At 41.5% G+C, this 281,033-nt stretch overlaps 25 protein-coding genes across 31 annotated transcripts; 14 read left to right on the top strand and 11 right to left on the bottom strand.

Moving 5' to 3' along the window:
• The first annotated feature begins 5,013 nt into the window (after positions 1-5,013).
• On the top strand, positions 5,014-6,271 carry LOC134747707 (lipase 3-like). The gene has a single exon (XM_063682320.1). The coding sequence runs from the start codon at positions 5,035-5,037 to the stop codon at positions 6,238-6,240; it is 1,206 nt and encodes a 401-aa protein (XP_063538390.1). The 5' UTR covers positions 5,014-5,034; the 3' UTR covers positions 6,241-6,271.
• A 2,593-nt stretch (positions 6,272-8,864) lies between these two features.
• Positions 8,865-12,213, top strand: LOC134747691 (thyrostimulin beta-5 subunit-like). 2 transcript variants are annotated; one of them, XM_063682301.1, is made up of 4 exons: positions 8,865-9,133; positions 9,816-10,010; positions 10,572-10,730; positions 12,062-12,213. In XM_063682301.1, the coding sequence occupies exons 2-4, from the start codon at positions 9,816-9,818 to the stop codon at positions 12,158-12,160; spliced, it is 453 nt and encodes a 150-aa protein (XP_063538371.1). In that variant the 5' UTR covers positions 8,865-9,133; the 3' UTR covers positions 12,161-12,213. The 2 variants fall into 2 exon arrangements, with proteins under 2 accessions (XP_063538371.1, XP_063538379.1); XM_063682309.1 differs by lacking the exon at positions 8,865-9,133 and having other exon boundaries at positions 9,769-10,010.
• A 3,192-nt stretch (positions 12,214-15,405) lies between these two features.
• Positions 15,406-23,714, top strand: LOC134744680 (tyrosine-protein kinase transmembrane receptor Ror). Of its 2 annotated transcripts, XM_063678592.1 has the most exons (4): positions 15,406-17,882; positions 17,985-18,127; positions 18,353-18,502; positions 19,786-23,714. In XM_063678592.1, the coding sequence occupies exons 1-4, from the start codon at positions 15,597-15,599 to the stop codon at positions 20,126-20,128; spliced, it is 2,922 nt and encodes a 973-aa protein (XP_063534662.1). In that variant the 5' UTR covers positions 15,406-15,596; the 3' UTR covers positions 20,129-23,714. The 2 variants fall into 2 exon arrangements, 1 of the variants encoding a protein (XP_063534662.1); XR_010128103.1 differs by lacking the exons at positions 15,406-17,882; positions 17,985-18,127; positions 18,353-18,502 and adding an exon at positions 19,226-19,310 and having other exon boundaries at positions 19,786-19,921.
• A 1,989-nt stretch (positions 23,715-25,703) lies between these two features.
• LOC134744694 (zinc finger protein 85-like) lies at positions 25,704-32,080 on the bottom strand. Of its 2 annotated transcripts, none has more exons than XM_063678606.1 (10): positions 31,912-32,080; positions 31,522-31,647; positions 31,078-31,216; positions 30,751-30,879; positions 30,031-30,263; positions 28,582-28,700; positions 27,902-28,010; positions 27,126-27,272; positions 26,131-26,326; positions 25,704-25,986 (listed from the first exon to the last, which is right to left on the bottom strand). In XM_063678606.1, exons 1-10 carry the CDS (start codon positions 32,005-32,007, stop codon positions 25,862-25,864), a joined length of 1,419 nt encoding a protein of 472 aa, XP_063534676.1. In that variant the 5' UTR covers positions 32,008-32,080; the 3' UTR covers positions 25,704-25,861. The 2 variants fall into 2 exon arrangements, with proteins under 2 accessions (XP_063534676.1, XP_063534684.1); XM_063678614.1 differs by having other exon boundaries at positions 31,084-31,216.
• A 1,112-nt stretch (positions 32,081-33,192) lies between these two features.
• On the top strand, positions 33,193-36,486 carry LOC134744671 (uncharacterized). The gene is made up of 6 exons (XM_063678579.1): positions 33,193-33,444; positions 33,516-33,847; positions 35,211-35,357; positions 35,582-35,678; positions 35,825-36,023; positions 36,298-36,486. The coding sequence occupies exons 1-6, from the start codon at positions 33,355-33,357 to the stop codon at positions 36,372-36,374; spliced, it is 942 nt and encodes a 313-aa protein (XP_063534649.1). The 5' UTR covers positions 33,193-33,354; the 3' UTR covers positions 36,375-36,486.
• A 1,405-nt stretch (positions 36,487-37,891) lies between these two features.
• On the bottom strand, positions 37,892-42,699 carry LOC134744661 (ribonucleoside-diphosphate reductase large subunit). The gene is made up of 5 exons (XM_063678567.1): positions 42,533-42,699; positions 41,651-41,739; positions 40,862-41,039; positions 40,373-40,572; positions 37,892-39,958 (listed from the first exon to the last, which is right to left on the bottom strand). Exons 1-5 carry the CDS (start codon positions 42,570-42,572, stop codon positions 38,045-38,047), a joined length of 2,421 nt encoding a protein of 806 aa, XP_063534637.1. The 5' UTR covers positions 42,573-42,699; the 3' UTR covers positions 37,892-38,044.
• A 322-nt stretch (positions 42,700-43,021) lies between these two features.
• Positions 43,022-45,222, top strand: LOC134744645 (magnesium transporter NIPA2). The gene is made up of 3 exons (XM_063678543.1): positions 43,022-43,468; positions 43,755-43,897; positions 44,261-45,222. Exons 1-3 carry the CDS (start codon positions 43,255-43,257, stop codon positions 44,939-44,941), a joined length of 1,038 nt encoding a protein of 345 aa, XP_063534613.1. The 5' UTR covers positions 43,022-43,254; the 3' UTR covers positions 44,942-45,222.
• LOC134744653 (E3 ubiquitin-protein ligase RNFT2-like) lies at positions 45,200-47,178 on the bottom strand. Its single transcript, XM_063678555.1, has one exon. It carries the CDS (start codon positions 46,990-46,992, stop codon positions 46,018-46,020), a length of 975 nt encoding a protein of 324 aa, XP_063534625.1. The 5' UTR covers positions 46,993-47,178; the 3' UTR covers positions 45,200-46,017.
• Positions 47,179-47,649: 471 nt separating this feature from the next.
• LOC134744637 (T-complex protein 1 subunit delta) lies at positions 47,650-57,069 on the top strand. Its single transcript, XM_063678530.1, has 11 exons — positions 47,650-47,880; positions 48,217-48,269; positions 48,725-48,814; positions 49,280-49,447; positions 50,804-50,945; positions 51,997-52,205; positions 52,857-52,996; positions 53,744-53,948; positions 54,509-54,791; positions 55,589-55,794; positions 56,613-57,069. Exons 1-11 carry the CDS (start codon positions 47,775-47,777, stop codon positions 56,628-56,630), a joined length of 1,620 nt encoding a protein of 539 aa, XP_063534600.1. The 5' UTR covers positions 47,650-47,774; the 3' UTR covers positions 56,631-57,069.
• Positions 57,070-58,208: 1,139 nt separating this feature from the next.
• On the bottom strand, positions 58,209-60,465 carry LOC134744603 (mediator of RNA polymerase II transcription subunit 8). Of its 2 annotated transcripts, XM_063678480.1 has the most exons (5): positions 60,339-60,465; positions 59,987-60,192; positions 59,373-59,618; positions 58,977-59,073; positions 58,209-58,528 (listed from the first exon to the last, which is right to left on the bottom strand). In XM_063678480.1, exons 2-5 carry the CDS (start codon positions 60,149-60,151, stop codon positions 58,272-58,274), a joined length of 765 nt encoding a protein of 254 aa, XP_063534550.1. In that variant the 5' UTR covers positions 60,152-60,192; positions 60,339-60,465; the 3' UTR covers positions 58,209-58,271. The 2 variants fall into 2 exon arrangements, with proteins under 2 accessions (XP_063534550.1, XP_063534541.1); XM_063678471.1 differs by lacking the exon at positions 60,339-60,465 and having other exon boundaries at positions 59,987-60,264.
• A 719-nt stretch (positions 60,466-61,184) lies between these two features.
• LOC134744562 (rab3 GTPase-activating protein non-catalytic subunit) lies at positions 61,185-74,039 on the bottom strand. Of its 2 annotated transcripts, none has more exons than XM_063678403.1 (10): positions 73,780-74,039; positions 73,497-73,708; positions 72,662-72,911; positions 71,490-71,661; positions 70,058-70,207; positions 66,921-67,065; positions 65,160-65,288; positions 62,427-64,928; positions 61,987-62,184; positions 61,185-61,507 (listed from the first exon to the last, which is right to left on the bottom strand). In XM_063678403.1, exons 1-10 carry the CDS (start codon positions 73,859-73,861, stop codon positions 61,331-61,333), a joined length of 4,017 nt encoding a protein of 1,338 aa, XP_063534473.1. In that variant the 5' UTR covers positions 73,862-74,039; the 3' UTR covers positions 61,185-61,330. The 2 variants fall into 2 exon arrangements, with proteins under 2 accessions (XP_063534473.1, XP_063534482.1); XM_063678412.1 differs by having other exon boundaries at positions 71,490-71,631.
• Positions 74,040-74,423: 384 nt separating this feature from the next.
• On the top strand, positions 74,424-82,498 carry LOC134744595 (uncharacterized). The gene is made up of 2 exons (XM_063678459.1): positions 74,424-74,813; positions 77,811-82,498. The coding sequence occupies exons 1-2, from the start codon at positions 74,570-74,572 to the stop codon at positions 79,070-79,072; spliced, it is 1,506 nt and encodes a 501-aa protein (XP_063534529.1). The 5' UTR covers positions 74,424-74,569; the 3' UTR covers positions 79,073-82,498.
• An 8,114-nt stretch (positions 82,499-90,612) lies between these two features.
• Positions 90,613-96,060, top strand: LOC134741994 (uncharacterized). Its single transcript, XM_063674948.1, has 5 exons — positions 90,613-90,844; positions 92,502-92,633; positions 93,972-94,089; positions 94,981-95,132; positions 95,960-96,060. The coding sequence occupies exons 1-5, from the start codon at positions 90,628-90,630 to the stop codon at positions 96,058-96,060; spliced, it is 720 nt and encodes a 239-aa protein (XP_063531018.1). The 5' UTR covers positions 90,613-90,627.
• A 166-nt stretch (positions 96,061-96,226) lies between these two features.
• LOC134741920 (uncharacterized) lies at positions 96,227-107,769 on the bottom strand. The gene is made up of 9 exons (XM_063674831.1): positions 107,613-107,769; positions 103,513-103,734; positions 103,300-103,479; positions 103,087-103,266; positions 102,586-102,723; positions 101,924-102,032; positions 100,649-100,824; positions 98,207-98,293; positions 96,227-96,394 (listed from the first exon to the last, which is right to left on the bottom strand). The coding sequence occupies exons 1-9, from the start codon at positions 107,650-107,652 to the stop codon at positions 96,321-96,323; spliced, it is 1,206 nt and encodes a 401-aa protein (XP_063530901.1). The 5' UTR covers positions 107,653-107,769; the 3' UTR covers positions 96,227-96,320.
• A 4,134-nt stretch (positions 107,770-111,903) lies between these two features.
• On the bottom strand, positions 111,904-130,545 carry LOC134744630 (exocyst complex component 3). Its single transcript, XM_063678518.1, has 13 exons — positions 130,418-130,545; positions 130,225-130,334; positions 129,345-129,493; positions 128,203-128,398; positions 126,976-127,230; positions 125,595-125,876; positions 124,159-124,341; positions 123,675-123,833; positions 122,233-122,340; positions 121,460-121,639; positions 120,492-120,737; positions 119,846-119,992; positions 111,904-112,897 (listed from the first exon to the last, which is right to left on the bottom strand). Exons 2-13 carry the CDS (start codon positions 130,327-130,329, stop codon positions 112,631-112,633), a joined length of 2,277 nt encoding a protein of 758 aa, XP_063534588.1. The 5' UTR covers positions 130,330-130,334; positions 130,418-130,545; the 3' UTR covers positions 111,904-112,630.
• A 449-nt stretch (positions 130,546-130,994) lies between these two features.
• Positions 130,995-135,950, top strand: LOC134744555 (UDP-N-acetylglucosamine--dolichyl-phosphate N-acetylglucosaminephosphotransferase). The gene is made up of 5 exons (XM_063678391.1): positions 130,995-131,251; positions 131,432-131,546; positions 131,874-132,087; positions 133,557-133,788; positions 134,352-135,950. The coding sequence occupies exons 1-5, from the start codon at positions 131,112-131,114 to the stop codon at positions 134,836-134,838; spliced, it is 1,188 nt and encodes a 395-aa protein (XP_063534461.1). The 5' UTR covers positions 130,995-131,111; the 3' UTR covers positions 134,839-135,950.
• A 2,110-nt stretch (positions 135,951-138,060) lies between these two features.
• On the bottom strand, positions 138,061-141,043 carry LOC134744548 (vacuolar protein sorting-associated protein 54). The gene is made up of 2 exons (XM_063678377.1): positions 140,804-141,043; positions 138,061-140,728 (listed from the first exon to the last, which is right to left on the bottom strand). Exons 1-2 carry the CDS (start codon positions 140,899-140,901, stop codon positions 138,169-138,171), a joined length of 2,658 nt encoding a protein of 885 aa, XP_063534447.1. The 5' UTR covers positions 140,902-141,043; the 3' UTR covers positions 138,061-138,168.
• A 1,114-nt stretch (positions 141,044-142,157) lies between these two features.
• On the bottom strand, positions 142,158-145,156 carry LOC134747682 (thyrostimulin alpha-2 subunit). The gene is made up of 3 exons (XM_063682290.1): positions 144,915-145,156; positions 144,422-144,588; positions 142,158-142,933 (listed from the first exon to the last, which is right to left on the bottom strand). Exons 1-3 carry the CDS (start codon positions 145,000-145,002, stop codon positions 142,841-142,843), a joined length of 348 nt encoding a protein of 115 aa, XP_063538360.1. The 5' UTR covers positions 145,003-145,156; the 3' UTR covers positions 142,158-142,840.
• Positions 145,157-145,941: 785 nt separating this feature from the next.
• LOC134747663 (tetratricopeptide repeat protein 8) lies at positions 145,942-152,988 on the top strand. Of its 2 annotated transcripts, XM_063682283.1 has the most exons (6): positions 145,942-146,246; positions 149,239-149,487; positions 150,518-150,742; positions 151,598-151,797; positions 152,204-152,378; positions 152,830-152,988. In XM_063682283.1, the coding sequence occupies exons 1-6, from the start codon at positions 145,974-145,976 to the stop codon at positions 152,956-152,958; spliced, it is 1,251 nt and encodes a 416-aa protein (XP_063538353.1). In that variant the 5' UTR covers positions 145,942-145,973; the 3' UTR covers positions 152,959-152,988. The 2 variants fall into 2 exon arrangements, with proteins under 2 accessions (XP_063538353.1, XP_063538345.1); XM_063682275.1 differs by lacking the exon at positions 149,239-149,487.
• Positions 152,989-153,425: 437 nt separating this feature from the next.
• On the bottom strand, positions 153,426-156,287 carry LOC134741813 (cytoplasmic dynein 2 light intermediate chain 1). The gene is made up of 4 exons (XM_063674739.1): positions 156,281-156,287; positions 155,330-155,704; positions 154,189-154,439; positions 153,426-153,753 (listed from the first exon to the last, which is right to left on the bottom strand). The coding sequence occupies exons 1-4, from the start codon at positions 156,285-156,287 to the stop codon at positions 153,565-153,567; spliced, it is 822 nt and encodes a 273-aa protein (XP_063530809.1). The 3' UTR covers positions 153,426-153,564.
• A 1,175-nt stretch (positions 156,288-157,462) lies between these two features.
• LOC134744540 (transcription initiation factor TFIID subunit 7-like) lies at positions 157,463-158,957 on the bottom strand. The gene has a single exon (XM_063678364.1). The coding sequence runs from the start codon at positions 158,806-158,808 to the stop codon at positions 157,669-157,671; it is 1,140 nt and encodes a 379-aa protein (XP_063534434.1). The 5' UTR covers positions 158,809-158,957; the 3' UTR covers positions 157,463-157,668.
• A 970-nt stretch (positions 158,958-159,927) lies between these two features.
• Positions 159,928-237,449, top strand: LOC134744622 (E3 ubiquitin-protein ligase Ufd4). Its single transcript, XM_063678505.1, has 46 exons — positions 159,928-160,097; positions 161,949-162,088; positions 163,067-163,182; positions 164,554-164,672; positions 165,391-165,530; positions 166,992-167,167; positions 167,871-168,001; positions 168,748-168,881; positions 170,311-170,437; positions 171,846-171,981; positions 174,884-175,048; positions 176,271-176,406; positions 180,261-180,441; positions 184,406-184,471; positions 188,184-188,349; positions 190,077-190,292; positions 190,901-191,033; positions 192,332-192,462; positions 193,274-193,389; positions 193,674-193,803; positions 196,840-196,980; positions 197,261-197,453; positions 197,694-197,910; positions 198,502-198,801; positions 199,509-199,706; positions 200,824-201,044; positions 201,468-201,618; positions 204,212-204,350; positions 205,076-205,245; positions 207,396-207,506; positions 209,405-209,553; positions 210,572-210,707; positions 211,015-211,137; positions 211,869-212,046; positions 212,149-212,398; positions 212,645-212,724; positions 212,943-213,132; positions 223,598-223,738; positions 225,658-225,781; positions 226,753-226,951; positions 227,309-227,433; positions 228,218-228,333; positions 231,300-231,519; positions 232,995-233,201; positions 233,695-233,874; positions 234,724-237,449. The coding sequence occupies exons 1-46, from the start codon at positions 160,095-160,097 to the stop codon at positions 234,859-234,861; spliced, it is 7,059 nt and encodes a 2,352-aa protein (XP_063534575.1). The 5' UTR covers positions 159,928-160,094; the 3' UTR covers positions 234,862-237,449.
• A 4,517-nt stretch (positions 237,450-241,966) lies between these two features.
• LOC134747653 (histidine-rich glycoprotein-like) lies at positions 241,967-242,886 on the top strand. Its single transcript, XM_063682264.1, has one exon. The coding sequence runs from the start codon at positions 242,003-242,005 to the stop codon at positions 242,738-242,740; it is 738 nt and encodes a 245-aa protein (XP_063538334.1). The 5' UTR covers positions 241,967-242,002; the 3' UTR covers positions 242,741-242,886.
• Positions 242,887-249,536: 6,650 nt separating this feature from the next.
• LOC134747643 (histidine-rich glycoprotein-like) lies at positions 249,537-250,645 on the top strand. Its single transcript, XM_063682253.1, has one exon. It carries the CDS (start codon positions 249,753-249,755, stop codon positions 250,554-250,556), a length of 804 nt encoding a protein of 267 aa, XP_063538323.1. The 5' UTR covers positions 249,537-249,752; the 3' UTR covers positions 250,557-250,645.
• Positions 250,646-258,851: 8,206 nt separating this feature from the next.
• LOC134747633 (cytochrome P450 6B5-like) lies at positions 258,852-263,540 on the top strand. The gene is made up of 2 exons (XM_063682241.1): positions 258,852-260,198; positions 263,361-263,540. The coding sequence occupies exons 1-2, from the start codon at positions 258,854-258,856 to the stop codon at positions 263,522-263,524; spliced, it is 1,509 nt and encodes a 502-aa protein (XP_063538311.1). The 5' UTR covers positions 258,852-258,853; the 3' UTR covers positions 263,525-263,540.
• Positions 263,541-281,033: the final 17,493 nt, after the last annotated feature.

Below are 281,033 nucleotides of genomic sequence, written 5' to 3'. Positions count from 1 at the left end.
CTCGTCACTCGACTAAATTACTAGTTAGACCAAGATAAGTCTGCAACGATTTTGTTAGCATACGCAGGGCAAGTGTTATTTTAAACGTCAAACTTCTATAAAATTATGACGTATAAATGATGCACTGCGTGTGCTATCAAAATCGTTGCAGACTTCTCTTGGTCTAACTCTAGTTGCTTTCCCATGTCCGATGCATAACGGTTTAACTGGTTAACCCCGGGTTAGTGGAATGGTGCAAGTGGCGCTTCCGTCCGAAGTCCGAACTAGCCTTAAAAGCTTACCGTAGTTAACGCCTAAACGTTTCTGTTTAACAGTTCGAAATGTTTGCGGACATTGTGAACCAGGCGTTTATAACGGAATAGGTAAAGTAAAGTTTTGCAATAGGGTATTTGACTGTATTAAAAATAAATCATTTTACACTATGCATGAAATAAAGCACCAGAATATTAATAGAGAAACGTAGACGGCAGTTATTGTTAGAAACCCGTATAAAACTATAAAGCGTAGGTTATATGATTGTGACGTCACATGCTAATGTTTCATATTTTCATAGTAGCAAAATCGTTTTGACAGTTCGAAAAAAGAAACTGATTTGACTAGTAGTCAAATACCCTATTGGAACCAATAAGCGCCACTTTCACCATTCCACTAACCCGGGGTTAACGGGTTAAATCTAGAGTTACCTTGGTTACCAGTACAATTAGACACTGGGTTAGGACCACTTCACCTTTCCACTAACCCGGCGTTAACCGATTAAACCTGGAGATACCATGGTTATACAATTTGACCGCTTACCCCTGATTGGGATGGTGGGGAGGCGTCTTGGTTAGAATGCTAGCGATCACATGGCGCCTTCCGGCGTGGTTTGTTTTAGGACAAAACTCAAAGCTTCTTGCGTGTTTTATAAATCTTATACTTACCTTTAAACGAGCAAATCTTGTATGTATATATGTCGGCGGCAGATCGTAAAATCTGGCATATCGAGATATTCCTAGGCATATCATGAAACGCCGCCATTTCATGTTCTGACTAGCGACTACCAGCCATATCGTTCAGACCTCAACGTTTGACGATTTGCCTGGCGACGTTTAGACATATCAAATAAGTAGGGTGTGATATTCCTAGACAGATCATGAAACGCCGGTAGGCATGCTCTGCCTAGCGACCACCAGCCATATCGAGCACACCTCAAGGGATGATATTCCTAGGCAGATCATGAAACGCCGGCATTTCATGATCTGCATAGCGACCACTAGCCAAATTGTGCAAAGTTCAAGGGTTTCAAGTGAAAAGATAAATATCAATTATAAATTTGAATTATATTGTATTAGGCGGCTATATTGTACGGTTTTACAACAAAACAAAATTCGAAATCAGCTAAATCACGTATGATGCCGTAGATAACTAATAGTTAAACTCGATCAGCTGATGCTTTTCCGCCATCTTGCCGCAAACCAAACTTACGACGAATACATTGGTCCTATCGATCTGCCGCCTCTTTTATAAGGCATAAAGTAATATGCCTGGGTTAATCTTAGTCATATCATGAAATGGCGGCGTTTCATGATATGCCTAAAAATATCTCGTTCAAGTTATTTTACGATGTGCCCGGTATGAAGCAAGGAATATCAACGAATGCATTGGTCTGATCGATTTGCCGCCTGTTATATTAGGCAAATCGTGATAATGGCTGGGTTAATCACCCACCGCCACCGACCGACCGACCGACCCCGACCCACCACCGACCTCAAACATATCAGTTGGTAACGCATATACTTAAACACGGAACCCTAAAAAGGATAATATTTTATTTCATCCTTTTTGAAGTCGGTTTATCTTTTTTTTATAAAAGTTTTTTTAAACTATAGTTTCTGAAGCTACATAAACTAATTACAGACATAGATATCAGGGGTCGGAAACCGGTATTTGCTCCATACAAAAATACCGGTATTATTACGTTCTTTTTCGTTCTTTTGTTTATAATTTCATTTTTAATGGGACGTTTTAATAATGCAAAATTGTTTCCTAATCAGATGATTCAGTCCTACGTAATGAGCATAAAATAATTCAAAATATTGGGCTATTTCGGGGTTTTTTAAAAATACCGGTTCCGAGCCCTGATAGATATACCTTATCCTATTGTAAGTACAAAGTTTCAAAGCAATCTAGCTAGTCGTTTTAAAATGAGAGCAGAACTACGTTTGTATGGAGAACCGAGCTTGCCGGAGACCCTTAATTAACGCCTAATTTTAATTCGATGTGATAAAATGGCAATGTCCTTTTCAAGGTACATTGTAATCTCCTTGGCATTCGATTGCGTTGCGGCGGCCATGACCACGAGCACCTTTACTATTGGTATTTGCATACTTCAGCACATTTAACAGAACATTGATAGACTTTATACCTTTGCAATAAAGTTCATAATCAGCCAAATAATTGTGTCAACTACCTACTTGCAACTATCTAAGAAATGAGGTTCAAGAGCGTTATTTCTATAATTGTACTATACCGTATTATTCCTAGACGTAATAGGCGTAATAGCTAGTGCCCTATTTAACCGTAAATTACAATAATTACATTTGACATGGCATCTTCCAAGATCATATCGTACAATATAGCAAAGTCATAGACTCTATTTTTATCGCCTGATTCGTCGATAGACGTAATAGCTAGTGCCCTATTTAAGCGTAAATTACAATAATTACATTTAACATGGCATTTTCCAAGATCGTATCGTACAATATAGCAAAGTCATAGAATCTAGTTTTATCGACTCATTCGTCGGATGATCTATCTTATTTCAATACTGTATTTATACCATTATACACACACACACACACACACACACATTGATTCCTTTTTAGGGTTCCGTACCCAAAGGGTAAAAACGGGACCCTATTACTAAGACTCCGCTGTCCGTCTATCCGTCTGTCCGTCTGTCTGTCACAGATGATGTATTTCTGTTGCCGCTATAACAACAAATACTAAAAAGTACGGAACCCTCGGTGGGCGTGTCCGACTCGCAATTGGCCGAGTTTTTTTTATGAATACTAGACGTTGATACATATTGTTATGAAAATATTTAATTAGCTACTTATAGATAGATAGAGGTACCTACGTAGAAAAATATAAAAGCAAATAGTCGTGCTCGACGCACAGCACAAAGTCGTATATGTCTTAGTCCTTGTCTTCCTTCGGTCACTGCTAACACAGCGTATACGTAGGCGAACAACACGCGAACGCGAAGCGAAACGATTCGGCGCTATAGAAGTATCCTACGTGGGCGATCTCGTTGCGAACGCGACCGCCGTGGGCCCGACGCGCCGCTTTGCTTCGCGTTCGCAAGTTGTTCGCTTACGTAAGACGCTGCGTTAGTCTATCAACTTGGCTAAAGTAGCCGCTAACTACAGAAAGTTTAATTAGGTAAAGTTTATTTTGAAGAGTTAATGTTAAGTTAAGGGTCACACGAACCCGCGGCCAAAACGCCGCTCCCATACAATCGAAATTACGCTTTCATTTTCGACATGCAACTTGGCATGAACATTTTTTAATAAATAATGGGCAAAACAAAAGATATCGAAAGTAATCGCAAGGCGAGTAACTTTTCTGCGTTAATAACTCTAGTTACGATCGAACAGGCACTTTGCGTTTTGCCAAAGGGATATCCACTTAACTTGAAAATACTCTACCTATCGTACAGAAAGCAGTTTTATCATTAGTCATTACTTGGGATGTATGAGCTTGCTGTACCATAATTGCATTTACTAAATACAATTATGGAGGAGAGAAAAATATAAAACTGTACGGAAGTGATCGTCCCCCTGAATATGATTTGAGAGCGGTGAGTGTCCCTGTGGTGTTGATTTATGGTAAAAACGATGGAATGATGGAATAGTGGACGTGAAGGAAATGCAGTGGTTGAAGAGTAAGCTACCGAACGTTATAGAGTCGATACCAGTGAAAGACAAGTATTGGACTCACTTGGACATGGCCTATAGTCAAAATACGAATGTTATGATATTTCAGGATATCCTTAATTTTTAACGCAGTATGACTGAAGAAAAGTTCCATTTGGGTCAATAATTTCCTTGCTATGATTTCTAATGTCTTCTAATTTTTGGAAACGGGAGGAAATTTTTCCACTCATTTGTATTCGTATGTTGTTGCTTAAGTAAGTTTTTTTACTTTAGTTGTTAGTAAGCCATAGAGATTGTGCCAAATATTTAGTATGATAAAATAAAATATAGGTACTTAATTAATATTTACGCGTAAAATTTCTAAAAACCTACGATTCTTGGGAATACTCTACGTATCGCACAGAAAGCAGTTTTATCATTATTTGGGATGTATGAGCTTGCTGTATACCTTATTATTAGGTATTTATATTCAGTATACCTGCTATAAAGGGTCCGGCACAAATGTATCTGGTTCTAGTGTGTTCTATTTATTTTTTACATTTTGAATAACAAATTTAATGCTCAATGGTTACCTCTACCACAAAATTGTGAAAACAGGTAAGTGTACAATGTACATGACAAGTGTGGATAGAGTGGATAATATAAATATTAGATCTTTTATTGATCCCATTTCCAGTGTTTGACGTGACGACCGGTCTGGCCTAGTGGGTAGTGACCCTGCCTGTGAAGCCGATGGTCCTGGGTTCGAATCCCGGTAAGGGCATTTATTTGTGTGATGAGCACAGATATTTGTTCCTGAGTCATGGGTGTTTTCTATATATTTAAGTATTTATATATTATATATATCGTTGTCTGAGTACCCATAACACAAGCCTCCTTGGGCTTACCGTGGGTCTTAGTCAATCTGTGTAAGAATGTCCTATAATATTTATTTATTTATTTATTTATTTTATTTAGTGTGTTACGAACAAAATAGTACTCTTACCATTAAAAAAATGAAAATATTTTATAGTTCCATTCACATAAATGCACTATATGTTCTTTCTGACTGGCACTCAAACTCAAAGTATTGTTTTTATAATAGTTCTCCACAGGCTCGATCGTCGCAGTTCCGACAATGTGCCCGCTAAGGCCCGACGGATTATTGGTGCTCTTATTAATAGCATCCTTCAACTCGGGACACCGAGTGACCAGTTCAAATAAACTCAATTTAAATATAAATTTCACGGACACTGCGACTGCATACGGATATGAGTCTGAAGAGCATACAGTGGCTACAGAAGATGGTTACTTGCTGAAGCTTTTTCGGATAACGAAAGGTGCGAAATGCATGGAGCCGAGGCGGCGCACGCCGGTGCTGTTGATGCATGGGCTGCTGCTCAGCGCCGACTGCTGGTTGGATGCCGGGCCCGACGCCGGCCTGGCCTTCCTTCTTTCTGACTCCTGCTTCGACACTTGGGTCGGCAACGTGCGAGGCACGTACTACTCCCGTGAACATCTCCATCTCGACCCAGGTAAAAGCCGCTTTTGGAAGTTCTCCGTCGACGAAATCGGATTTTACGATATCCCTGGATTAATCGAGTACGTTTTAAGAAACACCGGCGTGAAGCAGCTCAACTACATCGGATATTCTCAAGGAGCAGGCACTTTCTTCATCATGTGCTCAGAAAGGCCAGGCTATTGTGATAAAGCGAAGATAATGATCGCTTTAGCGCCTGCTACCAGACAGTTGAACACGAAATCTGTAGTGTTCAGAACGGTCCCGCTAATTATTCAGGACCAAAACCATTTTCTGCAATCACTCGGCATTTGGGAGTTGTTCGCGAGAAGATTACCGGCTTATGAATTTTTCAGTCATTTATGTCAAAACGATCAAGCCTCCAGCTTCTGCGAGTGGGTTTTAGGTATGTTAGACGCACCTCATTCACGGTCGATTTCGAGGAACACTTTAAAAACTTTGTACAAACATGTGTTAGCGGGTACTTCCACACAGAACATGGCTCGCTACGGCCAAAGTATGCTGGATCCGGCATTTACTAAATACAATTATGGAAGAGAGAAAAACAGAAAACTGTACGGAAGTGATCGTCCCCCTGAATATGATTTGGGAGCGGTGAGTGTCCCTGTGGTGTTGATTTACGGTAAAAACGATGGAATAGTGGACGTGAAGGATGTGCAGTGGTTGAAGAGTAAGCTACCGAACGTTATAGAGTCGATACCAGTGAAAGACAAGTATTGGACTCACTTAGACATGGCATATAGTCAAAACACGAATGTTATGATATTTCAGGATATCCGTAAATTTTTATTGCAGTATGATTGAACAATAATTACCTTCCTACGATTTCTAATGGCTGTGTCTTCTAACTTTTGAACACAGGATTTTTTTCATTCATTTGTACTCGTAATTTGTTGCTTAAGTAAGTTTTTTACGTAAGTTGTTAGTAGGTAAGCCATATAAATCGTGCCAAATAGTTTGATAAACCAAAATTACTTAATTTAATATTTATTACTCGCAAAATTTCTAAAGACGAATAAAACGAATTTGATAAGGCTTCCTTTGTGTTTTCTTTTTCATAACTTGGGCGTACGAAATAACTTGTTGTGTCAGTCGGCAGTTTATCGCTTCGGTGAGCCCGAATGACCTTCTTAGCGGTCACGACGAGGCCTTTTTAATTTTAATTTTTTTAATTCTTAAATTTTGCGTTATTAGGCTCTTTTAGCGTAAAGAAAAAGCGTAAGCGTAAGCGTGGCGTGTAGCGTTGAGAAAGAAAGGAGTGAGTGCTGAGGTGACGAAAGATAGAGGAGAATGGAAGAGAAAAACATGTTGTGCCGACCCCACATAACGTGGGATAAGGGCAGGAAGAAGAGAAGAGAAGAGGCTCTTTAGCGTAATAACGCAAAATATAAAAGCTCGCCGCCATAGCTCTTTAGCTAGCCCCGGAAAATTGATACCGATTTCGAAAGCAACGAATCCTGTCTTGTTAGTTTGCTCTACTATTCTTGTTACTATTAGATCCGGGCGTATAACGAATGTTCATCGGTGAAGGTTAGTGACGCCAGTAAAACTTTCAGTTGGAAAAAAAGAACAACAAAATACATAAAAAGTAAGTAATTACCTACAATTAATAGTATTATACCTCGTTTTTTTAGCATTAGAAAAAGGGCAAACAAGATTGTTTGTCAAGATTGACGGGTCTTTTTATTGAAAAACACTAGAAAAAAATGATAAACTTACATTTGTTTTGATTATCATAAGAGTTAATAACAGAGATAAACTAATTCCATAAAAAATTTTAATGCTCCTAACTTTTTAATTATTATAATTTTATTAAACATTTGAAAAAAAAAACAAATGAGTAGCGGTAGTTGAGGTATAATATCATAATGTTTCACAATATTTTCAATAATGTTAATATCCAGAGAGGTAAAAACAGAGGAGATTGCGCAAACGTAATACAAACATGGAAGGCGGTTTCGGGGTGGTCGTCCACTTTGGTTTAAGAGGGACAAGAACCCACCATCAAAAATCCGCTCCCATTACAATCCAAGTTACGATCTCATTTAAAAACGACACGCTTAAATTACGTGAAACTTGGAATGAATATTTACGTAACATATGTATATATATGTCTGGTACTAATAGCTTTCGTTGCTAAAATTGGTAAGCACACAAAGAAAATAATAAAACTTCTACTCGCTCTAATTTCTTTGTATTACAATTTCTAGTAACGCGTGTGTTGCGTGTGTGCGTGCGTGTGTGTGCGTAAATAAGTAGGTAGGTACCAACTAAACGCATACTTTAGTATTAGTACAGTAACTAAGGTTAACCACATAATACGTCTGGTTACCATAATCCACATAGTTATACTGCCAAATCGTAAAGCTTACTGCAAAGACATGGTCGGTTTTAATGTGTTTATTAGGCCTCAGACGCTAATCCGTTAAACAAAAGCCATTGTTTCTTTTATAGAGAGGCGACTTAAATAGTCGCGTGCCGAGCGCGTGTCAAAGCAACCATGTCGTTAAAAAGCGACTTCCGTGATAGTATTAAGGTTCAAAATGTAACAGCCCATTCTGAGATAACGAGTTTGGGTAATGAAGGACGAACGGTTGCCTGTGTGTGGCCTCAGAATACAGAGCTATTACATAAATTTGAACCATATAAATAGGACGGTAAAATTTCTTTTTAAACGAGTTTGTTCCCGTTCAGTCAGTAGCGGTAGCATTGGTAACCGCTGAACAAGAGAAAGAAAGGCTTTTGTTTAACATATTAGGGTGTGAGGCGTAAAAATCATCATCACTATACCTACTTACCGTTCGTTAAAGATGGTTCTTCATGGAATCTTTCAACTGCACTTGGCAGATCGGGGAAGTAAGCAAGTGGACGAGTGCACCGAGGTATGATGCACCATTTTTAAATGCGTTACTCCGATGTCTTGTTCTGAAAAAAATATAACATCTGATATAAACCGCCGCGACAGTAAAGCACACTACACGAGCTGTTTTTTTTTTAGAAATTAGAGCCTGAATATATACGGTAGTCTTCAAGTCTAGATTACGCAAGTGGCTTCTTAGTCACACCTTTTACTCCATAAGCGAGTTCTATGAACTGCCTAATATATAATTATCTAGTCACTGTTTGAATGTTTTATGTGTATAATCAGAACAAATAATGTACTACCTATGTAATGAATTTTAAAATGCGATATTATAGAATGTACGTACGTACCTGACATGTAACTTGGTGTTATTAATAAATTATTTGTATTTGTACTTAATAAATAAAGACAGGTACCATATACGATAATTAATTTATTAAGTGATAATAGAGATTCAGGCTCTGAATTCCTGAAAAGAATCAGCTAGTGTGTGATATGCCAAAATTGAAAACTTAGTATTAGGGCGAGTCTACCGACTGCGCCAGTTAGCCCTGGCTCAAACAACTTGCTCGTTCACGGAATTGAGGGTGTCGAGTACGAAATTACACCAAAACACATACCTACTCGCGAAATAAAGAAAATATTCAAATTTATTCGCAGAATAGTATTTTTATCTGGAATTTAATGGCGCAACCGTCGTGGAGCTAATGTATCGTACACCATTGTCGCCCTGTGAACTCGCGCGGCAGAAATGTCTTGACGTCCTCAGGGAGCTTTATAAAGATGTTTCGTGAGGGATTAAGTCACATCGTTTGGAGCTGAGGAGTTGATAAGGTTCGGATTGTTTACATCTAATTACATGTAAGCGACAAATGGTTTCACCGTACTCATCGGACAAAATTATATCAATACGAACTTACCTAATTAGTGATGTAACAGTGTAATGGTGGTAATGATTATAGGAGGATTAGCTAGTCCCCAGTGCGCTCAATGTAATCGGATTATGAACAACATAACAACTGCTTTTGTTTTATTGGCTATTATCATCTTAGATTTAAACTCTTGACAGTGACTTCATTTCTGAACATTTACTAAGGAAGGAACAAATTATGCGATTTCTTGCCTCCTCCACGACAGTCATGAGTGTCATGACCCATCTGATCGAAATAATAAGCTTATCAATCGAGCAATAACGTTGACAATGTAGACGTTACATACAGAATAAATAGGCTCTAATCGAGCACCTGATTGATCTGATATGGCTCATCCGATGTGTACGGTGTCTATGGCCGCTTACCTTTTTGATAAAATCCAGAGTTATAAATGTCCACTTATGTGTCTGTATAACTATGGTACCTCCTAAACAATGACTAGATATAATATTTATTTAATAACCTAGTTTTTTATTGGTTTTTAGACATTGTTGTTCTGATTGCTATTCAAAAATTTAAGTTTTTTTTAATTCAGCCGTTTTCTTAGTATCGGAAGTTTTTTAACTTTTTAATTTCATTCGAAGATGTCATCAAAGCGTAGTGCGACATCAGTGGCCATGGTGATATTTTGCGTGGCAGTGTTATGCGTTGGGGACGCGCGGGCGCGCTGCAAGTTGCGCAAGCACATACACAAGGCCATGCAGACGGACTTCACTGGCCGAAGGTGCTGGGACGACATCAAGATACAGTCCTGCTGGGGATACTGTCTGTCTTACGAGGTGAGTGGCAGTTATAGTGCTTTGCTTGGCAGTGGCGTGCGTCGAGGATAGTGCAAGCTGTACCACCACATATACAATGCAAACGGACTTTACTGGACGGCGGTGCTGGGACGACGTCAAGATACAGTCCTGCTGGGGTGAGTGGCAGGTATAGTGCTTTTCATAGCAGTGGCGTACCTCGAGCATGGTGGAGGCTTCACCAGCACATAGGTACACATGGTCATGCAAACGGACTTCACTGGCCGAAGGTGCTGAGACAACGTCAAATTAACGTTTTTTTGGGGATAAATGTCCGTCCTACACCTACATTCATCTAAATCGATTCCAACCAGATATGTTTATAGTTCTTAAAATTTGGGATTTTGCCAGCCGGACCCCGATCTTTATTAGGATGTAAAAGTGCTAAAAAAGGAGGTGGAAGAAAGATAATGGACTAATTTCATCAGCAACATATCTTAAGTGTTTCCTTGAGAAATTTAAAGTAATGGTGATAAAGTATCACACAAAACACGACCAAATCAAACCCTAGACCAATACCATACCCGCTATTTAATTTCTCAGATTTCTGACTGGCGCTTCCCATACAAGGATTCGCACCACCAAGTCTGCGGTCACGAGGAGCGCAAGCACGCCTCCGTCAAACTGAGACACTGCGACCCCGGCGTGGAGCCCGGCACCGACACCTACCACTACATCGAGGCCACCAGCTGCAAGTGCCAGGTGTGCCTTCTTACAGTGGCGTAGCTAGGCGTGGGCAAAGCGGCCTCTCCAGGGCCGGATTTAAAGGTGTGGAGGCCCCAGGGCAACAAAGGAGTGGAGGCCCCCTGGCCCCAAATTATTTTTCCTATCCTTTCCTAAGTCTATTGTGGGGGCCCTCTTTTGCCCTCCCCTAAATCCGGGCCTCTCGCCCACGTGCTCGTACTTAAGGCGGCCCCACAGGAAACCCCTTTTAATTACCTTGGGAATACACATTGAAAGAAAAGGACGTCACAGATGCGAGTTCGCCCGCGCATAGATTAGTTTAACCGTGGTTTAACCAAAAATATATATACACAACCTTATTGCCCATATACCTACCCATTAAGGTAGTGTGTAGGTCCATATTTTTGGCACTTTGTCCGTGTCGATATTTAGTACCTTGACTGTCCATTATAGTTAATCAGAAATATTCGAGGTTCGCCTCTGTACCTGTACCTAATGATTAATATTCTAAAACGTCTAAGGAGGGCACTCAAGCAAACTGTGATAATTATCAAAACAATATGCAAATGTTAAGTATTTATAGATGATGTTGGGGTCATTTAGTAATAAACCTACTTATTATACCTATACATGATTACGATTGTTTCCAGTTTGCTCTTTATATATCAAAGTGGCATAATAATCGAATAATTTTTAAAAACCTAAAAAAACATGTAAGTATCACGCGTTGATATTTAGGTTATTTTTTACACTTTTAGTTTGATTTCCAGTTTGCTCTTACATATATCTCGATGTGGCATAATCATTTGCATGAAACTAGAGGCAGTTTAAACCTATGCTGGCGCCATCTATAAAAACGTTTTACACCCCCATTGTCAAATAACTGTGTAGTGGTGGGACACTCCTCCTTTCGGGTAAACTCCGCTTCGCTCGCCTCGCTCGGCTCAGTATTGCTCCGAGCAATTATTATGGCCGTACCACACCATCGCACCGCACCAAGGTCATTGTGCGACGCACCCATAAGTAAGAGCGAGAAAGAGATGTCGCTTTCTCGCTCTTACTTATGGATGCGTCGCACAATGACCTTGGTGCGGTGTGACGGTGTGTTACGCCCTTTAGGGTTGGCACAACTTGACGTCCCTTTGCGTGCACGACCACAGATAAGATAATGACTTGAATTTTGACAACCTTTAATAGCCGAAAGGGATAGTGCCATATATCAGAATGGGACAGCATGATTCGACCCTGAATCGCTGTCAAACTTCGGGTTTGTAGGAAGTGTCCTTTCTGTACGGTAGTACTATTAGACTATTACTTATTCTGTGACTTAATATCCGTCTATTTGTCAGGTATGTTCATCAGAAGACACGAGCTGCGAGTGGTTGCCGCCCGACTCCAACCTCCTCGGCGGGCTGGTCCTCAAGGAGGAGATAGAAGAGGAGATATAACACTAACGCGTACAAGGACCGAGTTACATCGCAAGTTATTTTAAGTAAACAGTTTTAAGATAAATAATATACTTGACTTTTTTATTTATTTGCTCTCCAAACCGCATTCATAAATAATAATAATAATAAATAAATAATAAATATTATAGGCCATTCTTACACAAAATGACTAAGTCCCACGGTAAGCCCAAGGAGGCTTGTGTTATGGGTACTCAGACAACGATAAATATAATATAAATATAAATACTTAAATACATAGAAAACACCCAAGACTCAGGAGCAAATATCTGAGCTCATCACACAAATAAATGCCCTTACCGGGATTCGACCCCAGGACCATCGGCTTCATAGGCAGGGTCACTATTCAGACCAGTCGGTCGGTTTTTCATTCATGAAATGAAAAATGGATTAGAGTGAGATCGATTTAAGTTAACGTTAACAATGTTAACACTGACCAAGCTGTCATGATCACCTAAGCTTTTTCCTTTATGACTGTTCCTTGATCCTCTAGCTGCTAGCACTCTCATACTTGCTACTACGTAACTATAATAATAGACATAATAGTGCTAAAGTCCTACGGAATACAATAATAATCTAGGAGGATATAACCAAAGTAGCCATTAACAGGCGTTCTGTCGAAAATAGTCGGCCAATGGTCATACACAATGTATGGACTGACGTTTATCTGACATGGCTATTTTTACGTTACGTATACATTTGACGTTCCCCTCCCCCGCAAAAATCGGCAGACTTTTTTGTACAGAAAATTACAGACGTGGCGTTTGGTTGGTTATATCCTCCTAATAATGTTCTGTGTTGGCTAGTCCGTTATTCGTATTTCTTGCGTTTTGACTATCAGTCTAATAACCAATACCTACTGATAGAGTCAGACCACGCTAACTCGGCAGCGATTATGATAGCACAGGCTGTGCAATTATCATTTTAAACAACATAATTTCAAAGAAGTTTGATGTTTAAAATGACAATAGCACTGTGCTATCAAAATCATATCAGAAGTCATCCTTTAAGGGGGTGAAAAGGGGGGGTGGAAGTTTGTATGGGGAAATTATAAAAACCAGGTGGGATAAAAAATAGCTAGCTAGCTAGCTATAGCTATATACCCAAATTACTAACTCTACGCAGACGAAGTCGCGGGTAAAAGCTGTTACTAAGTACTAATATATCCATCCATACAATGCGAAAGTGTGTCTGTCTGTCTATCTGTTACCTCTTCAGTGCCGGCCCGAGTCCTTGATCAGGGTAGAGCGAAATCGGGTTTTGGCGCCCTCGTTGAAGCTTTTTACCCAAAAGCAAAACGAACCGTGTTTTAGGCCCGTGTCACACTCGCGTCTTTTAGGACTTATTTATTTTCTCATTTGCCATTTTGGCGCCCCCCTTGCCATCCGGCGCCTAGAGCGGCCGCTCCACTCGCTCTACCCTAGATGCGGCCCTGCCTCTTCACGCTTAAACCGCTGAACCGATTTAGTTGAAATTTGGTATAGAGATAGTTTGAGTCCCGGGGAAGGATATAGGGTAGTTTTTATGCCAGAAGTCATCCTTTAAGGGGGGTGGAAGTTTGTATGGGGAATCGATAAAAAACAGATTGGATAAAAAATTAACTACCCAAATTACTAATAACTCCACGCAGACGAAGCCGCGGGCAAAAGCTAGTAATATATAGTTCTTACCGTGACCATAGAAGAGTACTTACGAAACGAACAACGAACAATACACATGACTGATAGTCATAAAAAACCCTCATTCATAAGTGGATGACATTCTCCAAATCCGATACAATTTAATAACCATAAGGTCAATATCTTTTATTGTTTCTATATGTATAGGTGGGGGCATTGACCTCATATACTTTTAAACAAGCAGGCCCGGGTACCAACTTTAGGTTAAAGGTGGGTGAACAGCATTGATCTTTTATTTCTACAAGTTTTTTTAAACTTTAAACGGGCACTTAACTGGGTTTTGCTTTTAAGCGTATTTTAATATTTGTAATCGACGTTTGGCTTTTGTAGGAGTGGAATATTGATAAAGAAATAAAATGAACAAAATATAGTTTGTCAAAGGACTGTCTCATTTCAAACATAGACAAAGAGAATCATACTATTTTTTAATCTTTGTCTTAGTACTAGCTTGGTACTAGCACCCAAAAGAAAAGGATTAGTATAGTTTTTTTTTTCTTTTTTACTGACAATTTGGTTTGACCAACTATAAATACAGACCTTTTTAGGGTTCCGTAGTCAACTAGAAACTGACTAGAAACCCTTAAAGTTATTGGTAGTTAATAAAGTGTACCTATGTTTTCGGTAATAATCGCTCCGAAAGAAAAATAATATGTGCCCCCGCGCCCTCTAACTTTTGAACCATGGGTTCAATAGTCGTGAAAGAAACGCTTAATAAATACTTTCAATGAAAACTCCTCCTTTTTAGAAGTTAACCAAGTTAACCTTTTTAGACATTACTTATGATACGGCAATGACCACCTTATAATATTTACTTTTCATTTATTTTTCTTATGCAAAATTTGTAGGACTTCAAAAAGGCGATGTGGCTTGAATAGGTAGTGTTTTTTTTTTAATCTGGACCGAAGAGTCGTAGAATGTATTGGATCCCGTACATTTCACGACTCTTCTCTTTCCGCACAGACTCTACGTAACAACATCTACGTAATAAGAATACAAACATATATGTAAGTGGCTCTAGAACCAGTCTAGACCACGATTTTACTATATATTGTATAATAACGATATATTGGGTATATATTATATTATATTATAATTATATTATATATATATATATATATATATATATATATATATATATATATATATATATATATATATATATATATATATATATATATACATATATATACTATTAGAGTTTTCGCACATTCCGATAACATCGGCCGAACAACAAAAACTCCTACCAATAAAAAATAGCAATGAGTTTGGTAACAACAAAATGCCACTACTCGAAGGCGCCACTGGCGCGACTGTGCGACTATGGCAAAACTAAAATTTATAAGCAGTTTTGTGATATTGAATATAATTCCATTTTATATGATAAGAAATCATTTTATTAATTTATTATCGTCCAGTGATGGTCCAGTGGTGAATAATGTCATTGATAAAAAAATTGGATGTGGTAACATTTTTCGTGGCCGTCATTGGTATTGTTGCCCCATCTATTCTATCGTTTTGTTTCATTCACGGTATATTCACGGCTACGCATCGACTTAACTTTCTTTCGGGAAATCAGAAATGTTCAAAGAAAATCTCGTGTTATTGATAATATGACTCACATATCAAATTTCGCGGTAGCTATTACATGTATTGGACGTGATAACAGAACATAAAAGTAGTATTTTTTGCTGATAATACAGTATTTATTATTGTCAAAGGTGTTATGGAAAGTCTTAGTCATGAAATGCTTTTTTGTGATTATTGTTGTGTGTGTCTCTCTAAGTGAAAGTGTATCCTTAAATCCAGAAAGGGCAGATTCCTCGACTGTTTCTAAGGGAAACGCGACATCGGAGCACAAAGTATGGAACATAAAACTAGACATATTTTTTTCAAAAACACTTCCGAGCTTGATAAGAAAGGTCCACGGGGAAGACATGCGGCTGCGATGCGAAGCGACTATGAACTTTACTCGCGTGGAGAAAACCACCAAGAACAAGGAAGGCGTGGAGACGTCGCAAGCTGAAGTACCACCCGACCATATCCTGCAGACGCTCATGAAAAACGTCAAAATGTACTGGCTTAAAGACACTAAAATCATCACCAACACTACTAGATTAAAAATTCTCAATAGAATGGATAAGAAAAACGGGACTTTAGGTACTCATTTGAGGATCAAAGACATAGATGACAGTGATGAAGCCAACTACACCTGCGTCATCAGGCAGAGTTACGAAAAGAAACAGACAACAACGCTAAAAGTACTAAAAGATGATGAAAATGATGAACTACCAAAGTACACATCATTTGTACCTAGTGCAGAAGTGAACAATCAACTGGAGATGCTTATTAAAACAACCCCCAATCTACTGTCTGAGGACATCCGTTCACAGCATGCAAGTGTCACTCTAGCCCCAAACACCACCATCACCGTGAAACTGGAGCCAATCTGTCAAGAGTATGTAGGCAATGTGTGCGCAGCACACCTCAAGGGTCATTTTGTGTATATTCCTTACAACACAACTCAGCTGGCAGTAGAGGACAAGCTATTGAAAGCCCTGCAAGTCACCAAGTACTCAAATGACATCAGTTCCAACTGCGAGGGATTTGCCTTGCCTAGTTTGTGTTATTCAACATTCCCTATTTGCCGCAATCCAATTATTACAAATGAAAACTTCTTTAGAGAAGCCAAAGTAGTATTTACACAACCTAATACGGCTGACGGAGCTCAAGATACCCCATGGATGATCTTTGATAACTCACCTGCAGGGCTCGTACCACAGTTCAACAGAAATCTTACGGCACAGTCATTTGATTATCGTTACAATTCCACAGTATTAAAGCGCGTCTGCAAACAGGATTGTGAAATATTAGAGAATGAGTTGTGTCAAACTGAGTATGCAATAGCCAAAAGACATCCGCACATTGGTCAGCAACTCACCTTAGAAGAATGTCAGAGCTTGCCAGAAAATGACTCGGAATGCCTCAAAATTGGTATTGGTGACCTTATGGTGTCAGATGATGAATGCTATTGGGAATATGGCCAGGGCTATCTAGGAAAGGTGAATACCGCTGGTAATGGCATGGCATGCATAGAATGGTCCAAGCAACTTAGGCTTAAGATTTCAGATTATCCAGAACTGACTGGTTTGCACAGTTACTGTCGAAATCCGGGAGGAAAGGAGCATCAGCCCTGGTGCATGGTGGACAACGAGGGGAGACTAGAAGTCCAGCACTGTGACATTCCCAAATGCGCATTAAAAATTTGGATATACATTGTTGTAATATTCCTCTTGTTAACCTTATCAATTGTGAGCTTCATTGTTTGCTTATGTTACAAAAATAAAAGCAAAAACAATGCAGCCGCCATAAGAGACATCAATTTGCCAAATGCTGACAAGAATATTTATGGTAACTCTAGATTAAATTCTCCAATAGAGATGAGTGAATTGTTGACAAATCAGAATATTGCCAATCAACCGCACCTAACCAGGAACACGAGGGGTAATGGTATTCTGAGGATACCTCAGTACTCTCTATCACAAATTAAATTTTTGGAAGAATTAGGAGAGGGGGCATTTGGAAAAGTCTACAAAGGAGCCCTCAAGAAGAATGGTGAAACACATTATGTAGCTGTTAAAGCTCTAAAGGAAAATGCTTCTGCTAAAACTCAAGCTGATTTCAGAAGAGAAATAGACTTAATTTCAGAACTCACTCATGAGAATATAGTTTGCATAGTGGGAGTAGCTCTCAGCGAGGAGCCTCTGTGCATGCTTTTTGAGTTTATGGCTCGAGGGGACCTGCATGAGTTCCTCATGGGACGAGCACCTCCTTCAGGCAAGGGCCTGCCCCCGTTGAGGCTCCTTAGTATTGCTTACAACATTGCTTCCGGAATGCAGTACCTGGCGTCCCATCATTATGTCCACAGAGACTTGGCAGCAAGAAACTGCTTGGTGTCAGACGATTTTGTGGTTAAAATATCCGACTTTGGGTTATCAAGAGATATCTATAGTTCAGATTATTACAGAGTAAGTAGATAATTAGATAAATCGTCATACTTAGCATGATTTTTCCTTTAAGAAGCAAATGATTATGGCAATCATAACAATAACATACTTTATTTTCCTCAGGTACAATCAAAAAGTTTACTGCCAGTCAGATGGATGCCCCCAGAATCCATTCTCTATGGGAAATTCACTACAGAGAGTGATATCTGGTCCTATGGAGTTGTACTATGGGAAATTTACAGTTATGGATTACAGCCCTACTACGGGTAAGAATAAGTTTCAATATCAACTCAACAAGATTAAAGCTATACTTAGTATAGGAGGTAACCATGGTAACTCCAGGTTTAACCGGTTAACCCCGGGTTAGTGACGGTGCAAGTGGCCTTAATAGTTTGTTATGTCTGGTGAACATGTTTTCGCCCATCAAAACTAGTAATAGCTAGGTTTCAATTTCGTGTGATTGATATGTGATTGTTGGCCTTTCTATGCAGGTACAGCAACCAAGAGGTGATAGCAATGGTTCGGGGCGGCGAACTGCTGGCAGCCCCTGCCGCGTGCCCCGCGCCAATGTATGCCCTCATGCGCGACTGCTGGAGACACATGCCCCAGCGGAGACCCAACTTTGAGGAGATAGTAGTCAGGTCAGTCACACTGCAGGCCCTGCTCCAATGTATGGCCTCATGCGCGACTACTGGAGGCACATGCCCCAGCGGAGACCCAACTTCGACGAGATAGTAGTCAAGTCAGTCACACTGCAGGCCCTGCTCCAATGTATGCCCTCATGCGCGACTGCTGGAGACACATGCCCCAGCGGAGACCCAACTTTGAGGAGATAGTAGTCAGGTCAGTCACACTGCAGGCCCTGCTCCAATGTATGGCCTCATGCGCGACTGCTGGAGGCACATGCCCCAGCGGAGACCCAACTTCGACGAGATAGTAGTCAAGTCAGTCACACTGCAGGCCCTGCTCCAATGTATGCCCTCATGCGCGACTGCTGGAGACACATGCCCCAGCGGAGACCCAACTTCGACGAGATAGTAGTCAAGTCAGTCACACTGCAGGCCCTGCTCCAATGTATGCCCTCATGCGCGACTGCTGGAGACACATGCCCCAGCGGAGACCCAACTTCGACGAGATAGTAGTCAAGTCAGTCACACTGCAGGCCCTGCTCCAATGTATGCCCTCATGCGCGACTGCTGGAGACACATGCCCCAGCGGAGACCCAACTTCGACGAGATAGCAGTCAAGTCAGTCACACTGCAGGCCCTGCTCCAATGTATGCCCTCATGCGCGACTGCTAGAGACACATGCCCCAGCGGAGACCCAACTTCGACGAGATAGTAGTCAAGTCAGTCACACTGCAGGCCCTGCTCCAATGTATACCCTCATGCGCGACTGCTGGAGACACATGCCCCAGCGGAGACCCAACTTCGAGGAGATAGTAGTCAGGTCAGTCTAATTGACTATTAGCCAGGTATAAGATAAGGCAGACATTCTATCTCTCTCTCTTCTCCTGACCGTTTCGGCCACAGCGACTGCATTATAAGCCTAGGAGCAAAGCGCCTAAATGTGCAGACAGTGAGAAAGAAGCATTTGACGCCTCAGCGAATTTTAGTATAGTCTACAACACAACGAATTTTCGTATGTTCGGCAACGAGATCTACCTGAGGAAGTATGCGCCGTATACACGCTCAAATCTCCAAGAAAGGTCTTGTTTATAAGTCCAGATCCTTCATATTATCAGGCTGGTATTTTGCCATTAGGTACGTTTTTGCGATGGCAAAAGTTCATGACTCATCCTTCTGGGCCAATAATAATAAATAATTACATTCACGAGTTTTGCAATAGCAAAATTAAATTTTTCTGACTCATCATTCACGATCAATACCTATGTACCTAATAATAACCAAGTAAGTAATTTCAGGATACAAGGCTGGATCACAACGGGCGGCTGCCCCGAAACAGCCGCATCCGAGTCCGGCAGCAGCGAATGCGGTCACCGCGGCTCTGTTCGCGAACTCCAAGAGCGAGTACCCCTCCTCCCACCCCACTGCTCCGCTTCTAATGGCTCCCTCCCAACAGGGAGCCTAAAAAAGCTAAGTGTAGCTGGCTCTAGCTCTAGAGTCGACGAAACCTGTTCCACTTGCAGCGAAGGCCCCCCACTTGCCCCCAAGAAGAAGCACAGCTCCGGATCACTCATAGACGATCGCGGTACGAAGGATACGGTCGTCAGAATACAGAATACTCAGTTCGGTAATGAGATATAGTTCTTTGTAGGGATGATTTGTTACGAAAGTTTGTAGGGTTTTTGCGGATGGATTTGTTAAACACGAATTCTTGCAGAATTCAACAACGAAATTTTCCCACGAACGTAGTTTACATGCAATTTACCTGCCTAAAGAATTATCTTACATAATAATGTATCTGTCCGAATCCGCATCCGTGATATTACGAATACGTATACTGAAATTATCCAGCATCCGCAAATCCTAGTTTCATAGTTAGACGAATGAAGACTCGAAGCGGCAGTTTTTGAGCACTTTGCTTTTTATGTCAATTGAGGGGGAGTTTTTATGGCGTAATGTTGAAGTTCGGACCGCCCCGGATACTCAATATAAATAAACAAAACTCTACAATGGGAACACTATATTCTTATTTTAATTTGCTGGAGTGAACTGACAAACCTCATATAAAATTTTCAGTTACAAGTTACAACACGTATAAATATACAGTACTTGACACTTGTGACAGTGAAAGTAAGCAAACTATTATTTAAAAGTATATGCTTAGGCCATATATGGCAGTCACATCACATCGATAGACGCACGCAAACGTTAGTTTCCTCCAACATATTAAAATGACCACTTTACAAATCGTATGTCGTAAAATGGTAATAAAAAAAAACAGCTGCATAAATAGACGTCCGAAGTATTTATTATAGTTGTAGATTTAAAACGAATTAGATATTCGTACCTAATTTCCGTTTTTGTAACAGAGTGATGAAAAATAGAAAATAAGCAGCTGTGTAATATATAAAGAAATTAGGATAAGTATATGTTAGTATTTAACGCGTCGGCATCTAATTTATAACGAATGGGGTTGGCCGGTCGAAGTATTTAGCAGATGGCGCCAGCATAGCTTGTCCTGTCATTTTTTTTTAAATGGAATTTTATACCCTGGATGCCAGCCCATTAAGCCAAACGTCATAGAAAAAGGGGCAAGCTATGATGGCGCCCTCTATGCCAACCCCATTGTCGTCAGTACCTTTTGTATTGCCCTTTTATAGATATTTTCTTAGTTCCTACCATTATGTTATATTTGGTAATTTTTGTAACTCAATGTTGACTGGTAGCTATAATTCCATGTTATTTATTGTACTTAATTATAAGAACAGGCAGTGTCCGATCAGCCATCATAGCTATGTCAGTATTATTTACTTTTTAGATTTATACGAGCAAAATTGTATGTTTGTTTAGTTATACTATCATAACCACGGCCACGGAAACCAACGCCAAGAAAAAATTGGTGATAGACGCAATTTTTTGGTCTTTTTTTAGCATTCAAGTAAAGTAGTGTACAGGTTTTTAAAGGGTCGGCAACGCGCGTGTAATATCTCTGGTGTTGCAGGCGTCCATAGTCTACGGTAACCGCTTACCTTCAGGCGGGCCGTATGCTTGATTGCCACCGACGTGGTATAAAAAAAGTAATAACATTCTCGACGTTTTTGATAAACGTTACATACGGTACGGGTTTACGGTAATTTTTATTATTCTTTTCTTGCGTGTTTTCACTGTCGCCAACGTGTTTATCTGTTTACTAAAGTTATGGTGCGTGACGCGCGGCGAAAGTGGACAACTGATAGTATTAGCTTCGCGTGGTTGCTTACACTCGTTCCCCTGCTTAGCGAATCTTTTTAATTGACTTTGATTATTCAACGTTTTTGTGCGTGAGACATGATTGCAGGCGTTATAATCATAGGTCGGACAAATCATCGCAAAACCATCAAAAATAATTCATATCTCAAAATAGGACAAGGTTTATTAAACTCGTATTATCAGTATTTTTCAAAATTGCAGTTCAAAATTTTTATCCTGTTTCATACCATATTTATTTTTGCGAAAATTTGTCCGAACTCTGGTTATAATCAATGTTTTAATTTACATAGGCAATAGATATAGCGCGGTTAAAAGCAAGGTACAGTGAAGTGTAAAAATATCCTCGTCATTTTGTGTCATACATAAAGTTTTTTCATAACTGACTGTAGAATTGTAGATACAGTATGCTTAAAACTGTCTCACATCTGCATTAATTTTATTTATTTGGGGCATCAACAGCAATACAAAAGGTAATACAAAGCATAGTGAACAGTAAACATAGCCAATAACAGATGTCCATAAAAGTACAACTAACATGCAATAACTAAGTGGAAACAAGAGAATACAAAAAAGAAGGGAAAGGAAAGGATTTCATATTTTTATACTTTACTGTATCTATTCTCTATTGCAGTGTTTTTCAATCTGTAGGTCGCGGCCCCTAAGCCTCTACGGATACCGGCCGCAAAGCAATACATAAGCGAAAAAATGTTGTACGTACTAAGGGGCTCGCGTCATCAAAAAGGTTGCAAACTGCTCAATTGGGTCAAGTTTTACATTATCAATGCAAGTATTCAAAAAAAAGCTAAGCTAGATTCCCAAGAATCTTGTCAAAATAACAATCTTGTCATCTTGAGACAATCGTCAAGATTATATGATCAGAACATTCAGAACCGATGTGTCAATAATTTTTATTGGCGAGATTGATAAACGCGCAATGTACTGACAACAACGCAAGTAATCGAAACAGTCTCACTCTTAAACAAGCATCCAGTGTTGGCCGAAACGTTAATGCAATTAACCATTAACTAGTTCACTTTTACATGTCAATTTTTACAAACAATAAGATTAATCCAAAATTACAAAAAACAATTACATAAATATAAATGTTAAATTACACAAGAAAAAGAAACTAATAAAAACTATACAAACAACAGAAGTAATAAAATTGTTTAGAGATGTAAAAGTCTCTAGGTGTCAGAGATAAAATGTATATAATAATAAAAAAGATCATCAAATTATCCAGAGATGTAAAGGGTCTCCAAGACTTGAATTGTTTATAATTAATAAAAAGACAAGATATTAAATCAGACAAACAGACAAGAACCGAATCGTTCGGCCAACACTGCAAGCATCTACATCAAATACCTGCATCGATCAAAATTAACTTAAAAAGTATTTTTGTAAGTATGTTTACAGTCTATTGATTAGTCTGTTTGATGTAAATTATAATAATTATATTATATTTGTGTTTACAATGAAACTTCCAGACATTCCGTTGTCGGATCTCTCCTGAAGTTGTTTTCTAATGACTTGACGGCAGATAATTTTCGTGAGCTATAATGAACCTTAAACCAATGAACTTAGAGTTGCAATTTCAAAGCTGTCGTTTAAAACTGGTACTTGCTATTAATCTAGAAATTTCCACCTTATAGTATTAAGATTCATTATTATTCAACTTCAAGAAATCTTTTGCCGCAAGCGGACGACGGTTCGAAATACTGCCTGTAAGTAACGCTGGTAGATTTAAATTAAATAGATTTTAAGTACTTATTAAGTAAATATACCGTTTTCACAGTTGTGATCACATTTTGTACATTAAGTATTTAATTTTTTGGGTATTTTTTTCTGGTACTTTAGTAAATAATAGTACTTCCCGTACTTGCCAAAGACTTCGTTTTGTATGTGATACATTTACTTTTAACTAGACATATTGGTATGCTTTTGTAAATTTTATTTATAAATCAGTTTTCTAAAACAACAGTGTTTTTAATTACATATATTTTTTATAATAAACAACCATTAAATTTTTATTTACACTTAACAATGAAACGTATAGCTAATCCCTTACGATTACAAACGCAATACATTAAAGAATAATAATCATGTACAAAAAACCTTATTACATTTATAACCCATATTTCAGCCTAAATATAAAAAATAAATTACACATTTTCAGCCTTTTCAAGACTTTGGACGCGACAACTGGTATATCCGTTGTTGTTAAATATTTATTTTATATTACCATTTTACTGAAAGAATCGCGAAACTTATAATTTCAATGTATTAGTAAATATAAGTTTTTGGCAAAAATTTTATTTTTGGTACAAGCCTTTATCGCTCACTGTAGGTACTTTATTTCCACAGGCAACTAATACTCATCGAGACAATTCTAAGAACCCCAAACACAATTAGGTTTCGTTGTTTTATCACATAGTTCCTATGGCCACCTCCTGTCTCCATGGTATCATAATATTGCATTGTCACCCGACTTACATATGTAAGCAAATTTTCAATGGAAGTCAGGAATTGGGTCAAATTTAACTTGCAAGACATAGTTAGGTACATTGCAATATTTGCAAGTTAATAAAAAGCTTGTAATAATTAAGATGGTTCAGTAGGTACCGGGTTTCAAAGTGACGTCACGAAAAGCGTCGTTTCGTACCGTTACCGAATACTGCAAGCTACCATGTGCGCGACAGTGGCGCCACCTAGCGACTATGAGACACATTAGTCATTTGACAGTTGACTGATGTAGGTATAAGTATAACCCTTTATAAGGCATAACAGTTCAGAAATTATGCAAAATTGAACCCTATCTCTTTAAAATAAGAGTTCCAAATCAGGTGGATATAACTTGGATTTTTTTAAATCGAGTGTGAATAGACATCTTTTAGGTAAGCATGATCCATCCTAGACTGCATCGGCACTTACCATCAGGTGAGATTGCGGTCAAATGCTTGCCTTTTTGTAATAAAAAAAAAGGTGGGAAATATATTCCCTCTGCCTTACAAAGGGATGATATGATGAAAGCTTGAGCCCGCTAATGTTCATATTTTTGCATATTTATGCGTTATATCCCGTGCAGATAGCCATAGTCCAATACTGCTAATACTAGTACTTTTCTCCCTTACTAACTACTCTCGACGTAATTTCAATATCGATCACACTGTCAACTGGCAATACGTAAACCATATTGCGAAGACATTAGGTCCACCGAAGGGCAGTTACCTATTGCTGTTAAGTACTAAGAGTCGGAAGCTATCCAGCCTCTTGCTTTCGGACAAGGTCTCTCTGTGGACCTTCACAGGTAGCCATGCATTTAGTGCAGGTGTATGGTTTGTTTTAGTACTAGCAGTCAGCTATTCATCTTGTTTCCGGTTCCTCTTGTTGACAAGGTTCTCGCCGTGGACCTTCATGTGCAGCTTGAGGTTGAGCCACCGGTGAATCATGCACTTGGTGCAGGTGTATGGTTTGTTTTAGTACTAGCAGTCATCTTGTTTCTAGTTCCTTTTGTTGACAAGGTTCTCACCGTGGACCTTCATGTCCAGCTTGAGGTTGAGCCGCCGGTGAACAATGCACTTGGTGCAGGTGTATGGTTTGTTTTAGTATCAGCTATCCATCTTGTTCTTTATTTCTCTTGTTGACAAGATTTTCCCCATTGACCTTCATGTGCAGCTTGAGTTTGAGCTGCCGGTGAACCATGCACTTGGTGCAGGTGTATGGTTTGTTTTAGTACTAGCAGTCATCTTGTTTCTAGTTCCTCTTGTTGACAAGGTGGACCGTGGACCTTCATGTGCAGCTTGAGGTGGAGCCGCCGGTGAACCATGCACTTGGTGCAGGTGTATGGTTTGTTTTAGTATCAGCTATCCATCATGTTCTTTATTTCTCTTGCTGACAAGATTTTCCCCATTGACCTTCATGTGCAGCTTGAGGTTGAGCCGCCGGTGAACCATGCACTTGGTGCAGGTGTATGGTTTGTTTTAGTACTAGCTATTCATCTTGTTTCTGGTTCCTCTTGTTGACAAGGTTCTCGCCATAGAACTTCATGTGCAGCTTAAGATTGTAGCCGCCGGTGAACCATGCACTTGGTGCAGGTGTATGGTTTGTTTTAGTACTAGCAGTAAGCTAAACATCCTGTTCTTTATTCCTCTTGTTGACAAGGTTCTCGCCGTGGACCTTCATGTGCAGCTTGAGGTTGTAGCCGCCGGTGAACCGCATATCGCACTTGGTGCAGGCGTATGGTTTTTCACCTACGGACCAAACAGAACTGTATGAGATTAAATGTAGATGGCTTTGCCATCGAAAAGGGAAGCTTACTTATCGCAGTGTTCTTTAAGAGACGAGCGGCTCTTGTAGGCACTAGGCAGGTAATAATGAATGGTTGCTTTACTCACCGGTATGTACGCGGCGATGCTTGATAAGCACGGAGCCGGAATAAAACCGAGCGTGGCAGTACTCGCACTGCTGGGTGGGGTTATTGTCGTGCTTGTCGCGGTGTTCTTTAAGGGCCGAGCGGCTCTTGTATGTGGCGGGGCAGCGCTCGCACTTGAAGTGACGTTCTGAAGTGTGGGTTCGCATGTGGCGGATTAGCTGAAACACGGTAACTCATGTTTAGATCACAGATTCGCTTACGAATGGAGCAAGTAAAATACTTGAGACGCCAATTTGTGGGGTCATCATCATCACACATTGGCGCCCTACTAAGCTCAAGTTTTCGATTTAGGCTTCAAGATTGCTGCCGTCGCCCAGATACCAGTGACTTCTTAAAATTTTCTGTGAGTCTGTTATACGATGATTGGGAAACAAAAAAAAATACTAAACGTGACTAAACTAATATTGTCTTCGGTTACCGCGATAGTTACTCATGAAATAAAACCATGAAAACGGATTATATCGCGTATATTGAATTTATAATACATCCCGACGTTTCGAACCCTTTACAGCGTTCGTGGTCAACGGCTGACTGAGGAAAAATTACAAAGTGCAAAAATACCCACATACTAAAATAATGAACAATCATAGACTACAAACTTTAAGGCTGGTTGTACATTTTTTTTTATCGCGTATATATATATCTTTACTTGAAAATAATTGTAGTATATAACTAGCCTTATGAACCGATTTTGCATGTACAACCAGCCTTAAAGTTTGTAGTCTATGATTGTTCATTATTTTAGTATGTGGGTATTTTTGCACTTTGTAATTTTTCCTCAGTCACCCGTTGACCACGAACGCTGTAAAGGGTTCGAAACGTCGGGATGTATTATAAATTCAATATACGCGATATAATCCGTTTTCATAGTTTTATTTCGTGACTAAACTAATTAATTTAACTAAACCATAATACCTTCCCAAATATAAACCATACAGCTATTTATATTATAATTACCCCGCGCCGCACGTTCTTGCCGCACACGGGACATATCTGACTGGTGTCGGTGCAGGAATGCCGCGCGAGTCTCTCGGCGTCGCTGTACGCGTTGCCGCATATCTTGCAGATGCACTTGGTGGGCGCGTGCCGCCGAATATTGTGAGCCTGAAGGAATTAAAGCTTATTAATGTCAGAGTATGGGTCAATTTAGTTTGGCAAAATATAGTTTGACAGCCGAACCAGGTACTTTCATAACATAAAATGATTTTAAAAAAATTAAAATATCTAATTGAAACTATGCATAAGAATAAGAACCCATCATGCCGATTTGCTACAGTTTCTAGAATAGGTATACACTATCTTCGAAAAAATGATGTACTGCTTTTAAAGGCTCGGCAACGCTTTGGCAAAGATTGTTTGTTGACGCGGTATAAAAATAAAACTTGACGGTGGGTACGAGTATTAAATATTGATAGTACAGTGCAATCTCATTAATCCGGCACTAATGCTAAAACAAGAGAGCTTTACTGGAAGAGGATTACTGGAAAATACGGATTACTGGAAGATAGAGCAAATCTGCATATTATTGATGTGTTTTTTAATAATGTCGTAGAAATTATACATTTTACTAAAATACTAAATTCAAAGAAAATTTTACTCTCATCTGGAACTTCGCCATTTATAAAGAGATTGAAGGGCAAAAATGTGAGCGCACATAGTAAATTAGGACATAAAATGAGCATTTGTATCCCAATTTTAGTGCCGGATTATCGAGATTTCACTGTAATTCATACCGTGAGACCCGAGGCATATTTGCTGCTGTACCCGCAGAGGTCGCACACGTGCGGCTTGACGTCGCTGTGGCTCAACACGTGGGTTTTCAGATTGGCCTTGTTACTAAACCTGCAACAAGGCCACATAATAAATAATAGTTCTAAGTACAGAAGGTTCACTCTCTAACAAAATGCGTCTATTACGATAGATATGACCGCTAGGTGGCGCAAGCGCGAGCAGGCGTCCGTTCCGTAGCGGTGCGCGGCAACTACTATGGCTAGACACCAAAATTGGTGTGGGCCGCATGTACTTGTAGCGACGCGACGAAATCGCGGAGTGGGCCACGTCTGACAAGGCAGACTTCACAACAGCGCTTACTAACTATAGAGGGTAGAGGTAAGGAGACCACTCTCTGTGTATAAACAAGGGTCCGCAGAGGACGCGCGAAATAATACTAGAGTAGGACATAGAAACACACACAAACCTTACAGAAAACCGCAGCCAAATAACACTAGACCCTACTGTAATGTTGTGTTCCTGCCGGTGAGTAAGGTTGCCAGAGCTCAACGAGGGAGAGTGTTAGGGTCGGCAACGCGCATGTGACTCAGGAGACTTCTTTACATCAGGCGGCCGTATGCTTATTTGCCACCGACGTCGTATTAAAAAAAAAAGTTAAATAGGAAAGCAAAAATTAACTTACTTTTTGGAACAAATATCACAGGTGAATTCCTTATTACCATGCAAGCCCCATATGTGTTTTGCTAATTTTCTAGGAGAAGTGAACTTTTTTACACACAAATCACATTTCAGCAGAGCATTCTGAAACAAAAGGTCGTTGCAGGTGTACAATTTATATAAGTGAGGACGTTTTCAGATAAAAAGAGTACCGTTACTTTTTTCCCAAAACTCGAAAAGGAAAGAAGCATCATACGCAAGTGGTTACTTAATGATTGATTATTATATTATGAATCTTTTTACGTCACCCTATTGATATTATGTATCTTTTCGCGTCACCCTTGACCCGCTAAACCGATTTAGATGCAATTTGCTATGGAAATAGTTTGAGGCCCGGGGAAGGACATAGGCTAGTTTTTATCAACCATCATCATCATTCCACGCCGACGAAGTCGCGGGCAGAAGCTAGTGGTACATAATAATCTTTCTTTTAGACCAGCTAAAATCTTATGACAAATAAGAAACCATTTGTGGTATTTTCTATTAAAAAAGACCTTATTTTCAATGGCGCTTACGCCATTATTAACGATGCTCCGATATAAATACAATGCCGTGCGGCGTAAGCGCCATCCCATAAGGTCATAGAAAATGCCCTATTTGTTGCCACACAAAAAATACGTGCAGACAAGCTACAAGATATTTAAAAATAGGTAACTTTAATAGATAACTAGACTGTGACAAAAAGTACGTGCTCAGTATAAGAAGCATGAGCTAAATGGCTGGCCTTGGCTAAAGGGCTTGGGTGGGTGGTCGAAAACTTCAGACAGGATCCTCGTACACTCAGCGTCAAATACTCTGTAGCAGTCAAAGTGGCCAAATAGTTCGGTACACCATTTTATTTTTATTTATTGATTTAAAAAATTACACAGCATTACAGTAGGTACTAATGCACTGCGAAATTTAGGACAGAAAGTAATACATACAAACAAGGTACAGTATACAATCTGGGACTAGGTATGACAATTTTTTATTTTTTTTTATTTACACAAATTCAAAGAACCTATACTAAATATATATGGTGTACCGAACTATTTGACTACTTTGGTTGCTACAAAGTATTTGACGCTGAGTGTACAGTCGAGGGCAAAAATATTGATCCAGACAAATGGCTCAAAAATATGTGAACACGACTATATTGTCTAAGGTGTAAGAGTGTACACATATTTTTGAAACTGGGAATGTATATATATTTATGCCCTTGACTGTACACAGACAAGAGGTTTGAACACATATTAAATCGCATTTAGAAACGGGTCTATCGCGAATTTATTTTGTTACCTTTATTTACCGACGTTTCGACACAGGTTTCACTGGTCGTGGTCGCGGCTAACTGACGTCCCAGATAATAAGTCCAGAATAAGAGGTTTGATGTCTCATCCCAATACAAAAATTTGCAATTCACAATTTGGTATACCTTTTCCCCATAATGTATCTTCCTATAATGGAACTCCAAATTGGCATGCGACTTGAATCTAATGGCGCACAGATGGCATCCCTGGCTGTGCACCGTGTGCAGTATGCGGTGCGCGAACAGCTGCGCGCGATGGTCAAACGAGGCCTGACAGAACTTGCAGCCCTGGGCAATCTCATGCTCTTCTACATGCTTGCTTAGTGTGGCTGCGTCTTTGAATTCTTTACCACATAACCCTGAAAAAAAAACTTTTGATGTGTTTACGTACAGTGAACCCAAGCATAGAGTACCATTCATGAGAAATGTGATCAGAATAAACAAACACAAAAAAAAACCGGCCAAGTGCGAGTCGGACTCGCGCACGAAGGGTTGCGTACCATTACACAAAAAACGGCAAAAAATTTACGTTTGTTGTATGGGAGCCCCACTTAAACATTTATTTTATTCTGTTTTTAGTATTTGTTGTTATAGCGGCAACAGAAATACATCATCTGTGAAAATTCACGGTTCATGAGATACAGCCTGGTGACAGACGGACAGACAGACAGACAGACAGACAGCGGAGTCTTAGTACTAGGGTCCCATTTTTACCCTTTGGGTACGGAACCCTAAAAATGGACGTAAATATTAGATTTATTATACAGTGTATAAAAAAAAACATACACAGTGTATAGTGCATGTATACAAAAATAAATACAGTGTATAGTATAGTGCAATATTTACCACACATAGGAATATTGCTGGTCAGTTGAACAGAGGTTGCTGTGAGCGTGCTGAAACTATCTTTCTTTTTTGCTTTTTTTATCTTCTTTTTCTTACACCGTCTAGCAGGCCTTTCTTCTTTAACATAATCTAGGAAAAAGGAAGTTAAATAAAAAATATTTCTTTATATGAATAAATTAGATATTTAAACACTAATTCCTAATCTGTTACTGATCTAATGCTGAAATAATTTTACATTAATATTTTCTTTTGAAATATCAATATCAAGTTGAAATGTAAATTCAAAATGGCTCAGGATACTTATATATATGAGACTGAAACACTAACTGTTACATTCCTTTTTAATCTCAACTCCAACTTTCTCAGCAGAGTCATGAAGCTCATCATCAAAATAAGTATCAGTGGCAAAATCTTCAGTTTCACACTTTATTTCGATTTTAATGTCATGAGACTTAGCTTTAAGTGCCTGCAAAAATAAAATAAACATCAATAAACAAAATTTAAACAAAGTATTCAGCGGAGCACACAAAAAGTGACTAAAGCAGCGGTTCTCGCATTTTTTTGACGACAGAACCCTTTTGGAAAGCGAAATATTTGACAGAGCCCCAAATAAAGAAAATTCGTTCATCACTATTTAACTGTGGACCTGAGATATAGAACAACTGGTTATTGATTTGTTTTCGCTTTTTCTCGCGGCGGCCCCACAGAGGCTTTGCCCTAGGGGTCTGTGGAGCACACTTTGAGAATGGATGGACTAGAGGAATAAAATACCTGCTCCACTATTCCTAGCAATGTCTGTTCAGCAGAAATACATTTATTCCTGAACTCCATGAAACAGTTGACGGCTTCTATGCAATTTTGGCAAAAAGATTGTGGCTTCCCATCAGAATATTTGACCTGAAAGTGGAAAGTAAACAAATGTTACTCTTTTGTATTGTGTATTGGTAGGAGGCAGAAGTGCGTGTGAGATGGCTCTGGAATTACTTAGCAAAAATTACATATCAACAAATGGTCATCATAATTTTATTGTTAGTCACAATGACTATATACCAGTTGCTGTTTACTATATTCAAAAATGACCAACCCAACATAAACGACAAAGCGTAAAGAATGCTAGTTAAAATATATACCACGGCTGTAAAGATACTCCTATTTACTTACGTTTATATTAGTTAGCAAGTTGTAATTGCAAGCAAAATTATCATCAGAAGGAAACAATTCCTTGTCCGAAGACAAACACGCTCTACATAAATTCATTTTCGCAATCTTATGTGCTCACTTTGTTAAGTTTTGAATAACGATAAAATTGTGACGGGTCACGGGAGATAATAATTTATATTAAATAAATTTCCCTGTTTTTTTAATAAATATATGATAAATATGTATATAATTATATTGACACTCAGTGTCATATTCATCATAGTCAAAGTCATGTATGAGGAACGTTTAAATTTCACGGGATATATGAACAGGAGAATTATAAAAAACAGTAATGCTGAAAAATAATTAATCAAGTGTTTGATTATTCATTGATAAGAACCTTGTAATTTTTCATACTGTTAATAACTTTTCATAACTATTATATGATGAACGCAGTTCCGGCGTAGAAAACTCGCATTAGCTTATTTGTATTACATAAGGTATTCGAACGCACTTTTAATTGACAAGTTTTTTTATTTTTTATTTTATGGCCTGGTTACTAGACCTTTAAGCCAATAAATTGACAAGAGCATCAGAAGCTAATGTAACAACGCGAGTAGCTTGTTAGTGGAGCATAGCATAGACAGAGAGAATCATATACTGTCTTTATCATATGTCATATGCTAGAAATAGAACTCCAAAAAGAGGAATGAATATAGTATTTTTATTCTACTGTTACTGACAAAATTGGTTTGGCAGGCTATAATACAAAGAATACATTACCCACTAGGAGAATTAAGGACAGTCCAGACGGGATGATCAAATCGGCCGATTTGATCAGAAAAGAAATTGGCGCCAATCTCCACCACGAATTTTAGATTTATGGTGATATTTGAGCGCTGTAAATTAAAAGAATGTCCCCAAACGCGAATAATATCGTCACAAATTGGTATTCTTGCGTCCGCACCTCCATTTTATCGGTCATAATCGGCGGTCGCAATCGGCGAGTCAAATTGGCGTTTGCGTCTACATTTGGTCTACATCACCAGATTTAATCAGATTGGTGAAAAAAAATTCCCGTCTGGACTGGCCTCTGGACCCTACAATTCGGTGACATTACAGCTACGTCACACACACGCTTTAAAAAAATGTGCGATGTACGTTGGATGTACGTCACACGTCAGTGTCAAGAAGAAATTGTAAAAGTGGCATGTAGAATGTAGAAGATGCAGTCCAATAATTGAAATTATGTACTTATTTCAATAAATGTTAATTATGTATTAAAATGTTTTAAAACAAATACATTTTTAAATATTTCTAAATCCCATTAGACAGGTTTAGTATGTAACATAAGCATTAAGTACTTGTTTACCTTTTAGTACAGTCTTGAATCAATATTCTATGTTCCTTTATTTATATTATTAAATATTATAATTGAAATTAATTAATTAAATAACAGTCGAAATGGACCCTTTAAGAGACTCAAAATCCTTACAAGATTGCTTAAGTAATCCTGCAAGACGTGTTACACCAAACGTACCAACACCTGTTTGGGTAAGTGACATTGTTTACTGGTCTCAGTAATGATTATAGTGCAGATTTCAACTAATTATTGTTTTTTTCAGGATAATGTTGACAGACGGACAGCTTTAGTTCAAAATGACATATTTTCGCCGCCACCAGTGCCCTCAAATCAACCATCCGTTATATCGAATAGCTCCATAAATGTAAATATGGCTCGCACTCCACAACACAGACCCACAAGTGTCAATAGTGATAATAGTGCGTCATCTATGCAATTGTCAACACCCCAGCCTCAGTCACGGATTACTGGAGATGTGGTGCTCACTCCGACTCACAGTTCCTTCACACCTCAAGCCAACCCTCATAGCTCAATGACTGCTTTGACTCCAATGCCAAGTGGGACGAGTCAAGCTAAAAACAGTATAAAAATACAGTAAGTAAAGCACGAAGGGTTCCGTACCATCCATACTAATATTATAAATGTGAAAGTCTGTCTGTGTGTTCCCTCTTCACGCTTACACCGCTGAATCGATTTAGATGAAATTTGGCATAGGGATAGGATAAGTCCATGATAAGGACATAGGATAGTTTTTATCCCGAAAATCATCCCTTAAGAAAGTAAAAAGCGGGGTGGAATTGAGATAATTAATGAAGTGGCTGCTAATTTGTGTGCAAAATATGCTCAAATTGAATAATTGCTATGAAATTTTTTCCAGGTGCTATGCTTGGTTTAGCTGCTGTTAGTAAGTCCGCGCAGACGAAGTCGTGGGCAAAAGCTAGTTATCTATAAAAATGGCACAAAAAAATCACGTTTGTTGTATGGGAGCCCCCCTAAATATTCACCATATTCTGTTTTTTAGTATTTGTTGCTATAGGGCAACAGAAATACATCATCTGTGAAAATTTATTATTATTATTATTTCATTTTAGACAGGCAGCTGATGCTGGTACGTCTAAATCATAGTTCACTTAGCACAGTTAGCATAGTTTGTCTAGTCTATTTTTAAATTGATTAACACTTGCAGAGTTTACAACTTCTGAGGGTAATTTGTTCCAAGCCTTTACTACTCGGTTTGCAATAAAGTGTTTGCCGATATTTGTTTTGTGCTTTGTTGTTATTAGTTTAAGGTTGTGTCCTCTTGTGCGCGTGTTTGAGTTTCGAGCGAACAGATCGCTTAGTTCTGGACAGTCGTAATATCCGTTAATTATTTTGAATGTTTCGATCAAGTCGCCGCGTTCACGCCTTTTTTTGCAGTGTTGTCAGGCCCAGCTTGACTAATCTTTCTTCGTATGAAAGTGACTTTAGTTGTGCGGGAATTTTAGTGAATCTACGCTGCACTCGCTCGATCATGTCAATATCTTTTTTGAAGTATGGATTCCATATCTGAAAGCCATATTCCAGAATTGGTCTTATGTAGGTCTTATATATCTTTAGCATTGTTTCGGTGGTGAGGATACGAAAAGCTTTTCTAATTATGTAGATTATAGAGTTAGCCTTTTTTACTATTCGTGAAATATGGGGTTCCCACTTGAGATCATTAGACACTATGACTCCCAGGTCTTGTTGGGTCATGGTTCCTGCTAACGCTATGCTGTTTAAAGTGTATGGCAAATTTCAACTGTCTAACTATCACGGTTCATGAGATACAGCCTGGTGACGGACTGACAGACAGCGGAGTCTTAGTAATAGGGTCCCGTTTTACCCTTTGGGTATGGAACCCTAAAAATAATCTTTCGAGTGTTATTTCGCGAAAACGGTGACGGATAAGGGCTCTTAAGGGTTCTTTTTGTTACAGGAATTGTGTATCTACTGTTAGTCTTGGATGTGAATTGAAGTTATTAGACATATACTGTAGAACAAGGTTCTCAGAATACAACCCTGCGAGATTCCAAGGTGTTGTCATGAAAATATTGGAGCCAAGAGCCACAGCGCTAGTGTTCAGGTTATTTTATATATTATATTTAAATGGTACAGTCATCAATAGTAGCGGATGAAACTACACCAAAAATATCTACCACCCTCTGAATACTTTTCCAAAACGAGATTTATCTGTACAGTTCAGTTTGTTCCACTACTTCTAGTGCTGTCAAAAATGACTTGGAAAGGTTATCCATTAGCTGCATTATTATTATTTTTCTCTTGTCTCATAATGTTGTTTAATTTCAGGTCTGGTAAAATTGTATGCACGGGGGCAAGAAATGAACATGACTCATACTTAGCAGCTAGAAAATTTGCAAGGATCATTCAAAAGCTTGGATTTCCTGTAAGTTTTCGAAAGAGCTTACCAGTCCTACAAGAGAAAAATATAATTTTTGGTACCTTGACAAAAGATCCCATGAATACTATCTAGACCAAATTACCAGAAGACCAGATAATTTAATTTGATATCTAAATGATTTATATTTTCAGGCAAAATTTCTGGATTTTAAAATACAAAATTTCATAGCAACGGGGGACTTGAGGTTCCCCGTGAGATTAGAAGCTTTACAACAAGCACACGGACAGTTCACGTCATATGAGCCAGAGCTCTTCCCCGGACTTGTCTACCGGATGGTGCGGCCGAGAGTTGTCCTGTTAATATTTGTTAATGGAAAAATTGTGTTCACGGGTAATTCAAAATTATTTACTTTTATATATAGGAACACATTTCTGATTTTAACTATTGGTTTTTAAAATCTCATAATGTATCAATAAAAGAGCATAAATGTACATCGAGCTGCATAAGTGCATACCCCCTTTATGAATAGAATTTATTCAGTGGCTATGCCATTTTGCAGCTGGGTGTACCTGTAAATAACTGATAAAAATTTAGGTATTCTTTATTGCTTTTACCACGTACCTAAATACGACGTTAATTGAGATTTTTTTTATTTATTTTTTAGGAGGAAAGACGAGAAATGAAATCCATGAAGCCCTAGATATTATTTATCCAATATTAAGAAGTTATAGAAAAAATTAAGACTAATTGAATATTAAGGTTAATTAATTGAATAATGTATTGTTTTAATAATGAGTTGCCGATTATTCGGATTATTATTTATTGTACATTTATAATAAAATTATGAAACATGGGTGATTCTTAGCTTTAATTTCAGTGCTAAAACCCAAAGACATTACATTAAAGACATTCACTGCCAGTAACCCGCTAGGTCCATTCTGTTTGTAGGATAGAAACTTTTCGCTACAAAGCGGAAAATGCGCGTAGCCGCGTACTGACTGAGCGAGGATCCTCGCGAGGCAGCCTCGCGAGGAAAATCCTCGGTCAGTCAGGACGTGCCTCAGCCTCGCCCGAGGCGAGCGCGTGCGCGGCCTCGGCCGAGCGCGCCTCGGCCCGAGCCGCGCGTTGTCGGTTTTTGTCCGCTCAAAAGTCAAAGGCGCCTCAGTAGTCGGTAGGTTTGCCCGTTGCCGCGCTCGCTCAAGACGGTTGTGTTTTGCCTCGCTTGTTCGTCGCATGTTAGCGTCATGGACAAGAGTCGAAGTCTTAAATTAATACAACGGTGACAATAAAGACGATTATGGGATGCGAAATGTCCCGATTATACTAATAGAGGACTAAGAGAAGATGCGCGGAGAAATATAAGCCAGGAAATGAACATATTCTTTTTTTTACAAGCTGTAGAATTATTAGAAAGGCAGTGGTGGCAATAGCTTTTCGAATGAACGGCCTCATGACACGTGCGGTCTCTGTGCGACTAAGCGCTCGATGATGGCTCAGCCTCACCGTGGCTCGGCTTTGCCGCGCGCGGCAGCCTAGTGCAACAAATCCTACTGATCGAGGCTGCCTCGCGCGGCAAACGTCCGAGGCTGCTCGCTCAGTCAGTACGCGGCTCCTATCTCGCGCTGGCAGTGAATGCGTTAACCTAGTAGCGTAGCTACTACTTGCTACTACCTATAATATCGAATGGGGGTAATGGTGACCAATGCTCAATCTTGTGGTTGTTGTGGGTGGTGTCGCTATAGTTGGAATATTTTGTTATTGTTACTGAAGGTATTGGATATACAGGTTGGCTAAAAAATAAGTGCATCCCCGTTGTTAGGGAGGTTTTGGGATTATACTGAGCAACTTTTTCTATGAGACCAACCGCGAAATCGCGAAAAAAAAATTTGGCTGGTCCATTTTCTATGGGAGAGTAAATTTTTTTTCCGCGATTTCGTGGTTGGTCTCATAGTAAAAGTTGCTCAATATAATCCCAAAAACCTCGACGGGAATGCACTTATTTTTTAGCCACCCTGTATACACTCAGCGTCACCACAGATTAATAAATAGTTACTTGGCGTCACGGAAATCGCACACTTTGGGGTGCAACGGGCGCAAGCGATTATTTCAAAGGCCCACAATCTTAACAATAAATTAAGCACGTAAACAAAAGAGACATCAAATTAAAGGTTATTAAATGAGCTTTTAAATGATGTCAAATTTAAGAAGTCATATCACTATTCGCTCGCACCAGAAGGTATTTAAATGAAAAATATTAGTATGAAAATAAACTTAGGCATATAGTTTATTACTTGCTCATATAACATTATTACACTTAATTACAAACTTATAGGCATTTTATCCACATTATTGTTTCATATGCATAATTCTAGCTTACAAAATACTAACTTACAGCTATCAAGATTATGTTTTTAAGATCCACAACTTAAGCATTCATCTTTGTTCTGTAAAGAGCAGGTGATTGCCGCCATGTTAGCTTCGTCTCTATCAGCATTGCCATTCGTAGTGCCATTGGTGTTTCCGTTCGAGACTTTTGCTTTTGCTTTAGCCTTATCAACAGTAAACTGGATAGCGTTCGCGGCCGGCTTGGTTCGCAGATAGTACATGCCAGTTTTCAGACCCATTTTCCAGGAGTAGAAGTGGATAGAGGTGAGCTTGCCGTAGTTCGGCTCGGCGACGTGGATATTGAATGACTGACTCTGATCTATAAATGCACCTCTGTCTGCAGCCATCTGAATGGTGGTTTTCACGGAGATCTCCCACACAGTCTTGTACAAGTCTCTAATTTCTTTAGGAATAGTCTCTATGTTCTGTATGGAACCATTGTTGTGGATGATGAGGTTCTTCATATCTTCGTCCCACAAATCTGCTTCAGTCAAATCACGGAGCAGGTGGTGGTTGACCACCTGAAACTCGCCAGAGAGAACCCTTCTTTGGTAAATATTGGACGTGAACGGCTCAAAAGATTCATTGTTCCCTAATATTTGCGCAGTTGAAGCTGTGGGCATGGGAGCCAGGAGGAGGGAGTTGCGGAGGCCATGTTTTGCAATCTTCTCTTTGAGAGCAGCCCAGTCCCATAAGTCGGTGGGGGTCTTGTTCCACAGGTCATACTGCAGTATGCCCTGGCTGGCCGGACTTCCTTGGTAAGTCTCGTACACTCCGAGCTTCTCCGCCAACTCACAACTAGCCTCCAAGGCTCCATAGTAAATGGTCTCAAATATTTGCTGATTCAGTTTAATTGCGGCTTCACTCTCGTACGGCAGCCTCATCAAAACAAAAGCGTCGGCCAAGCCCTGGACTCCGATGCCGATCGGTCGGTGCCTCATGTTGGAGTTTCTGGCCTCCGGGACCGGGTAGAAGTTCACGTCAATGATTTTGTTCAAATTCTGGGTAATGGTTTTGGTCACATCCTTCAATTTTTCGAAATTGTACGTTTTGTCATCGTTCACAAACATGTTCACAGCTATCGAAGCTAAATTACAGACGGCGACTTCATCGGTGGACGTGTACTCGACGATTTCGGTGCAAAGGTTGCTGCATTTGATGGTTCCCAGATTCTTCTGATTACTCTTTCTGTTGCAAGAATCCTTGTAAAGCATGAAAGGTGTTCCGGTTTCAACCTGCGCCTCTATAATAGCTTTCCAGAGAATTTGCGCCTTCACCTGTTTCACAAATCGATTCTCCTGTTCATATTTTTCATAGAGTGCTTCAAATTCCTCTCCCCAGCAGTCGGCGAGCCCGGGGCTGTCGTGGGGGCACATGAGGCTCCAGTTTTGGTTGGCTTCGACCCTCTTCATGAAGAGGTCCGGGATCCACAAGGCATAGAACAGTTCGCGCGCGCGAACTTCCTCCTTCCCGGTGTTCTTCCTCAAGTCGAGGAATTCGAATATGTCAGCGTGCCAGGGCTCCAGGTACACGGCGAAGGCTCCGGGCCGCTTGTTGCCGCCCTGGTCCACGTACCGCGCCGTGTTATTGTACACTCTCAACATGGGCACTAGTCCGTTGGACACGCCGTTGGTGCCGGCGATGTACGTGCCTTTAGCCCTGATGCAGTGCACGTGCACGCCGATGCCCCCGGCGGACTTGGATATAAGTGCGCATTGCTTGAGTGTGTCGTAGATGCCCTCGATACTGTCGTCCTTCATGGCGATGAGGAAGCAGGATGATAGCTGGGGCCGAGGAGTGGCCGCGGAGAACAGTGTGGGGCTGGCGTGGGTGAAATACTTCTCGGAGAGCAGATTGTAAGTATTGATGGCGGCGTCGATGTCTTCTCCGTGAATGCCGATCGCGACTCGCATCAGCATGTGTTGGGGCCTCTCTGCCACCTGTAAACATTATTAGACATGATCATTGAGAATCATGCAAGTTTCATATGAGAGATAGTGATGACAAATAATTATGAGAGACAATAAATAATAAGGAAATATAATACTTAATGAAAATTAAATTTAGTAGTTAAATAAGGAAAAAGCCTTGGGTAAGATGCGAACTTGCGGCTCTGGGACACCAGCCCATCGCTTCATCAACTTATCTATCGAAGTTTACCTGATCATGGCGATATTACACATCGTTGACGTTGTAGATAGTGTGCCTTAGACATAGACATAGACCTGTAGGTGATTAAGACAAAGCATGGCACTATTTTCTCTTTCCTCTTACAGGAATCGATTGATAATACCAGTACTAATGTTCTTTTTATTGTAATTTTATTAGATGAATTAAAAAATTAAGATAGGTACCTTGTTGTTTATCTTCAAGAGATATGATCTTTCCAGGGTTTTAAAGCCAAAATAGTTGTATTTGAAATCCCTGTCATAGACAATGGCAGAATCCAGGCGCTCCTTGTGATTCATTACAATATCATAATGAAAGTCCGAAATCATTGGCGTCCGTTTCTTGGTGTAAGGGTTGATGATGTTGTGCAAGTCAGTTATCACATCTGAAAATGAATAAAAAAAAATGTTTTGGAATGTTCAATTTGAGCTCTTTTAAATGATAACCCACTTGACCTAGTCATAGATTGGTATATGTAGTATGTATGTACCTAGTCTCAACTAGTATCTAGACTGAAAGTTTGCCCCCTTTTATTATTGGTCATTTTCCATCGGTAATAAAAATAAAATAATAATAGCGTAAATAGTAATAATCAATAGCTTAAGTAGTTCTAGAGATATTTAGCGACGGACGGATAAGGGTTCCGTTTTTCGTAATAAACATCCCATGTTTACCTGAGAAGTGTTTTCTGGTTTCCTTGTGCAGGTTAGAGATGGCCAGTCGAGCAGCGAGCACAGCATAGTCGGGATGGTCAGTGGTCATGGTGGCTGCAGTCTCGGCCGCCAGGTTGTCTAGCTCCACAGTGGTCACACCAGAGTAAATGCCGCCTATAACTTTCAGGGTTATGGAGACCTACACCCAAAATATGCAGAATTAGTATAACAACTCTTATGTCACAAGTAGATAATACTTGACAAGGGGTTTGCAATCTTTTTCAGTCTGCGGTGCACTTGCAAGTTCAAAATTTCGGCGGCGGCGCCCATACCTAGAACCTCAAAATAGATGGGCAACAAGGAGAGGAGGAATGCCTTACATCGCCCCTCTCCACTACGCTCCAAGGCGCTGCAGGGCACAGTTTGGGAACCCATGTACTAGACAAACAAATAGCAAGAAATACCAGTGTTGAGAGCCTAATTATGTTGCTAAAGAGTAAATTTAAAAAGCAGAGTAAAAGTGGTTTAAACAGTACTAAAAAAATAAGTTTGATCAGGGACTCTCATATCAATCATAGTTAGGGAGAATAATAGTGTCTTTGTCTTACGCTAGTACTAGCACCCAATAAAAAGGGATGAGTATACTTTTTCTTCTTATTTAGAAACAAATTGGGTTTGCCAGACTATAGTTAACACTATTACTATAAATAGCAGTATTAGCAGTCTGTCATGGCAGATGCCTCTGCTTAATGAGATTTATTTTGAAAAACAAAAAGCTTCAAAAAACCAGTTTTTTTTTAAAATACTTACAGGATCCACAAAATCCATATTCAGTCCATAACACAGCTTCTTGATCCTGGATGTTATCTTATCAATATGAACCTCCTCTACTCTCCCACCTATAAATTTTAGACAATTATAGAATAGAGTTAGACCAAGCTAAATTGGCAGCGATTTTGATAGCCCAGTCTATGACAAACTTCTATGAAATTATGAAGAAATTATTAAATTAAATTAAATTATTTTATTATGAAGTGTGAATAACATCTGCACAGTCTGGGTTATGAAAATCGCTGCCAACTTAGCTTGGTCTAACTCTATAACAATAATGAAAAAAAAAAAATTATATATATATATATATATACTATATAGTATTAATTCAGTGGGGTATAGCGAATAATGAAAAAGACCTAGTATAAATGAATCACACATGTTTATTGTTTACTTATAAGACTGCTTTGAGTGTGTTATTAACCGGAACGTAAACGGTAAGTGAGCAAGTCGAGACATGCGTACATAAATGTGTGCTGCTTCATTCAATGGTTAAAAGTCTCGACCTTAGGGCATTGTGATGGCAACAATAGTTTTTTTGCTTAAACCAAACAATGCCATTCCAAGAAAAGGTGAGGGTGCCTGTACCCTCATAAAATACATCTTTTTTTTGTCACCGTCAAACATGATTCTTGGTAGAACCGTGACTGCATATGCCAGGTGTTTTAAATCTAACCTAGGCTTATTGAATTTAAATACTACACAATTGAACAAAGGTTACAACGACATCCTATATTTCTATTAGTATCACAATTCTTACAAATTCAGACCCATCAGTCATCAGTCTGTTGACCCCGGCATGCAGGCATTTTTATGGCAAAGTAAAATAGGAAACTGTAATAAAAATTGATGTGGACGTACCTCTTTTATGAACATATAGCTTGTTCATCTTTCCAACCATCTTGTGATGTTATAAAAGGAGCACAAATGAAACAAATAAGCCACTTATTCAAATTAAACAAAGATAAGGTCCCGTTTCAGCTGCTACTCCAACGGAACGGAAATAAAAATGTCATGACAGGAAAATTCGCGGGAAACGATACGAACGCCCAGAGACAATACAACTTTTTACATTACTGTAAAGCTACGTATTCACGACCAGTCACGACCTTGGTGCGGTCCGGCACGCGTTCGATCGTGTGTAAGGAGTGAGCCGTACAGCCGTTAAGGACGCAGCTATGAGTGAGAGCGAGAAAAAGATATTGTGACCGCACCAAGGTCGCGGTCCAGTGCGGCCGTCTGTAGACACTGTTTTTAGAAATAAGGCGTTTAATTAACTTTACCTATTTTGAACATACCAATCATACCATCCATAGATCCATACTCCTTGTATCTGTCATTAACGTCACTTAAAAATTAAAATATGAATCATAATATTGAATTTAATATTATAATCTTATCGTTATCAATGTAAACTGCTTTCAGTCATTACCACATTATCAGGATACCTGTTCTTTGGCTGAAAGCAACGTGGTATAGCTGATAAATGATTCACCAACTTCATACACAGATAAACTATACGACTTCAATGTTGGTCTGTCGTGTAGAAAATAACTTGTTCATCAAATAATTTACCATTAACAATGGAGCAAATTACTGTAGATGGACAAGCATACGATAATGCATCTTTTTTAATTGGACTATCGTTGGCAGTATCTTCAAGTCTGTTCATCGGATCCAGCTTTATTATAAAAAAAGTGGCATTAAAAAAAATCAGTGCAAGTGGAAACGTTAGAGCATCAGCTGGTGGCTTTGCATATCTTAAGCAATGGCTATGGTGGTTAGGATTTTTGACGAGTAAGTTTTTTCTAGTCAACTGGGGTTGATGCGTCTCTTGTGGTTAATGCGTTTTTTGAAGATATCTTCGAAACGCATTTCACTTACTAAACACATGTTAGTTTATGAATTGCCCTTGGATTTTCCAGTATGAATCAAAGTTAGAACACATACATAGGTTTTATTATAACATACACTGATATAGTATAGTGTATTATATTACCTTGTTAGATTGCATGAATAGTAAGTAGTCATAAGTATAAAAGCCTACTAAAAATATGTTAACTTTTTTATTATCATTTTTTAGTGGGCCTCGGAGAAGCTGCCAATCTACTGGCATATGCCTTTGCTCCGGCTGCACTTGTTACTCCACTCGGAGCACTCAGTGTGCTCGTGTCTGCAGTACTTGCCTCAAAGTTCCTCAAGGAGCACCTTAATTTCATTGGAAAGGTAAATATTTGCATTTTTTTAGTCCTTTATTTAATATTATCGATGTTTGAATTATTTTTACCATGTTTTATCAAATGTATAACTTACTAGCTTTTGCCTGCAACTTCGTCTGTGTGGAATCAGTAACAGCAGCTAGAGTAAGTTTAGCGCCTGGATAAAGTGTTAGCAATCATTCAATTTGAGCATAAGCTTCATTGCTTGACATCAATTATCAGGCAATTCAGTAAATCTCTCAATTTCACCCCCCTTTTCACTCTCTTTAAGAGATGATTTCGGACATAAAAACTATCCTATGTCCTTCCCCGGGACTTAAAACTATCTATGCCAAATTTCAACTAATGTCATGTATATATATGTTTTCAGATTGGCTGCTTCCTTTGCATTGTGGGTTCGGTACTAATCGTTATACACTCACCAAAATCCGAAGAAGTGAAGAGCTTCAGGGAGTTAGCTACTAAACTAAGCGACTACCAGTTCTTGACCTATATGGCAACAATTGTTTTCTTATGTTTAATTGTTAAAGTCATATTTGTGCCCCGGTATGGCAACCAGAATATTGCTGTGTATTTGCTGCTCTGCTCAGCTATTGGCAGTTTAACTGTTGTGTTTTGCAAAGCAGTAGCATTAGGGATTAAAGAGACTATTGCTGGTCATGCCAATAATCTGACGCATTATATGTTTTGGTTGTTATTAGTTACCTCCATAATTTGCATAATGATCCAAATGAATTACCTAAACAAATCTTTAGACATATTTAATACAAGTGTTGTGAGTCCGGTATATTATGTGATGTTTACAGTATTAGTTATTATTGCATCAGGTATCCTGTTCAGGGAATGGGAGAGCATGGCTATCATAGACATTCTAGGTTGCCTGAGTGGCTTCCTAGTTGTAATGACAGCAATATTCATGTTGAACACTTTCAAAGATGTTCAAATGTCATTCAGAGATTTAAATTTGAATGCTAGAAGGAGACAAAGTACTTTAGATGTGGAATCTAATAGTAACATTCTGAATACTATTCGTAATGGCAGACCAGCATGACAAAGGTTATTATGATTATCATTATTTCAAAAGACTTACCTGTAACAAATAACTTAAGTATAATATTGCCATAATATTTGCCTTCTTATAATTATTTAGAACTTAATTGTGCCATTTTCAACCAAAAGGGTACTTATTGTCGCTTGTCAGTAAGGCGCTATTTCCATATAGCTTCAATTAGAAATCAACCTTATTGACAAGCGACAATGTGGTTCCTTTTGATTGAAAACGTCACAATTTATGAAAAAAACACATTAATATGAATATAAAAATTTATTATTGCATTTGCAAGTATTGGTCACTGACCTACAAAAGCAGCAAATAATAAGGATTAAATTAGTAATATCAAAACCAAAGATTATTTGTATTGTTTTGTAATTATCACTTATAATTAAAGTAAGTAATTTATATTATATTTATGCAGATGTTTCATATCATGAGATTGCTACTATATGAGTGCGCTTCACTTAGCTGTATTTATATAGTTATTGCTTAGTGCAGTGGTCGGCAACAGGTAGCAAACCTCTTACTTGCGGCCCGCAAGCCTTCCTGGCTTTTTCATATGTAATATTGACTAACGACAATGTCTGATAAAGTCACAAATATTAACAAAGTGCGGCCCGCTTCTACTTCGTTAAATACTATGTGGCCCTTGGCTGCTAAAAATGTTGCCGACCGCTGGGTTAGTGTGTCCTTATAAATGCTATAAACAAGAAAATGTGGAAACAAAGTGTACAAATAACACAACTAAAAGCATAAGAAGTATTAACATAATACACAATGTATGTATCCATTCTTACAATTCAGATCTCCTATATAATTTGAAACAACTATGCAGAAAGTTATTGCAATAGCTGTATAAGAACAATTTTGTACAAAACAAATTAGAAGATACAGATCTTCATTAAGTAAATCGAACAATTTTTAACTCACTATTTTTTATTTGAGTCACCTCAATAAGACCTCGAAGATCAAATCAGTGGATACATTTCAGCTCGACTAAGTGAGCCTGATCTTTGGTAAATCTAAATTGGAATTGAGAAAATACCTTAAGCCAGGAATGTAAAGTATGTCTGTCACAAGTACACAGTCACGGAGTGGTAAATGAAAGTTCTACAAATAGGACAAGTCCTTTGATACCCATACAGTCTCATACAACACTCGCTACACAGGCAGATGTGGCGACATGGCAGTGTCAGAACACATTTTTGCCGTTCTTGGCAAATGACGCAAAGTGCATCAGCAGCATCTGCAGCATCATTGGCTGCACGCACAATGGCCTCCGCCTCCCTCACACGGGCTTCCCTACCACCCACTAAACTAGTTATCACCCTCACCTCCGAGTCAGTAAAATAATTATAAAACAGATGATATAAGTACAAACTGTTTCTTACCACAGCCCAATAAAGTGATGTAAACCTAGTTTGAATATCCTCTCTAAAATGTATGCACAAACGCACAATAACAATGGCACTAATTATACCCATAAATGACTCCAAAGGCACATCAGTCAGGAAGTTGGTAAACTTCAACAATGTCATGTAAGCACTTACAATGCCATCTATGGCTATGTCTGTAAAGTACCTCAGCAACTGCTTCACCAGCTGAGGCAGCTGAACAGGAATAAATGTAACTATGAGCCATAGTGCATCCCCTAAACATATCACAGCACTTTTTATAATGTATAACACCTCAGAAATCACCAGAAACACTGAGTCTATTAGCCACTTGATGGAGAGCACGATGGCACTGAATTTGAGAAATATGTCGCTGTAAACCTTCGTCACACCGCTCCAGACGAACACCACTTGGCTGACGAACGTGTCGATAACATCATTAGTGAAGTTGGGTATGTCCTCGTTGAAGATCGGTAAGTTGTCTTCATAAACTATCTGAATAAACGTTCGAACACTATCAACAAAGTTTACCAGTGCCGTACAAACGCCTGCAACTGCAAGAAATATTACATGTCCGACGACTGAAGCTCCAAATAAAACACTTCGAACGGTCAATGCGAATAAGTTAATTATTTTGGCAACTAGCGCAATCATCGTTTCTTATCATCTTCTTGCGGACTAATGGAAGCGCGTATAAGTTTCTTAGCAGAAATAAACTTATCAACGGCTCGAGGTTGAGGATTATTGTGATTGGATAGGACCTGTCATTTCTAAAAAGCGTTTAGATATTACTCCGGATAATTTAATTTACCCATCAATAAGAAACGATTGATTAGTTAAATAATTATCAATAATAATAATATTGTTGTTAAGTTAATAGAGGCTAAACGGGATGAAACTACACAATACTGCATGTAGCTCTCGCTCACGTTAAGTCACATGCGCAAGTCACTTGACTTAAAGCGTAACACACCACCGCACCAAGGTCATTGTGCCTATTTGCTTCTCTGTCGCTCGAATACGCAAGAGCAATAGAGAGGCAGATAACAAAGTTTTGTTGTTTACCTACTGCGTTCTTACTTCAGTTATTTGATCATTTTGATCATGATTTGATCTGTCTTGCTACATCTCTTGCCTTTAACTCAAAGAATAGTATAATACAGTATAATATAATATATGCTTTACCTGCTCCAGCTAAATGCGTCGCGTGCAAGTATCGTTACAGAGAAAAAACCAACCTTTTATAAAAAATTGAAAAATACACTTGATAACTGTCCGTTCGTTCTATGAGTTCAGAGCAATTAACTGTCAGTGTCATAAGTGTCATTGTCAACAATTTTAATATTTGTGCTATTACTCGTGAAATATATTCCTACTTTTAATCCACTTTAATCGTGTGAATCTTGATATAAACAAAGTGAATTAACCCAACAATAATGGTTATTAAAGCGGGTGGTGATTCCGCTAAAGTTAATTCGGCTGTTTACAAGGATAAAAGCAAGCCGACAGACATTCGGCTGAGCAACATAAATGCCGCAAAAGGTATCACTACGATTGCCTTTTATGACTAATAACATCTGAATTTTTATTTCAATTTCAGCGACAATGTATGAATGAAATACCTAATCTTAGAAAACATTATGTAGTAAGGAGGCTTAAATTTTCTAACTACATAGCTTTCTTTCCTGTAATCGTGTGTTTTATACGCGATATTTTTATTTTTATGCGTCTCGGTTTTGTCCATTTTAAGTTTAGTCATGTGACTATAGAAAAGGAATAAAAAAAAAAATCTAAATGATTTACTGTAGGCATTGGTTCTAGAATTTATCTGCGTGATTAGTTTCATTATTTAAATCTAGGTATATTATTATTTTCCAGCCGTATCAGATGCAATCCGCACCAGTCTCGGGCCCCGCGGGATGGATAAAATGGTAACAATGAAATTTTGCTTAAAATTTACAAGTCAACTCAACATGTTCTTATTTATTTCCACTATGTATTGTACTTACAGTGTAGCAATTGTAGCATCAAGTAAGGAAAGCTAGATAACACTCCAGTACTCTCCAATCGTCCGCTCTCTGACACCTCAACAATTTTTTATCTTTTGCACCTGACAGTAATTATAAACTTTTTAAAGATTTTTTACGTTTTTGTAAATCAACATAGGTAGCTTATTAATTATTGTCATATTTATCCTATAACTTTATTACATATAGCTTTAATTACTTAGTTTTACAGCGCATTGGCGCACTTAGTTGTAATGCTGTAAAATTTTATTTCAATAAATAAATAAATTTATGATAATTAATTGAAAGATAAAGGTAATAATGCTATAAAACATTGAAATTGAAACATTTCGGAGCTCATTCTAAATATTTACTTTTAGATCCAAGCTGCAAATGGTGAAGTGACAATAACCAATGATGGAGCCACTATTTTGAAACAGATGAGTGTGATTCACCCAGCTGCTAAAATGGTAAGAGTTATCAGTGTATACTTATCTATATATTCACACAGGTTGTCTCTACTTAACACTTTAACAGGCCAGATTTAAAAAAATACATAATTCAAACCTCCTTTCTCCATCTTTAAAGTCCTAATAATTCTGTATATAACGAAAAATACCAAAAAAATGATGTTACATTACCATGGTTCTGAAATACATGTATGTATGTATGTAAACACTTTATTATCTATAGATAAGACAGGTAGAAAGCTCAATAAAACAAGATATTTGCAATGTACAAAAGCAAACATATCCCTATAAGGAGTATAAGGGATAGGGGACATGGTATTGCTATTTACTTTAAGTTTTAACTACATACAGTGCCTGATTTAGAAAGTGCTTAGTCCCATATAATTGTATAGCTTTGAAATACTAGAAGTCAGGAACACTTAGGATGCAAGGTGGCTATGAGTACATTTTCTTGCCATATTTCAGTTGGTAGAACTGTCCCGCGCCCAAGACATTGAGGCGGGTGATGGCACTACGTCAGTGGTGGTGATCGCCGGAGCCCTGCTGGACTCGGCTGAGAAGCTCCTGCAGAAGGGCATCCATCCTACAGTCATTTCAGATGGGTTCCAGAAAGCTCTACAAATGGCCTTACAGGTAAATTAAATTCTTTAAAAATCTGCTTTAATTCACTTATAAAGAACACTAATAAATATAATTTAAATTATACTGGTAGTGTTTTTCATAATACATATACTTAGCTATACATAGCTGGTGTCTCGCAGGTCCTACAATAATCCTCATAGAAACTTCTTTGGCAACAGAGTGGTCAAAGCTTGGAACAAACTCCCAGAGGATGTAGTATCGGCCCAAAGTGTCAATGAGTTTTAGATAAGCACAAAGCAAATTCTACTCAACACTGAGAACTCGGTTTATGACTGGAGACAGGCATTATCAGTTATTTAACCTGCCTGCCTGCATTACAAATAACATTAATATATCCAAAGATAGATATAACTCCGTAATAGATGGATACAGTCTAAGGAAAAAACGTGCCTCGATAATCAAGAAAATTTAATTCTCGTTCAGAGGGCGCTACTAGCTTTGGCCTACTGTCGTATAGATGGCGTTGACGGTTTCGTTTGTTATTTAACAATTTTAACGCATATCAGTGAAAGAACATGGGTCAAAATCATAAAAATTATTAATGCAATTAAAAAAAATCATTTATCCATATTTAAATACATTTTATCGTATTTTTATAAATATTTATTTTTAGTTTTTAAGTGTGTCGACAGATGGCACTGAATTTACTGGGGTTACAAAATTTACTATGACAGTACCGCTCTAGTATAAGTTACTCTATGATATATCTTAACCCGGTGTCTATGCGGGAAAGCAGTCTAGCCATGCGTACGTTTTGAACGTTGCCATACAAATTTTGCTGCCACTACGATATTCGATAAAATCCCGTATAAACGCAGTGTGAACCTAGCCTAAGATGTCAAGTGACGCGCACGGCTACAGCCCAATATCAACCTTCGTGCATTGCGACAAGGTTCACAGTGACGCGCCGCACTTAATAGGCACGAGGTTCACAGGGTTAAAATAAAAGCAATGAAAGCCAAACTCAATTGTTTGATTAATGAGCTTAATGGCGTCACAAAATGTTGTACCTTATTAACCAAATATTTTGTGTGATAATAATTTAATCATGGCCTCTTTTTGTTAACATTTTTTTAGAAATTCATGTGGATGAAATAGACTATACAAACAGCACTATATAAATATGTACAAGGGTATTGAGAAGAAATTATTTGTTCAATTTGAACTTTCCATTTCAATATCATTCAAAATAATACAAAAAGAGGGTGTAAAATTATGTATCTTGTAAGATACATTGGCAAGAAAAGGGTATAATACAAATAAAAAACAAAATATTACTAAGGGTTGAACGACAACGTAACAACGACGACGTAACGTATTATTCTAATGGTTTCCCCATTCTCCTAGGTGATCGAAGGCATGGCAACTCCCGTGGACCTCCAGAACGAGGAAGCCCTGCTGCAATTGGCCGCCACATCCCTCAACTCTAAAGTTGTTTCTCAGCACTCTACCATTTTGGCTCCTATTTCTGTCAAGGCTATTCGCGCTGGTGAGCTATTGATTCTAATAACATTTGTTGTACAGTAATATCTCGATAATCCGGCACGTCGGTGGTCCGGTACACCCAGTAATTTGACACAAAATTTTTGATGTAAGTGATTTTATTTGTTCAACTTTACTATTTGCTCTTATAGTATGACGGCGTTCCTAAAACGCGCGTTAAAACAACGCGGTGTGCATAGGCCTTAATAACCAAACCTTTACACTATTAGGCGGGTCTACACAGAACGAGCCGCCTCGTCTGTGTACACGTGCTTCGGCCGTTGCCTCGGGCGAGGCGCGTCTCCATCGACCTAGCTGCTTCGCGCGGCAACTCCAAGCGAGGCGGCTCGTTCTGTGTGGACCCGGCTATTGTTAAACGCCCTTATGATTGAGTACTATAGTTCTTTTTTTTAGCATTGGAAAAAAAGGTAAACAACAAGATTGTTTACCTTACATGTCCTTTGATTGAAAAATATTGAAAACCTTTAAAAATAAATTCGTTTATATTACTTATGAAAGCAAAATAATGTATAAGATTGTATGTGATTTTAAGTTGTAACATATCTGCTGTGACTTATTTTTCAAAAGAGATTTCTAATAAAAAGGCACGTCAAGATCGCTTATCTTTTTTTTTTTCTTTCTAATCACAGATTCAATAATATATACGCTAGATGACGCAAATACCACAATTTGTATTGGAACCAAGCGTGCCGACTTTTTCATACAAAATTTACGCATAATATAATTTTAAAATTACTTATCTGTGATAGGAAATATGTTCTTGCCTTTGGGTGCTCGCAATTTTTGAGCTGTTGCAGTTAATTATTATTTTATTTTTATTTTTTTACGAATTATCATGCAACGAAGCATTTTTTAAGTTTTCACGGACGTCCGGCTGCAACAACTGACGCGCGTGGACTGTAAAGCGCGACGGTCAACCTCGACGCTCGGTCGGGGTTCGGACACGCGAAGTAGATGCATTTGCGTCTTCTATGGTATATTTATTTCTGTGTTTCTAATGCTAAATAAAACGAACTATAACTGTAGTTGATTTTCAGTGATGGAGCCGATAGTGGGCGGCGTGGGCGCGCGCGTGGACCTGCGCGACGTGAAGGTGCTGGAGCGGCTCGGCGGCACGGTGGAGGACACGGAGCTGGTGCAGGGCCTCGTCATCCCGCACCGCGCCGCCAACGTCAACGGCCCGCATCGGCTCGAGAAGGCCAAAGTCGGCCTGATACAGTTCTGCATATCGCCGCCCAAGACTGACGTGCGTTCTTCTCTATACACTGACCCCCTTTTTCAGGGCCGGATTTAGTGTGGAAGCCCCGGGGCCCCTTTTTTGTGAAGGCCCTCCCTCCCCTCCCCTAAATCCGGCCCTGCCCTTTATCACAAACACCTCTGTTAAATTTTGTCTCATTCTAACAAACACAAATAGGGACATACAGTTAGCAACAGCATTTTGGATGTAGTTTTTAGGGTTCCATACCCAAAGGGTAAAAACGGAACCCTATTACTAAGAGTTTTGAATGATTCACGGTTAGTTTCACTAGACTTATATTGACCGGGATATAGACCGTGATTACCTTTTGTATTATTTGTGAGCTCCCGATATTTCGACGCAGTTACATGCATCATGTTCATGATGTTTCATAATACAAAAGGTAATCACGGTCTATATCCCGGTCAATATAAGCCTATTACTAAGACTCCGCTGTCTGTCTGTCTGTCTGTCCGTCTGTCACCAGGCCGTATCTCGTGAACCGTGATAGCTAGACAGTTGAAATTTTCACACATGATGTATTTCTGTTGCCGCTATAACAACAAGTACTAAAAAGTACGGAACCCTCGGTGGGCGAGTCCGACTCGCACTTGTCCGGTTTTTATTTTTAAAGCTAATTATCCTTGTTGCCGTATACAGATGGACCACAACGTGATCGTGTCGGACTACGCCGCGATGGACCGCGTGCTCAAAGAGGAGCGCCAGTACATCCTGAACATCGTGAAGCAGATCAAGAAAGCGGGCTGCAACGTGCTGCTCGTGCAGAAGTCCATCCTCAGGTTAGTTTACTAACCAACTATCCATCTTTTACTCGCAAGGCAGGCTAGTGCATGAACCAATGTATTCTGAAATTATTACAAAGATCTAAATAATAAAAATAAATGAAATTAGCATTTTCTATGTTGCACTAAAGGAAACACGTTCGCTTGTCGGCAATGTAAATTCAAGATACCGTAAGCACCAGTTTGTATGAAAGAGACTGACCAATTAGATTACCTTGAAGGAAAATGAAGTTAGATTATGAAGTAACTATCGCATCATACAGGTTTTCGTTTGATACTTTGCAACTTTTGTGTTATTCCTACTCAGAATCAGGAGCTCTTTCGATCCTAATGGGATAAAAAAATGTCCCAAGGTTTTTTTCCTATTGTGTTACCATTTCCCCATATACTCTGTATGGCGGTAACAAAAAGTAAAGGAAAAGGAAAAGTAAAGGAAAGGTAAGGAAAGTTTGAAAAATGTATGGAAATTTTGGGACACTTTTTTTCTCCTATAAGAATGAAAAGGGCTCGTCATCCTGACTAGAAATAACACAAAAGTGGCAAAAAAGGTCACATTAAAAAAAAATGGAAAAAAAAGAAATACTCACTTGCTGCACTGCTAGGTTTGGTGATTGGTGGTAACTATTGTTTTTTTTTTCAGTAGTTACCAGTGGTAAAAGATTCCCGGTAGTAACCACTGGTAACAACTTAGTGGGAATCTTATCTTATCTTATCTTATCTTGACGTCCAATTTCATTGTTCCAGAGACGCCCTGAGTGACCTAGCGGTGCACTTCCTCGACAAGATCAAGTGCATGGTCATCAAGGACATCGAGCGCGAGGACATCGAGTTCGTGTGCAAGACGCTCGGCTGCCGGCCCATCGCGTCGCTCGACCACTTCACCGCTGAAAACCTGGTCAACGTGGATCTGGTCGAGGAGGTCAACGAGCCCTCCGGCAGGTATATCAAGGTGAGTTATTGAACGAGATATGTGAGATGGGATGCAAAATTGTAAACAGAAGGATACTTTCGATAAACGATGAAAAAAAAAACCGTTTATTTGAAGACAACATAGGTCCAACACATATACACACATATAACACATATGTGGCATATACTTACAAATAAACACACTTTGAACACATTCAAATGTAAAAAACATAATTAAAAATAAATAAATTTAAAAAATATTTGAACGTTACTGACATTTATAAAACATTAAAATATAAACCAATAAATTTTGTATAAAAATAATATGTAAGTGGTTAAAAAAATTAAATTCATTGTCAAATCATTGTCTTATAAAAATTAAAATATAAATAAAGTCAAAAATAATAAAAATGTCAGCAATTTCAAAATATACAATCAAATCATTACATTTAAAATAATCGAATTTAAAGTATCGTGAGACATACTAATTTAGCGGTTTCACTCACGTATTTTTAGTCACTCGCGCGACATGTAAAAAAAAAGTCAGTAATAAAATCGGCAAATCTTCCGTCGCAAGTTTCAACCGTTACTATTTCCCAGATGACGGGGTGCGCTCACGGCGGGCGCACGGTGTCGGTGCTGGTGCGCGGGTCGTCGGGCGCGGTGGTGGCGGAGGCGGCGCGCTCGCTGCACGACGCGCTGTGCGCCGTGCGCTGCGTGGCGCGCCGGCCCGCGCTGCTGCCCGGCGGCGGCGCGCCCGAGGCGGCGGCGGCGGCGGCCCTGGCCCGGGCGGCTATAGCCGCGCCCGGCGCCGACCACTACTGCCTGCGCGCCTACTCTGACGCTCTAGAAGTTGTGCCTTCTACGCTCGCCGAGAATGCGGGTAATGTTTATATATTTTTGGCGTTATTCGTAAACGCGTTCCTGGTCTGAATTAACTACGGATCGTTTGTCTTTGTGTCATTTAGACTTATGTATTTGTAAGAAAGGGATAAAAAATAATTGAACTAAATTGGGCTTGTAAAGTTTTTTTTTTTTTTTTTTTAAATATTATAGCACATTCTTACACAGATTGACTAAGTCCCACGGTAAGCCTAAGGAGGCTTGTGTTATGGGTACTCAGGCAACGATATATATAATATATAAATACTTAAATACATAGGAACAAATATCTGTGCTCATCACACAAATAAATGCCCTTACCGGGATTCGAACCCAGGACCATCGGCTTCACAGGCAGGGTCACTACCCACTAGGCCAACCCGGTCGTCGTTTTTGATTACTATCTTTCTTCTTTAGGGGGTTAGACTATATATTTTAGAAGTTATCTGTATTTTTATTATTTATTTTTTAACTTATTTCCATGTTTAGTTAGACTAATATTCACACAATAAAAGGGAAATTACGAGTTGAAACCGTTTTACTCTCCGATTACAATATTCGCAATGATTCTAGAAAAGTTAAAAAGAAGTTCATAAAATTACGAGTATCTACTATTGCTCCTACGTACTATTTCGAACGTTGTCGAATTAAAAATTAAAAAGAATGACTTACGGTTTAGAGGCCGAAAATTTCTCAACGTATTTTATACGACTCGAAAAAACTTTTTATTACAAACCGATACATATCGAGCGATTCCTAATTCGATCTCGTCGTGATACGTATAATTTTGACTCGCAGGCTTAAACCCGATCGAGACGGTGACGGAGCTGCGCGCGGCGCACGCGGCGGGCGGCGCGGGCGCGGGGGGCGCGGGCGTCAACGTGCGCCGCGGCCGCGTCACCGACATGCGCCAGGAGCACGTGCTGCAGCCGCTGCACGTCACCGCCTCCGCGCTCGCGCTGGCCACCGAGACCGTGCGCGCTATACTCAAGATCGACGACATCGTAAGTATACACGGTAGCTAAAAAATAAGTGCATTCGTCATAATAATGTATGGAAAAAGTTTTTTTTTTAATTGTGGCTTTTTAGTACATTACCGTAAGTTGACTCCTAGGAAACTATTGATACTGGATAGGAATGGAATCGATTTAAATCGAAAATAAAAGTTTTCGTTTTCATACAAATTGTATGAGATGAGTTTTCCTCGATTTGTGGCTTTTCTAGCCATTTATATATTTTATTGTCCCATTCAAGCTTTTGACCCTGGATAGGAGTAGGATCGATGGGCATCAAAAAAAAAGTTTGACAAAAATTACCTTTTTCTCGCACCCTGTATGTTTTTTTTTCAAAATTTGTAAACGCCAATCTTCATTAATTTGAAATCGAGGGAAGGTCTTTAAAAACCGTTTTCGCGTAGCAGCACGGGATCTGGCAGCTGCCCTCACTGACCCATTTAGAAATTTCACCCTGCATAAGAAAACGATTAAATGTGTTGCTGTTTTTACAGTAACCACCAACCACGCACTTGACACGGTTTACTATGAAACTTTCCATAGAATATAATTTAGCGAACTCTAACGCGAGGTTTAGACTAGCAAGAACTTGCATGCAATTTACGTTACATTGCTGACTACTAAGGTAAACTGCATTCAAAATGTTTATCAGATACCGCAATGTAATGAAAATTGCATGCAAGTTCCTGCTAGTCTAAACCTCGCTTAACGGTGACAAACAGTTTGGTGCAACCGACCCTAATCCGCACCCCCTAGTAAATATTCTCAACACCTGAATTGAATCCTAACATTGTATTTTTTCTTTTCAGGTAAATACTATGAACTGAAGTGCCTACGTTATTCACAAAGTATTAGTTTTAATCTTCTTAGTTTCTATAGATGCTTATTTTAATTTTCGTCACAGGATGGCATTTATGTATGTTCACATTAAGTGTTTATATTATTACTAATTCAGAATTTATGAATTTTCATCTCGTGTACTGCTTAGAACAACAATTTTAAATTTAACCAGCAACTGGAATTTGTAATTAAGTTCCTAAACATTAGTCACAAGTACTTATGTCCGAGATAGTTTTCAGACATTGTAATGTTCTCGCATTGAGATAACTTTAAGGGAACTACTTTCCCTACTAATATACATCTCGCATATATTTATTTTTGTATTTTTTGTGGTACTAGCTACAAATAATTCAGCCCCGGAAAATAATTGCGGGCTTCACACAACTTTAAATAAATTAATATTTCAAAATAAAAGTATTAATTCAACTAACGTGTTTATTTTACTTATCACATCGCCTCACGGACTTGGGTTGTGGCGTAAAGTTGGCTTTACGCCACATTGTTGAACGCCAACAACGCTTCATGGCGTCAAAAGCTGCCCACAAACTCGATACCGTATAAAACCACCAGACATACACCAGACTAGACAGTGACAATTTTCGATTTAGTTTTGTCTGCGTTTTTAGTTACTTTTATGCTTTTATCCTCCTACGGCCCAGCCATACAAACGAAAAACCCAAAATTTGCCACTGAAATGTGGACCTATAGTTCAGGGAATAAAGTTGATTTTTTATTTGTTTGAAAATTTTACGAAACAAGAAATGCAACCCTGTTGCAATTGAATATGGTTTAAATTTCATCGTTGGGTGGTTTAACTTTCCGCCACAGTCGGCTGTGGCCGACATCGGAAAGTATGCCAAAGGACGCCAACAACGTCTACAGCCGATAGCTTCGCCAGTGCAATAGTTACGCGGGACTCCGTAAAGTTCAATTTCGCTTAAAAAATCTCGATCGCCTGGCGTCCGGGGCACGGCATATTCCTTCGCCGTCTGGCGTTCAAAAGGTTAACCTTGGTGGGTGGAATCAAATCTGTCAGGTCAACATCGAGCCGCATTTTATATATGAGAAGTCGCCCGTTAGTATTAAGATGCGTAAGCATGCTTTCAGCTTACCGATGCATACGCATATTTATGCTAACGAGAGATTTTTCATATTTAAAATGCGGCTCGATGTGATTCCACTCTTACGGTATCTATAAAAACACGGACTGTTGATTTTTCTCACATACGTAAAAATACACGGACACCACCGCTAAGAGAAAACTGGGATTGCACAAAACGCCGATTAGTGTTTAGGTCAAACTAGGTAAGTAGTAAGATGCGTGCGTAATCCGTGTCAAAATCAGTTTCATCTTAACAACCCTCCCTCTGCCAATCTACTCTATGGTCTTTCTGTTACAAAATAACTGTACCTTCCTACCTACCTCGTTCCAGGGTGCGTAGCCAACGTGTAATCGTTAACGCTCCGTAGCGAACGAAACGCAACTGTCGCACTAGTGTGGAAGAGTGATAGATTGGCTACGCGCCCTGGTGTCAAAAAGGGTTAAAGAAAAAAAAAATGCAATGCATGATAATATTTGTTTATTACTCTTACATCATAATAACTACAATTAAATAAGAATCAATCTATTATCGCTGATAGGGATGTATCTGATTAGCCGCCTTAATATTCGTCTTAATCGCGGAGGGTGCTTTCGGCATGGCGGGGGCTTGCGGGCCGGGCGGCGGCGGGCCGGGCGGGCCGCGCGGGCCGAGCGCGCCCACGCCCACGCCGACGCCCACGCCCACGCCGCCCAGCGGCGCCATGCCGGGCCGCAGCCCCTTGCCCGTGCCCACCGCCGTCACCAGCGCGTGCGTGTCGCCGATGCTGTGCGTCGGTTGCATACCTGGATAATATTTATGTTTAGAAATAGATGACCTTTGGCAGTTTGCACAGCACAAGCGGAAAGCTCTTTCTAAAAACTACAGGCCCAGGGAGCGTGTGAATCCTTGACCGTCAGTCGTCACAGCAAAAATTGTACCACAAAGTAAATCAGGAACTGTTTATGCAAAGTAAGTTTCAAGTTTTCGAGTTAGGCCACAAAACGCCAGTTTAAGTTGTAGATTCAAGACACATGGTGGCTGTCCCAGTTTTTAAAATTTTAAACTACTCTTAGTACCATTTTGTGCCCTTTTGACCCTTAGATGTTATTTCGGAACTACAATGAGTGTCCCTACAAATTTTGCTATAGCCTCAAAAGCACTATATTTACATCAGAGTTCATTGGAATAACAAAAAAAAGTTAAATATTACATCAGTTCCTTGATAAAACAATATCAATATTCAATACTCACCTTGTGATCTCATCGACTCCCCTTCCCAATCCTCTCGCCCCTTGGATATAATCTCCCAAACATGGTTGACGACTTTTGTGAATTGGGCTACTTGTTTCTGGAAATTAAAAAAAAACCTAGTAGATAAATGAGATGGGAAGATGACATTAAGAGCTGTCGCTGGACCAATATGGTCATGGACAAAAAGAGCAACCAACAGAGAGGAATGGAAGGTCTTAGGGGAGACCTTTGCCGGGAGGCAAGTCGACCAATGTCATATTTAATAACATGATATTCATGACAATGAACTTTTATATATGTTTAACTATTTTGACAAATTTTCATTACCTGACAAAAATGTTAACATTTGAAGTAAATGGCTATTTTATTTTAATTATTAAAGTTAAAATATCTTACCTGAGCAGTGTCATAGCTCAGTGTACTAGCTTTATGATTAAACTGCTGAAGCCTCTGCTCCGCCTGCGGTTCAGGCTTGGTTCGCAACAGATCCGGCACCAAGTCATGTGTGCAAGCCGGCACCCTGCCCTCAGAGAGCCTTGACAGGGCCTCATCCCTCTCGCATCCCAGTTGTAGAGGCAAGACCACTAAAGCTCGCAAGGATGGAGCCATCTCTGCTTGCAGAATTTTACTTAAGCCAGTCAACTGTAAAAAATTTCAAGTGTTTTATCAAAATAAAATCATCATGATCATTAACCTTTTATCTGTGGCTTGTCAAAGATGTGCTATTTTAAGTAACCTTGAAGTTCAAATTTTGAATTTAAAATTGCCACAAAAACTGATGCCCGATTCGGGTCTCCCACAGATGAAAGGTTCATAATTATAACTGAATGAAGAATGTTAAGTAAATAAGAATGTAAGTGAATTGTAAATATCCATGTTATCTGTTCATTTTGCAGGTAAACTAATGTGATTCTGTATACAGTAATATTTTACTTCACAATGAACAAAGTAATAGGATTATGTGGTTCACTGTCAATTTCCTATGTAAATAATATTTCAAAAATACTTACATGACCGGATAATATGGCATAGTTATCCAGAAAAGTTGGCCAGTTGATAGTTTCATACTCATTTTCAAGTTTAGCAATAAGTGCCTGGATAGCAGTTTTTAAATCATTTACTCTGTTCAGAATTGCTTGAAGAGTTACTTCCAACTGCTTCTCTTCACGTTGCATTTTTAGATAGAAATTTAACTAAATCTCTCTTTTAAAAATGGCTAAAATAAATATAAAGGATACAAATTATAGATAGAATTGATAAATAAAGAAGTAATAATTGTTGTCATTCCATTACAAAATAAACAAAGCTTGTGGAGTTCCGATACTTAAATAGGTAATAATTAAATAAGTAAGAGTAGCCCACCAAATAAGACAGCAGCTTAACCACAAAATAAAGTTAAAGGTATAGTACATAATTTTATTTCAGTTCAGAAAAGCCAAAGCTAACAACGCCAACAACAATTATAACTGTCAGTGTCAGTCAATTGTCAATACTCATACTGTCATTTCTGTCACAGCACGCTCATTTATTGCCAGGTAGAAAAAAACGTGGTCTATGTGTATGTTAAAACGTTGACACACGGTCGAATCCATTCGCTTGGTGCGGAAATTATTTGCACACGGCGCCTGTTGCTGGAGCAAGAGCAAAGGCCAGGTTCTCGACTCACTCACTGAGCACAGAGTTGTTATTTTTCAAAAGTTTAAACAAAAAAAGTAATCGATAAGTTCGATCAAAGATAAAATTGAGCATTTTAGAAGCAATTTTCATATTTTTAGCTTTTATGCAGAAATTGTTACAATGTTTTTTTTGATGCGCTAAAGCGCATTTCCGTTTTTTTTCTATCGAGCGAAATTCAAGAAATCAGATTTTGAATCAATGAACTACTAGAGAACGGCCTCAAAATTGCTATACATATTATGTTTTGGCAACCATAATTATGTTGATTTAAAAAAGCGATACGATTTTTTTAAACCTACTAAAGGCGCAAGGTACTTTTAAACGCTTGCTCCAGTCGTGCAGATTTTCTGGGCTACTTGCGCTGATGGCTTGCATTAGTACATGCTCAGGTACCCCGCATACTTTTTTACGCCATTGGTTACACGCTTGTTGTATGTGCCGTGTGCTGCGAGTAATTTCCGCGAAAACCTGCATCTTCTCGAGTTTTCTTCCCTTTCCCTGTTTAGTAAAATGTAAGAATAAAATACTGCATATAATTAACGCTTGATATATTATTATATTATATATAGGTACTTCATATTGATCCTTAGCTTAAATACAAAAGAAATTTGTACAGCTAACTTACTAAGCCAAGCAAGCATACAGTACATAAATTCATATACAACATTTTTATTTCATTACAGCTTCTTTCTAATTAAAACTTGGCAACTCTCAATGATCAATTGAGCCAGTTTGATATTTTGCAAATCGGTTGTCCCCTCTTTGGTCTTCTTCTCTAATTGCAGTAGGATCGTCTGCAGCACAATGATTGTTGTTGCCAAGCACGGATGCGCTGGTATAGAAGAGTCAAGAACCTGAAAACAAGAGGAGTTATGATAAAATTAGGTCATGGTAAGGGTTAAAGTTTTGATGACTTGCGAAGCTTCGATTGACAACTTGCACCCGTCTCACTCCAACGCGTTAGTTGAGTTCCGAAGGCAAGCATCTAAACAGGGCAAGACACGTGACAATTTTATCCAAATCTAAAAGCGATGTGCTGATTAAAAAAATGTTACATGAACACTGTGGGAAGAGAGGGGCTAAAGAAACTACGAATAAACTTTGCATACGGCCCTCCGAGGAATTGTCCTTTACGCAGTTTACCCTTATCAATTCCTGCGCTCAATGTACGGCGAGGCGACTCGCACACCCTTCCGCTCCAAAATGCGTGGGTCTCATGTTGATAACGTAGTCCAGGGGCCACGAACTGTCAAATCGTATGGGTTACCATGGCAACACACTAATAATATTAATCTAATACCGGTCGAGAAATGGTCCCCAGGTGTATACGTACCGTGTTCTGCAGCCGCTTGTACAGGTTCGGCGGCACGCACACGATCCACTCGGGCTGGTCGCGCGAGTGCTCGAGGGAGCGCTTGAGGCGCTGGATGGTGATGGCCAGCAGCGGCACCAGCGCCGGCTCCGGCGACCGCAGCCGCGTTATCGCTTCCGCCGCCAGCGTGTCGTAGCCTAAATGATATAGCCCGACCACCTGGAGTAAGAGAAAACTTTGAGAACATAGTGCCATGTCTTTCTGGATTTTCGTGACCAATATCAATGAGGATACACGCACAAATACACACAATAGTAAAAAAAACATGTCTTTACAAATAAACCACAGAGGTTTTGGTTTCACCAACGATCTATGGGTTTTTAACCTGAACCCCATTCTCAAAGGAATATACAAAAACGGAATGTTAACAAAGTCTAATCAGTTTTAAGAGTCAGACTAACCTGTTGTCGCTTCAGGAAGTCGCAATCAATGTTCCACAGCTCTGCCAGCAGCGTCACCCTTTCCATCCACTCCTCACACTCGGCACTATTGTACCCTCCCCGGTCATCACTGGCTGTAACAGTTTCAACAGCCGCGCGGACCAGCTTCGTCAAAAACTTCATCCGCGGGTTCTGCAGCTTCTCCGAACCACGCATACTGATGTCTCTGCTCACAACACTACCTGTGAGCGCCTCGAATATGTACTGGTAATCAATATCGTACAACGTATCCAAAGGCTTCGATGACTTTACATTGAAATGAAACTGATAGTAAATTGTGCAAGATATCTGGTAGTTTAAACTTAAAATATCACCGTTAACTCGTTTCGTGTCTTGTGCGACTTCCATTAAAGACGGGTTGCTTTCATCCCAAATCTTCTCAAATTGTATCTCGCGCTTCCCTTGATCCATAGGCAATTTCGAACACTTTAGAAACTCGTCCAAATATCTGGTGGTCGTTTCGAGGAATTTCATCATCACCGTGTTCCCGAATCCGACGTCTTGCAAGCATAGAGGTTCCTTCGGCATTTTACCAACTTTGTTGACCAATTTACATGACGCTTCGAAGATATGTCTTATGTATGTGGACCATATGATGGCGAAGAGACCTAACCGTAGATGTGTATCTGATATGTTCCTCAAGCAGTCGATAACGACGTTAAGTTTTTCCGTATGTTGCATGTCTTTCTGCCACGCCATAGCATATTCCCAGCACATGTTCGAGAGAATATAATTAGCTGATGTACTGAGCGGGAACTGCTGGCGCAGGAGCGAGAGCCATTTGAAGATTTTCGGGTTATTATCGACGTGCACTCGGTTGTTCTCTATGAAGGGGTAGGAGGCGCAATCATCGTCAGATTCATCCTCGTACGAACTCGCGCGGTTTTCCATCAGCTCATTGGCTACTACCGCCTCTGGAACGACCCCCATACTGCACAACCATTTAGCTATCAACTCGGTAACCGACCCCTTTCCTCTGCTATAAATATACTTCAGATTTATGCTTATATCGTCAAATTGTAGCTTAGGAAGACAGTTCCCGTCGAACGTGTCTTTGAACATGAGAATGATGGTCAGCAGTGATATGTCTTCGAGTTTTCCGATCAACATGCCCCATTTCGCGTTCTCTGTAGTGAGTGACTCCCAAGCCTCCTCCTCGCCTTCTGAACACTTGATTTCGTATATTTTGCCCACAGATTTGCAGGCCATGGCCACGATCATGCTCCTTAATGGACAGGACATGTCTACGAGTAGATCGCGAATGCTTTGCCACCAAGGAGATATTTCATTGTATGAAATTTTCGTCGCCTCCTCGGTCGCCTTGCTCGCGTAGTACAAAACAGTTATAAGTTTTTCTATCAAATCTAAACTTATTTCTTCTAGTGACATGTTCATTAAATGCATAATAACAAGTTTAACTATATCTTTCGGATCGATAACGCTTTTTTTGAGAAAGTCGCTCAACTTCGCAATATCTTTGATTTCAAATATAGATTTGAAAATGTCGGCAGCTAATGTATTGATCTTTTCCTGCGGTAATTCTGGTTTCAGAGAAAGATACCCAGAGCTTTCTTCCACGAGGAAACAAGATACGAGCTCTTTGTACTTGTGACTTCTGTTTTCCGCAAATTTCACTCTGGGGTGGTGGTGTTCTTTGTACCCATTTTCTTGCGAAAGAATTAACAATCTTTCCAAAATGCAATTATCATCTTCTAATAGGTGGAAATCTGGGTCGTTCGCTTGTTTCTCATCTACATTGAGTTCCTCCATGCAATCAATTTTTAAATAAGAATAAATTTTGATCATTAATTCCGTCATGTCATCTGTGTTTTTATTGTTTATATTCCTGTAGAACAGCGTCAGTAAAGCGAGATTGGCGAAAAACCGCTTAATTTTTTCTTCCTGTTCCGTCAATTTCTCTAACTTCTCAATATTCTCCCAAAACAAAGTTAAGCAAGAGATAACAATTGTCGGCGGTATTTCATAATTTCGAACGAACATTTCCAAGCAGTGTTTCTGCAGTTCCACCGTTTTCAGTTTTTCCGCTTTCTCGACTATATCATTTTCGTAATTTTCTACTGTGGTTAGATTTTTCTTGACGAAATCGCGCAGGTCACGTAGTATATGTAGGTCTTTCGAACGGTCGGAGTGTTCTCCTTCTAAAGCGTAAAAGAAAGGTATTGTGAACTTCTTGAGTTTACCGTCTGGGTCTATAAGGACACATTGGAACTCCGGCAGGTTGAGTTTCTTGTGAGTGTAACTTTTCTCTGCGCCTACAAGACCACAAGTATTGTATAGTAGTTGCCCGTTTTTGGTGGCGGTGAAAACGGCAACTCGGTTTCCTCTCTGCATGAGTCGGATGTCGATCAGGCCCTTCTTGGGATTGTAAATGATCAGGAATGTTGCTCGACGAACTTCTTTGATGACTGAGAGCTGGGGTTTTTTACTGTCTTGTTCGAACACCTGAAACAAAGCAAAAATTGTTAACTCTTAAGTAACCTGGAATATTTTCCGAGAAATTAAGGAAATAGAAGTCTCGTACTTTATCAGTTTGCATTAGAAATAATATTCCAGTTTATACATAATATACACTATGGATCGCCGTATCCGAAACACCATGATACCCTCTATAAAACCTTCATTGCTGACGTAGGGAAGAAAACCGCTCCGATACCTGACACAACCTGATGTTACCTGCAGGAAGGCGCACTGCGCGTCCCTGTGGCCCTTGAAGAGGCGCACGAGGTGGCCGCGCGCCACGTCCAACACGCTCACGCGGCCCAGCCCGTCCGACACTGCGGCTAACCGCCTGTCCGGCGACACCTGATATGAAAAAGAAAAAACTCACTAGCATAGTAATATTGTTGTGTTCATTAATATGGTTCCCGCGGAAACTGACCCAAAAAGTAGATAGGATTCCTCGATTCTGCCCCATGCACCGCTCCGTGACACGCCTCTGACCCCGTCATTCAACCGTAACGTATATAGAAATAGTAGATTGTTAACCAAGGGATGAAATGATGCCTTTCACCCGAGTTAAATGGTCTACTTTTCATTTTGAAAACGAGGTAAGTAAAATACACGTGTATTAAAAAAATATGACTAAGTACAAACTTACATAGTACCAAAGATAGATATAACTCCGTAATAGATGGATACAGTCTAAGGAAAAAACGTGCCTCGAAAATCACAAAAAATTTGATTCTCGATCAGAGGGCGCCACTAGTTTTGGCCTACACTCGTATAGATGGCGTTGACGGTTTCGTTTGTTATTTATAATTTTAAGAGGCCGTAGTCGATTTTGGAGCAAAAATGTAAAATTGATAGATTTAGTCGTTGAAATTATACACGTTTGGTTACGTAATATCTAAATAACAAGTATTGGTTTCTATTAGCACGTCTTCTCATCTTGCCTTTTAATAATGAGGTTGCGAGCGTGCGTCACCGGTAATATATGAAGAGAAGTGGCAGTTTTTAAAAATTCACCAAAAAAATTTGGTGGTAAATTATACAAATTGATGTATAAAAATAGTTTCAGCAAATGTTGTAGATTGTTTAGGTATCAAAATTACGTTGAACTTAAGTCGATTTTCAGAGAAATTGTCACTTGTTTTGAAGTGATTTCTGGAAAAAATTGATTTCGTCTAACTTTCATTTACACTACTTCAAAGTCATAATAATGAAAATGTAGTCTGATAAACGTCAAGTACAGGATATGTGTAATACAAAATTACCATGTTTAGCAGTCCAAACTTTACGAAATTTACAAATAAGAGCGACAAAATCAGTGCTTTTCGCGCGTTTACCTAAACGTCCATCAGAAAAGCAAACATTACTAATTTAGTGAGTCTGTTTTCAAAAAATTGATCTGATAAAAAGTAAGATAAGAAGACGTGCTAATAGAAACCAGTACTTGTTATTTCAATTAGGTAACAAAAGGTGTACAATTTGACCGACTAAATCTATCAATTTTACATTCTTGCGACTAAAATCGACATCGGCCTCTTAACGCATATCAGTGAAAGAACATGGGTCAAAATCATAAAAATAATTAATGCAAATAAAAAAAATCATTTATCCATATTTAAATACATTTTATCGTATTTTTATAAATATTTATTTTTAGTTTTAAAGTGTGTCGACAGATGGCAGTGAATTTACTGGGGTTACAAAATTTACTATGACAGTACCGCTCTAGTATAAGTTACTCTATGATAGTACTTTAGGTAAAAGTATCGTTATTTATAGAAAGGGGAGTTAAATATCAGAATGGAAATTGTCCAACAAGTCCATTTAAAACCAAATATTAATTGCTTCTAGTAAAAAAACAAAAACCTACTTGGAATGTAAAATGCAGAAACGTACCACTTTCTGCACACCTTGCAGAACAACAATGACTTTCAGAGCATGAGAAATTAAATATAATAGAACAGTTGGGGATAGAAGAACGCTTACCACGACGGCAGTTCCGGCGCGCGAGGGGTCCTTGAGGCCGGCGCGCAGAGACAGCGGCTCCGCGCGCGCGGCGGCGCGCTCCGCCGGCGCGGCCTCCGCGCCCCCGCCGCCCCCACCGCCCCCACCGCCCCCGCCCAGCCAGCCTCTGCAATACACATATAGTTGGTCAAGCTAATCTTGTCAGTAGAAAGAGGCGCAAAATTCAAATTTTCTATTGGACGATATACCTTCTTTATGTACGGTGCAGAAACCTGGTGCATCAAAAGCTTGGAAAGGAGCAAAATCGATGCTTTCGAGATGTGGTGTTGGAGAAAGATGCTAAGAATCCCATGGACCGCAATGAGAACAAATGAGTCCATTCTGAGAGAACTAATAAATCACCAAGCGACTCTCAAGAATCTGCCAGGAGAGGGCTCTCAGATTCTTTGGGCACATAATGCGATCGCCACACCACAGCCTCGAACGTGACATCATACTGGGGCAAGTTGAAGGCAAGCGCGCTAGAGGAAGAGCCCCTGCAATATGGTCGGATTCCATTAAACAAGCATGTGGTTCCATGCAGAGGGCAGTCCACATAGCCCTTGATCGCGTTAAATGGAGGGATATAGTTGTTGGTCACGATCCTCAGTCATGAGGAAACGACGAAGAAGAAGAAGATTGGACGATATCCCTTCGCGCCTACATTTTTTAAATTTGCCGTCTTTTTGTACTAACAAGATTTGCTTGATCGACTATATCACATGTCCAATGAGGTAAGCGCGCATAGCCCGACCCAAATGGCGCTGCTATATTTCAAGTTCCTGCTCCCGTGAGTTCATTTTAAATTTTAAGTTTCCGGTTTTAAATATTCCCCTTACATAGGTACCCCTTTTTACGAACGCATTTAGTTTAAGAGAACTAAAAATCCCTCAAATTTTGCCTGTTATAATCTAAAAAACCGGACCAGTGCGAGTCGGACTCGCCCACAGAGGGTTGCGTACTTTTTAGTATTTGTTGTTATAGCGGCAACAATACAATACAATAATTTTTATTTGCAAAAAAAGGGTAACTTTACATGTCTTAATGTAAGTGAACAGTAGTTTGTTTCACCTTTTCAGCTGTGTACAACAGCATGCAAATCCATGAAGGCATCTTAAAAATATGTAATTCCTTTTCAAAACACATCATTTGTGGAAATTTATCAAAATTACAAGAAATACATCATCTGTGGAAATTTCAACTGTCTAGCTATCACGCGTGAGATACAGCCTGGTGACAGACAGACAGAAGGGCAGTGGAGTCTTAGCAATAGGGTTCCGTTTTTACCCTTTTGGTACGGAACCTTAAAAACTACAAACACGTTTATTCTTCTGTGTCGTATCGCTCTTGACCGAGCGTTCGTGGTCACGTTGAGGCGTAGTAGAGGCGGACACAGCTCTTCGCACGATCTCCCGCCATCTCTCCCTGTTGGCAGACCGTCCGGTACACTCAGATACGCGGCTTCCCACTGCGGATTGTATTTGGTCAGTCCAGCGCATAGGCGATTTACCGCGCGATCTGGTTCCCTCCACTCTTCCTTGTACGACCAGTCGCTCTATGAATACGTTTATAAATAGGTACTGGAAAACATAAACCATAGACTATCTAACTATCTCCATCTATAGTATCTAAGCAAAATGTGATCATTGCAAAATGGGCCTAATCCCGACTGCGAGGGCCGTGCAACATCCACAGTCAAATATTCCGGCTTTAGGCAAGGTCGTTCTCGATGTATACTGGCCTTGATTTTCCACTGGTCACGGCCAATCCGCGGCCTCAAACTTCAACACTCTTTGACTTCAACTACTAATTGAATTGCAATTATACAAAATTGTACGTTTCCAAATTCGAATATAAAATTTCAGCAGCAAAATTCAGTTTGTAACTTGTAACGCACAGCTGCCTTTTATGCGACATCTTGTAGGGGCGGCGCCTTATCACCTTAAAGTACGTAGTGGAATCTCTAGATTAAATTTTATAGCTACAACAGCAATGTTCAGTTAAAAACTAACGGCAAAGCAGATTTTATCTTATGCACAACCGTGCGCGCAACATCTCGAAGAGGCAGAGCAGTGCATCCTTCCAACGCGTAGTAGAATGTTTTTAAATTCAACCTTAAACTGTTAGCAGCAAGGTTCAGTTTAAACTCACGGTAACGGAGATCTTAACTTATTGGCGACCGTGTGTGCCACATCTTAAAAGAGGCAGCGCAGTGCATCTTCCAACGCGTAGTAGAATGTTTTTAAATTCAACCTTAAACTATCAGCAACAAGGTTCAGTTTAATCTCACAGCAACGCAGATTTTATCCTATGTGCAACTGCCTCCGTACATCTTAAAGCGGCAGCGCAGCGCTATCTTTCAACGCGTAGTAGAATCTTTTAAAATTCAACCTTAAACTATTAGCAGCAAGGTTCAGTTTAAACTCACAACAACACAGATTGTATATTATGCGTAACATCTTGAGGTGGCGGTGCAGTGCCTCCTTCCAACGAGTAGTGGAATCATTTTAAATTCAACCTTAAACTATTAGCAGCAAGGTTGAGTTTAAGCTTACGGCAATGCAGACTTTATTACCTTATGCGCACCCGCGCGCGCTACATCTTGAAGTGGCAGCGCAGTGCACCTTCCTACACATAGTAGAATCTTTTTTAATTCATCCTTAAACTATTAGCAGCAAAGTTCAGTTTAAACTCACGGCAAACGGCAACGCAGATTTTATCCTATGCGCAACCGCGCGCGCTACATCATGAAGATGCAGCGCAGGGCCTCCTTCCAACGCGTAGTAGAATATTTCCAAATTCAACCTAAAACTATTAGCAGCAAGGTTCAGTTTAAACTCACGGCAACGCAGATTTTCTCTTATGTGCAACCGCGCGCGCTACATTGTGAAGTGGCAGCACAGTGCACCTTCCTACACGTAGTAGAATCTTTTAAAATTCAACCTTAAACTATTAGCAACAACGTTCAGTTTAAACTCACGGCAATGCAGATTTTATCTTATGCGCAACCGCGCGCGCTACATCATGAAGAGGCAGCGCAGGGCCTCCTTCCAACGCGTAGTAGAATATTTCCAAATTCAACCTAAAATTATTAGCAGCAAGGTTCAGTTTAAACTCACGGCAACGCAGATTTTATCTTATGTGCAACCGCGCGCGCTACGTCTTGAAGCGGCGGCGCGGTGCCCCCTTCCAACGCGTAGTGAAACCCGACGAACGGTCGCGTGCCCGCGCCGAGGATCAGCGTGTTCATCGGCGGGATGGATCGGTACCTAAATAATAGAATATATAACTAATGAATCATGAATCACATCACAATGATATTGTAAATACAGATATGGCATACCCTAACATAACAAGCGAAAAAAATGCTTTCAACGTCACGGCAGCACACACTCACAATATGTTTCTTGTTTACATACACCTACATACGCAAAAGGCGTAAAAGAGACGGCATAATACCTTTAAGTAAATAAGAGACGACTGGTGTTTGTCACTTGCGCGCCAACAACTAAGAGCAAACTGTACAATCGTCACAAAGTGCTTCAATTTTGGAGGGCGTATAACTTATCTGTAGTTTTAATATCATTGTTAGAGTCCGAGTGTGATTTACAAGGGTTAAGAGTCCCCGGAAAGCCCGGCTGAATTTAGGTTTAAAAAAAATTATTACTCATAAGAATATTACAATTCACTTCAAGAGTTAAAATACTTATACTAAGAATTAATTAACTTGACGAGTAAATTTTTATTTGTTATTTAACATTAAGTGCTAATTTATTAAGTTTTAACAAAATAAACACAAAAAATATGTATGTGTAGGTAGGTAGACATTTTTATTTATTTTGCCCGCAGCGACTTACACAAGTATTTTAACCTTCCCATACAAACGGAGTTTCGTTCTCATTTTAAAACTACGTGTCGGATTGTAATGAAACTTTGCACATACAATGACATAAGGTATATCTAGGTCTGTAATTAGTTTATATAGTTCTAGTATGCAAAACAAACGAAAAAAAGCAAAAACAAGTTCTGTATGAAAAACTTAAAATCACTGTATTTTTTTTACTATGGTATCTGAAGCTACATAAACTAATTACAGACCTAGATATACCTTATCCCATTGTAAGTACAAAGTTTCAGAGTAATCTAGCTAGTCCTTTTAAAATGAGATAAACCTGAATGTGGGGTTTCGTAACCGCAATGACAAAATCAGCGATCGAAAATGGTTATATAAAAAAAAGTTTATTTCAGACTTCTTCATAATGGTCCATACATGTTACTCATGTTAGTACTTAATACTATCTTAAGCAACTAAAATAAATTATTGTTATTAATTTTAATTGGAAAGATTTTATGGGATGGATTATATGGGAAAGTTCTAACAAATCTCCGAAAACTAACGTAGGAATTAATTCCGGTTCCGCCCTAAGCCCGTTATACTTAGTTACAGTTTATTCGTGGTTTTGTATTTTTTAGGTATAGCACAGAATGTAAACAAACCATAGCCATGTAAGTAACTAATTCATTTGGCCAATGATATAAATTATTAATTACCATGTATCATATCCCCCATAGGTAGAAGCCGCCAGGAGGTGGTCATAAGAGTTCTTCAGCTCCAACCCCACCACCGCTGCATCGTTGACCTGCTCCTGCTCGCTGAAGCTCCACTTCCTCACGCCCAGGCCTCTGTTGTCAACTGAATAAGTTTCCTGAATGCCAGCTTGAACTATAATGGTTACAGAACAGTGTTAGTTAGGTGCAGTATTGGCCGAACGTTAATTGCAATTAACCAGTAACCAGTACAAATTGAAACGTAAACCGTAACGGACGGTTACTTTATTAATTGCATTAACGTGTAGGCCAACACTGGTTAGGTGTAGGCAGTTAGATTTTTTATTCGCACTTGTATCGTATATATAGTTATTTACGATACAAGTGCGAAAAAGAGGTAATTCGCAACTCGTGTCGATTTAAAACGCTCCCTTCTGTCGTGTTTTAATTTATCGCCACTCGTTTCGAATTTCCTCTTTTTCGCACTTCTATCGTAAATAACTATTGTGCTTGTAGACATCATAAGCTGAGGTCATTTTAGAAAAAAGTTACTTTATTACAATTGGGTAAACAGATGGCAAAAGGAAGGCAGGAAAACCCATAACAAGGTGGTCCAAGGATATTATAGCCACAGCCGGAGAAAATTGGCTAATCAAGGCAAAAGACCGAGAAAGGTGGAAAGATATGGAGGAGGCCTATACCCAACAGGGGTCCTTAAAATAGTAAAAATGGAAAACAATAATATTAGAAAACTTTTTTTTTATCATGTAAAACTATTTAAGGAAAAGTAAAGGCTTAAATAAATAAATAAACAGATGAAAATCAGCAAGGCTGTCCACAATAGATTAGATATATGAATATACATCATTATTATTCTCTCCGTCCGAGTCCGGTCTCCGAGACCACGGTGACAACGCCGTCCTCGAAGCGTCGGAGGTAAATCTAAAACTTATTTTACGCGATTAAGTCCCTTGGTTGTGAATAATAATGAGTAAAAATCGTGAAAGTTTATATCATGAAATTACATTATAAATTATGTTGGAATAATCTACATGAATTTATATTATGATCTTCATTAATATTTACATAATTTATTTAATAAATTAATAGATACAAATCTAAAAATGTCTAAAATCGTCAGTATAGTGTGTTAGTTGCAGAATAAGCATGCTTACCTTTAGCAAGTTGTGCTTTCGCATTTCTCAGCAGCTGGAACAAACTCGCCCCGGTCAAGATGCACACACAGGTTGAGAAAAGCACATGTATGTCATCGGGCAGCGTTCCGTATGAGCCTGTGTGGCAGGATATCTTCAAGACTGGGGTTTCATCGAGCTTCTCCAGAGACAATTGGTGTCCGGTGTTGGTGTAGAAACCAATGCTGCCGTTGTTGAAGCCTATGATGATGCAGAACCAGTCAGGTCCATTCTGGAAAAAGATTTTTACTCTTTATATTTTGAAGGTTTGATCACGATCAGTCTAGTCATGTCAGTGTATGTTATTGAATTTGTGTTGTTATTTATTTTTCTGTATTGCTATGGATAAAAGTGTCACCCATTGTCTATAGTTACTTTTTTTGCATTAGAAAGAAGGTAAGCGAATCTTGAATCTTGAGGTGTCTTTTTATCACTTTTGAAAAATAAGTCATTTCAAGTTCTTTTACATTTTTTTGCTTTCAACAAATTTATTTAAAGCGGATTTCAATATTTTTCAATAAAATAACACGTCAAGATTGTTTACCTTTTGTTTCTAATGCTAAAAAAATGAATTATAGCAAACTCTCAATTTAAACTTAATTAATTGACAATATTGTAAAAATTCCAACTTAAGGGTTAAGTAGTTAACTGGGTACATCCATTGTCAAGAGCTTGAACATGTCAACAAACTATAATAGCATTATAGCTAATGGGCACAGACAGTTAAACTCAAAACAATAGATTTGGACAGACAACACAACACTACAGAAATAGGAAGTAGATAATATTTTAATTTAGAATAGCCATAAAAAAATACCTGGGACGAATGGTGCGACGGACAAATAGAGAGAGCCAACATGGACGTTATATTTGCAGGCATTGTGCCACTCCATGATATCAGGTAGGTGTTCCGATCCATTGAGCGGATCCACTGAGAAGTAAGCAGGCACAGGCGGTTGCGGTAGCCCACACCCAGCAAGTTACCGCACGGTGACAACGAAACGGTGCATTGAGACAGCCAACTGGTATCTTAAAAATAAAACGTCATATTTTACCATTTTCTTTTTACTCATATATTTTTTATACTGGTTCCTTAGTACCTTCCTTCTCTGGTATGAAGAGAGCACGTCCTAAGCTGGAAATATCTCCACAATCGGCAAATAATTCCACTTGGCACGACATGTTTATTAACCATTAAACAAAGAGCTTAAAAATATTTAACAATAGGGTCAAGCTTATACATATGGAGCTAGATAGAAATTATACAGAATAAAGGAAACACAAATAATATTAGTCTGAATTAAAGCAGCACATTGTGAACCATAATTGTTTTTTATAATTTTATTAAAAAAAGTGTTTCTGTTTATATTATCGAGATAGATTCCATGAAAATTCTTTATATAGTAAACAGCTGACAGCTGTCGAAACAGTCAACAGAGAGTTAATGGTACTTCCACACGGAGCAAGTAGCTTGCATGAACCTTTACTTGCTCCATTTACTAGCACGCGCGAATTATCGCACTAGTTAATCGAACGAATAATTTTATGTAATACACATATTTATAAATGATTCCGCAGATTACTCCTATTTGTGTAATTTATTGGAAAATGGTGTCGTCAAGATCAGTGAGTATTATATTCTTTGATTGTATTCTTTGGTCAAGATGTCAAGATCAGAAATCCACTTGCCCAATTTCTAAACTAGAGGGGAGTGTCAATGTCATGTCATATCAGTGTCAACTCGATGGCGATAGGGATGGGGCTTGAGCAAAATAATTTTATTTACTTTTATTGGTTCCCTAATCTATTTCGACGCAATTGCATTAGTTATTCAGAATGAGATTAATGTTCGTTACAAGATTGAGAGCGGAGGTTTCTATAGTTTGATGTATGTTAATTTCGTCAAGAAGCGCGATGGGGTGCTTACACAGTAAGAAGGAAGTTTCAGAGATGCATCCAAACGTATTTCGGGTGGTAAACATAGACGAGAACGGGGTAGATCTGTGTTCGGGGCAGCTGGAGATAACCGACACGGATATTATTCTGTACAGGGAAGGGAGGGACTCCACTGTTTGGCCTCTGCACTCTCTTCGAAGATATGGATTTGAAGGCGAAATATTCAGTTTTGAATCAGGTACGAAAACTAAATAAAACAATAATTCTTAGATGACTGGTCTAATCAGCTTTCTATTAAGAAATAAATGGAAAATCTTATTATTATTATTATTTAATAAGCAGGCAGGCAGTTATGGCAACTGATATGGCCTGTATCCAGTAATCATAAAGATATATATCATGAACGAGTATTAATCTTATAAGAGAAAATTTTATTCATTTGGTACTACAAATTGTATCTATTTTATTATTTACTTGCCAGCTGAGTATATTTTTAACCAACTTGACTGTGTGTTTCTTATGAAATAGTCTATTTATTTATTTAATCCTATGGCATATGATAATCATTGTGAAATACAATAGTGTGTAATAGTCTATTGAATTTTATTGTCATTACATTTTGATGAGATTAAGAGCGCAGCAGGAGGTTGCTGGACTACAATAACAAAAGATAGGGATAAATGGAAAGAGTTAGGGGAGGCCTTTGCCTACAAAAGGCATACAGATGGAAATTTGATATATATATATATACATATATGTTAACAAATTGTACTTACAAAACACTTGTCTGAAATAAAGGCTACACGTTACACACTACAATCACTACGGTTATTATATAAACACATTCACACATATGCACACACATTCACTCTCTCACACACACACACACACACACACACACACACACACACACACACACACACACACACACACACACACACACACACACACACACACACACACACACACACACACACACACACACACACACACACACACACACACACACACACACACACACACACACACACACACACACACACACACACACACACACACACACACACACACACACACACACACACACACACACACACACACACACACACACACACACACACACACACACACACACACACAGGTTTTATCTCAATTTTGTAAATTCAATTGTTTTGAGTGCACTAATTTCTCAACATTATATCATAATTTTGTTTTTAAATTTAATTTTAAATAATAATTTTAATTTTACTTAATTGTAATAAATTATATGTTAAACTTTACTTTAGCTAAAGTTCATACTAATTATATAATATCTTCACCTAAATATTACTTCAAATGATATGTTCGGTTACTATTTATAAACCCTTAATAGTTAGTAGCGGGGTCTTCTGCCACAAGTATTTACAATACTTACAAGGAGATTCCAAGCATAACTAAATTGTAAATTGTGAAATGTTTAAACCAAAATAAACAATTTTTCATTTATTTTTTTTTTCAAAGGCTATTAATATAATATTAATATAATACATTTTGCTTTAAAACCAAAATTTTATTCATCAAACTTTTATTCTTGGGACTGTTAGACCACATAAAAAACAGGTTAATTTGTCACATAGTCCAGGTAAATTAAATCTTGTTTCTGTTAGTCAGATTTTTTAAAGATTAGGCTTTAAACCTTAAAACAGACAGAATAAAGTTTTTAAAACACACTCCCCAATACTGTATAATGCTTGTAATATAGACTTTATGATTATTACAATTAGGTACACAATCAAATGTATAAAATACAAATGATTTTTAAATTAAAAAATCCTTTACCTGCTTATCTTACTACTTAGCTATCTTACCTAAAACTCATTTTACTGCTTGTCTGATCCAAAAGTCGGCATCATGACCAGTCACAGTGTCATCACACTGCATGGAGATGGTGACTTCTTAAACAAGCCTGAAGAGATGTTGGACAAGTTATTATTATTATTTATTATTTAAGCCTTTATTTTTCCTTAAATAGTTTTACATGATAAAAAAGTTTTCTAATATTATTGTTTTCCATTTTTACTATTTTAAGGACCCCTGTTGGGTATAGGCCTCCTCCATATCTTTCCACCTTTCTCGGTCTTTTGCCTTGATTAGCCAATTTTCTCCGGCTGTGGCTATAATATCCTTGGACCACCTTGTTATGGGTTTTCCCGCCTTCCTTTTGCCATGGGGTCCTGGCCACTTTGTGACTTTGTTGGTCCATCTGTCATCTGTCAATCTTCCTATGTGGCCGGCCCATCTCCATTTCTGTTTCAGCACAGACTCGAGGGCATCTATGATGTTTGTTTTGGATCGTATGTACTTGCTGTTAACCTTGTCCTTTAGTTTTATACTGAGAATGCTCCTTTCCATGGCTCTTTGGCAGGTTGGACAAGTTAATGTATAAAAAAACCAGACAAGTGTGAGTCGGACTCGCCCACCGAGGGTTCCGTACTTTTTAGTATTTGTTGTTATAGCGGCAACATGACAATACATCATCTGTGAAAATTTCAACTGTCTAGCTATCACAGTTCATGAGATACAGCCTGGTGACAGACAGACGGACAGTGGAGTATTTGTAATAGGGTTCCGTTTTACCCATTGATTTCTCTCTACTATTTATAGGAAAAGTTGATACATCATATCCTTCAAACCCTAATGATTAATGCTATTAAAATGAATTCTGCCCTTTCTTTTTAACCATGGGTAGGTTTTTGTCAGATAAACCGATAAATGTCCTGCACTACCCAAAAAGCTCACATTTGTGAGAAGGCTATTCACCCATGAAATATATTTAGCCTTTCACGCAAAATAGGCGCCAGTCGTCGAGTTGCGGAAAATCGTCCGAACTGCAATACAATATAATATTTAGCCTTACTGTAGGAGTGCAGGGTAAGATTAAGTGATTGTATTATTTTTAATAAGTAGCTACTAAGCAACTTTCAAAAAAGTCACCCTGAAGATAGGGCATGTATATGATTAACATGGTGTCATTTAATGGTATATTCCCACTCTTCACGATCTGTGCAAACTCTTTATATTGCCCTACCACATAACATATAACATAACATATATTTTGGTTCATCCTTAAATTCTGATTCATCACATTTTTATTGTCATAAACCTTCATATTGTAGTGTAGGTCCATCGTCCTTACTCCTCAAGATGTTTCATTTAAATTTCTTATAGGACTTTAATTGTACCTTTTTGTTTACAGGAAGAAGATGTGAGACAGGTGAGGGCATATACGGATTTAAATGCCGCAGAGCGTCATTGCTTTTCCGGACACTACAGCAACACATACAACTGCGAAACGTGATCCACGACTCCGTGCCATACCCCGTGACGCGCCTGGCCGGCTCACCCGCGCCAGCGCGCCAGACCCTCCAGGCCAGCGTCGTCCACCGCTCCTCCATAGACAACAGTATAGACAACACACACATACCGCCCGCAGTTGCCCCCACATTAACTACTGTAGTACCTCGCAACGTTACGCAATCACCCCGATCCCCATCTAGCGTTGACATCTTAGAGGTCATGCCGCTATACCCCCGTACGCAAGCGAGCACCAACCATGTTACTAATGTCTACCAAGTCAGAGACTTTAAGAGAGAACACAACAACAACCAAGCCGAAGCGACGGCGGAAGTACGACACGTTTACAGCAACGACTTGAATAGAGATCTCGCGATACTAAGGAATACTTTGCGTCAGGAAACCGTCATTAATACTATGAGAGATATAGAAGATGAGACACGGTTCCTTGAGAGCAGATATCTAAACGATAATAATCCAGAAGCGGAGCAAGTGACGCCGCTATCACCAACTTTCAGCAGTAGCAGCGAACATTACGCGCAGCTCAGTATAGAACAACAAGAATCCGCCAGATTATACATGAATTTAGTCCCTTCCGACGTCCCGGACGCGAATAAGAACGAAGGGCCGCCATCGACGCCGCTAACCCCTAAACAGGCGGAATACTGCAATTTTTTACCTGTTAACAAATCCGAGGCGAACACCTACGCAAACTTAGCTCTTGGCGATAAAAACTCGAAAATGCTGCGTTTCAACGCTCCCACAACGGAGCATAGTCAAAAGTTTTCCGAATCTGATACCTTCCCATCATTATCCCCGGTTGAGGAGCTAGAAGTGAATTACGCAGTGCTAGATATAGACGGGAACAAGGAGGCCAGGCCGCGAGAGTTCGCGTCGCCGGAGAGTCAATCCTACAACAGTTCGAGAAACGAGAGTACGGCTTCGTGTGCTTCTCAGGGGAGAGGGAGGTTGGTGTCGCAGGGCAGCGTGGAGCGCGGCGCGGCGCCGGCGCCGGCGCCCAGCGTGGGCTACACCACCATCGACTTCGACAAGACCGTGGCGCTCACGTCCGTGGCGGCCGGCGACGTGGACGACGGCCAGCGCAAGCGCCACGACTCCACCAGCCCCAGCGGCACTGACAAGCCTAAGCTAAGTTTCGGTTAGATATTTATACAGTGTCTGATTTACACGTGACTATAAGGCTTCGTCACACAGTGGCGGGTCACGCTCCCCGCTTCCGCGTCGTGCTCTCGCCCCGGTGTAGTGTGGCAGACTTAATTGATCCGGGTGTGTATATGTCGTCCACACACTGTGAATGTAGCATTAATAGTTGAAAAACTACAATTTAAAGTCCAAAAAGAGACTCAAATATCGAAGCATATATCAATTATAAGTGGTGATATCCAATGACTAGGTTTGAACAGAAGATTATTGCATTTGTTCAGGTAGGTTTGACCATAAGAGTTTGCCAAATACATACATAATATTAATCAAGTACCTCTGTGTTGCCAAAATATATATAGTATTGTTGAGTAGGTGTACAATAATTTGACATTTACCTAATTGCATATATTTTTATGTAAACGGATTGGCAGAAAGAATTTTACAATTTCTCAAACTGCTATAGTAGTTATACTTTAATTAACCTAATATTCAGTACGGTATACGATCCAGACACAAATGTCTACGTTTTACGTTCAAAATATTTTCTCCTGTTTAAATAAATATTTGCTACGCGATTTAAATTCAAAGTTTGGACCTCTATCTCTCTGGCTGTTGGAATTTTTTACCGAACCTTTGGTACCCAAAATATTCAAGTCAACTACTGGGAATATTTTCCCAGTATTATTTCCAGAAATTATGGGAAATTCGCACTACCACGAAATTTTCTTTTGGAAGTGGATATTATATATCGCAGTACTGCAGCATTAGATGCACATATTTCGGATTGGAAGGGTAACTTTTGAATTGAAATACTTTTTTTTAACTAGCCTTTATAGGCTCTACACTTTTTACTCTTATGATTGCCCCAATGCTGGGTAAAGGCCTCTTTCTCGCCATTTGGTCCTATCCAATGCCTCCCCCCCCCCCTCTTCACAATATGTATCTAGGTCGTTCCGCCATCTCCGTGTTGGTCTTCCTCTGCCCCGAGATCCATCCGGTGGGATCCAATCAATTAAAAAACATTTCGGGAAAAAATATTATTCAATATCACTTTGAGCGGGGAATCTTACTAGGCACGTAACCGGGATATTATTACTTTAGCGGCACATCGTTAGTTATGATTATGAAGTTTGTTGTTGACCTTAAAAATGGAGGCATGCCTCTATAGAAATGACGCTCTTGTTGCAATTCGCAATGCAAGCGAGCTCAGATAGTTTAGTAGCTATATAAATAAGTGTTGTTTGCCAAATTAGAGAGTTCGATTTGTTGTGAATTGAGAATTGGTTAATAGGCGGGTCCACAAATAGGGACCTGCCTCTCGAGGAAATTGCCGCGCGAAGAAGGTCTGAAGATGTAAAGATGAAGAGAGGTGCCCGAAGCGTGCCGCGCAGGCGTTTGCTTCGGGTGAGGCAAATCTCAAGTCTCAATTCAACAGACCGCGCGGCAATTTCCTCGCAAGGCAGCTCGTACTGTGTGGGCCTGTCTAATGTGGACAGTTTTTCTACAGGAAAGCTGCTACATTCCAGTAAAATGTTATACCATATTTAGAGGCTTATTGCAATATTTGTAGTATTTATATTGTTCCTTTATTTTGTATTGATATTATTAATGACATTACGTAAGTAGTTGAGAAATTAAATAATAAAAACTAAGTACATTTGACTTCCAAGAGTACAGGCTATTTTTACTCTTAGAGTATGTAAAAACTTGCAATTTATTTAATGAAACTATTAAATAATTATAGGTTCGCGATAATTTAAGTTTTTTCTAATTCTTACCAATGCTTGCTCGTAATAGTCTGACTCAGTGAATATTCATAAGTAACATAATAGTTATGAAATCGGGTGCAAATTTTCTTATACCTATAAAAATATTCTGAAAACAGACATATACAGGTCGACCTTAGCCTTTGGACAAACCCTGAAATCCCACGTAGGGTTACTTCTCAGGAATGCTGTAACGTTATTGTTTTTTTAATTAGAACAAAAAGTAAAATTAAAAAATTTCAAACAAAAATTAATTGCAATGATCGACAACAAAAAGAATCATACTGTATGTTTTTGACTATTTTTTCGAAAATGTGCGGCAATGATGACATTTGTCAAAAGTAAGAATCTAATTAATGTCATAAATAAAAAAGATAATCCATAAGGTCGAAGAAGTTTTCATACTATTTGTAACCTCAGGAGCTATTAACACTATATAGTTATCACCTCACACTTCAAAACAAAACAAAAACGAAAATAGGCGAGTCTACACAAAACCAGCCTCCTCGCGAGGAAATTGCCGCGCGAAGCAGCTCGGTCCATCTAGACGTGCCTCGGGTCGGGTGAATCAAACGCACTCGCCACCGCAATGCCTCTGACGGCAATTTCCTCGTGAGGCGGCTCGTTCTGACCCACCTAATATATATTAATAATAATAAATAAACTATTAGGACACTTTATATTTAGCGATATGCATCGTTAGTTACATAAGTTAGTAAAGTTTTTGATGTATGTAAATTGTACAGTGTAAAGTTAAGTGTATTGTTGAACGGTGTAAGTATATTTATGATTGCACATACCAAAGCATTGTACATTTGCAATGTTGATAATTGTGTTCATTTTATTTTGTTGACATAAACATTACTTTGTCAAAAAGATACCGGGCATCAGTATAACATTCCCGGTACTTTTTTGACATAATGCAATAAATAAGTTTCAAATTGGTATATGTAAATATAAATATTATTATAAATAAATGAGTATGAGTAAAGTTTCAGGTACGAACAAGTAGACAAGAATTAGGATTATCTGTAAAGAAAAAAAGTGACGTTTCGTATAAAAATGACATTGGCGCTAACGTCCCGGTCTATTATATTGGAGCATTGACAATAAAGCGCCTAAGGTTCCTTTTTATACGGGCCGTCACAAACATGAATGTCTTATAGACTAGACAATTTAATGTTACACGTTACGTAATTCGTTACGAGGTAGAGGCCACAGGGCGAAGGATGGGGTTACCTATTTTAAAATAAAAATATGTCACAAATAAAATTAAAGGCCTCTACAAACCTCCCGATAATTGCATGCGACTTGCGTTACATTGCGGTATGTGATCGATCGATTGATTGAAAATTAAAACCTACTTAGCCGGCAATTATCTAAAATCGCATGCGATTTGATGCTAGGTCTGTAGAGGCCTTTTTTACACAAAAAACAAACAAAGTTATACATTATTAGGCCCAAAAAATCGGACAGATGGTAGCCCTAATCAATAGCTAGTAAATGAGAGTTCATTTCTCGACGACCTAGACCGACACTCGTTCATAACCTCCTAAGGCCCAAGGTCCTACCTATAGTACCTCTTCAGTTCGATGAAATTTAAATCATATTCAATTGGAACAGAGTCGCTTTTCCTTTGTTTCGTTTAATTTTCCAACAACGCAAAATCAACTCTATTTCCTACATTATAGGTTCAAATGTCAGTGGCAAATTTGAATTTTTCATTTGTATGGCTGGGCCTTAGGAGGATAAAGGTGCATCCTACTGCAGCGTACATTTTGCACGGTTGTGCTCTAAACTCACGAGTATTAAAAAGGCCCACTTTTTATAAACAATTGTGACATGACATAGGCCTTCTTAACACTTTTCCAGGCATAGTACGATTTTTCGACTACATACGCGCCAATAGAATTTCAACCTTAGTATTCCGATTTAAGGTACAAATTAGATTGAAGTTTCGGGTAATTTGACGCCTTCAAATGAATCTTCAAAGCTGAATGAATTGGAATATATTTTGATATTTTGGGAAAACCGTGTACCTATATTGGTGCGGCCTAGAAAAGGGTTAACTTGAAATGTAAAATCCGAATGGTTTCAAACAAGCGTGTAGCTTAGCCGTGCGCCGCAGTGGGATTTAATGATGCGAATTTTAACGAATAGTGTGCTAAGGTCTAAACCGAAAGTTATGGGCTATAAGTAGAATATTAAATACATTGTGCCCAAAGTCTGAGACTGATAGTTTGTTACCGCAGGTAGGCCTCGAACATACAAATCTTGTCAATAGGTAGCCATGTTTCTATGTAATTATGAATGTCGATTAGGACGATTTGCCTAGCGCTTTTTCTCTATTGTGTTATGTAACTTACATTATATTAAGCACCTTATTTAAACCTAAATATTACTACCTAAATACTTATTGACCTATTTACAGCACTGTTAGAGCATGAGGGGGTTATTTGCTAGAGGGAGATAGTAATATCTACTTATGCTCGTGCCGCCCACCATACACACAGTTTACTATGGAACTTTTAATTTAAATGTATTTTAATTGAATTGAATTTTTTCGACAATTTTACGAGACGAAAGAAATTCTACTTCGTGAGTTTTATGAAAGGTTGAAATTCCATTGAAACGGAATGTCCATTGTAATGTACATTGGGCGGCACGAGGATAGACTTATTTCTCACAGCCTTTGCTCTTGCAGAACTGTAAATACTGAAGTGCTAGGTTAAACTCTTCGTCATAACAACTAATTACTGTGTAATTCCTGATTTTAATATATTTATAACGCTGCGTCAGCATCGAGCCAAGAAACGACCAATGAACATGTTTGTCTCACTCTAACAGATAAATGTTACATAGCTGCCTCTCTGCCGTTAATTTGCTCGTTGTGGACGCACTAAAGTGCGAACGTTAACTTGCCACGCAACTATCTTGTTTTCATACAACGAAACTTGTTTGGGCCCGTCCAAAAATGTATGAGTATTTATTGCATTATGCAAAAAGTGAAATATTTTTTATATTTTAGGTGGTTTACAAGGCACACGGTCACCAGATGATGGTTCCTACTTGTTGACCTTTTTGTGCTCATGTTTTTGGTCAGCATTTTGTAGAATTGGCACAATTACCTACATTTATTTGTCTTCCTTTATAGTCGTAGCCTTTCAAATAAAGCTATTATGCAAAATTGAACTTGGACGTCAGAGAGAACACGTTCTTAAAATGCCATAAATATTTTTGGTTACATAGCATAATTTCTAAAATCAAATATCATAAGTACGAACCTATTTCTGGGCGGTTTGCCCTTCGGGCATCTGAAGCTACCTAACGTACTTACCTACCTACGCTTTTTCCCCAAAGTGTAATGTTTTCACGGACGTCACACTAAATCAGGGGTCACCAATTAGTTTCTTTAGGGGTCCGGTTCTTAAAATAAAATGACCATCGCGGTCCGTTTTTCTTTGAGTTTATTAAATAAGGAAAAAAATTAAATTGGTTGGCGGTCCGCATACGGACCGCGACCGCGGTCCGCCATTTGGTGACCCCTGCACTAAATCAATAGGTAGGTAGGTTAGGTTCGTTAGGTAGCTTCAGATGCCTGAAGGGCAAACCGCCCAGAAATAGATGCGGGGCTCCGTCGACTCAGTGTGTGAAGGAAATGTTCTCGGAAATATTGAGTTTCAAAGTACCGTCATTAGGCTTTCTATACGTAGCTTTTTTGAGCACCCACATGGAATAGATGAACTACAGATATGCAAGTTGCGGAAAGCTTCCAAAAAGCTGGAAAAGTTTTCGGAAATTTCAAAAAAAATTACAGGAAACAAAAGAAAACTTTCATTTTGGAAATTGATAATTTTGATTCCCATGCAAAAAAGTTTACTACATTTTTCCATGTGGAAATTTCACAATTTTGGCAACGGCACATTAGCAACTGGAAACCGCTAAAAGATGGCTAAAACCGTTAAGTAATTTTACACCGACCACCATTTAAATTTGATCGAGTACATTATTATTTATGAATTTTGACTGATTCTATTTGAATTTGACAGAAGCGTATTTAAGGTTAATAAGGTATACTGTCCTTAAAATTTTGTATGAAATTATAAGCAAACATCAGCCATAGTGAATTAAGTAGTATCCCTGATGTTCAAAAACAAAAAGTCGTATGCTTATTTTAAAGACTATGAACTCTAAGGCCAGGATTACACTTGTAAGTTTTACTTACGTAAGTTAAAGCTATTTGCTAGAATGAGATAACGATATTCATATCTCATTCTGTAGTATAAATGTGTCCCTACTTACGTAAGTAAAACTTACAAGGCCTAAGTACTAGTAGGAATAAAGTAGAATTTTACTAATGCTGGAATGCATCACGCCACATGCTAAAGACAGCCCAAATAATGTGGGGCGATAGTAGTACATTTTACAACTAGTGTGAAAAGACATTTCACACGTGTTGTAAACGACGTTTTTTAATACAATTGCGAAAAAATAATAAATTAATATATAATTAGTAGAATCATACCACCAAACCAAACCAAAACCAAAAGTACCTATACAGCTAAGATACGCGAGCTGCCGCAGCCCGCGATACCTTCATACTCGTGCGCGCCCCGGCCGCGGCCGCCGCGGGCCCGGCGCGGGTTGGTCAACGACACCTCCTCATAACTCATGAGGCCCTGGTACCTGCTCCGCGCTAAATTCAATTTTAACTGCGTTTCGAAAGTACCTATATAGTTTGGAACTAAAAAGTAAAAAGCACTAGTTCGAGAAATTGAGCTTCTCGCACGCTACGCAGCCACAAAAAGTACCACTTTTTGAGCAACTGTATTAATAAGTTTTACTTTAAATTGTAATTGTGCCATTAAATTTATTTAAGCATAGTGTGATGTTAATGGATACCAAACGTATATAGCTTTAATTATTGTAGTTTATTTATGATAAGTGAGATAGCGTGTATTTTAGTTGAGATGAAATTGCATGTTTTATTCCGTTGTTCTTTTAAAGTTAAGATTCACAAATGGGGTTGGCAACTGTCAAAGGTTTGCATAGATGGCGCCATCATAGCTTGCCCCCTTTGAGTTTTGGCTTAATAGGCTGGCATCCAGGGCATAAAATTCCATAAAAAAAATTGACACAATTCTAAGGATTGACACGGCAAGCTATGCTGGCGCCATCTGCTAAATACTTCGACCGGCCAACCCCATTGATACTTCGGTGTCAAAAGTAGTTCATTTAAATGCATGTGCCGGCAACTAAGAGGAACGCAGCTATTTGAAAGAATGAGAAAGATCACTAGTACTAACTCTATACACGTAGGGTGACTGCTATAGGTTTATTATTATTATTATAAACTGATCGGCGATTTGGCTCTAGTCACACCTGATGGAAACTGAAGACAGGGCTTAAGATGGAGCTCACCGGTTCAGTAATAGCCTATTCACTCTTGCTTTAAAGAGACCTAGGTCATATTGATCAGGGAATACAGATGACGGGAGCGCATTCCACTTTTAGCTGTCCGTTTAGTTATTGGACACTACATAGAAATCGGCCACTTAACCAGGCGCGGATCCACCGTTGTGGGCACGATGGGCATGCCCACAACCTTAATTGAGTCCCCGAGTAAAATTACGCCGATTTTTCGCACACGCTTTCGCAGAAATTTCAGTACGCAGAGAAGTTGGCATAATATTGATACGCGGATTTACTTTTTATAGAATGATCGTTTTCCGTCACGATTACCCGAGTAGATAACCATTGGTCGAAACACCAGTAAGTAGAGTGATCATGTGGTATTCATTAGAAATTCTTGCATGTTAATATCAGCTGGCCACAGAGTCCTAATTATTTGCAAGAATAAATATTATTTACTAACAGGGGCAATTATTTTCAGCTTGTGGGAGTTATGGGTCTTATAAATCTTAAACATTCACAAATATTAGTACAATTTCCTAAAATAATGCCAGCTTTTAATTTACAGCTGTAGGAGTTTTTTTAGCGTAGTTAGCGTAGCGTTCAGTTTTATATTTATCTATGTATAAAAAGTGCTATCTATGACTCAATGAATCAATGTTGTAAGTAATGCAATTGCTAAATTACTAATTTAACTGTAAAATTTTCACCACACCAGCTGGTAAAGGCTGATTGTTCAAAAAGTGATGAGAAAGTTAAATTAAATTAAATTAACAAGTTTGGGAACAAATCAAATTATTTTATTAAATATTTTGATTTGTGTTTTTTTAAGTAGTCACACTACTATATATAAATTAAAAATTGTAATAGATGTCATTTGGTGGTGGTGGTGTCAGTGGTGAACTTCACCACTGGAGGGCTTCGTCACTTTTTCTTTAATATATGACATCTGTTACAATTTTTAAATTAAATTAATTAATAAGATGCAAATTTAGAGTTGTTTCTTTATGTTAGCTGGTAGAATTGACTTTTAAATGATGATTTAGTTAGAATGATAAATATTTGGATTTTGGATTTGATTTTGTTTGATATCTTACAGTAAATATTTTCTACGGGCTGGTGTGGTGAAATTTTTTGTAACCCTCGCAACGCTCAAGATTCCATTTTTCGCTACTCTAACTCTATTAATTATAAGGTATTCAAAATTAATTTAAAACTGAAAAAATGTGGTGTATATTAAACACGTCAAAGCATGTACTACTGTTAGAAAATTTATCTTAAAGGTATTTTTTTATAAGTTAGGCAATTATTAATTTAAAAAAAATCTTGAACTACGTCTTTTTCGTAAACTAAAACTATGTATAAAAAATATTTTTACGCCAATTATTTTAACATTTTATTAATTTACAACAAAGCCGAAATTTCGAGAAAAATGTGTTAATTAATAATTGCCCAACAACAGTAACATTCTTTAACATGTTTAAAATACACCATGGTTTTTTTTAATTTTTTTTAATTTTTAAATAGATTTAGATTCAGATTGATTTATTTCATAATATTAAATTACATTATAAATTATTTTAAGCTAATCTATACGAATTTAAAAGGTACCTTTAGGAATGTTTTTTCATTTATTAAATATTAATAGTTTATGATATATTGGCAAAAAACAAAATACTTACCATCCATACTTAATATGATAAATGCGAAAGTCTGTCTGTGTGTTACCTCTTCACACATAAACAGCTGAACCGATTTAGTTGAAATTTTGCATAGAGATAGTTTCGAGTTCCGGGGAAGGACATAGGATAGTTTTTATCCCGAAAATTATCCCTTAAGAGGGTGAAAAGCGGGGTGAAATCATGGTGGAATTGAGATAATTAATTAGTTGTCTAATAATTTGTGTGCATATTATGCTCAAATTGAATGATTGCTACAAGACTTTCTCCAGGCGCTAAACTTACTCTAGCTGCTGTTACTGATTCCAAGCAGAGGAAGTCGCGGGCAAAAACTAGTAAAATATTATAAATTCGAAAGTCTGTCTGTCTGTGCTCTTCACGCTTAAACCGCTGAACCGATTTAGTTGAAATTTGGTATAGAGATAATTTGAGTCCTGAGGAAGGACATATATAGGGTAGTTTTTATGGGAATCGATAAAATGCAGATTTGATAAAAAAATCACTAACTCCACGCAGACGAAGTCGCGGGCAAAAGCTAGTATATTATATAACTCTTCCCATTTTTTATGTGCTTCGCGAATAGGCCTACATATCTAGACAGTATTTTTAGGAGCAGTATATTTATTTTCACCATTTAATTTGAACTTGTCGACTACTTAACGAAATCTTTAATAAAAAAAATGCATAAAATCTTACAATAATTGTTCTTCTAATTAACACAGAAGCGAATTGAACGGTAAAACTAGCAAATGTCGTCTAAAAGTTAGATGTTTGGCGAAATGTTGTCTGTGAATCGATAATCTGCGAAACATTGGTAGGGGAATCATTAGGGGTACCCCTAATACACAACACATGTGACGTCACACTTATACGGTCTATTGAGATCGGGATGATCGTTCAAGAGTCATGATTGTTCATGAGCGAGTTCGTACTCTGACTCTTACTTGCCGATTTTCGTGTGGCTGTGACCACAACCTTTTTTGGGGGCTGGATCCGCGCCTGCACTTAACAATAAGACTTCAATTAGCTTGTTTCTTTCTGATTTGTTAGGAGTGGCCAATTACTTTGTACTCTTTGTAGTGGCCAATAACTATAGCAGTCCCCTATTCGCATATTGTAAAAATGCATCTCATTATTTCGACAGCCCGCTGCGGCACACGGCTAAGCATGTTTTTACATGAATACGAGAAACTGCTGCGCCGCTGTGGGATACTAAGTGCTGTGGGCTATTAATTTTTTAATTTATTTATTTAAGAAACAAACAGTCTTTTATAGTTATACGTAAAACTGGAAATTTTCTTAAAGCTAGACTTACAGTTTCCTTAATGAAAATATTTTAAAATCATGTTAAATAAAGTTTATACAGAGTAAAACAGAGCTATTTGTGCAAACAAGAACAAAAACAATAATAACAATAATGAAAATAAAATGCAAGAGTATCAGTGTTAACAAATAATTTGTATATAAACTGAATACTAAAAAAAGTTTTGTTATTCTTGTTACTTATTAACGTTCAATACTAAGATTTTTTCCTAATAGCGCCAAACTAATGATTTGGGTTATTAGTAATAACATTTTATTACACTGCATAGATAGTGTTTTAAGTGTAGGAAGTGAGCGTTTCTCTTAGAAAGGCCGGTGTGTTTTATGTTAGGACCACCCAACACTAGCGTCTTTTCGTCGGCGTCTAGTCGGCGCTATGGAAAATGGCGTCGCTGCGCAGTTGCGCCAACGTTGCGTCGAGCAGCAGCCATAGATTTGACTAGACGCCGTCGGGAGACGCTAGAGTGGGGGGCCTTATTGCCAGTGCAATCCAAACGGGCTGCCTATTATTGTGGGGGGTCTTACTTTACTCGATGGATTTTAATAAAAAATGTATTTAAATAACTACGTATTTTTATTTAAGCTTGACCTAAAGTTATCTACAAATTGTATAACTAAGATAGGTGTATGCTGTAGTGCGCGTGACCGCTGAAGTGGGCTCGGCGGCCCGACATTGCAGATGTAGGATCCTACATTCGATATCGCATCTGAAAATGTGAAAACGCTCTACTGTTAGTACTAGAGTAACTTGCACTTTCGTGCTTGCATTCCGATGATGCGAGAGAGATTGGTTCAGTTTCAAATGAACAGAACGTGAATGAAAATGTTGTTTACTTGTTAGTTCTTGAATTAAATAGGGAATCGTTAAATATGGTGGCCAGTGAGATGGGGCGGAGTTTTGCAAATGGATTTTTGTTTGTTGCGAGTAAGTATTACCTACTTATAGCTACTTACATACTTCATTTTCAAGCACTATATTCTCGATCACCTTTTGTTTTTAACCGGCTGCTAAAAGGAAGTGTCTTGATTTTAGCATTGTAGTTACGTAAATTATGTATTTATGTACAGTCAGCTGCAGAGAATAGTATTGCTGACTGTAGGTACCTACATAGGCATGTGGCTGAGAACTGTGTCGTGTAGGTACCTCCTAGCATTCAACGTAGAGTCGAAACAACAGAGACAGTTTGATACATAAGGAATAGATTCGACTTTACAGGCACATTTTAGCTGATAATTACTTGGTGCTGTATTACGCTATCGGTATGTTTAGTAGACACCTAATTCAAATGAAATAATTTGATTTGTTTCCTAGTTACTTACATATTTTTGTTTTATAAATATTAGGTCTGTAGGTATACTGTTTTATTTTTCAGACATGCTAAACACAGTGACCATAGACAAACTAGTGGTTCCAGAGCTGGTGCAAGCTGGCAACGCCGCGATCCTCGACTGCCATTATTCTGTCTTGGATGACAAGTTTACTCTGCAATGGTTGTTCAATGGAAGTCAAGTGTATGAATGGAGGCCCGGGACGGAGCCTAGAGTTGGCGGCGTATTGGAGGGACAGTTGGAGCTGGATTATAAAGTTTCAAGTAAGTACTTATTCTTTAGCTGTGGTTCCAGAGCTGGTGCAAGCTGGCAACGCCGCGATCCTCGACTGCCATTATTCTGTCTTGGATGACAAGTTTACTCTGTAATGGTTGTTTAATGGAAGGAATCCGAGTTGTCAATAAGTTGGTGGCGTGTTGGCTGGACGGTAGGATCTGGATTATAAAGGCCCCAGTACACTGGTCACGGATTGTCCATGACAATGAGGGCTAACGCGTATGAATTCGCCGCTAGGGGCACTAGTGTAGATGGTGGTCTTTTCCATAGTTCGAAATGTCACTTGTCACTTCAATGACTGACAGCTGTTCTTTAGTCTTTTGGACCACCATCGGGACTTCCGGTTCGAGCGCCATCTTGATAGTTAGCATCGTGATTAATTACTTTGTTTTTTGCTCACTAATATTGTTTAAAGTGTAATATCGATAGCTTATTATACAGTAAACTAATGTGGTAGTGTGCAGTGAATGGAGAATTAATTTTGAAGCGCGTTTAACCACCATCTTGGAGTCAACGGCCGGTAGTCCTCGTGCTTCTTGTAAAGTCTAGCTATCGATTTACAAAAGCTAACAAATCACCGTACACTATCTTGTACAACCGTACAATTTTTGTCGTTTTTAAACCTCTTAATACCTTGATACTGGCGAAATAGTCCCACTGGGCTGAAGCCATAATTTTAAAAGAAGAAGAAGAAGAAGACCACCATCAACAGAGGCGCCAACTGGTGAGCAAAAAAACGATAGCCCTCATTGACAATCTATTGCCATTGTGTACAGGGGGCAATGGTATACAATGGCGGACGAATGGCCATCAGTTGTCTATCGCGGTGGGCAATCGGGAAGTTGTCGGTTTTTTTTACACTTCAGAGGAATCGTATGAGAATCGTGACGTAGCGTGGCCTGTGGTGTTCAGACAGTCGCCAATGGCAGGGGTTTGGTTTGGTTTGACTCATCGTTAGCCACTGTGTACTGGGGCCTTAAATTGTTAAGTAAATATTTATGGTATTAAAAGAGCGAAATTAAATTTTCACCTCAGCAGCTCGAACAAGCCTACTTTCGTCACTCCCTGGAGTGAGGAAAGTGCGACTTTCCTCACTCCAGGGAGTGAAGAAAGTGCGACTTTCCTCACTCCAGGGAGTGAAACAAAGTAGCTTTTTAATTTAGTTAAGGCCATGAACTGCCACTTCATACTTTTATTTAAAAAAAAAAAATGGTATGCTGTGGTATGGTATTTTGTGGTTTGGTATGGTATGGTATTACATTACATATTATATTACATATTTTTTTTCTGTTTATTCTGTGTAATTCGAAACTTTAATATGTTCTCACTACTGAGGTGAAAAATTATGTGTGCAACACGAGAGCAAAGTTATTTTACATCTCGTGTTTTTGAGTCCCTCGCTACGCTCATGATTCTACCTTAGAGTCACTCGCTTCGCTCGTGATTCAATTATAGAATATTTAGATTTCTCGGGACTCAAAATAAACACTCGCATGAAAAACCAACTTTCCTCTCTTGTTGCACAAATAACTATTTTCTATGGGAGGACAACCCTTCGCGCCTACATTTTTTTAATTTGCCGACTTTTTCTACTGACGGAAATGGCTTGCCACACTATACAAACAAATATTGTTCATTCCACAGACGTAAGCACCCGACAGCGTCGCCCGCTGCGCATCGTACAAGCGGCCCCGGAGTTAAGCGGCGACTACACGTGCCGCATCCAACACGATACGGGCGCCAACGCGAGCCAGACCGCGACGATGCTGGTCTTCAGTCAGTTGACTTTTTATCTTATACCTTTAAGGGGATCCCATGCCCCAATGACCTTCGATTTGAATCCCTTAGTTTTCTAATGTTTTTTGTAGCTTATCATATTAACAGCAACGTATTTTAGCAATATAGTATCCCATATTTACTTCAAAGTTCATTGTTTTCGAAATATTTGGCATCAAAGTTGAACAATTTTAGGCCAAAAAACTGGTTTTCTGACCATAACTTTTGTGTTAATTAGTTTAAATTAAAACCTTAGACAATTTTTTAGAGACGTCAAGGACGAACCCAAATATGTAGATTTCGTATGTAAGATCTTTCACAGCAATCGAGATACGAAAAAAGTGTTTTTTTAGACAATGTTTAAAACAATCATAAATAAATAAGTGTTCATTTTTTTCACAATCCGGTAGACAAAAATGGAGATAAAAGATTGAAGAACCGATAGCCGCTTGTCTTATAATTCTATATTTAGTGTAGAAGTAGGAGATACGATTCAAAACTTGTCAAAAATCGATGAAAATCTCAGGTAGCCCCTTAAACGAGCAATTCTTGTATATATGTATATATATTTCGGAAATCTCGGAAACGGCTCTAACGATTTCAATGAAATTTGCTATATAGGGGTTTTCGGGGGCGAAAAATCGATCTAGCTAGGTCTTATCCTTGGGAAAGCGCTCATTTTTGAGTTTTTATATGTTTTCCGAGCAAAGCTCCGTCTCCCAGATATTAGTCTTTATTGTGAGATATGCAACCCTTTGGATGTTGCAAGTGTGCAAAGGCTGAATTACTTTCATCTGTCACATCATTGAAATAAGTGCAAGTTGCTAACTTGCTACATAAATAGCTGTTTGCCAAAATGAGGGTTTTTTGAAATGATGCACACTAGTTGGCAGCTCTGCCCGCGCAGCATGGTTTCCCCTATCACTAAGTCCGTCACTTTCGCACTCACATACTTGTTAGAACGTGACAGGTATGGTGATAAGCGTACCGTGCTAAGACTCCTGAGATCATAGGATCACCTACTCATGAAATTACTTTAGGGTCTAGTCGAGATAGTTTAATTATTATCACCAATAGAATGTTACGAAACTAAAAATCACTTGGTCCTTCGAGCCGGATATAATCCATACTTATAAATGGAACCAGCCTATTAAATCCTACCGGAAGTTTCTTTAATGATGTAGGAGGCAAACGAGCACTAGACGGGGGTTGTAAGTGCTTTGCCGGTATTTAAGATGGGCGTATGCTCTTTTTTTTTAAAGGTTTCATGGTCGTAACGGCACGGCGGTAGTATACGACCATTTCGTTTTGTTAACATATTTGTTATTATATTTTCAGGCCCTGAGAGCGAGTTTGTTTTGGATGTGCAGCCTGAGGGCGACAACAACACGTTGATCATTAGATGCATTGCTCGCGGACTGTACCCGCAGCCGGATTTAACTCTCGAATATAATCAGTAAGTTGAAAGCCTGCTTTTTACGCAACTCGGGTAGGAGTTAACTATACGTTGTCGAGTAAAATTATGGTATAACAACTTAAACGCACGTTTAGCGTTCAGACTGAAGCGCGGCGCGGATTTGTGGGCTACATGAGTGTGCGTTGTAAAACTTATAAACATGGGTTTACTACTGATGTGCCGTCGGGAACTTTTCAAACTTGCAAAATTTCCAACATGGCAACATTTCGGAAACTTCTCAAAATTTTGAACCTTTTCGACGCCGTGTCAAACAAAAAAGCTGTCACTCGGACGCCACGTCACCGAAATGTCAAAACTGAAATTGAACTTTATGCACATGCACGTAGGTCTATGTTGCTTTGTGGTGTGACCGATTAATCCGTCTTTGACGTAAGACCTGCGGTGCCGATATATCATGTGTATCTTAATAATCTAAGTTTATTTAGTAACTACTAGCGCCATCTGTTGTACATTTATTGTAAAGTATTATATGTCATTATCTGTGACACATTAGAAAAATAAACCAGTCTCATTGCAACGGCTATCCTATTGGTTTCGTTTTAGGTTATGTTATGCTGTTGGAAAGCATCGATATTGACGCCATAAGTGAGACTATGAGTGATCAAGATCAAAAGAAAGCTAAAGCCAAGCTAGTGATGACAATAGATCCTTCCTTACATCCAAAACCAACAGGCCCAAAAGGTTAATCGGAATCGAAGCTTTCCATTTCCAAAATTATTATTTTTTGAACCCCTTTTCGAACTTTTTGGAGCCAATACCACAAGCATAGCGAGCCCCTGTACTTAGTAGAAGCGATTCAGAAATCAGAAATATTTATTGAGTAAACTAATGTAGGTACAAGAAGTGTGTGATTTGTGGTTACCATTTCAGTTCCCCAGTGGCTCAGCAGCAGCGCGTATGGCGCTCAGGCGCGCTGTTCTCAGCAGAAACGTCCACACGCGTACGCGCGCCCCGCGGCCGCGCCGTGTGCCGCCTGCAGCTGCCCCTCGCGGGCTACGCGGCCATGCGCTCCTATGTACCAGGTGAGTTCTGTTCATAAGGATCGATCACAGAGCTGCCTCTAAAAGAGTCGGGATGCGACAGAGATGGTTTCAAAAAGGTGGAGAAGAGAAAGAAGCCAGCTCGTCAGAATCTAGGACCTACGTGTCTGCTGCGTCCTGCAACACTAACGACGCTGCTGTATGTGTCCCGATTACACTACCTTACGAAGGTCGAGGAGATCGTAAAGTATGTACGAGTCAAGTCCGAATTCATCCTGAGGTTCGAGTAGTTGGAATCTCAACACTGAATTTTAATTCTTTTGGGGTGAGCGTTCGGACTGAACATCTAGCGACCCTCAGCAAGGAGTTCTGGCCGAAGAGTGTCAAGTTCCGGCGATTCCGCGAACTGCATCGCAGCCATAATTGTATGTTTTAGTTTTTAGTTTTAATATTTATTTTATAATATTATGTATGCTAGTTTTAAGGTATTTATCTATGGGCCAATAGTTGCCTGAAAATAAAGAATTTCATTCATTCATTCATTCTAATCCTTTGATCGACTAAGACGTCAACTGACGCGCGCGGCTGTCTACAACCCGATATCAACCTTCGTGCATTCTGATAAGCGCCGCGCACGTTACAGGCGTGGCATTCAAATATGGTTTAAGGGGCGGGGACCCCATCTGCCCATCTGGGAGATGTGGTAAGATTTAGCTCGACCGCAAAACGCTTCACGTAGGTAAATAATGGGTGCCCACGATCAGGTCATCAAACTATTAGGTCCTAAAGACATTAAACGGATGATCTGGTCTTGGACAACCGCTGGCAAAAAGCTGCTATGAACTAAAATAGTATATTTATTGTTTCAGACAACGACGCAAAAAATGTGCAGAACGACGCACCAGCCTTTATTTATGCTTCCATAATTTTAAGTGTCGCCATGGTAACGATAGGATGCGTTTTGAGATAACCATGTGTAAAATTCTGTATTGAAGGATTTAAGTGTAATATTGGGTGAAAAAAGCCTGCAAAAAGAATACTCACAGCCAGCCATGCTTGCAGATATACGCAATTTTTAATCAATTCAATCAAATGACTTGGTGTAAAACTTAACTTGTTCAATAAAACACAATAAATATTTCTAATAAATTTAATAAAAAAATAAATTGTTTAACAACAGCGATGAAACTTAAGTAATCGTATAAATTAGACTATTGTTAGTATCACATGTTAGAGCTGAAAGTGTAGAAGGATTGCGAGCGCCGCCAGCGCCCACACTGCGGTCGTGCGTTCGGCGCTGTCAGCTGCAAACAAACAATCATATGATCATATCTAAGTATAATGTGCAATCATATCATGGTCAATGACGGACGCAAAAATATCTGATATATGCTTAACCTTTTAACGCACATAAAATAGCCAAGGTAGTGAGTTCACACCTACTCGAAGACGTCGAAAAAAAACTGACGACGCACAATTATACATACTAATGATTATGGCGAGGAAAAAATGCAGAATGGGGTAAAGTTATATGCCGTTTTTGACCCAAGTACAGCGCGTAATAAAGGGTTCTTAGGTAAGTATCGTTTTGGACATGAGACAGACTAGAGAAATTAATATATTATACAAATAACTGCGAAAAATAACATGCTTAGACAGATCTGGGGATCTCGTATAATTTGGGGTGTAAGGTAGTATGTTTAATGTTTATGTGTATTATTGTGTGTTATGTATTCGTAAATAATTTATAAGTGTCCTCAGTATATTTGATAGGAGGTTAGGATATTAATAAATAATTTTTTTTTTATTAACGAGTATTACACACATAGTTTGTAACTGGCGCCCAATGTGGGGCCAGAGAGACGACTTAAAACCACAAATCTATCTAACGAGTGACGACACGTTATGTTGCGACCAATGGCGTTGCGTTTCGCTCATTAGCTTCGCGCGCAATTTTTGTACCTATTATTTATTATTTTAAGCAATTAAATGATAATTTAATAACGGAAATTCATTTTTAACGTGCTATAACGGTAACATCCGAATAAAAAATATTTGGTTCAAATATAAACTTCATGCATGAGGCTAAATTTTGCTGTAATTTTCTATATTTTCATGTATATGAGCTCAACAGTACAGGGTGGAAAAAAATAATGGACCCTGGAGGGAAAGTGCCTTAATAATGCCTCATTTTACTTAAATGAAACACTTTTAAAAAGAAACAAAATGCATTTAAAAAAAAGAATGTTTCCTTTAAGTAAAATGAGCTAACTTAAGGTTTTAAGTTACTTTCCCTCCAGGGCACTTTTTTTCAACTATATTATGATTGCTTTAATAAAAATGCATAAATGAATACACATATTTACTTATGACTGACACTTTAAATTTTAAATTACAATAGTTTACATTCAAGTAATATATTTTTATTTCTATATTATATACCTACATAAATTAAGTTATATTTGTTTGAGTAATAGTTAATAATACAATATGCATACGGTGCGAGCCTTTCTATTGCATGTGTATTTTGTAAACTCCAAGCGTTAAAACATGCAAGCAAGTCTAGGAATACTGGCACTCAGTTAGTTAGCACTAAACTAAGAAGACCAAGGTCCGGATTTCAATTACGCACTAATATTACCTATATAAAACATAATGGGTGTATAATATAGGTTTCAAAATGTGTAATTTTGGTAAATGTACAGAATACACATTACATTACGCAATGGTATCGACAATATATACAATATACTTATGTGTATGTGTACCATACAATATGCTCTACTACCTTTACAAGGGGTAGGTATATGATATATATGATAATTGTGCTCCTATAGAAATTATTTGATTCAAAACAAATACATTGATAAATTGCACAAGGAACTTCTGACCGATTCACAAATTGAATATCACCCAGTATAGAGTGAACTGCCGTCGGTAACTAAGGGTGTAAACTGGTCGCACGAGGGGCGGCGACCAGCGCGGCGTCCGGGGCGGCATAAACAAATGCAAAGATATGCGAGAGGCCTCAGTGCAAGCTCAAATCCCTTGGACGCTCGACGCAACGCGCCGCTGGTCGCTCGCCCTCGCCCCTGACTCCCCTGAGGCACACTTACGGGTAGGTTCGGTCGCGAGCGCCGCGGGGACCTCGGTAGATTCTGTGGTGTCTTCCGGCGCGGCGGTGCTGGTCGCGAGCCACCCATCTGGCCACGACAACACGTTAGTGCCACACGGATTAGACTCATGCCACGGGCGGCCTGGGAGCTAGCTATTTTAGTTTATTTTTTGCAAATTCTAGGAGCTGGCTAGTCTGTCTTGGAAGTTCAGTTGGTATACACAAAGTACCTGTAGATATTTGTGTGGTGTTCTAGGACTGACATAAAGGCAGTGTGGCAGCTGAGAACTGGGGTTCATTTCTCGTTACCTACTGGTAAGCCAGACTGGCGCTGACGCTACTTTAGCCTTGTATATAGTATGAATTTTCTCAAATGATTTTTATCTGTTAAACAAAAGCCTTTGTTTCTTTTGTTCAGCGGTTACCAATGCTACCGCTACTGACTGAACGGAAACAAACTCGTTTAAAAAGTAATTTTACCGTCCTATTTATATGGTTCAAATTTATGTAGCAGCTCTGTATTCTGAGGCCGCACACAGGCAACCGTTCGTCCTTCATTACCCAAACTCGTTATCTCAGAATGAGCTGTTACATTTTGAACCTTAGTACTATCACGATAGTTGCTTTTTAACGACATGGTTGCTTTGCCACGCGCTAGCCACGCGACTAAGGCGCCTCTCCATAAAAGAAACAAAGGCTTTTCATTAACGGATTAAGGTCTGAGGCCTAAAAATCATTTGAGAAAATTCATACTATAGTTGTAAACTATAATTTACAAAGAAATGAAAATAATAATTTAGGTTTATGAAATTCTACCCCCTAATTTACTCCTGCTTTTAGAAGTCAAACTGACATTATGTTAGTCCAGAAACGAAAGCATAATACAATTAGGTATCTGTAATAATTTGAATCGTTATGACGTATTTTTTTTTTGCTGCCAGCTCGCCCTCTATACATTTTTATCATTGACTCCTTATTGTTATGTTACTTTAATGCACTAGGTACTAAAATAACTAGCTACAAAGGCCACATTGCTAACAGGTACCTAACATATAGTTTATACAATTATATCGTACACTTCAGTCATAAAATATTAAAATGTTTTTAGCACAAATTTTGGCAGACTGGATTTTATTAAGCTTTATTTCTTCTGTAAATGTACCATATAATTAGTAACAGCAAAACGTACCTACTATTCCTGTCGGCACTACTAAGATTATCACGTAATTTACATTAAGAACAATCAAACGCTGTAATACATAATAAACGAAATATAATTTATACTTACCACTTTAAAACCTTCTATAAAACAAGCACAACACAAATCATAATTGTATTAAAAGTATTAAATACATTCCTACTCAGCCAAGCAGGCCATCACAAGTGCTGTTACTGCATGCTCTAGCATCATCCAATAGCGCAGGGGTCTCCAAACTTTGACCCGGGGGCCAAACTCAGTGGCGTAACTAGGGGGGGCAGAGGGCAAGTTCCCCGGGCGCCATCCAAAATGGGCAAAAGGCAGCAGCAGGGAAACTTTTGTCAGTCGTCAGGGGGCGCAAACTTGGTGACTGCCCCGGGCGTCATATCCTCTAGCTACGGCCCTGGCCAAACTAGAAAATATCGTGCTGGCCAAAACTTTACTTTTATGCCTGCTGTCGCTGTTGCGGGACAGGATATTAGGCACTATTTATCGGATAGAGCGATGTAAACAGACTTAAGGGTGGACTTCGGGAGTACAGGGGCGCAGGGAGAGGTAGATTTCGAACTCCCACTTTCTTTTCCGCGGAATCGATCGGATGGACTTGCAGGTCGGACCTGGCCCACGGGCCATAGTTTGTAGACCCTGGCAATAATGTAACTACGCAAACTACCATGACTACAAGGCGATACGACCCGTCTTAGATATTAACACTTTATATTTAGACTGTAATACATGGACGGTTGTCTAGTTTAAAACACACGAACCTTACTGCTGTAGGAATCAATTAAAATCAACGCATTGCGTGGCGTTTTAACGACACGAATCGCTAGATGGCGTTCTCAGACTTATCGAAAAAGGCTTCTATATATGTATCCACATGGACACAGAAAGCACTATGTTCCTCCATAAGTGCGTCACTACGGAACTTGGCTCATGGGTTAAAATATTGCCGCTCGTTTCGGATGGAATATTACTTTCGTGTTACAAAATAACTGACATGGATACACGGCCAGTATGCAAATGTATTTTTGTCCTAATTGCTGCAGTGTAACTACCTACAGAAGAATACGGTACAGCCAAAAATTTGTCGGCGAATTAAGACATATTTCTGAGTAATTTGAACGTAATATTTTAAATTTCCATTAATGCCTGTTCAGCATCAGCACATTTTGAGTCCTAATCATACAGCAGTAAGGTTTAATTTCAAAATCAACCCTGGCATCTGCCCAGCCTCGAACATACCTGAGTGATAAGTGTCGGCCACCTCCATAACGTCCGACGTGATGAGTTCGTCTTCAAAGGAGAGTTTGCAGGAGATCTCAACGCCTTCGATGTCTTGCCGGTTGAGTGTTGCGTTGGTGGACACGTTGTATAACCCATCGATTGGGCCTTCTAAGAGTGTGGTGTTAAATGTGGTGCTGAAAGTTTGGAATTATACTAGGATGACAGTCGAAATTGAGGGAAGGTCTTCTCAGACCATTTTCTCGTAGCAGCACGGGATCTGGTATTAGCTGCCCTCACTGCATGACTCAATAAGAATGGATATTCTGTAGAGAGTAACAAAACCGAGATATAACAAAAAGGTACCTATATATAACAAATCTCATTTTAAATATTTATTTATTTTTAAATTTACAAACTCATCTAATGAGTAGAATGCTCTATATTAATATTTTAAGCTCAGGTAGATACTTACAAACATGTTATCAGATACTTAAGCTTACTTCAAATTATTTGGCAAACAATTATATATTCTAGGACCTAAATATGTACGATTGTCACTTTGGTAGGCCTCCTGATCAAGAAAATAGGGTATTTTATTTTAAATACAGTCATGTATTTAAAATAAATTATTTAACATCACGCATGAAACAAACCACCAGAAGATTAATAGAAAAACGTAGACAGCAGATAGTTTTATACAAAATTAGATTTTAAAACCAGCATAAAACCATAGAGTAACTTATACTAGATCGGTACTGTCATAGTAAATTTTGTAACCCCAGTAAATTCACTGCCATCTGTCGACACACTTTAAAACTAAAAGTAAATATTTATAAAAATACGATAAAATGTATTTAAATATGGATAAATGATTTTTTTTATTTGTATTAATTATTTTTATGATTTTGACCCATGTTCTTTCACAGATATGCGTTAAAATTGTTAAATAACAAACGAAACCGTCAACGCCATCTATACGACAGTAGGCCAAAGCTAGTAGCGCCCTCTTAACGCGAATCAAATTTTCTTGATTTTCGAGGCACGTTTTTTTCTTAGACTGTATCCATCTATTACGGAGTTATATCTATCTTTGATAAAACTAAAGAGTAGGTAATTTGATTGTGACGCCACATGCTAGTGTTTCATATAAATTTCATAGTAGCAAAATCGTTTTGACAGTTCGAAAAAAGAAACTGATTTGACTAGTAGTCAAATACCCTATTAAAATCGTAATAAATAGCTATTAAAGATGCCCATTTTTTTCCTAAAGCCCCCGTGTTTTATGGTACATACCTGTCATAGCTGATGGTGATGTCAGGCTGGGGCGCTACGCCGACGGCTTCGCAAATCACTAGTACTTCTTCCTCGCCTTCAAATGACAGTTTCGGTCCATCTCCTATACCTACAACAGAAGTAAAGTTAGCGTGTAGTGACTGGATACGTGATAGAATTTTATACAAAATGCCCACGAATAACCCCGCTCCGAATGGACTTATCTCACCCGGCGGCGGTAGATTGACTTTAGATTGAGGAAATCTCAATTCGATTAGCAAAGCGATGACTGAAAGTTCAAAATGGCAGTAGTGGCAGATAATGCCATGTATGAGTGTTTTAAGTGCTTGTCAATTTCAGTAAATAACAACTGTTCTTGTTGCTAGGTTACGCCAAAATAGTTTCAGCTGATTGGCCCAAGGAATTTACACGCGTATACAAACATTTCGTGCGCTCATATAGAGACAAAAGCGAATTCCATCGTATGGCGTGTCCGCCCTGTGGTAATACCACCATGTCCGAGGCGTTTCTCCGTTCTTGGAAGTCGCCTTGCTCCTCCTCCACTTGGCACTCGAAACTGCCGGAATGCTCGGGCCGCAGGTCCCATAGCGCCAAATTGTGTTTATCTTCCTCTATTAATGCTGTTAACTTACATATTTGAATTCCTTGATAAACATACTCACTGTAAACCACCATGTCAGAGACCTTTCTCCGTTCTTGGAAGTCGCCTTGCTCCTCCTCCACTTGGCACTCGAAAGTGCCGGAATGCTCGGGCTGCAGGTCCCATAGCGCCAGATTGTGTTTATCCTCCTCTATTAATGCTGTAAACATACAAGCATTTCGTTAATGGGGTTGGCAACTGTCAAAGGTTTACATATAGGTATAGATGGCGCCATCATAGCTTTTCCGTTTCTCTAGTTTTGTTTTGTTGGCAACTGGACGGAAAACTTTGATATGTCTAACCACTTACTGATCTTAAGAAGCGGCTCAGTCCTCGGTATGATGATTTTCTTCTCGCCCCCCAAACGCTCGCTGGCATATCTGCATCGGCCTTTCTGCGCCGTCCGGGCTCCAGAACCACTTCACTATGGACAACGTCTCCGAGCCATCGTGCTCGCACAGCAACTCGGCGTCTCTGCACATCTCCAAAGCTACTGAGAACTTTGATATGTCTAATCACTTACTGATGTTAAGAAGCGGCTTAGTCCTCGGTAAGATGATTTTCTTCTCGCCCCCAAACGCTCGCTGGTATATCTGCATCGGCCTGTCTGCGCCGTCCGGGCTCCAGAACCACTTCACTATGGACAACGTCTCCGAGCCATCGTGCTCGCACAGCAACTCGGCGTCTCTGCACATCTCCACAGCTACTGAGAACTTTGATATGTCTAATCACTTACTGATGTTAAGAAGCGGCTTAGTCCTCGGTAAGATGATTTTCTTCTCGCCCCCAAACGCTCGCTGGTATATCTGCATCGGCCTGTCTGCGCCGTCCGGGCTCCAGAACCACTTCACTATGGACAACGTCTCCGAGCCATCGTGCTCGCACAGCAACTCGGCGTCTCTGCACATCTCCAAAGCTACTGAGAACTTTGATATGTCTAATCACTTACTGATGTTAAGAAGCGGCTTAGTCCTCGGTAAGATGATTTTCTTCTCGCCCCCAAACGCTCGCTGGTATATCTGCATCGGCCTGTCTGCGCCGTCCGGGCTCCAGAACCACTTCACTATGGACAACGTCTCCGAGCCATCGTGCTCGCATAGCAACTCGGCATCGCTGCCCTTCTCCACTGCTACTGGTACGGAGAACTTTGATATGTCTAACTGCTGGCTCACTGGAAAAGTTGAAGACACTAATTAAACAGAGATAATAGAGAAAAATGCTTTCAAATAGCAGAGATGGTCGGTTCTCCATACAAACGTAGTTACGCTCTCAGCTAGTTTGCTCTGAAACTTTGTACTTACGATAGGATAAGGTATATCTATGTCTGTAATTAGTTTATGTAGGTTTATACATCATAGTTAAAAAAATACAGCGAATTTAAGTTTTTCATACAAAACTTGTTTTTGCTCTATTTCTTTTGTTTTATAAACTGGAGCTATATAAACTAATTACAGACCTAGATATATCTCATGTAATGACGTAGTTTTAAAATGAGAACGAAACTCCGTTTGTATGGGAAGGTGAAATTCGGCCGAGCTTGCCGGGGACTCTTAAGGACTATTACAAATGCTGTCTGTTTGAGACCAGTACTAACAGTTTTTTGTTTACTTTAATAGGTATTCAAGTTTAGCTAGTTTCATAACTGAAGAAGTCTGCTCTCGGTGGTTCGTTCGATTAAGAATATAAAATAAAAAACATTCTCCTTTTTTCGGGCAGTCGTGTCATAAAAATAAGCAACATACTTTTGCGGCTTTTAAGTCAACCGTTTCAAGTGACATTCCCATTTCCCTGAAATCTATATTTCTATTAATGTTTCTCATTAGGACAACCATTGATATTTTTAGATGCTTTGGTGCACATTTAGATCCGCGCGGACATCCGTCGACTAATGTGCAAGCTTTGACACTTTTGGCGGTAGCGTTTCGTAAGAGGCTGGTTGAAATACTTAAAATGGAAGAGCGAAAGTGAGTTTTGGGTACCTACACCGTTCCCCTCCTCCCCTCCTAACTTTGCTCAAAGCAAAGTTAGGGTCACCTATGCAATTTTCATTTGTTAATTCCACAGTTTTTGGTAATATCTTGAGTTTTTTTTTTTCGAATGTTGATGAAATTTGACAGGAACGTAGTTACGAACGAATGCGAGGATGTTAAGGAGTTAAAGGGACACGACGAACTACTTACAATTTGTATGCAACAAATGTAACGAGAACTTTCAAACCGTGTAAACTAATCTGCGTCAGTTTTATGTTACTACGATTCATTTAGTGTTAGTGTCTTACGTAAACTGCGCTTCTGCGCAACATCTTCTTACAAATGACGCATGTAAACATAATTAGTCAAATATTTAATGCAGTGGTGGGCAAACTTTCTACATGGGGGGCTAGAAAGTTTAAGTAATTTCGGAGGAGGGCCAGAATTGCAGCAAAAATGCATTTTTATTATTCCACGGGATCACGGACCATATACTAATTATTTAGAAGGACCTTCGGCGAGCCGGATAAAATCCTATCGCGGGCCGGAGTTGGCCCGCGGGCCGTACTTTGCCACCCACTGATTTAATGTATAGGTATGTACCTTACCTGCCTAACTTATGGTTATGGCCTAAGCTAAGTGCGAAAACTGGAACCAATAACCATTACTATTATAATAACAAAACTTCCGTGAGACGGATGTCTGCGTCGTCCGCCAACGTGTGCTTCAGTTGAAGCTCCTCCAATGGAATTTTTAAATTCTTATGAGAATAAATGATCCGTTCCATCGGTTTTCCGCTGTCACTGTCACATTTCGCAAGAAAGAGTGGGAAAGATCATGCGCGCCAAGTGTCAATTTTGATCGAATTTTGTCGATTTTTATTTATTTTAAAAACGTTACCTTACAATATCGAAATTCGAAAGCTATGAAAATACTATTTAAGTTAAGATTGTTTTCTTCTTTTTTTGTTTATAGTATCACATAATAAATAACCGAGTAAAGTTAGATTAAAAGTCCGAGTTAGAGGTTACTTTGGGAATTAATTGTATCGAGCGAAGTGTCATAATTCGTGTATCGGAAGCTATGTTATTAAAGATAATATAGTCAAGAACTACATATATTTTTTCCACGTCTACGAATATCAACGCCTCTTAGAAAAACATGATCATATAAGGAGATTTTTTCGCCTTCTGGAACCGCGTTAACCTAACCTTTAAGTTAAATAGAGTTTTAATTAAATAAATAAATAAATAGGAAATCCATAAAAAAATAAGTCTTTAACTGAAGCTTCAGGTGTGTGGTATGTGGACGCTTAATCAATTTTTTTTTCAAGGAAACCAATAGAAAATTCTAAGCAAATCAATAAAGCAGCATAGGTACAGGGTAAACTATCTAATGATTGGCTCTTTCAATTGTTATTAGACCCAATTTTTGTAGGAGTCACTATCTACTACTTTAAAATAACGTTGAAGCAGGCGTGTCTCACTCCGCGATTTCGTCGCGTCGCTACAAGTACCTGCGGCCGCCCCAATCTTCAGGTTTTGCCATAGTAATTGCCGCACACCGCTATGGAACGGACGCCTGCACGCGCTTGCGCCGCCTTGCGCGTAGTAGTCGCGTTTTGTTAGGGAGTGAATCTTCTGTACCTAGTACTATTATATATTCTGTGGTTGAAGGGACCACTGGAAGGTCGACATTAGTATAGTTTACCTAATCATTTTTGAGTAATGTAAACTGACTTTGGTTATCGCGTACACGCACTAAGTATGTTGGTAAACAGTAAAACACCGCGAGCTACTACATGACCGTCAACCATCGACGTTTATATTCGTACGCGGTCCTTTTCACGGCACCGGCAATGAACTTGACTTCAATTGAATGACATTCAATTATTATATTAGGCATCCTTAGACTCTAATTTGATAACATTTGGGACTTTATTGGTAGTAAAACTTCAAAAGCTCGCCAATATCTCATTAAATTAGGTCATATAGCGATGAATAAGATTATCTTGGCCAACCTTGAGGCGGTCCGGGAATGTTAAAAATACCTTCGCGGTGGCGCGCTGTGGGCCGCGGATATTTCATACAAATCTATAAAACGCGTGAAATCTAGCGATTTTTTCGGATATAGATTTGAAAGCACAACACACACATACAGTAACAGTTGATGCTTTGGGTGATTTTTGTACTTAAAGTAATTCACCGAAAAAACATCTAGCTAGAGATGTTTTTTCGGTGAATTCGAGTCAAAACTACGACTGATGAATGATGACTTGAGGGCAAATCAAACGTCTAAACCCATACCACCACCACTACAACTAGTATTAAAAGATACATAAATTTTGTACATTTACGAAAAGCATTTTCCGAGTTTTCCGTCGTAAAAGTTTATCTCGAGCACCTTAGGTACTTATAAAAGTTGCTAATTGGGAGTTCAGGCTTGCTTCCACGTTACAGGTAACAAATAATACATCCACGAGTTAAATCACGAGGTCTGAAACGTGAAATCCGTAAACCTTATGTATAAAAATGTTAGTATTTTATAAAACATTGAACCTTGAAACATCGACGTTGAAAGGTGCAACTGACCTACGCCACCGACTATATTAAGCAGATTGCTTTAATTTCACGTTATCTTCTGAAAGATTAGAATAGAGATGACATCTCGCATTCAGAACCGCAGTTGACGGCGCCCGTTTTTCTCAATCGCGGTCACCACTGAATTTAACTCACTAACAAATATAACTCAAAACTCATAAACAAATATAGATCAAAAGTGAAATGATATAACTTCTGACGGAGATAGAGACGTATAAAGTATGCAAAACATTGCACATGGGGATTTTGCGCATTTGTTCAAGTTCAACTATTTGCTTTAAATATTAAAATAGCTAAATAAATATGCACAATTTGAAAGTCAAATGCCAATGAAATTATTCTTACATACCTACCGAGACAATTGTTTACATGCAAAAAAACCTACGCAAATCTGCCGCCGAAAATCGCGGCAAACATGTTTTTATTCGCTTTTTTTTTTAAACTTCACAACACTTCACGAATTGAGGTAAAAATCTCACCTGCCACACCGAAAAGGACTAGTGACAATGTCCGTATCATCGCGATATAGAAACTTTTTAAAACTGTATGAGGAACGTATCCGTGCGCTTCGCGCGTTCAGCGGTCCGACTGACTGGCCGCCCGCCCTTCGCGCGGCCTTCGCGCGCTAAACCGTATGCGCATGAGTTTTACGACAACTCAGGTTGGACGAACAGTTTCCGGATATTAGTTATGACTGTGACGGTTTTACAATAGATGTTTGCGAGAGGTCGGCTGTAAAGATTATGAATTATGACCTTGTTATTTAATAACAACTTGTTGTTGTTTTTGTGTAAGAGGTAGAAACGGGAGTTGGAAGGGGCAGACCTCGGCGGACTTTCTCTGATCAGATCGAGGAATCCCTGAAGAAAGGCCAGGTCAAGAGCAAGAGCACCCTAAACCGGCGAGCGTGTATGAGGAATGTTATGAAAGTGAAGGAAGCGAAAGAGGTATGTCAGGATCGTAGCAAGTGGAAATCCGTGGTCTCTGCCTACCCCTCCGGGAAATAGGCGTGATTATATGTATGTATGTTATTTAATTTTTATATATACACGTTATACAATACTTGTATATAACTGCTAGTGCGTATAATTTTGGTACCTTAGGTAAGCCTTAACTACGTTGGAAAAGAGTGCAACAACACAAATTTTAATTGGGCAGTCGTGAAAACCCTCACAAACTTACGGTTCTTTAGAAAATATTCTTCGGATTTTTTTTCTGAACGGATTATAATTCCATCGAATGCATAATGTACCGTTTCCATGAAAACGTAAATAATTGGTCACTCGGCAGACAAGCAATACCCGCTATTTTTTCAAAAGGAGTTATGTTAAAGGGGTCTAAACACGTCCAAGGGGCTGTACTTACAGAAAGTACTTTAACTGTAACGTTTTCAAGCAAAAGGTATCATCACATTGTCGCTTACTATAAGGACGAAAATTGCTTGTACCCTTATACAAATAACCTGTCACAGCGTCCTTATGGCAAGCGACAATGTGGTACCTATTGCTTGAACACGACACTTACTTAGTTTAGTCTAACCCAGGGGTCGGCAAACTTTTGAAAAAAAGTGCCAACAGCAGTAGAAATCACCAGTTGTAGGAAGCACAAAAAGCCACAAATGTCTATTTCAAGGGTCTTAAAAACTCTCAAATGTCCATTTTTGGGTCACTTGAAGGGCCGCAATATGCGGCTCGAAGGCAACGGTTTGCCGACCCCTGGGCTATAAGGGTTCATCTATTAATTACGTCACACGAATTTCCAGGTTTTTTGACCCCTCCCCCCCTCCTTGTCACATTTGGAAAACCCTTCCCCCCTGGCGTGACGTCAAATTTTTTCAATGAAATCAGCAATTAATATTTTATCAAAATATTTTGACAAAACAAATATTATTAATTTTATAACCCGATTTTATAACGATTATCGTTCCAAAAACTTGTTATTTAACTGTACAGCGAATAAAATAATTAAAAGTGACGTCACAAAGTTTGTGACTTCCCCTCCCCCTTGTCACAACATGTCAAATTTTCTTGACCCCACTTAATGTGTGATGTAATTAATAGATGACCCCCTAACCGCGAAAATCTAATTTGGTAAATTGCGCCTTCATTGGAGTGAAATAGAAAGATCCCCGCAATTTGTGAATTTCGGTTTTCGCGGTAGGCCCTTTGGTCTAACCCAAGGAACGATCAAGCCAAACGGCCTCGCCTAAGAATAGTAGATTTCATAAAAATTATATTCAAATTGATCGAATCTAGGTCCAGCAGTCATTTTTACCCCCGCCGAGATAACAACCGTCAGAATCTGGTAATAAATTATACGTAATACCCGTGCACGAATTAACACTAACACATGTCTGTGTATTCCCAGTGCTTTATAATCACATGCTGGCTAATCCAGTATATGAGATACCTTGCAGCCCATTACAACTGTAAGCGAAGAGGTTTCATATTATATTGGTCATGTTTGCACAACGGTAAGTAATAGTAACGCGAAGCTACACAATTGGCGATTACCGATTGTTTATTCACACTTACCGCAAAATTATTGAGCAACATTTATTTTTAGGGTTCCAAAGGGTAAAACGGGATCCTATTACTAAGACTCCGCTGTCTGTCTGTCCGTCTGTCACCAGCTCACCAGCCTGTATCTCATGAACCGTAATAGTTACAGTTTAAATTTTCACAGATGATGTATTTCTGTTGCCGCTATAACAACAAATAATAAAAACAGAATAAAATTAATATTTAAGTGGAGTATTGTTTAAATTTAAACTACCGTGAGACTAACTTAGCGGTTTCACTCACGTGTTTTTAGTCACTCGCGCGACATGTTTCATGTGTTTTTGTTTATGTTGGAGTATTGTTTGTTAAACGCGTTTTTTTTTCGTTTTTTGTGTAATGGTACGAAACCCTTCGTGCGCTAGTCCGACTCGCCCTTGGCCGGTTTTTTAAATGTAATATTATCCTACATAAACAAATATATTTAGTAGGTTTATTGCTGTACGTGTACAGTATAATATATCATTAACTCACTCGGTAGTGTAAGATATCAGGGTACTAATGACTTTTGTGCGATAAATAAAATAAAAAACGGTCAAGTGCGAGTCGGACTCGCGCACGAAGAGTTCCGTACCATTACGCAAAAAACGGCAAAAAAAATCACGTTTGTTGTATGGGAGCACTTAAATTATTTTATTTTGTTTTTAGTATTTGTTGTTATAGCAGCAACAGAAATACATCATCTGTGAAAATTTCAACTGTAGCTATCAAGGTTCATGAGATACAGCCTGGTGACAGACAAACGGACAGACAGACAGAGGAGTCTTAGTAATAGGGTCCCGTTTTCATCCTTTGGGTACGGAACCCTAAAAAAAGATCCTGAATATTCCAGAATACCTACTCAAGATAACGTCTAACCTAACAAACTTGGAACATACAAACATGAAGAGTTCTCCCCCAGTAGACCCTGAGTTGACTTCGCTCGGTCGGTGAGAATTTTTTAATAATATTATTATATATGTTTTTATCAAGTAGGTATAGCAACTTAGTTGTAAGTAATACATATTTCTACGCCGATAGAGGCAGAATATGCCGCACTTATTGTAATTTGACCATCTTTGTACCATATTTTATGAAATAAACATTTGTATTTGTATGTAAAGATTTAATAAATTAAAATACGGTAATTTTTTAACAGTGTTTTGTGTATATTGTACGTACCCAGTGTCCGGGGTAAGACGTTACTGCTTATAATTTGCCTGGATTGTTGTATTCTTCTTGGGATTGTATATATTATTTCTGAAGATGTCGGCATCCTGTTGGGAAATAAAGTAACATCAATAATCTTGAAGAAATCGCTACCGTGTACAAACGGCAACACTCTTCTTTCCTGGTTCTATTTTTCATTTCTTTGTAGTTTTACATGTATTTTAAAATGTATAATTATTGGTGCAATAAAGAATATTTACTTAATTACTCTTAATTGTCCATTGGTGGATCTTATGCCTTTTGTTCAGTTAACAGTGTGGGCGATGGTACTGTCACAGAATAAGTAATAGTATTATCATACAGAACGGCCACGCCCCGCCCCGCCCCGACACGAATGACCTCGCCCCGCGACACCAGATTGACGACCTTTTGCCGACCGCTCAGTACTGTTTTTTGGTTTTTAAGCAACTTAGGGCCAGTTGCACCAACCATACTTAACAGACTGATCAACATCACTCAACCGAGTACTATGAAAATTCCTATACAATAAAATTTAGCGAACGCTTTAACGGTGACAGACAGTTTGGTGCAACCGACCCTTACTCGCACAATGACGCATGCCGCGTGTACAGACGTGCCGTTCACACGTAGAAACGCAAGTGATTTTTGATGTATATCGTGTCTGCCCTGTGGTGTCGCCATCAAATTATCTGAACAAAGCCTCTCTATATATCACCAGGACATTGAAATTCAAGTTGAACTTCAGATATTTTGAGCATGAATTATAAAAAATTCGGATACTTACAGTTTGCTGTTTATTTGGAAATGAAATAATTTAATACGGAAAAGCCACGGATTTCAACTAGAAATATTGTAATTTATTTTATACAAGTTTATTATATGTATACCTACATTTTAAATCATATTTTTTATATCTTAACTTATAGTTAAACAAAACTCAACAATAAATAATACAAAATTAAAATACTCGTACAAGTCTTAGTCTTATATAAAGTATCTTTGCAATAATCAATGTCTAATAAATAGATAGATAGATAGATAAACTGTTTATTTGTCTGCCACAATACACACAAAATATTCAAATACAAAAATGACATAGGTACACAAAACAATCCAGAAAAAAAGCAGTTTATCTATCTATCTTCAATTCAATTTGCATTGAACATAATCAACTGAACCGTTTTAGACCTACATCAATATAACCTGTCCTGTCCTGTTGACCTTCCACTACCAGTCATTCGGAAATATGTTCTTTTGTGTGTCTGTTTTTGCGTTCTTATAGGCACATATGTATATGTATAGTCGGATGCGTACTTTTTTATTACATCGCACAGTGTTAGAAAGTAAACAGTTCCAACATCGATCGATCACATATACGTGATATCCTTAAACTTACACAAAAATTGCCAGAGATGTCTAACTTTTGGAGCGTATCTAAAAAGTACGAATATAGAAAACGATAACTTAACGATGGTATTTTAAGCAAGTTGCCAATGATTAAATGGAACGGATGAATGAAATGGATTATACGTAAGTAATAAAGTCATTAAATTACATACAAATCCATTGGAAATATGCTCATTCTTATGCACTTTATCATTATAGGCACGGAATTTTGCCATGTACAGTCGAAGGCAAAAATATCGATCCAGACAAATGGCTCAAAAATATGTCAACACGACTTTATTGTCTAAGGTGTAAGAGCGTACAATGTTTTTGACTTTGGGAATGAAATATTTATGCCCTTGACTGTACTATACGTATGTAGTCTAAGCCGCACTATTTTTTGATAACGTAAATCGCTCCAACAGCCTGTCACTAAACGTGATATCCTTAAAGAAGTCGTGCATGGTGCTGGCGCGCGGCTTGGCCCTCGTGCCGAGCACGTGCGCCGCCGTGTCGCGCACGTGCGCGCGCGGCACGTCGCCGCGCAGCCCCAGCAGCCGGACCAGCTGCTCCTCCGACATGTTGGGGCACTTGTCCAGCAAGCCGTGCAGGTCCAGCGAGAGCATCTCGATGTCTTGGCAGCGGAGGACCTACAGGAGATACGGTGTTAGCGTGGTTTGTACCACAGATTGAGGAAATGATTCCAATGTATGTACTTCTTTTGTTGTGTTGCGGGACCCTATTATTAAGACTCCACTGTATCTCATGAATATGATAGCTAGACAGTTGAAATTTTCGCGATTATATAAAGGAGCAAAATCTCTATCTATGAAAAGTGTCCATCAAAAAAGAGTAATTAGGTGGCGCCACCATACACCGAACTGAAATGTCATAGACCTTGTAGTGTATTGACGCTTCGAGCGCTTACGTCATGGTGACGTCACTGACAGTTAGGGCCAGTCGATATTATGCCGTGAGCAGAGCCGGACGTACCGCGTGATGTTCGTGTTGCCGAATCGTTGGAATTACATTACATCGTATGATATACTGAGGTAAATACAGTACATTACATGTGGCGACGAGGAAAACAAGAAAAGAGGAAAGGGAAGACACGTCAGTCGATCTCGATTAATTATCAAGTTTTGTCAGTGTGCAAAAAATTGGTTTAAAATCGAATCCACTGTTTCAAACAAGTGATAAGTGAGAGTACGCACTAGTGGTACACCTTTCACACTCACTTCTAAAAAACAAAGAAAACAATATTTCCATTCGGTAACGCCATCTAGCAATATGATCTTTGAAGCGTTGAACGTTACAATTATAATTGTAGGCTTTAAAGTTGGATGTCGACTAACAACAATTAGATCTACCTACAAATAAAAAAAACATCTCGGAGGCAGCCAGTGTTAATAGCACTGTTTAAAGCTTATAGCCTGCCAGGCATCAACACTGCAAATAATTGCATGTTGACTTCCACTTTTAAACGTAGGTAGGTAGGTACAATGACACTACATTCATGGTTGACATGTTCACACTGGAGCTTTATTATTGCAACTTAGTTCCATCAGAATGCAATTGTGTGATGCAAATGTAGTACATAGTTGGTTTATTTAAATATTATTGTAGTGAGAGGAAGAAAATATTTACTTTGCTACGAGTAATGTGAATATGTAAGGTGATTCCCAATCAGGAGCCCAAGTGACTTGATTATTTTGAAACAGCAGATTACAGAATCTGGACATTAAATTGTCACACGTAACATTATGGATGGCATAATGAAACCGATTTATGAAAACATAGCAGATAGATTTATCTGGTCATTAAGCTTCTAAGCGTTTTATTGTAAGGTAAAACGCTGCTATTCGATTGACATGTAACAGCTGTAGCTAGCAGATTACCGAATCTGGACATTAAATTGTCATGATTTATGAAATCATAGCAGATAAATTTATCTGGTAATTAGATAGACATAAAACAGCTGCAGCTAGCAGATTGCCGAATCTGGACATTAAACTGTCACGCAAATAACAGTTACGATAAAATCAGTTACGACAGATAATTTGATCTGGTCATGAAATTGACATGGCGGGTTACCGAACCTGGACATTAAATTGTCACGTTAATAACCAATCTGATTACAAAATCAGTTACGACAGATAATTTGATCTGGTCATGAAATTGACATGGCGGGTTACTGAACCTGGACGTTAAATTACCAATCTGATTACAAAATCAGTCACGACAGATAATTTGATCTGGTCATGAAATTGACATGGCGGGTTACCGAACCTGGACATTAAATAACCAATCTGATTACAACATCAGTCACGACAGATAATTTGATCTGGTCATGAAATTAACATAGCGGGTTACCAGACCTGACATTAAATTGTCACGTGAACAACAAATCTGATAACAAAATCAGTTAAGACAGATAGATTAATCTGGCCATTAAATTAAGATACGGGTTACCGTATCTGGACATTATATTGTCACGTAAATAACAAATCTGACAACAAAATCAGTTAGAACAGATAAACTGATCTGACCATGAAATTGAGATAGCAGGGTTCACGTACCTGTGCATTAAATTGTCACGGAAATAACAAATCTGATTACAAAATCGGTTAATACAGATGAATTGATTTGTTCATTAAATTGACATAGGTGCTTAGTACCCTAGCAGGTTCCCGATCCTAGACATTAAATTGTCACGTGTATATTAAAATCTGATTACTAAATCGGTCAATGCAAATAGGCATATCTTTTGTCTGCTCATTAAATAATATAAATATAGACTGAAAAAGCCAGGACTAAATAGTCATGCTGTGTATAGCAAAATTGGTGTCAATCGACAGGTTCATTAAATCGGCATCGTACTTAGTACGGCCTATTGTTTAATACATTGATGTTGTATTATATCGTCATACAATTGACAGCAAGGTCACACGTTGTATTAAAATAAATGGGTATACCCTGTAATAGGTCATCCAATAAAGCGTTTCTAATATGACGCAAGAAATCGCTTGAAGACCTCAAGAGCGGGGTAAAGTTATAATCCAAACGAAATTATATATATATATATATATATAAGTGAACTGTGCAGATATAATAAATTATCAGCGAACGCAAATAAAGTAAAATGTATCTGGCTTATTTATAGATTTGATTTTGAGGTACTGGCATAACCATCCATCCAGTTATACTGATTTAAAAAAAACTGGATAGTCTACAATCTAGTCAGTATACTTTTGATTAAATTTTTAAATAAATGAGGTGAGGTAAAATTTATTTGTCTACCCCGAACATTTATATAAACTAATGTCGGGTAGTTTAGTGTTGTTTACCAATATCTCAAATCTCAATTGACATTTGCTGGGACGTCAGTCTTCCGTGACCACAGCTAGTGCAACCTAGTTGAAACGTCGGAAAAAAGGTAAAATAATGAAATTTAATCGCGTTAGACCCGGTATAGACATTAATTATGTGTACAAAACGCGAGAGTTTAAAGTGGTAAATGAGGTTAGCTAATCAAACAGCTACCTTATACAGTAATATGTAATAAAAAAAGGAGTATTGCCGATATAAAGATATAAATTAATTAAACAATGAGTTAAGTAAGCTTATTCCATAATCTAGTGGATATCAATTGCAAATACTTTAACTTGGCTGCTAGTCAGCGACATCCAATAATTATATAAAAAAAAAACGGTTGCAGGAAAACACTTACTGGTCATTCGTGACGTTTATATTACATAGCTAATAAGCTTCGAAGATTTAAACGAAATTCGCAGAACTTTACATGGACACTGCATTCATTTGAAAAGGAAGGGATGAAGGTCTTGAAGTCGTGATTATTTAGCAAATTCATAATAATCACTATAATTAGTTACTAGTGGCTATGTTGTGAAACACTTGGTTCGTTGAGTCATTGTCATTATCATAGTGAACTCACAAGGGTCTTAAGCGCCATGGACGCTATTGGCACTAGTTATATAATGCCAATCTACGCAGTTTGAAAAATTACCAAAACCTGGATCGGAAAAAATATATTTAATCTGGTCACAAAATGTCATGATAATCGGTCGGAAATTGTGACCTGTAGAGGAGAAACGAAAGCATTTGGCTCAAGTTAAAACGGAGACCTTCGCTAACGCTTCGGTCAACTTTTGAATACAGTGTATAGCAAAAAACTAAATTGTGAACGTTTCATTACACAACTACGGTACATAAATGGATACTTGTAAATAAGTACCAGTGATATTAAAATAACATTGTGACTTCAGACCAAACGTCACATGTCACACGGCTACTATACAAAAAAAAAGAAATTATGAAATAATAAACATTGAATGTTTTATTAGTAAACCTACGTCCGATATGTTCCATAGGCATATTGTTAGCTACCCTACGAGTTGGTATGTCAAAGGTTGAAAATGTGAATATATGTTTAAATTTAAGTAGATAGCCATAAAAATAAATCCAACTAATATATAAAATAAAAACTAAATAATTAAGCTATGCAGCTAGCTTATGTATGTATGTAGTTCGTAGTTTTAACCGTCTGCACGCGCATACTAGACTACATGCGGGAAAATAAAGAATTCTAGAGAAAACATGAAGTCCATTTTAGTGGTGAACGATACCACACGATACCATGTACAATATATTTATATGTATGTACAAAGAACATAGCGAACAGTGCAGTCATTATCATATATAGGTATGTAATATGGGTAATGAATAAGCAACTGCCTGGTTTCACATTACCACAAGTATCTAACGAATTTGCTCTCGATTGATGGACGTTGCGTTGTATTGTATATATATATATATATATATACATAAACACATTTACAGGTCTATAGATACTATGTATATAACTCGTAGTTAATGGACGGGACACATACATTTGAAAACCGATTTATAAAGCATCTTGTGTATAAAATATAAGATTACAATAAATAAATATTATAAAATAAGTTTTTATTGGTCTAAAATGTAGGTATACATGTTATTTGAACATACACAGAAAATTGCACAAGCTAGCAATTATCATTGACCTTCTGAAAGTGATAATAAAAATAAAACTAATGTTGGTTCAATATTTAATGTATAACATGCTGTATCACTGACTCAGCACAAATTGCATAGGAAGCTTATCTTCGTGAATTTGTATAAATGTTGCACATAATAAAGTAAACAGAAAATGTACGTGCACAAAGCGTATGTAACTAAACAATCACGTTTCAAAATAAAAAAGGTAAACATGAATTTCACCAGAATCAGTGTGAGATTGATGTAAGTGATACTGATGGTTGCCAATTAATTATTAATTCTATGTATAAAAAAAAAAGATGTGCTACAAACAATCACATATGGGTTCTTGATTTTCTGAGAGACAAGGAATTTGGAATTTAAATAGCTAATCCGTAGCACTGAAAGAAAAGATACAGCTCCGTAGCTCCGTTCTGTATTCACTATAAAGATGAAAGTAGCAAGGTAATACACTGCACTGTGGGTACTGTGTATCTTGTAATGTGGTTATAATATCTCATATTATTAGTGTAAGCATAATTAGATATTTTATTCGGATGATTTGTCATTCGCTTCTGTAAGACTGTTAATTGTGTCAGAAGTTCAAACATGCAGTTAGAAAAAGGAGAATAAAAACTAGAAGTGGCTAGCGTAAATGGAGTCCTGTAAGGCCTCTTTTACTCACACAGAAGTATAAGAGTGACCTTGCCTGCTTGCCTTTCTTATAAAAAAACTTCCAAGTCTTGAGGCCCACTTGAAAAAATGAACTTTTGAATTTTGTAATTATACTGTTTAGTCCACTACCCTACCTTGTCAAATCAAAGTTGGTTGGAGTTCTGTATATTGTATTAATAATAATGCATTGTATATAAGAACAACTTGGTTTAGGTTGGCAGTGTAGCTTATAGCTTAAGTGGCATTGTAACCTGTAAGTACACTTGTACAGTATTGAAAGTTGAAAATAAGCAAAAGAATGAGATAAGATAGTGAGCCATTATCGAGTACTCAAATAGGATTCGTTAAATCACTTTCGGGTCATAGAAAGCTACACAAGGTGTAGAAAAATTAAATTTAACAATAGGAAATGTAAATAAATAACAAACGGACCAGAGATAAACCAAAACATGATCATCATGTCAGCATTCAATCGTCATGGGTTATAAAAAAAAATGAACCGTCATTGTCACCAAAATTGAAGAATGTCATTAATACTGTAATGATTGTTCAGCTCTTATTGTCTAGCTAATCAAATATAAAGAATTGGGGCCACAGTTTTATTTGGTAGAACTGTTTTGGACAACTAGGCGAAGAAAAATTAAAGGCCTTGCATCATAGTATTTCCACATAGACCACTCCCAAATGATAAGCTCATTAGCTCATGCAGTGACTTAGATGAGAGGTTTCTAGAGGGAAACTACTAACTTGGAGCAGTTGGAGCTTCATGAAATCATTTCAAAATTAATACAGATAATAAACTCAGTACCTAAATAAGTTAATTATCACAGACTGAGTTGGCTACGAATTGTTTTGTTAGGCATTACCCGATGATGTAGTCCACTATCCATATCACGAACATTTTAGGAACGGTTTTGACGATTATAAAAACAAGGGGATTAAGTATAAGCACTTAGACTTTACGGAAAAAGGGGGAAAGGAAAAGGGATTCAGGTATCAGACTTACAGGAGCTATCGACAATACAGTAGAGAAATTGAAGATTACAAAAGTCCCAAGTGGGGTAAGTCATAGATCTCGGAGTCTTGGAGAAGTCCACCCAAGGCAATGGTACCAGCGCATTCATAGAACGTTGGGTATGTAATTATGTATTGTTATGATTAACTTAGTTCTCGAAAAATAAACAAAGGAAGGGATGTAGTGTATTGACGCTTCGAGCGCTTACGTCATGGTGACGTCACTGACAGTTAGGGCCAGTCGATATTATGCCGTGAGCAGAGCCGGACGTACCGCGTGATGTTCGTGTTGCCGAATCGTTGGAAATACATTACATCGTATGATATACTGAGGTAAATACAGTACATTACAGACCTAGTATTTTATATAGATGTGCGCCCGTGCGACCGTGAGGGACAGAACATACGCAATGCGACAAAATTAAAAACACGTTTCAACATTTCTGACAACATACCAAAAACAACCTACGTAATTTGGTCGGTTTGTTTGTTGCCCCTCCCCATTTCTTCTCTATATTATTATATAGGTACATCTATGGTTCATATTATACCCCAGAGCCTACCTAGCGCCAAAATATATATTATACTTTGTCAAAGGACTGTCTCATTTCAAACATAGACAGAGAGAATCATACTATCTTTGTCTTACACTAGTACTAGCACCCAAAAGAAAAGGATGAGTATAGTTTCTTTTGTTCCTATTTACTGACAAGATTTGCTTGACCAACTATATAACTTAAGTGTGTGGAATCTGTCAAATAGTAAGTAAAATATATCGTTAAGATGCCTTGCTATAAGATATCTTTTGGTATATGTATTATCGCTCCGTCTGTGACAGGCTTAATTGGTTGTCTTGTGTGTTTGATACTCACCTCAGCCAATGAGCTGATGACCTCAAAAGGCCAGTCCACGTTGACGCCCTCGGCGCCTATTCTACGGAAGAAGGACCGTATCTGGTTGGCCTCCTTTACGATCTTCGTTGCTGCTTGCTGCGCTTCTTCGACAGTTTTGAAAGTCACCTGGATAACAAAAATAATATAAGGTACTCTTATATATATTTAGCTTCATAGTACTTGATTGTCCATAAATCGATAAGAAAAAAAACTTCTTTGCACAAAATTCACTGTCGCCGAAAATAACAGTGTTTAGGCACTCGTCTAGATTGTCCGTCCAACTTTCCATTCTTCTCCACAAACACATCACAAACGCCTCCAATAATTTGAAATTAATGAAACTTCCCGCATTTGATTATTACAGACAGAGCATCGGGATCGTTTAATTTTCGTTGTTTCGCATTCTGTCTTGTAATTTAGAAAAAAAAAACTGTAAAAAATAAAAACAAAGGCACCCAGTTTGTAACGTTTTACTTATAGTTTGTCAAAGGACTGTCTCATTTCAAACATAGACAGAGAGAATCATACTATCTTTTTTCTTACACTAGTACTAGCACCCAAAAGAAAAGGATGAGTATAGTTTTTTTTGTTCTTATTTACTGACAATTTGGTTTGACCACTATACCTTCTTGGACAACATGGCGGTTATATATTTCTTGTACACCAAATTCTGCGCTTCATTTATCACATATTCAAAGTTTTTCTCCCTCAAATGGTTATAGTCCTGGAAATAGTCTTCCAAAGTGACACAAATAGTGTCGACCGGGATGGAAGACGGCAGCCATTTTGATGTGAACAGGTCGTCGAAGTGGACTTCGAGGTCCAGAAATGCCTCGTCGAGGAGGAACCGGGCGGCTTCGTCTCTTAGTTTCTGTAATAAAAATGTTTTTTTACTCCTAATCCTAATTATAATAAAGTTCGTCTCTATGAATAAATGATTTGTATGTTCTAATACATAATTAGAAAATTTTCTCGCTTAGCAATAGAGCAAATAGTGAGCCGCTTGGTCAGTGTCTTATGGCCTGATTCACTGTGTACCTGCGGCTTATTGTGTACCTAGAAGGTGTCGAGCAGCTTATTGAACTTGCACTCAACGGACATGTTGCGCCGGCCCGGGGGCGAGAGCCTGTCTCCACGGTTCACTGTGTCCGAGTGGCTCACTGTGTACCTGGAAGGTGTCGGGTACGTCGTACCGACTCAGTTACCTGTTACCGACAAGTTCTATTACCTTGGTTCACTGTGTCTTGGTTCACTGTGTACCTGGAATGTACCTAGCAGGGTATCGAACTTGCGCTCGGCAGGTTCGTCGTGCCGGCCCGGGGGCATTGTTTATTACCCTGGTTCACTGTGTCCGAGTGGCTCACTATGTACCTGGAATGTGTCAAGCAGGGTGTCGAACTTGCGCTCGGCAGGTGCGTCGTGCCGGCCCGGGGGCATTGTTTATTACCCTGGTTCACTGTGTCCGAGTGGCTCACTATGTACCTGGAATGTACCTAGCAGGGTATCGAACTTGCGCTCGGCAGGTTCGTCGTGCCGGCCCGGGGGCATTGTTTAATACCCTGGTTCACTGTGTCCGAGTGGCTCACTATGTACCTGGAATGTGTCAAGCAGGGTGTCGAACTTGCGCTCGGCAGGTGCGTCGTGCCGGCCCGGGGGCCAGTGCCTGGCTTGTGTTTGTTGGGCGAGGCGGACCATTTGCTCGCTGTTGTTGACTATTGTGATCATGTGGTGGGTGAAGTAAGCGCAGCGGGAGCGGTCGGAGAAGTGGCTATTCTGTAACAACGATCAAGGTCTTATATATAGCTCAGAACTGTCAGACTTACGCGGTTATCAAACTGATGCAGATCCGCAGGGCGCTCCAGTCGGAGTGTAATGGCTCCTCTACACGATGGCCCAGCGTAGGCCAGTCCAAGGGACGCATTTATGCGTTAGAGGGAGCAAGTGATATTGCTATCTCATTCCACCGCATAGTTGCGTCCATTAGACTGGCCTACGCTGGGCCATCGTGTGGAGAAGCCATAAGCGATGTCGTATAGCAATAAAGATAGTTTATTATTCATATAATATTACAATGCGCTTGCAATGTCCCGCTCGCACACTGTGGCAGCCCTGCCTCTTAAGGCGGCGTTACGATCGCAGGGTCAGATAGGTTCTCTAGTGGTCACTACGTACCAAAATATGACTTGTTAAGACCAATAATTATATAGATCTGGCCAAGATCGCAGGTCACTCTGGAGATTTCCTAGAGAAACTTTGCTCTGTCAGTGAACATCCTAAGGTTTATTGATTAATATGGTCGGAATGATTTTAATTACAACATTTATTTTCTACTCTGAGGTACAATCAATATGTAACATTATTAATACCTTGAACTGAAGTACGCCTTCTCTGTACATGTTGCCATAGCGCGTCACTTGCTCGATACTGAGCATCAATGCTTTGAAGGTGATTTCCTTGCTTATCGTTTGAGTAACCTGTGAACAATAATAGTATTTTATACAATCGTGATATAATAGAGAGCTTTCCAGTCGAGTACCGTGTTTAAGCAACGAAGCTTGCTGAGTTAAGTTAAGTAGGCTAATTTACATTGAATCGAATCTCCTTAAACAAGAAATATTTTATCGAAATGTATGAAGTTCTATTTTCGAAATTTTTATAATTGACTAAACCGTATCGATAAAATTCTTATGCTTGAGTCGGAAGTGCCATAGACTATCCAACGTTGAAAAGAGTAAGGTTTTAGTGTTGCATATGAAGTTGTAATACACAGATTATAGTCGACGAGTAAAAATTAATATTATAATATTTAATGATTTTTATTTCAATTTTATTTAAAAAAAATTATGATTTAATTGTTCGTTTATTTATATTTTTTGACTTGGTTTATGAGTTTTGTGATTGATTATTTTTAATTATTTTTAATTCTACTTGTAAATAGTGTGTAGGTACATAATATGGACTATTTGTCTGCAATAAACGATTACGATACGATACGAAAAAAAGACTTATTTAAAGGTGGCCGGGCGTTTTGAATATCCATTATTAGTTTTTCAGCACAACGAAAGATAAATAAAGTGGCGATCGGTATAACGTGAGCGTTATGTGACTCTATTTCGGTTTACGTCCCACTTCGAATAGTGGAGTTGGAAGTTCTGGTGGATATTATCAGATGATGACTAAAGTAAGTTTGTGTACGTCATTACCAAACTTAAATGGAGCTGGGCGGGACATGTTGCCAGACAGAGTGATGGCAGATGGGCCAAAATGTTAACGGAATGGTGGCCGCTTTCAGAAGAAAGGAGTGTCTGGCGTCCGTTGGCTCGTTGGGTGAACATTCGGAAGACTGCGGGTCACTTCTGGATGAGATTGGCTCAGGACCAGGATAAGTGGCGTACTCCAAGAGAGGCCTATGTGGCCTGTGGCCTGATATGGTGGTGGTGGTTGTGTCTCCGCTCCGTTCCACTCCATGTAACCGAGTAGCTCACCTACAGGCAGTGGCTGACTCTAGAGCAGTGGTGGGCAAACTTTCCCCATGGAGGGCCAGAAAGTTTAATAAATTTCTAAGAAGAGCCAGAATTGCAGCAATAAATGCATTTTTATTATTCCACAGCCCATATACTACATAAACGGCCCTTCGGCGGGCCGGATAAGATCTTTAATCATCTGAAATGTAACTTCACTTCGGACGTGCGCTCCATGTAGTGGAGTAGCTTACCTGTAGTTTTTGGTCGATCATCTGGAATGTAGCTCCACATCAATCGCTGTAGTTCAAGATAACCGCTTCATTCTATGAAGTGGAGTAGCTCACCTGCAGGTTCTGATCGATCATTTGAAATATGATGACCGGAGCGTGTGTATGATACGCGTTGGAATGTGGCTCTACTTCGGGCGCGCGGTCTCCGTTCCATTCGGCTCTTTCCGACTCTAGGGTCTTCTCCATCCATTCCATGTAGTTGCTCTCCATTTTCTGTAACCAAAGGTTGAATTTAAACTACCTTTAGTTCATAGTTTAGGGACAATAAGGGCCGTCGGTCACCGTTAAAGCGTTAGCTAAATTTTATTGTATGGAAATTTGCATGTTGATCAGTCTGTCAAGTGTGGTTGGTGCCACTGGCCCTAAGAGTTAGAGAGACAAGACCATTTTGGCGTGGCAGCAGGGGATCAGGTAGCTGACATCAGTTCCGTATTTGAAAAACCCATTTCATATAATAGTACATAGGTATAGTTTCAACACCCAGAATAGTCACGTACTGTCTGCCCAGTCACACTGTATATACACCGTGTAAACAAACCTGCAGATACTCGTCGCACAAGTCGCGCAGGCTCTCCTCGCTGAGCAGCGGCGGCAACGTGGACACGTCGATGTTGAGCTCCGGGCTGCCCATCAGCTCGGTGCCCGGGTACGTGTTCAACACCCAGGACAGTAGCGTCACGTATTCGTTGCCTTCTAGACCGCTGTCGACTACGCCTTGGAGCTGAAATTATTGGGTAAATTAAGATATGCTTAGGACTGGTCAATTTCTGCGGTATTTCCGGACCAATACGGCCTTTAAACCTTCAAGAAAAGAGCGTATTCCCATCTTAGAGGTCGGCAACACACCTACAACCCCTCTGGTGTTGCCGGTGTCTATGGGCTTGAATGATAACACCGTAGTCTATGGGCGTTTACAACTGTGTTGTCGAATGGCTATTAATTACTGTATACATATAGGGTACTTACACTAGATGGACGTAGGTATTTGTTAACAATATCATAGTGCGGAGGAAAACACGGTACACAGTGTTTTGACCACCCTCAAATCTTCTAAAATCAGCTGTCTAGTCAACTCCAAGTATTTGACAAGCCACAGCTCGTTGTCCCCCCGTTTGACGCGGTTCCTAGATATGTATACAAATCTGAACTTACGCTTGAAGAGAGGCAGGTGTGGTACATGTTGACGTATTTGTTAACGATGTCATAGTGTGGAGGGAAACACGGCACACAGATTGTCTTGACCACCCTCAAATCCTCGAGAATCAGCTGTCTAGTCAACTCCAAGTATTTAACAAGTCACAGCTTGTTGTCCTCCCGTTCGACGCGGTTCCTAGATATGTATAAAAATCTGAACTAACGCTTGAAGAGAGGCAGGTGTGGTACATGTTGACGTATTTGTTAACGATGTCATAGTGCGGAGGGAAACACGGCACACAGAGTGTCTTGACCACCCTCAAATCCTCGAGAATCAACTGCCTAGTCAGTTCCAAGTATTTGACAAGCCACAGCTCGTTGTCCCCCCGTTTAACGCGGTTCCTAGATATGTATAAAAATCTGAACTTACGCTTGAAGAGAGGCAGGTGTGGTACATGTTGACGTATTTGTTAACGATGTCATAGTGTGGAGGGAAACACGGCACACAGTGTCTTGACCACCCTCAAATCCTCGAGAATCAACTGCCTAGTTAGTTCCAAGTATTTGACAAGCCACAGCTCGTTGTCCTCCCGTTCGACGCGGTTCCTAGATATGTATAAAAATCTGAACTTACGCTTGAAGAGAGGCAGGTGTGGTACATGTTGACGTATTTGTTAACAATATCATAGTGTGGAGGGAAACACGGCACACAGAGTGTCTTGACCACCCTCAAATCCTCGAGAATCAACTGCCTAGTCAGTTCCAAGTATTTGACAAGCCACAGCTCGTTGTCCTCCCGTTCGACGCGGTTCCTAGATATGTATAAAAATCTGAACTTACGCTTGAAGAGAGGCAGGTGTGGTACATGTTGACGTATTTGTTAACGATGTCATAGTGCGGAGGGAAACACGGCACACAGAGTGTCTTGACCACCCTCAAATCCTCGAGAATCAACTGCCTAGTCAGTTCCAAGTATTTGACAAGCCACAGCTTGTTGTCCTCGCGCTCGTCGACGCGCGTGCCCTCGGTGCGCTGCGCGACGGCGCGCTCGAGCTCCTCGAAGGCGACGGTGCGCCAGTTCTTAGGGCGGCCGGGCGGCATGAAGCCCGTTTGGCTTTGTTGCTAAAACGAGCATGGAATTTTAAGGCCCAGCAGGTTCGTATTCTTCTCTCACTGTCAGTGAGCGTAAGCGTGAGCGAAATGGTTGTGAACTCGGGACCGCGGATATCATGTTTTTAAATTTAAAATTTTTATGTGTTCAAATAATAATAAAAAGTAATCGCAGAGTTTCTATTTTTAGTTTATGTGCTAAATTTATTATAATTTTTTAAAGCGCATTTTAGACATATGTTCGTGATTTGAGGTGTTACTGTTGACTTAATGTTTAAATTAATATAATAATGCATGCTGTGATTGCCTGTAAGTGGGGGATCAATAAAAAATGTGCCCTTTTTGTAAGTTAATACTAGTATGTAAATTGTATCTTCTGTTGGTGATCCTAATAAACAAATAAATAAACAAAAAAACATTTTTTTTTTCTATCGAGTGAAAGTCATAAACTCAGGATTCGAGAGAGAGGCCTCAAAATTACTAATTAAATTTTAGCCAACCAAGCCTATAACTGTACGTTTAGTTGGAATATGATAATGTGATTAGACCGAGAAACATTAGATGGATTATACTCGAATAGGACCACTGTCTAAGTCTGACCAGACTAAGTCCACCAGCTATTCAGCATGACTTTCTTCCTCGCGAGAGTCTCCATACTTGAAGACGCGCTAGATGTATGGAGTCGCGTCACTCGCGCAAGAACGCACGTTATGCTAGCCGGTCAGAAGCGAACAATGATGGGTATAAGATGTCATTATAAAACCGGCCAAGTGCGACTCGGAATCGCGCACAAAGAGTTCCGTAAAAAGGGTTACGCAAAAAACGGCAAAAAAATCACGTTTGTTGTATGGGAGCCCCACTTAAATATTTATTTTATTCTATTTTTAGTATTTGTTGTTATAGCGGTAACAGAAATAATCATTTGTGAAAATTTCAACTGTCTAACTATCACGGTTCATGAGATACAGCCTGGTGACAGACAGACAGACGGAGGGACAGTGGAGTCTTAGTAATAGGGTCCCGTTTTACCCTTTGGGTATGGAATCCTAAAAAAGGCTTAAAAAAGCTGTGTGCCTCGATTTATATAGAGGCCTCGCACCAGCAAACCTACCTCGAGCGCCATCTGGTCTCTTTTCTCCTCCCTCTCAATAATCCTGAGCGCAGTGACTATAACCGTGGGCTCCTTGCGCACAGTATTCAAGGTCCGGGCCAGTATCAGCTTGATCTGCTTCTCCAGCGAGTTGGAGACCATCTCCACATCCTCGAAGTAAGCCTTGAGCATTATCTTGTCGTGTGAGGACTGGTTGGGTAGCCGGTGTAGCTCGTAGAGGAGGTCGTCGCGTGAGTTCTCTAGATCGTTGAGGCACTGTAACAGAGGTAACATAAATAGGATAGACTCGAAACGTGAGGGCAATCTAATTTGGATACTTGAATACGAACTAACGTGAGAGCAATCTAATTTGGACCTTAAAGTGTAGTGTTAAGGTTGAAATTCTATTAATATTCTGGGGTTAAATTAACTTTTTAAATAAGATGGTAATCATGCAAAGTTTTGGTCCATTTTTAGGGTTCCCTACCCAAAGGGTAAAAACTGGACCCTGTAACTAAGACTCTGCTGTCCGTCTGTCTGTCTGTCCGTAATAGCTAGACAGTTGAAATTTCCACTGATGATGTATTTCTGTTGCCGCTATAACAACAAATACTAAAAAGTACGGAACCCTCGGTGGGCGAGTGCGACTCGCACTTTTCCGGTTTTTTTGATAATCGGCTGAAACTGTGCCTTCTTAGTAGGACTGGCTGAACACCGCAAAGGGCCAAAATTACAAAAATGGATTTATAGATTCATGGGTTGTGCCAATTGGGCAAGTTAACAATTCGTAAACTGTATTGCAAAAACATAATATTTACCAATGGTCACTTAAGAATGTTGCTTTGGGTACAAAGAAACTTGCTTATGCAATGCTGAGCCAAACGGAGCCGAGTTTGCCCGAAGCGAGTAGCACCCCTGCTATATCCATACTAATATTTTTTTTTTTTTTTTCATATCGCTTAAACCGCTGAACCGATTTAGATGAAATTTGGCATAGAGATAGGTTGAGTCCCTGAGAAGGACATAGGATAGTTTTTATCCTGAAACTCATCCCTGAAGAAAGTAAAAAGCGGGGTGGAATTGAGATAATTAACGAAGTGCCTGCTGATTTGTGTTCATCAGATGATCTTCATCAAACTTAGATTGCTATGAGATATTTTCCAGGCGCTATTCTTACTCTAGCTGCGGTTACTAAGTCCATGCAGACGAAGTCGCGGGCAAAAGCTAGTATGGTGATAAATGACCTACCTGATGAGCATGCAGCAACTTCCCCTCCCCGATCCACTGCATGGTCTTAGCGACACTATCAGGCACCGTGAATATGTGCTTCAGGCTGTCCATGGCTGTCACATACTGCGAGTGCCGCGAGTCCTCTTCTCTTACAGCTTGTAGTGAGCCGACTAGTTGAGGCACGCCTTTTAGAAGCTCCTCTAATTCATCCATTCTAAAACCAAAGAATTAATTAAATTAAATCTGTCGACGCACCAAGGTGCAAGACGTTGGTTTCGTCATACTATTTTATTTTATTATAGCCATTTATCTCCGATCCTTGGGTACGGCGGTTATTAAATTGATGGTATCATTTATTTGTGAACTACAAAATGTCCCGCAGTTCGGTGTACCTTTTGGCATAGGCCTCCTCCAACCTTCTCCACTGTACTCTGTCATCTGCACCTCTGGACCATTACCAAACTACCTCTTTCGTCATTACCAAACTAAAATGGAGCTGGGCGGGACATGTTGCTAGGCAGAGTGATGGCAGGTGGACTAAAATGTTAACAGAATGGTGGCCGCTTTCGAATGAAAGAAGCCCCTGGCGTCCGTTGGCTCGTTGGGTGGACGACATCCTGAAGATTGCGGGTCACTTCTGGATGAGATTAGCTCAGGACCGGGACAAGTGGCGTACTGGAAGAGAGGCCTATGCTCAGCAGTGGGCGATAAAGGGCTGATATGATGATGATGAAAAACAAAGAATAGGCTTGATGATAAAATTTTTTAAAATAGTAATTGTCAACTGTAGGTATGTTGCGGGAAGAAGACGGATTTTGAGTCGAAACTAGGTACACAGATGGTGTTGCAGGTAAGTAACATATATTTTTATTATATTTTAACATAATATATATGTATATATATATGTTTATTTATTTATCATAATACTTACTTACTGAATGGCGCAGCGACCCAAAATGAGTCTTGGCCTCCGACACGAGTAAACGCCAGTTGTCTATGCATAATATTATATATATGTTTATTTATTTTAAGTATGTTTTTAGGAAAGTTCTTAGCGAGCATTATCCCACACAGGTACATATGAGTTTCAAGTATTAACAGTAATATTAAGTAAAATTTTGTAATTATGAATGTAATGTGTAAAAAAAAGTTTTCCATACTTGAGACCGATTTGCTGCACATCATCAAGGCACTCCTGAAGCTGTTTCAACCCCACACTGACCCCATCCAGCTTGCCCTGCACTGCAGACTTCAGCTGAGCCTCAATAGAGGCCTTCTTGTGAGTAATCCTTTTTTTGTACTGCTCAACCTATGAAAAAATCAGTTCAGTAAGTTCTTCTTAAAAGGTCAATTATTTTATTTATTTTATTTATTCAAAATAGGTGTACAGCATAACAGTATGAAATATACAAAGTCACTGCAAAACTACAAACAAATTAAAAACAAAAACAATATTATGTACAATCAAAATAAATAATATCAAAATTATGGCTGTAATGAAAAACAAAAAATTTCTAGTATGTAAACATTTTTCGTTTCACAAATAGATAGTTTAGTCACAGAAAGAAATGTGAATCATATCAAATATAAACTATTTGACATCAATTTTTGGGGGTGGAGACAGGAAATTTACTGCCATTCTAATTCATCTTTTTTATTCACATATTCACTAAAATATATAAGAAGAAGAATATATATGTAAGTTGTACCAATAATAAATAAAATAAATATACTATAGACACAGAATAAGTAATAGTACTACCATACAGAAAGGACACTTCCTACAACCCCGAAGTTTGCCAGCGATTCAGGGTCGAATCATGCTGTCCCTTTCTAATGTATGGCACTATATCTTTTTTTGTCAAAATTCAAGTCATTTTTTTATGTGGTTGTGCACGCAAAGGGACGTCAAGTTGTGCCAACCCTAATAAATTAATAATTGCTCGGAGCAATGCTGAGCCAGAGCCGAGTGCTCGAAAGGAGGAGTGTCTCCCCACTGCTATAAAGTCATTATTACACTAAATACAGCAATAAACAAACCTTTTCTAATTGGCCTGGCCTCTGCATCATATTTATAACCATTTTTTCTGCTGCTGCTTTTGCTTCTTCTTCTATTTCGTCCATAGTAGACATACTGATGCTCATTGTATCTGGAAACGAATATTTGTTCTAGCTGTATTATAAAAACAAGCAAACATTTTGTAAATAACTTCAGATACTATGATCTCATTACCTTATAAAATGCTAATAGATTACAAGTTTATTTAATCGTCAAGTCAAGAAAACAAACAATAAATCGTTTCCTATGTTTTTTTTTGCAATAATGTTCATAAATCCGTTCCAAAAGTTGTATTTGGGTTTACAACTTACAACTTTTCAGTAATTATGACAGGGACAGGTGACAATTACAAGTTTGAACCATCACACGAATAAAAAGTTTAATTCGGTTATCATAGCTGCGTTTTTATGACTAAGTGAAATATCATTTAAAAAATAGACGCCCACGCCCATTCTGAATTTGTTCTGAACCCACTTTGATTGATTTTTAATGTTTAATGATCTCTTAATAGAAACAGGAATCCATTTTAGGAATTCAGTTTTATTAATGTATTATTCCCTCATAGTTTTCCACGGTTATTTAATGTAATGCCCAATTTTTATTGTTTAAAGTTAACTTAATCTTAGTTTTAGAACGACCGTCACAAACGTCAATACATGCCAATGCCAATGACACTGACACACATCACACACACGTTTGTGATTTGTGATTGGTGATATCATATCATATCACTGCAGCGGTGTACTGTGACTACTGTGTATGCAGCAGTATGCACTATTGCTATTATTTTTGTGTTAGAATGTAGAATTTATACTGAATAATTAAAATATTATAATTTAAACTAAAACATAGCGAATAAATAAACAATATGTGGTCTATAATAATTTTAGTAATATTCTCGATTATTGCTTTTCTGATTACCGATGAATTGATACCAAATTTGAAGGAATTGTTCATAAAAGCTGGTTTAGGTGGCATAGATTTATGTAAAACTAGCAAGCAGAAAATGTAAGTAATTACAATGATATCCATAACTTTATAAAGTGTTTATATCTTACTTTAACTATTTCTTAAATTGTTTCTTTATTAACTTGAACTTTTGAACTTTGCTTATGATTAGTGTGTCAAGTATCATCATGGTTTATCTTGTTAGCTGTATAAATTATCAGATTAACCGTTTGTTTCCAGTCCTGAAGCATTGGGAGTAGTCTCAGGATGTGTTTTCCTGGTGACATGTTTCTTATTCATACCTATAGTTTTTGGCAACAGTCTTATGGACACTGCAAATTTCCCTCATAATGAAGTAAGTGGTTTATTAGTATTAAAAACTATAATTTCACCATAAATTTTAGTAAATCTGAAATATACAAATAAAAAACAAATATCTATCTGCACTATAAGGCGTGTTTTAGTGTCACGCGCACCGTACGTGCGGATTGCTCCGCACCGGAGCGGACCAATATGTATAAGTCCAGGGAGCGTTTTGAGAGTGGTTCGCGCGGACGACCGTCAAAACCACTCTAAAACGGACAGCTTTCTCATACAATTTGGCAGTGCGGAGCGATCCGCATGGACGGTCCGCGTGACACTAAAACCAGCCTAATTGGTTTCTGTACTTTCTAACTTGTAGTTTGCAGAGTTGTTAGCAGCCCTCCTGTCCATATGCTGCATGCTGCTGCTAGGGTTCGCAGATGATGTGTTAGACCTGCGGTGGCGCTACAAGTTACTCCTGCCGACTATAGCATCCTTGCCTTTGCTGGTGGTCTACTATGTCAATTTCAACTCCACTACATTCATTGTGCCAATACCTTTGAGGCAATGGCTTGGAGCATCAATTAATATTGGTTAGTATTTTTAAAGACAAGTTAATATAGTTTGTTTAAGCATTTTTTTTTTTTTTTTTCAATTAATATTGGTTACTATTTTTAAAGACAGTTAATATAGTTTGTGTTTTAGCTAATGCTTTGTAATCAAAGAAGATAAACGATCTTGACGTGTCTTTTTATTAATAATCACTTTTAAAAAATAATTCACAGCAAATATGTTAAAATTATAAATCATATACGATCTTTTACCTTCTTTTGCTTTCATAAGTAATATAAACTAATTTGTTAAAAGCGTTTTCAATATTTCTAAATAAAAAGACACTTCAAGATTGTTTACCTTTTTTTCTAATGCCAAAAAAACAAACTATAGTTACGACTGTTATAATAATAAACAATTAAATAAATATTATTAGGGACATTCTTACACAAATTGACTAAGTCCCACGGTAAGCTCAAGAAGTCTTGTGTTGTGGGTACTTAAACAACGATATATATAATACTTATACAAATACTTAAATACATAGAAAACATCCATGACTCAGGAACAAATATCTGTGTTCATCACACAAATAAATGCCCTTACCGGGATTCGAACCCAGGACCATCGGCTTCACAGGCAGGGTCACTACCCACTAGGCCAGACCGGACGTCAAACCATGTTAATTTGCATACAAATATGCATTCCTCTGAAATAAACAGATGGACCAGATTATTTGTAAATAGAGTGATCTGGCTAATTTGCCACTAATGCTGGCAGCTGGAAGGCTAAACTAATGGAAGATTGGAATTGGAGAAAGGAGTCAACCCTTAATCGAATTTAAACTGTTGTGAGACAATTTTATTAACAAAACTTCCGTGAGACACAGACATATTAAATGTATTAATAACGGGCCACTCACGTATTTTAAGTCGAAAAACGCTGGACATGTTTCACTCCGTACCGAGGAGTGTCATCAGGAGCTTGCACATCAGGAACATGTCGAGCGTTTTTCGACTTAAAATACGGGAGTGACCTGTTATTAATATATTTAATATGTTGTGAGACATACTAACATTAAATAATTACATGGTTTAGACTCGCTTGTTTTAGTCACTCGCGCGACATGTTTCGGAGAGCCTAGGTCTCCTTTCTCAAGCACTAATAGTGCGAGCATCGTTCACGACGGCCGTGTATCGCGTACTCGAAAGGAGACCTCGGCTCTCCGAAACATGTCGCGTGAGTGACTAAAACAAGTGAGTCTAAACCGTGTAATTATTTAAAGTCAACCCTTGTATACTTTGTGTTTTGAGTATATTGATTGTGTGAGGAATGCAATAAAGAGTATTGGATAATTTAGGTTTTATTATGCAGCTTCACATAGTTAATTAGCATTACGAAAATCCACTGTAGCTATACATAATCTATAAATGAATTCTCACCTTTTTCCTACCCAAAAAGAAAAGGAACATTGTTTAAGTTTTCAAGAAAGTTACATATTCTGTTTCAGGATTTCTCTACTATATCTACATGGGAATGTTGGCAGTATTCTGCACAAACGCCATCAACATCCTGGCAGGAATCAACGGCCTGGAGGTCGGCCAGTCTGTGGTCATCGCCATCTCCATCATTGTCTTTGACATCATCGAGTTGAGGGGAGACCAGTATAAGGCCCACACATTCTCACTACATATCATGATCCCTTACCTGACTACTGCACTGGCATTGCTGAAGCACAATTGGTAAGCAACCTCTTTATTAGAAAGTAAACCTTATCTCTTAAAACATAAAGTGCAATATAGACTTTTCAATCTTTGATATCATCAAGTTGAGGGTACAAGGCCCACTAAATTTTCCTTCATTTTCGTGTCTGGTTTGGTTGTCAAGTGAGGAATTGACTATCGCACTAGCATTGCTGAAGCATAATTGGTAAGCAACTACTTCATTACGCAGCGTACTACGTAGCGTGTTTACGTAGGCGAACAACACGCGCGAACGCGAAGCGACGCGGCGTGAATCAATCCTTTGAGACCTATAGAAGTGTCCTACGTTGTTCGCTTACGTAAGACGCTTACGTAAGTTGTGAGTTGAATATTGTATTAAGGCCAGGATTACACTTGTAAGTTTTACTTACGTAAGTAGGGACACAGCTATACTACAGAATGAAATATGAATATCGTTATCTCATTCTAGCAAATAGCTTTGTCCCTACTTACGTAAGTAAAACTTACAAGTGTAATCCTGGCCTAAGAATTACATTCTGACAGTTTGTGGGTATTTTAAAATAAATTCCATTTCCTTCCAGGTACCCGTCCAGAGTGTTCGTCGGTGACACGTTTTGCTACGTCTCCGGCATGACTTTTGCCGTCGTCGCCATCCTGAGTCACTTCAGCAAAACAGTGATCCTCTTCTTCATACCACAAGTCATCAATTTCCTCTACTCAGTACCCCAGCTCTTCCGTTTCATACCCTGCCCCCGCCATCGCCTCCCTAAATACAGTGAAGAGCTAGATTTACTACAACCTAGTAGAACTATTATAGTTAAAAAAGAAATGAAACTATTAGACTCTTTAATGCTTGAAATCTTAACTGTGCTACGCTTAGTAGATAGAAGAGAAGACAATGAAATCATAACCATCAACAATTTGACTTTAATAAATTTCTTTTTAATTAAACTCGGACCTATGTCTGAAGTAAGGTTGACGACAAATTTGATGCTCTTCCAAGTTTTGTGCACTTGTATAGCATTTTTAATAAGATATCCATTGGCGTCATATTTTTATGACACGTAATTAGGTAAGCATAATTTCCATTTAGTTGTAAGGTAGATAAAATACTAAATGAATGTTTTGACGAGTGTTGTTTTCGTTACTTTATTTATATTTTATTAATATATTTTTCATGTAAAACTGATCACAATCGTCGAAACAGTTGATTAATCATATGTAAACCTTATTACTAATGACATACGGTCCACTAGTAAATAGTCAATTGTCAGCGGTTTGAAACGACGTGCCAAAAGTATCTGCCACCCTCTAATCATTTCAGAATGGAGATAAATCTCTACGGTTCTCGTTCAAAAGTATTTTCCACAGTAATTTTTCTATATAATATATAGTTTGTTTGTTTTTACGGCACTGTTCGGCTGTTTTGGGTACTACGTCGGTGGACAGTGTGGACGAACCATTAGCGAATGACGTAGTGAGTGTTGTGTGCAACCCATCATGTAACAATAATGCCGTAAATGAGGGTAGTTTCTCGCCCCCCCTGCCGCCACCGGCGCCCGCGCCGAGTCATCGGGCGCATAGGGCTGCGGCCCGCAGTCTGCCGGTCCGTCACCGTCAACGCTAGCTCCTGATGACACTTCTCGGAGTGAAACATGTCGAGCGTTTTTCGACTTAAAATACGTGAGTGACCTGTTAATATATTTATATGTCTGTGTCTAACGGAAGTTTTGTTTATGTAGCCTTATGTCTTTGTAATAAGGTTTACATTGCCACTTGACAATACGTTGTGTATAAATGGGTGTAAATTGAATTGCCGAGTGAAGAAATGAGATGATAATTAATCCTTGTTTGATCTGATGAAGTGTTCAAAGAGATCGAATATTATCTACAAGATTAAATATTAGGCATGTAAAATATTCGGTATTGACTGATTTGAGATAAATATTAACAAAAGTAAAGATTTGTTTTTATACACCCCAGATACTAAAATTTCTATACAAAATCAAATTTAATACTTAGGTAATTAACAGTAGATTAGCCAATGAAAGTCATTTTATTATCTGGGATATAAAAATAATGAAAAAATACCAAACAAAATAACATGAAAAGACCACATAAAATTGAGAACTTTTAGATATATGTATATATATATTATTTAAGAAGTTTTGCGTGGTTTTACTAATAATTAGTCAAAACCCAAATATTCATATAGATATTAAAATCACTTTGTTATACTTCAAGTGTTTAATTTTAAAAATTCAATAGTATGTAGGTTCAGACACCTTCGGTAATTCGGGCAAGATACGAGGTTGATAACGTTATAATTTAGACGTGAAAGAAATGCTGTCTTATCAGTCGGCTTGACTCCTGTAAATATTGGTGTGAGCTTACCTACCTTTTGCTGTTTTAAACCTTATTCATGAGTACTAAGGTCTATAATAGGTATTTCTTGTTAGGTAAATCTGTGCTATGGAAGCTTGAGAAGACTTTTTCTAAACTCATATACAGTCACCTGCAAAAATATGTTACTCTTCGAAAGCAAAAACATGTGACACGCTCTTATGGCTCTATACAAATAAGATCGTGTCAGTTATTTTTGCGGCCTTGATTGTGTAACATATTATTCCAGGCGACTTGACTGTACCTTCTACTAACAGCAACAGAGTCAAGAGAACATTGATAGTCCTAATTTCGTAGCAATAAGGTCGATGTTAACGACCAAACAACATTTAGATATACCTAGCTATGAACTACTTCCTCTACATTCAGTGCCGGCCCGAGTCCTTGATCAGGGTAGAGCAAAGTCGGGTTTTGGCGCCCTTCGTTGAAGCTTTTTGCCCAAAACGAACAATATTTTGGGCCCGCGTCTTTTAAAACTGTTTTTTTTCTCATTTGCCATTTTGGCGCCCCCCTTGCCATCCGGCGCCTAGAGCGGCCGCTCCACTCGCTCTACCCTAGATCCGGCCCTGTCTACAGTCAACGTTAGATATATATGTATAGTTTGTCAAAGGACTATATTAGCTGTCTCATTTCAAACATAGACAGAGAGAATCATCCTATCTTTGTCTTACACTAGTACTAGCACCCAAAAGAAAAGGATGAGTATAGTTTTTTGGGGTTCCGTACCCAAAGGGTAAAAACGGGATCCTATTACTAAGACTCCGCTGTCCGTCTGTCTGTCTGTCACCAGGCTGTATCTCATGAACCGTGATAGCTAGACAGTTGAAATTTTCACAGATGATGCATTTCTGTTGCAGCTATAACAACAAATACTAAAAAGTACGAAACCCTCGGTGCGCGAGTCTGACTCTCACTTGGCCGGTTTTTTTTTGTTCTTATTTACTGACAATTTGGTTTGACCAACTATATGTTATGCGAAAAATGAGACTGCATTGGGTAGCGGGAGAAAGGATAGCATTTAGGAATTGATTGAATCATGGTATGTACACGATCGTGCATGGGTTGAATATATTGTATTGTAAACTTCAAAATTAAGTTCATAACTATTGTATATATTTTATTGTTACTATGTCGATGGAACAAGATGTGAAATACTATTTATACAATAAACATAAATTAGTCATTTCAACTGCAGTTGAATACCGGCACCAAACTTTCTAGTCTAGCAAGTTAACCCTCAAATGCATGATTTTTTATTTATGGATCCCATTTTTTTTCTGTTGAATCTGTGAGCTGTCCAATGCTTTGTATACATTTGGCAACAATATGCATTTAAGGGTTAAGATCGAGAGGCGATCCCATACTTAAGTACTACTCCGTCTCCGTGGAGTACATGTAAAGACTATTATATATTACGGGGACTTAAAGAACTTGGCCGAGGACCTGCGTAAACTAGCGCATACTTCACCGACAAGAGCCATGCTCTTAAATTATGATGACCGAGCGTGCGTTTCGTGGCTGTGGCGTTATTATATGTAGGTACAATGGTGAGGCAGATTAGTGCGACTGTGCAGTGATATCGGATTACAATATTGTTAACCGCATTAGCCTGTGTAGGTAGGTATTACGTGTATTATAGCACCGTTGTACTCTATTTGAAGTTTAGTAAGAATTAAAATAAGCGTGACATCAAGCGGTGTACACTGACAAACAGCATTAAAATAGTATTTCATTTAAAATTATCATTGACTCGAGAAAAGTAAGATCTGCAATATTTGAGAATCATCCGTTCTCCACATCCACCAGTGACTATCCGTTTCATTAATTATTCTAGATTTGACTACAATTGGGTAGACATTTGGATACAAAGGAATTCTCGATTTTGGCTAGCTTCCTAATAATAAATTTATTTATAAATACATTTTAAATAACCAAGCTTCCAATACATTTTCGCATTTCTCTCAATAAATTCAATTTTATCAATACAGTTAACATTCAGTTTAGCCAAATATCGTACAAAATATTGTCTTCAACGTCGTTCTCGTTGATGACCCGCAGCGTCTTGAGGGTCTGCAGGTAGAAGGTGAGCTCCGAGGTCACCACACCGTGCTGCGGACTGCCATTTGCCACAATATTCATCTTCGCCAACTGCTCTCTCAGTTTATCCTTAAAATTATCATGTACCCTTTTATAAATGTTTCTTATTTGTTCAATTGGCAATATATCTATCAACGCTTCATGCAATTTAACTAAGTGTTTAGAAATATTTCGGAATGTCTGCGAAGGAACTGGAGGTTTAGCGTCCCAGCCGGTCAGCTGCGAGCACAGCATGTTACTAACTATTAGGCATATCTTATTTTCTATTTCTTGCTTATGGCTAACAATATCATTCTGAATACTATCAAAGCCGCTCATGGAGACCTCTTTTGACTGTAGTCGGCTAAGCTGTTCCTTGATTATGGGCAAGAGCCACAGTAGAACCTGCAGAGACCTGGATACTAATGCTAAGTTTGAAGTGGAGATTGTTTTCAGCCCGGCACTCTGTATTGCACCTGCCCCCAACACCAGCTGACAGCAGCGGGAGTTGAACAGTCGAGTCAACTCTAACATGCAGTGGATCAAGTACTGGACGATGACTGCAGACTGCTTCGTCGCATCACAGTATTCCAGAAGGATTTTTATCAACAGTTGCACAGTGCCTACAACTGCATAATTTTCTTTATTTATAACTAAGAATTTTCCATCAGATTTAATAGTGCCATATAGTTTTGTAGAAATATCGTTAGAATTAGATATCTTGTCAATTAACTGTTGAAGTTCAACAGGGACATCAGCACTTTTCCAACGTTCAGCATTGAGCGTAACTGTCAGTTGACTTCTTCTGTCCGAATGTAAATTTTGAACATATTTCATAGCGAAGCTCCTCAGTGCTAATTTCATTGAATTGCTGTTGTGGCCAGTCATTTTTTCTAACTCGTCTGAAAAATTCTCAATTAGCGTTGACAATTTGGATAACTGAGTCAAATCCGAGAACACCAAGTCCTTGTCAGATTTGGTGACGATGAGATTGGCACATCTTTCATTGCTGTAGTCCGATAATGAAACAATCATTTTGTCCAACTTTTCTTCTACAGATAAGAGCTCTTCATGGGTCCACATTTCTTCACTCCCATTTCCTGTCACATCATCCATTTGGCTGATTTCTAATACTAAATCTCTTAAACACAAGATCCTTTTAAACAGCGTAATTAAGTTTGGAGTAACTTTTTGGAGAAATACAATACTTTCGTTGCACATTAACCACGTGTTGTCTGCATTAGATCCTCGAAGAACCACCTCCGTGTTGCCATCTCTTTCTGATACTATCTCTATTACACATTGCTTGATTGTAGCCTGTATTGTGGTCATAGCCTCCATTTTAAAAGTATCTATAAAGTCAAATTCTTTTAATCTTAGTATCCCAGAAACTATAGACAGAATTTTATCCCTTTCTGGTATGTCTGTGAGGTCCTTAGGGGGCCTATTTAAATCTGTCACTATAAATCTTTGGAATTCATTGCTTAACATTTTATGAATTAATCTTTTCATTTCAGTCAACTGGGGTGACAAATGCCGGAACGCCTGGATCCTCGCAAGTTGAGTGGAAAGCACTTTTTGCGTGGAGCTGATCAAGTCCAAAGCAGCTACGTAGTCTGAAGTACTCAAGAGGAGCTGGATCATGGGCTGGGTTTGCTGGACTGTGCCTATTAGCTTAAGAAGTTCATGCACATTATTTAAGTTTTGATTTATCCTTGTGAGGCTAACCAGTTTTAAAGGATTTTCAGTTAGATTGCTTTTCACTGCATGAATATTGTTACGGGTCGACCGCACAGTCTTCACTGCCCGGGCCATTTGCTCCATAATAGTGTCATGTGACAGCATAGCATGGAAAAATGCATCAGATTTCTGTGCAACTTGTTTTGAAATCTTCATCTCTATAAAATCCAGGTATGTACTGAGTGTTTCCTGCAGGGACCGGACAGCCGCACTTGGGTCTTGAGAGTCCACAAGGTTTGGAAAAACTTTGCTAAACACATTTGGATCATGTAACTCAAACGTCTGTTCATAGAATATCTCAGGAACCTCACAATTCGTTTCAACTACAGGGGTTTTAACTTTAACTGCTAGATTTTCTTTAAGTTTGCAATGTCTTCTATGCCGCCTGACAATTCTTTTACAATATGCCTCAAAATGTAATAACGTTATTTCTGGTACATATGGACTAGGCTGTATATCTACTTTATCCACAAACCCATCTCCCCATATTTTAGTAAAAAAATTACTCTGCTTTCCTCTGTTAGGATCATTTAATACTGCAGGGAGGTTTTGAGATGATGAATAGAAAGTCCAGTCATCTTCCACTTCGTCCTTGGCGAACAGGTGGTACTCCCTTACGTGATACTTGAATCCTGCCTTCCGTAAATCTCCAAACTGCAGCGAGGCACAAATCCCATTAGGTCCATATTGACATAAGATAATAGAGCCTTCCTTAATACTGTGCTTGTCTTGAATGTGTCTGGAAAGGAGATGAACAAAATAAGATTCATGAATATAAAAAACATTAATAGTTTAACAATATATAATATTTTACCTTTCAAATTCCGTGGTGGTGCTGAACAGAAGATTGGGGCAATGTACACAGTTCTGCCAGGTTGGCGTTTTCTTACAGGGCGTGATGTTGTCCTCCATAACATGTTTGTCTCCACGCCCAATATATAATATTCGAGGCAACCTAGTTTAGTATTGTGTATAATCATCTAGTATTTCACATTTCCGTAATCCAGATCACGATACCATAGTAAGTCTGAAAGTGACAAATGTGACATAAATGCAATGATGACATGAGCTAGTGACGAACGAAACGAAACGTAGATACGAAATGTCAGTGACGGCTTTGGGTTGCCAGTACGTATTGTAAAAGGCTACCGCACCCCTAGTTTGGTGCGGTCAAAATATCTCTTTCTCGCTCTAACGTATAGCTGCGTCCTTAACGCACGTACGGCGACCACCTTAAACACTACCGATAGTATCGATACGTGCGCCGGCGGTGCGGTAGTCTGTTACAGTTAATTAAAAGCTCGCTCCCGGCTACGCGGCGAGAAGCCGCAAACGCGAGTGTGGAGCCGATTTCGTTGATTAGCGAATCTGGTCAAGCAAATCTTGTCTGTAAATAAGAACAAAAAAAAATATACTCATCCTTTTCTTTAGAGTGCCAGTACTAGTGTAAGACAAAGATTATTAAAGTTAGTATGATTCTCTTTGTCTATGTTTGAAATGAGACAGTCTTTTGACAAACTATAGACTCCACACTCGCGTTCGCGGCTTTGCGCCGCGATTCGCGCACGAGTGTGGAGGGCGCTAAAGATAAAGGTCGCATTCCTATTCATAAAAGCAGTCCAGACGGGAACAATTTTTCGCCAATCTGATTAAATTGTCTAGCCCGCTCCAGACCAGACTACGCTAACGCGAGTGTGGAGTCGATTTCGCAGATCTGCGAACTCGGAAATGTGGAGTCTTGGTCTTACAAGTTCGCGCTTCGCGCCTCCTTTGACGCGGCCGAAAAACCGATCAAAAACGGGGAACAAGGCGCGAAGGCGTGAACAATCTGCGAAATCGACGCACACTCGCGTTCGCGGCTTCGCGCCGTGATTCGCGCACGAGTGTGGTGGGACCTTTACGGTTACTCTTTTTCCTCACATCGGTGTAGTGAAGAATTTTGTGTTTCACTCGGTGGCAAAATTTGTTTAACCTTCGTGCCTTGAAACTCTCGCAACGCTCAAGATTCCACTTTTCGAACCACTCGCTACGCTCGTGGTTCAATTTTGGAATCATTCGCTTGCTCAGGTATCAATATTAGCACGAGCGGTTAAAGAGCAACGGGCAACCTTGTAAAACAAATAACTAGGTATGAATAAAACGGGTTTTCTCTCACTCGATATGTTTATTTTTAACGAATCACAATTATTTTACAGTTTATAAAGTACCCTCCTTTAGGTACCTAATATACTTACAAATTTTGTCTTAATTTCTACATCGCAAGTTATAATAAGTTGAGTAATATTTCACTTAAGACAAACAATTCATTGTTTAATTTCACTAAGATAATCTATTTCCCCTTAGAACAACAATAGATTGGAAATTAATAACTTATTGTAGTATAATCACAGACTTACATCTAAGAAGACCACCCAAATGCACCTACTTCTATATGTATTTAAGTAAGTAAATATAAGTATAATAGTTACTCACAACTTTAAAAAGCAACGACAAAATTAGATTCCAATTCTGTTTTATTTCCGAACGTGAATAAAGTTATTAAGATTGAGTTATTTCGTGTTTCGGAAAACATATTTGAAAACTGTTTTTTTTTTAAGATGCACTTACGAAAACTACTTCGTAAAGCGTAACTAGATAAGAAATTTTAATTGACATAAGAATTCGTTCATCTATCGGTATTAATTTCAGTGAGTCGCTGTCTCAACAAATATCATATCAATATCATAATTACAAATCTAAATGCGCCTCACGCTTGCTTAATCGACAAAAAATCCTGCGGTACAAAGTAGGTGAGTTTACTTAGATATATACACGTCTGTGAGTTTTCTGTGAGTGGGAAGTCACAGAAATTCTATTCCTTCTGACAGTGGTAGCACGCGCAGGACACTGCCGACTTGAACGTCAAATTCCGTTCTCCGTCAATACATTGCACCTTGACATGCGTCTGAAAAAATAAAATAGAGTAAGGAAAATGTAGGTTTAATCGTCTTTAATAAATATTTTACATTTATAATTGTATTTATCGGTCAACCAAACTCATGACCGGGGTCGTGAAACTTATCTTTCATAATAGGGTAGTAGGTAGTAGCACAGAATAACGAATAGTACTACCGTGTAGTAGGCAGTATTACTCCAATGTTCTCCTGCCAGAGTGCAGCACTAGCACAAACCGTAAACCATAGTGTAACTTATACATACTATACAATTATACATATACTTACGCCTTAAAGAGTTTTTTTTTGACAAGTTTTCACAGATTATTTGTTACGAATAAATATGACATTTGCATCAAGGCGATTTGTTTACTGTTTGTGCTAGTGGCGTCCCCTACGCAGAGATTTGCGAAATATTCCCTTTTACATAGCGAAGTGACCGGGTGCCGCTTAAAGCCCAGCTTGATGCTTTGCTTGGCAGCGACCAGGACTCTGAGGACTCGCAGTAGTGGCAGGCGTTGGTCGTGATTTTGATATCTTCACCGTAAAACCAACTTGTGAATACACTTACGTCTTCCGACTCCGTGATGTTGCATTGCAGCACTGCCCCAGCGAAGTGTCCGGGTGCCGCTTAAAGCCCAGCATGATGCTGGGCAGCGACCAGGACTCGCACTAGCGGCAGGCGTTAGTCGTGATTTTGATATCTTCACCGTAAAACCAACTTGTGAATACACTTACGTCTTCCGACTCCGTGATGTTGCATTGCAGCACTACCCCAGCGAAGTGTCCGGGTGCCGCTTAAAGCCCAGCATAATGCTGGGCAGCGACCAGGACTCGCAGTAGCGGCAGGCGTTAGTCGTGATTTTGATATCTTCACCGTAAAACCAACTTGTCAATACACTTACGTCTTCCGACTCCGTGATGTTGCATTGCAGCACTGCCCCAGCGAAGTGTCCGGGTGCCGCTTAAAGCCCAGCATGATGCTGGGCAGCGACCAGGACTCGCACTAGCGGCAGGCGTTAGTCGTGATTTTGATATCTTCACCGTAAAACCAACTTGTGAATACACTTACGTCTTCCGACTCCGTGATGTTGCATTGCAGCACTGCCCCAGCGAAGTGTCCGGGTGCCGCTTAAAGCCCAGCATGATGCTGGGCAGCGACCAGGACTCGCAGTAGCGGCAGGCGTTGGTCGTGATTTTGATGTCTTCACGTGGTCTTCACCGAAGAGCAACTTGTAAATACACTTACGTCTTCTGACTCCATGATGTTGCAGCAATGCAGCACTGCCCCAGCGAAGTGACCGGGTGCCGCTTAAAGTGGAGCACCAGGACTCGCAGTAGCGACAGGCGTTGGTCGTGATCTTGAAGACTGTGATGATGCTTGATAGCGACTATCAGGACTCGCAGTAGTAATAACACTCTTAATCTTTCGTCCACCATCGATGGCTCTTATATATTTACTCAATAAGATTTTTAACAGTGTGAAAGATGATACTCACGTCTTCCGACTCCATGATGTTGCAGCACTGCCCCAGTGAAGTGACCGGATGCCGCTTAAAGCCCAGCATGATGCTAGGCAGTGACCAGGACTCGCAGTAGCCGCGGCAGGCGTTGGTCGTGATCTTGAAGCCGACGCAGTCGGGTATGTTGATTTCCCGAGTGTGCCCTGGAGGGAAATTTAGATACTTATTTATAAACGCGTGTCAAAGAATAAAGACATTTAAATATTATAGAATAAAGACATGTTTAACAAGTCGTAATAGAGTGTTCTTATTGCTTTTCTACGACTTATTAGAGTTCGTATTGCTAAAGTATATACCCAGATCGACTTAGCAGTAAGAATCTGGCCGCGCCATTCATATTTGATAATTATAGCACTTGATTTTATGAAGACTTTAAAGCCTCTTAATTTCGTGAAATAAGTATGTAAATTAAAACTAAAACATTTTACGAATATAATACGTTTATGTGAGATAAAGACATAAATCAAACCCATTTTATGGCAGCCAGGCCTTCTCCAGCCTTCCCCGGCGTAGATCTGCGTGAACGTTATCAACAGAATTATACTCCTCAGAAGCATGGCGAAGCAGATGAGGACGTTGCTCAGAAACCAATGGAGGTGTTTTGAAATATCCCTCTTTAATACTAACACTGGTCAGCGTATAAGCAGGGATCGTCAACATTTCCGAATCCGAAAACCCAAAATGTAGATTGTTTACTTTAGGAGGATCTAAATTTCACTGTTTCTCGGGCTAAATATTGTGAATATTAAAAATTTATAAGAACACCAAACCCGAATAATTTTGGAATAACGGTGTACGTAACATATATTATTTTTACTTTTAAACAAAACCCTAAAACCGACTTCAATTTGGGAATACTTCTAATATATATATATATATATATGTCCGGACGATTTTTTTAGAATAAAAGGTTTACGACCACTGTCAGTAAAAGTTTTCTGCTGAAAACAAAGGGATAAAATTATCTCAACCCATAAAACAGCTGACGTCCAGCTAGGGGGTATTTGCAACGTTATGGGGCGGGGGTAATGGGGTGGACTTGACAGAGCAGACCCATAATTCAAATTCAAATAATTTATTTCAGAATAAAAATTCCATATACAATTACATTTACATAGGGTTACATACAAAAATTACATTAATTATTTGTAGATGTTTTATGGAAATAAAACCGCGGAATTACAGTACTTAAGTAGTTTTTGCAAGTACGTAGTAACTATGAATGTGAAACACGAGTGTGGTTTTATGAAACGAACAGAGCGAGTTGGCAATATCGCCATCACACCTACATGTGTGTTAGACCGAAATTTTTCGTTTCAAATTTTTACATTACTAGGTAATTCTAATAATTTTGAACTTACCGGAACACTGCACACCTTTGAAGGTGGGATGGGAAACACCTTCACACTACTGGTGAAAAGCGCAGCTGATTTATATTACGTGTAGCGAGCAAGGGTTGCTTAGCAACCAATCGAAACAATAACAAACATAACTGTTCAAATTATAATCCTTCTAGTTAACTTAAACAATGGATATAGACTACAGAATCATAAACTTGTACAAAACAAAACAATACACCGAATGTCTATCCCTATGCGCGACAGCGTTGCAAGGGAAAGACGACCGTATGCTAGAGTTCATACAGATGCGAGCGATGACGATACAAGCCAAGATAGCTGGGAACGGGTATGAGGAGGTGGATTATGTACCTCAGCAGGATGAGCTAACGAGTACGGCTGTGGCGAAGACACCGCGGCCGGGCACGTCATTTCAGAGGAGTGCTAGGACTGCTCAGAACATTGTAAGTCCTATTGTTTATATAGTTACTAGCTTTTGCCCGCGACATCGTCAGCGTGGAGTTATTAATTTGGGTATTAGCTTATTTTTTATCGATTTCCCATACAAACTTCCATCCCCGTTTTTACAGCATTAAAGTATGATTTCTGGGATAAAAACTACCCTATCACCTTCCTCGGGACTCAAACTATCTCTATACCAAATTTCAACTAAATCGGTTCAGCAATTTAAGCGTGAAGAGCATGGGCGTAGGCACGGTGGGGCAAGGTGAGGCAGTTGCCCCACCCTGCTCTCGGACCCCAAGCTAAGAATTTTTAAGCAAAAAACGCCGCATATACCTCACCAACAATTCAAAATGAAATAATTGGTCTGTGCGGGGATGTCATTAGAGATGATATCACAGTCGACGTAAAGAACGCACGCGCCTATAGTATCCTAGCAGACGAGAGCAGCGACATATCAGGAAAAGAGCAACTTTCAATTGGTATCCGATTCTTTGATGAAGAAAAGATGCTTGTTCGTGAAGAGTTTTTAAGAGGCCGGTGTCGATTTTAGTCGCAAAAATGAAAAATTGATAGATTTAGTCGGTGAAATTCTACACCTCTTGATACCTAATTGAAATAACAAGTACTAGTTTCTATTAGCACGTCTTCTTATCTTGCCTTTTATCAGATAATTTTTTTGAAAACAGACTTACTAAATTAGTAATGTTTTTTTTTTCTGGTGGACGTCTAGGTAAACGCGCGTAAAGCACTGATTTTGTCGCTCTTATTTGTAAATTTCGTAAAGTTTGGACTGCTAAAAATGGTAAATTTGTATTACACATATTCTGTACTTGACCTTTATCAGATTACATTTTTGTTATGACTTAGAGTTCGAGGGAATGAAATTTAAACGAATTCAATTTTCTCCAGAAATTACTTCAAATAAGTGACAATTTCTCTGAAAATTTACTTAATTTCAACGTAATTTTGATACTTAAACAATCTACAACATTTGCTAAAACTATTCTTATACATCAATTTGTATAATTTACCATAATTTTTTTAATGAATTTTTAAAAACTGCCCCTTCTCTTCATGCATTACCGGTGACGCACGCTTGCGACCTCATTATTAAAAGGCAAGATGAGAAGACGTGCTAATAGAAACCAATACTTGTTATTTAGATATTACGTAACAAAACGTGTATAATTCCAACGACTAAATCTATCAATTTTACATTTTTGCTCCAAAATCGACTACGGCCTCTTAAGTTTTGTGGAATTGACGGCCAACAATCTATAGCTTCTGCTATCGATAATTTTATTATTTATAACAAATATAGATCTAAATCCAAAAAAGTGCGTAGGACAAGGATATGACAGCTGTTCCACTATGGCAGGAAAGGATGGTGGTGTTCAGAAAACTCTACAAGAAAAATATACAAAGGCGCAGTATTTTCACTGCTCCAGTCACAAATTGATTTAGTTGTGCACGACTTAAACCAAGTAGTAGGAATACGAAATACTGTCACCACAATAAAATAAATAATAAGATTCTTTCGAGAATCACCCCTTTGTCGAAAATGCATACCCAATATACCAATGTTCTGTGAAACCCGTTGGTCCCAGAAATATAAAAGTATTGCCATTTTCAGGGAGCACTACGTTCAGGTGGTCAGGGCACTGTCAAAAGAGGGTAACAATGCAACCAGAAAATCTGCTTTTCAATTACACTGTGCAGCTACAAATACTGAGTTTATTATTAGTGTTTGCCTAATAGCAAAATATTCCGCAATGCTGCAACCGGTGGTAAATACTCTGCAGTCAAAAAGAATAACTTGTTTCAGTGTGCAAACCATATCAAAAAAATAACTGACAACATAAAATAACACCGTGAAAATGCTGAAGTTCAAAGTCAAAGTTAAATAGCCGAAGCAGAATCAATCGCCGACGATCTTGATATAGATTTTAGAACGCCACCGCCACGGATTGCAAATAGGCAGACACATCGTGCTAATCCTCCGGCACAGACACCTAGCGAGTTTTGGAACAGATCATTGATGATTCCTTACCTAGATTCTTTAATTATGTCTCTAGAGCAGCGTTTTTCTGAGAGCAATTCACCAGCGTATTCACTACTAACATTACACCCGCACCTAATGCTTCAAAAGCCTTATGAATAATTTTTGAAAAAAATGGAAGGTGCTTGTAATTATTACAACAAGTGGGTATCTTGGTGAAGCTGAACTTTGGTATGACACGTGGAAGCAAAAAAAATTGGCACAGAGTGAAATGAAGGGTAAAAACTTGGTGTAGATCAACAATGACAGAAAACCATCTTGTCGGCCTCTGCATGATGAGTGTGCATGGAAAGAGGGTTCAGGAAGCACAAAATAAATTTGAAATCGAAATTATAGCTAGATTTAGTCTAAACTCTAGCAGGTTATAATTAAAATAAGGTGTAGTATAGTATAGTAAATAAAAAGCCTATGGTCGGAAACCACCACTTAGTTTATTTACTTCTGCCCCACCCTTTAAAAAAGTCTGGCTACGCCCATGGTGAAGAGGTAACAGACAGACACACTTTCGCATTTATAATATTACTTAGTATGGAAGTATGGATTAACGAGTTCGCATTATGGCGAAATAGGTTGTCATATTTAGAATTCCGAAGTCAATTAGGAACTTCAAAGTTGTCACATTAATCGTTCTGTCTGTCTGTCCGTCCCCATCTTAGCTCGCAATCGTAGATGGCTGCAATTCGACAGAAGTAGATTTTTCGCTCTAGCCCGGGATGTTATGGTATAAGATCATTAAAAATAATAGGGGTCTTGAAGAACTACTTTTCAGAGAGGGCATATTTTCGATAGGTATCATGTTGCCTAACATTTGAACCCTAAGAGGCCTAGACTAAACAAGGGCTACCATGCTCTCTTTACAATCCTTTCCATTTATAATGTTTGGTTCTTTAATAAACTTGGATACAATTTCTCAATGTCAATTGTTGTTGTAGAGAACTGCTACAGCAACTCTGAAGACCCGAGCGGGCACCAGCACGGCCCGCGCTCGTACCGCCCGCAGCGCCCTCAACACAGCCTCGCGAGCCTCCAGGGCCGCCACAGCCCTCGCTGGGGCACCTTTTAGCTTCACCCCGACCGTCCCACTGTCGCTGCGATTCGTAGATAAGGAAAACAAGCTGTTTACACCCTCCGCAAAGACACTCTTTGAATATGTTTACTATTGTGAAGGAGATGTTCGGAAGGTAATTCAGTCATTACCTATGATTAGGTACTTAATAGTAGCAAATCAACACGGCCTCCTACCCCCCGAGCCTCCAGGGCGGTCACAGCCCACCCTCCGCGAAGATCGACGCTCTTTGAATGTGTGTATTTTGAAGGCGATGTTAGAAAGGTTTGCTAAAAATCGTATCACACTACCCAATTTCCACCTTTACCCTAATTTAGACCGGAAAATATGATTTAGGGAGAACACGCCTCTATTGTTATATTGTTAAGAGTAAGTAGCCTTAGAGTGCGTGTTTCGATATTTTTGATCACCTTGGGCGCTCCGATATATGGCGACATTGGCGACTGTACTGACGTCAATCGAAAAGAAAATAAAAAACCGGCCAAGTGCGAGTCGGACTCGCGCACGAAGGGTTCCGTACTATTACGGAAAAAAACAGCAAAAAAATCACGTTTGTTGTATGGGAGCCCCATTTAAATATTTATATTATTCTGCTTTTAGTATTTGTTGTTATAGCGGCAACAGAAATACATCATCTGTGAAAATTTCAACTGTCTAGCTATCACGGTTCATGAGATACAGCCTGGTGACAGACAGATAGACGGACAGCGGAGTCTTAGTAATAGGGTCCCGTTTTTACCCTTTGGGTACGGAACCCTAAAAAAATGTATCGGGATGAGATGACAGCTAGATGCAACGAAAAGTCACGTGACCGTTTCCATACATTGTTTCACTTTCGATTTGCGTTTTCTATTAAAGATTGTGACTTGGCTAGGCCACCACCACCAGGGGCCCATTTCTCGAACGATATTAGTCTAATATTATTAGTGTGTTGTCATGGCAACCCATACGATTTGACAGTTCGTGGACTTATAATATTAGTCTAATACCGTTCGAGAAATGGGCCCCAGGGCTGTAAGGAAGTTCGGGTAAACTCGCATTTTTTTTGCTAAAATGTTGAAATTGAAAACTATGTAGGTCTGTTGCAATCATACGAACGTAATAGACAAATTTTTATTTTTACCTAGGTATTCTTTAATTTCCAGGCAATAGAAATAGCATTCCAAGCTCAAAAGGCCGACGACACCACAGACTGGTGGTGGAATTTCTCCCTCGCCCGCTGCTACTCCACTTTAGGCATGTTCCGAAAAACGGAAGATTGTTTGAGGCAGGCACTGAAACTGAACAAGCACGTGTCGATATATCTGCGGTTGATCGCGATGTATGTAGGGCTGAACCAGCCGTTGTCGGCGTTGGAAGTCTGCAAGCAGGTACGTAGTTTTGAATAAACACGTGTATACGAGTATCAAAGTTCCAAGTTTTTTGTAGAAGCGGAATAGTCACAGCTAAATGTGTGAGAAAATGCACTAACATTCGTTCATCAAAGGCCAATGTACACTGCTTTAATATACAGTGCGTGATCAGAAAACCGTGCTAAGCCGCTCTGATTCAGCTCCTACAAAATCATGATACTATTATGCGGCACACGCAAGCAGTGTATAGTCTGGCCATTATAGAAATCATGAAAAATTGAGTTCTACGGGTATATCTAAACATGGGTTTGAAATGGCATAGGGTACAACTAAATAGTAAGGCTCGTTGGCGACCATGGCGTAATAATAATTAGGCTTTCTATGGTAACTGCTTTTTGGAAATCGTCTACTTATATCACCTAATGTTGCGTTTGTTGCAAACCCATCTTGGTACATATTGGTGTGAGTTAATGTTAGGCCGGGTGAGATACATTTTTTACGGGTGTCCAGTCCTGTTTTACCACTCTGACAATTGTAGCCTGATATTGACAATTTACCGTCATTGCTGGTCCTACAAGTAAACATTTAGCTATGTACCGTCGTTCCTTAACGTTTCAGAAACGTACAGGAGACAGTACGTGGTAAGTTGGTGAAATAGGCCCGATTTAGCAAAATCGCCGCTGGTAAGCCGTTCCTGAACGTAACACACATCTTATTAACATCGTACTACGAAATGCACAAGAGCATTATCGAAACTTTCACTAAATAATCATTCAGTTCGCGAATGGTCACATGTTGACACAGTAGCAATTTCCATACACATTTTCGTCTTTCTATTGCTCTTGAGCCTACTAAAGTAGATGAAACACACAGGGCTTATCCGTGTTCCACTCGTACCCGCCGCTGCTGCTGGAACAGGCCAGGATCCACGATCAAATGGGAAACTCCACGCTGGCCGTGCAGGAGTACCGCGTGGTGGCGCTCGAGGATCCGACTAATATGGAGGCGGTGGCCAGCATCGCCATGTTCAACTTCTATAATGATCAGCCGGAGATTGCTCTACGGTACTACAGGTTAGGCTACAACCATTGTAATTATTAATTTAAGAATAGTTGCATATCGGAACAAATGAAGGTTCTGCTACCTTGTGGCCTAAATCGAAAACTTAAACTTGACATTGACACTTCACGCTATTAAGCAGATGCTACCCCCTACAGTTGAAGCAAACTGTCATGCGCATTGGAGGTTCTTCTATCTAGTGACCTGAATGGGAAAAATGAGCTTGACATTAACACTTCGCGCCAATAAACAGGGGGCTTTTGTGTTATCCCCTATACAGTTCGCCTCACACCCGATAGCCATTAGATATACCTAACTTGCACGGTGCAACCCGAGAAGAGTAGGTGCAAGTTGCACCTATTCTTCTCGGGTTTCCTTGTATGTCGTCATTATAAATATCGGAATTTGCATTCTTTCCAGGAGGTTATTAGCGACGAACCCACCAGGCACCGAAATCTACAACAACCTGGCTCTTTGCTGCTTGTACTGCAACCAATGGGACCTCACCCTGCCCTGCTTCAGGCAAGCGCTGTATTTCTCCACCAATCCGGACACGCGTTCCAATATATGGTTCAACTTGGCGCATGTAGCTTTGGTAAGACTTACTGACATTGGCCAGCAAATCGTAACGTAACACAAGCTATTTTAAAAATCCGATTCACTTCGAAGTTCGCAGTGGGAGATGAATTATAAATGAGGAGATCGATAACAAACCAAAGGTCGTTGACATTTGGTTAGAAAGTACCAGAGTTTAGTGGTAGTGAGCAAAAGATAGGCCATGTTCAGCTTGGTTCAGAAAAGGACGATAGGTATGGCTTAAATGCTGATGATGAGCAAAACAGGTTGTGTTCAAAAGTGTAAGTTGGTACGTGGACACGCAAACTTTAGAAATCCTTCTAAGTAAGGTAGCCACTGACGGATTCCTCCAGAATTCTTGCAAACGAGGCCTTTTGCAAGTTTTGTGAAGTCCCCAATCTGCATAAAGCTACATGCTACAGCCCAAGAATACATCAACTACACCCTAATAACATTTAGGTATTTGACAGTCTACGGGAGACATGGTGCTGGCGCGGCGGTGCCTTCAGGTGAGCCTGGCCACCAACTCGGAAAACGGGCCCGCGCGGCACGCGCTGAAGACCTTGGATGCACGGCTGAGTGCACGCAAAGATAAGTAAACATGCATACACTTTCGAGATGGGGAGCGGAAGGGTGGGCGAAGCACCATGTTTTGAGTAGGTACTGATACTGGGTTCTATGGACAGAGGAGAAGTCCTATACAATTTTTGACGCAGGCGTTGCGTTGGGGTGGTTACTTTTGGCATGTCAGGGGTCAAATGCAAATAGTAGGTACCCATTCAAGCGACGTAAAGTCAAGGTATTAAATATCGATACGGACAGAGTGCCAAAAATATGTATACGCCATACACTTATAGGTAGTGTGTACATATTTATGGCACTTTGTCTGTGTCGATATTTAATAATACACTGTACCTACATTTAATACCTTGACTCCATCATTATGTCGAATACGAATTGATGAACGATAAATATGAAAATCTAGGAAATGAGTTGAAGATAATAAATATTAAAAATATTTTATTTTGGTAAACGTGTGTTTTAATTTCATAGCTGTATTCCCATAATTGATTTTACCGACGTTTATAATTTTCTTTCTGTTTTCATCAAATCATAAGTAAGTACAGTACCTTATATATCAAATTATTTACTTACTTTTATGTTACGCTAACACTCAGTAGTCTGTGCCATAATTTTAAAAACACTTAATCCAAAGCTTTCAAATAATCGCCAATTGAGAAATCAAAGGACTCCATATTGCGCAGTTCGTCATACTTGGCTGAGGCCAAGGCATCCAACACCGGTTCTGGGTGTGTGAGTTTCGGCCTCGTAGTAGTAACGTCCCCTGTGACTTCGGCCTCGGGTGCTATTCTGGATAGGTGACGGGCTTTGATCTGTGAAAATATTGTATATTGGTCTATATTATGTGATGGAGATAATTTACGGAGGTCGAGCAGTCGGGTAAAAAGGTTGACCCAGACTTTAGTGCTAGAAGCAGTCTGCATTGCAATGTTTATTATGCTAGTCACATATATATATGTGACGTTTTCAACCAAAAGGTACCACATTGTCGCTTGTTGATAAGGTTGATTTCTAATTGAAGCTATATGGAAATAGCGCCTTACTGACAAGCGACAATAAGTACCCTTTTGGTTGAAAATGGCACATATAACGGGTATCGGGTGCTCCACGCACTAAAGGCAAACAAGTTTCTGGGTATTAATAATATGGTCCTTCGAACCAGACAGTGTTGGTTTTAGGCTCAAAAATAAACTGTTAAGTCTTAAAACAAAAAAGTCCAGATTTATAATTCTAATTTAGGTACCTACCACATCCATAGAACACTGTGGCACACCAATGTTCTCCCAAGAATCCGTCCCTTTTGGTATAACCAAAGGTTTAGAGAAATTTGCATTCTTCTCCTTGGTATGAAAACCGCTCCCAAAACCAATGTTGTACAGCATCTCTTTGGCTCTTTTTACTAATTGAGGCTCTTTGGATGAGTAGAATATTAAATGGGAGTTAGTCGCTAGCGACACGCTTCGCATGGTCGTGCTTATGATCTTTTTGATTTCATTATCTGAAAGTGTAGACGAACTTTAAGTGCATGCGATTAAAATGATAACTTTTTATATATCGACATTTATAATACTCATTTATATATAATAATATTACATATCTTAATAGGTACCTAAGTATGAATTAAAATATTTAAAATCCATCTGCACCTCGCCAGTAAAAAACAATATGAAGCCAACAGCCCGCTATGGCGTATTAGATACGGCTACGGTGTTTACTGAATAAACAGCATCCAACAAAGTGACAGTCAGGATTTCCCCCGATAAGTCAGGATTTTTGGTCCTTTGTCAGGACTGCGGGAGGACTTGGCGAATGTCAGGGTTATTTAGAAACTTCAACTAACCATTAGAAGGTATCTAAAAGTTTGGAGTTGGGCAAGAGGAAAGGAAAGGTTATGCTGTAACTGTAGCTACCTTAGCAGGTTAGGTTTGTTATTTAATTTTAAATATCAAACCTAACACCGACCATTTTTAGGCAAAAATATCGATCCAGACTAATGGCTCAAAAATATATGGACACGACTTTATTGTCTAAGGTGTAAGAGCGTACAGATATTTTTGAAACTTTGGGAATGTATATATATTTATGCCCTTGACTGTACACCGTGTGTAGCGTACCTAAGCGTTTCAATTTTAACAACCTTCCTTCTATAAGTTGATAATATCTGGGAGACCTAGCTTTGCACCGAAAACATATAAAAACTCAAAAATGCGCGTTTTTCCAGAGATAAGACCTAGCTAGATCGATTTTTCGCCCCCGAAAACCCCTCATATAGCAAATTTCATCGAAATCGTTAGAGCCGTTTCCGAGATCTCAGAAATACATTTGATAAATATATTATATACAAGAATTGCTCGTTTAAAGGTATAAGATTATTATACTCAGCCTTACCGTAATTTTTGAAGATATCGTACTTTCCACCGATGATTATCAGCTCCGGCTCAATACCTGTACCATCGTAAGTCTCTTTTATAGATCCGATACAAGTCTCCAGAATGTTCCAGATATTCTTTATTTTACTCAGATCGACCATCACACAACAATAGTACTTTCCCCGAACGGGTACTGCCGTGAGCGTGTTTTTAAAAACATCGAGTTTTCCGCCATATTCCCAAACGTGGCATATCGACTTGTCTATGCTTTGCTTGTTCACTGATTTCCGGCCGAAGGAATACTCTAGGACTAACGTTTCTCGGGGAACTTCGTTTTTCTCGAGAAATGAGTGGAGCATCGTAGATTTTCCCTGATAAGACCAAGAAAACTGTACTTAATATTGTCTTCGGTTACCGCGATAGTTACTCATGAAATAAAACTATGAAAACTGATCATATATATATTTCGTCAACCAAAGCTCACTAATAAAAAAAAACAACCTTGTTTTGGTACTATTACGGTTCACTATAGCACTGAACTTGTGTTAGTAATAGTAATTACTTAATTAAATAATTAGTGAGTTTTGGTTGTCACATGACGATTTTCTTAAGCGCCTCGCAAAAACAAATAGCACGATTGTTTTACAAGCGTTTTCCTTGACATGCAGGCGCTGATAAAATAGAAGTTTTCAACATACTTGCTCGTAACGTGGAAGTTATTGAACCGCTTTTAGGCTCATAATCCTAGATATTCAACACACGTGTTTTTTCATTATATTATAGCAGTACGGTAATGTACTAATGTATGATAATCCGACTGACTTTAGGGGCCCATTTCTCGAACGATATTAGACTAATATTATTAGTGTGTTGCTATGGAAACTCATACGATTTGACAGGGGCCCATTTCTCGAATATTATTAGATTATTACTATTATTAGTACACGAACTGTCAGATCGTATGGGTTACCATGCATACACACTAATAATATTAGTATAATACCATTCGAGAAATGGACCCCAGTTCTTGGACTAATAATATTAGTATAATACCTTTCGAGAAATGGGCCCCAGAAGGTAAGTGATTGCTAATAATGTGTATGGAAACGGAGCCTTTTTTTAATATTTATTTAATCCATAAGAACGAGATCACAGAGTAATAATAACACATCTGCCAAACTGCAGAATAGTTAAATCTGTCTTATATTGGTCGAGTAGATTTTACGACAAGGACTGGAGGGCGCCGGCGGCAACGGAGGGCGCGCCGGCCGGGCCGCCAACGGCTGGGACGAGACATGACAGATCCAATTTAAGACTTTTAATAACTAACTGTTTGTATAATTTAATTAACATGAAACTTTCGTTTTTTTCCTCGGAATTGTGTTGAAAAACGTCGTATGGAACACGTGTGCATTGGTCATTTCCCACATTGGCTTGCTTCTTGCGCGCTCGGTTTCAGCTCGCGCGCACAAAATTGCCTGCTGTGTGCTGACCAACGTAGCATACTGTACTATTACGTGGCCTTACCATACTTTACTAAACAAGTAAAGTACCTAATGGTAATGGCGTATGGCCATAAAATAAGAAAACAAGGCGTGTATTGTACTGTAAATACAAGAAACATTACCCAGTTGGTTTACTCACCACAAATTTGCTTCCCGCGACAAAAATCGTCCTTGAACAAACATCACTTCTCCGACAGCGCTTTGTTCACGATTTGTGAAGCTATTTCAGGTATTGATAGCATATTTTGGGCTCCAAAATCCATTCAAAGATCACTTAGATCACAATCACAGTAAACACGTTATTTGCGTAATGTTTGTAAATATGGCTGCCTAGCAACAGTAAGCGCTCTAACTGTATGCGTTTGTTGGAGAAATAATCTATTGTACCTACTTGACGCAAGGTCAATTTTCAACTGAATTTTTTTTTTCGAAAAAGGTCCTTACTTACAACACTACATCTAAGTATCTTGCTGTAGCTGTGTGTGTGTGTGCTAAGACCTTAAGACACTCCAGAGGTGAAATAGACATAGACATTTATTCATAATATTTTTAAATATTACAAGTCAAGCATTACGCAGTTCTCATACATTAAAATTTATTAAATTATTCAAATTAATACATTAGGTGCAGAGGGACTAATTAGAATAAACCCAGACAATTGCGAGTCGGACTGGCCCACCGAGGTTCCTGTACTTTTTAGTATTTGTAGTTATAGCGGCAACAGAAATAAATCATTTATTTAATTTGTCAGTTATTACATTTTATTATGTTCATCAACAGCTAGCATTTCATTAAGTATATTAAATGCATTAAGAATAAATACTTTTACAGCACAAAGTTTTTCTTATTTTAATTATTTTTGCCCCTGCAGGTTTTGGTATTCCAGTTCCTTGTACATGATATCTTGGTTGAGGGTCTGTAGGATATCTTGGAACCTCTGCCGAAGGGTCTGGTTCTCCAGCCCAGCTATCTCATGCTGGGTGCGCTGACGGCGCTGCTTCAGTTCCTCAAGCTCAGCGCTGATCTGCTGCAGCTTGTAACTGACACCACTTTTATCTCCTGATTGCAAGAAGTCATCTACAGAGAATTGCTCCTGACCGCTCATTTCTATGTCCATTTGGTGGCTTGATGAGGGTTGTGGCTCATTCATTCCATGTGTGGAGCTAAACATTTCAGGTTTAAATTGAGTAGCTAGATTTCCTCCTTTAAAGTCACTTGCACCATAAATAGAGTTGGTGTCCGAGTAATGATCATCATATGAGGATAACCTGTCATCTACATCAACATTTACGTTATCATCTTCCGCATCACTGTCACTGACGGCACCACCAAATATGTCCTCAACCTTTGACGAGCTCTCCACCAAGTCTCGTTTAATGTTTTGTTCCTTCTTTGGTTTAATTTTCTCTGATTTAGCTGATGTTGATGCGCTGGGCTCATGTTTAACTTCGTCTTCCTCTTGGATCACCTCCCATGTGACACTCACAGCTTCATTATCAGCGCGCAGCAGTCTTTTTACTTCTTTTTCTATTTCAGGGGCCTCCATGCACTTCTTGCGCAAAGTCTTCCGGAAACGCCTCTTTCTTATGTTTTTGGTTGGTGGTGTGACGCCGTGAGGATGAAGATATTTCTTATCAACTTTCAGAGGATCTTTCTTCTTTTTTGGCGACTCGTCCTCCGTAGATACAGGGTCTAATTCTTCTTTGCATATCATCATTTGACATATATCCGCAGTTTTGTAAACACTCTTTCTATCAATGGTTTTTAACGATTCGATTATAGTGGGCAAGTCAACGATCTTTGCATGAAGCAGCCAGTGATCGAAGCGTACTTCGCCATGCCTCATATCGTTTTCAAATTGAATAGTAAGTCTGTTTTTAAAATTATCCCCGGATTTTAAAAGCTCACGAAGGGCTTTAGCTGGCTCCGTTGGTAACCTCATTATAAATTGAGATTCCAACTCAACGGGGTAATCTGGCTCTCGTCTATTCATGGTTATATTTAACAACAATGGTCTACACTTATAAAATGGATTTCTAGTTCTACTTGCCTTTTTTTTTCGTCTTTTTCTATTTCAGCTAAGCAAAATGTCCGATGATCATTTCGATTTCGATATTTCGATTTCGCCGAAACAGGTAAAAAAAAGCAAATACGTCAAACAAAACAATCGTCAGTCTTAGTGTGACCAATGTAAAAAACGTAAACCGTAATAGCATGACACACTACCGCACCGCACCGCGGTTGCTAACAGCTATTAAAACGTAACACACTACTGCACCAAAGTGAAAGTGAGAGAGAGAGATATCTCTTTCTCGCTCTCATGGGTGCGGCGCACCAAGGTCGTGGTGTGGTGCATGCAGTATTCTGTTATGGCTTTTATATGGGCAAACCAAATTGTCAGTAAATAAGAACAAAAAACTACACTCAACCTTTTCTTTTGGGTGCTAGTACTAGTGTAAGACAAAGACAGTATGAGTCTCTCTGTCTATATTTGAAATGAGACAGTCCTTTGACAAACTATAATATTAAATTAAATTAAAATAATATATTTATTTATAGCCCGCTCCAGACTACGCGGCGCGATTCGCGCACGAGTGTGGAGGGACCTTATGATATCAATATAAAGCTCGCTACATTACTTACTATTACTTACTTCGCGCCGTGATTCGCGCATGAGTGTGAAGGGACCTTAATGGCGCTTACACACAAAGTAATGAGTCTATCAAGCAAAAAGTAGTAAATTGTATATGCTACCAAGTCTTTACACAGTCAACATACTGCTGTGTACGCAAGTAACCCGAGCCCTTATTAGCTCCAAACGCCGTGCTCAGTTCATCATAAGCGCACTCCAGACTACGCGGCTTCGCGCCGCGATTCGCACACGAGTGTGGAGGGCCCTATAAAAGAACTGATCAATCAAGCTAGCACACTGCTCGCGCACGTGGTAGCCCAAAGAGTAGTATAATATGTAGTAGCCTGTGCCGTACTTGCTTCAGTTACATGCATCGTGCGAAACATTCTTTAAAAAAAATCTTCGAACTATCGATTTCTTCCCTATCTGTGGTGTTGTCTGAGGTGTTGTCGATGAAAGAAAAAAAATAAACGAGTGAGGAGTGAAGAATGAACATTGAGTGAACATATGAAAATATCATAGGTTTACTGCTAAAAAAACGAAATTGCGTTACAATTAGTTACGAAATAACTGCATATTATTGTGTTTTTGCGAAGTGTGTGCTAAGTTGTGGTGTGCATTTAAATGACAATTTCTACAATCATATTATGGTTAGTATAGCAAATTTGTAGTGTTAAGTAAAGACTGAGTCGTCACCTTCACTCTTGTCCTCATCATTTTGTATTTGTTATGTTCAAGAAATGTTATTATTTGTATAACTTGCTATAAATAATCATCTTCTATTACATCGCGATTTATCCTAGATATCCTTTGTTCATATCGTCGCTAGAAATGAAAGAGAAAGGCTTTTCTTTATGTGCTGTGTAACCTACTTAATATGAGTGCATTTCATACGCTGCATATATTTCCGCAATTTGATTTAGCACCTCCTAGCTAACCTAGCTTTATGGTCGTGTATATATAATTAGCTCTTGTATCGTGATTCTGAACAGTTAGTAATCTATTTTAGTTTTTTGTATAGTATTTGACTACTACGCCATAATTGATTGTAAATAATAACCATGTGATAATGTATGATTACTGACCTAATTTGTATGGGATAACCCGTGAAGTATTCTTTGTTTAACAATGGAACAACAAACAACATTAAAACACCAGTAAATAATATGGTTGAGTATAAAAATAGATAGATTATAATCTTCAAATAAATGTTTTGTCTATCAACTTAATTATAATAACAAACAGTTTGTTAATAAGTAGGTTAATACATTGATAATCTATTTCAATGACAGGCAAAGATTCAGGAACATGAAAAGGGCATAAGAGCGAAAGAATAAATACAAGGTCTCTCGTATCAATTGTATTTTCTGTGCATGTGGTGATTTATTTGCATTCTTCTTGACAGAGTAGTTGTGGTCATCATTTACTCAACAGCTCAACCATTATTAAAAATAATGAGATGATTGAGATGCACCAAACACAAAAATGGCCAAATACAAACTTGCCACATTAAATGTTATCTCAAATTCATTTGACTATAATACTTTCTTTTTCAGTTTGACTATAATACTTTCTATAAATAAATATTATAGGACATTATTACACAAATTGACTCGGCCCCACAGAAAGCTCAATAGAGCTTGTGTTGTGGGTACTTAGACAACAATATATACATATACTTAATATATAAGTATAGATATGATAGTATAGATATCAATGATGTTATAAAACGCGTAGCCAATTTGAAGTGGGAATGGGCTGGTCATATAGCACGGAAGACCGATTCGTGGAGCAAACGACTACTCGATTGGCGACCATGGGGGGAAGAGCGTCCTCAAAGTAGACCCCAGATGCGTTGGGACGACGACATTAAGAAGACTGTGGGGAAACAGTGGCTCCAAGTCGCACAGAACCGCGACGAATGGAGCAAAATGAAGGAGGCCTACACCCAAAGGATAGAAAAAGGCTAAAGAGAGAGAGAAATTAAAAGAAAACAAATAAGATACTTTTCGTAAATAATTTTGATAAATAATTAATAAGTTTAATAAATAATTTTGATTCCTAGTATAGATATTTATAAATACTTAAATACATAGATAACTCCCATGAGTCAGGAACAAGTATCCATGCTCATCACAAGAATAAATACCCTTACCAGGATTTGAACCGGGTACCATCGGCTTCATAGGCAGGGTCACTACCCACTAGGCCAGACCGGTCATCAAATCCTTTACAATAAGATACTAAACCTATTTTTAACCCCCAGCCTGTCTATCTGTGGCAGTGTAGCTATCAAGGATGTTCACAGTCACTTGATATGTATTTTGGAATAATCCATTCAGTCATTTTCAATTTAGAGCAGTTCAAAGTCAACTGTGGATTGTGAAATTGTTGAATGCTTTCTAATAATTTGTTAGACCAAGTAGTGATAATGTTACAGTATGTTATATATTAATTATCTAATTGTATACTCCTAATGTAATCTCATATGTTACATGTAGATGTCGGAAGTGGATCCGGAGACGTTACTGGAGTGGCTGCTGACGGGGCAGGGCGATGAGCGCGACATGCAGCTCATTGCCCTCGAGCAGCTCTGCATGCTGCTCCTCATGTCCGACAATGTGGACAGGTGCTTCGAGAGGTAACCACTGTTTATAAGATAAAAGATAAAGATAAATAAAGAAAGTTTATTATTCAAGTAGGCATATCACAATGCGCTTATGAAACGTCAAATAAAGCTACGCCAGCTCTAACCCTACACCTCTGCCTCGAGAAGATTTCCATCCTCAATTGGAGGAGGGAATCCCAATATGGGACCGGCAACAAACTCGGCGGGACACATCTTTACAAAACAATACATCTTATAATTAACATGCATTACGAGTAAATAAGAAAAAACACAATTTAGATATTGTGAAGTGTAGGGAGATGATCCGGTGTCAATATTGACGGGGCAGTGAAACTGAAGTACTAGTACATAAATGAAACATTTTGACATACTATAAGACCATTTTTCCTTATATAAATCAAATTTAATACTTATACAGACCCAAAAAGTTAACTATATTAAAATATATTTTTCACCTCAGCAGCTCGAACAAGCCTACTTTCGTCACTCCCTGGAGTGAAGAAAGTGCGACTTTCCGCACTCCAGGGAGTGAAACAAAGTAGCTTTTTAATTAAGTGAAGGCCATGAACTGCCACTTCACACTTTTTTTTTGTCTGTGTAATTATAAATACATTTTAACCTTTAATATGTAAATTTTTAATAAGCAGAAACGTCTGCGATCGATGCTATTAAGCTTAGAATAAATTTAAAAGTGGAAAAATTACTGCCTTGGGTGAGACTTGAACTCCGGTGGCCGTTTAAGAAGTGTAACACTCTTACGGTAGATGTCGCTAGGGTCCCCTAGACACATATAGTGGGAAGATTTGCTTACTGAGGTGAAAAATTATGTGTGCAACACGAGAGCAAAGTTATTTTACATCTCGTGTTTTTGAGTCCCTTGCTAAGCTCAAGATTCTAACTTAGAATCTTTTGCTTTCTTGGGACTCAAAATAAACACTTGCAAGAAAAACCAACTTTCCTCTCTTGTTGCACAAATAACTATTGTTTCAGCTGCCCTCCTAGAACCTTTTTGCCAGCATTGTGCAAAATATTTTTGGATGAGAGTGCGCCCGACAATGTTCTGGAAGTGACAGCCAGAGCTATAACCTACTATTTGGATGTGTCCGGTAAGTTATATATTGCTACTTCGTATTCTTGGTAAGTAAATGTTTGTAGGAACTTAAGTTTAAACTTTATTATTTACTTTAAACTTAGGCTTCAAAGTTCATTAGAACTTAATCATAAAAATATTAAATGGTGACTGGACAGGAAGGATTGTGTAAATTGTGTTGTAACTATTTCGAAAATTGACAATGTGACATGCTAACATCAAACATTTATTCAGCAAATAGGACACAGGGGCACTCTTACATGTCAATTTTTACAAACAATAAAATTAACCCAAAATTACAAAAATCAATTACATAAATATAAATGTCAAATTACACAAAAAAAAACTAATAAAAAATATACAAACAACAGAAGTACTAAAATTGTTTAGAGATGTAAAAGTCTCTAGGTGTCAGAGATAAAATGTATATAATAATAAAAAAGATCATCTAATTATCCAGATATGTAAAGGGTCTCTAAGACTTGAATTGTTATATAATTAAAAAAAGACAAGATATTAAATCAGACAAACAGACAAGAACCGAATGAAGTGCATCACGTTAATGCCACTCAAAAGTAAAGTTACATAGGTAAAATGAAGCCCGTGTAAACTTAAACAGACCGGTCTCCACAAACAGCACCCGTTCACGAGTATGACGCGTATCTCAGCCATCGTGTCCCTCAACCTTCATTCGGGAAAGTGGCGACCCGATCAACGACGCCACCGTAAGCAGACTTTTAAGCGAGCATGACATGTTCAAGCTGCCGGGCTGTATTTATATATATATAAAGTAAATTAATTCAGTGAGATACAACATTTGTGCTCATATGTTACATTAAAGACGGCATAGCGCCACATAATCACAACATAATTCGTAAGAAGTATGCTTACCTATAAATAACTAAATTACAAATTTAAATTGACATATACCAGTCATAACATAACTCATCAAGTGTAGTGCTAAAGAGGTATAATGATGTAATTTGAGTAAGGATTATAAACAGAACTAACCCATTTTCGTTGCTCTTAGTAACATCACATTGTTTGTATTAAAAACTAAAGAAAGATGAGTCATTTCGAGTCATTCCGCGTGTTGCCTTAACTGTTTTAATTTATGCAGTGTAGGCTGAGTCTAGTCATATTTACATATTAATAAGAGTAGCAGTGGTTACTAACTGGAAAGGATGATTTCAAAACGTCTTAAGTCATACCGCCGTAACAAAAAAATAAAGGCATTTTTTTATAAATCCCACGCTGGTTGAAAGAAATATTGATTGCGTGCGTTTTTGACTTAAAATACGTGAGTGACCCGTTTTTAATATGTTTAACATGTCTGTGTCTCACGGAAGTTTCCCTATTATATTTCTTGACTTTAATTTGTCTGTAGCGGAGTGTACCCGTCGGATCGTAGCTATCGAGGGTGCGGTGAAGGCCATATGCAGCCGCCTGTTGACCGTGGACCCTAACAACCGCACCAGCAAAGATCTCGCCGAACAATGTATTAAGGTCAGTACTTTTATAAATATACTTGGTATTTAATGATAATTTAACTAATTTTAGTATAATTTTAGTATTGTCAAGTGTCAAGAGTATGACACCAGGAACAATATCAGATGACAATCTGTGTACAAATTCATGATGGAAATATGTATGTAGTTTAGTAAGTAACATATAATAACTAGTTTTAGAAAAAGAAGTCTCAAATGCTTTTAGAAAGTGATATCCAATAGTTTTCCTAGACTTAGCCCTAACAAACTTTAAGAACCCTGCGCGCTGTAGCGGCAGCACAGTATAAATAATAGTACTACCGTACAGAAAGGAAACTTCCTACAAAACCGAAGTTTGACAGCAGTTGATGGTCGAATCATGCTGTCCCTTTCTAATATATGGCACTATCCCTTTCGGCTATTTAGGGTTGTCAAAATTCAAGTCATTATCTTATCTGTGGTCGTGCACGCAAAGGGACGTCAAGTTGTGCCAGCCCTAATAACTCGGAGCAACGCTGAGCCGAACGGAGCCGAGTTTGCCCGAAGCGAGGAGTTTCGCACGCCTGGCTGCAGTCTCTTGCGACGCGTGTCAATGACACGCCCTGATCAAACCTCTCGCTTCTACTCATGATGTCATGACGTCTCCCGGTTCGCTTTCGCTGTTTACGCCCTCAGGTCAATGGGTTACAACTTACAGCTACAACGATGTAATCATTTGTTTGTGTAAATCTTCTCAGGTGCTGGAGTTAGTATGCACCCGCGAGGCGGGCGCGGTGTGGGAGGGCGGCGGACTGCCGGCTGTGTTGCACTTCATCACGCACTACGGCACCGCCGTGCACAAGGACACGCTGCACTCCGCCATGGCCGTGGTCTCCAGGTAATTGTCCTATATTCAACCCACCAGGCGCGTGGCGGTCTGCCATGCTGCTTCATCACTACACCGCCGTGTCAAGGACACGCTGCACTCCGCCATGGCCGTGGTCTCCAGGTAATTGTCCTATATTAAACCCACCAGGCGCGGGGCGGTCTGCCATGCTGCTTCATCACTACACCGCCGTGTCAAGGACACGCTGCACTCCGCCATGGCCGTGGTCTCCAGGTAATTGTCCTATATTAAACCCACCAGGCGCGGGGCGGTCTGCCATGCTGCTTCATCACTACACCGCCGTGTCAAGGACACGCTGCACTCCGCCATGGCCGTGGTCTCCAGGTAATTGTCCTATATTAAACCCACCAGGCGCGGGGCGGTCTGCCATGCTGCTTCATCACTACACCGCCGTGTCAAGGACACGCTGCACTCCGCCATGGCCGTGGTCTCCAGGTAATTGTCCTATATTCAACCCACCAGGCGCGGGGCGGTCTGCCATGCTGCTTCATCACTACACCGCCGTGTCAAGGACACGCTACACATTACTAGTTCGGTCTTTTAGTACATTTAGTACAGTAGTACACCGAGACAAACTGAGCGTAATAATGTTACGGACGGTTTTTGAGGCCGTTTTGTAAAGTATTACAATTTTAAATTTGTTGTCTCGTTTAATATTGTACCTACCTCGACATGTAATAATTGTTAAGTGAGTTGCAACACTTGCAACGGAGTGACGGCTATGTGCTGTCTCGCTCATATTATCCGAGAGCCGTTCGGTCGTCATCGCACGCGCTCGGCGTTAGTTCGGTCGGATCACTCGGATCGCTTTGCTGCCAGTATCACTCCTCGCTCCCGTTCCGTTTTGCGTGTAGTGTACTAAAATGTACAATCGGCTGCAGAGAAAAGGTACCACCCCTGCATAGAAGTATGTTTGTACTAAGAGCTATATTAGTTTTTTCGTATCGTTATTTTCAGTGACTAATACAGTTAGCAAAAGTCCACAGTGTTAGGCTTACAGTGAAGTCCAACCCGGTTTTCTCGAGAACCTTTTGTTTTTTTATAAGACTGATGAAATGAAAAAAATTATTGTCTTCGGTTACCACGATAGTTACTCATGAAATAAAACTATGAAAACGGATTATATCGCGTATACTGAATTTATAATACATCCCGACGTTTCGAACCCTTTACAGCGTTCGTGGTCAACGGGTGACACCCGTTGACACCAGTCACCTGTTGACCACGAACGCTGTAAAGGGTTTGAAACGTCGGGATGTATTATAAATTCAATATACGCGATATAATCCGTTTTTATAGTTTCATGAAAAATTTTGTTGACATTATAAGGCACAGGTGCTTACCTAGTTTAGGGGTCGAAAGTTTGACCTCTCCATACTGTCATGTTTGTACAAACCCTTGTGTATTTGTTTGTGTAACATGCTCTTTATGTACAATGAACTTGTTATACAGGGTGTGCGGCAAGATGGAGCCGGGCTCGGAGCGCGTGGGCGACGCGGTGATGTCTCTCTCGGCGTTGCTGCGTCACGCGGACGCCCGTGTCGCGGACGCGGCGCTGCGCTGCTTCGCGTCGCTCGCGGACCGCTTCGCTCGCGCCCACGCCGACCCCGCGCCTCTAGCGGAGCACGGTACTGTCCTAGTTGTACAGTCGAAGGCAAAAATATCGATCCAGAAATTAGGCTCAAAAATATATGAACACGACTTTATTGTCTAACTAAGGTGTAAGAGCGTACACATATTTTTGAAACTTTGGGAATGTATATATATTTATGCCCTTGACTGTACTACACACTAGCGATAAATAAATAATAACTAGATAAAAAGCTTTATTACTTCCACACATACTTCAAACTAAATAAATATAAAACATTAAAGTAAAAGAATTTAACTCAAAATTTAACTTAAAAAATATGTGGGCCCCTTTCGGGTAAAAGCCTCCTTCAAGGAATTCCAGTTCTCTCTATCATGGGCTGTCTCTAGCCATTTTGGACCCGCCGTTTCTACCAGTTCGTCTGACCACCTGCCACGTGGTCGGCCTGTTCCTCTTGAGCCCTGCAGTCCGGACCACTTTACTGTTCGTATGGTCCATCTGGCAACGTGTCCTGCCCATTCCCAGCGATAGCAGGGTTATAGTGCGGTGATGTCTCTATCAGCGCTATATTGGGTAACAAAAGCGCACGCGTGGCCGATGCGGCGCTGCTTCGCTCGCGCCCACGCTACGAACTAAAACGCTATCGATATGTCTGTCCCATTTCAAGTATTCTACACTATCGACACTACTTTGGGATTGCTTACTTTCCACATTTGATTCACAAATAAATATTGTTGCAGGTCTAACTGAAGAGCTCGTCCGCCGTCTCGGCAGCACCGAGAGCAGCGACGACAAGTGCCCGGCGCCCTCCGTGTCCACCACCGTCAGCCTGCTGTCCACGCTGTGCCGCGGCTCCGCGCAGATAACACACGTATGTATGCTTATGTAAAGGCTCCTCTACACTATCGCCGATGATAGACGATTAATGGCGGGCACGATAGTGTAGAGGGCATACTCGCAGTCCCCGCCGGCGACCCGTGAGTTGTCCGGTTTTTTGGGCACGCATCAAAGGGAAGGTACCGCTGGAGAGACGAAGTGCAGAAAGACCTCAGCGAACTCGGCGCCGTCGACTGGACAGAAACGGCTTTGGACAGAGTAGCATGGCGGTCTTTGGTGTCGGAGGCCAAGATCCACTTCGGGTCGTCGCGCCACAGCAGTAAGTAAGTAAGTATCAAAGGGAATCGCCGGGACATTGCGTTGTACAGGCGATGGTCTTGCCGATGATAGACAATGATACTATCAACGATCATCGCCAATAGTGTAGAGGAGGCATTAAGTAAGAGACCCGTCCATACAGACCGCTCACACTCGATCTGTGGGAAAGTGCCTCTATCTCGAGGCATTTGCAGTATCTATACGGACGCTGCTTATACGGGGTTCCACGGGTAAAGGTACCTTATGGCGGTTGTCGCTTACGTCGCGTAGTACGGCACTAGTACTGGAAAGTCGTTAATACCGTATATGATATCTTTCCATTGAGGCACTTTCTATGTATTTATATATTATATATATCGTTGTCTGAGTACCCACAACACAAGCCTTCTTGAGCTTACTGTGGGACTTAGTCAAGACTAAGAATGTCCTATAATATTTATTTATATATTTGGTGTATCACAGGACCTAGTCCGCCTGGAGCTATGCTCGGCCATCGAGGCGGCCGTGCAGGCGGACGAGCGCTGGTGCCTCGAGTGCATGCGGCTGGTGGACCTCCTGCTGGTGCTGGTCTGCGAGGGCCGGCATGCTATACAGACGTTAGTACACTACTATATTTTTTGCGGTACGGGCTCATCCATTAATTACGTCACATGATTTTTTAGGTGGTGGTCCCCCATGGTGTGACGTCACATTTTTCAACGAAATCGGCAAATCTAATTAAGTATTATTTGTTATTTGTTGTTGTAATTTTTTTTTCTGGATTGTTCTGTGTACCTATGTCATTTCTGTATTTGAATATTTTGTGTGTATTGTGGCAAACAAATAAACAGTTTATCTATCTATCTATCTATTATTAATATTTTATCAAAATATTTTTGACAAAAGAAATATTAGTAATTTTGTTTCAATATTATATAATATACAATAAATATACGAATAAAAATGATTATCGTTCTAAAAACTTGTTATTTAACTGTACATACAGCGACTAAAATAATTTAAATTAGTTAGTGACATCACAAACTTTGTGACTCCCCCATCCCCTTTGTCACGACATATCACATTTTCTAGACCTCCTCCTTCTCCCTAAACGTGTAATGTAATTAATGGATGACCCCTAGTGGAGTTGTGCAACCTTGGTTGTGGACCATTAAGTTTTTGGCAAAAGTAAAATTTTTCGTACAAGCTTTTATCGCTGACTGTACTTTTCTTTCCACAGGCAACTAATACTTAACGAGACAATTCTAACAACCCAAAACACAATTCTTTGCGTTGTTTTATCACAGTGTTTCAATGGCCACCTCCTATCTCTATAATCAGATCAGCTCCATGTCATCATATGCATTGTCATCCGATTTACATACGTATGCAGAATTTCAGCTCAATCGGAAATCGGGGAGTGGGTTAAATTTAGCTTCCAAGATTTGATCCGCACTAACAAAATAACATGCATACTAGCAAGCAAAATAAAAGTTTGTAAAAAGCTTTTAAAAAATGCTACACATTTCCAGTTAAAAACGATTTAATTGAATTTAAACTATCATGAGACATACTAACTTAGCTAACTTAGCGGTTTCACTCACGTATTTTTAGTCACTCGCGCGACTAAAAATACGGGGTCACTTTGTTTGATATAATTATTGAAAGCCATAATGTAATGATTGTCATATTATCATTAGTCATAATTCTGAAACGGCTAACTTTTCAGGAATTTCCTCAGGTTATCCTATAGATAGGATAGGTTAGGTTAGGTTTGTTTTATGGCAATCCTGAAAAGATACGCGTTTCTGAGAAAAAACCAAATTATGACTAATGAAAATGTGGACAAACAATATGACTTAAAACTATATGGGAAACAATAGAGACCCGAGTGAAACCGTTAAGTTAGCTAAAAACGATTTAATTGATGAAATTGAAGTTAATTAGCTAGGGCTAAAGGATAAATTAATTTACTTTAGAACTACGCAATATAATTTATAATTAATTTTTTTATGTAGTCATAAAACATGTCTTTTTGTTGTGCAGTGGCTCAAACAGAAATGGCGACACGGCCAGCGGTTCCAAGAGTGGTGCGGGAGAAGGTTCTAGCGCGACAGTGGGCGCGAGAGGAGACAAATCTCATCGCCAGTTGATCGACTGTATTCGTGGCAAGGTACATTGTGTGTATTATTAGCGACCCGCCCCGGCTTCAAACGGGTCAACCGAGCCCACCAACGTGCTCACTAGCGCCCTAAATAATTGTGATTATTTAAAATTAACGATAGATAAGTTTTTGACAAAAATTTCATTTTTGGTACAAGCTTTTATCGCTGACTGTACTTTTCTTTCTACGAACAACTAATACTCATCGAGACAATTCTAAAAACCCCAAACACAATTAGGTTGCGTTGTTTTATTACAGAGTTCCTAGGGCCACCTCCTGTCTCCATCATCAGATCAGTTCGATGGTACCATAATATTGCATTGTCACACGATTTACATATGTATGCAGATTTTCAGCTTCAACGGAAACCGGGAAGTGGGTCAAATTTAAATTGCAAGATTTGAGCCTTACAAACATGTTACATACATATGCAGCATGCTGAGATGGGGCCATTTCGTGACACTTTATTTTCACTATGTTCTTTTAATGTTTTAATGTTTATTTGGGCACAAACGGTACATGTTTCTTATAACTAGTGTCTTATGTATGTATGTATGTAATGTATGTCTATTGTCTGTGTGTTTACGAATAAAAAACATTCTATTCTATTCTATATTCTATTCTATTCTATACATACATACATACATACTTACATAGGTACATTGCAAGTTAATAATAATAAAAATAAATAATAAAATAAAAGTAAAAATAAAATAAAAATCATTTATTTCGGACCACAGAAATCTATAACAGGTTAGTCGAACATGCAGGAACTTAAAACTATGTAAGATACAATTATTACTTAACTTACTAGATATCTACAACTACAATACATACTTAGCTAGGGAACAATGCAGGCTCGACCAGTGCTGCATATAGCGACTATCGAGCCTACCCGCTATCACACTCAGGATACTGTTGCTGCTGCCAAGCACTCTGCGACGCGTCGCGGCGGCGCGCTTTCTTATTGTGGCAAAGAAACCGTCTACCTGCGCGTCCGCGAACATGCCTGACGCGCTGCAGAAGCGAGGCAGACGCAACAGCACCCTGAAGGCGTTGTTGAACTGTACCCGAAGGGCGCTGATCGATCTTTGCGAATAATTAGCCCACAAGCTGCAGGTATAAAGAGAGGTACAGTAGGCTCTAAAGAGAGTTATTTTGACCTGAGCTGTACAACCTCTGAACCTATGTAAAAAGCTTGTAATATTTTAAAAAACCTTTCTCTGATGGATAGTGCAATTCGCTTTACAACGATTTTAAAGGACATATATAAATGTCGGCGGCCGAATGTGATATCCGCCAGATTATGAAACTCCTAGGCATATCTTGAAACGTGAAAGTCATCTCGTTCTCTGAGTCGCGGGGCTCCTATTTCTGGAAAGTTTGTCCTAAAGCTTACATTTTGTTTATTAACAAGGACACGGACGCGCTGCTGGCGGCCGTGTCGACAGGCGCCGTCGACGTCAACTTCACGGACGACGTCGGGCAGACGCTGCTCAACTGGGCCGCGGCTTTCGGCACCAAGGAGATGGTCGAGTTCCTGTGTGACAAGGGTGAGTGTCTCGCTCTTACATGCTAGTGCAACTGTCCCAGGGACAAAGACAACTGCATCGACGTGAGGCAGACGCTGCTCAACTGGGCCGCGGCTTTCGGCACCAAGGAGATGGTCGAGTTCCTGTGTGACAAGGGTGAGTGTCTCGCTCTTACATGCTAGTGCAACTGTCCCAGGGACAAAGACAACTGCATCGACGTGAGGCAGACGCTGCTCAACTGGGCCGCGGCTTTCGGCACCAAGGAAATGGTCGAGTTCCTGTGTGACAAGGGTGAGTGTCTCGCTCTTACATGCTAGTGCAACTGTCCCAGGGACAAAGACAACTGCATCGACGTGAGGCAGACGCTGCTCAACTGGGCCGCGGCTTTCGGCACCAAGGAGATGGTCGAGTTCCTGTGTGACAAGGGTGAGTGTCTCGCTCTTACATGCTAGTGCAACTGTCCCAGGGACAAAGACAACTGCATCGACGTGAGGCAGACGCTGCTCAACTGGGCCGCGGCTTTCGGCACCAAGGAGATGGTCGAGTTCCTGTGTGACAAGGGTGAGTGTCTCGCTCTTACATGCTAGTGCAACTGTCCCAGGGACAAAGACAACTGCATCGACGTGAGGCAGACGCTGCTCAACTGGGCCGCGGCTTTCGGCACCAAGGAGATGGTCGAGTTCCTGTGTGACAAGGGTGAGTGTCTCGCTCTTACATGCTAGTGCAACTGTCCCAGGGACAAAGACAACTGCATCGACGTGAGGCAGACGCTGCTCAACTGGGCCGCGGCTTTCGGCACCAAGGAGATGGTCGAGTTCCTGTGTGACAAGGGTGAGTGTCTCGCTCTTACATGCTAGTGCAACTGTCCCAGGGACAAAGACAACTGCATCGACGTGAGGCAGACGCTGCTCAACTGGGCCGCGGCTTTCGGCACCAAGGAGATGGTCGAGTTCCTGTGTGACAAGGGTGAGTGTCTCGCTCTTACATGCTAGTGCAACTGTCCCAGGGACAAAGACAACTGCATCGACGTGAGGCAGACGCTGCTCAACTGGGCCGCGGCTTTCGGCACCAAGGAGATGGTCGAGTTCCTGTGTGACAAGGGTGAGTGTCTCGCTCTTACATGCTAGTGCAACTGTCCCAGGGACAAAGACAACTGCATCGACGTGAGGCAGACGCTGCTCAACTGGGCCGCGGCTTTCGGCACCAAGGAGATGGTCGAGTTCCTGTGTGACAAGGGTGAGTGTCTCGCTCTTACATGCTAGTGCAACTGTCCCAGGGACAAAGACAACTGCATCGACGTGAGGCAGACGCTGCTCAACTGGGCCGCGGCTTTCGGCACCAAGGAGATGGTCGAGTTCCTGTGTGACAAGGGTGAGTGTCTCGCTCTTACATGCTAGTGCAACTGTCCCAGGGACAAAGACAACTGCATCGACGTGAGGCAGACGCTGCTCAACTGGGCCGCGGCTTTCGGCACCAAGGAGATGGTCGAGTTCCTGTGTGACAAGGGTGAGTGTCTCGCTCTTACATGCTAGTGCAACTGTCCCAGGGACAAAGACAACTGCATCGACGTGAGGCAGACGCTGCTCAACTGGGCCGCGGCTTTCGGCACCAAGGAGATGGTCGAGTTCCTGTGTGACAAGGGTGAGTGTCTCGCTCTTACAGGCTAGTGCAACTGTCCCAGGGACAAAGACAACTGCATCGACGTGAGGCAGACGCTGCTCAACTGGGCCGCGGCTTTCGGCACCAAGGAGATGGTCGAGTTCCTGTGTGACAAGGGTGAGTGTCTCGCTCTTACATGCTAGTGCAACTGTCCCAGGGACAAAGACAACTGCATCGACGTGAGGCAGACGCTGCTCAACTGGGCCGCGGCTTTCGGCACCAAGGAGATGGTCGAGTTCCTGTGTGACAAGGGTGAGTGTCTCGCTCTTACATGCTAGTGCAACTGTCCCAGGGACAAAGACAACTGCATCGATGTGAGGCAGACGCTGCTCAACTGGGCCGCGGCTTTCGGCACCAAGGAGATGGTCGAGTTCCTGTGTGACAAGGGTGAGGGTCTCGCTCTTACATGCTAGTGCAACTGTCCCAGGGACAAAGACAACTGCATCGACGTGAGGCAGACGCTGCTCAACTGGGCCGCGGCTTTCGGCACCAAGGAGATGGTGGAGTTCCTGTGCGAGAAGGGTGAGTGTCCCGCTCTAGCATGCTAGTGCAACTGTCCGACGGACAGGGACCACTGCATCGACGTGAGGCAGACGCTACTCAACTGGGCCGCGGCTTTCGGCACCAAGGAGATGGTTGGATTCCTGTGCGGGAAGGGTGAGTGTTGTCTCTCTCTTGCATGCTGGTACTACTGTCCGAGAGACAGAGACAACTGTATCGACGTGAGGCAGACGCTGCTCAAATGGGCCTCGGCTTTCGGTACCAAGGAAATGGTGGAATTTCTGTGCGAGCAAGGTGAGTGTTGTCTCGTTCTCGACAAAACTGTCTAATAGAAACGGACCTACTACTACTACTACTTACTACGTACCTACTCATTAGTGTAATTATACTTCTCCAAGCACACTTGTGCAACATTTTGGTCGTGCAAACGGTGTAGTCTGTCGCGCCTCTCCTGTGCTAGGCATACTGGACAGGATAAGGACAAAAACATTTGATCGACCCCGAATTAAATGGCCATAATCATAATCATAATCACAATAATTTATTTATAAAACCAATTTACCAATATTTTATTTTTATTTTATTTTATTTATTTGGAGATCCAACAGCTGTGACATTAACATAAAAATTATAGTTGATACAGGAAGCCAATTATAGGAACTCACAGGTAGTGACATGATACAAACTAATAGGTACTATACTAAGGTTGCGCACTATGGCATGATCATGAACAATTACGTAACAGTATATGCAATGTTGACAGGAGCCGACGTGAACCGCGGTCAGCGCAGTTCGTCCCTGCACTACGCGGCCTGCTTCGGGCGGCCGGCCATCGCTAAAGTACTGTTACGTTACGGAGCTAACGCTGATCTGCGCGACGAGGACGGCAAGACTCCGCTAGACAAGGCCAGAGAGCGTCACGATCAAGGTATGTCTGGACTTCAGGGATGGGTGATATCGCCTAGGTTTGAAGCGTTATAGACTAGCAAGAACTTTCATGCAATTTACGTTACATTGCTGACTACTAAGGTAAACTGCATTCAAAATGTTTATCAGATACCGCCATGTAATGAGAATTGCATGCAAGTTCTTGCTAGTCTAAACCTCGCTTTAGATTTGGTGCTCAATGATGATGCAATATTATCTTATCTGCGGTGGCAGCATGGTGGCATTTTTATCGCCGGACACTATGCCTGTCACTTACATACTTGTTAGAACGTGACAGGCATGGTGACAGGCGATAAAAATGCGACCGTGCTTAGCCCGCTGAGCGTCACACTTGGCATGAGACTTAGCGTAGTCTTAGCGCGGCAGCGTGAATGATCTCAAACTTCTATCTTAAGATTCTCGAAACTGAAAATACGTAATACCCAACCATTATGCACCTTTATCTATGCCAAAAAATTGACATCCAATCATGGGCATAAGGGGGGTCCATTAATTACGTGATTTTTGAGGATTTTTGACGTGATATTTGCCAAAACTCCCTCTCCCCCACGTAAGATTTTGTGAAGCCCCCCTGAAGCCCTTACGTAATGCAGGTTACGAGTGTGCGTGTAACACTTCGAAGCGGTTTTGGTGCTCTTATGAAACACTTGATTCATTTATCAAGTACACAATATATAATTTACACCCTAAAAACCTTTAATAAGACGCCAATCCCGGCGAAGACCTGGAAACTTGGGACAAGGTCACCCTTATTCGCTGCGGGGACCTGTCCCAAGAAATCAATAATAGGCACCTACAAGACACATCAAATATTGCTTCTATCCGACAAAGAGCAACTGACCGCCCGTATTTCTAGCGAGGACCGATTGACTCACACAAATGATACAAATTACTTTAAAAAACAAGTGCTATAACCTACAAATGCTTAAAAAATGTGTGTTGATTACGCTAAAGGCAGGGACACACTTATCCCACGTACGCAACGTATGCAACGCATTATGACAATCTGAACCCTGAAAGTTGTATGCTTAGAAACATACTTGTCATGCGTTGCGTATGACAAGTATGTTTCTAAGCATACAAATTTCAGAGTTCAGATGTCATAATGCATTGCGTACGTGGGATAAGTGTGTCCCGAGCTTAATAGGTTGACTGTGTCTCACCGAAGTTTCTGTTAGTCATGTGTTTATTTGGTTACCCAGGTCACAGGGAAGTGGCCGCTATTCTGCAGTGCCCAGGAGAGTGGTTGGTTGTCGGCAACCAGGACTCGCCTACGTATTCCAACGATGAAGACTTTCCTGAGACTGGGGACAAAGAAATGGCTGCTATTTATTTAGAGTGAGTATCAATCTAGACAGAATTATAGGCGAGACAAAAGCTCACCGTCTCCGCTGGTTCGGCCACGTTTTGAGAATGGAGGAGGATCGCGGCGTTAAAAGGGCGTACTTGGGACGCCAGGTGGGGCGGAGGCCGGTCGGACGTCCCAGGTATCGCTGGGGCGATGCTGTTGGAGTAGATTTGAGCGCTCTCCATGCCGATAACTGGCGGGAGATGGCACAGGATCGAGACGACTGGCGTATACTCGTGTCGGAGGCCAAGACTCATTTTGGGTCGCTGCGCCATTAAGTAAGTAAGTCTCTAGTAACTAAAGTTAAATGATTCTATATGGTGGCGCTGTGAAATGTGGAGTGGAATTGTGTTTTCTAATAAACTAGTTCGCCCCGAACTAAGTACTCGCGGTTCGCCAAAAAGTTAGATCAATTGAATCACATAGTTTTATTTTGCTTCATCAACTAAACGGCAAATGGTGGCCACTTTTTTCCGTTAAGGTGATAAAGTCAACAGTAATTAGTACAAAACTATCTGACATAGATAAAAAATTGTGAAATAAGTAGGACAACAACATTAATATACTGGATTATACAGAAATGAATTGGTTTATTAGAAAAAACAATTCCACTAATGAGGGCGCTACTGGACGGACGATAGGTGGATGTTCTTGCGCGAATTTCATACAAACTTTGTTGGCAGCTAACTCCTATTATATCAAGGGCCTGACACTCTTTGATAGAAAAAGATAGTCTTATTGCGATTCCTATAAGAGGAAAGAGAAAATAGTGCCATGCTTTGTCCTTATCACCGACCGGGTTTTTTTTCATGGTCGGGTTATGGCAGCATAGGTAGGAGGCGATGGCGAAATATCGAAATTTATAAGTGAAAGAGGAAAAGGATTATGCTGCCATACATTAACCTGTCAATACATGAATATGTATTTCTCTTACCCCTGGTCGCTCGGTTTCATGTCTATAACTACTATACTATGTCTATGTATTATATATATATAATAAAAATAAAAAATAAAATAAATATAGTTTTTCTTCACTTGAATTTGTAAAAATTAAAAATGGGGATGGCAGTCAAAGGTTTCAAGAGATGGCGCCATCATAGCTTGCACCTTTTTTCTATGAGATTTGGCTTAAAGGGCTGGCATCCAGGGCATTACAGGGATTGACAGGGCAAGCTATGCTGGCGCAATTTGCTAAATATTTCGACCGGGCAACCCCATTTACATAATTATGGCGCCCAACGTGGGGCTAATAATACGAAATCATGTCACCATTTATTTACACTTGTAACATCAATTTTTTGATTTATGTGTTGTAAATAGTGTAAAGTTAATTAAATTAAAAAGCTGCCTACCGCAACTGCTCCGTATTAAGTTGTTAAGAAATTTTAGAATAGTTTAAAAATGGCGCTTAATGAGGGGGTGATAAATTTTGTGATCATTAATTTCCACGATCATGATCGTCCGTTCTGTAGACTGATTATGACTTAATTCTCGACTGTTACTATTTTGAGAAAAATTTAGAAGAAATCTATCATGTCATGTTCTAAATCTAAAAGTTACGCTTTACTGAGAAGGGTGTATTGTATTGTATTGTAGTTCGGGCGATTTTCCGCAACTCGACGACTGGCGCCTATTTTGCGTGACATGGGGGTGGGCTAGTCCTGCCAGCCCAGCTCCTCGAGGAAACCTATCAAACCTTTGATGTTGAGTAGGACCTCGGGGAGGTCTCTCGGGGATCCGAGATGTTTTGCCCTGTATGGGGCCACTCCGCTGCACTCCAGCACCACGTGAGAGGCTGTTTCTTCTGTCTCCGTGGGGTGTATTTTTACTCAAATCAGGGATTATCAAACTTTTTACCCCGCGCACACCTAATTAATTTCCAAGATGGCTGCCAACCACATGAGTTTTTCCTCACCATGTACCAGGGTACAGTCGAGTTCCATATACATTTCTTCACCTTAATTCAATGCAATAAGGTGAAAAAATGTATACATATTTATGAACCCGACTGTACCATGTATAAAATAGTAGATTGTGTCACAAGGGAGCAAAATGACATATTTACGGCGAGGGCGTACAATTGAATCCTAAACGAAGCGAAGGATTCTATAATAGAATCCTGAGCGTAGCGAGGTAATAGAATCCTGAGCGTAGTGAGGGATTCAAGTGTTAACGCCCAAGGTGAAAATAATTTTGCTACCATGTGACACATACTGCTTTTCACATCACCTATGAGGAAATTACATACTAACATTAGGTGTCAAAACATTATTATTTTAAGCAAAGATCGATACGGACAAAGTGCCAAAAATATGTGTACACGACCTTAGTATAGGTACATACTTCTGGCACTTTGTCCGTATCGATATTTTCAGACGTGACTGTAGTGACAAATTAAAAGTACCTACAGCTCATAATTATGTACCTAATATCTTTTCAAAAACAGCAGCAAACAACTAAAATGATACAATGAAAATCAAGTACATTATTTTTGTAGATTTTTCTGATAACAAATTAGCTCTTACCCCTTTGAACCAAATCTTCGGAAGAACACTATGAAGACTGATATCACTTATATTTATTATTATTATTAGTGTCGTTACCGGGATGCTGCTTAAAACATCTGACACAGATGAAAAGGCCTATTATTATTGATTTAAACTAAGTATTTACAAATTTATACAGAATACAGAACCGCATAATGCTTTGTGAAATATTTGTACAATTTTTTTTAAATATAAACTTTTTAAATTGCATAGACAAGTATGGCTGCGTTTAAGGAGACCTAAAATGTCAAAATGAAAATTAAATTATTAAACTAAAGTTTTTTTACGTTTCTTTGTAAATATTACGCTAATTAATTTACTTAATTTAAATATGATATTAATTAATTTAAAATACGTTAATTACATAATTACATTTTTTGTTTACAATTACAACAAAATATTATTTAAGTTAGAAAAATTGTATGCACGTAATCGATTATAAAGAAATTGTAATCGATTATCTGCATACTAATTTCATGTCTTTGTGTCAATATTTTTATACTGGCAACAAAATGTCCTTGAACAGAAAAGTGCCACTTTGATCCCTCCTAGCAGGGAAGAAAAGTTCCCTTTTCGAATAGGTGATGTGAAAAAAACCATGTCATGTCATGTGTAAGAAAGTCTGGTCAGGTACTTGTTGCTTATCCTTTAACGATCGCTGACCAAACCCTGGTTCGTGTACAGTCAGCACCAAATATATCTATTGACGGCGAAAGTGGCTAAATATATCGGATCACATCTTTTCCACAGAGGTAACAATAGTACATTGTGATACAATACAAGTGTGCTAAGTCATCAGACACGAGGCGATATTGTGCGCGCGAGTTGTAAGCGAGCGTGCAATAAGAAAGCCCATGTGTGTAATGACCAATGCACACGCGTTTCATACGACGTTTTTTAACACACTTGCGAGGAAAAAAAATAAACTTTCATATTAATCAAATTTTAATTGTTAAAACAGTAAAAGTCTAAAATCTTTCATACTGCCGGCCGCCCCTCGCCCCGGCCGCGGGCCGCGGCAGGCGGTCAGGGGGCGCCGGCGCCCGCCAGTCCGCGTGGTAAAATCTACTCGACCAATTAAAGAGGGTTCCGTTTCCATGCATATTATTAGCAATCAGTTACCTTCTTAACTCAGTCGGATAATATAATGAAAAAGCACGGGTGTTATAATATACTGAAAAAGCACGCGTGTTTAATATCTAGGATTATGAGCCGTAAATCGGTGGAATAAAAACGTCGTTTTGAGCAAGTGTGTTGAAAAGGTGTTATGATTAAGGATAGTAAACATTGGTTCGCAGGCGCTTGATCCCGGTGTTCTGCGCGCGCTACCTAGGCGCGGGCGGCGCGGGGGTGCGGCGCGCGTGCCTGTCGCTGGTGCGCAAGATGGTGCACTACACGCCCGCCCGCCTGCTGCGCGCGCTGCCCGCCGCCACGGCCGCCTCGCTCACCATGCTCATCGCCGCCGTGCTGGACAACGTGGTGAGATAACATGTGCTCGTTACCATCCCAGTGTTCTGCGCGCGCTGTCGCTGGTGCGCAAGATGGTGCACTACACGCCCGCCCGCCTGCTGCGCGCGCTGCCCGCCGCCACGGCCGCCTCGCTCACCATGCTCATCGCCGCCGTGCTGGACAACGTGGTGAGATAACATGTGCTCGTTACCATCCCAGTGTTCTGCGCGCGCTGTCGCTGGTGCGCAAGATGGTGCACTACACGCCCGCCCGCCTGCTGCGCGCGCTGCCCGCCGCCACGGCCGCCTCGCTCACCATGCTCATCGCCGCCGTGCTGGACAACGTGGTGAGATAACATGTGCTCGTTACCATCCCAGTGTTCTGCGCGCGCTGTCGCTGGTGCGCAAGATGGTGCACTACACGCCCGCCCGCCTGCTGCGCGCGCTGCCCGCCGCCACGGCCGCCTCGCTCACCATGCTCATCGCCGCCGTGCTGGACAACGTGGTGAGATAACATGTGCTCGTTACCATCCCAGTGTTCTGCGCGCGCTGTCGCTGGTGCGCAAGATGGTGCACTACACGCCCGCCCGCCTGCTGCGCGCGCTGCCCGCCGCCACGGCCGCCTCGCTCACCATGCTCATCGCCGCCGTGCTGGACAACGTGGTGAGATAACATGTGCTCGTTACCATCCCAGTGTTCTGCGCGCGCTGTCGCTGGTGCGCAAGATGGTGCACTACACGCCCGCCCGCCTGCTGCGCGCGCTGCCCGCCGCCACGGCCGCCTCGCTCACCATGCTCATCGCCGCCGTGCTGGACAACGTGGTGAGATAACATGTGCTCGTTACCATCCCAGTGTTCTGCGCGCGCTGTCGCTGGTGCGCAAGATGGTGCACTACACGCCCGCCCGCCTGCTGCGCGCGCTGCCCGCCGCCACGGCCGCCTCGCTCACCATGCTCATCGCCGCCGTGCTGGACAACGTGGTGAGATAACATGTGCTCGTTACCATCCCAGTGTTCTGCGCGCGCTGTCGCTGGTGCGCAAGATGGTGCACTACACGCCCGCCCGCCTGCTGCGCGCGCTGCCCGCCGCCACGGCCGCCTCGCTCACCATGCTCATCGCCGCCGTGCTGGACAACGTGGTGAGATAACATGTGCTCGTTACCATCCCAGTGTTCTGCGCGCGCTGTCGCTGGTGCGCAAGATGGTGCACTACACGCCCGCCCGCCTGCTGCGCGCGCTGCCCGCCGCCACGGCCGCCTCGCTCACCATGCTCATCGCCGCCGTGCTGGACAACGTGGTGAGATAACATGTGCTCGTTACCATCCCAGTGTTCTGCGCGCGCTGTCGCTGGTGCGCAAGATGGTGCACTACACGCCCGCCCGCCTGCTGCGCGCGCTGCCCGCCGCCACGGCCGCCTCGCTCACCATGCTCATCGCCGCCGTGCTGGACAACGTGGTGAGATAACATGTGCTCGTTACCATCCCAGTGTTCTGCGCGCGCTGTCGCTGGTGCGCAAGATGGTGCACTACACGCCCGCCCGCCTGCTGCGCGCGCTGCCCGCCGCCACGGCCGCCTCGCTCACCATGCTCATCGCCGCCGTGCTGGACAACGTGGTGAGATAACATGTGCTCGTTACCATCCCAGTGTTCTGCGCGCGCTGTCGCTGGTGCGCAAGATGGTGCACTACACGCCCGCCCGCCTGCTGCGCGCGCTGCCCGCCGCCACGGCCGCCTCGCTCACCATGCTCATCGCCGCCGTGCTGGACAACGTGGTGAGATAACATGTGCTCGTTACCATCCCAGTGTTCTGCGCGCGCTGTCGCTGGTGCGCAAGATGGTGCACTACACGCCCGCCCGCCTGCTGCGCGCGCTGCCCGCCGCCACGGCCGCCTCGCTCACCATGCTCATCGCCGCCGTGCTGGACAACGTGGTGAGATAACATGTGCTCGTTACCATCCCAGTGTTCTGCGCGCGCTGTCGCTGGTGCGCAAGATGGTGCACTACACGCCCGCCCGCCTGCTGCGCGCGCTGCCCGCCGCCACGGCCGCCTCGCTCACCATGCTCATCGCCGCCGTGCTGGACAACGTGGTGAGATAACATGTGCTCGTTACCATCCCAGTGTTCTGCGCGCGCTGTCGCTGGTGCGCAAGATGGTGCACTACACGCCCGCCCGCCTGCTGCGCGCGCTGCCCGCCGCCACGGCCGCCTCGCTCACCATGCTCATCGCCGCCGTGCTGGACAACGTGGTGAGATAACATGTGCTCGTTACCATCCCAGTGTTCTGCGCGCGCTGTCGCTGGTGCGCAAGATGGTGCACTACACGCCCGCCCGCCTGCTGCGCGCGCTGCCCGCCGCCACGGCCGCCTCGCTCACCATGCTCATCGCCGCCGTGCTGGACAACGTGGTGAGATAACATGTGCTCGTTACCATCCCAGTGTTCTGCGCGCGCTGTCGCTGGTGCGCAAGATGGTGCACTACACGCCCGCCCGCCTGCTGCGCGCGCTGCCCGCCGCCACGGCCGCCTCGCTCACCATGCTCATCGCCGCCGTGCTGGACAACGTGGTGAGATAACATGTGCTCGTTACCATCCCAGTGTTCTGCGCGCGCTGTCGCTGGTGCGCAAGATGGTGCACTACACGCCCGCCCGCCTGCTGCGCGCGCTGCCCGCCGCCACGGCCGCCTCGCTCACCATGCTCATCGCCGCCGTGCTGGACAACGTGGTGAGATAACATGTGCTCGTTACCATCCCAGTGTTCTGCGCGCGCTGTCGCTGGTGCGCAAGATGGTGCACTACACGCCCGCCCGCCTGCTGCGCGCGCTGCCCGCCGCCACGGCCGCCTCGCTCACCATGCTCATCGCCGCCGTGCTGGACAACGTGGTGAGATAACATGTGCTCGTTACCATCCCAGTGTTCTGCGCGCGCTGTCGCTGGTGCGCAAGATGGTGCACTACACGCCCGCCCGCCTGCTGCGCGCGCTGCCCGCCGCCACGGCCGCCTCGCTCACCATGCTCATCGCCGCCGTGCTGGACAACGTGGTGAGATAACATGTGCTCGTTACCATCATTTCGATGCCGTACTGCACACTCTGTCTGTACTACGGGAAAACAAATGTTGTACCATAATGTGCAAATAAAAAATTTCCAACCAATTTTTTCCTGTAAATGTACGAGTGTGAATTAAGGTATCGGTTTTTCGTTGACTTTGCCCATTGCTGGCGCGTTGCTAGACACAACGTGGTAAGTGATCCCCTTGATACTTGACTGATATGATGTCAGAGGTGTTCAGACAAATCTACATCTTCTCTTGCAGCAAATAGATCCGAAAGTGTCTGCAGTAATATTAGTGAAAAGCTTACTAGTCAACTGATGCCGTTTCGTCGATAAATCATATTTGAATAATACTATAATGTAAACCTTTATGAGATACTCGAATACTGAATCTGTCAAACCAAATTGCCAGTAGAAAAAGGCGCAAAATTCTAACACTTCGCGCCTACATTTTTTAATTTGCCGCCATTTTCTGCTGAGTAAATTGACTTGGCAGACTAAGTAAAATAAATGAGGGCTAGGGCGTTCAATTTCGCCGCTAGGGGCGCTAGTGTAAATGAGGGTCTTTCAAAATGTCAAATGCATAGAACTTTTGGGGGTTTCAAGCTTTTTTATCGGATCGGCAATTTTCACTCTTTATTCATAATTGTGGTCAATTTTTGTTCATCTTTGATTAATCAGTGTAAACAATAGATATAGCTCAACAAATGTTAGTGGTTTAAAAAAAGTGCCAATTAAAATATATGCAAAATTAAACAGGTTGAAAAAATGGCACATTTAGACGTTAAAACCTTTATGTATATTAGAACGTATTGATTTAAAAAAAATAAGCATAGAAGAATTTTGAGATCTGTTTTTCTGGACCCACATTTACAGTGGCGCCATTTGGTGAGCACAAAAACGATAGCCCCCATTAGTTGGTGATGGAAGTACAGCGGTTGTGTGTGTAGGGCGAGGTGGGCCCCCGGCGACCGCAGCCCCGGGCGCTGCGCAGCCGCTATATCCGCGCGCCGGCGGTAATGTTCCGATGGTGTGATGATTCCGAGAGTGCGCCTGAGGCTCTAACTACTGCCCGAGCGGTACAAGTATCATAGTCGCCTACAGTCCGCTTTAACCGCTCTACTGAGTTTGTGCGGGGCGGGAATGGCTAGCCGTCTTACTTTGAAGCATGAGCGTGAGCGCGCATCAGACCTCTCGCTGTAACAAATGGCGGCTTGCCGTGGTCGAGCGGTAAAATTGACATCTTGTTTTTATATCCCACATTTGATATGATAGTTCGATTGCACCGATTGGTCCAACCGACCTGTCATTTTAGTATGAAATTATTACAAAAGCAGGATTGTGTATGAGAGATAAACACAGAGCTTAAAGCCACTTTATAATGTAACTTAGAGATAAGTTAAAAGTGGAAAAATTTACGCGGCGATTCTGGATTACTACATTTACTACCCCATCGCTCTGTCCTGCTGTTGTCCTCGAGTGAATACTCGGTTAGCTCATTTGGCAGAGTGATGGGCTTATTGATCTGAGAAAGTGAATTTTTCTACTATTAATTTATTTCTAAAAAATACTTTATATTGTAGCTTTTAAAATAAAACCATTGATGGTGTTTTTCAATCTATGCCAAAATTTAAAGTTTTTCTTAAAAAATGGGTGTCAATTTTTTACAAGGTGATTATGATACTTCTACTCTACTTTAAAACAAATATTAGCCTATATTAAAAAAAAAAACAAAGTATTTGTCCTCAAAATGAATTGTTAATAAAATGGTCAGTAACTTAGAGCCGTAGCATACGGCAGCGTCGTACCGATGAAATTATTTTTGCCACTTGTATTGCCATTTTGCACAATGTTGTACAATCAGCGTCAAATAGATCAATAGGGATGATGACACATGTTGAATTTTATTACAAAATCTAGCATTTTATCCAAAACAAGTGTTCCGTACATTACACAATTTAAACAATGTATTTTTTATGTGAAACGTGAGTGAAATGTCTTTATAAACCCGTAGGGGTCGGTTTCTAAAACTAAGTAATTAAGTCCGACTCACGCTTGACTGCACATTTCTAATAGGTTTTCATGTGATCTGTAGGTAAAAAACTATTTTGTGTATTTGTTTCAAAATTTTAAACCCAGTAGTTTCAGAGATAAAGGGGGAGGAATGGTAATTTTTTGCCTATTTTCTTGAATAACTTCTAAACTGTTTATCCTAAAATTATAAAAAATATACTTGAGATTCTCACAATGAGCTCTTTCATTTGATATGTAACACGATATAGTTTGAAAAACTTTATTTTTTAATTTTCTCGTTTACCCCCAAAAGTGGCCCCCATGTTTAAAATTCATTTGTTTACGTTACATGTCCGTCTTTGGGTCACAAACTTACATATGTATACTAAATTTCAACTTAATTGGTCCAGTGGTTTCGGAGAAAATAGGCAGTGACAGACGGACAGATAGACAGACAGACGCATGAGTGATGCTATAAGGGTTCCGTTTTTTCCTTTTGAGGTACGGAACCTTAAAAATATTGTATAGCAACTATATGCATATACGCAATATTTCACCGACAAAATCGCAATTTTACTTATTTTCTATACATTCAAGATGGGCTCTCAGTGACCTTGACGTCACGTTCACTTATCGTTTTGTTAGGAGCGTTTCGCGAGTGAAATACGACTGTCGGACTTTGACTATCATTTCTGACTTTTGTATTGCTTTAATGCAATGGGTCCCATATAGACATTTGATCCTAAAAACACACACCTTTGTTACCATAGGAATAATTATGTTTCGATATATTTGGCCACTTTGACCGTCACTATCTGTTTGACGCTGACTATACTTACGATCGAACTTTTTAAAGTGTATATTTTTTTCATATCGTACGATGCTGACTCCATATTGGCTCGGCTTTGTATTGCTATATATGAAATAACGATTTATGTACCTGTTTCACATACATCACAGTACTGTTTACTAATAAGCACCGATAATGGATATTATGGTTTATGTACATATCATGTTTCCTCTGCATCACTTTTTTATATACAAAAACCATCACACCATCGAAATTTACTTGCATTGTTTTTTGGTGTTTTTTATGTGTTTTAATATTGTTTCTTCGTAGATTTTAGTCCTGCTGAGTTTGGGGTTGAGTATATAGGTATATTTATTGTGAGAATAAAGCTGCCTTTCCACTGAGGCGGAGATGAGAAAAGACGTCCGGGCCTCAACCATTGGTTGGAATCCAGCGGAGCGGAGAAGAGAACCAATACTATTGATTGATTCCCGCATGCCTCCTCTCATCTTCGCCTCAGTGGAAAGGCAGCCTATTGCCAGTAGTTGCCACACTTAGTGACTTTTATGCCAATGGAATAGAGATCGGTTATTGTAACTATTCCTTTTAGTAACTATTGGTAACTTAACCCATTTTAGGGGGTATGCCTTCTTTGAGTGGCTACAGCGGTTATTGGTGCACATACTTACACTTTTATATTCGGACGCCATTTTATCGCGAATTACTTATATATATTTACATGGCGTCTAGAAACTCTGGATAAGCGTACATGTTGATTCATAGATTTCTTATTCTTATTCGAAATAGGAAACCACTAAAATAGTAAATATGTGTATCAATAATACAAGTGTTTATAACCGCGTCGCTGTGGCTACAAAAACACAAAACTGTCTCAATAAAATTCACCACTAAGGTCTTTCTCATACAAGAAAAAAAAATGTCAACTGCGACGCGATCAAATAAATGACACACTTCCACACGACACGATTTATCAAAAACTGGCCGGGTTCTGGGCTACTAAGGTCTGTTTTTTTATTCCGTAGACTAAAATGACGTTTCACGTGTAAGACATGACATTTCTTAGTACCACATGAAATGTGATTTTAGTCTACGGAATAAAAAAACAGAATATAGGCCTATGAAAAATGACAACGCGTTTACCGCTTAAAACAATATAGTGTCATTAGATTGTCGAATGTAAATAGTTATTTGTGCAACAAGAGAGGAAAGTTGGTTTTTCTTGCGAGTGTTTATTTTGAGTCCCGAGAAAGCGAAAGATTCTAAAGTAGAATCTTGAGCGTAGCGAGGGACTCAAAAACACGAGATGTAAAATAACTTTGCTCTCGTGTTGCACACATAATTTTTCACCTCAGTAGTGAGAGCATATTAAAGGTTAAAACGTATTTCGAATTACACAGAATAAACAGATTTTTTTATTTTATTTAAGATTCTAATTTATACAGGGTGGCTAAAAATAAATGCATTCCCATTACCAGGTAGGTTTTAGGATTAAACTGAGCAACTATAGGACCAACCAGGAAATCGCGAAAAAAATTTTTACCCTCCCATAGAAAATGGACCAGCCAAAATGTATGAAACAGCCAAATTTTTTTTCGCGATTTCGGTGTTGGTCCCATAGTAAAAGTTGCTTAGTATAATACCAAAACCTAAACAAATCTAATTATTTAATAAAATACTTTTATTTGTTCCCGTAGTTTTATCACAAACTGTTCGTGCAAGTCGCAGTTGACAACTAGTAATTTTTGGGCCGCCCCGTGTGAGAAAGGCCTAAGGCTTTGGTTTCCCATTGATGCTGTGCGCTATGTAGGTACAGCGACACGTTTTATAAAATAGCTTCCTTCCCATACAATGTCGCGCTGACGCGTCAACCGGAGACCGAGGACTAAATATCTAATCTCTTATAGGATGACGATGACGGTCACATCATCGTGCTTGGCATCGCCGAAGAGGTGATGGTGAAGGCCACAGACATATACTTGGAGCAGTTCGCGAGGCTGGGCGTCTTCAGCAAGGTGGAGGCTTTGGCGGCCGAACCGGCGGCGAGTGCTGCTAACTCGACTAGTGTAGCAGGTATGTTGATTTAATGGATCCATTAGGGTGCGAATCAAACGCGGAGCGTTATTTATAGTGGTTCCTGTTTTTTCTCTTTTTCATAAAGGCAAGCTCACTGCAGTGAATATGCAGCTTTATCGCGGCTCGTTTTTTCGCGGCCCATTTCTTGGTCAGTCGTAGCAAATAACGTTAAGAAATTATGTTCATTGTTATTATTTAATTTAAACTCTTCTACAGCAATACGCATTATGAGCCTGAGAGTATGCGCTGCTATGAGCTTTCGTCTTTAAGGCCTGGGTCTGATTTACGCTGTACGCTGCGCACGGCGTAACATTATATTGGCGATTGTTACAACTTTATAGAACGTGACGTTCTGACGTTGTGCACAGCGTACGTCACCAACCGGAGACCAAGACCTAAGTATATTTTGTAAAAGTTACTTCTTTTCTTATCATAGAACCAAATTATAATTTAATTTTTTTCATTTCTTTTTCTTGTTTAGAGGATACAGAAATAAATTACACAGATACAGAAGGTAACTTTCAAACGAATATAGAGATAAAACGCTTAACAATTTCATACCAATAATTTAACGTAGTTTAGCGAAAAAGATCCATTAAAAAAGATCATTTAAATGTGTGATTTTTTTGAGATGTGCAAATTTTATTTACAGATGTGTGTGGGTTGGATCCTTTTCCCTAAATGACGTTAAATTTTGAAACACCCTCACATCACAATTACTCATTTCACGCTGTGAAAACTATATGCTAGCAATTATCAACAAAATGTTACCTTATAGAAATGCTACAATTCGGTCAAGAGATCCATAAAAATATATGCTGGCAATGTTTAATGTCTCTTTAACGATAACACCGCTTCTTGTCTGTCTCTGCTTTTATGTATGTATGTATAATATATCCTGAACTACAACGAAATAGAAGGTATCATGTAATAAATTGAGAATATACACACAAGCACACACAAACACACACACACACAGACACACACACACACACACACACACACACACACACACACACACACACACACACACACACACACACACACACACACACACACACACACACACACACACACACACACACACACGCACGCACCACACACGCATACGCACTAGATTAAGTTAATTTAATGTATATAATATTATATTGAAGTTGAAATAATAAATTAATTTATAGCATGTCTTATAGTAAACTATAAGTAACATATTGTACATATTGTAACATTTTAAATATAATTTGGTTGTACCCCTTCAAATTACGGAAGAGCGGGGCCTTCTGCCACAAGTATATTAAAAGAAGGTTCCAACCCTATTGCCATTTATTTATAAACTCTTTATTGTACAAAACACAGAACACGAATATGGCACTGAATAGGCAGGCTTTTATATGTAATGTTTGATCTCCTACTCGCCCCTGGCGACGCCCGTGTCCAGTTTCCGCTATTTTAAAAGCTGTGTTTGATGAATTTTGGTCCTTCGAGTTGGTTAATTTATTGCCTAGTTATTCTGTTTTTGTGTCAATTTTCTACTAAAATGACAGTCCGGTTTGACATTCTTACTGTACGTTTATTATCTGGGATATATATATTTTTACCGTTCGCAATATAGTAATAGCACCATTAAGGTTGAATTTGTTAAAGAACATTTTACGTTTACGCCGATATTGCCCCATTAACCCATCATAGACATAGACAGATTGTAAAATACAAACATTGCTATCTAGGTGGAACAGAAGACGCCACAAGTTTGTGCAGCAACGTAGCGTACTCGTGGGGCGAGTGGTCCCTCTGCCGCGGGCGCGACGCGCTGTACGTGTGGAGCGACGCGGCCGCGCTCGAGCTCAGCACCGGCTCCAACGGCTGGTTCCGGTTCCTGCTGGACGGCAAGCTGGCCACCATGTACTCCAGCGGCAGCCCGGAGCACCAGACCGACAACACGGGTACGTTTATGTCCACATCTTCACCGTAGCAGGTAGTTCATCAGCGTCGTCATATTAGCCCTTTGACCGCCAAAGACATCAAACGCGCCTTCAGCCCAATCAACCTTCGTGCTCTAGATCTGTAATGACATCCGCTGTCCTTAGCCCTACCACACAAAGCGAGATTTCATTAACAGTGCCCTTACCTCTCCTTCGGACGTAGTTTAAGGACATACCCGGGTCCATAAACCTAATTTAAAGAATTTTAAATGATTCATGGTTAGGTTTCACTAGACTTATATTGACCGGGATATAGACCGTGATTACCTTTTGTATTATTTATGTGCTACCGATATTTCGACGCAGTTACATGCATCATGTTCACGGGTGACTGAAGATAGCGCGTGGGTGTCAAAGTTGTGTAGACCGCGCTCGGCCTACCCTCCTCATTCTTGCGCGTCGGTTGCGTTCGCTTTCAACGTTACCATCGGTCGAATTCACACTCGTTGGTCTGGCGGAAATATCGGGAGCTCATAAATAATACAAAAGGTAATCACGTTCTATATCCCGGTCAATATAAGTCTAATTTAAAGAAATTTCCTTTTATAACTTCGAAATGATGTTAACAGAGAACCGCGGCGAGTTCATAGACAAACTCCAGAGAGCAAGAGCGTCCGTGAAAAACTCTGTACCACAGCCGATAATGTCTAAGCCGTCACACACCAAATTGATACTTGGGAACTGGTCTCTGTCCTGCAAAAAGTAAGTATCATAAAGTATAGTATAGAATACCTAAGGCAGGGGCGATTTAGCGACCACATATACGTACAATTACTTAGAAACTGAGTCTTAGTTATTTTATAATAAGGTTGAAATTAATAATTTTAATTATGAGTTACTTTTTATATATTTCCCAGTGCATTACAAATGTGAGTGTTTTATTTTAATGAATTTAACTTTCATGTGCCAGTATGACTGAGGCCTTCTTAAGGGTTGAAGCATAAGACAGACTGATAGTCAGTTGGCCCCTTTAGTCCGCTTGAGGTATACATTCGCGCTGTAAGGCTCCAATATTTGACATTACTTTACTTTACATTGCGCGTAGGTAAGGATTTCAGGAGACCTTCGACGTATAAGATATTATTTAATAGCTATGTCCGTAGTCGATTGGAATTTGCTAGCGCAGTGTGGAACCCGCTATATAAAATTCATAGCGATAGAATTGAGAAAGTGCAAAAAAAGTTTGTAAAAGCAATTGATTACCGCACTGGTAATAAATACATAGATTACACTACCGCTATAAAAAGACATAATATTTCTCCCTTGAGCTTGCGTCGCGAACGCACTGATGTTATTATTCTGTATAAGGTCATTAACAACATTATCGACGCCCCTGAGTTATTAAAATCTATTTCCTTTAGAGTACCCCGTCGTTGTGAGAGAGCATGTAGAAAGAAGAACCTCTTTTATATTCCCCGTAGTCGAACTTCATACGCGAGAAACGGTTTCATTAGAAGAGCTTGCAGGATGTATGATAATAAATTTCAAAATTTAGATATTTTCAATAACAAGTTTTGTACCTTCAAACGCCTGACCTTGAAGTGTATTAATAGGCTTTAACAGGCTTTAATTAGAAAATTAACTTTAATTGCACTTTTGTTTTGTTTACAATTTATCCATTTTAGTTTTATCCATTTTTTATCCATTTTTGTTTTATTTTTCCATTCTTGTTTTATTTTTGTTAAAATGAAAGAGTATTGTTGTAACATTGTTTTGACAACTTGGAATTTATATTTCTAGTTTAATTTAGTATTTATATAAGTCACATGGTTTTCATACTATTTTTTAGGAAACTGTAGGTCTATAAGTCTATTACCCTACATTGTAACAAGTTATTCATATAAGAGACTGTTTGTTTCTAAATAAATTAAATAAAAATAAAATTACTGAAAATTATGTTTTGGACATGTAACTATGTTGTAATCATTTAATATATTATATATTTGAATTGCTTGACAATACTTGTGAATCAGTTTTATTTACAACAATTTTGTAACTAGGGAAAAGGAGCTTCAAATACACAACACAGATGGTCAACAGCAAACCACATTGCTACGAGAAGATCTACCAGGGTTCATATTTGAATCCAACCGGGGGACCAAACATTCCTTCACTGCTGAAACATTTTTAGGTAAGCTTTTAAAACCTTTATACGGCAGAGGTGCTGTATATTCCCACCCTGATTTTGATCTTTAATTTTATTCAACTAATGTGACTTACTTCCTTCATCTCCTTCACGCACTAGGCAAAATCTAGACATTGAACCTGTTTAAACTTAGTGACAGCAGTAAATTGTAATCTTCTACTCGTTTTATTGTTGTTTCTTCTCTCATTGTTTGTTTGTTGTTTTGTTTTTTTCATCTTTTTGTGTTCTCATTAATGTTAGTCTTAAGTTAGTTAAGTTAGGTACCTACCGAAAATCAGCGCTGCGGCTTGGCGTGCGTGGCATTACGCCATTAACCTAAGCCCTCCTACGTGTACACGTTCAACGCAGCTGGCCAACTTTATTGTCACACGTGCAATAGAACATTTAAGAACAAGTTCGGCCTGGCCAGCCACATTAGGGCTCACGCTAGACAACGTCCATAATGTTTATTTGGGGTCGCCGTCATCGAAAACGATGAGGAGGACTATATATTACGCCATTACATTTGAAAGCAACTATCGTCATATATTAAGGTTTAAATTTATGTAACAGCTCATTCTGAGATAACGAGTTTGGGTAATTAAGGAAGATCGGTTGCCTGTGTGGCCTCTGAATGAGCTGTTACATAAATTGAACCATATAAATAGTATGGTAAAATTTCTTTTTAAACGAGTTGTTCCCGTTCAGTCATTAGCGGTAGCATTGGTAACCGCTGAACAAAAGAATTTGTTTAACAAATTAGGGTGTGAGGCGTAAAAATAATTTGAGAAAATTCATACTATAGATGTTTCCTCAGGGCCGGAACTAGCAAGCGGTTGGACAGACCGCAGACCCACAGTTTCGAATAACGCGAACAACGCTAACCAGCGGCGCTCGCGAACCTCGGCTAAGACTGAGGCGCTCAAAACTCAGGTACGTTACTCTAGCCTCCTAAGGCTCAGCCATATAAATGAAAAATCCAAAATTTGCCACTGAAATTTGAAAAAAAAAAAAAACTGCTAAATTTTTGTCCATCTTTGATTAATCATGGTAAACAATAGATATAGCTCAATAAATGATAGTGGTTTAAAAAAAGTGCTAACTAAAATTTATGCAAAATTAAACAGGTTGGAAAAATGGCACATAGTTGTAGTTTATTATATGCAACACGGCCCTGATGTGGTGTTTCATGTCATGTCTATTTAATGATGGTTTAGGTGGGGTCCCTCGCGCGCGCGCTGTACTCGCGGCACCTGGCGCGCGCGGCCGGCCGCCAGCCCCGCGCGCCCGTGGCCCGCCTGCGCGCCGTGCTCGCCGCGCTGCAGCAAGGAGCCACCAAACCCACCAGTAAGCCACCGGCGACACGAGAGCGGTCATTCCTATTGGTTTAGGTGCGGTCCCTCGCGCGCGCGCTGTACTCGCGGCACCTGGCGCGCGCGGCCGGCCGCCAGCCCCGCGCGCCCGTGGCCCGCCTGCGCGCCGTGCTCGCCGCGCTGCAGCAAGGAGCCACCAAACCCACCAGTAAGCCACCGGCGACACGAGAGCGGTCATTCCTATTGGTTTAGGTGCGGTCCCTCGCGCGCGCGCTGTACTCGCGGCACCTGGCGCGCGCGGCCGGCCGCCAGCCCCGCGCGCCCGTGGCCCGCCTGCGCGCCGTGCTCGCCGCGCTGCAGCAAGGAGCCACCAAACCCACCAGTAAGCCACCGGCGACACGAGAGCGGTCATTCCTATTGGTTTAGGTGCGGTCCCTCGCGCGCGCGCTGTACTCGCGGCACCTGGCGCGCGCGGCCGGCCGCCAGCCCCGCGCGCCCGTGGCCCGCCTGCGCGCCGTGCTCGCCGCGCTGCAGCAAGGAGCCACCAAACCCACCAGTAAGCCACCGGCGACACGAGAGCGGTCATTCCTATTGGTTTAGGTGCGGTCCCTCGCGCGCGCGCTGTACTCGCGGCACCTGGCGCGCGCGGCCGGCCGCCAGCCCCGCGCGCCCGTGGCCCGCCTGCGCGCCGTGCTCGCCGCGCTGCAGCAAGGAGCCACCAAACCCACCAGTAAGCCACCGGCGACACGAGAGCGGTCATTCCTATTGGTTTAGGTGCGGTCCCTCGCGCGCGCGCTGTACTCGCGGCACCTGGCGCGCGCGGCCGGCCGCCAGCCCCGCGCGCCCGTGGCCCGCCTGCGCGCCGTGCTCGCCGCGCTGCAGCAAGGAGCCACCAAACCCACCAGTAAGCCACCGGCGACACGAGAGCGGTCATTCCTATTGGTTTAGGTGCGGTCCCTCGCGCGCGCGCTGTACTCGCGGCACCTGGCGCGCGCGGCCGGCCGCCAGCCCCGCGCGCCCGTGGCCCGCCTGCGCGCCGTGCTCGCCGCGCTGCAGCAAGGAGCCACCAAACCCACCAGTAAGCCACCGGCGACACGAGAGCGGTCATTCCTATTGGTTTAGGTGCGGTCCCTCGCGCGCGCGCTGTACTCGCGGCACCTGGCGCGCGCGGCCGGCCGCCAGCCCCGCGCGCCCGTGGCCCGCCTGCGCGCCGTGCTCGCCGCGCTGCAGCAAGGAGCCACCAAACCCACCAGTAAGCCACCGGCGACACGAGAGCGGTCATTCCTATTGGTTTAGGTGCGGTCCCTCGCGCGCGCGCTGTACTCGCGGCACCTGGCGCGCGCGGCCGGCCGCCAGCCCCGCGCGCCCGTGGCCCGCCTGCGCGCCGTGCTCGCCGCGCTGCAGCAAGGAGCCACCAAACCCACCAGTAAGCCACCGGCGACACGAGAGCGGTCATTCCTATTGGTTTAGGTGCGGTCCCTCGCGCGCGCGCTGTACTCGCGGCACCTGGCGCGCGCGGCCGGCCGCCAGCCCCGCGCGCCCGTGGCCCGCCTGCGCGCCGTGCTCGCCGCGCTGCAGCAAGGAGCCACCAAACCCACCAGTAAGCCACCGGCGACACGAGAGCGGTCATTCCTATTGGTTTAGGTGCGGTCCCTCGCGCGCGCGCTGTACTCGCGGCACCTGGCGCGCGCGGCCGGCCGCCAGCCCCGCGCGCCCGTGGCCCGCCTGCGCGCCGTGCTCGCCGCGCTGCAGCAAGGAGCCACCAAACCCACCAGTAAGCCACCGGCGACACGAGAGCGGTCATTCCTATTGGTTTAGGTGCGGTCCCTCGCGCGCGCGCTGTACTCGCGGCACCTGGCGCGCGCGGCCGGCCGCCAGCCCCGCGCGCCCGTGGCCCGCCTGCGCGCCGTGCTCGCCGCGCTGCAGCAAGGAGCCACCAAACCCACCAGTAAGCCACCGGCGACACGAGAGCGGTCATTCCTATTGGTTTAGGTGCGGTCCCTCGCGCGCGCGCTGTACTCGCGGCACCTGGCGCGCGCGGCCGGCCGCCAGCCCCGCGCGCCCGTGGCCCGCCTGCGCGCCGTGCTCGCCGCGCTGCAGCAAGGAGCCACCAAACCCACCAGTAAGCCACCGGCGACACGAGAGCGGTCATTCCTATTGGTTTAGGTGCGGTCCCTCGCGCGCGCGCTGTACTCGCGGCACCTGGCGCGCGCGGCCGGCCGCCAGCCCCGCGCGCCCGTGGCCCGCCTGCGCGCCGTGCTCGCCGCGCTGCAGCAAGGAGCCACCAAACCCACCAGTAAGCCACCGGCGACACGAGAGCGGTCATTCCTATTGGTTTAGGTGCGGTCCCTCGCGCGCGCGCTGTACTCGCGGCACCTGGCGCGCGCGGCCGGCCGCCAGCCCCGCGCGCCCGTGGCCCGCCTGCGCGCCGTGCTCGCCGCGCTGCAGCAAGGAGCCACCAAACCCACCAGTAAGCCACCGGCGACACGAGAGCGGTCATTCCTATTGGTTTAGGTGCGGTCCCTCGCGCGCGCGCTGTACTCGCGGCACCTGGCGCGCGCGGCCGGCCGCCAGCCCCGCGCGCCCGTGGCCCGCCTGCGCGCCGTGCTCGCCGCGCTGCAGCAAGGAGCCACCAAACCCACCAGTAAGCCACCGGCGACACGAGAGCGGTCATTCCTATTGGTTTAGGTGCGGTCCCTCGCGCGCGCGCTGTACTCGCGGCACCTGGCGCGCTTGCGCATAGAAAGTACCCTGTCTAGATTAGATGAGTGACCTCAGATCTTACCCGTCAGTTTGTTTTTTTTTTATTTTTATTTTTTTTTATTATTTATTAAGTCATATATTGTGTCATAATCATAAATCATTTATTCGTTAGACTAGGCTAGCGTGTGTTTATTTCTGCATCTACCATCACAATGGCAAACCATCTGTATTGGGAGACTGTCTCATCAAAGATGCTTATCCAATCTGATTCCGGCTATCCGATTTTTTTTTGTTCTGAGTAAAGCCGTTTTTGCAGTACTATTTCACACGCTCGTAGATTTTTGATTAAACGATTGAATTATTGCAGAAGACTGGCAGCAAGAAATGAACGAAGCCTTAGAACAGTTGACGGAGCTGCTATGCGGAGAAGAACTGTTATCCGCCTACGAGCTGCAATCGTCCGGACTCGCACCTGCGCTGTTGCAAGTGCTGTCACAACAACCTAATGGTGAGTATGAGTGTTTAAACCATAGAATTATTGTAGGAGACTGGCAGCAAGAGATAAATAAAGCCTTAAAACAGTTGACTGAGCTGCTCTGCGGAGAAGAACTGTTATCCGCCTACGAGCTGCAATCATTTAATTCCATTTTTTAGTAGTAGCGCCATGCGGAGTGACGTACGCGTCACGATTAGTGGCGCTGCCGTTTAAATATGCGCCCCAAATCCAGTCGTTTGATCGGAATTGTACATTATTTATGTGTTTACTTATGTGCGGTTCTTGTGTGCAGAACCGGCCTCCCAGTACCAAGCGCGCGAAGAGCTCGTCCGGGCCTGGGCCACGGACAGCCGCGCGGGCTGCGCGCTGGCGGCGCGACTAGTCGGCGTGCTGGAGTCCGTGGAGCGGCTACCCGTGCACGCGCCGGCCGGCGACGCGCCGCCGCCCCCCTCCACCGCGCTGCACCACCTCACCAAGCGCATCAGGTACTACATGCGTGTGCGGAGTGGAGCCGTCCGGGCCTGGGCCACGGCGGGCTGCATTGGGTCTAGTTTGATTTTTGTCCTTTGATAGCACGCCTGCACGCTGCCCGAGTTTAGGCACGCTTGTTTTATACGTTATGGTGATGGTTGGTCATCTGAGTTTTTTTTTACCCCTTCAATATCGTTCGATGATCGTTTCAGCAATCTTGAAAATTAAGTTCACACCCAAAATTTACCCATCAGATTACGCGTAGTCCGCGCAAGCGAAGACAGCACCGAAGACACAGCAAACAGCAACAACGCCGGCCGCAACCTCAAGGTCGAAGCCCTCACCACCGTCCGCCAGCTCGAGCGTTTCCTCGCCAAGTCCGTGGCGCGCCAGTGGTACGACATGGAGCGCTCCACCTTCAACTTCGTGCAGCGCATCAAGACCGAGGCGCCGATCGAGTTCGTCTACGACGTGAGTATACCCGTCGCGCTCTAACCTGAAGCCCTGACCGATTGTTAGCTCGCTTCCTCGCCAAGTCTGTGGCGCGCCAGTGGTACGACATAGAACGCTCCACGTTCAACTTCATGCAGCGCATCAAGACCGAGGCGCCGATCGACTTCGTGTACGACGTGAGTATTTCACGGAATCCTCTTTACTAGTAGATTTTAAATTATAGAAGAATCTTTTTTCCTATGACAAAGTGACTCAAAAAATGCAACTCAAAAGAAGTGTATCATTAATAAATAATTGTGCCATTTTCAACCATAAGGGTACTTATTGTCACTTGTCAGTAAGGCGCTATTTCCATATAGCTTCAATTAGAAATCAACCTTATCGACAACCGACAATGTGGTACCTTTTGGTTGAAAACGTCACAATTTAGGAATTAATCTTATAAACGAAAAACACGTGTGTGTTAGGAATCGATATGCTTTAATATGCTAGAATTTTTATCAACCCATACAAACTTATGTCTTAAAAGCATATCGTTCATATCCCGTATGTATAATTGAAACGACTAATCCTACCTTTTCCCACTTTAAATAGTTGTTTATCCCGCAGCACGATTTCGACGAGAACGGCGTCCTGTACTTCATCGGCAGCAACGGGGGCACCGCTGAGTGGGTCAACCCGGGAGCACATGCCCTCGTCTCCGTGTGGTCCTCAGACGGCCGCCAATTACCCTATGGTCGCGCCGAAGATGCGCTGTCCCGCTCACCTGAACCGCTAAACGTGCATACGAACGATGATAGACGCGCGTTTTTAGCACTCGATCTCGGCCTGCAGATAATACCTACAGCCTATACGCTGCGGCATGCGAGAGGATACGGAAGATCGGCGCTCAGGAATTGGCTCTTCCAGGTTTGTAAAAAAATAAGTCGTTGTTTATATTTCGTCCCGACGCGGTCCCCGTGTGGTCTTCGCGTGGCTTCGATCTCAGGCTGAAATAGGCTAGATGACAAATTCTTATTAATGGTATCAATCGATCAGGTTTGATTTTGGCATCAAATGTCTATATGGGACCCACAGCATTAAATCAATGCAAAAGTCAGAAATGATAGTCAAAGTCCGACAGTCGTACTTCACTCGCGAAACGCTCCTAAAAAAACGATAAGTGAACTTGACGTCAAGGTCACTGAGAGCCCATCTTGAATGTATGGAAAATAAGTAAAATTGCGATTTTGTCGGTGAAATATTGCGTTTATGCATATAGTTGCTGTACAATCTTTTTTTGGTAAAAATGCATGGAATCGAATTGTATCTTTAGTTTATTCCTTTTTGGAAGTTAAAAAAAACTTTAAATTTTGAAACTTAGATCCTGTATGGTTTATTATTTCTATATATTATTTTAATATCCACATTATTGTAAAAAATTGCTCATTTGCTGTCTATTTTGCTAGGTTTTGGTATAAAATTCAACATGTGTCATCATCCTTATTGTATTGAATAAAACGTTCTACAGCTCTCCATATGACAACTTCTTCGTTATCGTGCACTATCCCTTATTCTCCTTGATGATAAACACTAGTAAAATTGTTAGGCTGTCATTACAATGGTTAATATTTCAGATGTCTGCGGACGGCATGTCATGGTCGACGCTGCTGGCGCACAGCGACGAGCAAGCACTACAGGAACCGGGCAGCACGGCGACGTGGCGACTCCGCGCCGACGCGCCCTACCGATACCTTCGTGTGCAACAGAACGGAAAGAACGCTTCGGGACAATCGCACTACCTGTCCCTCTCCGGCCTCGAGATATACGGCAAGGTGTGTAGAAAGTAGAATACTTGTCTTAATCTGTGTTCGGTCTTGGATCGAGTTTCGTCATGCAACATCCCCAGGACGCTCCGTTTTGGTTTACCATAAACATTTGGATCTTTCATCTGCTACTCAGTACTAGACCACCCGGAACTTTTATTTGAAAGGTAGTTTGTAGTACAACTGCGTTCTCTAAACAAGTTAGTCATATAATAAAAAAATATTATTTATAATGTAGTAGCTTTAATAATGATATACCCACCGAAACATTTTAATTTAAAATGTTGCCAAGACGAAAACATAAGGCTCGCACTGTCAAAAAGTTATCACATCTCTTGTAGAGCCAAGCTTCTAACTCTGACTTCACAAACTATACCTTAGTCAAAATATGTGGCTAAGGGCTGGCTAAGTGGTAAGGGACAGATTTAACGAAATTAAACTATATGAGAGCGGTCAGTGCCCTCGTGAAATGAATGAACTATATGTGACGTTCCACGTAAAAGGTACCTTACGGCGGCTGGCGCTTACGTCGTATAGCACCGCAATAGCATTGGGGCGGCGTTAATAATAGTGTAAGCGCCAAACCCCATAAGGTACCTTTAGCTGTGGGACGTCACATATTGTTGGGTTAACTTTTTGTGTCACGGTCGTCGCGCTTCGCTCGCTCAATGTCGGCCAATACGTGCGTGAAATTGGCTCTCTGTTGTAACTTTTTGCTAGCTTTTATTTCTCTTTATTTTTTGCATTCGTTCGTATGTAAGTTGTCCGTTTCAATTTTTTTTTTGTTTTTATGTCTACATTCAATTGATTTAACATTTGTACTTTAATTTGGCATCACAGTAAATCGTCATATGTATACGTATAAAGGGTTTGCGATTGACTGTGTTGTGAACATTCAAATTTTTTCGCTTTTTTTACTACGTCCAAAATACTGGACACTGGACATAACCTTTGACCCTTATTTTTCCGACCAGAATCATTCCAATTATTGACGTTCGAACTCACGACATTCCGTGTTTTCTGTCGTATTAGGGGTATCAACCACACGGTTTATTATCCACCGAGCCGAGTTTTTGTGTGTGTGTTTTCTTGAAGCGATTTGTAGATTAGTGTATTCGTGTGTCAGGTGGTGAGCGTGTGCGAGACGCCGCCCCGGCAGTGCGCGGGCAGCGCGGGCGGCGCGTGCGGCGGCGCGCGCTCGCGGCGCTGGTCGCGCGGCGCGCGCGGGCTGTGCGCCGGCGCCAAGGTGGCGCGCGGCGCCGACTGGAAGTGGCGCGACCAGGACGGCAGCCCGCCCGGCCTCGGCACCGTCACCTCCGACCTGCACAACGGCTGGGTGGACGTCAGGTACGAGTACGTGACGTCACCGTGTGCATTACCACCAGCGCGCGCCAAAGGTCGTTTTTTTTCTGGCGAATTCGCCGCTAGCTAGCTCTTTGCGTGCCTTGCGTAACGTGATGTGCAGCGCCCAGGCCGTGTGAGAGTAATTCCCGAATGGCTCCGTGGCGGCATATTTGCCAGATCTGGATTAATTATGTGCATTTTTTCTGACTCCATTCCCTGTTAGGTTAGGTTATAGGAGTTATTTGTGGCTTTCCATCACAAAAGGGTCCTTATGCTTCAAGTACAATAAGGACCCTTTTATCTAATATTCCAACAGAAATTCTGATAGAAAGATCCTTATTGCACTTAAGCATAAGGACCCTTATCCAATGGAAAGCCACATTTTTCCATAGTAAATGACGTGTAACATGTATGTTATTGTGGCAGGTGGGAGCACGGCGGTCGCAACTCGTACCGCATGGGCGCCGAGGGCAAGTTCGACCTGAAGGTGGTGAGCGGCGGCGCGGCCGAGGGCGCGCGCGGCGGCCGCAAGTCCCACTCCACGCCCAGCCTGCCCGACGCCACCGCGCAGGACCAGGTCACTTACCTCACCATTATATCCCAACATTACTACTGTTTATACTGTTTACTGTTTGTGTGTGTGTGTGTGTTAGTAGCATGTGTCGGAGGCCAAGATCCACTTCGGGTCGTCGCGCCACAGCAGTAAGTAAGTAAGTATTACTACTGTTTAGACACATGACCCATCCGTCATACGGATATCTGCTGGGTACAAAAAAGCCGCATCACTCGTTTAAGTAGTAGTAGTAGTAAATCACTTTATTGTACAAAACAAAAATTGATAACATGAAATTCATATAAATTTAGGTACAAAGGCGAGCTTATCCCTATAAGGGATTTCTTCCAGCTAACCTTAGAGTAAATGAGTGGAAAATTCGAATTAGATAGATAGACAAACTTACAGAACGTACAATAATATTTAAGAAGGAAAACTACAATATTAACGTCTACGAATAACTAAAATACATCAATTGCATTATGCAATAAAATAAATATGTACTAGCATACATAAATATATAGTACTAAATAAATATTAAATAAATATATATATATATATATAATATATAAATAATATATATATATATATATTAGCACTCAACCAAATCACAGTTCGTGGGAAAGCCAAAGCTTTTTCAGATTAACTTTGAGTGATGCTACAGACCGGGACCGTTTGAGCGACAGGGGCAACTCGTTCCACAACTTCACCGCGCGCACTGTGAATGAATTTGCGTACGTTCGAGACTTATTCGAAGGGATAGCAAGCGTAAGATTAGCACTAGAACGTAAGCGGTGATCACTTCCTTCAGCCAGATAGTTAAATCTCTCGGTTAGGTAAGATGGGGAACAGGGGTTGAAGAGTATGTTGAAAAGCAACGACAGAACATGCACATCCCTGCGCTGGCGGATCGGTAACCACCCGAGCTGCTTACGAAAATTAGAAATGTGGTCGTATTTACGGAGGCCATACACATACCTGATACAGACATTTTGTAAGCGCTCAAGTTTATTCAGCAATTCCTCATTAAGATCCAAGAACGCAATGTCACCATAGTCTAGTAGAGGGAGCAAGAGAGAGCGGGCAAGAGTCAATTTGGTACGAAGAGGGAGGAAATTCTGAAGTCGTCGAAGAGAGTGTAGGGAACCAAAAATTTTTTTACTCACCTCAGCCACGTGGGGTTCCCAGGAAAGCGTCTGGTCCATGATGACACCCAAATTTCGGACAGTAGAGGAAAAGGGGATTTTAGTCCCATCAAAAAAAAATGTCAGGTATCACCATGTCTGAGAGCTTAGCTACATAGTAAGGGCCACCAATGACAATTGCCTGCGACTTCTGGGCATTAATCTTCAAACCGAATTTGCACGCCCAATCCCGTATGGACTCTAAATCAGAATTGATTTGAGTAATCATTGAAGCAAGATCATCTATATTAGCCGCTGCATAAATCTGTAGGTCGTCCGCGTAAAGATGGTATGATGACGTAAGTGCTTTCGTGATACCATTAATGAAAATAGAAAAAAGAAGTGGCGAAAGTACTCCTCCTTGCGGGACGCCAGCGGAAAGCTCACACCAGTCGGACAGCTTGTCGTCGACTCTGACACGCTGGCGTCTGCCAGTAAGGTAGCTACGAAACCAGGATAAAGTGGTTTGGGATATGTTAAGACTGCTGAGTGTGCCCAGAAGGATGTCAAAGTCCACTGTGTTAAAGGCACTACTGAAGTCGAGAAGAACAAGGACAGTTAGCATTTTGCACTCTATATTAAACCGGATGTCGTCGGTGACTTTAACTAAAGCGGTGACTGTGTGATCCGTTGAACCGCGGCCGATTCCCCGCCCCCGACACCTCAATGCTAATGGTGGGAAGCGAGCTCGTATCTGATGCGTCACCACTGACACCGACACTTTAGAGCTAGATTAAGGACACACAGTTTGGTGCAACCGCCCCTAACAAATCCCCGACATCCTTCTGTCGCGTCACATAACGACATGCCAGATAAGGTTGAATCCGGCGTCACCCCATCCGGGGCTACCCGAAGTTTTGAATATCTCTTACTTTTGCCCTACATATAGAATTATAAGACAAACGGCAATCGGTTCTTCAATCTTTTATCCACATTTGTGTCTACCGGATTTTGAAAGAAATGAATATTTATTTATTTATGTTTTTTTTAAACATTGTCCTAAAAAACACTTTTTTCGTATCTCGATTGCTGTGAAAGATGTTACGTATACGAAATCTACATATTTGGGTTTGTCTTTGACGTCTCTAAAAAATTGTCTAAGGTTTTAATTTTAAACTAATTAACACAAAACTTATGGTCAGGAAACCAGTTTATTTGCCTAAAATTGTTCAACTTTGATGCTAAATATCTTGAAAACAATTAACTTTGAAGTAAATATGGGATACTATATTGCTTAAAGTCGTTGCTGTTAATATGCTAAGCTACAAAAAAACATTAGAAAACTAGGGGATTCATATTAAAGGTCATTGGGGCACGGGATCCCCTTAATATAGCGGCATCATGTTTTTTAATTTCGGAATCGCACACATACGGCATACCTACGTTTTTGTGGTATACATAGTTTTTATTAAATATCATTTCTCATTCATCAGGTGTCAGTAGCGTCAACCGAGCAGGCGTCCTCAGCGGACAACATATCGGGCGAAGAGATGGCCAGCAACATGACGCGGCCGCGTATGCACACCGCCGACCTGTCCGCGATCAACAACTCCACTCATCATATCAACACAGGTAACACTAATTTCTGTATGTATAAGTTTAATTTAAAAGCTTTATTTAACTTCTAGCCGCCCACAAATCAAAATTTGCCAAGGCAAATGTTTTGTCAATAAAAAGATTCAAAATACAATCGAAGGCCTTAAAGGCCTCTGGGTGACTAGAGCTTAAAACCTACAGGTTCCGGCAAGGTAAGGAAAATGTTTACTCACACTTTAATCGATTTAGTGTAAGCTTGCGTAGACTGACCCACAATTTTTGCATATAACTTCTCAAAAATTCAACAGGTTTAGCACATTTAGCGCCACTTGCACCATTCCACTAACCCGGGATTAACTTGTTAAACCTGGAGTTACCATGGTTACCAGTACAATTTGAAACTGGGTTAATAGTTTAACCGGTTAACCCCGGGTAAGTGGGATGGTGCAATTAGCGTAAGCTTGCATAGACTAACCCAAAAGTTTCATCATAAAACTTCTCAAAAACTCAACGGGTTAGCACATTAAATATTTTTTGTGTATAAATTACATGTTTGAACCGCATGAGGCATATGAGACGTTTTCAACCAAAAGGTATCACATTGTTGCTTGTCGATAAGGTTGATTTCGAATTGAAGCTATATGGAAATAGCGCCTTATTGACAACCGACGATAAGTACCCTTTTGGTTGAAAATGGCACATATTTTGACTTGCTTATATCAAAAAACTAGTTGACGATCGTGAAGACCTTTCGTTGGTAGATCTGGCGACAATCGTCGAGTCTCTAACGCTCGGCGCGGAGGGCAACAACTGTATCGCTGAGCTGAGCGGCAACTCGTTCGGCAACATGGAGATGGGACCCACCAGCATCACGGACATCACCAAGCCGTATCCGGCTAAGGAGCCGCTGCCGGAGGCTAATTCGCAAGAGGTTTGTTTAACTTGAACTTTGAATTTAAAAAAAAATTGTATTGAAACTGACAGGGTTTTCGTTCGATTTTCAAACAAACAAAATCGTTTGCAATAGGGAATATTACGCGAAACTCTGCGTAGGGGGCGCCAGGCCGCACTACCCCAATCTGGAATCTATCGTGAAACAAGATAATTTCTTTATCTAACATCTCTGTCACTCTTGCATATTAATTCGAGCGACAAACAGGCATATAGCGAATTTTCGGATTCGCGTTTCCCGGTAGGTCCTCTGTAATAAAATAAAATAAAATAGTAATGTCTGTGTGTGAAAGGACGACCTTTAACATTGTCCTTGTCGACTCGCTAGTTGGTGACAAATGACAAAACTTAGTGGGTACATCTTTGCTTCATGTGAAGACAAAGTTATTGTTACGAGGCAGGTGAGAGACGACCATATTTCCTGCAATTATCCAAAAAAAATATTTCAAAGCGATAGGATTCAATCTTGCGTAATTTCTGACAACCTTATGACGGTTAAGGATTAATGTAAGCAAGTTGTCATGAATAGGAACATCGTTGGTCCTGTGGATCGAACAATAATGCTGGCGCGGCGCTTCCAAACGCGTTCCTGGCAATACCGGCGGCGTTGCTGAGGCAACTTCATGCGATGCGACCTCCTGGCCTGTACATACAGGTCCCAATCCTATTTAGGAATAATTCTAATCCAAAATCGTGTAGTTTGTTGACACACAATGTATAAGTAAATTGCATTTAGAATAGGGTAATAGGGTAGTTGACACTTGTTGAATTTTACTAAATCTAGTTAAATAGATAGAAATCACAATAAATTGGAAACTTAAAAAGTATATGCGAATAGTAAAAAATACAAGACCTCAGTTTCGAAAAAAAACTTTTTTTAAACTCAAATAGGAAAAAAATAACAGTACCATTCGATTCCTTACATTTTATTTAAAAAAATATTGTACAGCAACAATATACATAAACGCAATATTTCACCGACAAAATCGCAATTTCCTTGTTTTCCATACATCGAAACGGCTTCTAAGCAAAGTGACGTCACGATGTGTTGCCACGTGTGTGAGAGCGTTTGCTCAGTAAAGTGGCGATGCCAGACTTTGACCATCATTTGTGACTTTTGTATTGCTTTAAGACAATGGGTCCTATACAGACATTTGATCCTCAAAACAAACCTGATCGACTGATACCATTAAAAACTCAATGGACTCAATAGAGCGCCGAGCTCATAGACTCTTTGGTGATGACCCATCTGTCAAGTCAAGGATACAGAGCCTTGAGCATCGCCGTCGAGTCGCTTGCCTATCGGTGTTCTATCGGATACATTTCGGGGAGTGCGCACAGGAACTATACGACCTGATCCCACCTTCCCCTTTCCATCATCGGACATCCAGGCGCGGGGAGCGAATGCACCCGTTCGTGGTCCACATTCCATTCGTTCGGACGAAACGTTTTGCCTCCTCCTTTTTAGTACGGACGGCTAAGGAATGGAATGCGCTCCCGCCATCTGTATTCCCTGATCAATATGACCTCGGTCTCTTTAAAACAAGAGAGAATAGGCTGTTACTGAACCGGTGAGCTCCATCTTGGGCCCTGTCTTCACTTTCCATCAGGTGTGACTAGGGCCAATCGCCGATCAGTTTATAATAAATAAAAAAAAAAAAAAATTGTCATCTACCCTATTAGTAATTATCTAACAATGACATTATATTCAGGAGCATTGTTTTCCATCAAAATTCATTCTTATTTTGAGGTTGCGTAGACTTCACTTTCCTACAAAAAAACTAGACGCCGATAGTTTTATGATTTTAGCGACATAGTGTTTCGAGTCTCTGAATTAATAAGTAAATAGTTATATAGACTCGAATTGGTTGTAGGGTTAGCATCGACGTAGTACGACCACTGTATACCGAATCGAATACAGAGGGTCTACCGCGAACCACGTTCGACTCGTTGCCTCCCTGTCACACTTACATACGAATTTACAAGTGCGACAGAGAGGCAACACGTCGAACGTGCTTCGCGGTAGGCCCTCAGTAATACTTTTAAATTATTGTATCGTAGTTCGTAGACTATGTGATTTCATTACAAGAAGTCCACCAACATTTGTGACATATTTTAATTGGTTTATAGTGCGAAGACAACGAAAGCGGAGAGCGACAATACGACGATCACAACAGAAATGATGGGCAAGGCAGCGGCTCGGGCACGATGAGTGCCAGCGAACCGGATCTCACACAACAGGTATGTAATGTAATGTAATGTAGTGCATGGAAGAAGAAGAAACAACAAAACATATTCTCCTAGACTGTAAACAGGTAGAAGTGTATAGGAGCAAATACCTAGGTAATCCATGCACACTAAAAGAGGCAACTAGCAACCTGAAGACTTTGCTAGGCTTCGTGAAGGAGCTGGGGTGGTTAGAGTAGCGCTACCTCGTTTCACGCAAAATAGGCGCATTGGATGTCGATTTGCGGAAAATGCCCAGCATAACTAACTAACTAACTAACTAACTAATGTATGATAGAGGAAATATTATTTGCACCGATGAACGTTATCGCTAATGGCTCTTTTAGAATAATAAAACAATTAGCACCCCGTTTTGCTTAAAGTATACTTGAGCTAAACAATCTTGATCCCAGTTACTTTTCTTCATTTTAATTTCTAGGCTTTCCTAGTATTTCAACTTTTCAATTCTTAGTCTATTATTAAAAAAAGGCAATCATTCAAAGTAGTTATGATTTGTGCCGACAAAAGTTTCATTTATCTAATAACGTGTTGATATTAAATAAAGTTATTGCCACTACATGGATCGGTTGTGCGGCAAAGTACTCCACACCTCTTTTGTCCTTTTGTATTCGTAAAGATTAACTTATATGACCAATACGAAGATCCGCTATTTCCCTCTCTAGCGTTCTTGCCATAGTGGTAAAATAGTTATAACTAAAGGATTTGCCACTAGAGTCCAGTCAATAAGTTCCCGGCATTTATTTATCTAGGGAGTCCGTTTAACCAAAAGATCTATGTAACTCCGTATAAGATGAATAGGTACAGTGTACAGTCTAAGGAAAAAACGTGCCTTGGACATCAAGAAAATTTGATTCTTGCACAGATTGCACATATTCATATTCATATATTTATTCATAATAATTCGTATTACATGTCACAATATTATAAATTATTTACAAAATATGATTTGTATTGTAGCTAATGTAACATTTTACATAATAATATTAATAATATTATTATGGGTTCCAGCAGGCGTTCTACATGACATTAAAGCTCTCCAAGGGGCCTCTACGTGTTGGATCTATATCCCCACGCAAGCCTATCAAAAGACCGGGATTTATAGGCCCGTGAAATCCGAGGAGATACAATTAATAATATAAAAATTAGAATAAATTAAATCTATGATTAGGAACTTATTTTGTACTCCATAAACTCATTAAAGCTATAAAAAGTGTGCTCGATAAGCCATCGTTTCAGGTGCATTTTAAAGCTCGTTAATGACGACGCATTCGTGACATGCACTACCACCAATACCAACCTTTGGCCTATTCTCGGCTAGATGGCGTTGACAGTTTCGTTTGTTATATAAGAATTTTAACACATCAGTAAAAGAACATGGGTCAAAACCATACAAAAATAATAAATACAAATAAAAAAATCGGGGTCCCCTTGTTTGACATAATTATTGAAAGATTTGAAAGTCATAATGTAATGATTGTCATATTATTATTAGTTATAATTTTGAAACCGTTAACTTTTCAGGATTTTCCGCAGGTTATCCTATAGGTAGGTTAGGTTAGGTTTGTTTTATGGCAATCCTGAAAAGTTACGCGTTTCTGAGAACAACTAAATTATGACTAACATAAATGTGGACACACAATACATTATAACTTAAAACTATATGGGAAACAATAGAGACCCAAAAAAATCATTTATTTATTCAAAATTGTTTATCATATATATGTATATATATATATATTTTTTTTTTGATATTTTTATTTTTAGTTTTAATCGTGTGTCGATAGATGGCAGTAAATTTACTGTGACTACAAAATTACTATGACAGTACACTATATATTCTCTTTGCTTGAACCTTGGCGACCTACGTGGTTAAGTATGTTTGTGTCGTGCAGGGCGCCGCGCGGCTGCTGGAGTCGCTGGGCGTCGGCGTCGGCGTCGGCGTCGGCGTCGGCGTCGGCGTCGGCGTCGGCCGAGGCCGCGGCCGCGGCATCAACCCGCAGCGGGCCTCGCGCACCAACCACTCCACCAGTCTGTTCCCGAGGTATGGCCGGATCACTTACATTTCGACAATAAATTTAAGAGGCCGGTGTCGATTTTAGTCGCATAAATGTAAAATTGATAGATTTAGTCTGTGAAATTGTACACCTTTTATTACCTAATTGAAATAACAAGTACTGTTTTCTATTAGCACGTCTTCTTATCTTGCCTTTTATCAGATACATTTTTAGAAAACAGACTCACTAAATTAGTAATGATTTTTTTCCTGATTGTCGCTCTTATTTGTAAATTTCGTAAAGTTTGGACTACAGACTCACTAAATTAGTAATGATTTTTTTCCTGATTGTCGCTCTTATTTGTAAATTTCGTAAAGTTTGGACTGCTAAAAATGGTAAATTTGTATTACACATATTCTGTACTTGACCTTTATCAGATTACATTTTTGTTATATGACTTAGAGTTCGAGGAAATGAAAGTTAAACGAATTCAATTTTCTCCAGAAATTACTTCAAAACAAGTGACAATTTCTTTTAAAATCGACTTAATTTTAACGTAATTTTGATACTTAAACAATCTACAACATAAATTTAAAAGTGGAAAAATTACTGCCTTGGGTGAGACTTGAACTCACGGCCTCTCAAGTCTCACCCAAGGCAGTAATTTTTCCACTTTTAAATTTATTCTAAGCTTAATAGGATCGATCGCAGACGTTTTTGCTTGTTAAAAATTAATCTACAACATGTGCTGAAACTATTCTTATACATCAATTTGTATAATTTACCACCATAATTTTTTGATGAATTTTTAAAAACTGCCCCTTCATATATTACCGGTGACGTACGCTCGCGACCTCATTATTAAAATGCAATATAAGAAGACGTGCTAATAGAAACCAATACTTGTTATTTAGATATTACGTAACAAAACGTGTATAATTTCAACGACTCAATTTTCACGTATCAATTTTACATTTTTGCTCCAAAATCGATACCGGCCTCTTAATACATAGGTCTCATTAATCATTATAATAAAATCTTTCTAAATTATATGTAATGTTTTAGCTTGGTGCGGCTCGCGTTGTCAAGCAACTTCCCCGGCGGGCTGCTGTCTGCGGCGCAGAGCTACCCTTCGCTCGCACCCAACGCGCAAAACGCTCTAACCCTCTCCCTCACGTCTACATCCAGCGAGAGCGAGCAGGTAACCATTTTTTTTATCAATATTGATAAATACGACAGTTTTTTTTACAAACACTTTTATATTGATAAACACTTAGGCCGCTTGCGTTTGTTTAACATGAACTCCGCACGCACCTCCCAGTTGCAAGCTCCGCTAGAGTGTTGTCGCACCGACCATAATCAATGAACTTATCAACTTTACTGAGAGAACGATGAATCATTTCATACAGTAAAATTTAACGTCACAGACGGTTTAGTGCAACCGACCGTTAGACACGTTTTATATTCGATTAGATATCCTTTAGCTAACTTAGCACTTGTGTCGGCAGGTGTCCCTTGAAGACTTCCTAGAGTCGTGTCGCGCGCCCGCACTCCTGGCTGAGTTAGAGGACGATGACGACGGCGACGACGCGCTCGACAGCGACAAGGACAACGAGCCCGCCTACCAGGAGGTAACTACTTTATGTTGTCATGTCTAGAAGGACCTCTTAGAGTCGTGCCACCCTCCCTCCTCGCCGTGCTGGAAAACGATGACGACGGCGACGATGCGCTCGACAGCGATAAGGAGAACGAGCCCGCCTACCAGGAGGTAACTACTTCATGTTGTTATGTATAGGAGGACCTCCTAGAGTCGTGCCACCCTCCCTCCTCGCCGTGCTGGAGGACGATGACGACGGCGACGATGCGCTCGACAGCGACAAGGAGAACGAGCCCGCCTACCAGGAGGTAACTACTTCATGTTGTCATGTCTAGTAGGACCTCCTAGAGTCGTGCCACCCTCCCTCCTCGCCGTGCTGGAGGACGATGACGACGGCGACGATGCGCTCGACAGCGATAAGGAGAACGAGCCCGCCTACCAGGAGGTAACTACTTCATGTTGTCATGTCTAGGAGGACCTAGAGTTGTGCCTCGTGCCCTCGCAGCTTGCCGAACAGGCAATACATCGGCAGCATCGGTAGCATTTTCATAAGCATTAAAAGAGTAGTGTTTGTAAGCGACACTGTTTGAACGCTCCAAGTCAAACTATTATACTGTAATGTAACTATGCCTGGAGTTTTCACTTGGGTTTATCTTACCTCCTGACCACGAATTTTTGTTGACAACGGCAATAGTAAAAGGCGGCGAATCCACGCATGGCGGCTCGTCGCTGCCGGCAAAGATCTAACACGGCTTACTTTTACAGGTTTCACGGAACTTGCTGTCCCTTATGGAAGAGGAGGCGTTGGAAGCCGTCCGTGGAGGCCTAGGACAACGTGCGCGGCGTCCATGGGACGACGAGTTCGTGCTGAAGCGGCAGTTCTCCGCGCTCATACCCGCCTTCGATCCGCGTCCCGGCCGCACCAACCTCAACCAGACCATTGGTGAGTACAGTCGTTGATGGAGGAACGTCGCAGGCTGTACATGAAGGCAAAAAGTTCATATGTTTTGAGTTCTCGTTCGTTTATTCACGCTTCCCTTTCCAGATCTCGACATACTCCTAAACGAGTCCTCCGACACGGAGGACCCCTCGCCGGCGCGCAGCCCGGCCGCCTCGCCCGCCCCCGCCCCCGCCCCCGCCCCCGCGCCGGCCCGGCTGCCCGCGCTGCGCCTCGTGCTGAGCTCGGGCGCCGCCTCGCTGCCGCTGGAGCGCCCCGAGTGGACAGTGTACCGCGCCGTCGTGGCGCTCAACTCCCGCCTCCACCACCAGGACTCGCACAGGGATACCACTTACACGTTAGTATATTGACCCCGTCACATCTTGGACCAAAACATCCTTTTATTTACGTACTTTTTCTTTTATGCAGTTATTTTCCCTTTACAGATTACAGTATTATGTCGAATTAAAACTACCTTGTGGTTACATTTTATTTTGCATTTTTAATAAAACCTCGGGCAAAAATAACTCCCGGGAGCTCCCGTTCCCGCTTCTAGTTACTTGATATAAAATAATGCAAGATTAATATTCTTATTTGTTATCAGATTAACATATAAAGAAGTGGAGGGAATGGAAACGTTCGCCGCGTCCAGTGATAGCGAAGACGACGAACCGGGAGATCCAGGTAACCGAAGATGAAGCATATCTTTAAAATAGCATTTAAATTGCCTTCAAACGCATTCTATCCCCAATACTATGTATCACAAAAATAAAAATTTAATAATGTATAGGTAGTGTTCCCAACATGTGTTGCGCCATAATGGCAAATTTCTGAGTTTTTAAGCCTGAGAATCTTCGAATACGTAGTAGAATGTGAAATGTCTGATAAAAGTATTGTTTTAGAGCGAGGCGTGTCAGGCGCCGAGGGAGCGGAGGGCGCCGCGGCGGCGGTGTGCGTGCGCGTGCTGCGCCGGCTGCGGGCCGCCGCGCCCGCGCTGCCGGCCGACGCCTTCCTGTCCACCAAGCTCACCAACAAGCTGCACCAGCAGCTGCAGGACCCGCTGGCTCTGGCCGCGCACGCCGCGCCCCACTGGTGAGTACCGACTAGTCAGACTACAAGGGAGCGGAGGGCGCCGCGGCGGCGGTGTGCGTGCGCGTGCTGCGCCGGCTGCGGGCCGCCGCGCCCGCGCTGCCGGCCGACGCCTTCCTGTCCACCAAGCTCACCAACAAGCTGCACCAGCAGCTGCAGGACCCGCTGGCTCTGGCCGCGCACGCCGCGCCCCACTGGTGAGTACCGACTAGTCAGACTACAAGGGAGCGGAGGGCGCCGCGGCGGCGGTGTGCGTGCGCGTGCTGCGCCGGCTGCGGGCCGCCGCGCCCGCGCTGCCGGCCGACGCCTTCCTGTCCACCAAGCTCACCAACAAGCTGCACCAGCAGCTGCAGGACCCGCTGGCTCTGGCCGCGCACGCCGCGCCCCACTGGTGAGTACCGACTAGTCAGACTACAAGGGAGCGGAGGGCGCCGCGGCGGCGGTGTGCGTGCGCGTGCTGCGCCGGCTGCGGGCCGCCGCGCCCGCGCTGCCGGCCGACGCCTTCCTGTCCACCAAGCTCACCAACAAGCTGCACCAGCAGCTGCAGGACCCGCTGGCTCTGGCCGCGCACGCCGCGCCCCACTGGTGAGTACCGACTAGTCAGACTACAAGGGAGCGGAGGGCGCCGCGGCGGCGGTGTGCGTGCGCGTGCTGCGCCGGCTGCGGGCCGCCGCGCCCGCGCTGCCGGCCGACGCCTTCCTGTCCACCAAGCTCACCAACAAGCTGCACCAGCAGCTGCAGGACCCGCTGGCTCTGGCCGCGCACGCCGCGCCCCACTGGTGAGTACCGACTAGTCAGACTACAAGGGAGCGGAGGGCGCCGCGGCGGCGGTGTGCGTGCGCGTGCTGCGCCGGCTGCGGGCCGCCGCGCCCGCGCTGCCGGCCGACGCCTTCCTGTCCACCAAGCTCACCAACAAGCTGCACCAGCAGCTGCAGGACCCGCTGGCTCTGGCCGCGCACGCCGCGCCCCACTGGTGAGTACCGACTAGTCAGACTACAAGGGAGCGGAGGGCGCCGCGGCGGCGGTGTGCGTGCGCGTGCTGCGCCGGCTGCGGGCCGCCGCGCCCGCGCTGCCGGCCGACGCCTTCCTGTCCACCAAGCTCACCAACAAGCTGCACCAGCAGCTGCAGGACCCGCTGGCTCTGGCCGCGCACGCCGCGCCCCACTGGTGAGTACCGACTAGTCAGACTACAAGGGAGCGGAGGGCGCCGCGGCGGCGGTGTGCGTGCGCGTGCTGCGCCGGCTGCGGGCCGCCGCGCCCGCGCTGCCGGCCGACGCCTTCCTGTCCACCAAGCTCACCAACAAGCTGCACCAGCAGCTGCAGGACCCGCTGGCTCTGGCCGCGCACGCCGCGCCCCACTGGTGAGTACCGACTAGTCAGACTACAAGGGAGCGGAGGGCGCCGCGGCGGCGGTGTGCGTGCGCGTGCTGCGCCGGCTGCGGGCCGCCGCGCCCGCGCTGCCGGCCGACGCCTTCCTGTCCACCAAGCTCACCAACAAGCTGCACCAGCAGCTGCAGGACCCGCTGGCTCTGGCCGCGCACGCCGCGCCCCACTGGTGAGTACCGACTAGTCAGACTACAAGGGAGCGGAGGGCGCCGCGGCGGCGGTGTGCGTGCGCGTGCTGCGCCGGCTGCGGGCCGCCGCGCCCGCGCTGCCGGCCGACGCCTTCCTGTCCACCAAGCTCACCAACAAGCTGCACCAGCAGCTGCAGGACCCGCTGGCTCTGGCCGCGCACGCCGCGCCCCACTGGTGAGTACCGACTAGTCAGACTACAAGGGAGCGGAGGGCGCCGCGGCGGCGGTGTGCGTGCGCGTGCTGCGCCGGCTGCGGGCCGCCGCGCCCGCGCTGCCGGCCGACGCCTTCCTGTCCACCAAGCTCACCAACAAGCTGCACCAGCAGCTGCAGGACCCGCTGGCTCTGGCCGCGCACGCCGCGCCCCACTGGTGAGTACCGACTAGTCAGACTACAAGGGAGCGGAGGGCGCCGCGGCGGCGGTGTGCGTGCGCGTGCTGCGCCGGCTGCGGGCCGCCGCGCCCGCGCTGCCGGCCGACGCCTTCCTGTCCACCAAGCTCACCAACAAGCTGCACCAGCAGCTGCAGGACCCGCTGGCTCTGGCCGCGCACGCCGCGCCCCACTGGTGAGTACCGACTAGTCAGACTACAAGGGAGCGGAGGGCGCCGCGGCGGCGGTGTGCGTGCGCGTGCTGCGCCGGCTGCGGGCCGCCGCGCCCGCGCTGCCGGCCGACGCCTTCCTGTCCACCAAGCTCACCAACAAGCTGCACCAGCAGCTGCAGGACCCGCTGGCTCTGGCCGCGCACGCCGCGCCCCACTGGTGAGTACCGACTAGTCAGACTACAAGGGAGCGGAGGGCGCCGCGGCGGCGGTGTGCGTGCGCGTGCTGCGCCGGCTGCGGGCCGCCGCGCCCGCGCTGCCGGCCGACGCCTTCCTGTCCACCAAGCTCACCAACAAGCTGCACCAGCAGCTGCAGGACCCGCTGGCTCTGGCCGCGCACGCCGCGCCCCACTGGTGAGTACCGACTAGTCAGACTACAAGGGAGCGGAGGGCGCCGCGGCGGCGGTGTGCGTGCGCGTGCTGCGCCGGCTGCGGGCCGCCGCGCCCGCGCTGCCGGCCGACGCCTTCCTGTCCACCAAGCTCACCAACAAGCTGCACCAGCAGCTGCAGGACCCGCTGGCTCTGGCCGCGCACGCCGCGCCCCACTGGTGAGTACCGACTAGTCAGACTACAAGGGAGCGGAGGGCGCCGCGGCGGCGGTGTGCGTGCGCGTGCTGCGCCGGCTGCGGGCCGCCGCGCCCGCGCTGCCGGCCGACGCCTTCCTGTCCACCAAGCTCACCAACAAGCTGCACCAGCAGCTGCAGGACCCGCTGGCTCTGGCCGCGCACGCCGCGCCCCACTGGTGAGTACCGACTAGTCAGACTACAAGGGAGCGGAGGGCGCCGCGGCGGCGGTGTGCGTGCGCGTGCTGCGCCGGCTGCGGGCCGCCGCGCCCGCGCTGCCGGCCGACGCCTTCCTGTCCACCAAGCTCACCAACAAGCTGCACCAGCAGCTGCAGGACCCGCTGGCTCTGGCCGCGCACGCCGCGCCCCACTGGTGAGTACCGACTAGTCAGACTACAAGGGAGCGGAGGGCGCCGCGGCGGCGGTGTGCGTGCGCGTGCTGCGCCGGCTGCGGGCCGCCGCGCCCGCGCTGCCGGCCGACGCCTTCCTGTCCACCAAGCTCACCAACAAGCTGCACCAGCAGCTGCAGGACCCGCTGGCTCTGGCCGCGCACGCCGCGCCCCACTGGTGAGTACCGACTAGTCAGACTACAAGGGAGCGGAGGGCGCCGCGGCGGCGGTGTGCGTGCGCGTGCTGCGCCGGCTGCGGGCCGCCGCGCCCGCGCTGCCGGCCGACGCCTTCCTGTCCACCAAGCTCACCAACAAGCTGCACCAGCAGCTGCAGGACCCGCTGGCTCTGGCCGCGCACGCCGCGCCCCACTGGTGAGTACCGACTAGTCAGACTACAAGGGAGCGGAGGGCGCCGCGGCGGCGGTGTGCGTGCGCGTGCTGCGCCGGCTGCGGGCCGCCGCGCCCGCGCTGCCGGCCGACGCCTTCCTGTCCACCAAGCTCACCAACAAGCTGCACCAGCAGCTGCAGGACCCGCTGGCTCTGGCCGCGCACGCCGCGCCCCACTGGTGAGTACCGACTAGTCAGACTACAAGGGAGCGGAGGGCGCCGCGGCGGCGGTGTGCGTGCGCGTGCTGCGCCGGCTGCGGGCCGCCGCGCCCGCGCTGCCGGCCGACGCCTTCCTGTCCACCAAGCTCACCAACAAGCTGCACCAGCAGCTGCAGGACCCGCTGGCTCTGGCCGCGCACGCCGCGCCCCACTGGTGAGTACCGACTAGTCAGACTACAAGGGAGCGGAGGGCGCCGCGGCGGCGGTGTGCGTGCGCGTGCTGCGCCGGCTGCGGGCCGCCGCGCCCGCGCTGCCGGCCGACGCCTTCCTGTCCACCAAGCTCACCAACAAGCTGCACCAGCAGCTGCAGGACCCGCTGGCTCTGGCCGCGCACGCCGCGCCCCACTGGTGAGTACCGACTAGTCAGACTACAAGGGAGCGGAGGGCGCCGCGGCGGCGGTGTGCGTGCGCGTGCTGCGCCGGCTGCGGGCCGCCGCGCCCGCGCTGCCGGCCGACGCCTTCCTGTCCACCAAGCTCACCAACAAGCTGCACCAGCAGCTGCAGGACCCGCTGGCTCTGGCCGCGCACGCCGCGCCCCACTGGTGAGTACCGACTAGTCAGACTACAAGGGAGCGGAGGGCGCCGCGGCGGCGGTGTGCGTGCGCGTGCTGCGCCGGCTGCGGGCCGCCGCGCCCGCGCTGCCGGCCGACGCCTTCCTGTCCACCAAGCTCACCAACAAGCTGCACCAGCAGCTGCAGGACCCGCTGGCTCTGGCCGCGCACGCCGCGCCCCACTGGTGAGTACCGACTAGTCAGACTACAAGGGAGCGGAGGGCGCCGCGGCGGCGGTGTGCGTGCGCGTGCTGCGCCGGCTGCGGGCCGCCGCGCCCGCGCTGCCGGCCGACGCCTTCCTGTCCACCAAGCTCACCAACAAGCTGCACCAGCAGCTGCAGGACCCGCTGGCTCTGGCCGCGCACGCCGCGCCCCACTGGTGAGTACCGACTAGTCAGACTACAAGGGAGCGGAGGGCGCCGCGGCGGCGGTGTGCGTGCGCGTGCTGCGCCGGCTGCGGGCCGCCGCGCCCGCGCTGCCGGCCGACGCCTTCCTGTCCACCAAGCTCACCAACAAGCTGCACCAGCAGCTGCAGGACCCGCTGGCTCTGGCCGCGCACGCCGCGCCCCACTGGTGAGTACCGACTAGTCAGACTACAAGGGAGCGGAGGGCGCCGCGGCGGCGGTGTGCGTGCGCGTGCTGCGCCGGCTGCGGGCCGCCGCGCCCGCGCTGCCGGCCGACGCCTTCCTGTCCACCAAGCTCACCAACAAGCTGCACCAGCAGCTGCAGGACCCGCTGGCTCTGGCCGCGCACGCCGCGCCCCACTGGTGAGTACCGACTAGTCAGACTACAAGGGAGCGGAGGGCGCCGCGGCGGCGGTGTGCGTGCGCGTGCTGCGCCGGCTGCGGGCCGCCGCGCCCGCGCTGCCGGCCGACGCCTTCCTGTCCACCAAGCTCACCAACAAGCTGCACCAGCAGCTGCAGGACCCGCTGGCTCTGGCCGCGCACGCCGCGCCCCACTGGTGAGTACCGACTAGTCAGACTACAAGGGAGCGGAGGGCGCCGCGGCGGCGGTGTGCGTGCGCGTGCTGCGCCGGCTGCGGGCCGCCGCGCCCGCGCTGCCGGCCGACGCCTTCCTGTCCACCAAGCTCACCAACAAGCTGCACCAGCAGCTGCAGGACCCGCTGGCTCTGGCCGCGCACGCCGCGCCCCACTGGTGAGTACCGACTAGTCAGACTACAAGGGAGCGGAGGGCGCCGCGGCGGCGGTGTGCGTGCGCGTGCTGCGCCGGCTGCGGGCCGCCGCGCCCGCGCTGCCGGCCGACGCCTTCATGTCCACCAAGCTCACCAACAAGCTGCACCAGCAGCTGCAGGATCCGCTGGCTCTGGCCGCGCACGCCGCGCCCCACTGGTGAGTACCGACTAGTCAGACTACAAGGGAGCGGAGGGCGCCGCGGCGGCGGTGTGCGTGCGCGTGCTGCGCCGGCTGCGGGCCGCCGCGCCCGCGCTGCCGGCCGACGCCTTCCTGTCCACCAAGCTCACCAACAAGCTGCACCAGCAGCTGCAGGACCCGCTGGCTCTGGCCGCGCACGCCGCGCCCCACTGGTGAGTACCGACTAGTCAGACTACAAGGGAGCGGAGGGCGCCGCGGCGGCGGTGTGCGTGCGCGTGCTGCGCCGGCTGCGGGCCGCCGCGCCCGCGCTGCCGGCCGACGCCTTCCTGTCCACCAAGCTCACCAACAAGCTGCACCAGCAGCTGCAGGACCCGCTGGCTCTGGCCGCGCACGCCGCGCCCCACTGGTGAGTACCGACTAGTCAGACTACAAGGGAGCGGAGGGCGCCGCGGCGGCGGTGTGCGTGCGCGTGCTGCGCCGGCTGCGGGCCGCCGCGCCCGCGCTGCCGGCCGACGCCTTCATGTCCACCAAGCTCACCAACAAGCTGCACCAGCAGCTGCAGGACCCGCTGGCTCTGGCCGCGCACGCCGCGCCCCACTGGTGAGTACCGACTAGTCAGACTACAAGGGAGCGGAGGGCGCCGCGGCGGCGGTGTGCGTGCGCGTGCTGCGCCGGCTGCGGGCCGCCGCGCCCGCGCTGCCGGCCGACGCCTTCCTGTCCACCAAGCTCACCAACAAGCTGCACCAGCAGCTGCAGGACCCGCTGGCTCTGGCCGCGCACGCCGCGCCCCACTGGTGAGTACCGACTAGTCAGACTACAAGGGAGCGGAGGGCGCCGCGGCGGCGGTGTGCGTGCGCGTGCTGCGCCGGCTGCGGGCCGCCGCGCCCGCGCTGCCGGCCGACGCCTTCCTGTCCACCAAGCTCACCAACAAGCTGCACCAGCAGCTGCAGGACCCGCTGGCTCTGGCCGCGCACGCCGCGCCCCACTGGTGAGTACCGACTAGTCAGACTACAAGGGAGCGGAGGGCGCCGCGGCGGCGGTGTGCGTGCGCGTGCTGCGCCGGCTGCGGGCCGCCGCGCCCGCGCTGCCGGCCGACGCCTTCCTGTCCACCAAGCTCACCAACAAGCTGCACCAGCAGCTGCAGGACCCGCTGGCTCTGGCCGCGCACGCCGCGCCCCACTGGTGAGTACCGACTAGTCAGACTACAAGGGAGCGGAGGGCGCCGCGGCGGCGGTGTGCGTGCGCGTGCTGCGCCGGCTGCGGGCCGCCGCGCCCGCGCTGCCGGCCGACGCCTTCCTGTCCACCAAGCTCACCAACAAGCTGCACCAGCAGCTGCAGGACCCGCTGGCTCTGGCCGCGCACGCCGCGCCCCACTGGTGAGTACCGACTAGTCAGACTACAAGGGAGCGGAGGGCGCCGCGGCGGCGGTGTGCGTGCGCGTGCTGCGCCGGCTGCGGGCCGCCGCGCCCGCGCTGCCGGCCGACGCCTTCCTGTCCACCAAGCTCACCAACAAGCTGCACCAGCAGCTGCAGGACCCGCTGGCTCTGGCCGCGCACGCCGCGCCCCACTGGTGAGTACCGACTAGTCAGACTACAAGGGAGCGGAGGGCGCCGCGGCGGCGGTGTGCGTGCGCGTGCTGCGCCGGCTGCGGGCCGCCGCGCCCGCGCTGCCGGCCGACGCCTTCCTGTCCACCAAGCTCACCAACAAGCTGCACCAGCAGCTGCAGGACCCGCTGGCTCTGGCCGCGCACGCCGCGCCCCACTGGTGAGTACCGACTAGTCAGACTACAAGGGAGCGGAGGGCGCCGCGGCGGCGGTGTGCGTGCGCGTGCTGCGCCGGCTGCGGGCCGCCGCGCCCGCGCTGCCGGCCGACGCCTTCCTGTCCACCAAGCTCTCCAACAAGCTGCACCAGCAGCTGCAGGACCCGCTGGCTCTGGCCGCGCACGCCGCGCCCCACTGGTGAGTACCGACTAGTCAGACTACAAGGGAGCGGAGGGCGCCGCGGCGGCGGTGTGCGTGCGCGTGCTGCGCCGGCTGCGGGCCGCCGCGCCCGCGCTGCCGGCCGACGCCTTCCTGTCCACCAAGCTCACCAACAAGCTGCACCAGCAGCTGCAGGACCCGCTGGCTCTGGCCGCGCACGCCGCGCCCCACTGGTGAGTACCGACTAGTCAGACTACAAGGGAGCGGAGGGCGCCGCGGCGGCGGTGTGCGTGCGCGTGCTGCGCCGGCTGCGGGCCGCCGCGCCCGCGCTGCCGGCCGACGCCTTCCTGTCCACCAAGCTCACCAACAAGCTGCACCAGCAGCTGCAGGACCCGCTGGCTCTGGCCGCGCACGCCGCGCCCCACTGGTGAGTACCGACTAGTCAGACTACAAGGGAGCGGAGGGCGCCGCGGCGGCGGTGTGCGTGCGCGTGCTGCGCCGGCTGCGGGCCGCCGCGCCCGCGCTGCCGGCCGACGCCTTCCTGTCCACCAAGCTCACCAACAAGCTGCACCAGCAGCTGCAGGACCCGCTGGCTCTGGCCGCGCACGCCGCGCCCCACTGGTGAGTACCGACTAGTCAGACTACAAGGGAGCGGAGGGCGCCGCGGCGGCGGTGTGCGTGCGCGTGCTGCGCCGGCTGCGGGCCGCCGCGCCCGCGCTGCCGGCCGACGCCTTCCTGTCCACCAAGCTCACCAACAAGCTGCACCAGCAGCTGCAGGACCCGCTGGCTCTGGCCGCGCACGCCGCGCCCCACTGGTGAGTACCGACTAGTCAGACTACAAGGGAGCGGAGGGCGCCGCGGCGGCGGTGTGCGTGCGCGTGCTGCGCCGGCTGCGGGCCGCCGCGCCCGCGCTGCCGGCCGACGCCTTCATGTCCACCAAGCTCACCAACAAGCTGCACCAGCAGCTGCAGGATCCGCTGGCTCTGGCCGCGCACGCCGCGCCCCACTGGTGAGTACCGACTAGTCAGACTACAAGGGAGCGGAGGGCGCCGCGGCGGCGGTGTGCGTGCGCGTGCTGCGCCGGCTGCGGGCCGCCGCGCCCGCGCTGCCGGCCGACGCCTTCCTGTCCACCAAGCTCACCAACAAGCTGCACCAGCAGCTGCAGGACCCGCTGGCTCTGGCCGCGCACGCCGCGCCCCACTGGTGAGTACCGACTAGTCAGACTACAAGGGAGCGGAGGGCGCCGCGGCGGCGGTGTGCGTGCGCGTGCTGCGCCGGCTGCGGGCCGCCGCGCCCGCGCTGCCGGCCGACGCCTTCCTGTCCACCAAGCTCACCAACAAGCTGCACCAGCAGCTGCAGGACCCGCTGGCTCTGGCCGCGCACGCCGCGCCCCACTGGTGAGTACCGACTAGTCAGACTACAAGGGAGCGGAGGGCGCCGCGGCGGCGGTGTGCGTGCGCGTGCTGCGCCGGCTGCGGGCCGCCGCGCCCGCGCTGCCGGCCGACGCCTTCCTGTCCACCAAGCTCACCAACAAGCTGCACCAGCAGCTGCAGGACCCGCTGGCTCTGGCCGCGCACGCCGCGCCCCACTGGTGAGTACCGACTAGTCAGACTACAAGGGAGCGGAGGGCGCCGCGGCGGCGGTGTGCGTGCGCGTGCTGCGCCGGCTGCGGGCCGCCGCGCCCGCGCTGCCGGCCGACGCCTTCCTGTCCACCAAGCTCACCAACAAGCTGCACCAGCAGCTGCAGGACCCGCTGGCTCTGGCCGCGCACGCCGCGCCCCACTGGTGAGTACCGACTAGTCAGACTACAAGGGAGCGGAGGGCGCCGCGGCGGCGGTGTGCGTGCGCGTGCTGCGCCGGCTGCGGGCCGCCGCGCCCGCGCTGCCGGCCGACGCCTTCCTGTCCACCAAGCTCACCAACAAGCTGCACCAGCAGCTGCAGGACCCGCTGGCTCTGGCCGCGCACGCCGCGCCCCACTGGTGAGTACCGACTAGTCAGACTACAAGGGAGCGGAGGGCGCCGCGGCGGCGGTGTGCGTGCGCGTGCTGCGCCGGCTGCGGGCCGCCGCGCCCGCGCTGCCGGCCGACGCCTTCCTGTCCACCAAGCTCACCAACAAGCTGCACCAGCAGCTGCAGGACCCGCTGGCTCTGGCCGCGCACGCCGCGCCCCACTGGTGAGTACCGACTAGTCAGACTACAAGGGAGCGGAGGGCGCCGCGGCGGCGGTGTGCGTGCGCGTGCTGCGCCGGCTGCGGGCCGCCGCGCCCGCGCTGCCGGCCGACGCCTTCCTGTCCACCAAGCTCACCAACAAGCTGCACCAGCAGCTGCAGGACCCGCTGGCTCTGGCCGCGCACGCCGCGCCCCACTGGTGAGTACCGACTAGTCAGACTACAAGGGAGCGGAGGGCGCCGCGGCGGCGGTGTGCGTGCGCGTGCTGCGCCGGCTGCGGGCCGCCGCGCCCGCGCTGCCGGCCGACGCCTTCCTGTCCACCAAGCTCACCAACAAGCTGCACCAGCAGCTGCAGGACCCGCTGGCTCTGGCCGCGCACGCCGCGCCCCACTGGTGAGTACCGACTAGTCAGACTACAAGGGAGCGGAGGGCGCCGCGGCGGCGGTGTGCGTGCGCGTGCTGCGCCGGCTGCGGGCCGCCGCGCCCGCGCTGCCGGCCGACGCCTTCCTGTCCACCAAGCTCACCAACAAGCTGCACCAGCAGCTGCAGGACCCGCTGGCTCTGGCCGCGCACGCCGCGCCCCACTGGTGAGTACCGACTAGTCAGACTACAAGGGAGCGGAGCGAATACTTTAATCGCGTAATTTGTTTGTGTCCATAGATGCCGGGCGGGGCAAGCCCGAAACAATTAGCTCTGTTGCGAATTCAAGATGAAATCACACAAGCAGCTGTTACCTTTTTCACTTTAAATTAACTATTGTGTTACCACAGGTGCCAACAACTGAACGACTGGTGCCCATTCCTGTTCCCTCTGGAAACGCGGCAGATGTTCTTCGCGTGCACGGCGTTCGGCACCTCGCGCACCATCGTGTGGCTGCAGGCGCAGCGCGACCGAGCCGTGGACCGCCAAAGGTATCGTTAAAACTTGAAACCATAAAGGAATAAGCTTCGAATTCGTCTTTGAGCATTTGGAAATGAGGCATGCCTTACCTGAGGGCGACGAAACGCACGCTCAGAGCGTCACGAAAGTGAGCGCGCTAGGCGCTGACGCCACATACCTAGTCGGCTCATAAGTTCTGTCACTGGCAATTTAAATTTGGAACTCCTAAAACAAAAACCGTTCTGCATTTGAATTTCGAATCTTTATTAAATATTTGAGTAGTATAATTTTGCAATTTTCTGTTTTCTTCAACATGGAGTGGACGCTTAAAGATAGCCGTACCGCAATAATTGCACTATATCGTTGGGGTCACTCGCCGACTAAAATTTTTAAGCTACTTGAAAATTTAAAATTCTCTCTAAGATTTGTGTATCGTACCATAGAAAGATACAGTGAGGTCTCTAGTTTAAATGACAAGAAAAGAAGCGGTCGTCCGCGTACAGCTAGGACTCCAGCGGTTGTACAAGCAATTAGGGCACGCATTGCCAGAAATCCCGCTAGGAAACAAAAAGTTATGGCCCTCCAGATGGGTTTGAGCAAAAACACGGTGAAAAGAGTGCTTAATCAAGACCTGAGACTTCGTGCTTATAAACGAAAAACTGGCCATCTTCTCAATGGTCGGCTTAAAGCTTTAAGGCTTAAAAGATCTAAAGCTTTATTGAAGAAGTACGCTAAAAATAAGCACCGTTGTATACTGTTTTCGGACGAGAAAATTTTTGACATAGAAGAAAACTGTAATAAACAAAATGATAGAGTGTACGCTCGCAATAGTAAAGAAGCGTCTAATAGCATTCCCCGTATTCAAAGAGGTCATCACCCTTCATCTGTGATGGTTTGGCTGGGAGTTTCTTATGCGGGCGTCACTAGTATGCATTTTTGTGAGAAAGGAGTAAAAACTAGTGCCAAAGTGTACCAAGACACGGTGTTGACTAATATTGTGAAACCACTATCCCATACGATGTTTCTAAACCAGCATTGGGTTTTCCAGCAGGACTCTGCTCCAGCCCATAAGGCAAAGTCTACACAAGCCTGGCTCGCCTCCAATAAAATCGACTTTATACGGCATGAAGATTGGCCCTCCTCTAGCCCAGATCTTAATCCTTTAGACTATAAAATATGGCAGTATTTAGAGGAAAAGGTGTGCTCAAAACCTCATGCAAATCTAGACTCGCTGAAAAAATCTCTTGCTACGGCAGTGGCCAATATCGACATGAAAGTGGTGCGTGAATCCATTGACGACTGGCCACGAAGACTTCAAGCCTGTGTAGATAATTATGGCGGTCATTTTGAATAAATGTTATACATTTAGATTCTCTAGTTTATAAGCTTTCAAACGCTGTACAAATTATACGGAATAAACTTAAACTTTTGATTTTATTTGATACTATGTATATGACAGAACTTATGAGCCGACTAGGTATATATGACAGGTGGCGAGTGGGCATGCTAGTTACGCTCGGAGTGCGCGTTCCGTGGCCGAGGCATTAGGGCGCCACGATGTTGTACAAAAAAGTAAAACAGCGGAACGTTTGCTTAGTACGAGTACTAACTTCAAATATTTTACTTACGTCACTTATACGCATAAGCTACACACAAAAACTTGCAAAACAACGGCCGATTTATACGCTTAGCTTGCCACTTTTATTTAAATATGTGTCAGTCGCTCATGGGGTTACCATTTACGATACACCAATGTATGATATATTCATTATTTTGGCTTTCTGCGAAGAATACGTTCAATAATAAAGCTTCGAGTGCGAGTGAAATAGTGAGAATGAATAGCGATCAACGCTGCCGGTGTCAAAGTCGAGTGACTTCGCTCAAAGCGTTAATCGTGGTCTTCAAGTTAGTGTGCTCCTAGATTCCTGTTTTACCTTTTTTTTTACGACAGAGCCGGTAACACGGTATCGCCACGTCGCGCGGAGTTAGAAGCGACGGAGTTCCGCATGGGTCGTCTGCGGCACGAACGCGTGCGCATCCCCCGTCAGCCTAACCTGCTGCGATCCGCTATGCAGGTACGTTGTAGTCCATGTGCTGTAAGACAAAGCCTAATTATAGAACAAAAGATATCAACGAGCCTCTAGCAGTTGAGCTTCCACTTCGTTTCAGCGGGACTTTTTTTTTATTATTTATTAAGAAACAAACAGTCTTATAAAACAGATGAGTTTATAAAGAAACATTTTTCTAGTAATAGACCTATAGTTTCCTATATGTAAACGAATATTAATAAAAACTTATTACTAAGTACAAAAGACATGCATATTGTAGATATAGTCCGACAAGAAATTGTAGAAAATTATTAAGAAGAAGAAGATGGCAACAATTTAGTACGTTTTTTTATTTTTTCAATTTTATTTAATTTCTACCATTTCATGCCGCACCACATGTGTGACAAGATATATGACGAAATCTTAAATTTAGAATCGGGTATTTTTATCTCAAAGAAGAATAAGCTCATTTCTTAAACAATCTCAATGAGCTGCTAAATAAGTCCACGTTTTGGCACTTTTCATTGTACAACCTACATGTGCGTTTAATGTATGAGTGCTGCGCATGTTTAGTTCTGCTGCTTTTGATGCTAAATAACATTTTATTGCGACAACTACGTTCTGTTCTGCGAGGTACGCGTAAATCTATATTTTGCAAAAGTTCAGGGGCATCTACTAAATTATTGAAAATTTTGAATAAGAAAATTAAATCGGTACATGAGCGTCTTAAGGAAAGAGATTCAAGATTGTATCTGGCTAAGGAGGTGGCGTATGTAGATTTGTCAGTATATAATTTGTTTGAATATTTTAATTTGTAAGCTTCATCGCCTAGACACGACTGAAAGCATCTCTACTATGTGGCGATTGTATAAAATCTCATTCTGCATTAGGTACACCCACCTGCAAAAGTGCATGGCTACTTTATAAAGAATTCCATTAATAATGCGTCTATAAAATGTTTGTAGCTTGTTGTACATAGGTAATGTATTGTTCTGCAGGTGATGAAGGTGCACGCGGGCCGCAAGTCGGTGCTGGAGGTGGAGTTCGCGGGCGAGGAGGGCACCGGGCTCGGGCCCACGCTGGAGTTCTACGCGCTCGTGGCGGCCGAGCTGCAGCGCGCCGACCTCGCCATGTGGCTGCACGACGCCGCAGTGCACGTGCACCAGCCCGCCCTCCACCAGCCCTACCACCTGGACGGTACGCATACCTCACTACCACGTATATGGGACCTTACGCATTGTCACTCCTTGCTCAACTATACGTTCTACTGTTTCCACTCACATGAACACCACCATCATGTCCCATTTATTAGGCAATAGAAAAAAACCTCATATGGCCAACGTTATGCCATAGAACTACAAAGCTCTCAAGGAAGCTCTCAACAATAATCGGCAAAAGATGTCGTGACAAACAGGTGGTTTTACACAGAACAAGCAGAGCAAAGCAGGGGGCCTGCTGCGAACATAAAAGAGGTCAAAAATCGTTATATGCCTCTCTATCGCTCTTGCTTATTCTCCTCAATTAACATTTGAATCCTTACAATGTTGTCTACAGAAAAGCCCCCGGGCTACTACGTGACGCCGGCCAACGGCCTGTTCCCGGCGCCGCTCCCTCAAGACTCTCCAATCTGTGATAAAGTTTGCAAATATTTCTGGTTCCTAGGAGTATTTTTAGCTAAGGTAACCCATCATTCTTTTATTTTTAACTTGTGATTTACATCAAACGGCTAGCGCATATCTTAACAGGATCATTTCAAAAGTTTGAGCCTTCTTTAAATCTTGTTGTTATATCCAAAATATTAAAATGTCACCTAATTTCTCCAACCGATCTAGTAACAAAATTGTAGTATAAAAGTCAATTTAGTACAAAATTTGTGAACTATATTGGTCAATGGAACTGTAATTTTAGTACATATCTGTGATTTAAAAACTGTGCTTACAAAACTGAAACTTAACAAAACTTTATAATTTTATGGCAACGCGCAATGGTCACTAGCGGGCGCAAGCTGCCACTGTAGCCCTTTTACCGCCAAAGGCGTCAAACATAGACATAGTATATACAAGTAGTTATAGACGCGCCACCGAGCGACCGGGGGTAAGAGAAAGAATATTCATATAAAATTTGGGCAGCATAGGATTTTTACTCTTTCACTTATAAGTTTCGGTATTTCGCTATCGCCTCGTACCTATGATGCCACCCGGTCGGTGATAAGGACAAAGCATGGCACTATTTTCTCTTTCCTCTTATAGGAATCCCAATAAGACTATCTTTCTCTATCAAAGAGTGTCAGGCCCTTGTCAGCCCAATATCAACCTTTGTGCATTTCAACACGGTACACGATGACGCGCCGCACACGAAAGGCTTAAAGGGTTAAAATGAAATCTAACTAGTTGCAAAAGATTCATATTCCTTTGACACCACATCATTATTTTTATCTTATCTTTGAATCTTGGTTTGTGGTAGGTTTTACAAGACGGGCGGCTGGTGGATCTGCCGCTCTCGGAGCCGTTCCTGCGCATCATGTGCGGCGAGGAATTGAAAAACGAGCATCTGCAGGAGATCGATCCTATTAGGCACAGGTATACAACTTGTTTTTCAACACACTTGCTCTAAACGACGTTTTTATTCCACCGATTTTTGGCTCATAATCCTAGATATTAAACACGCGTGCTCTTTCAGCGTATTATTCCACTCGTGCTTTTTCATTATATTATCCGACTGAGTTAAGAAGGTAACTGATTGCTAATAATATGCATGGAAAGGGAGCCTTCTTTAATTGGTCAGACTGGCGGGCACGGGCGCGCCCGACCGCCTGCGCGGTGCGCAGCCCGCGGCCGGGGCGAGCGAGGGCCGGCCGGCAGTACGAGTGTGACAGATGAAACACACAATACTAACTGTTTTAACTATTCAAATTTGATTAATATGAAAGTTTCTTTTTTTTCTCGCAAGTGTGTTGAAAAACGTCGTATGAAACGCGTGTGCATTGGTCATTACACACATCGGCTTTCTTATTGCGCGCTCGCTTACAGCTCGCGCGCACAATATCGCCTCGTGTGTAATGACCAACTTAGCACACTTGTATCATAATGTACTATTATTTGTTTAGGTTACCTCCAAAGACTAGAATATGAAAAAAGATTTAGGGCATGTATAGGGTATAACACTGTTTTCATTCATTCATTCATAATTTAAGAGCATGGCTCTTGTCGGTGGAGTATGCGCCAGTTTTCTCGGTCCTCGGCCAGGTTCTTTAGGTCCCTGTAAGACACGACATTTGCTTTCGCTTTCAGTTGTTGTGTGTAGCTTGCTCGTGGTTTTCCGCGGCCTCTTTATTACACTGTATTTAAAATAAATTATTTCACACCATGCATGAAATTAAGCACAAGATAATTATTAGAAAAACATAGCAGTTATTTTTAAATACAATTTCTATTTAATCAATCGGATTGAAGTATAAAAAGCAGGTGAGTTGACCGTGACGTCATTGTGTAATGTTTCATATAAATTCCATATTACTAAACCGTTTTGACAGTTCTAAAAAAGAAACTGATTTGACCAGTAGGAGAATACATATTGTATCGATTTTAATCTTATCTGTTATTTTTTTTTTTTTTTTTTTTAATTTATTTAGAAACAAACAGTCTTATAAAACATGTAGGTGAATAAGCTGACAGCTAGAATTTATTACAATGTAGACCTATAGTTTCCTGTATGTAAATTATTAATAAAACTTAATACTATGAAATGCTATCTGAGACAACAGTGAAATTAACAAATAATGAGATAACTTAACCTAGCTTTAATACTAATTTAATAGAGAATAAACTTTCTTCTTAAATAACCCTAACGAACTGCCAAATATATCCGCGTTCATACACTTTTCATTATACAACCTGCATGCGCGTTTAATATATGATTGCTGTGCATATTTAGTGCGACATGTCCCAACACTGAACAGCATTTTGCTCCGACAACCACGTTCTGTTCTACGAGGCACTCGAAAACCTATATTATGTAGAAGTTCAGGGGCATCTACAAGATTATTTATTATTTTAAATAAAAATATCAGATCATTACATGAACGCCTTAATGACAGAGGTTGAAGGTTGTGTCTTGAAATTGAGGAGGCGTAATTTTCGTAGTTACCCCTTATTCGGAATTCGAGAGCTTTAATAAATATTTTTTGCACCCTTTCTATTCTCTTTTTATGTACATCATAGCAGGGATTCCATACTACCGAAGCGAATTCCAAGCGGCTTCTGACGTAGCTATTATAAAGTATCCTGTAAGTTAACGGTCTACGAAAAGGTTTAGCAATGCGAAGTATAAACCCTAATTGTTTATAAGCCTTATTTAAAATGTTGTCGATATGAGGGATGAAGGTTAGTTTTGTGTCAATTAATACACCCAAATAACGTATACTATCCTGACGCGTTAGAGTACTGCCACATAATTTATAATTGTATAATATAGGATTTTTTTTACGGCCAAATGTAATAACGGAGCATTTGCTATTGTTTAAAAACAAACTACTTCTAGTGCAGTAATCCTCAAATTTAAGTAAATCCTCTTGCAACATAGAACAGTCTGCGGGGGTCTTAAGACTCGGAATATTTTGGTGTCATCGGCATAGAGAAGGGCTTCCGAGTTAGATAAACACTCCGTTATATCATTAATGTATAAAATAAATAACAGAGGACCCAGGTGAGATCCCTGTGGGACGCCCGACGTGGCTTGTTTGAAAGCTGATGTAAAGCCTCCCAATACTACAGCTTGTGTCCTATTTTCTACGTAAGACTTAATCCATCGAAAGAGATCACCGTGTATACCCAGGTTCCATATTTTTAATAAAAGCGTATTATGAGAAATTTTATCGAATGCTTTTGCAAAATCTGTATATACAGCATCAACTTGATATTTATTATCCATGGCATGACGTATGACCTCGGTAAAGGACAAGAGATTGCTTTCAACGCCACGACCTTTGTAGAACCCATGCTGGTTTGGGTTGATATGACGGCGCACAGCATGGGAGAGCTGGTCAGTAACAATTTTTTCCAATATTTTGCCAAACTGGCACAATTTGGAAATAGGTCTATATTTTTCTATATGTTGGCTTATGTTACCTTTGGGGATAGGTGTAATCCACGCCCTTTTCCAGATTTGTGGAAAACGCCCCTCATTAATTGATTGCACGAAAATTCTTGTAAGGGGAACTACTAATGTATTCGCGCATTTCAGTTATATTTAGTTGTCAAGCAAAAACAGTATAGTGTTCTTTGTACGTGTAACTTCTTTTATAATAAATAGAAAGTATACACATTGTTTTCTAAGAACAAATTAAAATACTTACTATGAAAATATTTTAATTTGTGTTATTTCAAGTAGACACACTACTATTTTTAAATTACAAACCTGCAAACACCCAGCGTAGGAAAAAATGACCATTCCAGCCTTGGACACATTGTTTTCTAGCTTTATCAACATTATGTTTAATGTTAAAGTTGCATCAACAGAAAATCGTATTAAAAACTAATCCTTCTAGGTTCCTGCAAAACGTTCTGGCCGCTGCGGACCAATACGACGCGCTGCAATCCGACGCATCATTGTCGGCGGAGGAGCGCGCTGCGCGCGCAGCCGACCTGACGGTCGAGGGAGCAACGTTCGAGCAGCTCGCGCTCACCATGACGCACGTCGCGTCCGGCGCCGCGCCTCACGACCCCGCCGCCGTGCAGCCGCTCTGCGACGCCGGCGACCACGTCGAGGTACGATACTCTACTGTAACTGTCAGCTGACGGTCGAGGGAGCAACGTTCGAGCAGCTCGCGCTCACCATGACGCACGTCGCGTCCGGCGCCGCGCCTCACGACCCCGCCGCCGTGCAGCCGCTCTGCGACGCCGGCGACCACGTCGAGGTACGATACTCTACTGTAACTGTCAGCTGACGGTCGAGGGAGCAACGTTCGAGCAGCTCGCGCTCACCATGACGCACGTCGCGTCCGGCGCCGCGCCTCACGACCCCGCCGCCGTGCAGCCGCTCTGCGACGCCGGCGACCACGTCGAGGTACGATACTCTACTGTAACTGTCAGCTGACGGTCGAGGGAGCAACGTTCGAGCAGCTCGCGCTCACCATGACGCACGTCGCGTCCGGCGCCGCGCCTCACGACCCCGCCGCCGTGCAGCCGCTCTGCGACGCCGGCGACCACGTCGAGGTACGATACTCTACTGTAACTGTCAGCTGACGGTCGAGGGAGCAACGTTCGAGCAGCTCGCGCTCACCATGACGCACGTCGCGTCCGGCGCCGCGCCTCACGACCCCGCCGCCGTGCAGCCGCTCTGCGACGCCGGCGACCACGTCGAGGTACGATACTCTACTGTAACTGTCAGCTGACGGTCGAGGGAGCAACGTTCGAGCAGCTCGCGCTCACCATGACGCACGTCGCGTCCGGCGCCGCGCCTCACGACCCCGCCGCCGTGCAGCCGCTCTGCGACGCCGGCGACCACGTCGAGGTACGATACTCTACTCTACAGTACGGTTGCGGGGGTTCTCTGCATTTTCGCCGAAAATTGTATTGCCGAATTTCACTTACCAACCAACTTTTCGTAGAAGTCTCATATGGCCGAATTTCATTTCCCAACTTTACATAATCCAACCTAACCTAATCCAACCTAGTACGTCATTTTCATTTCCCAACTATGGGGTTGGGAAATGAAATGAGATGGTTGCGAAATAATTATTTGGTAAAAGTTATTCGCCCAAATGAAACTTAATGCGAAAAGTTGGTTGGCAAGTGAAATTCGGCAATACAATTTTCGGCGAAAAGGCAGGATTCCGGTTACGGGTTTTAATTTGGTAGGTACTTATTTTCTTTTTATGCGGTCGGGATACTAAACATGCAGTAAGATCGGAAACTCTGTCAAAAATAGTGCTCAAATATTAGATAATTGCGTGAAGTTTAACATTTTTGTAATTTTAGACTTATTAGGCTTCGTGATCGAACATAAACTTAAACATGTAACCACATTTAGCAAACGTTAATCTTTCTGATTCCGATCTGTTGAAAATAAAATACTTTAGATACGCGTTATTTTTGAACCCCTTTCGAAAAACAATGACGATTTGCCTTCTATATTTTATCCGCGATAAGTTTAGCAACAAAGTGGCATCTTTTTCGTATTCCGTTTATAGATAATCATTTAAATCGAGTCACTATTGTATCGTGTTTTATTTGTTGTAAAGATCGGTGCACACAACGGGCGAGCGTACGCCGAAGCGAGCGCGCGGTGGATGGTGGCGGACGGCATCCGGCGGCAGGCGGGCGCGTTCCGGCGCGGCTTCGCCGGCGTGTTCCCGCCGCGCCGCCTGCGCGCCTTCAGCCCCGCCGAGCTGCGCCTGCTGCTGTGCGGCGAGCGCGGACCCGCTTGGACCAAAGACCTGCTCTTACAGGTATACTATATTATTGTCGAGGCGAGGAGGTTGCTACTTGCTGACTGAGGATTCGTTTTAAACGGACGACCTTGGGAGTCCGAAGTCAGCAAGTAGCCCTCCAGCCGAGTATATAGTGCTTTTCTCAAAAATGGTGCAAGAAATATAAATATAATACAAATATTTTACATATGCAAAGTTCTTATGTATATTGTCACAGAAAAAAGTTAATACAATTGAAAAGATTTGCTTTGCCGCCTTTAAAAAAAATTAAATATAGAAGTGTACTTTTTTACTGAAAACACGCCAACCTATTTGAGACACCTAAATAGTCGGGGTATTATAAGTACTGATTATCTGTTTGGCTGTTTATTTTACATTTTAAATAAAAAAATAAAAAAAATGTTCTTGAGGAAATACTGCAGTAATTTATGCATACGCTACCATACCTTAAGGTCAAAGTAATTTAACCTATTAAGACTGTACTGAAACTAACAATATCCCATTTTCCCAGTATACGGAACCGAAGCTAGGTTACACCCGCGACTCGCCCGGCTTCCTCCGCCTAGTGGACGTGCTGGTGGAGATGTCGTGGCACGAGCGCAAGGCCTTCCTGCAGTTCGCCACCGGCTGCAGCAGCCTGCCGCCCGGAGGGCTAGCCAACTTACACCCGCGCCTCACTGTTGTCAGGAAGGTATGTCACACAGTACCGGGCTACACCCGCACCTCAACCGGCTTCCTCCGCCTCGTGGACGTGCTGGTGCAGCCTGCCACCTGGTCAACTTACACCCGCACCTCACTGTCGTGAGAAAGGTACGACACAATGACTTAAATGTTAACGATCCGGCCATGCGGTATGTGACTAGTTGGAGTGGATCGCCGCGATCAGACTTCCCATTAACACTTACTCGACGTTCACCGCATCTGCTGCTACATAAAATTAACAAGAAAAAACGTGGCGGGATTTGCGATATCAGCTTTTGTAAAAACTTGGTGCCGTCAAGCTTTCTCAGAAAATTATTGCCGTCAGTTTAATATACTTTATATATCTAAACAAAACAATTCGCTACGTGTAGCCATAGAGTAACTTATACTAGAGCGGTACTGTCATAGTAAATTTTGTAACCCCAGTAAATTCACTGCCATCTGTCGACACACTTTAAAACTAGAAATGAAGATTTATAAAAATACGATAAATTGTATTTAAATATAGATAAATGATTTTTTTTATTTGCATTAATTATTTTTATGATTTTGACCCATGTTCTTTCACTGATATGCGTTAAAATTGTTAAATAAGAAACGAAACCGTCAACGCCATCTATACGACTGTAGGCCAAAACTAGTAGCGCCCTCTGAACGAGAATCAAATTTTCTTGATTTTCGAGGCACGTTTTTTCCTTAGACTGTATCCATCTATTACGGAGTTATATCTATCTTTGGTGTAGCTGTATATGGGTTTGTCTTTCAATGTTATTTCTATTTATCGTTCCCAATTTGGTGTTTCTCATATCTCTTTACTGAACCCTCGTAATTTCCGCAGGTGGACGCGGGCGACGGCTCATATCCATCAGTGAACACATGCGTGCACTACCTGAAGCTGCCCGAGTACTCCTGCAAAGAGGTGCTTCGCGAGCGCCTGCTCGCCGCCACCAACGAGCGCGGCTTCCATCTCAACTAGACGCCTCATGGCGACCCAGCGAGTGCCTAATGTCTGTAAGCCGTTAGTCGGAAATAACTGTATTACACCTTGTACTCTAATAGGCAGGTCTACTCAGAGCGAGTCGCCTCCCGAGAAATATTGTAATACCTCGCACGCGCGGCTGCGTTGCCTCGGTCGAGGCGCGTGTACACAGACCGAGCTGCTTCGTGTGGTAAAATCCTCGTGAGGCGGATCGTTCTCTGAGGCCTGTCCAGGATTGGCGCTTCCACGACTCTCAACGCATCAAAGCGACTGAATGATCTCAACTTATGGTGTAATAAGTTACTTGGCTGCTGACAACCGACTTGACCGTTTTAGTAATTTGTACCCTTGGTATAATAAATATTGAAATTACAATGGGTATGCGAATATTTTCGATTTGCTATCAATCGTATGGACTCGTATATTGACATCTACGAATACGGAATTGAACTATAACGCAATATAATAACGGCTGAGCCGCAAACAGCCAATACCGGATGAAAACGTGTGATAAGAAGAGTTATTATTAACTAAAATATTTCTCTACGCTGCGCTGGTTTACGTACGACTGCAGTCTTTACGAGTAGGTGCAGTCGACACCTAAAATATGTATACATTCAACGCCTTGTTAATATAATAAGATGCAAAAATGTTAACATATAACTTGAATGCCGACAAGTTCACCGTGATCTCAACCAATAAGCAACAGATGAGTACTCGGCCTAGTTTTCTATAGTCTGATCTTACACATAGCTCAAAAAGACTTGTGTTATGGTATGACATTAGATAATGCTATAAGACATCCTTTTGTTCGTATTATTTAAATATAACCTACTGCGTTGTACTTTCACCAGCGTATCGTAAGTAACTACGCGGACGATATGTATGCGAAGATTTGTGTCTATTTGCGGCATATTTAGTTAGATATTTTTAAATTTTTTTGTTAGATTTAAAATGTACTTGGAAAGACAAATTGGAGTTCTCTCACAAAAAATGCTTAGATAGGTATATCCACGCTGCTTCGAAGCGTAATCAATAACCTTTTTTCACCAATACTTTTTGTCGTTACGTAAAACGTGTTACTCTTAATTTGTATACTTGGGTCGGCGATATCAGAGGAAGACGATTTTTGTGTGTTACCTAATACTATAAACTGTTTGTGTAACATTTTAGACGTACAACCTATTCTATTGTCGTTTTAAAGTAGTATTCAGATTTACTGACAATTTAGACATCTAATTTTTATCTAAATGTAAATGAGAACCATTATATTTGTACCGTAATCTCATTACATCCACGCTCGCAAACGTCAGTTATTGCTACACCTTATAAAACAAAGTCACCCGCCATGTCTGTCTGTTTGTATGTATGTATGTTCGCTATAAACCCAAAAAATACTGAACGGATTTTCATACGATTTTCACCTATCAATAGATAGAGTGAGTCTTGAGGAAGGTGTATAATTTGTTAAGGTTTTGTGTAACCCGCGCGAAACCGGGGCGGGTCGCTAGTACTATCTAATTCTGAATATTACTTTAGTTTATACCTAATATGGGTGGAGTAATGTAATCTTAATGAATAACCGTGGGCAATTATATATACCACACTATCGCTGAGTCGGGCTCTTTTCAATGTATTTACAGTGTCTTGATTTGTGCTCTTAAGTTTTTGCTGCTGTTATTATTGTAAGATTTGATTAAAAATATAAAATAAGAGAGGCTTCTGTTTTGTTAGTGAACGAGTACTTTTGACTAGATCTCTGTGATGTTTATATTCATATAGTTGAAAATGACCAGATTTGTAACTTTTTGGGGTGCCCTAATCATGGATTCACTCGTAATTAAATGTTTTATAGTTGAAATTAGATAAAATATATAAAAGCACGACGTTTGTGCTATTTGAAATCACCTTTAAAACGTATGATTCGCTTGACAAATGGAATGTGTAAAACAATAAATGGAAATATAAAAATATATAAATGGAATAAGTGGAATGTGTAATAATGTAATGGAATGTGGAATGTGTGTGTGGAATGTGGAATGTGTGACTTGCATCTACAATAGAAGTTTGAACTTTCATTTATTGTATGATAACTGATGAAGTAGGTACCCCTGAAAAAACACAATTTTGTCAAGTGATAGTACTTACTGATCTACGCCTTAGCTAATTTATCTAAATTTTAAAGTATGCATCGCGTTTGGTGCTTCCATAACTGTCGTATGTATATCGAATTCTGTACTAAATAATCTTGTAACAAATAAAAAACATAACTATTAATGTGTACTAATCATGATTAGCTAATTCACACCAAAATGCACTTTGGAAAATGTAAAATGTGAAACCAGGAAAAATATATAAATTCAGGGTGTAAAACACTATATTGTACTAATACTATTTTAGCTATGTTCCTTTATTAAGTAGTCAACTAAAAGTTGATATTGTGATGTATGAAATATTTTACGAATTAAAAGATATTTAGTTTATCATAATTAGGCGAATAGATTAAAATTTATTAACATTGCAGCAACATGTAGCGCTCAGATCATATTTGTTGTTGAGGATTGTGTCAATAAATTAAGCAAGAATTTAAAGCATTTTTACTTGTATCCCGAGTTGTCAAAGTTCCCTGTCAGTCAGTTATACAGTATACAGATACTTTATCTATGGTATACAGTGTAACCTGTATCCTACCTTATCTAGTGGAAAAGGCTAGAACAGAAACTATTTTCGTTATACACGGTGTCGCGTTCAATACGAAGCAAACGAAAGTCAATGATAGAGGCTCTTAAGAGCTACCGATTTGACCCCCATGTATGTTCAGCATAAATTTATTGTTTCGAAGAATCATCATTTTGAACGCGACACCCTGTATTTTATGACTAAATCCTAAAAGGCCAATTCGAACTTACATTTGACATCAAAATGTCTAAATGATCTCATTAACACATTCACTGCCAGCGCGACCAACGCGATACGAGCGTAGGCGATAGCATGGGGAAAACCGTATGTAGCGAAAATCGTTAGCGAACAGAGAACCCGCCTAGCGGGTCGCTGGCAGTGAATGCGTTGTTGTCATTCGCGCGTGCATTTCGTCCGTACACGTATTGGCGCGAACGAGACGCATGAGCGAATGATAAGCAAAAATACATTATTTAGATGTCAAAATGTAAGCTTGAATTGGCCTTCCATTCTAAGCAGAGGCAACCATAGTCATGCGGCGCTTCAAACATGTGTTAGAGCTAGACCAAGCTAAGTTGGCAGCGATTTTGATAGCCCAGGCAATGCAAGTGTTAGTCATAATCTCATAAAAGTTTGACGTTTAAAATAACAGTTGCACGTTGCACCGTCTGGGCTATGAAAAGCGCCGCCAACTTAGCTTGGTCTAACTCTATAAATTTAATGAGGTAAATGCAATTATCGTTGAAGTTACATCAATTGAATCCGTTGAACTTGGTTGAATCAAACGTTGAGTATACCGTCGGGTGACAAGCAAGTCACTAAGTACCACCACAATAGGGTATTCTACATATTTTTATGAATGGTATCAGTCGATCAGGTTTGTTTTGAAGATCAAATGGGACCCATTGTCTTAAAGCAATACATAAGTCACAAATGATGGTCAGTCTGGCACCCGCACTTTACTAACGAAACGCTTCATAAAAAATGACATATTTGCCTATTTGGAATACTTTTATTATACAAACACTAGACATAATGTAAAATAATGAAATTAAATTATCATATTACAAAATTAAAACTAAATTTAAACATAGAAAAAAAAAAAATTACATTTACATCGTGACGTCAGCATGAGTTAGAATCCGCGGAAAACAAGGAAATTGCGATTTTTGTCGGTGAAATATTGCGTTTATGTATATTGTTGCCGTACATTTTTTTTTTAAATAAAATGTAAGGAATCGAATGGTACATTATTTTTTCCTATTTGGAAGTTTTTTTTTTAAACTGATTTATTTATTTATTAAACCCATATATTTTTTAAGTTTCCATTTTATTGTGATAAATTGCTAATTTTCAATCTATTTAACTAGATTGTTATAAAATTCAACATGTGGAAAATACCCTATTTCAAAGCCATAGTGAACCGTATAGTCCGTATTATTATCTGAATAAGGTTGATTTTTGTTTAATTATTTTTTAGTAATTAGTGAGTTTTGCTTGTCACCTGACGATATATAAAATTTTCTTTTGAACCATTTTTAATAGGTTCTTGTCGTATGTCTTTTATACACTTGCACTATTTAAGGTTAACTATTTAACCTTATCGCAATGAATTAAGGTATATTTTAACTTTAGTTTTGTACGCGATTGTGGATGGCGTGTAGCGTTCAAAATAATAATGAGCGAACGACAAGAACATTGATACTGTTGCTAATGAGGATTTTTAATAGGAAAGTACACAGAACTGTTCGGAACTCTTTTTAGGTCAGACGAGTGGGGCGGAAAAACTGAAATACAAAACGTCAAGTTAGACAAATGATTTCAAATAAAAAATGTCTGTATCGTATGTAGCGAATATTTTTATGATGATTTAATATAAAAGGTTTTAATAACGTATGTATGTGACGCTATTCAATACAACATGAGAGCAATAAAGATATTCTATTCTATTCAATTGTGCCGTAAACATACTTAAATATGTAGTCATTGAATAAGTCATGTTATATAGGGGTGTATGTGCAATGATGTGTATTTAAGTGCAAAAATCGTGTGTGTTGTGTTTTACTAGTGTATCGAGTGAAGATGTATTAGCGCATACGTTCGAAAGGTAAACTATCTACTTTTTTAATTATGTAAAGTAGCTAAATAAATTTTTACGCAAGTTTAAAGTTTAAAAAATATATGTGTATTCCTCTTATAAGACAGGAGTCTTATAAGATCGATTTAGATACAATAAAAGAAAAAACCGGCACAAGTGCGAATCGGACTCGCGCACCGAGGGTTCCGTACTTTTTAGTATTTGTTGTTATAGCGGCAACAGAAATACATCATCTGTGAAAATTTCAACTTTTTAATTTAATTAATTAAATCTAATTATTATTTTTTAAATCTAATTAAAAAAATAAAATAAAATAAAATTAATTTAATCACAGCTCATGAGATACAGCCTGGTGACAGACAGACGGACAGACGGACAGACGTACAGACGGACAGACAGACAGACGGCCAGACGGACAGACGGACAGCGGAGTCTTAGTAATAGGGTCCCGTTTTTACCCTTTGGGTACGGAACCCTAAAAAAGATATATTGATAATTATAGTCTTACCCGTTCGTATAAAAATACCGCAAATCGACGTACAGGTTAGCCGTTTGGCACACACATACTAGAGGCCAAAACAAAATTTTTGACTCGCAGTTCCTAAAAAAATTTCGCTGGGGGGTGGTAAGTGGTAAAACATTATTTTTTTTGTATGAAAAAAAAAAATATTTTTTTCCAAAACCTATCGTATGTGGTATCTACGAAAGGGATTTTTGAGGCGATTCTAAAAATATATCACATCATTACATTTCGGGCATTTTTTTTTTAAATTAAAACAAAAAGAATTTTCGAAGCATACCAAGTTTGGGCTCCTCCTCCAGACATGATATGGCTGATTTTTTTTTGTACAATATACCACAAATGATACGTGATATCCTCATGTCTAACTCCAAGAAAGCAATTTTGAAAATAATATCATTAACAATTTTTTTTAATTTTTCAATTTTACAAAGTGACACAGTTCTACTTCAATACCTATTTCACGAGACTTATGGAACTATACTGCAGATACGGTACATATTAATCATAAAATGATACGTAATATCCATATATCGAACGGGAAATACCTCTTTAAGCCTTTAACTGCGCTTTTCATCAGTTGGTATAGTTTGTTTAGTTTTTGACACAAAATATCAGGATTGTATCCTTCAGATACGATATACCCTATCGATTTTTCTTTGTACAATATACGACAAATGATACGTAATATCTTATTACCTAACCCCAAGAAAGCAATTTTGAAAATAATTAAATTAAAAAAAAATGTTTTACCACCCCCCCCCCCAGCGAAATTTTTTTAGGAACTGCGGGTCAAAAATTTTGTTTCGACCTCTAGTATGCGTGTGCCAAACGGCTAACCTGTACGTCGATTTGCGGTATTCCTTTGAAATTGGGGTCGAGCGGCTTCCTCTATTATTTTGTAATAAACAAACTAAGATACATAATTTTTTGAATATTAAAGATAAAGATAAAAGACATTTATTCGTGACGATCACAACACAAGTACGAACATGTACAGACAACAACAGCAAGAAAAGAAGAGATCATCAAGTGTGCATCACGAAATGGACCCAACTCAGCATAATGCTAGCTATAAAGCCAGCGCTGGTCTTCCGTAGGGCCCATTCGGTGATGCCACGACAGATAACACACAAAAATACATATTAAAACATTACAAAGATACACACAAAGAATACCTAATTATATACAAACATATTAACCAAACCAAAAAGAAATACATGAAGAGCACAAACAAAAATAAAAAAACAAGTATACAAGAAAAAAAAAGAAAAACATATATATTCAATGCGGAGATGAGTAAAATTAGGACAATTTTGCAATTGTTCCAGGCGGCGAAATATTTTTGCCATTTGTATCCATTTATTTGCTCTTAGGACAAAGGGACACAGAGGGACGGGGACACTCTTGAAATGTATCACTTTTAGCTCGCTTCATAGATAAGCAATGACCCACTTTCAGAGCATGCGAAATGAAAAATCATAACATTTAATATTAATTAATAATTAATTCATAATTACCTACACACATTAGTCTTAATTCACTTTATATTGTGAGACATAAACAGAAAAATGCAACTTGCTGTTTGAGAGTTTTATTATCCTCTCGAACGTACTTTTACGATTCTCACCCATTATTGAAATAACTAATAGTTTTTGCGTTGAGACACCGGGTCCCAGCGCTGCGCAATGCTCCCGCTGCCGCAGGCTGCAACAATCAATCGTAACCTTGGTGTTTTACACAATTTTCATACAACGCTAAATAATTGAAACCATTAGTATAAAACCTTCCGGCAACGGAAGCAGTGTATCAGTCAACAGTGTTCCTGGGATCAGTGAAGTATGAGGGGCATAGTAGTGTGTTGTGTGGCCGCGGCGGCGCTGGCGTTAGTCAGCGGCCGCGAGCTGAGCCGCGACAAGCGCGCCGCCGACCTGGAGGCGGCCGGCACCCACCACGGTGGCAAGTGGGACAAGGGCGGCGGCCACGAGCACCACGCGCATCACCACCACGACCATGGCGAAAAGGGACACAAGGGCTACAAGGGCCACCACCATCACGAACACGGCAAGAAGGGCCACCACCACCACGAGGGACACAAGGGACACCACGACGAGCACGGCGGACACAAGAAACACCATCACCACGACGACGGCCACCATCACGAGCATCACCACGGCGAGAAGGGCCACAAGGGCCACGGTCATCACGAGGAAGGCCACTACCACAAGGGACACTCCACCAAGGGCCACCACGGTGTCCACAAGCATGACGAGTTCAAGAAGGAGAAGCACTTCCACGACCACCACGGCGAAAAGGGCCACCACGAGCACCACGGAGGCCACCACGAGGAGCACGGCCACAAGAAGGGAGGAGAATTCCACAAGGGACACAAGCACGGCGGTCACCACGAGCACCACCACGGCAAGAAGGGACACCACGAGAAGGGAGGACACCACCACGACCATAAGGGACACCATGATGAGGGCGGCCACCACGAGCACCATCACCATCATCATGATCATGGCAAGAAGGGCGGTCACGAGGACCACAAGCACTGGGGACACAAGAAGGGACACTAATCAATCAAAAGACTGCTTATATTTCTATGGATGCCAATTAGTTAAGCCTTACTTGTTTAGGTTTACGTTGTTGAGTTTTTGTTTGTACAGTTTAGGTGATTTTATTAAAAAAAATATATGTTAAACAAATATATTCATTACAATGACCTTCGCCTATTGACCCGCTCAAAATACGCGGAGGTTTGGTCTGTAGTGAAAAATATCAATTTCACGTTTCATTTCAACAACAAACGTTACATAAAACAGTTGGCGGTGGAGGTTGGCAACGGCCGCTGGCGAGATAAACTCACGTTGAGAAACTAGAGCGGTGCCCGAGATTGGCCTACATTTTCGTGGCCAACGAATTAGTCGTGGTTGCAATGAACAGTTTCCTATAGAAAACACTTGCAGCCCGAATGCAATTGATAACAGATTTTCTTCTCAGCCATCGGACTGAGAAAAGTGTAGATAAATCTTGCTCGTGTCGCAGGCACTGCCGTCTGCTCGCTGCAGCGATCATGTAGATAAAGTTTTATTTGAAAAGGATAAATTGTTAAAAAGTCTGTGACTACAGACATATCGAATTCTGTTAGAATAAAAAAGGTAAAATGTGTGAGAGGATAAAGTTTGAGACAGTTTTAAGCATATACTGCGTTGTTTTGAGCAGAATGTGACGGGAGTGTCGGGGGGAATTCGGCGGCTAATGAAGGCTAAGCCGGCGGATGTAATTGCCAAGTCGGGCTGAAGGGTGGCTCGGGCGCGGTGAGCGGTTTGGGGGAATACCCGTATAAATACAATATAAAGCTTGAACACGCCAAAGCGTTGGCACACATTTTTGCTTATAATTTTTGTCACGGGTGTTTTAATTTTATTTGTTTGCTAAAGTTAGTATCGCTATAGCATGAGGAGCATATAGTTATCAATTCTATAATTCGTTTTCATGATAACGAGCTTTAAGCAATGGCGGAGCGAAATTAATTTGCACGAGATTGAAATGAGTAAAAAAAAAGAAAGTAGGAACATACAGCGTTCTTACATAAATACCGAAACCTGTCTTTTATTATGTCGCAAAAAAGGTACAAATATCTCCAATTTATGCATAAAAAGTGAAGTCAAGTTAGATTAAGAGCTAGCAAGAACTTATCTGCTCCCAAAATAGTGGTGCTAAATGAAATTTGTATGCAAAATGTAGGGTATAAAAACTTTTGATCATTTTTAATGTATATGAGCATGTTAATTGTTAGACGATGGATTCTATAGCAAATAAAAACTTTGACTCACCTTTTACTTGTATGAGTTACTTATACATTCCAGAAGATTGCAAGATAAAAATAATACTAAGTATCCCCATTATTTATTGGTTCAGCAAGCTACTTGTGAAAAATCCGTAAAAAATATATTTTCTCTTCGGTCGTGTTTTAATTTATCGCCACTCGTTGCGAAATTCCTATTTTTCGCACCTGTATCGTAATGTACTATTATATAACTCACTTGTCACGTGAGAAATATCTCACGTACTACCTACTTCAAACTTCAAATATCTTTATTGCCAATATATTACATTTACATGGAATATAGACCCTGTAAGGGCACAGCAATTGAATCTTATACCTACATAAGATTATTGATTCACACCTGATTATTTTTAAACAGAAGTTTTATATATAATGATTTTAAGCGTCCCGGATCCCGTAAATTACAAAATCACTTTGTGCAGTCTTCAGTCGTCCTTTCGTCGCTTCGTCGACGAAGACGATATTTAAAATATTATTTTTGGTTAATGTGAAATAACGCTACCCGTACCCGGGCGTCGTGGTTTAATAATGCTCGGTGAATTATGTTCCACGAAATAATAGGTATGTAAATTATGTAAACGTAAGGTGTCATCAGTGGAACAAATGGTTTGACCTCTCTTACCTCAATTAAAATTCGAGCGGTGACCTGCGAGGTACCAGAGAGCCCGGCTACATCAATTATTTCTTTTCTATTTAATTAGCTAACATGGCCAGGTAATTATATCAAGTAGGTACGCCATTGTGTTCTTTGTTTTCACTTATATCTATTTTTCGCTCTGTTCGGTTCGGAGGCTTTTTTAAGCTTACATATAAAATATAGTCTTTTGAGTGTCTATAGGTAATTCTGACAGTAAAATTGATTTAAATAAATATTTGATCAACTTAAACGGATTAGAAATATAATTTAGACTGGTAACTAGACTAAGTTGGATAAAATTTTGAGGCTTGGCACGATAAAAAAAAAAAAAATTATTTAATTCAGACTTTCATAAAAACCACATTCAAATATTTTCTTAAACCCCTTCTTAAACTTAACCTAATTAAATTAGAACAATAAAATTTGCTAAAATGACTAGAATTAGTTTGATTTTGACATTACTGGACTGAAAATAATTAATTTTGCTAACATGAAAATAATCTTAACTAATTCGAACAAAATAGGCACTTTACTGGCAATGGGGTTGAAATTTGCTTAAGTATTATAAGTAATTTTATACCGAATATACCGACCTAAATGTAAATAAATAATAATAGTCCTGAAACCTGTTCCCTTTACCTTTATAGTTTCAACCTAGCAAGCAATTGTATAATTTCCTCCTTTACGAGCCTTGTTACATTATGTTAGATATATGAACTAATGCATATTATCAGTCACCAGTAGGTAGTACGTACGCCAGTTACATTTCATCAGGTACTGAGTACGTACACCTGAAATGGGAATTGGACAGAATGAGTAATGAAAATGAAGGCGTACGTCTGGTCTGAGAGGCGACTCGCGGCGACCGTACCTTCAACTATTTATGATGAGGCAAATTTTCTTAACAGACTTAATTAATTAAATAATTACGCAAGATAATCAGCCTTAAAAGGGAGTGAAGTTTTGTAGACAGGGGGAACAACAGTGTTGCTCCTCCCTGTGCTCGGTTAGCTGCCTTTGTAAAAAAAGCACATTATATAAGTACCGTATAAAAATAATAGTCCTTAAATGTAATTATTTTCTTCTGGTCGATTAAATCTAAATCAAGTAAATCTGAAATAAGTAAGGTAGGTACCTTACCTAAGATATTTAATAGACATGGGACATGGGACTTATAAAAAATATGTTAAACGATTTCTCCTTTTTTGGTGCATCAAAATACTACCTCAAACTAAGATTTAACTATAAGGTGCACTAAGGTAACTTTAGATATTCGGCCTTCCTAGATATTGAGGGCGCTTTTGATAATACACCCACTCGGACACTGGTGGAAGGGCTCAGGGCCAAGGAGGTGGACGACACCACTATCCGCTGGGTGCAAAGCATGCTCTCAAGCAGAATGGTTAGGCTAGACTTGCTTAACACTACACTGGAAGTGGCCACTGTGAGAGGCTGCCCGCAGGGGGGTGTACTATCTCCCTTGCTCTGGACTCTCGCGGTGGATGGACTTCTGCATAAGATGGCGGAGCTCCGAATCGACACTCAGGGGTACGCAGATGACCTTGTTGTGACGGTGAGGGGCAACTGTCAAAGTACTTTATCAGACCTTATGCAGAGGGCTCTCAACACCATGAATACATGGTGCAGAGATAATGAATTGTCTATCAATGCGGACAAGACAATTATAGTTCCATTCACGAACAAGCGGAAACTAGACAAACTTAAGCCGCTTGTCATGAATGGTAAAACTATTCCGTTCTCAACAGAGGTCAAATATCTGGGGGTAACACTGGACCAGAAACTGACCTGGAACAAGCATGTGGACGGAACTATACAAAAGGCTAGATCAGCCTTGGCAATATGCTGTCGTTTAGCAGGCAACCGATGGGGTCTAAAACCCAAGATTGCCTTGTGGCTGTACACGGCTATAGTGAGGCCGATAGTGTCTTACGCCTCCGTAGCATGTTACAGGAAAACGACGCAGAAGGCAACAGTGACGAGGCTTGGCAGCCTGCAAAGAACTGCCTGTGTCATCGTCACTGGAGCCATGTCATCCTCCCCGACGGCAGCCCTAGAGGCCATACTAAATCTACCGCCCCTTCACCTGCATCTGGAATTGGAGGCGAGATCTAGTATGCTTAGAATAGCGGGCGCGAGGAGAGGTAATTGGTTATCGCAAACTCTGAGACTGTTTAGGGAATCAGTGTACGATATTCCTGTTCTTGGGATGCCGTCCGACACTATGGCACCCAAATTTTGTCCACTCAAACTCTACTCAGTGGAACTCCCCAAAAGGGAGGACTGGTCAAACAGTCAAATTAAGTGGAAAGAAGGAAGCCTGAGGTGGTACACTGATGGCTCCAAATCCGGATCTGAAGTAGGCTGCGGAGTATATGGTGAAGCGCCCAGGAAAAGCATCAGCTTAAACCTAGGGCGTTTTTGCTCTATATTCCAGGCAGAGGTATACGCCATTATTGAATGTGCGTCAATGAATCTGCAAAGCAACTACGGCAACCATACTATCTATATCCATTCGGATAGCCAGGCGGCACTCTTAGCCCTAACCTCTGATGTCACCACATCGAGGCTGGTTGAGAACTGCAGGCAATTATTGAACAACCTTGGAGCCAGGAACAAGGTTGTTCTACGTTGGGTCCCGGGGCATGCGGGTATCGTTGGAAACGAAAAGGCCGACGAACTCGCGCGAGCAGGGGCTAAGGGGAAGAACTACAGTCCTGAGCCGTTTTGTGGGATTCCCAGAAGCCTAACGCGGCTCACCCTAAAGACCTACTGTCAATACAAAACCATTCAACTCTGGAGGGAGAAACCAGGGTTGAACCATTCCAAAGCGCTTATCAAGGCCTTAAGCAAAAAGGCGTCTTCGAGCGCCTTGGCGCTGCCTAGGAACCAACTGCGCAACTTGGTCAGGGTGCTTACCGGGCACTGCGGCCTAAATAAGCACATGCACACTATGGGGAAACGTGACATGGGGCGGTGCAGACTCTGTATGGAGGCAGAGGAGACGCCCCTACACATCCTCACAGAGTGCCCCTGCCTAATGCGCACTCGTGACTTGATCCTGGGTGGACATATATTGCGCCCGGAGGAGTTAAAGTCTCTCGAAACCAAAAAGATCCTGCAGCTGTTTGAAGTTGCAGGTTTGGATCGAGAGTTGTAGTAGGTGGCGATCACAATAGATCAGAGATGGTCGCAGTGATACATAGGCTCTGGAGCCTTACATAGCCCCTAGAAAAGAAGAAGAAGAAGAAGAAGAAGGTAACTTTAATAGCGAAATAATTTTGAAAATGGCAAATTAGATATTTGCCATTTTATAAATCGAGTATCATTTAATAAAGTATTAAATGATATTCGTTTTATATAATTTTTAAGAAAAAAAACTGACTTCAATGGGGGATACCGTTGAAAGGTTACTTATTGTTGATGGTGCACTCCAGAGAATGAAATGAAAAAGACAGCATCTTTTGCCTAACTAAAAGAAGGTAAAACCACCCACTTTTCTAGTAGCATTTCGTTTCTGTAAGGGTCACAGTTCTAACCTAACCTAACCCAATGTTCTGATAGCATTTCGTTTCTGTAAGGGTCACAGTTCTAACTTAACCTAACCCACTTTTCTGATAGCAGTTCGGTTCTGTGACGATCGCAGTTCAAAAAAAAAGTTCAGGTCCAAGTTTGGTTCTGAGTCCATAACGAAGAGAATAAATCGCCAAACGTGAACTACGTGTCGTTGAAGAGTTCCATTCTGATCATCATCATCAGTTCCACTTCATCAAACGTCACTTTTTTAAATGTAAATGCTGGATTTTTTGATGAAAATACAAAAATCACAATATGTATGCCTTTCACATTTGAGGAGTTCCCTCGATTCCTCATGGATCCCGTCATCAGAACTGCGTTTTGACAAAAACGGGACCAATCTGTATGTATATACTTCCAATTAAAATAAGAATTTTCAAAATCGGTCCAGAAATGACGGAGTTATGGAGTAACAAACACAAAAAAAAACATACAACCGAATTGAGAACCTCCTTTTGAAATCTTGAAGTCGGTTAAAATGCAACACATACAAGTAACCTACTGCAACGCTCACTAAGGCGCTTACTGTTGCTACTTACAGTAGAAAGTGCTCCTAGTTTATTAGACATTTATTAAAGTGCATGACTGTACGTAGTATGTACCGATCATAGCGTTGGACGTACGTGCTACGTACGTCCAACGCTATCGGTCGTCTCGCACACAGACACAAAAAAAAAACATTTTATTATTATTATATATTATTCCACCCTAAAGCTCTGAATGTGTCGTTGATGTCCATGTCTCCGTGTCACGGTCACGGTTTTTATAACGTCCCTGGTATGCTCGAGTTTAACCGTTCTCTAATTAGTTAAAGTTTAGGGCACGTCATAATATGTACACACTTACGATTTATAAACATTAAAAGTTGCAAAATCGTATATATCAAACAATATTCCCGAGGTGTTTTCACTTGTTTACATATAGAATAGTATTTGTTTCAGCCGGGGCGAGAACATCGCCGACCCAAATTGAAGTTTGCCGTGATGCGCTCGAAGCTCCGACAGATATTCTATTCGCTTCAGCTGAGCTAACAGTTTTGCAATAATGTTCAATTAATCTGAAATAGCAGAGTGGCCGTTCAATGAAACCAAACCGATTAGATATGATTAAAATTGCACTGCTAATAATACTCAATAGGCTTTTCAATATATTTAATTTGATTGTTAATCTCATCTAAGTTAGGCGAGCCTCTCGTGCATAATAAAACCAAAAGCTCTAAATGTATATAACTATTCGTCATTTAATACGCAAATGCTGTTAAACCTTCAAATCTAATTAGAGTTCTTTGAGAGTCTTGGCTGACTTGAGGATGGATTATTCGGTAAAGAGTGGGCAATATTTGGGGATTGCGCTTGATGCAATAACTATAGTTAGCGCGCGAAGCCAGTCGCGACGCGTCGGTTACCGCAGCTTACACAACTCCTGATATAAAACTGCTGCGCCATCATCGAGACGACAATTTAACAAGGAGATTGAACCCAACACCCGCATTAGCGCACGCCGCATCATGAGGCCGCTCCTCTCTTGTACACTCGCCTTGATATTGATTCTTGCAGTTGCCGACGCTCGCCGGCTGCCCTCTTCCAAATCCCGGTTCGACTCGGATAAGGCCTCGTCGGACAAGGCCTCAGCAGACTCCACCGACCAGGAGCCCGCGGCATCGGGACATAAAAAGGAACATCATCACAACCACGAACATAAAAAGGGAGGCGGCAAAGAGCACCATGCCGAGCACCACAACGACCACGGCGAGAAAGGCCACAAGGGATACAAGGGCCATCACCACCACGAGGAAGGTAAAAAAGGGCACCACGACAAGGAACACCACAAGGGGGAGTACGACGATCACGGAGGACACAATAAAAAACACCACCACGAGGACGGACACTACGACGAGTACCATAAGGGCGACAAGGGCGAGAAGGGACACAAGTACGCCGAAAAAGGACACTACAACAAGGGCCACTCGACCAAGGGCCATCACGAAGTACACAAGCTTGACGAGTTCAAGAAGGACAAACACTTTTTCGACGAGGAAGGTGATTCCGGTCACGAAGAAAAGCATGGCGGTTTTCACGAGGAGCACGGACACAAGAAGGGAGGGCATTTCAAGAAGGGACATCATCATGGAGGGCATCACGAGCACGAGCATGGGGAGAAGGGCCACCACGAGAAGGGAGGCCATCACAAGGAGCACAAGGGCCACAAGGAGGCCGCCGGTCACGACGAACATTATCGTCATCATCACGATCACGCGCACAAAGGAGGACACGAACACCACAAGAAATACGGCTACAAGAAAGGACACTGATGTCATTTGGAACAATAGTTTACTTATGGTTTGCAATGTTCCAGGTGCGATCGCATTTGTCTTCGTTACGATACTCGTAAATTATTCGCCAAAAATTATTTATTATTAGTTAAGTGCTTAAAAATGACTATACCTAGTTGTTTAAGTCTTTAGTTCGTAATACTAATACATAATTTGAGGCTCGAATCTTAAAAGTGAGCAATTTTGATGTCGCCCCGCGATAAATAGTTGCGGTTCGTGGCGCCACTTAAAGGTGAGGTCATATAGGGAATATTTTTTACATATAACATACAATTATAGATAAGATACAATTCGATGTAGGTACTTACACATTATATCAATGTCGCTAAGGATAAGCGTAGCTACTTCTCTTAATAGTGCCTATTTAATTCGCCGAATTTGCCACAACACAGCTCTACAGCTCTTTTCTTTTTCTATACTGAAGAAATAGATGCAACACGAATATTTGGGCAAAAACGGCGAAGCGAATAGGCTTGTTAACGACTAACGAGGCATGAAGTAAAAGTAATTGTATCTAAGCGGTCATACTCGAGCCTTAATTTAGTACTTATGAAAACATAGTGTTTCCCCGCTTTCATTGTCCCTAGAAATCCGATAAGTAAATTGTTAAGATACATTATTTTATTCGAATAAACAGTCATTAATAAAGATACCATCGAGCTATTGTGTGACATTTTAATTAGAGCATGTACCTAACTACATATAAAGATCCAAAGACTAGATATAATATAATCGGGTTAATCACAGCGAAAATCGCTTTGTGTCTTTTGTTGAAAACGGCTTGAATAATTCATAGAGTGCCTACGGTAATACTCGGAGGGTAAAGAGATATTTTAATCACGGGAATCGAGAGATGCTTCCTCCGGCGGGGCTGCTGGAACAAATTAATTGTGCATAATTTTCTGGCCACTGTCTACCTCCCCCGGACAGATAACTACGTGCTAGACTAAGAATGTAACTACATCGGGTAGATTACTATAGAAATGAATTACGAGAACGCTCCAATTCATCTTGGTTAAAATGTAAGCAGGATTTAGACGTAGATTTCTATGTGCTCGGAGAGAAATAGCAGATATTATCTACTTAAAGTAATGAAGCAGTCGTATTTATGACCAGTATTTTAAAGCTACTGCCTTGCCTGTGTATAAAGTAAGTAGGTTAATAAATATCGGGAACTCGCTACAACAAGTCTACAAGTAAATATTTGGTATTCTGAAGAAGGTAATGTTATTAGGGTTTCGTACCCAAAGGGTAAAAACGGGACCCTATTACTAAGACACTGTCACCAGGCTGTATCTCATGAACCATGATAGCTAAACAGTTGAAATTTTCACAGATGATGTATTTCTGTTGCCGCTATAACAACAAATACCAAAAAGTACGGAACCCTCGGTGGGCGAGTCCGAGTCGCACTTGTCCGGTTTTTCCTTTCTTTCATTTACTAATAAGGATTAAAGGCCTGCCTTGCAATAGTTATTTGTTATACAAGGGTGCAAAGTTGTATTTTACCCGCGAGTTCTAAAATAGAATCCTGAGCGTAGCGAGTGTTTTAACACACGAGAAGTAAAATACATTTGCACCCGTGTGTAACACAAAACTTTTCCCCTCACTATAGCGAGGAAAGTGCAACATCCACAGGCGTTAGATCATCTTCATCAACTGGAATCACTCATTTTTTTACGATATTATAACAAAAAACTCTGGAAATTCTGTACTTTTACGTGACAAGTTTTGAAGTAAAATTTTTGTTGACAATGTTGACATTTCTGACGTATGAAATGTCAATGATGCGTTTTGAAATTGCATCGACTAACTTGTGCGTTCAGAATTATATTTAACATCACTATAAATAATCTAACGTTTTTTATGGAATTTTAAGGTTTATGACTTAAAATTATTAAATAAAGCTAAATTTGGTATTTTTTATTAGATTCTCAAACCATTTATTTAATGATAATAAATGTATCAAAGTTGTATTTTACCCGCGAGTGTTTCAACACACGAGTTTCAAATAACTATTGTAATGCTAGCGACAAATATGAATAAAATCTAGCCCCATGTTTTCATAAACTGGGTTTTCTTTTAATTTACTCTCGTACTTTTGATTTAGTCACAAGAATAAATACCATAAAACCACCCAACTGTAGTCTAAAACCTCCCAACTCTGGTACAAAATTAAGTATTTTTAATATAAAACGCTATAAATTGTGATACGTTGTATTGTCGGAGGTAGGCAGTAAGTATAATTCTTAAAAGCTCGGGGTATTAGCGTGATTTTCTTGAACAGTTACAGTCCTAAATTAGTGAACTTAATTGGATTCTAAGTAAAATTGTATTGTTTTGACTGATATTTACGAAGAAAATCTAAATACTTTTTGTAACTCTAGGCAGTTGTTTGTCTTTGTTTTATATAATTACCTACAACCTTTGAGACCGTCTTCTTGCCGAAAGTTTAACTGAAGGGTAGATATATATATATATATATATACGTACGTACTTATCTACATGTCATGTAGATAGGTACGTATATCATCTACCCTTCAGTCAAACTTTCAGCAAGAAGACGGTCTCAAAGGACGACATCCCTGCATTAAATATAGATTATCGGGGGTGATTAATATTCACTTATTGGGGGTGGGTACCTGTAAAATGGCGAGCATACCTTCGGCAGTGTGGCCACAATTACCCTGCTGGTAATTACTACGCCAACTGAGAACTTGGGACCGATCGATTGATTTGATTAAACTATAGCAAGAAAATAAGCCCAAAAAATTGGGCAAATTTCGCGGCGACAGTTTTTTTTTAAACAGATAGGTGTCATCAATACAAGGGCCTGACACTCTTTGATAGAGAAAGATAGTCTTAATGCGATTCCTATAAGAGGAAAGAGAAAATAGTGCTATGCTTTGTCCTTATCAGCGACCGGGTGGCATCATAGGTTGGAAGCGAAGGCGAAATATCGAAATTTATAAAAGTGAAAGAGAATCACAAGAGAATAAATCCTATGCTGCCCAAATTTTATATGAATATTCTTTCTCTTACCCCCGGTCGCTCGGTGACGCGTCTATAACTACTTGTATATACTATGTCTATGCATCAATATGATTTGATCAAAAAACCTTTCCGGTGCATTCAAAACTAAACGCAAAATACACTACGGTCGATACCAATTTGTTTATTGTAGTAAAACTAAATGTTTTCACAAAGTATTCTTTGATTTAAAATCGCCTTTTTTCATAAGAAATTAACCGTTATTGTCGTTATTTATTACCTTTAAAAAACACTTACACCAAAAAATAAGTATTATCTTCAAGATGACAAATCTTTTAGTTGTTTACCAACCTTCTTACTGGAGCCCGATTAACTTTTTTTATTTTTATACCACAAGCATACGGCCCGCCTGATGGTAAGCAGTTGCCGTAGCCTATGGACGCCTGCAACACCAGAGATATAACATGCGCGTGTACAGTCCTTTTTTGAAGAACCCCATACTGTAGCCCCTCGGGAAAACCTCGGCAGGGAGCTCATTCCACAGCCGAAGCGTCCGCCGGAGGAAATTCCTCCTAAACCGACCGCACAGTACGCGACCATTTTGTTACTGTTTTCATGTTATTTTTATACTACCTTGAAGATCGCTCACGCTGATTGGTGCATGCGCGCCAATCACCGAGACGTTCGTGAAGGTCGTATGAAAACCAGTTCAAAACCATTACAAGTTTTTAAATCTTAATCAATCAATTTAATTTAATTCAGACATAAATATCCATAAGATTGTTAGTATAATTTACGCATTAACAAGACTTATCAAACTATGGTTAGTAACATAGTAAATAAAAAAAAAAAACTGGCTCCTTGTTTATTTTACTGTGTTGACAAATTTACTCTTCTATTCGATATGAAATCTGCCTGACCCACGCCTGACCACATGTGCTTGATAACAGTATTTAAACCGAACCGTTTATTTTTAATAAAGCGCAATAATTAAGCTATCTGCTTGCATTTTTTCGTAAAAACCGGCCAAGTGCGAGTCGGACTCGCGCACCGAGGGTTCCGTACATTACACAATTTAAACAATGCGACGCGGCGCTATGCGACGTAAGCTCCATCCAATATTAATTGGAACGGGGTTAATAATAGCGTAAGCGCCAACCGCCATAAGGTCCCTTTACCCGTGGGACGTCACATATCTTTACTATTTCATATCTAGTGAATCTCTAATTCATTTCCCGAATCGCGCCGTCAGTCTTGTTCAATAGCTATTAAAAATACGTACTAAAATGAATAAGGGATAAAAAGCGACAAGAAATAAGGCAATTTTTCGGCTATGAATAAGGTGGATTACTGTACTAGTAGAATTTATTGACCTACAAAATACAAGGATAGGGTACAGCCACGTACAGCCAACTGTCATCATTATCAAAAAAACGTGTATAGGCTGTGTTATCCGCTTACCATCAGGCGGTCCGTACTCTTGCCACTATTTGGTATTAAATGCATCTTTCTTTTACTATGAACCACATAAGACAACTTGCGATCAAGTCATAACAATGAGCACAAAAGCTCACTTTTACGACCTGCACGTCAAATACGTCAATCAGGTCAGGTTGTCAGTTAGTCAGCTAGTCAAATATTCCTCGCGATATATTTTATCCAATTTAGATAAGTGACCTTATATCTTATCTATCACGCTATCACGCAATTTTATAACATGCGTTATAACATAACCTTAACCATAATACTCGTAAACGGGCTGTAATTATATAAAAAAAAACATCAGCTAAAATTGAGTTCTCATTAAAGAGACAAGCGCTAAATAAGAGTATGGTCAAAGACACCTAGGCTTACAAAGATTGCAATTTCGCGTGAACACTTGGCTGCGTGCCGCCGTCGTGACCGGATGGCCTAGAGACTCTATGTCTTTAGCGGCGAACGCTTTCGGGTAATTGACGACTTATTTAGAAGTTATATGACAAACAAAATAGCAAACAGCGGTGTCAGCATGGTTGCACTTTCGCACTTACATACTTGTTAGAACTTGACAGGCATGGTGACAGGCGATAAAAATGCTACCGTGCTAAGCTCGCAGGACAGGCCAGTAAAGCCTTAGGTTGGAGTGGCTAAGGTTCTCTTTAACGCATACGTGCGCAGCAAGTTGGAGTATGGTGCGGTTGTCTGCGATCCGTACGAGGCGAAGTATTCCCTAATGCTTGAAAAAATACAACGAAAATTTGCACGCTGGTTGTATAAAAAATCTTATGGATATTACCCGTACCTCTACCCTTCCATCTTTGTCTCGGGGATGGTTGGGCTAGACACGCTCATATTGAGGCGAAAGATGTTGCTCCTGGTGCACTATCTCTCAATCGTTCATCACCAAGTTGATAGCCCAGAGGTGTTAGAGAGGATAGGGTTTATAGCCTGGCGGACACATCCGTCAATGTGTGGCGAGATATAGATACAGATTTGTCTGCCGGATGCCCGTCCGATGCCCATCTGTGTCTATTTCTCGCCACACATTGACGGATGTGTCCGCCAGACACATCTTTCAGGCAGATCCGACGGGCAAATCCGTGCGTGTATGGCTAGCTTTTTGCTGCGGCCGTCCGCTTGCACGTAAACGCGAGGCACGAACCTACCACGCGTGCTTTATCATCGCTCCATGTAATGCTCACTCAGTATGTAGACGCTGACATGTTCGCCAAAACTGCGAGGCAATTTCTGAATTTTTATAATTTATTTGACTATCATGACCATTTTATTTATTTTATTTTATTGATATTGTTTCATATTATTCCCGATTTTATTTTCTTGTTTCCTAGCGTGTAAGTATAATTAGAATTTGTTTTGACATTTTATGCGCATGTTTTTATAAATGTTAAGGTTAGTTTTCGTTAGTTTGTATGTATTTTTCCTATTCATATCTGTATTCCTTGTAAGTGAATTGGTTTTAAACTGTAAACTTACATTGTTTTCAATAAATAAATTAAAATGTCTGAAAATGAAAATGAAAATATTTATTGATAACGATTGTTACATGTCGTTTTTTTTTAGTAGGTTACGAACATCAAATTAATTATTAAAATTATCAATATTCAAATTATTAACAAAATTATAATTATCAGTATATTAATTATTATTAACATCTAATAGCTCTAGCCTGTATTTGTTATTAAAGCACTAGTGGCATGTCGAAAAACTCACTATACTCATAAAACATCTTTTCAAGAAGCCACTTTTTTAATTTAGATTTGAAGCCTACAGTGGAAGTTTCTTCTGTGGTTGCGTTTCTAATGCAATCGGGTAATCGATTGTAGACTGAAGGTCCGAGGTAATAGACCGACTTAGTCGACTTCGCTAATATGTGTCGCTCTGCTACCAGCCGGTCTCCGTGCTTGTTACTACGCAGCGGATATTTAGAGTTCGTGCCCCTGCGTTTGAACTGATCTCGATTGATGTGTGTGAACATCGCTACCTGCTGTATTAGTATACAGGGTAGGGGTAGAATTTGGCACTCGAGAAATAGGTCCCGGGCTGGGGCGTCGTTCGGTTTACCTGCCATACCGCGGAGTGCTCGCTTTTGCATTGAGAAAACGCGATACCAGTCCGCGGCTCGGCCCCAAAGCTCCACACCATACGTCAACACGGAGTGGACCGTCGCGAAGTAGCATTCTCGCACCGTGGTCCTCCCGGCGGTGCGCGCCAGTCGACGCAGTGCGAAACAGGCGCGTCCAAGCCGATCACACACTTCGTCTATGTGCCTCTCCCAAGTAAGCGCACTGTCTAGGTGGAATTCGAGCAAGCGTGTGCAGGACACTTGCTGTATAGGGGCATCGTCTGCACACACTTGCAGGCTCTCGCTGGGATGGCCGTTGAGTTTCACTGACATAAAACAGGTCTTATTCTTGTTAAGCGCAAGTCCGTTGGCCTTGAACCACTCGTTCAGCTGCCGGACAACGTTATTTTTACTGTTTGTTTTAGTGCCTATATGCAACGGAGTGGGGCGCGGCGTGTATTTTAATTAAAAAAATAAACCGGTCTAGTGCGAGTTCGTTTAACTCGCTCACCGAGGGTTCCGTACAAACTTTCAATTTTCTCATGGAAATAGAATCACGAAAGACTTGACCTAAGTATACTAAGCGTAATTGTGTACAGCGCCATCTATCGACAAATTGGCTAGCTAATTTGCGCGACCTGTAATATGTATGTTGGTGTTCCAAGGATACTTAATTCTTTATCGTGTGAACCTATTTCAAATTTTTTTGTTTTATTTGAAAGAAGGTATTTTTACCCGAAAATGGGCTTAAATTGCAAATTAGAAAATGTTTTTTGATAATTAAAAAAAAGTTTTTAAGATAGAGATGTCATTATATTGTTCTTGTAATATTTATGATAATGTTATTATTATGTAAAAAATTCAAAAATTTTCGTTGATAAACTTCGGAAATGGTTTTTTTTCACATTTTCCTTCATAAGTCAATTTTTTTTACTATGAAAAACAAATAAAAAATTGTTCTGTAATGTTCAATTCGAGCTCTTTCAAATGATCTCCCACTCGACCTTGACTTTGACTTTTTGCCCCCTCTTTATAATGGGCATTTTTCATAATTAATAAAAATAAATAAAAAAAATACTATTCCAATGTGTTAAGGTCAGCGCTGTTCATAACTATTCCAAATTTCAAATAGTTAGCTTCAGTATTAGTTCTCAAGATATTTAGTAAAGTGACAGACAGACAGACGGACAGAGTCGCACCATAAGGGTTCCTTGTTTCCTTGTATACCTTTTTTGGTACGGAACCATAAAACATTTATTTCAGACTAAAAGGTCCATACATGGTTAGCAAACATTAAAATATTATTACTAGTGTTAGGAAGACATAAAAAGAGACAGTCTCTGCCAACGGTTGAGCATTGGGCCATTTTCGCGCTTCATAAACACGCTCAGTAGGGCTGATGATGGTCGGCTCTTTATAATTTGTCACGTTCTGACAAATATGTAAGTGTGAAAGTAACGCATGCATGACAGGTGATGCGATCATGATACCGCTGCATAATGCTTTTGGGGCCGCGCAGGCGACGCACCAGTGAAGCCAACACCCGAACATTTTTGCTTAGTCATCGTGATATTCATGTCTGTGTTTAATAAACTAGTCACTACACTATGCGTTATTAAATATCAACGTATATAAAAGAATTCAACATAACAGGATTCAACAGAACGGAGTAGCCATTACTAGCAGTAGCAAGAACAAAAACAATTTATTTTATTTTATTAAGATGGTGTTGTTTACGGTAGTGACATTGGCAGTAGTTGTAAGTGTACTACTGTATTATTACTTCACAAGAACGTTCTCTTATTGGAAGGACCGAAATGTTGCCGGACCTAAACCTATACCGTTTTTTGGAAACATGTATAAATCCACTTTGCGCTACGATTTACCGGGTGGAGTTTTTAAAAACATATACGAAAGTTTCCCAAGAGAGAAAGTGGTGGGAATATTCAGAATGACAAATCCAACGCTCATGATACGAGACCTCGACATTTTAAAGCATATTTTGGTAAAAGATTTCGACAATTTTGCGTCTCGAGGCTTGGAGTTCAGCAAAACAGGGCTAGGACAAAACCTGTTTCACTCCGACGGGGAGACATGGCGAGGACTGAGAAGTCGATTTTCACCCATATTTACAAATTCAAAGATGAAGAATATGATGTATTTGCTCAATGGTCGAGCTGATAAGTTCGTTGAATACGTAAGTGAGATTATAGCGACGACACCCGAGCAGAATATCCATGCATTGGTGCAGAAGTACACAATGTCAACGATAACTGCGTGCGCCTTCGGTCTGGATATAGATACCTTCCGAGGAGACATTGAAACTTTAAAAAGAGTCGATAAGTTAATATTCACACCTACTTATGCTATCGAGTTTGATATGTTGTTCCCAGGTGTTTTTAAAAAGTTAAATATGTCCGTATTCCCGGCGTACGTAACGAATTTTTTTAAAGAGCTTGTCGAAACTGTAACTACTCAAAGAAACGGAAAGCCATCAAATAGAAAAGACTTTATGGATTTGATATTAGAAATGAAGAATAAAAAACAAATTGAAGTAGTCAAAAAGCACGGTGATGAAGAAGCCACTATGGTGGAAATCACTAATGGTGTAATAGAAGCACAAGCCTTTGTATTTTACGCTGCCGGTTATGAGACCTCAGCTTCGACCATGGGTTTCATGTTGTACCACGTAGCATTGGACACTAAAATACAGGACAGATTAAGAAATGAAATAGATGAATACCTTGAGAGACATGGCGGCAAAATAGAACTGGACACTTTAAATGAGTTGCAATATTTAGATCAAGTTTTTAGTGAAACTCTCAGGATGTACCCGATAGTGGACAATTTACAAAGGAAGGCTGAAAACGATTACAAATTACCGGGAATGAACGTAACAGTAGCTAAAGATCAAATTGTCATCGCATCTGCTTGGGGTATTCACTACGATGAGAAGTACTACCCAGAACCGGAGAAGTTTGATCCCGAAAGGTTTTCTCCAGAAAACGTAGCTGCCAGGCATTCCTTTGCGTATTTGCCCTTTGGCCTTGGACCGCGACATTGCATTGGTAAGTAAACCAACGTATATTGTAACTTACTTAAACAAACCCGGATAAAACACTCATTTTTAAAACAAATAGTTTTTAATCAGATTGTGAATTTGTAGCTTTAAATTTCGTTTTGCGTATTTACCTATATCAAATTCAATATAGAGGTAATAGGGATATTGACTATTTTTAACCGACTTCAATTTCATAGAAGGAGGAGGTTCTGTATTCGGTTGTGGCTATTTTTTTTTTTATGTATGTTCACCGATTATTCCGAGACCCGTGGTCCGATTTGAGTAATTATTTTTTTGTTCGAAAGGAGCTACTTCCAAGTTGGTCCCATATTAATGTGGTTCTGATCTGATGATGGGATCCCTGAGGAATTGAGGGAACTCCTCAATTTTTAAAGGCACATGTATGGTGATTTGGGTGTTTTCATAAGCAACTTGAGCATTTTCTCTCGAAAACGACCAATTTGATGAAGTGGACCTGATGATGATGATTGTTTTGAAGATAGTGATGATGATTTTTTAGAACTGTTTTCATTTTACAGGATAGACACGTAATTATTGCAAATGCTATGGTACTCGTAAAAACATAAAATTTTATATATTCGCGATTCATGTCAACATCCCTATTTTAAAGAGTATACCTATTTAGTAGTTTAAGAACGATTATTTTGAAGTACTTTAACGAGTTATTACAAACTTCACATGATTATGCCTACCTATAGCTTCGTTTTAGTTCCTATGAAATATATAGGTAGTGGAGAAAGGAAAGAAAATTGATTCAAAGCGTACAGAAACAAGAATTAGATACTTATTATCATACGTCGCACTATAGCGGGCATTTAGCGGGCATGTCACTTCGTAAGGTTCACAAATCAATTTTCGAGTTGTCAGAATAAAGTATTTGTACTTAGTATTTCGTACCTAGTATTTGTAATGTGCAAATCCAAATACCTTAGCAACTAAGTCTGTACGTTAGTTAGGTATCTATGAGTTTATATCCCTTCAATTTTAAATGAAAATAAGACTGAATAATATGAACGACAGTCATAATGACGCATGTCAGTAGGGTTGCCTTTACTTTTTTCTATACACACATAGTATTTTGTCAAAATATTGAAAAAATATAGTATTTACTGGGAAAAAAAATAAAAATAGGACGCCGATTTGAGGCGAATTAAAAATCCAAGTGGAATTAAATATCGGTGACATTTAGTATAACCCTTTCTTGAATGATGAAAATATAGTATTTTTCGTACTATATTGTTTTTGTATAATATATAGTACAATTGACTGAAATATAGTACGATAATATATATTATAGTATGGGTGGCAACCCTACATGTCAGCCATTTATCAGTTTTTTAGATGGCCACTGAAATGGGCTTATCAGTTGTCACTTCAAAGAGTATTACACATTACATATTAATACACGATATGGCGGTCAGCAAAATATTATCGGCGCGTGTCGATAACATAGTATAGGTTAGAGCACGCGCTGATTGGATTAAGATAATGTCTGTACCGCCGTAGATTAGAGATGTATAAAACACTTGATTATGATTTAATAAATCAGTCTAAGTCTACCCGTCAACGGTACCTTTTACTCACCCAACTACGTTTCTCTAAAGTGGTGACCCCGAGTGGGGTTCCCACGGGGACCGACGTGCACGGTTGTCACTTCTCTACAGTGGTAGCCCGTCGAAGGAACACGCACCTACTGAGATGTCTACACGAAGAGCTCCAGTGAAGAAGCCTCGGAAATAAGTGACTGCGACATTCAATTGCTGGTCGAGAAGGACTGAAAAAGTGATCTCGTCTCAATTTGATTTCGCCACCCTTCCATCAAATGACATCACCGTTACACTCCCATTATATTCCGGTTTCCGGATTCTTGGACCACAGAATATCTTCAGAAGGAAGAAGAGATAATTACAACGAGCATGACATGACCTCACCATGGCATCAGATATCCACCAACGCTTTATGGCAAGAGGATCCTGATTAATCCTGATGTGGCACGCAGCAAACCTAGCGACCCGACTACTCTACTCAACGCTCCACTACTAGTCGTCGCCCTCAACGCTCGCCTTGTCGGCTCCGAGCACCCCGCTCGCCACAATGGCTCGAGATTCTCCGCTCGCCATCCTGGCTCGAGCATTTCCGTTCGCCACGCTGACTCTGAGCACCCTGGCTGCACTCTTCATACGTCCGCCCAGACGTATTAGAAGACATCGGCACGTCTCCGTTTCTTCCAAGAACGACAAGTTTAAGGAAAGGATACAACGGGCTGGACTGTCACAACGCATCAGGAATATATTCAAGGAAATTCACGCCAAATTGCAAATTAATGAAATGAAGTCATGCCAGCTACATATTATAATTGTTTTGAAGCCGCACTCAAAAATGCAAGCAAGCACAATACGCGACACGCGCGAGGAAATTATTGTCAACGCAACACGCGTCGAGACATGCCGCAGCAATTCATTTTCAAGTTCACGGGCGCGGGGCCGTGATTGAAGTTATAACGTCGTGGAAGTGAAATAATCGTATCGTAATCGTAAACAATAATCGTATCCTGTTCAGGTCAACTCCTGCGAAGGACCTGGTCGTCAACCCTACCGGTTGACTAAGGGGGGAGTATATACTATGGCGGTCAGCAAAATATTATCGGCGCGTGTCGATAACTTAGTATAGGTTAGAGCACGCGCTGATTTGATTAAGATAATGTCTGTACCGCCGTAGATTAGAGATGTATATATACTTGATTATGGTTTAATAAATCAGTCTAAGTCTACCCGTACGTGACGTAACAGGTAACTATATGTTACAAATACTAAGTACATGTACTCGTAAGTTAAGATGTTTTTTTTGTAAACCTTACCAAATGACTTGCCCGCAAAATGCCCGCTGTAGTGCGACGTGCGACGTATGCTTATTGTTTAGAGGTGTCACGTACGGGATAGAACTTTTACGACTAAAGTCATTGCGATGTTTTTTGGCATTTCGAAATGGTCTAATGCGTTAAATACATATTCAGCAGGATTATACAAATATTTTTAGTATATGTTTGAGTATGATATATGTTTCACCCATTATTATTCGGCATGTAATTATTATTTTAATGTAATGGGTTGATACCTGAGTAAATAACTTTTTTTTCTCCCTATTTCAGGAATGCGCTTTGCTCGCGTGCAGTCCTCGGTGTGTATAATCACATTGCTCTCAAAGTTCCGCCTTGAAGCTGGCAAGAACACCGTTCGCTCCTTTTCCATCAACCCATATCGAGTCGTGATCTCTCCTAACAAGCCTCTCTACGTCTATGTATACCCGCGGTAGGCCTGTATTAAGGATAACTCACGCGAGACCGGTCCGGCGCTTCGTTTTCTATGGAAGGCACCACGTGATCACCGATCAACATTCATAGAAAATGACGTGTCGGTCGGGCGCCTCGGCCTGGCCCCGGCCGGCGGCCCGGTTTAGCGTGAGTCATCCTTTAATGAATTGTAAAATAAAATTGTATAAATTATGTAACTAGTTACATTGTTTATTGTATTGACTCCTGTTTATCAATTTGCCGTTTTCAAAAAGACACTGATTGGCACCCAAGCCCTTTGTTTTTGCTAAGCAGATGAAAGTTGAAACTTGCATATTTTGTAGATAAGTTGTTGGTTCTTAGGAAAAAACCGGTCAAATGCGAGTTCGTTTAACTCGCGCACCGAGGGTTCCGTACAAACTTTCAATTTTCTCATGTAAATAGAATTACGAAAGACTTGATCAGAAGTATACCAAGCGTAAGGTATTTTTTTCACATTTTCCTTTATAAGTCAATGTTTTTTCACTATGAAAAACAAATAAATAATTGTTTTTTAATGTTTAATTCGAGCTCTTTCAAATGATATCCCACTCGACCTAGTAACTAGACTTTGACTTTTTCCCCCTTTTTATATTGGGCATTTTTCATATTTAATAAAAAAAAATGCTCCAGTATTTCTCAAGATATTTAGCAATGTGACAGACAGACAGACTGACAGAGTCGCACCATAAGGGTTCCTTTTGTACCTTTTTGGTACGGAACCCTAAAAATATGCCCGCAAGTCCCGCAACTGCTCGCTCTTCATGCGCAGGGTCGTCTGTTTTTTACCTGAAACAAAACAAACAAGGCCAGCGTTTGTATTTAGTTTTAAATAAACGTGCTAATGTTTAATTGGGTGACCTAGCTACCAGGAATGAACGTCTGGTAATTAAATGAGACTAGCGTGTCTAGGACAGGTACCTCTAAGGGGCCGGCCACATGTACGCGGTGCGACGTCGCCGACGCAACGCGGCGCGTAACTTGCCCGGGAGAATACATATAGCTGAATGCCCAATGACTATCACAGCGAGCTGTGTTCCTGTAGTTAAATTAGCATCCATTCAAACATACTTTCACCTGAAATATAATTAGGTATTGTAATTTTGTTATAGAATACTAAAGATGCACAATTAAAACAGGCGACCTAGCCAAGTTGACGATCGCTAGCGCTTCGCTATCGAATCGCTTTGTGTCTCTCTATCACTCTTCCATATTAGTGTGACAGTGACAGTTGGGTTTCGTTCGCTACGTAGCGTTAGCGATTGGCATGTTGTCTACGGGGCCTGTTGTGTGTGTTGTGTAATTGTGAAATTGTGTAATTACACAATTGAAACTGATCATTAATTGTAAATTGTATAATAATTTGTCCACTCCAGCCTTTTATGTAAAGTGTATCATAAGTTAAACCAAATAAACTATTCTGTATTTGTATTTGGGTGGTTTTACGATAGACAAAATAGTTATTTACGATACAAGTGCGGAAAAGAGGAGATTCGAAACGAGTGGCGATAAATTAAAACACGACCGCAGGGAGTGTTTTAAATCGACACGAGTTGCGAATTACCTATTCGCACGTGTATCGTACAACGTTTTACAGTACATATGGCCCTTTAAACTTTTGACATATGCACGAAAAGTGCTCTTTACGCACTAGTGCGAGAAAGTAGCACCATAAGTACTGTAAATATCTTTATAATTATCTTTATGCTTACAACATTTTACGAGAATCGGTTGAGAAAGGCGACCTGTAGAGGAGAACAGCCGATCAGCCGGAGATATAAAAGATACATAAGAGGCGATGTGCTCAGCAATGTAACTATACATATATAGGTCTACCACTTAATTCACGCTATTGGTTAAAAAGTTGATTTTCTAGTACATGTTGAGTTTTGGGACAAAAACTGGTTTATATTACAATTACTTACTTACCCGTGATAGGTACCAACTTCGAGTAATACGGCATTCGTACTATTTCCCCTCTGCCGATGCCGAAGCATAGGTACAGATGTAGCTGGCAGGAGGAGTGAAACAAGACCGCTTTTATTCTTAAGACGAAAGGGTACGACCGTCTCGAAACCGGTTTTCCATACAAACGTATTCCCCATATTCCTCTCTGGATATTAATTATTAACATAATTGAAAATATTATTACACAATTTGATTGAGCTATGATTAAAATATTATAATATATTATATAATTAAAATACATACTGCTCCCACCTATGGGACGGTTCTGCCAAATATCAGCTGGCGGCCCTGGACTCAATAGAGCGCCGGGCTCATAGACACTTTGGCGATGACCCATCTGTCAAGTCAAGGATACTGAGCCTTGAGCATCGCCGTCGAGTCGCTTGCCTATCGGTGTTCTATCGGATACATTTCGGGGAGTGCGCACAGAAACTACACGACCTGATCCCACCTTCCCCTTCCCATCATCGGACATCCAGGCGCGGGGAGCGAATGCACCCGTTCGTGGTCCACATTCCATTCGTTCGGACGAAACGTTTTGCCTCCTCCTTTTTGGTACGGACGGCTAAGGAATGGAATGCGCTCCCGCCATCTGTATTCCCTGATCAATATGACCTCGGTCTCTTTAAAACAAGAGTGAATAGGCTGTTACTGAACCGGTGAGCTCCATCTTAAGCCCTGTCTTCACTTTCCATCATGTGTGACTAGGGCCAATCGCCGATCAGTGTATAATAATAAAAAAAAAACATCAAATTGTGTAAAAATATTTTCCATAATGTCAATATCCAGGGAGGAAAATGAGGACTTCGTTTGTATAGAGAATCGATCGTCCCCTATCGTCTTAATTAGTGTAAAACAGTTGCTGCGGTTCTTCTAATTAATCTCTAATTAAACCAGTGATGTTGATTTATTTCGCATATAATTATGGGTTAACCGATTCACGCGCCACGCCGCAATGTAATTTGTGAACAAATGAACAACATAGGAGTAGAATTGTAAAATATTTAACCCTCATAATGCTAACATTAAAAATCGCCGGCAAAATTAAAATAACGACAACAAATCTAAGACAAGCTCCAAGTAAGTTTTCTTTCAAGCGGATGTTACGTAAGCATTCGCTAAAACAAGTTCGAATAATATTCATCAATATTATATTTATAGTATGTATATATATTGAGATCATTTTTTTTTCAGTTAGGGGCTTGAAACTACGTACTTTGTGAAAGACAAATTTCATGCGCTTTATAATTATTAACAAATGATTAACCGTCCCTACTGATATCTTTTGCTGTATAATGTTCTATATTATGCTCATGTAGAATATATAACCACCAACATACAAATCCACGCGTACGAAGTCGCGGGCAACAGCTATTTCGCATATAGGTCTATTCCGTTTCCTTTTCCTCAGGTTACAGGATACAACGGCTTCCAGACATAATTATCACAGAGCTAAATATTGGTAAAGTACCTATGGCAAGCCGGCAATATCCGGCATGTACGAGCAGTCGAGTATGCACACGCCGCCGCGGCCGCGCCGCACGCCAGGCGCCCGTCGTTCTGATAGCGGGCGAGCTGATCGTTCGGACGAACCAGTTTTACGATTCATCTTCATCTTCCTCGCGTTGTTCCGACATTTTTGCCACGGTTCATGAGAGCCTGGGGTCCGCTTGGCAACTTATCCCAAGAATTGGCGTAGGCACTAGTTTTTACGAAAGCGACTGCCATCTGACCTTCCAAACCAACTACTAAACTATAGGTAGGCCTTGTTGGGATTAGTCCGGTTTCCTCACGATGTTTTCTTTCACCGAAAAGCGACTGGTAAATATCAAATGATATTTCGTAGGTACATAAGTTCCGGAAAACTCATTGGTACGAGCCGGGGTTTGAACGGCCGCGACCTCCGGATTGCAAGTCGCACGCTCTTACCGCTAGGCCACCAGCGCTTCCAGTTTTACGATTAAGAGCCTCTTAAAACAAATAGGTACCTCTTCTCACCACACGAGTTCGTAAATTCTCTCTTTATACGTCAAAAACTGATGAGAAAGTTGCATTTTATCTACAGGAGTGGCAAAGTTATTAAATGCAAATTTGAGTTTCCTCAACCAATACCAAAGAACCTTAGTTACCTTAGGGCTCAACGTAAGAATTGATGGCAGTCACTTTTGAGAAATTGGCGCAGACAATGCGCCAATTTTTGGCACTAGATCGCGGGTCCTATGATCCTTTAGGATTCAACGGGGAAAGCACTTACTCATTAAAAATAGCCACAACCGAATACAAAACCTCCTTCTTGGAATTGAAGTCGATTAAAAATGATTAGTGATTACTGATCTCGAGCACAGGTCATGTTATACGAGGATTCTACTCTCCCGCACTCGCCACATAAACGAAACGTGAACGGAGAGCACACGGCCACGACACGCCATTTATGAAATACGTGGCGCACATAGTGATGCCTTCTCAACAATCACTTGCTTCGCTCAAATTATTCCATTTTTCAAGTGTGTGTTATTAAATTTTAGTTTGTTTTTAAACGAACCTAAGCTATAAAACCGTTGTCCGACATTTACAAATCTTTTTCACGAGTTTGGGTTGTTGCTGACCATTTATATAAAAAAAATACTTAGATAATACCGTACGCCAAATAAACCAAAAATTTAAACTTCAAGTCTGTTGGATCATCAGAGGGTAGGCCCTAAGCGAACCCAGGAAAAGCTGAGACGAGAAAAATATGCCGAAAAACACTCCGTTCTGGCTAGTTCATTTGCTTTTTGAATTTTCGGTTCGACCTCGATTAAATTGATGCAAATAAATATTAAGGGGTGTATTTACTAGGGATGGTAAAGACTAAAGGCTTGAGTTTTTGAAAACTTTTTATAAATTTGACTTACTTAAAATAGGCATTATACAGTAAGTGCAGGTGATTATAGTGCAAGTAAAAGATCTTGATGCATATAAAACAGGGATTGAATTATAAAAAAACCGGCCAAGTGCGAGTCGGACTCGCGCACGAAGGGTTCCGTACCATTACGCAAAAATTTAGATTTAAGTACATATGACATATTTATATATGTGTAAAGGCACGTTTTATTTTGACGAGACCTAGGGTGGAAGAGCTTTCTGTAAAATGATGAAGCCTGCGCTGTGGATCTGAAAGTATGACGTTTTAATTAAATAAAGTGACTTATGTTTTTAGCATTACTATTCGCTAAAAAAATACATTCACGTCTTGAGTTATAAGTGTTATAACCAACACTAATTTACAGCGAAGGTTACTCACGTTATCTTTTAAGGTACGCGCGCCTTGCGTAGAACGATCGGATCGGAAGCATCATAATCGTGCAAAATGGGAAAATGAGATGCTCCAATGGTCTGGAAATGTAGATCTAAAAGATGATGAAAGCGTCGACACATGAAAGAGGGGATCAACTTGTCGGGACCTTAGTTCTCTCAAATGCGTTGTTCGATAAATGTGGGAGAATTGCTAAGTGAGTATCCTAGATTAATTTGAATTTTGAACTCTATATAAAAGCGTCACATACACGCAAAAGTTATGGGCGCAAACGAGCCGAAAGCAGAAAGTCACATTAACAGGGTATGCCGTGACACATAAAGCGTTCTTGGCCCCTTGGGAACGATTACTTAAACGACGACTTTAGGCGCTGCTGGCGTTCACCTCAGAGGATACACCGTTTATAAGATGTGCCATTGTTTTTCCGGAAGATTTGCCCATTTTTTTGCCTTTTATCCCAATTAGGTACCTACTCTGAAAATATAATTTTGCTCTAAATTTTGAGCGTCAGATCCCTTGCACTAGCTTATTTATACTCAAATTATACTGGATTAGAGTTGTGCCGTTCCCGGTAACATTACCCATTTAGTATGGGGAATGTTACCGAGCGAGAAATTTCCCCTTACAAAATGGGGAATGTTACCGGGAACGGCACAACTCTATACTGGATGGTATGCACTCAAGAAAATAAATAAAAAAGAGGCATGTTTTCCTGATTTTTTTCTATGGTGCCAACTTTAGCCTTTTATGGTTTTGATTGGAGCTTGCCCTTGCAAATATTCCGTGTATTTTTTATTTTTTTTAATCTTATTTATTTATTTATTTAAACCCTTTGCGTAAGAACGCGCTTCGCACGCTTGAATGTCGGGCTTCGATTCGCCCGACCTTATTACAGTGTAAAGGGCGCCACAGGCGCCCTGTATGTAATCTTTACAATGTCAAAGGCGCCCCAGGAGCCATGTATAAAAAGCGCTTGAATATCGGGCTTTACCCGACCCTATATTGTAAAGCCTGTATGTATGAACGCATTTGAGCGTTTTATGCCTTAATAAAAAATAAAAACTACAATTCTGCAGTAAGCCCTACATTAACAGTGTGGATGATTGTACATATAGGTACATAAAATATGTTTAGACCGCTAAAATCACCCTTCCCTTATTTAGTCAGGTAAAAGAGCTCTCCATTTTATAGCATTAAATCCAAACTGATTAACTTTATGAAAATGTTAACGCTGCGGAAATATCAGTGAAATTAGCGCTCTAGAGCGTGAAGTGCACAATATAAATCTATAAGCGGCTTTAGACTAATTAGGACCGAGTGTGAGGCTTAGTAACACGATCGAAGCTAATTTATGGGTGCTGATGCCTAAACTGAGCCCATAGATTCATTAGATATTAACGGCCACCTAGAATAGTCTTTATAGGCAGAGTCACTGCCTATAATTATCTACCTGACGCGTCGAATGATGGTTAGACAGTAGGTTAAGACAATTCCTTTCTCCTTTTTATTTTAGTTTAGGTTTAGGGGTATTCTAATATTATTAATTTAGGATACTGTAATTTAGTTACTCAATCAATTCCGCCTAGGGTTACCAGATACAATTTCCTAATTTGCGAATTAAAATCCTGACCGCGGCGGCGGGCGGTGTTAAAAAGTGAAGCACGGTTTATAATTATAGATATTATACAGAAGTTATATTTTGCTTATAATAATGTAAGTTAAAACATGAAAAATTCAAAAAATCCTGACGTTTTCGTTTTCCGGCCGCATTCCTGTCAAAATGGTAAAAATTCCTGAATGTCAGGAAAATTCCTGACTTCTGGTAACCCTAATTCTGCCAGCCAACACAAGAGGAAACAACTCAAATTATGCATCTATGTAATTACTTCCATTCTTGTGCATAAAATTGAACTTTTACATCAGTTATTGAAGAATAAAGAAAGCCTTCATGAATTGGTGTGATGAAAAACCTAATAACATTTAATTGTACCATAACACTAATACTTACCAGTTTATACATGTGTACACACTAGTAATACAGTCACATGTCTCAAAAGATTCACCAAAGTACTGCAAATAGCAAAGTGCCTTCTGTATACTTTCGGCAACACATCCAACATAAGCATTTGCTTTAAGTGTCGCCAGACGCTGCAAACCCGTTTATAGGCAGCACAATTTTAAAAGGAAGTGGCCTAAGAAAGGTTAGTATGTCACATGTATTTCTATTTCTTATTAATTTTGTGCTTTAAGCCGGGTCTGAAGCACAGATTAATAAATAGTTACTACGTAACAGATACATCATTCCTATTCAAAAGCGAAAATACCTACGCTATAATAGCCTACAAAATCTAAAATAATAATACCTGCTGCTCAGGACGAGAAGAAATGTACCATAAGTACGCGCACAAAGAGTCGAGACTGCCTTGCTCGCCGTGCAAGTCACGTGCCAACGCGTCATCGTAAGAATGCGCTAGGGTTGTACTGTTACTTATGTTATTATTGTAATAAAACGAATGTTGCGAATCAACCATATTTTTTATTAGTCAATTAAATATTTAAAAACAACACTTATAATACCTGACTCAAAAAACTCCTTAATTTACGATTTACCTACTTATGTTCAAACAAATAAATGACGACAAAATTCATAAAGATAGATTTAAAATACTACTCACCTTTCTTCGTCTCTCGGAAATGAAAAAAACGACAAATTTTCCTTTGTTTTTTGACTTTTACACCCATCTACTGCACAATAATTACGTGGTTTCGGCATTTCGAAGCGTAGGCGCGGGAAACGTGCGGTGCGAGCGCTCCGGCGGCCCCCTGTCGGTTGTATCGTCGACGATACGCCGAGTGGTAGGTATATAGCGCGTGGCCTTGAGCGAGTGAAGGAGGCCTGTCTGAAGGCTGTAACGTATAATGTAATCCATCGTGTACCTATAATGTAACACGAATTCTGAGTGTGGACGGCACTACGGCATTACATGTAAAGGGGCCCACTGACTATCAGTCCGCCGGACGATATCGGCCTGTCAGTTGTTCGGAACTGTCAAATTTTTGTTCTATCTGACCGGCCTATATCGTCCGGCGGACTGATAGTCAGTGGGCCCCTTAACGCTCGTGCCGGATCCATCGCCTGTCGGTTCTTAGCGCACGTCCACACGTTGACAGTGTTGACACTATATTACACGTAATCTTACATTACAGGATACACCCGTCTGCATCCGGCTTTACTGGTAGTCTCCTAAAGAAACACAATTTTTTCGAAAACGAATACTATCTGGAAACAATAAATTAAGTACAAAAAGGTAATGCATTATATTAGTAGTATGTATTGGTGCCTACAGAAAGGTGTCATTTTTATTCTTATTCCTAGGCAAATAATAGTAGATTATATTGCAAGGTTTTAAGAGACTATTTGAAATGAAACGAAAAGGTTTAATGAGATCTATTGTATTCACATCAATAAATACTTCAAACAGCAGTGCCTTTGGTAAAACACCTCCAACATTAGCATTTCCTTTACGTTTCGCCAGACGCCAGAAGTTGCAAGCCCGTTTGTTAGAAGCACAATTTTCTGCTCCGCCTGTCGGAATAATATTCGGAACATTGGTAACATTGGTGTGGCGATAATTATTATTTCAATGTAAATACTTACACTCAATAACAATGAAAATGGGTAAATTGGTAAATAATTTGCAAAGAAAATGACTACGAGTGAGTGTATAGGTATAGGTATACTCGTATTTCTGATCATATTAGTGCATTTATTAGGTACTAGCTTTGGCCCGCGACTTCGTCTGCGTGGACTTATTAACAGCAGCTAAAGTATAAGTATAGCGCCTGGAAAAATTCTCATAGCAATCAATCAATTTGAGCATATTATGCACCCAAATTAACAGGCACTTGATTAATTATCTCAATTCCACCCCGCTTTTTACTTTCTTAAGGGATGATTTTCGGGATAAAAACTATTCTATGTCCTTCTCAGGGACTCAACCTATCTTTATGCCAAATTTCATCTTAATCGATTCAGCGGTTTAAGCGTGAAGAGGAAACACACAGACAGAAAGACAGACAGACAGACAGACAGACTTTCGCATTTACAATATTAGTATGGATTGACTTAGGTAGGTACTTTATTGCACTTAAAAAAGATAGGTACAAAAGGCGCACTTATTTCGCTGTTCCAATACCAATTGCTTCCTATTAAAGAAATCCAGTCCGTTCGGCAACTAATTGGCGCAAAATACAATTTAAAGAGGAAACGAGGCTTCCATATCAATTATCCTTGTTTTGGTTCACCGAAAAGCTACCGGTGTATGTTGATATTTTTGGATATAAGTTCCTAAAAACTTTTGGTACAGTCGCTACTGTCACTACTAGCATCTAGTCAGTTTCGAATAGGTAGATGAGAAATAGTGGCCAAATATATCGCTACCAATCCGTATTTTGTGGCATGAAAGGTGTATTCTGAAATGTTACCTTCCCGGAGTCGAAAACGGGATGCTATTAGTTTTTTCATAAGGTTTCGCTACTATTGTTTTTTTAATACACACTTATTGCCAACTGTACATTCTCTCCTTAACTCCTTTGCATGCATGCCTATCAAGTACTTCTCGAGATCTTTTTCAATGAAGAGTTCCTTTGGCTACCTAGTACCTAACCGACTGCATCATCAAATCAGCTTGAGCTCCATATTAACATATTATTGCATCGTCATCGGAAATACGGAAGTATGCCAAATTTCAATTCAATCAGACACCGGGAAGTAGTACAAATTTAAGTTACAAGATTTGAAGCTCATATACAAAATATGGGTGGACAACTTACTGAAAAATATTCTTAATTCGCTGACATAAGAGCTATGGAACATATTTGTGAGTATGATTTGTGCACCCATATTTTCACAATTGACTGTACTATATACCTACAATTGTTACAAAAACATACGCGGTGAAATAAATAAAAGTGTGTAAAAAAAAAAAATCTTTGTCTTGTTTTTCACTACGACATTAAAATACAGCGTCTCTAAAGTGATTAAATGTAGAGCAATTAACAGCATTGCGCACATAAAACGGATAGGCGTTTGGGTAATTGCACTAGTTAACAGTTAATTTCGCTGCCCATATTTTGGAAGAACAAGAAAGCTGCAGAATAAAAGTCGGTCTAATTTTACAGCTACTAGGGTTGCCAACAATTTTGGGTGAAATATGGCTATTACGGTTATTTAAGGTTTGGTTGAAGGCTTTGCTATTGATTTGTATTTGGAGAATATTCAGGTAATATTTTTTTTATTTTATTTATTAACCAACTTTACATTTACAGTTAAACCAAACATGCAAGTTATGGGTTATAAATATATATGTACTTAAAACTAAAATAATATGCTTATCACTAAATTAATTAATATTAATAGTTGTGGGCGTGGATATTGATTCGGTAGCGGGCTGCTGTGGTTAGGAATTTCGGTTCTGATTGCGAGAATATGTCAAGAGTGGGATTATGTAAAATTATGTTATTAATATGGTTAAGTGCGATAAATAGAGGACTAGTGACTAGTGTCATTGTGCTGGTCTTAGGAATTACGAACATGGGTGAAATGCGAGGTCTGAGAGTAGCTCTAACGAATGGTGTCGGTACCTTAAAATGAACATATTCTAGTAGCAATGGATTAACTATTGATCCACGTATTACTCTAAAAAAGTATTTTACTGTTGCAAGCTGCCTTCGTACTTCAAGTCTTTGATATGAGACCATTCCCAATACAAACGGCGTGGGATACATGTAGGGATAGTACCCATGTGTTTTCCAGTAGAGATACCTAATAAATGACTTTTGGATTTTTTCAATAAGAAGAATGTATTTTTTTCGTGCGGGTTCCATACAATACAGTTAGTTTCCAGTAGGCTACGTACAAATGCATTATATAATAATGTAATGACATGACAAATATTAAAGTGTTTTGACTGGCGCATAACAAAGCCGAGGGCTTTTCTCGCTCTTTTGCAAATTTTAATTATATGTTGACTGAATGATATTTCTGAATCAAAAGATGTACCGAGGTCACGCATATCTTTAACGCTTTGTAGGTTTTCACCATTCAATGTATAAGATCGATCCATGGTGTGTGGCGTCTTTGAGTAGGTCATGACTGCACATTTGCTTGTATTTAAATGTAAACTATTACGTACACCCCATTGGTACACGCTATCAATATCTGTTTGGAGCTTGATAATGTCTGTCAGATTGATCGTGTATAGGCAAAGCGAGCTTAGCGAGCTGTATTAGGTACGTAATTAGGTATAAGTTAAGTATAAGTACCTAAATAGAATAAAATTACGATTTGGGGGAAGTCTTTTATATTTAATTGTTAGTTTTAGTTTAAGCTGTATTTTTGTATTAGCGTAAGTTTAATTGACAATTATTAATGTAATTTCTATTTGTTATAATAAAATATATAAATAAAATTATAGTCCAAAAACTGTTTTATTTCTTCTATATATTATAAAACCACTACGCCTTCCTTCTGTATTTACCAGACACCTGAATAAAGTGGTAGGCCATATCTGTACTTTTATACGCTAGATAATGGACATTTGTAAGTCGATTAGTAGCACTAAAACGATAGACCGGGTTTATAAACCGCGGCCCAGGAACAGATTTCCATGACCAATCGCCTCCCGGGCGAAAACTCGTATAGTGGTTAAGAGGCCGGTGTCGATTTTGGAGCAAAAATGTAAAATGGATAGATTTAGTCGTTGAAATTATACACGTTTTGTTACGTAATATCTAAATAACAAGTATTGGTTTCTATTAGCACGTCTTCTCTCATCTTACCTTTTAATAATGAGGTCGCGACGTCGCGAGCGTACGTCGCCGGTAATGTATGAAGAGAAGGGGCTGTTTTTAAAAATTGATCAGAAAATTATGGTGGTAAATTATATAAATTCAGTTTCATCACGAATATTTGTTCCCGAGTTATGGATGCTGTGTATCTAATTGTAAGTATATATTTATCCAAATAAGTATTTATTTCGTCGCCTAGTATGTACCCACAGTACAAGCTTTGCTTAGTTTGGGGCTACGTTGCTCTGTGTAAGAATTGACAGTAAGATTGTCTCCAATTATTTTATGTATTTATTTTATATGATTGGCAACCCTAGGTCCGCATATTCAGGAGCTAACTGTTGTTGAATTGTTTGCCGTAGTGGAGCTAGACTGCAGTACGTAGTGTATGCAAAATTTGCTTAAACTAAGTGCTAAATGTGTCACCAAAACGAAATAAAAGTTCTGTAAACAGTTTCGGCGTGAAACGTTAAACCTTATCGGTATCGATTTGAGTACTAGTTATATTTAGTTTTTACACGCTTTCACTGAGTAAAAACGTTATCACAATCCTTAAAAGGTATTGCCTCGTACAGAAAAACAACACATGTAACAACACGACGTATATAAATATGAACTGTCATTATTCATAAATACATTTCCGTTTCATTTGCCTTTATCAATGTCCTAGAGCCCGATTAGGGAATGCAAACCGGTTTTTATTTGTATGAAATTTCGGTTATTAACCGGTTTTCCACACAATTAAAAACCGGTTTGCATTCCCTAAGCCCGATTCAGATGTAACAACGTGTTATGGTTTTGATCTTATTTTATAAATTAATCGCATGAACCTATACTTTGATAGCGTACGCCATTTTAAGTGTTAGCATTAGCACAATGGCTACCCTAACACCTCAAACGTGATTTTTCAAACCTAAAGAAAATATTATATTGGCCGGCTCTTTACGTTTGTAAGGACCTAAACGGAAAGGATTGTTAAGGTTGCCTAAGACTTACTTAGAAATATATTGAAGCGTTATAAGCTAGCTCGTAGCTCGCATGCATTTGTATGAAAGGCGGTACGTGTGAACGAGCACGTGCGTGTTTCGTACGTACCTTCACGCTGTTAACTTATTTCAAACCTTGTTCCAAAGATATAAGGTTCACCGATAGTGAGTTAAGAGTGTTCCTGTTAGTACTTAACAGGGGGTTTTCAAGCCAAGAGCTAAACGATATCAGGACTGTTACGTACGATTCTTAGGCTGGAGCCGGGCGTCCTATTAGAGTCACAGAAATTTGAACCTTCGATACAGTATTTACAATCTATTTTTAACTGTGCGCGAACGTTTTATCTGATATTTTAATATGGAACGTAACTATTGTTAAAGAAAGTACAAATTCTATTCTATGACCCTAAAGACCCGCTCTGCCTTCACCCCTTTGTTGTGAATCGCACATTATTGCAACGATACAACGAGTGCATCGTCAGGACCAATAAGCCGTATTGACGAACAACTAAATACTGCACAGTTGTTTATAAAAAATGTGCATTGTTGGCCCCTACCGATGTCTGTATTTTATGCAGTAAGCAAGGCACCATTATTTTGTTTAGAAAAAATGGCAACGTACAGATGAGACGCTCTTTTATTGCCGATTATAATTTACGCCTCTAAAGTTTTGAAGAGAACGAATCAGATAAGACCAAACTCGAGGGGTTGCTAGTTCCACTATCCACCTCATGGCTTTATCACTAGATCACCTGAATGGTGCCAGATGATTAAATGATTATAATTTCATTTTATGTACGCATACTAGTTAGTTTTAGTTCAAAGTAGTAAAAGTGTGTTAAAAAGAGGTTTCTTATTAATAATCCTGGTCACGGCACCAAAATGTAACCAACGATTTACAAGAACTTTCATTTGGGAGGAGTTTTGATTACTCTTATATACTTGATCTAAATTTTCTTTGAATAACCCAATAACTACACAATGTATCTCTGCTATGTACCTACCTACCTACTACCTACCCACTTGTCTTGTGCAATGAAGTGTTTAGATATAAGTTACTTGATACTATGCTATTAGACCTAAGCATGAGTTAGCACGCCAAAAGTTACATACATTAAAATTATACTACTTATACCTAGAAATTCTACGTAGAAAGATGAAACGGCACTTCCCCACAGCGAAAAACAGGACTTTACAAATTTAATTTAACAAATTACCCATCCCGCTGCAGTCGGCTAGTCGCCTTAAAAAGGTTAGTTAAAAGTTTGTTAGATAAAAATCTATGGTTGGTGATTTAAGGTGCAATCATCCGGTGACGGTTCTTTTTTTGAGTTCCTTGCTAAATTCGTTTTGTAATATGGCGAGTTTGTAATGCTACTTTTAATTAATTTTCTTCTCTTTTAATACATAAGTTTGATATTGTGAACTAATTCCCTTCTCACTATCGCAGTATATGTCTTCTTCTTCTTCCTCAGCGAGTATGCGCCCACTGTTGGGCATACGCCTCTCCAAATCTCCAAGCAGCCCGATTTGTTGCTTCTCTCATCCAGAGTGGGCCTGCAATCTTTTTGATGTCATCCTCCCATCTGGTCTGGTCTTTTTGAACAAGGCCTCCACGCTAGGACACGCTTGCTCTATCTCCTATCATCTCTGCGACATACGTGTCTAGGCCCTTTCAGAGTAACAATATATATAACTGGAAGAGATCCCTCAAAGGGATAAGTTCGCCTTTGTACATCTTATTATTTGTACCATGTAACTTTTAATATGTATATTTGTACAATAAAGAGTTTACTACTACTACTACTACTATATAAATAAACGCAGTATATACAACGCAGTATAAATAAATTATGTTAATTTACCCAAAATGTATTCCCATGAATCCAATAAGGATGACGGATGCCAAACGGAACTCTAAATAATACTAACCTTTCGCTGTTTTCGGCATTTTCTCTGTCTATGGGTTTTCTCTATTTAATGAACGTAGGTAATAGGTAGGTAAATACTTAATTATTTATCAAAATTGATAACAATAATAATATCAGTCATGTTTGGCTAATTTTCCAATATTATGGTACGGAACCCAATATTTTACCTGGTCCAAGGCGTACTTGGCAGGTTTTTTAACATAAAAAAAATCAGGAAAAAGCTGATTTACCTAGTATATTTAACAGGTACCGAGTACCGGGCTTTACGGTAACGGTCACCGACTACGTGCGTAGTTCGCAAACAATACGTATTGGGTAGTACTATTAGTTATTATGTGGTATTACTTATTAGTGTGCACACTGACTTTAGTATTTTAGTAATTTCCTGAAAGATGTATAATAGCTTAAACACATGGCTTACATACTATAACAAATAGCTTACATAGTGCAATAATATAAGCACGAATACATTGAATGTCAGTACCGGTCATGTCAACGACCAATTCCAAAACATGTTTTTGGAAAATCTTTTCTTTTTGTTTACGACAATGACATTCTTTCTAACGACTAAGCCCAAACGTCTGGTGTCAAAGAATAACCTTGTCAGTAAAATAGATCCCACCAAAAACATTTTCATGTAAAATGTTGCCAAGACGCAATCATAAGGCTCGCACTGTCAAAAAGGGCTAAAAATCTCAAGTTTTCGATTTTTTTTTGTTGTTTGTGTACTAAGACTATCTTACATACCAAATTTCAGCTTCCCAGGACTTCAGGAAGTACTCTATAGGTTTTGATGATCATTAGTGAGTGAGTGAGTCAGTGACGAAATCGGGGTTGATTAGATATGAAGAAAATCTAAAGTATAAGCTATGCAATATGCAATAGAAAACTTTTATGCTTAATAAGCACTATTGGGTGCCCTATTGATTTTCCGAGAAAAACTACGCCGATTTTTGTTTCGCCGACAACTATTCGCCGACGGGTTCTTTGGCCAAGTAACGATTGGTAGAATCGCATTCCTCATAATACTCCTTTGCAAGAGTAGTCAATAAGCAGAGCAAAACGCTACTATTCGTAGAATAATCATCATTTGTCACAATTACCCGAGACACCATTGGTCGATTAGGTACCCGGTAGGTAGTGCCCTTGCACTTCGCTTTGCTCATCTTGGCGGGGCCACTACCATGCCCCCAGATTAGTAATTACCACTAAAACATGACGAGGGCCAAATAAAATCTTGTCAGGCTTTCAAATGGGTCCTGAAAGCAACAAAATTTTTTTTATTTAAAACTAAATTATTACAGAACAGACAGCTCGCATTTTCCTCATTTTTCATACGCAATACGCAATTACAGTAATTTGATCCGAGTATTTTCATTAGATCATTATTTGATTTGAACGGGGCTTGTGAAGTCGGAGTACACGGGAAAATTTGTACATATTATGACAGATACCCGAAAAATAACAAATTGTAGCTGGTTCGTATTTTTTCAAAGGCTTCCTAAGTTCGGAACTTGTATAAATGTAATGATGTTTAAGGTCGGCTAAAATGTAATAATCGTAATTTTTTGACGAAAACAAATTTTTTTGAAATCGGACATCCTAATAAGCTATATAACAATATAACTATCACAGTCTATAAAACGAAGCCGTTTAGACAGGGTAATCGTGCGGGGTGCGAGGGGCGAGGGGTGTACCCCGCGCACCCGAGCTGCATACATCGCCATTGTTAGCAGCTCGGTACTACTTACAGGGCTAGCGTGTTTTATTAAAACGTGTCTTATTAAATTATTGTGACAATCCCACAGTGTTCTTGTGCGGTGTCGGCATTTAGTACGAAGACATCAAAGGCGTCGGTCCAGTTTTACTTTTTACACTGTGGCTCTTATTTTAAACCTATCCTCTTACGCTGCGTCTCACGTAGGCGAACACTCGCGAACGCGAAGCGAGGCCCAAGGCGTTCGCGTTCGCAACGAGATCGCCCACGTAGGACACTTCTATAGGTATCAAAGGATTGATTCACCACGCTCCGCGCCGCGCCGCTTCGCATTCTCGTGTTGTTCGCCTACGTAGTACGCTGCGTTAGGGCTGCAGGGTTGAGAGCTCAGAAGTGGTTTCGTAAAAACTTAATATTCTTGCGATTAGGTCTCCGATATTAAAAGGGTTACCAGCGCTTAGATAATGCTCGCCGGTAAGAGATATTAGGCATGCACCCATCGATGGTATTGTTAAAAATAATGAATAACATTTGTCCAAATATACTATTATTTGATATACTGACTTCTGAAGAAGGGTGTCGTGTTTCGGATGTTCCGGGGCAAACTGCACACTGATTTCGACACAATAGCAGACAATTCAACGGAGCCACGCCGCGCCGTTCTGTCGCAATCGCAAAAATACCTAGTGTTTAGTTTTTAAGTTTATGAATTTTATATGTATGTCAGTCTATAAGGTATATGTAATA

Source organism: Cydia strobilella, chromosome 1 (assembly GCF_947568885.1).
Source record: "Cydia strobilella chromosome 1, ilCydStro3.1, whole genome shotgun sequence".
NCBI lineage: Eukaryota > Metazoa > Arthropoda > Insecta > Lepidoptera > Tortricidae > Cydia > Cydia strobilella.
Note: the sequence above shows the minus strand (reverse complement) of the source record. Positions and strands in the feature narration are given on the sequence as shown.

Excerpts from the sequence above, each read along its gene's own strand:
- LOC134744603 (XM_063678480.1), bottom strand. The coding sequence starts at position 60,151 with ATGCAACGTGAAGAGAAGCAGTTGGAAGTAACTCTTCAAGCAATTCTG. Across the intron at positions 59,619-59,986 it reads ATGCCATATTATCCGGTCAT|TTGACTGGCTTAAGTAAAAT; the intron begins GTAAGTATTTTT and ends AATTTTTTACAG. Across the intron at positions 58,529-58,976 it reads GGAGTCGATGAGATCACAAG|GTATGCAACCGACGCACAGC; the intron begins GTGAGTATTGAA and ends AATATTATCCAG.
- LOC134747682 (XM_063682290.1), bottom strand. The coding sequence starts at position 145,002 with ATGCTTCTGAGGAGTATAATTCTGTTGATAACGTTCACGCAGATCTAC. Across the intron at positions 144,589-144,914 it reads GCCTGGCTGCCATAAAATGG|GGCACACTCGGGAAATCAAC; the intron begins GTTTGATTTATG and ends ATTTCCCTCCAG. Across the intron at positions 142,934-144,421 it reads ACATCATGGAGTCGGAAGAC|ACGCATGTCAAGGTGCAATG; the intron begins GTGAGTATCATC and ends TTATTTTTTCAG.
- LOC134744548 (XM_063678377.1), bottom strand. The coding sequence starts at position 140,901 with ATGGAGGACAACATCACGCCCTGTAAGAAAACGCCAACCTGGCAGAAC. Across the intron at positions 140,729-140,803 it reads ACCACCACGGAATTTGAAAG|ACACATTCAAGACAAGCACA; the intron begins GTAAAATATTAT and ends TCTCCTTTCCAG.
- LOC134744637 (XM_063678530.1), top strand. The coding sequence starts at position 47,775 with ATGGTTATTAAAGCGGGTGGTGATTCCGCTAAAGTTAATTCGGCTGTT. Across the intron at positions 52,206-52,856 it reads TATCGCCGCCCAAGACTGAC|ATGGACCACAACGTGATCGT; the intron begins GTGCGTTCTTCT and ends TGCCGTATACAG. Across the intron at positions 52,997-53,743 it reads GTGCAGAAGTCCATCCTCAG|AGACGCCCTGAGTGACCTAG; the intron begins GTTAGTTTACTA and ends TCATTGTTCCAG.
- LOC134747653 (XM_063682264.1), top strand. The coding sequence starts at position 242,003 with ATGAGGGGCATAGTAGTGTGTTGTGTGGCCGCGGCGGCGCTGGCGTTA.
- LOC134744661 (XM_063678567.1), bottom strand. The coding sequence starts at position 42,572 with ATGGTTGGAAAGATGAACAAGCTATATGTTCATAAAAGAG. Across the intron at positions 40,573-40,861 it reads AACCAGAAAACACTTCTCAG|ATGTGATAACTGACTTGCAC; the intron begins GTAAACATGGGA and ends ATTCATTTTCAG. Across the intron at positions 39,959-40,372 it reads TCTTGAAGATAAACAACAAG|GTGGCAGAGAGGCCCCAACA; the intron begins GTACCTATCTTA and ends TAATGTTTACAG.
- LOC134744671 (XM_063678579.1), top strand. The coding sequence starts at position 33,355 with ATGGACCCTTTAAGAGACTCAAAATCCTTACAAGATTGCTTAAGTAAT. Across the intron at positions 33,445-33,515 it reads ACGTACCAACACCTGTTTGG|GATAATGTTGACAGACGGAC; the intron begins GTAAGTGACATT and ends TGTTTTTTTCAG. Across the intron at positions 35,679-35,824 it reads TTCAAAAGCTTGGATTTCCT|GCAAAATTTCTGGATTTTAA; the intron begins GTAAGTTTTCGA and ends TTATATTTTCAG.
- LOC134741813 (XM_063674739.1), bottom strand. Across the intron at positions 154,440-155,329 it reads CGATATCTTCAAAAATTACG|ATAATGAAATCAAAAAGATC; the intron begins GTAAGGCTGAGT and ends CTACACTTTCAG. Across the intron at positions 153,754-154,188 it reads CACAGTGTTCTATGGATGTG|ATCAAAGCCCGTCACCTATC; the intron begins GTAGGTACCTAA and ends ATATTTTCACAG.
- LOC134744645 (XM_063678543.1), top strand. The coding sequence starts at position 43,255 with ATGGAGCAAATTACTGTAGATGGACAAGCATACGATAATGCATCTTTT. Across the intron at positions 43,469-43,754 it reads GTGGTTAGGATTTTTGACGA|TGGGCCTCGGAGAAGCTGCC; the intron begins GTAAGTTTTTTC and ends ATCATTTTTTAG. Across the intron at positions 43,898-44,260 it reads ACCTTAATTTCATTGGAAAG|ATTGGCTGCTTCCTTTGCAT; the intron begins GTAAATATTTGC and ends ATATGTTTTCAG.
- LOC134744555 (XM_063678391.1), top strand. The coding sequence starts at position 131,112 with ATGTGGTCTATAATAATTTTAGTAATATTCTCGATTATTGCTTTTCTG. Across the intron at positions 131,252-131,431 it reads AAAACTAGCAAGCAGAAAAT|TCCTGAAGCATTGGGAGTAG; the intron begins GTAAGTAATTAC and ends GTTTGTTTCCAG. Across the intron at positions 131,547-131,873 it reads CAAATTTCCCTCATAATGAA|TTTGCAGAGTTGTTAGCAGC; the intron begins GTAAGTGGTTTA and ends TCTAACTTGTAG.
- LOC134744540 (XM_063678364.1), bottom strand. The coding sequence starts at position 158,808 with ATGAATAGACGAGAGCCAGATTACCCCGTTGAGTTGGAATCTCAATTT.
- LOC134747691 (XM_063682301.1), top strand. The coding sequence starts at position 9,816 with ATGTCATCAAAGCGTAGTGCGACATCAGTGGCCATGGTGATATTTTGC. Across the intron at positions 10,011-10,571 it reads GATACTGTCTGTCTTACGAG|ATTTCTGACTGGCGCTTCCC; the intron begins GTGAGTGGCAGT and ends TTAATTTCTCAG. Across the intron at positions 10,731-12,061 it reads CCACCAGCTGCAAGTGCCAG|GTATGTTCATCAGAAGACAC; the intron begins GTGTGCCTTCTT and ends TCTATTTGTCAG.
- LOC134744622 (XM_063678505.1), top strand. Across the intron at positions 175,049-176,270 it reads CAGAGAGCGTCACGATCAAG|GTCACAGGGAAGTGGCCGCT; the intron begins GTATGTCTGGAC and ends TTGGTTACCCAG. Across the intron at positions 193,390-193,673 it reads CTGAGGCGCTCAAAACTCAG|GTGGGGTCCCTCGCGCGCGC; the intron begins GTACGTTACTCT and ends ATGATGGTTTAG.
- LOC134741994 (XM_063674948.1), top strand. The coding sequence starts at position 90,628 with ATGCTAAACACAGTGACCATAGACAAACTAGTGGTTCCAGAGCTGGTG. Across the intron at positions 90,845-92,501 it reads GCTGGATTATAAAGTTTCAA|ACGTAAGCACCCGACAGCGT; the intron begins GTAAGTACTTAT and ends TTCATTCCACAG. Across the intron at positions 95,133-95,959 it reads CATGCGCTCCTATGTACCAG|ACAACGACGCAAAAAATGTG; the intron begins GTGAGTTCTGTT and ends TTATTGTTTCAG.
- LOC134744653 (XM_063678555.1), bottom strand. The coding sequence starts at position 46,992 with ATGATTGCGCTAGTTGCCAAAATAATTAACTTATTCGCATTGACCGTT.
- LOC134747663 (XM_063682283.1), top strand. The coding sequence starts at position 145,974 with ATGGATATAGACTACAGAATCATAAACTTGTACAAAACAAAACAATAC. Across the intron at positions 146,247-149,238 it reads CTAGGACTGCTCAGAACATT|AGAACTGCTACAGCAACTCT; the intron begins GTAAGTCCTATT and ends TTGTTGTTGTAG. Across the intron at positions 152,379-152,829 it reads ACTTGGCGCATGTAGCTTTG|TCTACGGGAGACATGGTGCT; the intron begins GTAAGACTTACT and ends GGTATTTGACAG.
- LOC134747643 (XM_063682253.1), top strand. The coding sequence starts at position 249,753 with ATGAGGCCGCTCCTCTCTTGTACACTCGCCTTGATATTGATTCTTGCA.
- LOC134744694 (XM_063678606.1), bottom strand. The coding sequence starts at position 32,007 with ATGAATTTATGTAGAGCGTGTTTGTCTTCGGACAAGGAATTGTTTCCT. Across the intron at positions 31,217-31,521 it reads TGCTAGGAATAGTGGAGCAG|GCACTTAAAGCTAAGTCTCA; the intron begins GTATTTTATTCC and ends TTATTTTTGCAG. Across the intron at positions 30,880-31,077 it reads GATTAAAAAGGAATGTAACA|ATTATGTTAAAGAAGAAAGG; the intron begins GTTAGTGTTTCA and ends CCTTTTTCCTAG.
- LOC134747707 (XM_063682320.1), top strand. The coding sequence starts at position 5,035 with ATGTGCCCGCTAAGGCCCGACGGATTATTGGTGCTCTTATTAATAGCA.
- LOC134744595 (XM_063678459.1), top strand. The coding sequence starts at position 74,570 with ATGTTAATTTCGTCAAGAAGCGCGATGGGGTGCTTACACAGTAAGAAG. Across the intron at positions 74,814-77,810 it reads AATATTCAGTTTTGAATCAG|GAAGAAGATGTGAGACAGGT; the intron begins GTACGAAAACTA and ends TTTTGTTTACAG.
- LOC134744630 (XM_063678518.1), bottom strand. The coding sequence starts at position 130,329 with ATGAGCATCAGTATGTCTACTATGGACGAAATAGAAGAAGAAGCAAAA. Across the intron at positions 125,877-126,975 it reads GAGACCAGATGGCGCTCGAG|CAACAAAGCCAAACGGGCTT; the intron begins GTAGGTTTGCTG and ends TGCTCGTTTTAG. Across the intron at positions 122,341-123,674 it reads TGATCGATCAGAACCTGCAG|GTTACTCAAACGATAAGCAA; the intron begins GTGAGCTACTCC and ends TATTGTTCACAG.
- LOC134747633 (XM_063682241.1), top strand. The coding sequence starts at position 258,854 with ATGGTGTTGTTTACGGTAGTGACATTGGCAGTAGTTGTAAGTGTACTA. Across the intron at positions 260,199-263,360 it reads TGGACCGCGACATTGCATTG|GAATGCGCTTTGCTCGCGTG; the intron begins GTAAGTAAACCA and ends TCCCTATTTCAG.
- LOC134744680 (XM_063678592.1), top strand. The coding sequence starts at position 15,597 with ATGAAATGCTTTTTTGTGATTATTGTTGTGTGTGTCTCTCTAAGTGAA. Across the intron at positions 18,128-18,352 it reads GGATTACAGCCCTACTACGG|GTACAGCAACCAAGAGGTGA; the intron begins GTAAGAATAAGT and ends CTTTCTATGCAG. Across the intron at positions 18,503-19,785 it reads TTTGAGGAGATAGTAGTCAG|GATACAAGGCTGGATCACAA; the intron begins GTCAGTCACACT and ends AAGTAATTTCAG.
- LOC134741920 (XM_063674831.1), bottom strand. The coding sequence starts at position 107,652 with ATGATACGGACATTGTCACTAGTCCTTTTCGGTGTGGCAG. Across the intron at positions 102,033-102,585 it reads CTCTGACATGGTGGTTTACA|GTATAGGAGATGGACCGAAA; the intron begins GTGAGTATGTTT and ends CTTCTGTTGTAG. Across the intron at positions 98,294-100,648 it reads GGCCGACACTTATCACTCAG|ATGGGTGGCTCGCGACCAGC; the intron begins GTATGTTCGAGG and ends TGTCGTGGCCAG.
- LOC134744562 (XM_063678403.1), bottom strand. The coding sequence starts at position 73,861 with ATGTCGTGCCAAGTGGAATTATTTGCCGATTGTGGAGATATTTCCAGC. Across the intron at positions 67,066-70,057 it reads AAGATAAAATCTGCGTTGCC|AGGCTGGCTGGGCGGGGGCG; the intron begins GTGAGTTTAAAC and ends TGTGTATTGCAG. Across the intron at positions 64,929-65,159 it reads CGCAGTGCGCCTTCCTGCAG|GTGTTCGAACAAGACAGTAA; the intron begins GTAACATCAGGT and ends GCTTTGTTTCAG.